We start from the raw sequence: 222,500 nt of genomic DNA on the forward strand, positions 1-222,500 counted from the left end.
ATACACGCACACACACATACACACAAACACCCACCCACCCACACACACACGTATACACACACACACGCACATACATATACACGCATACAACACACACACACACACAAACTCACATTGCTGCACGCACACACACACACAGACACACACATATTTTTATGTCTCGTCTTGTCGCCAAGTTACCTCCTTGGCATCTGGTGCCATGGTGATGGTTGTCACGGTTACGTCTTCAGGAAGGCGGAGGTTCTGATAAGCTCTGATGCCTTCTGGAATCTTCCCCACTGAACGCGCCGAAAATCTGGAGAGCTTGAAACCGTGGCAACATGAAACCATACCCCGCCCTTATCCAATTAATAAACCTTATATTTTAACCTCAGATGAAGTTAGACAGATTAAACAGCTCTGTGTTTTCACTTCCTTTCCAGATCCCTCCCCAGTCCATGGCCCCTCAGGCAGACTGCTCCTCTACACCTCTAAAAGACTACGACACGTTCCCTCCATCCCTCCCTCCCTCCTTCCCCCCTCCGCAGAACCCTGGCCGCATGCTGGATAACTCCTTCTTCGAGCCTCCGGATCAGCCCCTTCCCCAGCCCCCGTCTCAGGCCGCCACGGACCTCCGGATGCACCTTGGCCTTAAGTCCACCGGCAACTATGTGGACTTCTACTCTGCATCTCGGCCCTACTCCGAACTCAACTACGAGACCAGCCACTACCCGGCTTCACCTGACTCCTGGGTCTAAAGAAAGGAGTCACAACTTAACATGGGTCCTGGAGAGATACAGGCTGGTGTAGGGTTTAGCTCCAGCCCAACACTAACAAACAGCACACCTGCAAGGTGTAATGAACCGTTGATTTGAGGATATTAGGTTGATTAGTGCTGGGCTGGAACAAAAGCCTGCATAGTCCCGTAGCTCTCCAGGATTGAGAGTGAAGAACACTGGTGTAGAGTAAATCGGGGGTGTGAGGTTAATGTTAGTAACCAACGGTAAAAAGGGATTGAAGGGGGTTAGGGGTGCTAGGGGGTTGTGAGGGGTTGAGGTGTGAAGAGAGACTGCGCATGTGCATGAATACCACAAGAAATTTTGCTGCCAGTTCAGTTTGTTCAAAGCTTGTTCCACTGGGAGAGGGAGTGGATGGATGTGTCAGAGAGAGAGAGAGGGAGAGAGGGAGAGAGAAGATGAGAGGAAAACACCAAGCACAAGACAGGACAGGATGTTTACAGGAAAAACAAAGGGGGCAGCTTTCCACCCGTTCATTACATTGACTTCTGACTTTCATCGTCAATCAATGCATCTACCTTTCTATGGAATGTTGTCTGTTGAAGAACAATCTTCCAGCCTTTTAAGTTTTTATTTTCACATCTTTTTTATTTGTACTTTTTGAAGTTGTAGATGTACAGTATTTTGGTGTACAGTACAGTGACAGTTGACCTGGATGGTATTGTGTATATTACACATCTTGTCACTACCGACCGACCGACTGACCGGCCACTGGATATTGTTTTCTAGTAACAGAATAGAGACTGAGAAGAAAACACTTCCCACTGGGCACACCATGTCATTTCAATGTGGATATTTGGTTAATATTTGGTTTAGACAATGATCAATGAGATTACAACCTATATTCACCCACTCAAAAAGACCGCCAAAAGTTAGTTGAATGTCCAATGTGTTATCACTGCGCTTTCAACCATCTAAAAGCATAACCAAATTCCAATGGAAAAACAATGTCTTATTTTTGGTTTAGTTGTCACCCAAATGTCTATCACTGTGCTTTCAACCATTTTAAAAGCACAGCAAAGTTCAAATGGGAATACAACGTCAGATATTTTGTTTATACAACCAATTAATGTGTTATCACTTATCACTTTGCTTCATCTAATTACATTACAAGTACGTGTGCAAGTGATCAATACCGATGGAGATTCTACCAGATTATTACAACTGTGAAGATCTGCACAGACCTGCGACCACCTATACATGCTATCTTGATCACGCACGTTTTATATGATTACATAAGAGGAAATGTATAGATGCAGTAAAATCTAAAATGTGGCCATTGGATGTGTTACTAATTTTAAGGTTAAATGTTACATTAGTTTGTCAGATAGCATTATCTTAAGGCTTTTTACGGTCTTACAAAAATAATATTGAATCGTGTTCTGTTGACCAAGCAATGAAATATCAACATTTATAGGAGCTGTATCTACTGTTTGGATAACTCCATCTGACCCACTGGCTTCATCTTTAACTGGTATTTTTGGTTGAGTTGGTGACATGAATCCAACGTATAATTTGTAACTTGTCGACAAGTTAACAGGCTATTTATTGTATTCAGGAAGTGATATTGAATTGTGTTTGGTTGTCAACACAACCACATTTCAACATTTAAAGATGTATCTTCTGCTTGAATAGTTACATCTGAGGCTGTGTTTAATCGGATCAGCTGTGAAAACAAATCTGATGTGAAAAGTTCTGATGTGATTGGTCAAAAAAACAGATCAGAATTGGAATGCCTGTGTAAATGCAGCGTGACTTAGTCTGTCTTTAGTTCCAATTTGTATACAAATTAATAACTGTTGGATTCACGTCTCCACCTCAAGCATAAATCAAAGTTTAAAGAATAGGAGTAAATCAAACTTGAAATGCACTTTAAATAACGTTTGATTTGATGTAGTCTTATTCTTTAACTTAGATCGTTGGTTGAGATGGAGACGTGAATCCAACATATCAATCATTAATTTGTAGACAAACTGGAATTAAAGCCAGACTAAGTCAGTGGCTCAGATGGAACCATCCAAATAGAAGATACATTTCCTTCAAATGTTCATGGTTGCGTTGACAATTCAATATCATTACATTTGAAATCAACCAGAGTCTGAAACCCTGGGTCTATAGTATATACATTTTTAGTTGAATTATGGGTTGAATTGAAACAATAGTTGTTGATGACTTTGTAAATGCTATATAGGCCTTAGTAGTATAATTGTTGGTATATTTGTGATATAGTATGGTCACATTTCAACTTTTCTGTCAAACCTACCCATTGGAATGACTTTGCTACCAACACTGAATCTATTTCGTTTTTAAGTGGAGATTCCTGAACAGTTATTCTCACGATAGCACATTGGCAATAGTCAGTCACAAATATTGTCGCTAAGCAGGGCTGGGCTTGGTTAGAACCCTGGATGGGAGACCAAACAGCAGTTGTAGGTAGATCAACTATCTAGGAGGTGCTGCCCAGCCTGTTACTTTTTTCTGATAGTGAATATAACATTGAAGATCTGATGTTGTTTTAAAGGTACAAATTCAACATGTTTTATACAAGGTTTGTCTATTTTGAAATTTGGTTACCTGATGATATAATTCTGTGATTGAAATTTCACCCTCAAAACAACAGTAATATTGATACTGTATTTTCCACATAGATTCCAAGTCACAATAAGTTGACAAAATACGTCGAAACAATGGTGATTCAACCAGTTTGTGCCCAGTGGGTTTGAAACAATGTCAATCAGTGATTACTGTCCTGTCTCCCCTTTCCAACCCACATCTGTTCTAACAGCCAGAGGGATGTAGGACTGTTCTAACAGCCAGAGGGATGTGAGTCTGTTCTAACAGCCAGAGGGATGTAGGACTGTTCTAACAGCCAGAGGGATGTGAGTCTGTTCTAACAGCCAGAGGGATGTGAGTCTGTTCTAACAGCCAGAGGGATGTGAGTCTGTTCTAACAGCCAGAGGGATGTGAGTCTGTTCTAACAGCCAGAGGGATGTGAGTCTGTTCTAACAGCCAGAGGGATGTGAGTCTGTTCTAACAGCCAGAGGGATGTGAGTCTGTTCTAACAGCCAGAGGGATGTGAGTCTGTTCTAACAGCCAGAGGGATGTGAGTCTGTTCTAACAGCCAGAGGGATGTGAGTGACTAGCAATATGGTCTGTTCTCTGAGGATGTGAAGTTGTTTTGTGGAAACTAAAACAGAAATGTCAAGCAGAAGCAGTTCAAGACCGATTACAAGACCAATGACATCATTCCACACTCCTTGTTGACAAAGTGCTTTTTCACTGCCTAAAAAGTAAGATGTAGATATTTCAAATAGATGTTTTTGACTCTCCGTTTCCACACTCTGATATTTTATTTTGAAGATATAGTGTTTAAAAGGTTCTGAATTCAAATGTTTTTTACACATTTACATGATACAACCAGTCCATTCTACAAGAATCAACATTCTACATTCTAAGATGCGGCAGATAGCTTGGCTGTTAAGAGCGTTGGGCCAGTAACTGAAAGGTTGCTGGTTTGAATCCCCGAGCAGGTTATGTGAAAAATCTGTAGTTCTGCCCTTGAGCAAGGCACTTAACCCCAACAACAACTGCTCCCTGCATGCTGATAATGTTGATTAAAGCAGCCCCCTGCTCCTCTCTGATTCAGAGGGGTTGGGTTAAATGCAGAAGACACATTTCAGTTCAGTGCATTCAGTTGTACAACTGACTAGGTATCCGTTTTCACTACTGTACATTAGAGAGAGAAGTGACATTGTGCTAATCTTTGCCCTCTCTGGTTCCAGCCCTAGACTGGAGGATGTATGAGAGACTCAGTTTACAGACAACCATGACCACTGACCCGTCATCCCCTCTCCTGTTTGTAACTGTGTTTTGACGGGAGTAAGCTACATAGTACAAAGAGGTATCACTATAGAAATTGGGTACGTACGTCCCCTTCTCAAATGTACAGATCTGCCTATGTTAGTTGAGCGTGTGTGTGTGTGTGTGTGTATGTGTGCTTGGGTGCGTGTGCGTTCGTGTGAGTGTCTCTCGATCATTGTCTGAAAGCGGAGGTATCCCTCCAGATAAGTCAGATTTCTCAAGGTAAAAATCACTTGACTGACATATCCATATAGAATGAATGCCAAAACTATATATAGATATTACAGAATTTTTATGTGCAGGTGTCGGTGTCATTAAAAGCAACAACATTTTAAGGTGAAAAGACTTGTACGATATGCCTCTGTTCACTTGACTGTACTGATGATGATTATAATGATGAAGATCGAACCCCTGTTTTGAGAAGACTGTTTTGCTCCAATATCCACACTAGCATATCCGTCATTGGCGATGTATTGGCCATGGATTCTAAGTAGGTTGCTAGCTAGTGTGGATATTGGAAGGTATCCTAACAGAACCCAGCTGATGATAATGAGGATGTTGACACTATGGTGTGAGTTGTGTTGTCGTGTGTCCTGGCTTATTAGAAGACTCTACTGCGTGTCGATGATACCTTTAACACCAGGTAAATAAAAGACTCTTTGCAATCTATTGTACCTATTCAGCCTTTATTTCACCAAGGTAAGTCATGGAGAACATGTTTAATGAATCACATTTTATTCATTATTTTAGTGCTATTTCAAAGTCGTATGTCACTGAACTTTCAAGAGAACTTGAAATGCCAAGGTCTACGGTGACAATAAAAAGCTCCCTTGAGGTTGGAGAACCATTGAGTTACCAGGGCATAAGTACAGATAATGTTTTGACAGTTCATCATTTTAACCCAACCTGGTCGTAGCTTTTTTTTATCACATCCTACCATGTTAGCCTGGCTGACGTGACTCACAGCGAGGGAGCGCTGTGACGCTGTCCACTGGACACAGGCGTAAATTCAACATCGATTTCACTGAAATTACATGAAAACAACGTTGATTCAACCAGTGTGTGCCCAGTGGGTGGTCTGGACAGGAGTGCATTCTAAATGCAGTATTCCTGGATAAATGTGCTCCTGAATGTACTGAACTTTTATCAGTTCTCTCAACAAAAACAAAATCTTTCATGGGGGGTTGAGTCCTTTCTTTCATGGGGGGGTTGAGACCCTTTCTTTCATGGGGGGGTTGAGTCCGTTCTTTCATGGGGGGGTTGAGTCCGTTCTTTCATGGTGGGTTGAGAGCTTTCTTTCATGGGAGGTTGAGACCTTTCTTTCATGGGGGGGTTGAGACCTTTCTTTCATGGGGGGGTTGAGTCTGTTCTTTCATGGGGGGGTTGAGTCTGTTCTTTCATGGGGGGGTTGAGTCCGTTCTTTCATGGTGGGTTGAGACCTTTCTTTCATGGGAGGTTGAGAGCTTTCTTTCATGGGGGGGTTGAGACCATTCTTTCATGGGGGGGTTGAGACCTTTCTTTCATGGGGGGTTGAGAGCTTTCTTTCATGGGGTGTTGAGACCGCACATTGTTTGGATTTGAAAATTCAACAGTTGTATTGGAAGGGGGCGGTGATCTGGGGTTGTGTGTGATTGTGCATCCCTTTCATTATCTACATATCGTGCAGACAACATCAAAATAACCTTTCCAGACTAAGGTAAGGGGGACTTCGAGTTATGTTTTAGCCAGACTAACCACATGTACACAGATCTAAGAGTTAGGTGTTAGCCAGACTAACCACATGTACCCAGATCTAAGAGTTAGGTGTTAGCCAGACTAACCACATGTACCCAGATCTAAGAGTTAGGTGTTAGCCAGACTAACCACATGTACACAGATCTAAGAATTAGGTGTTAGTCAGACTAACCACATGTACACAGAAGAGTTAGGTGTTTGTTTTTTTATATATTTTTTAAAAATATTTTCATTTAAACCTTAACCCTGACTTTAACTATTTGGAGTTAACCCTAACCTTCAAAATGTTGAGTTAATGCCTACACTTAGCCTTAAACACTTCCAAATTTGATGTTTGGAACAACTTCTAAATTTGAAGTTTGAGAAACATGGATGAACGTCTAGTTCTGATGTAAGACTGTGAGAGCTGTTGTTGTGAATAGCTTGTGACCACAGAGCTGATGCACTGTAGAGGCATCAGCTGACATGTTTTAAATAGGTTGATAATTCTACATAGGCTACCACTCTATAGATGAATAACCACAGTGACAACCCCTCTAATTTTCCTTAGTGGCGCAGTGGTCTTAGACACTGCATTTCAGTGCAAGAGGTGTCACTGCGGTACCTGGTTCAAATCCAGGCTGCATCACATCCGGCCGTGATTGGGAGTCCCATAGAGTGGTGCACAATTGGCCCAGTGTCGTCTGGGTTTGGCCGGAATAGGCCGTCAATGTAAATAAGAATTTGTTCTTAACTGACTTGCCTAGTTAAATAAAGGTCAAATGAAGACTATCTTTCTATGCTGTCACCTTTGATTCCATTCATCATAGAGGTACAGATGTATGATATTCATTTGACCAGTGTTGTCAAAGCAAAATAATCCTGCAGCAACAGGATTTGAACGTTTAGTCTATAATGTTGCTTGATCAGTGGTTAGGCTATTATCTGGGAAAAATTAGGCTACATGAAAAGTGCAATACTGTTAATATAAGCACTTGTTGCGTGTTGGTGCGGGTTTTCAGTGAATTTCTGTAAGTCCTGCGGCTCAGGAAAATTGTCGGTGACAACAGAGTGATAAAATTAAGATCCCACACCTGTAGGTTCCCGTTCACAAAGCCAGCCTGGAGGAGTGAAATAAGGAGGTAGTGACAATTGACTGGAATTCATTTCTTCAGTCTGTGTGAAATGCAGTGCTTTGTATTAACTCTGTTATCATGATTATTACCCTTCACAATAAGTAGAAAAGTTACACTCTACCAGAGAAAAAAAGTCCCACAGCGGATGGGTGGTGGTACGTAATGTGGCATGAAATAGCTATTCAATTTCACCTCAATTTATGTCTCCTAACACGGCAGAGATAGGCACCGTGCAGTAGACGTGGTACTGTTCCTCTCTGCTCTGCCCGACTTTGACAAACCTCGGGCACAGAGTCTATGCCGCTCTGACATTGCTCGTCCATATATTTATATATTCTTAATTCCATTCCTTTACTTAGATTTGTGTGTATTGGGTATATGTTGTGAAATTGTTAGATATTACTTATTAGATATTACTGGACTGTTGGAGTTAGAAACACAAGCATTTCACTACAGCCGCAATAACATCTGCTAAACACATCTGCGACCAATAACATCTGCTAAACACGTCTGTGACCAATAACATCTGCTATACATGTCTATGTGACCAATAACATCTGCTAAACACGTCTATGTGACCAATAACATCTGCTAAACACGTCTATGTGACCAATAACATCTGCTAAACACGTCTATGTGACCAATAACATCTGCTAAACACGTCTATGTGACCAATAACATCTGCTAAACACGTCTATGTGACCAATAACATCTGCTAAACACGTCTGTGACCAATAACATCTGCTAAACACGTCTATGTGACCAATAACATCTGCTAAACACGTCTATGTGACCAATAACATCTGCTAAACACGTCTGTGACCAATAACATCTGCTATACACGTCTATGTGACCAATAACATCTGCTAAACACGTCTATGTGACCAATAACATCTGCTAAACACGTCTATGTGACCAATAACATCTGCTAAACACGTCTGTGACCAATAACATCTGCTAAACACGTCTGTGACCAATAACATCTGCTAAACACGTCTATGTGACCAATAACATCTGCTAAACACGTCTATGTGACCAATAACATCTGCTAAACACGTCTATGTGACCAATAACATCTGCTAAACACGTCTATGTGACCAATAACATCTGCTAAACACGTCTGTGACTAATAACATCTGCTATACACGTCTATGTGACCAATAACATCTGCTAAACACGTCTGTGACCAATAACATCTGCTAAACACGTCTATGTGACCAATAACATCTGCTAAACACATCTATGTGACAAATACAATTTGATTTTATTTTATTTGAGGTGTGCATGTGCATGTGTGTAAGTGGGGGTTCACTCTGGAGGGTTTGTCACAAAAATCTATTTCTGATTAAACAAAGGTGAGCATTCAGCAGTGTGCCTCTGATACAGACAGACAGACAGATCTCAGACAGACAGATCCCAACACAATGATGTACGAGGAACATAAATCTCATCCGCTTTAGGAGCGAGGGAGGGAGAAAGATGGATAGATACATAGAGAGAGTCAGAGACGGTGTGAGACAGAGGGAGGCATAGAGAGAGAGAAGGGGAGAGAGGAAGAGAGAAGAATGGGGAGAAAGAGAGAGAGGAGCCCAGACTGCTCTGAGTGATTTATTTAGAGCCGTGTTAGGAACAGTGACAGTTCAATTTGAGCTCTGCCTAGGAACCTGGCGTTGGGCGGATACGATGGGAAGGATTAATGTTGCTGATGAGCTAAATACAAAACCTCCAGTGTGTGGAACAGCAACATGAATGGAACAGGATAAATAATGGTAAACAACCCTGCTATGCACCTCACCTAACCTGAGTAACCATTGACTGGCAGGGAATGGCTTGGACCTAAACAGCTGTTGTAGAGATGCCACAGTAGGTGAGACACATAGTAGGCCTACTGTGTCTCATACGTCTATTGCCTTGTGAATATAACACAGTGAATATAACTCCATTTCATTGTGTCCCTCCCTCTCCGCCTCCTGCTACTCCTCCTGCTCATCCACATACAGAGGCACACACCATGAGGTGTCCTGTCAGGTGGAATCACCTCACCCTGAATGAGGCATGACAGTACAGTAGAGTGTTACCCAGCACAGACATGGATAGAGGAGACATGGATAGACAGTTATGCTTCAGTGTTGCAGCAGCCGCTGTCTTTGGTTTTAGCCTGCTGTGAACCCCTACCCCCTACAGAGAGAAGAAAACCTCCTCCAGAGAAAGGGAGCGATAGAGAAAGCATGTGTTCTTGTCAGATGCAGCTTATCACTCACCAGTGACGTCCCCATTCTGTCTCTATGTAAACTTAACCATCAAAGAGAGATCTCAGAGGCACATGCACACACACACACACACACACACACACACACACACACACACACACACAGCAATAGTTCTAGGACTTTGTGTTTGCCATTAGCTATGGTCGGAAACCCCCAGACACAGACAGACAGACAGACAGACAGACAGACAGACAGACAGACAGACAGACAGACAGACAGACAGACAGACAGACAGACAGACAGACAGACAGACAGACAGACAGACAGACAGACAGACAGACTTCTGAATGCTGATTGGCTGGCAGCCATGGTACAATTTGCAAAAAAATTCTAAAAACCAGTTTTCACTTTATCACTATGGGGTATTGTGATGTCATTATGGGGTATTGTGTGTAGATTGATGAGGAAAACATTTAATTTAATCAATTTTAGGATAAGGCTGTAACGTAAAAAAATTGGAAAAAGGGAAGGTGTCATGGGCGTCGTAAGGATTGGACCAAGGCGCAGCGGGTAAAGTGCTCATCTTCTTAATTTATTTAAAGAAAACACTTAAACTAAATAAACAAACGACGAAACAGTTCCGTAAGGCAACACAGGCTATACAGGAAAACAACCACCCACAAAACACAAGTGAAACAACATCAACTAAATGTGGCCTCCAATTAGAGACAACGACAACCAGCTGCCTCTAATTGGAGGTCATGCCAAAAAACCAACATAGAAATAGAAAACTAGAAATAAACATAGAAATAGATAACAGAACATAAACCCAAAAACACTGAAACACACACAAAAAAACACCCTCTGCCACTCCCTGACCAAACTACAATGACAAATAACCCCTTTTACTGGTCAGGACGTGACAGAAGGGGTCTGAATACTTTCCGAATACACTGTATATCAGACCGTGTACCACGGGTATGACAAAAAAAATAAAAAATTATGCTCTAATTGCGTTTGTAACCAGTTTATAATAGCAATAAGGCACCATAGTATATATGGCCAATATACAACGGCTAAGGGCTGTGTCCAGGCACTCCGCGTTGCGTCGTGCTCAAGAACAGCCCTTAGCCATGGTATGTTGGTCATATACCACACCTCCTCGGGCCTTATTGCTTAAATATACAGTACCAGTCAAAAGATTGGACACACCTACTCATTCCAGCCTTCTTTTTTATTTTTTTTTTACTATTTTCTACATTCTAACTATTAAATAACACATATGGAATCATGTAGTAACCAAAAAAGTGTTAAACAAATCAAAGTTTATATTTGAGATTCTTCAAAGTAGCCACCCTTTGCCTTGATGACAGCTTTGTACACTCTTGGCATTCTCTCAACCAGCTTCATGAGGAAGTCACCTGGAATGCATTTCAATTAACAGGTGTGCCTTGTTAAATGTTCATTTGTGGAATGTCTTTCCTTCTTGATGCGTTTGAGCCAATCAGTTGTGTTGTGACAAGGTAGGGGTGGTATACAAAAGATAGCCTTATTTGGTAAAAGACCAAGCCCATTGTATGGCAAAAACAGCTCAAATAAGCAAAGAGAAGCAACAGTCCATCATTACTTTAAGACATGAGGGTCAGTCAACACGGAACATTTCAAGAACTTTGAAAGTTTCTCATGAGGACCACCACAGGAAAGGAAGACCCAGAGTTACCTCTGCTGCAGAGGATAAGTTCATTAGAGTTAACTGCACCTCAGATTGAAGCCCAAATAAATGCTTCACAGAGTTCAAGTAACAGACACATCTCAACATCAACTGTTCAGATGAGACTGCGTGAATCAGGCCTTCATAGTTGAATTGCTGAAAAGAAACCACTACTGAAGGACACCAATAAGAAGAAGAGACTTGCTTGGGCCAAGAAACATGAGCAATGGATGTTAGACCGGTGGAAATCTGTCCTTTGGTCTAATGAGTCCAAATTTGAGATGTTTGGTTCCAACCACTGTGTCTTTGTGAGATGCAGAGTAGGTGAAAGGATGATCTCTGCATGTTTGGTTCCCACCGTGAAGCATGGAGGAGGAGGTGTTATGGGGTCGGGGTGCTTTGCTGGCATACTTAACCAGCATGGCTACTACAGCATTCTGCAGCGATACGCCATCCCATCTGGTTTGGGCTTAGTGGGACTATCATTTGTTCTTCAACAGGACAATGACCCAAAACACACCTCAAGACTGTGTAAGGGCTATTTAGCCAAGAAGGAGAGTGATGGAGTGCTGCATCAGATGACCTGGCCTCCATAATCACCCAAACTCAACCAAATTGAGATGGTTTGGGATGAGTCGGACCACAGAGTGAAGGAAAAGCAGCCAACAAGTGCTCAGCACTCCTTCAAGACTGTTGGAAAAGCATTCCAGGTGAAGCTGGTTGAGAGAATGCCAAGAGTGTGCAAAGCTGTCATCAAGGCAAAGGGTGGCTATTTGAAGAATTTTAATTATAAAATATATGTTGATTTGTTTAACACTTTTTTGGTTACTTGTTGAAGACAATTTGCTGTTTAAAAAGGTTCTGATATGTGATTCTAGAGATCGGCACACTGTTATAGCATTAAAATGTCCTCTAGTCTAATACTGTCGAGAGATTAGTTGTTCAGAAGAGGACATAGTAGTCAAAGATCACATTATGTGATCATTACACTGACAGAGCAATAGCAAAGTCAGAAGACTTACAAACAGGCAGAGGGAACAGGGCTGCAATTGACTGTAATCATATACAACACAAACATAAATGTGTTCACTGTATGTCATTTTGTGGTAAATTATAATAAAATAATGTATCATTAATAATATGGTAAAAGTGACACGAGCCTACCAGGCGAGCTTCGAGGCAAGTAACGCTGAAACATGCATGAGAGCATCAGCTGTTCAAGACAACTGTGTGATTGTGCTCTCTGCAGCCGATGTGAGTAAGACCTTTAAACAGGTCAACATTCACAAGGTCGCAGGGCCAGGCGGATTACCAGGACATGTACTCCGAGCATGCGCTGACCAACTGGCAAGTGTCTTCACTGACATTTTCAACATACCCCTGTCTGAGTCTAATACCAACATGTTTCAAGCAGACCACCATAGTCCCTGTGCCCAATAACTCTAAGGTAACCTGCCTACTACCGACCCATAGCACTCACGTCTGTATCCATGAAATGCTTTGAAAGGCTGGTCATGGCTCACATCAACACCATTATCCCAGAACCCTAGACCCACTCCAATTTCCATACCGCCCCAACAGATTCACAGATGATGCAATATATATTGCACTCCACCCTGCCCTTTCCCACCTGGACAAAAGGAACATCTACGTGAGAATGCTATTCATTGACTAAAGCTCAGCATTCAACACCATAGTACCCTCAAAGATCATCACTAAGCTAAGGACCCTGGAACTAAACACCTCCCTCTGCAACTGGATCCTGGTCTTCCTGACAGGCCGCCCCCAGGTGGTAAGGGTAGGTAACAACACATCCGCCACGCTGATCCTCAACACCTGGGCCCTTCAGGGGTGCGTGCTCAGTCCCCTCCTGTACTCCCTGCTCACTCATGACTGCACGGCCAGGCACGACTCCAACACCATCATTAAGTTTGCCGATGACACAACAGTGGTAGGCCTGATCACCGACAACGATGAGACAGCCTATAGGGAGAAGGTCAGAGACCTAACAGTGTGGTGCAAGGACAACAACTTCTCCCTCAACATGATCAAGACAAAGGAGATGATTGTGGACTACAGGAAAAGGAGGACAGAGCACGCCCCCATTCCCATCGACAGGGCTGTAGTGGAGCAGGTTGAGAGCTTCAAGTTCCTTGGCGTCCACATCACCAACAAACTAGAATGGTCCAAACACACCAAGACAGTCGTGAAGAGGGCACAACAAAACCTATTCCACATTAGGAGACTGAAAAGATTTTGCATGGGTCCTCAGATCCTCAAAAGGTTTTACAGCTGCACCATCGAGAGCATTCTGATGGGTTACATCACTGCCTGGTATGGCAACTGCTCGGCCTCCGACCGCAAGGCACTGTGTGTACGGCCAAGTACATCACTGGGGCCAAGGTTCTTGCCATCCAGGACCTCAGAGGAATGCCCTAAAAATTGTCAAAGACTCCAGCTACAGAAGTCATAGACTGTTCTCTCTGCTACCGTACGGCAAGTGGTACCGGAGCGCCAAATCTAGGTCCAAGAGGCTTCCCCCACCAGTGCCCCCGCACATTGACTCTGTACCAGTACACCCTGTGTATAGCCTCACTATTGTTATTTACTGCTGCTCTTTCATTATTTGTTATTCTTATCTCTTACTTTTTTGTAGATATTTTCTTAAAACTGCATTGTTGGTTAAGGGCTTTAACATTTAAGTCATTTAGCAGACGCTCTTATCCAGAGCGACTTACAGTAGTGAATGAATACATTTCTTTCTTTTTTTCATACTGGTCCCCCATGGGAATCAAACCCACAACCCTGGTGTTGCAAACACCATGCTCTACCAACTGAGCCACACACTGTAAGGTCTACCTGTTGTATTTGGTGCATGTGACTAATACAATTTTATTTTATTTTATCATTATTCTCATGACTTGAATATGATGCATGCAGTAACAAGGAGAGCCTTGGAGTCTTAAGTGATAGTCTTCAATTCAGTTAAAGTCTTCAGTTCAGTTAAAGTCTTCAGTTCAGTTAAAGTCTTCAGTTAAAGTCTTCAGTTCAGTTAAAGTCTTCAGTTAAAGTCTTCAGTTCAGTTAAAGTCTTCAGTTCAGTTAAAGTCTTCAGTTCAGTTAAAGTCTTCAGTTCAGTTAACCCCTAAAAGTCTAAGCAGTTGGGTTGAGGGTTCCACTAAGCTGACAATTGGAATTGTTAACCAAGGATCATTTAGCTATTTGATTTTGAATTTTAGGACCCCTGTAGGTATATCAAAAAAAGATGTACAAATGATTTGATACAATATTGAATTTGGCCTTTACTACTATAGCCTATAGAAATGCATTGAATAACACAGTGCTAAAGGCGACACTACCGACCAAGGTTTAATTCCAGGCTGTATCACACCCGGCCTTGATTGGGAGTCCCATAGGGCTGCGCAAAATTGGCTCTAGTGTCGTCCAGGTTAGGGTTTGGCCAAGGTAGGCCGTCATTGTAAATAAGAATTTGGTTTTTACTGACTTGCCTAGTTAAATGAAAGTTAAATACATTTAAAAAAATTCAATTAAAAAAATGTTTAAAAAAATCTATCATAAGAAAAAAGGGTTTGAAGTGTCTGTCCTATATTTAGAGGACATAAGAAAGCTCAGGAAATATACCCCAAACATTAGGAGCACCTTCCTAGTACTGAGTTGCATTCCTCTCTACAAGGTGCAGCAAGGTGTCAAAAAGTTCCACAGGGATGCTGGCCCATGTTGACTCCAATGCTTCCCGCAGTTGTGTCAAGATGGCTGGATGTCCTTTGGGTGGTGGACCATTCTTGATACACACAGGAAACTGTTGAGCGTGAAAAACCCAGCAGCGTTGCAATTGTTGACACAAACCGGTGCACCTGGAACCTACTCCCATAGCCCATTCAAAGGCACTTAATCATTTGGCTTGCCCATTCACCCTATGAATGGCACACATACACAATCCATGTCTCAATTGTCTCAAGCGTTAAAAATCCTTCTCCTGTCTCCTTCCCTTCATCTACAATGATTGAAGTGGATTTAAGAAGGACATCAATAAGGGATCATAGATTTAACCTGAATTCACCTGGATTCACCTGGATTCACCTGGATTCACCTGGATTCACCTGAATTCACCTGGATTCACCTGGATTCACCTGGATTCACCTGGATTCACCTGAATTCACCTGGATTCACCTGGATTCACCTGAATTCACCTGAATTCACCTGGATTCACCTGGATTCACCTGAATTCACCTGGATTCACCTGGATTCACCTGGATTCACCTGAATTCACCTGGATTCACCTGAATTCACCTGAATTCACCTGGTCAATCTGTCATGGAAAGAGCAGGTGTTCTTAATGTTTTGTATACTCAGTGTACATAAGTGTATATATATTTTGGACACATATTTAACCCCTTTAACCCCTTTTATTACAAAACTAATACCATACTTCCATAAAATGTTTTAACCGGTACCAGGTTACCTTCAGACGAGTTCCGTGACACTTGTGGGAAACACCATCATGTTTGTGAGAGTCTCCCCATTCCATAGTGGGGTCATATCAGTTTTTAGCCCAAACGGTTCGGATGCTACAGACAGAAATTGGCACATCGATGGTACCGACTTCAGACTAGTCCCAAGACGCTTGTGGGGGTCATAGAGTAAAATGGAGAACACCATCGTGTTCGTGAGAGTCATATTAGTTTGTAAACTGTTCAGACACTACAGACGTTCAGACTCTAAGTACGATTTTCAGGATGTCTCCTGGTCTGACAAACAACGCTGTAGCTCTGCCACTTTCCACCACAGATGCAGAAGGCCAACATAGATGGATGCAGTGGTTTGAGACGCAGCCAATACAAAAACAGATATCTATAGTTTAAACAGATTTTGATGGGGATTTTTTATTATCCACCCTATTCTACTCCAGCCATTACCACGAGCCTGTCCTCCCCAATTAAGATGCCAGCAACCTCCTTCAGTTTACACACTCATATATATATATATACATACATACATACATACATACATACATACATACATACATACATACATACATACATACATTTAATCAATTTAGAATTCAGGCTATAACACAACAAAATGTGCAGTAAATCAGGGGCATGAATACTTTCTGAAGGCACTGTACACTTACATGTTGTTTATGTTATGACTTAAATCTACTTGGTTCTATAAAAAAAAAGGAGAGAAGGAAAGCAGTAACCTCCTTGCCTTTTGATTGATTGAGAGAGCCAGAGAGAGAGATACGATTGCCTGCTTTTACAGTATCTATCCATGGGAAATTCTTTATTCTGGCACCAGCCGCCTCCCGTACCACCCTCCCGACGTCAGACTAAACTTGACTTTCCTATTTGTCTGATATTTTCTATGTCGTCATCACGCACAGTTGCCAAACAAGAAGCCACGTTGACGAACTGGACTGAAGTCGACTGCTGCTGTTTACCCCCAGAAAAGAAAAGGAATAGCTATTTAAACGAGTTTTTTTTTCACACGCTTCCGACAGATATTAGTTAGATATGTCTTCGCCGCCGAAGGAGAAAATCGAGACCAAAGGAGGACACCTCCCGGCTGGTATTGAACCTTATGTTGCTTTTTTACAGCACAAGCAACATCGCTTTTCGTATTCATGGTTCAGCTGACGTATCACGGCATATGCATTAGGCCTATGTCAATAATTGCATTTGACAACGTTAGTTAGATATACATACATTTCAAGTAGACTAACATGTGTGTACTCTAACATGTGCTGCTGTTGAACAATATCGTATAGTTTAGCAATTAAATCAGTTTGTTTTTCTGTCGTTAGGTCCTATTTCCCGGATGACGTGCCATATTGTAACGTTAGCTAAACGCCTGATCCACACCACGCCTATCGAATACGACTTCATCTTGCAAGACAATTTGATAGACGTGCCATTAAAGCTATATATATTGGATTATAGCTTAGTATCGTGGAAGCTACCTGTAAAAGTCTGGGAAATCTGATAACGCCTAAGGAGTACGTGGACAGAAAGTAGGGCACGATAGTATGCCATAATTGCCAGAAGACACTGTTTCCTCCCATTACGCATGTTTACACCGGGCTGCACTGGGGTCAGTACGCAATTAGGAGTTACATTAACACCATGGAGCGGTGCAAAGATATGGGTCGAAAAACATACCTCAATGCAGGAATGGGATTAGCCCTTGATCATAATGCTCAGTTACATGAGTCATTGGACAAAGGTGTCTTCTATATGCGGGAGTTTTAAGAGCCGTGACTCTCTGAACGGTACGGTTTTGGAAGCATAAGTACCTTATCTTTTCACAAAAAAAGGTTAAAGTGATACACCTTTTATAGGGTTAGGATTCCCACATGGCCACATTTCCATGTTACAGCGCTTGTTTAGGGAAAACAGACGACCTGTGTGAATTAGGAAGACAATGTGGACTACCTGTACTAATTAGCTATCTGCTTTTCTGAACGTCTGTGCTGTGTGTAAACGGAAGACAGACCCCACACAGCTCTTGAGTGGCACAGTGGTGTAAGACACTGCATCTCAGTGCAAGAGGCGTCACTACAGACCCTGGTTTGATCCCGGGCTGTATCATAATCGGGAGTCCCATTGGGCGGCGCCCAATTGGCCCAGCGTTGTCTGGGTTTGGACGGGATAGACCGTCATTGTAAAATACAAATTTGTTCTTAACTGACTTGCCTAGTTAAATAAAATATAAAAGTGTTGTCACTGAAAAATACTGTTTGCTGTTAAAACCGGTTAAATCAGTGTACAGTATGTGTATTTTGATTTTGTGAAATTATTTTGATGTGATATGAAAGTAGAGGGATATGCTTCTAGAACCGTACTGCAATTGAGAATCAATTCACGTTTAGATGGAGTATTTGGGTTTGATTTTCAAGGGGGACCAGCACAAACTGTAGGCCTATGCACTCACTACTGTAAAGGCGTCCATATGCTTCCCAGCCGAAACTGTTCGTAAGAGTTTGTGCATATATTATGACAACATTTTGTGACGTTTTGGACTTCGGCAAGGTTTTTTTGGTTGTTCGGGGGGGCACTTTTTTTCTTGAGATAAGCCGAAGTCAGTATCTGAAGTCTACGCCCCTTTGTCGGTGATTGATCAACAGTAGGGATTCTTCAATACATTTATTTTGTATTTATTTAACTCATATTTTACCAGGTAAGTTGACTGAAAAAACACTCATTTACAGCGACGAGTCTTTGTCATTCAATGAGATGACTCATTTTCATGCAATTTTTTTCATTGTGAAATACTGCACCAAACATCTTAGTTAGATGTAAAATTGAGTCACTAAGATCTTCTCTGCAAAAACGTCAAAATTAATGACAGATTTACTGAGTTATCTTAGATTAATTCAGACAATTTTGAGGAAGTGTATACTGGCTACGGTGTCTCAAAATGGACAAACAGAACTATTACTGCTTTTTCTAATTTTTCAAACAAAGGTCTTTTAAGGGAGTATGTGAGCACACTCGTTTAGGCACCAGACGAACTGAAGCATGCTGACGCCTTAAATCGCTCTGGATTAGAGCGCCTGCTAAATGTAAAAAAATATATGTATTTCAGCATGATATGAGTGCAATCACTGTCTTCATTCTGGATCACAAGCTATCTACTGTATGTCCTTTATATCACACTGATTGGCCTGTCGCCCAGTTAGGCTATCTGATTATCTGTCTGTCTGTGGTTTATTTAACTGCTTTGGTGAAGGACATTTTCATTTTTCCTGAGCCTTTTATCTACCCTGTACCCTAATGCAGAGCTTCCCAAACTCAGTCCTGGGGATGGTTTTGCCTAGAAGGGATACAGCTTTTGTCAAAATTGACTTTTCATAGCAAGTGTAGGACAATCTACGCAGCAGGTTAGGAAAAGTAACGTTTTGGGTTTAGAGTTGATGCGTTGATTATTTGAAACAGCTGTGTGGTGCTAGGACCAAACACTAAATGTGCACCCTTTGGGGTCCCCAGGACCGAGTTTGGGAAAGGTATCTGCTATCTGGGATCCTTGGGACGTCCCTACCCTAAACCCTTACCTAACCCTTAACTTAACCATTTTAAATGTCAACTTCAATGGGGTAGGGACGTCCCAAGGTCCCGGATAGCATGGACCGTTTGGTAGAAGCTGTCCTAATGTGTGTCAACGTGCATGTGGTGTGTGTTTGTTAATATGTTACAGTTTTAGTGTTTTATTAATGTGCGTGTTTGTTTGTTAATGTGTAACCGTCCTAGTGTAGCTAATTGCGTGTCTGTGTGTGTGACAGTAAAGGCAGGGGGGATGAGGATAGTGCAGAAGCACCAGGGAGCAGCTCCACCTGAGACCCCTCCCATCAAAGACGAGGACGAGGACTTTGTGGAGGAACCTAGGTAACACACACACTAAACTTTGACCTGTGGCCTCTGAATAGCATGCCAGAACACTCTTGCTTCTTTTATTATCAATACACACACACACACACACACACACACACACACACACACACACACACACACACACACACACACACACACACACACACACACACACACACACAGAGTCCTAATGTTTCATTTTTAGAACTGGTGAGAACATTCTACAAACAAGCCACTTACCCTCTAATTCACCAAATAACCCGTGATTGGCCGGTAGCTGTACTAGAGGAGAAAACAACCAGTTCTGATACTATCTGTTCAACAAGGTGAGGGCCACCTTGTTTTACTTAGATGGTTGTTATCGCCTACTGTTTAGTGGTTTTTCTGAACATGTGTCTGAGGCTTCATTAATGTGTTGTGTATGTTTGAGGCTATACTGAATGTTGGGTAAATGCATGGTGCTTTACACCCCTGCTAAGTTCCGCTCTGCGTCTCCACTCTTGAGAAATGTCTGTTTATACAGGTGAAATATTCCCACCTCACTACCTGTGTGTGCGTGCGTGCGTGCGTGCGCTTCTTTGTGCGTACGTGCACGCGTCTGTTGAGTGTACTCTGCAAAGACAACCGAACGGTTGAACAACCTGTTGAGTTCTATGGAATCATTCAAACTCAGCTAGTCTAGTATTTTATTAGGATCCCCTTAGTTCCTGCCAAGGCAGCCACTACTCTTCCTGGGGTCCAAACAGGAACAACACAACAAAACAATAGTCTGCATCATTAATACAACCATACATCACACAATACATTGTGCGCTAAACAAAGGTACACTGCTCCACCAATACAAGTGTACGCTATAACATTTTATAATATTACAACAATAGAATGTCCTTAAGAGCAAACAAGATCTGTCGTTAGGTCTGGAAAAGTAAACAGGGCAAGAGGTTTAGGGTATTGGAATGCACCCGGTAGGGTGTGCCCTCTACTGAGCCTGTCTAGAGAAGACTTCCCTATTCAGGAGTGTAGTAGTCACACGATTTCTCTTGACTCTGCAGTGGTCTGACCGACAACAAACTCTCTGTCTATCTTTTAATGGAACATGTATACAATATGTACTGTAATTAATTTACATTTCTGTAGTACTCTGGAGGAACTTTTCTCAGAGAGACCGACAGACACAGAGACATACACACACACACACACACACACACACACACACACACACACACACAGTTGAAGTCGGAAGTTTACATACACTTAGGTTGGAGTCATTAAAGCTCGTTTTTCAACCACTCCACAAATTTCTTGTTGACAAACTATAGTTTTGGCATGTTGGTTAGGACATCTACTTTGCATGACACAAGTACATTTTCAAACAATTTGTTAACAGACAGATTATTTCACTTACAGTGAATTATATCACAATCCCAGTGGGTCAGAAGTTTAAATACACTATGTTGACTGTGCCTTTAAACAGCTTGGAAAATTCCAGAAAATTATGTCATGGCTTTAGAAGCTTCTGATAGGCTAATTGACATCATTTGAGTCAATTGGAGGTGTACCAGTGGATGTATTTCAAGGCCTACCTTCAAACTCAGTGCCTCTTTGCTTGACATCATGGGAAAATCAAAAGAAATCAGCCAAGACCTCAGAAAAAATTGTAGACCTCCACAATTCTGGTTCATCCTTGGGAGCAATTTCCAAATGCCTGAAGGTACCATGTTCATCTGTACAAACAGTAGTACACAAGTATAAACACCATGGGACCACGCAGCTGTCATACCGCCAGCGTCCCGGAGTCGCCTCTTCACTGTTGACGTTGAGACTGGTCTTTTGCGGGTACTATTTAATGAAGCTGCCAGTTGAGGACTTGTGAGGCGTCTGTTTCTCAAACTAGACACTCCAATGTACTTGTCCTCTTCCTCAGTGGTGCACCTGGGCCTCCCACTCTTTCTATTCTGGTTAGAGCCAGTTTGCGCTGTTCTGTGAAGGGAGTAGTACACAGCATTGTACGAGATCTTCAGTTTCTTGGCAATTTCTCGCATGGAATAGCCATAATTTCTCAGAACAAGAATAGGCTGATGAGTTTCAAAAGAAAGTTATTTGTTTCTGGCCATTTTGAGCCTGTAATCGAACCCACAAATGCTGACGCTCCAGATACTCAGCTAGTCTAAAGAAGCAATAAAACTGGCCGCCTTTAATCAGAACAACAGTTTTCAGCTGTGCTAATATAATTGAAAAAGGGTTTTCTAATGATCAATTAGCCTTTTAAAATGACAAACTTGAATTAGCTAACAAAATGTGACATTGGAACACAGGAGTGGTGGTTGCTGATAATGGGCCTCTGTACGCCTATGTAGACAACATTAACAATGTCTACACTGTATTTCTGATCAATTTGATGTTATTTTAATGGACCAAAAAAAATTGCTTTTCCTTCAAAAACAAGGACATTTTTAAGTGACCCCAAACTTCTGAACGTGTGTGGTGGTAGAGGAGGAGAGTGGTTGCTGTGTGTGGTAGCTGGACCACAGAGAGAGGCTTACCTTCCATCCTGGCCTGAAGAGGGAGGCTGCCGTAATGGTTCCGGGTTTTCTCTGGAGAGATCAGAGGCGGCTGTGAATCTGCCCGTGTGAAATGCAGTAGAAATCCCCACTGATGCATGCAACTTGGCTCTTGCCCTAGTTCTGGCACAAGCTGTCGCTCATTAAAGAGCTAGTTTAGAGTTTGTGCATGTGTGTGTCCACCTGCTCTCGACAGTGGGCAGGTGGATTCTGTGTAAATGTGGAGCGGAGTCGCCAAGGGAACGCCTGTCACATACAATTTAGACCTCTAAGATGGATGGGAGGAGAGAGAGCGAGAGATGGACAGACTGAGAGGGGGGTAGAGAGGCTTGGTTCGCTCTCCCAGTCCAAGTAAATCTTGAACTGTTGAAGCCAGTCAGGAAGTTGACAGTGAAGTCAACAGAGCGTTTTCACCATGGTCAACTCTGCTCTGCCACAAACACTTCCTGGTCTTCTGGGACCGGTTGCACCAGTTGGGTGTAAAAATGTTTTAAAAAAAAGTTGGCCTTAAATGATTGGTCAAATGTTTTGCACAACCAAAAATATGACTAGTCGTTGCTTCATCGTTCATGAGATTTGACGCTTCATAATGATGTTTGGTAAGCTGCGCCTGTTACTAAGCTGTTACCATCCTCGTGGCAAAATGTACACTGTTTGTAAAGTGCGCGCTGCCCGTAAAGTATACACTTCACACATCATTTTGTAAAGCTCACCACATACATTTTGTTAACCAACTGGATGAATCGATAAATTATTACTGTGAGAATGACTATCAGTGAGTGACCAGAATATTCCATAAAGTAGGCTAATGCCTTTGAAGGCATGTATCAAATCTTTACTTACTGCAACTCCTAAAGTCATCCGTTTCTTATTTTTTTTTGGTGTTAAATCATTTTCCAGCGTGTGGTCAGCTATAATTTCATCACCGTATTTGATTGGGCCAGCACCATTGCGCTGATTTGAGACAAGCATGGGGACTCGTCTCAATAACTCACTCAATGGTAGATCTCCATGTTGATATTTATCTAAGTTAAGGTGAGTGCTCATGATGATCTGGTCTGCTCATTAGTTTTTTTATTTAACCTTTTTTTAACTAGGCAAGACGGTTAAGAACAAATTCTTATTTACAATGACAGCCTACCAAAAGGCCTCCTGCGGGGGCTGGGATTCAAAATAAAAATGAGACACTACATGGCCAGAAGTATATGTGGATTCGGCTATTTCAGCCACACCCGTTGCTGACTAGTATAAAATTGAGCACACAGTCATGCAATCTCCATAGACAAACATTGGCAGTAGAATGGCCTTACTGAAGAGCTCAGTGACTTTCAACGTGGCACCGTCATAGGATGCCACCTTTCCACCAAGTCAGTTCGTCAAATTGCTGCCCGGGTCAACTGTAAATGCTGTTATTGTGAAGTGGAAACATCTAGGAGCAACAATGGCTCAGCCATGCAGTGGTAGGCCACACAAGCGCACAGAACGGGACCGCCAAGTGCTGTAGCGTGTAAGAAATTGCCTGTCCTCGGTTGCAACATTCACTACCGAGTTCCAAACTTCCTCTGGAAACAACGTTGGCACAAGAACTGTTCGTCGGGAGCTTCATGAAATGGGTTTGAATTGAAATGCAGACTACGAACCAGGCCTAATCGTCTAACATCAGTGTCCGACCTCACTAATGCTCTTGTGGCTGAATAGAAGAGGCCCCGGTTGTGAAATATGAACACTAACCTCTGTCTCTCTCTCTAAAGATACAACTATATCATATGTTGACGTAATAATAAAGAGAACCAAAAAGAAGTGGGCCCCCACCCAGCCAACATGTCTCCATCCAGGGGTACAGATTCCACATTTGGGGGAGGCAAAAGGCCACCCTCCAGATCGCAAGGCATTATTGTGAAGTATTGGAGTATGGACATGCTATCTTCATTCCCAGTTACATTGTTTTTCAATTCTGTGCCAAATAGAAATAGTGTGAGCAGTAATAGGACGAAGCGTAGTTTACATTGTTTAGGGGTTATATCAGTGTAGACCACCTCTCCCAGGGCAATACGAGACACCACATTTCTCTCTATACTCAGCTAGGGGGCAGAAGAATCATGTCTCAACCAATTTTGGATGGAGCGAAACGCTAGTGCCTGGAAATACAATTTAAAGTTGGGTACGGCTAGTCCTGTGTCTTTAGCTCTTTTGTAAGTTACATTTTTATCTGGGATCGCTTACCATGCCAAATACATTTTGAAACCACACTGAATTTTATACCAATAGCCAGATGAGGGAACAATGGGTGTCATTGAAGTACAGAAATTCAACTGTGGCAAAATATTAATTTTGACAGTAGATATTCTGCCGGTTAACACTAGAACCGCTTGGCCTCGGGACCCCCTCAAGCTAATGAGCAGTCAATCTGACCTTGTAATTAATACATTTATGCTATCACAAAAATAATAATTTGGTTCTGTTTATAAAGGTCTTGGGTAATGTTAGAATATGAAAATATATATATTTAAATGAACACTAGCATTTTCATGAGTTTGTTACTGTAGGCTGTATGTAAAAATAAATGTAAACTAAACACATTCAAGTATTCGATTTTTATTTGTGGAGTGCCTTTTTTACAACTAGGAATCAAAAAGCAAATCTGTTGGATTGCGGTAATGTTGTCTTTTCATATTGACTAAAATACAAAAAATATCCCAACCTAAGATGCACGGTCAGCAAGACACACAATCAAATGAAAAATCAGGAGCCTAAACATCATTATAAGCACCAAATGTACTTAATAAATTGTGAAAATCAGCACAGAAGCAATAATGGCATTATAATGAATGTGTCGATATGACCGCAGTCAATTATTGTCTGCTAGTGCTTAATGGTGTGTCTTCACACAATGTCATCTGTTGGAGCATGTCACATAAACAACGAAAGCTGGTGAGTGCGTTGTTGTTGTTTTGAGATGTAGAGCCTGCTCTCTGTGGTGACATTTTGTGCAGATAATCGTCCCGTAGCATTGTCACCGGCTTGTTCTATCTAAATGGAGCCATCCCTTCCTGTCTCAGTTTTATTTGGTGGTTGTGCGGTCGTGTTCTCGCTTTTTTTGCGCTCAGGCCTCGGAGGTGTAGGTTAAAGCTCGGGCTGACGAGGCTCGGGCTGACGAGGCTCGGGCTGACGAGGCTCGGGCTGACGAGGCTCGGGCTGACGAGGCTCGGCTCGGGCTGACGAGGCTCGGCTCGGGCTGACGAGGCTCGGCTCGGGCTGACGAGGCTCGGCTCGGGCTGACGAGGCTCGGGCTGACGAGTGGAGAATGAGCGCCGCAGGTTCTGCTGTCAGGAGGGGCAATGGGGTGGGGGGGTGGGGGGGGGACGTTTTAAAAATGACATTCCCTCCTTAAACTGGTTATAACTTCATTTCTGTTGTCATATTAAGATTCTATCATACACTTATTTAAGAAAAGTCAAGGACTGAGGGGGGCATGACTTTAAAAATGGCAGAGTAATAGCAATGCATTTAATTTTGTAAAGTGGTTTCTTGCATCAAACACAACATGTAAGTTAAAGCGGGTACAGCCTCAGTGATCACAGTGAACGAGCACTGGAAGTTGCACAGTTTGTGCTCATCACAACTGAAATTGGAGGGAACAATGGAAATAGACCCTGTGACCTGACTTCCTCTTTTGGATGTTAACATGGCGACACTCCATCTTAACTCCTCCTTCACATTTCTGGATTGATTGAACAGTGCAGAAGTTATTATTTGTATTATTTTTCGGGGTCAAGACCAGTATGTAGGGGATGTAGTTTTAGGCTTTTCTTTTAGGCTTGCTACGTTAGGTTAGTTGTTAACTTCTTGACAAGGTCGCGGGTGTTGTACCATGGATGCTAGCTACAATATGTAGACGACCTTAAGTGTGTGTTACTTTATGTCTCCCTGTAGCCCTGCCCAAACATCCAGAGGTAGTGGCTGAGGACAGCATTTTACCTCCTGTAATAGTTCTGCTGTTACACTAGACCGGACTCGTTTCTCATGTCAAGGTCCATGTCCACCTTGGAATAATCCTGCTTTCTCTCATTCCTTCCCTCTCAACCCTTTTCCTCTCTCTCTCCTTCCTTCCCTCTCAACCCTCTCCTTCCTTCCCTCTCAACCCTTTTCCTCTCTCTCTCTGCTCCAAAGGTGTGTTCTCACCCCTCCCTCCTGTCTGCTGTTTGAGTTGCAGTGTAGATCCAGACCAGGATTAATGGTAGTCATTTAGCAGGTTGGCAGGCAGGTCCACAGAACCACGATACTGTGGCTGAGCTCAGGGCTCTCTCTCCTCTGTTCTCGCTCTCCTCTTTTCTCTCTCTCTGCAGTCTCTCCCTCTGGAGTCTATACTTGGCCAGGATGTTTCTTTCCTTATAACACTCACTGTTCAATGGGATCAAACACAAGCAATTTCTGTTCCTGTCTTTGTAACATCCTGAAAAAGAAAGTCGATGGTCAGTGGTTTTGATATTGACACTGACGTTTCATCTCAACAAAATGTCATTTTGTCCCGTCAGAGTATTGACATGGAGATGGTCAGTCTGTTTTTTTTAACCTCGCTCTCTTTCTGTCTCTCTGTCTAGCCCACCAAAGCCCACTGTGGTCGTTTCAGGAGTGGTTACAAAGGTAAGTGGTCACACACACACACACACACACACCTTAGCCCACCCCTTTCCACTTATACGCCATACTGACCCCCCTGTCTAAGCTCACCCCCCTGTGGTTCCTACTTACCATCTGTACCTTTTTAATCCTCTATCTGTCTGTTATTACACCTGCAGGCTGTGACTAGCTCTCTGGCTCTACCCCCAGTCTTTCCCTGTATCCTCCAACACACCTGCAGGCTGCGACAGGCCCTTTACCTCTCTGGCTCTACCCCCAGTCTTTCCATGTGTCCTCCAACACACCTGCAGGCCCTTTACCTCTCTGGCTCTACCCCCAGTCTTTCCATGTGTCCTCCAACACACCTGCAGGCCCTTTACCTCTGGCTCTACCCCCAGTCTTTCCATGTGTCCTCCAACACGCCTACAGGCCCTTTACCTCTCTGGCTCTACCCCCAGTCTTTCCATGTATCCTCCAACATGCCTACAGGCCCTTTACCTCTCTGTCTCTACCCCCAGTCTTTCCATGTGTCCTCCAACACGCCTGCAGGCCCTTTACCTCTCTGGCTCTACCCCCAGTCTTTCCATGTGTCCTCCAACACGCCTGCAGGCCCTTTACCTCTCTGGCTCTACCCCCAGTCTTTCCATGTATCCTCCAACACGCCTGCAGGCTGCGACAGGCCTTAAATAAAGCCTGGTGAACCAGGGGGCAGCTGGACAGATGACTTTATATTCTCCCACTGAGATGACCTTGGAGAGAGGAGCTACATCTCCCTGATAAAGGCTAGCCTTACTGCCTCAGATCTATCTGTTGAGGTTTGGTGAACCAGGGGTTAACACGGTCTAAATTCCACTCAATTATATTGCATTCCTATGGAGAGAGATCTCTCTCAAACCCTACCTTTCTCTCTTTCTTTCTGCGTTACTGTCTTTTCTGGTTGCCAGCCATTTTAATTCTGCATCATTAAAGTATCAATATGTCACTTTTTGGGTGACCTGAACAAATACACATAGAAATGCGAGTTGTAGATCTATCATTCTACTTGAAAGCAAGTCTAATACCCTGACTACACCGCTCGCATCGCTTGCGCGAGCGTTGCAAAATAAATGTAGAAATCTGTTATTCAATTATTGCACCCACACTGCTCGCGTGCGCCAACGAGCGTCTGCGTTGCCAAAGGCTAAAATAGAACAAATTAGCTAGCAAGTACTAGCTAAATTGCCATAAATGTTTAATGCTTTTCGACCTGTCCCCAAATTAATGTAATTGGTTCAGAGTTTGTTTTGATATTTTAACCTGTGTGTCGTTATCGCGTTTGGTGGGGGGGGACAAAATACATTTATGCACGATGGCGCACGTACGCAGCCGGTTTGGGTTCCGTGTAAGAAGTGGTAGATCTGTTCTATGTGCGATATTTCTATGCTTCCGTTCTTTTGTGTCTTTGACGTTCGGTTTTGTTCACCAGCTTCAAACTGCTGAAACAACAATATTTTTGCTTTAAGTAAATATATTTCACAGCGGTTTAGATGGTACAATAAATCTCTACACTATACTGAACAGAAATATAAACGCAACATGTAAAGTGTTGGTCCCATGTTTCATGAGGTGAAATAAAATATCCCAGAACTTTTCCATAAACACAAATAGCTTATCCCTCTCAAATGTTGTGCCCAAATTTGTTTAATCCCTGTTATTGAGCATTTCTCCTTTTACCAAGATAATCCATCCACCGGACAGGTGTGGCATATCAAGAAGCTGATAAAACAGCATGCTCATTACACAGGTGTACCTTGTGCTGGGGACAAAGGTCACACTAAAATGTGCAGTTTTGTCACACAATGCCACAGATGTCTCAAGTTTGTGCAATTGGCATGCTGACTGCAGAAATGTCCATCAGAGCTGTTGCCAGATAATTGAATGTTAATTTCTCTACCATAAGCTGCCTCAAATTACATTTTAGAGAATTTGGCAGTATGTCCAGTATGCTCACCTTCGCTGGTCAGTGGCACGCTGGAAAAGTGTGCTCTTCATGGATGAATCCCGGTTTGAACTGTACCGGGCAGCTGGCAGACAGCTTGGATGGCGTCGTGTGGGCGAGCGGTTTGCTGATGTCAACATTGTAAACGGTGTGCTCCATGGTGGAGGTGGGGTTATGGTATGGGCAGGCATAAGCTTTACACTATTCCTGGAAGCTGAAAATGTTCCAGATCTTCCATGGCCTGCATACTCGCCAGATATGTCACCCATTGAGTATGTTTGGGATGCTCTGGATCAATGTGTACAACAGTGGTGTGTTCCAGTTCCCTCCAATAACCAGCAAAACCGCACAGCCATTGTAGGTAACTTAACCTCCGCCACACTCATCCTCAACACAGGGGTGTGTGCTTAGTCCTGCAGCCCCAACCACATCGATGGGGTTGCAGTGGAGCGGGTCAAGAGCTTCAAGTTCCTCAGTGTCCACATCCATTAAGGACTTAAAATGGTCCACACACGCGCCTCTTCCCCCTCAGGAGGTTGAAAAGATTTGGCACTACAGAGGGTGGTGCAGACAGCCCAGTACATGGGGCTGAGCTCTCCGCCATCCAGGACCTCTATATCAGGCGGTGTAAAACGGAGGCCCGGAAAATCATTAGACTCAAGCCACCCAAGCCATAAACTCTTCTCACTGCTTCCGCACGGTACCGGTGCTTTAAGTCTTACATCAACAGGCTCCTAAACAGCTTCTGTTCCCAAGCCATAAAGCTAACTAAATAGCTAGATGGACTATCTGAGTTGACCTTTGTATTTAATTTTTCTCTATGGACACTGACACTCCAACACACACAATTCTTCATAATTTGCTCACACACACACAATATGCAAATACAGTGCCTTCAGAAAGTATTCATACGCCTTGACTTTTTGAAAATGTTGTGTTACAGCCTGAATTTAAAAGGGATTAAATTGAGATTGTGTTCACTGGCCTACACACAATACTCATAATACTCAATGTCAAAGTGGAATGATATTTTGACAAATTAATAAAAAATTAAAAGTTGAAATGTCTTGAGTCAAAGTTTTCAACTCCTTTGCTTAAAGTCCCATAATAAGTTACATGGACTCACTATGTGTACAATAATAGTGTTTCACATGATTTTTGAATGACAAGCTCCTCGCTGTACCCTACACATACAATTACACGACATGGCCAAAAGTATGTGGACACCCCTTCAAATGTGTGGATTAGGCCATTTCAGTCAAACCTGTTGCTGTGTATAAAATTGAGCACACAGCCATGCAATCTCCATAGATAAGTATTGGCAGTAGAATGGCCCGTACTGAAGAGCTCAGTGACTTCCAACGTGGCACCATCATAGGATGCCACTTTTCCAACAAGTCAGTTTGTAGAATTTCTGCCCTTCTAGAGCTGCCCCGGTCAACTAAGTGATGTTATTGTGAAGTGGAAACGCCTAGGAGCAACAACGGCTCAGCTGCGAAGTGGCTGGCCACACAAGCTCACAGAACGGGACCGCCGAGTGCTGAAGCGCGCAGCGCATAAAAATTGTCTGTCCTCGGTTGCAACACTCACTACAAAGTTCCAAACTGCCTCTGGAAGCAACGTCAGCACAATAACTGTTCGCCGGGAGCTTCATGAAATGGGTTTCCATAGCCGAGCAGCCTCACACAAGCCTAGGATCAGCATGCACAATGCCAAGCGTCTGCTGGAGTGGTGTAAAGCATGCCGCCATTGGATTCTAGAGCAGTGGAAATGTGTGATGGATCACGCTTCACCATCTGGCAGTCCGACGGACGAATCTGGGTTTGTCAGATGCCAGGAGAACGCTACCTGGCTGAATGCATAGTGCCAACTGTAAAGTCTGGTGGAGGAGGAATAATGGTCTGGGGCTGTTTTTTCATGGTTCTGGCTAGGCCCCTTAGTTCCAGTGAAGGGAAATCTTAACGCTACAGCATACAATGACATTCTAGACAATTCTGTGCTTCCAACTTTGTGGCAACAGTTTGGGGAAGGCCCTTTATTTGTTTTTGTTTCAGCATAATTCCCCAGTGCACAAAGCGAGGACCATACGGAAATGGTTTGTCGATCGGTCTGGATGAACTTGACTGGCTTGCACAGAGCCCTAATCTCAACTCGATCGAACACCTTTGGGATGAATTGGAACGCCGACTGTGAGCCAGGCCTAATCGCCCAACATCAGTGCCCAACCTCACTAATGCTCTTGTAGCTGAATGGAAGCATTGTTGCAACATCTAGTGGAAATTCTTCCCAGGAGAGTGGAGGCTGTTATAGCAGCAAAGGGGGGGACCAACTCCATATTAATGCCCATGATTTTGGAATGAGATGTTCGAGCATAATACTTTTGGCCATGTACAATTATCTGTAAGGTCTGTCAGTCGCGCAGTGATTTTCAAACACAGATTCAACCACACAGGTCAGGGAGGTTTTCCAATGTTTTGCAAAGAAGGGCACCTATTGGTAGATGGGTAAAAATAATACTTTAATCTTGAAGTATTGAATTACATTTTGGATGGGGTATCAATACACCCAGTCACTACAAAGATATAGGCGTCCTTCCTAACTCCATTGCCGGAGAGGAAGGAAACCGCTCAGAGATTTCACCATGAAGCCAATGGTGGTTTTAAAACAGAGTTTAATGGCTGTGATAGGAGAAAATTGAGGATGGATTAACAATATGGTAGTTACTCCACAATACTAACTTAATGAAAAGAAGCCTGTACAGAATAAGAAATATTGTAAAACATGCATCCTATTTGCCATAAGGCTATAGTAAAACAGCAAAAAAATTCCTGAATACAAAGTGTTATGTTTGTGGAAAATCCAACACTGAGTGCCACTTCATATTTTCAGGCGTGGTGGTGGCTGCATCATGTTATCGGTATGCTTGTCATTGGCAAGGACTATGGAGCTTTTTTGGGGGATAAAAAGAAATGGAATAAAGCTAAGCACAGGCAAAATCCTAGAGGAAAACATGGTTCAGTCTGCTTTCCACCAGACAATGGGAGACAAATGCACCTTTCAGCAGGACAATGACTTAAAACACAAGGCCAAATATACACTGGAGTTGCTTACCAAGATAATATTGAATTCTCCTGAGTGGCCTAATTACAGTTTTGACTTAAATCGTCTTAAAAATCTTTGGCAAGACTTGAAAATGTGACTCGTTTCAGGAAACTAGGCGTATGTCGCGGGTCACTACTTCACAAGAGAGCCATTTGAATGTAAACTTTAGCAACCTTCCGGGTAGCCATGGTTGGCTGAGATAATGAGTGGGCTGGACATGCTGAGAGATGAGTTAGGATTGGTCTGCCATATAACACGCTTCTGTATATTTGAGCTGTTCATTATGTGTAGGTAATCCTGTCTAATGTGGCATGTTTAAAGATGTATCGTGTAGTGGAACTGCATAAGTGTTGCTCTCCACTTTCTGGAGGACCAGGTTTTGAAGTCAGTGGAATTAGACTATGATAGCTAAGGAGATGGAGAATATACCTGTCTCCAGATTACATCTTCAAACTAAGGGCAACCATGGCATCTGTGACAGGGAGAAGCGTCCATCCATGACGTATACGGGTAAGATAGTCTAGCTAGCTACGTTTTCAGATATTACACGTTTCTAATTGTCATTTTCATTTCAAGTTAAAATGTAGCTAGCCAGCTAACGTTACGTGTATGATCTTATTATTCGTATCTCAGAGCCATTTGCTTGGCTAGTTATAGACTAATGTTAGCTAGCTGACATTGAACCTGGTTGATTAGCTACCTGCAGATTCATGCAGGGTAGTAACGTCATGAGTTGGGATTATGGTTCATTGTTTACCTAGATAGCTACATGTCTAAACAAAAGACTCCACTATGCAAGTAACCATTTAAATATAATGTTTATGATGTCACTGCGACAACTGTTGATAGATGTACAGTAGCTGGTAAATTCACTCTGGCTATCTACTCTGATTTCAGAGCGCACTCGTCTGAGTGTGCCAGAGTGTAGAATAACTGACAAATTTACGAAAGCTCGACACCCGTTGAATATGGCCGGTGTCAGTAAACGTTGGCAAAAAAGCGTAAGTTGTTGCCAGCAGCACAGTTGAAGTCACCATGCTCTAGATAACATAAAAACAGCCTAACCAGCTCTGCTAGGGAGAGTAAAATGGTCAGTGAGCTGTTTTCTCATTTTGTGTCTGGAAGTAGCTAGCCAACGTTAGCCAGTTAGCTTGAGTGCTTGACTGTTGTTAGTACAGAACGCTCGGATCAACCCTTAGAGATGGGTGGGGCTAAAGCTTAAGAGGGTGTGAACGATGCTGAATGGGTGTAGACAAAGAGCTCTCCAGTAGGTACCAAAACAACATTCAAAGGGGTTACAAGTTTATCAACTTTCAAAGCAGAATTAGTTTCCGGTTGTTCCTCAAATGCAGTGTATGATATACCATTTTGTAGCTCTGTGTGTCTGCTTTTATCCAATGTAAATAAATTAATTTGCAAACAATTCTAAAAACATATTTTCACTTTGTCAGTATGGGTTTTTCTGTGTCTGCGTGGGATTTTTGCGGGTGGAATCCATTTTGAATTCAGGCTGTAACAACATAATTTACACTGACTCTACACACATGCACACCAACTCACATGCAATTATCATATACGCTTCTGCTACTCTGTTTATCATATATCCTGATGCCTAGTCACCTTACCCTATAAATATCTACCTCTATCAATCCAGTATCCCTGCACATTGTAAATATGGTACTGGAACTGGCTGACCCTGTGTATAGTATGCTTACTTGTGTTCTTTTTATTTCTAGTGTGTTTTTGTTTTATGTTATTTCTAGTGCTACATTGATATTGATTATTGCGTTGTTGGGTTTAGTGTGTGCAAGAAAGCCATTTCACTGTACTTGTGAATGTAACATTTAAAACTTGAACTATCAAACGTCTATATGTATCCCCATCCTGACCTATGATTTACAATATGAGTGAACTAGTTTTCCTTCCAAATGTTGGAATGTTGTGGGCGTACCCCAACAGAATGGTGTGGGCGTACCCCAACAGAATGGTGTGGGCGTACCCCAACAGAATGGTGTGGGCGTACCCCAACAGAATGGTGTGGGCGTACCCCAACAGAATGGTGTGGGCGTATACCGGTCATTAAAAATATTCATGCGTATAGACTGCTGATTGGCCAGGTCATCCTCTGAGAGAGAAGTTTGAGGTGGGGTTTTTAAAATTATATATATATTTTTTAAATCCAATGCTTTGGCCACAAACGAATATAGAATTAGTCAACAACATTATTTGGGTATGAGTTAACAGAATTGACTTTTTAAAAGTAAGATTTTCACTGGACAGTTACTTTATGGGGCCGCAGGGACAGTTACTCTATGGGGCGGCAGGGTAGCCTAGTGATTAGAGCGTTGGGCTAGTAACCGAAAGGTTGCAAGTTCGAATCCCCGAGCTGATAAGGTACAAATCTGTCGTTCTGCCCCTGAACATGGCAGTTAACCCACTGTTCCTGGGCTGTCATTGAAAATAAGAATTTGTTCTTAACTGACTTGCCTAGTTAAATAAAGGTAAAATAAAATGTATGACTTTCTGGGAATGAAACACAACATAGACCGTCAACACAGATTTCCCTATAGAGTTTAGACTACATACTAGTTAGTTTTTATCGTACCAGCTCCAGTTGTGTATAAGGGGGTTCAGAGTGATGAGATGCCCAGATGTAGGCCTCCTAACCTGGGTAACGAGGTCTGTCACCTCCCTGGCTTCTAGATCTAAGCTCTCTAAATTGTTTTCAATAGGGGTTATGGTCAAAAAGAGATTTGCCTTCTTGAACATTACAAAACTCAGACATGGCACATAAAAACACTGCAGTTTTGCCTGTCGTGTGTGTGTTCTCTAGCCTCAGATATTCTGACTTCACTACTGTAACACAACTGTTATCTATAGCCTTGTTTACACTTGCAGTTTTTGAAGTGACTCAAATAGAAATGCATATCCGATTCGAATCTGTTCTTTTACCTATACATACCAGTGATAGAAACTACATGGAGGAGCACTAAGGCCAGTGTCATGTAAACAGTATCTATAGGGCTCTGTATAAATGGTCTGGAATCAGATTGAGGAAAATATTAATATTAGTGGTAACAAAAAAATGCATTTCAACGAATTCTGAGATTCTGTGTGTGTGAGTGCCTCTATTCTGTAACATAGCTGTACTAAGTGTCTGTGTGGTTCTGTTCCCAGGGTGATAAGGACTTCACCCCTGCAGCGGCTCAGGTAGCTCACCAGAAGCCCCAGCCATCTATCACCAAGATGCCCCAGAACCAGCACCTCACTCAGCACATTCACCAGCCCCGCAAGTGAGGCTACCACCAAGCTTACCCTCCCTCCACTAACTCTGCTACAACTGGCCTCGCAAGTAATCACCACAAACACAGATCTACGATCAGTTTTGTGTTTACCCCGTCCAATGCTTAAGTAAAGATTTTGAGGAAGGGAAGCTGATCCTAGATCTGTGCCTAAGGGAAAGCCAACGCAGTGTGATCAATGTACCACAGCAGCCTTCCGACCAACCCAACAACCAATCACAAGCCAGAGATGAGCTCAAGCTCCTGCTTTTCCGCCACAACTGTCCTCACAGACCATAGTAGCCAGAAAGCAGCTTCTTAAGCCTGCAACCCACCAATTATGTGAAAGAAACGGTGTGGAACCACAGAAATCAACCAATCAAAGAACTACAGAAACCCAATCAAGCATGCACCCAATCTTCAAGTGCTCAGGTTACCAGGGCAACCCTTGTTAAGCATTCCATATGATTCCATTTCCTCTTTGTTCTTAACTTTCTATGAACAAAGAACCTGTCATCATAGAAAATGATAGAGGCCTCTAGTTGCCTAGAGGCAGCCTTTGCATGGGCAGCGAAGGCCTTCTACCATTAAGGCCTTCCATTAAGGCCTTCCACCATTTTTAATGTAGTCAATTGAGTGGGACATCCAACTTCATTGGCTGATCCCTCCTGGTGACCCTGTTGGAGTCATGTCCAACCGGGTCATCAGGAGGGATGAGCCAATTGGGACGAAGAAGAAAACTGACAACTTCAAAATTGAGATTAGGGTTGAGGTGCTATAATGGCACAGATACAAGATGAGTCTCTCTATGGTTGTCATAGACCACACACACAATATCCCGTTTATGCCAGGTGTTGTTCATGTCAACTATAATTTCAGACTTTATTTAATCAAGAAGGATTTTTAGTTTATAAAGTGTAAAAAAATTCCTTAGTCTGTGAATGGACTTAGGTGTGGTTGTCATAATAAATAAAGATTTAACTTTAAAATCATTGTTTTATGTCTTCAATGTTACTGGGTAATTATGTCATTTTGTATTGTCCATGAACAAACGTTGTGTGTTAACCTTAGTAACCTGCATATACAGTACCAGTCAAAACTTTGGACACCTACTCATTCTAAAGTTTTTCTTTATTTTTACTATTTTCTACATTGTGGAATAATAGTGAAGACATCAATACTATGAAATAATACACATGGAATCATGTTATATACGAAAAGTGTTAAATCAATATTTTTTTATATTTAAGATTCTTCAAAGTAGCCACTCTTTGCCTTGACAGCTTTGTACTCTCTTGACATTCAACCAGCTTCATGATGTAATCACCTGGAATGCTTTTCCAACAGTCTTGAAGGAGCTCCAACATATGTTGAGTACTTGTTGGCTGCTTTTCCTTCACTCTGCGGTCCAACTCATCCCAAACCATCTCAATTGGGTTGAGGTCGGGTGATTGTGGAGGCCAGGTCATCTGATGCAGCACTCCATCACTCTCCTTCTTGGTCAAATAGCCCTTACACAGCCTGGGGGTGTGTTTTGGGGCATTGTCCTGTTGAAAAACAAATGACAAATAAGTGCAAACCAGATGGTATATCGTCACAGAATGCTATGGTAGCCATGCTGGTTCATTAAATAAATCAGACTGTCACCAGTAACGCACCATCACACCTCCTCCTCCATGCTTCACGGTGGGAACCACACCTGCAGAGATAATTCATTCACCTACTCTGCGTCTCACAAAGACACGGCAGTTGGAACCAAAAATCTCAAATTTGGAGTCATCAGACCAAAAGACAGATTTCCACCGGTCTAATGTCCATTGCTCGTGTTTCTTGGCCCAAGCAAGTTTCTTCTTCTTATTGGTGTCCATTAGTAGTGGTTTCTTTGCAGCAATTCGACCATGAAGGCCTGACTCAAGCAGTCTCCTCTGAACAGTTGATGTTGAGATGTGTCTGTAACTTGAACTCTGTGAAGTATTTATTTGGGCTGCAATTTCTGAGGCTGGTAACTCTAATGAACTTATCCTCTGCAGTAGAGGTAACTCTGGGTCTTCCTTTCCTGTGGCGGTCCTCATGAGAACCAGTGTCATTATTGCACTTGATGGTTTTTGCAACTGCACTTGAAGAAACTTTCAGTCATTCCAGAAAATGTCAAGAAATTTGATCTTCATGTCTTAAAGTAGTAATGGGCTGTCATTTCTCTTTGCTTATTTGAGCTGTTCTTGCTATAATATGGACTTGGTATTTTACCAAATAGGGCTATCTTCTGTATACCACCCCTACCTTGTCACAGCACAACTGATTGACTCAAATGCATTAAGAAGGAAAGAAAATCCACAAATTAACTTTTAACAAGGTACACCTTTTAATTGGAATGCATTCCAGGTGACTATCTCAAGAAGCTGGTTGACAGTGTCCAAAGCTGTCATCAAGGCAAAGGGTGGCTATTTTGAAGAATCTCAAATATAAAATATATTTTGTTTAACACTTTTTTTGGGGGGGGTTACTTCATGATTCCATGTGTGTTATTTTATAGCTTTGATGTCTTCACTATTATTCTACAGCCTAGAAAATAGTCAAAATAAAGGAAAACCCTTGAATGAGTAGGTGTGTCCAAACTTGACTGGTACTTTACTTTGTGATAATAAACTACACACACACCATAATATTATACTCTACTCACCATAATATTATACTCTACTCACCATAATATTATACTCTACCCACCATAATATTATACTCTACACACCATAATATTATACTACACACCATAATATTATACTACACACCATAATATTATACTACACACCATAATATTATACTCTACTCACCATAATATTATACTCTACACACCATAATATTATACTACACACCATAATATTATACTACACACCATAATATTATACTACACACCATTATACTACACACCATAATATTATACTACACACCATAATATTATACTCTACACACCATAATATTATACTACACACCATAATATTATACTACACACCATAATATTATACTACACAACATAATATTATACTATACACCATCTACACACCAAACTATTATACTATACACCATATACACACCATAATATTATACTGCACACTATAATATTATACTACACACCATAATACACAGACCTCTACTCTGATACTGATACTATGTCCCACTGATACAGACCTCTACTCTGATACTGATACTATGTCCTACTGACACAGACCTCTACTCTGATACTGATACTATGTCCTACTGATACAGACCTCTACTCTGATACTGATACTATGTCCTACTGATACAGACCTCTATTCTGATACTGATACTATGTCCTACTGATACAGACCTCTACTCTGATACTATGTCCCACTGACACAGACCTCTACTCTGATACTGATACTATGTCCCACTGACACAGACCGCTACTCTGATACTGATACTATGTCCCACTGATACAGACCTCTACTCTGATACTGATACTATGTCCTACTGACACAGACCTCTACTCTGATACTGATACTATGTCCTACTGATACAGACCTCTACTCTGATACTGATACTATGTCCTACTGATACAGACCTCTACTCTGATACTGATACTATGTCCTACTGATACAGACCTCTACTCTGATACTGATACTATGTCCCACTGATACAGACCTCTACTCTGATACTGATACTATGTCCCACTGACACAGACCTCTACTCTGATACTGATACTATGTCCCACTGATACAGACCTCTACTCTGATACTGATACTATGTCCCACTGACACAGACCTCTACTCTGATACTATGTCCTACTGATACAGACCTCTACTCTGATACTGATACTATGTCCTACTGATACAGACCTCTACTCTGATACTGATACTATGTCCTACTGATACAGACCTCTACTCTGATACTGATACTATGTCCCACTGATACAGACCTCTGATACTGAAGGACTAAAGACTGGATGAAATAGTAGTCATGCTTATTTATAAAGCCTAATCATGGCCATTTTCTAAATCAGTGATCATATGTTTTTATTTTCATAGTGACAGTGAATTGAGCCTGGTATGCAGTACCCCCTGTCTCCCAGCAGAGTGCGCCAGTCTGAGTTTCCCAGCCCTGTTATACGTTTGGATATGGTAAAAGATTGGGTTTTGACAACTCATCCTAGATCTATGGTTAGGAGGTGGATTTGCAGATGGAGAGATGCCAGTCTGACAGAATTGATGACCACGTCTCAGGGTTTATAATCTCAAGTGACTATCTCAGACTGCTTCTGTTCATAACAGTGATTTTAATATTATCTTATTTATTTTACCAGGTAAGTTGACTGAGAACACATTCTCATTTACAGCAACGACCTGGGGAATAGTTACAGGGGAGAGGAGGGGGATGAATGAGCCAATTGTAAGCTGGGGATGATTAGACAGCCGTGATGGTATGAAGGACAGATTGGGAATTTAGCCAGGACACCGGGGTTAACACCCCTACTCTTATGATAAGTGCAATGGGATCTTTAATGACCTCAGAGAGTCAGGACACCCGTTTAATGTCCCATCCGAAAGACGGCACCCTACACAGGGCAGTGTCCCCAATCACTGCCCTGGGGCATTGGGATATTTTTTAGACCAGAGGAAAGAGTGCCTCCTACTGGCCCTCCAATACCACTTCCAGCAGCATCTGGTCTCCCATCCAGGGACTGACCAGGACCAACCCTGCTTAGCATCAGAAGCAAGCCAGCAGTTGGATGCAGGGTGGTATGCCAGCAGCATACCGCTGGCTCTCTGTCTACAGCCTATCCCTCTCCCTTCATAATGATGGCTTTTACAGCTACTTCCAGTGCCTTTCAGAAAGTATTCATACCCCTTGAGTTATAAAAAATAAAAAGAATGTTACAGCCTGAATTCAAAATGAATTTAAAAACATGTTTCTCACTCATTTACACGTAAAACCCTATAATGACAAAGTGAGAAAAATACAGAAATATCTAAGTCAATACATGTTACAATCACCTATGGCAGCGATTACAGCTGTGAGTCTTTCTGGGTAAGTCTCCAAGAGTGATTACAGCTGTGAGTCTTTCTGGGTAAGTCTCCAAGAGTGATTACAGCTGTGTCTTTCTGGGAAGTCTCCAAGAGATCTGCACACCTTGATTGTACAATATTTTCACATTATTCTTTTTAAAATTCTTCAAGCGCTGTCAAGTTAGTTGTTGATCATTGTTAGACAGCCATTATCAAGTCTTACCATAGATTTTCAAGCAGATTCAGGAACATTCACTGTTGTCTTGGTAAGCATCTCCAGTGTTGATTTGGACTTGTGTTTTAGGTTATTGTCCTGCTGAAAGGTGAATTTCTCTCTCAGATTCTGTTGGAAAGGACACTATACCTCTAGGATTTTTCCTGTGCTTAGCTCTATTCTGTTAATTTGTATTAAAAAAAACTCAGATGACAAGCGTACCCATAACATGATGCAGCCACCACCAAGTTTGAACATATGAAGAGTGGTACTCAGTGGAGTGGTGTGTTGTGTTGGAGTTACAGCAAACCTAACGCTTTGTATCCAGGACATTAAGTTCATTTCTTTGCCACATTTTTTACAGTATTACTTTAGTGCCTTATTGCAAACAGGATGCATGTTTTGGGAATATTTGTATTCTGTACAGGCTTCTTTCTTTTCACTCTATCATTTAGGTTAGTATTGTGGAGTAACTACAATGTTGTTGATCCATCCTCAGTTTTCTCCTATCACAGCCATTAAACTCTGTAACTGTTTTGAAGTCACCGCTAGCGGCATAGTGAAATCCCTGAGCGGTTTCCTCACTGTCCAGCAACTGAGTTAGGAAGGACGCCTGTTTCTTTGTAGTGACTGGGTGTATTGATACACCATCCAAAGCCTAATTAATAACTTGCACCATGCTCAAAGGATATTCAATGTCTGTTTTTTTTTTTTTTTACCCTTCTACCAATAGGTGCCCTTCTTAGGGAGGCATTGGAAAACTCTAGTCTTTGTGGTTAAATTTGTGTTTGAAATTCTTTCCTCGACTGAGGGACCTTACATATAATTGTATGTGTGCGGTACAGAGATGAGGTAGTCATTTAAAAATCATCTTAAACACTGTTTTTGCACACAGAGTGAGTCCACACTTATTATGTGACTTATTAAGCAAATTCTTATTTTGGCTTGCCATAACAAAGGGGTTGAATACTTATTGACTCAAGACATTTCAGCTTCTCATTTAAAAAAAAAACATAATTCCACTTTGGCATTATGGAGTATTGTGTGTAGGCCAGTGACACAAAATCTCTTTTTAATCCATTTTAAATTTAGGCTGTAACAGAACAAAATATGGAAATGAAACTATGCACCTGGTACTTATCAGGAAATGATGCACCTGGTACTTATCAGGAAATGATGCACCTGGTACTTATCAGGAAATGATGCGCCTGGTACTTATCAGGAAATGATGCGCCTGGTACTTATCAGGAAATGATGCGCCTGGTACTTATCAGGAAATGATGCGCCTGGTACTTATCAGGAAATGATGCGCCTGGTACTTATCAGGAAATGATGCGCCTGGTACTTATCAGGAAATGATGCGCCTGGTACTTATCAGGAAATGATGCACCTGGTACTTATTAGGAAATGATGCACCTGGTACTTATTAGGAAATGATGCACCTGGTACTTATCAGGAAATGATGCACCTGGTACTTATCAGGAAATGATGCGCCTGGTACTTATCAGGAAATGATGCGCCTGGTACTTATCAGGAAATGATGCACCAGGTACTTATCAGGAAATGATGCACCTGGTACTTATCAGGAAATGATGCACCTGGTACTTATCAGGAAATGATGCGCCTGGTACTTATCAGGAAATGATGCGCCTGGTACTTATCAGGAAATGATGCACCAGGTACTTATCAGGAAATGATGCACCTGGTACTTATCAGGAAATGATGCGCCAGGTACTTATCAGGAAATGATGCGCCTGGTACTTATCAGGAAATGATGCGCCTGGTACTTATCAGGAAATGATGCGCCTGGTACTTATCAGGAAATGATGCACCAGGTACTTATCAGGGAATGATGCACCTGGTACTTATCAGGAAATGATGCACCTGGTACTTATTAGGAAATGATGCACCTGGTACTTATAAGGAAATGATGCACCTGGTACTTATTAGGAAATGATGCACCTGGTACTTATAAGGAAATGATGCACCTGGTACTTATCAGGAAATGATGCACCTGGTACTTATTAGGAAATGATGCACCTGGTACTTATTAGGAAATGATGCACCTGGTACTTATTAGGAAATGATGCACCTGGTACTTATAAGGAAATGATGCACCTGGTACTTATTAGGAAATGATGCACCTGGTACTTATTAGGAAATGATGCACCTGGTACTTATCAGGAAATGATGCACCTGGTACTTATAAGGAAATGATGCACCTGGTACTTATTAGGAAATGATGCACCTGGTACTTATCAGGAAATGATGCACCTGGTACTTATCAGGAAATGATGCACCTGGTACTTATGCACCACCTTTTTTATGTTTTAGAAAGTCACTCACCCTCACAGACACAAACAGTAGAGCGCATTGCATTCCAGTTGTGTTTTATTCACCATAAACTAGAACATTGTAGAGTACACGGATTAGATATTGCTGGTCCCATTGTAGTTCCATTACCACTCAAACAAACAAAACCTTGTGAATCTGTTTTGTAAATCCATAGCGTGGCTTCCTGAGAGAAGTGTACACGTGTTCACTAAAGACTTTTTAAAAATTGGACTCGTATAAGCAGAGAGTTTAGAGAGTTTTCGTCCATTCCTTTTAAATCTATGAGGGGAACCAGGGCACACTTGGGCAGACACAGAATTCACCTGGAGTCTGTGATATGTCTGGGAAAGCATTTTAGTGTTACACTCCTGCTGCCTAGCCTGCTCCATTTGTTTACAGAAAATATTTTTTGGGGCTAACCACTGCTTCCTAGTAACTCCATAGCAACGTATCATATTGGCTATTAGACACACCTAAAATATGGCACTTAAAGCCAGTCCTGTCTTTGGGGTTATCACTGTGAAATTGTCTTCTCTTCAATCCCTACCATAATAATACTATATCAATCCCTACCATAATAATACTATATCAATCCCTACCATAATAATACTATATCAATCCCTACCATAATAATACTATACTGCTCAAAAAAATAAAGGGAACACTTAAACAACACATCCTAGATCTGAATGAAATAAATAATCTTATTAAATACTTTTTTCTTTACATAGTTGAATGTGCTGACAACAAAATCACACAAAAATAATCAATGGAAATCCAATTTATCAACCCATGGAGGTCTGGATTTGGAGTCACACTCAAAATTAAAGTGGAAAACCACACTACAGGCTGATCCAACTTTGATGTAATGTCCTTAAAACAAGTCAAAATGAGGCTCAGTAGTGTGTGTGGCCTCCACGTGCCTGTTTGACCTCCCTACAACGCCTGGGCATGCTCCTGATGAGGTGGCGGATGGTCTCCTGAGGGATCTCCTCCCAGACCTGGACTAAAGCATCCGCCAACTCCTGGACAGTCTGTGGTGCAACGTGGCGTTGGTGGATGGAGCGAGACATGATGTCCCAGATGTGCTCAATTGGATTCAGGTCTGGGGAACGGGCGGGCCAGTCCATAGCATCAATGCCTTCCTCTTGCAGGAACTGCTGACACACTCCAGCCACATGAGGTCTAGCATTGTCTTGCATTAGGAGGAACCCAGGGCCAACTGCACCAGCATATGGTCTCACAAGGGGTCTGAGGATCTCATCTCGGTACCTAATGGCAGTCAGGCTACCTCTGGCGAGCACATGGAGGGCTGTGCGGCCCCCCAAAGAAATGCCACCCCACACCATGACTGACCCACCGCCAAACCGGTCATGCTGGAGGATGTTGCAGGCAGCAGAACGTTCTCCACGGCGTCTCCAGACTCTGTCACGTCTGTCACGTGCTCAGTGTGAACCTGGTTTCATCTGTGAAGAGCACAGGGCGCCAGTGGCGAATTTGCCAATCTTGGTGTTCTCTGGCAAATGCCAAACGTCCTGCACGGTGTTGGGCTGTAAGCACAACCCCCACCTGTGGACGTCGGGCCCTCATACCACCCTCATGGAGTCTGTTTCTGACCGTTTGAGCAGACACATGCACATTTGTGGCCTGCTGGAGGTCATTTTGCAGGGCTCTGGCAGTGCTTCTCCTGCTCCTCCTTGCACAAAGGCGGAGGTAGCGGTCCTGCTGTTGGGTTGTTGCCCTCCTACGGCCTCCTCCACGTCTCCTGATGTACTGGCCTGTCTCCTGGTAGCGCCTCCATGCTCTGGACACTACGCTGACAGACACAGCAAACCTTCTTGCCACAGCTCGCATTGATGTGCCATCCTGGATTAGCTGCACTACCTGAGCCTCTTGTGTGGGTTGTAGACTCCGTCTCATGCTACCACTAGAGTGAAAGCACCGCCAGAATTCAAAAGTGACCAAAACATCAGCCAGGAAGCATAGGAACTGAGAAGTGGTCTGTGGTCCCCACCTGCAGAACCACTCCTTTATTGGGGGTGTCTTGCTAATTGCCTATAATTTCCACCTGTTGTCTATTCCATTTGCACAACAGCATGTGAAATGTATTGTCAATCAGTGTTGCTTCCTAAGTGGACAGTTTGATTTCACAGAAGTGTGATTGACTTGGAGTTACAATGTGTTGTTTTAGTGTTCCCTTTATTTTTTTGAGCAGTGTATATCAATCCCTACCATAATAATACTATATCAATCCCTACCATAATAATACTATATTATATCAAGACTTTCCAGTTGCCATTTGTGATCCTACCTCCCAGCTATTATTTTCATCCATTATTTTCTATTCAACTTCTCAACCAATAGTATGGCTTCTGTCTGATCGGAATACACAGGTGTGTTTGTAATGAGCCCATGATGAAGGTGCTCCTAGATGCTGATCTGAGGTCAGTGTAGCAATACTTTGATCTCATTCATAACATGTAAACATTTCAGGATATAGTTTCAATTTTCCCCCATTTGATACATAATATTACTCTAAGACATTTCTTTTTTCATTCACATTCTCAAAATATGCCTACTTTAGTAGAAAATAAGAAAGTTTATATATAGTATACTCATAATAAAAAAATACCTGATGAGGTACAATCTATATGCAAAATACATTCGCAGAATTAGAAAAGCTTTCAAAAAGCCAATATAAAGTAGATGCCATTTCAACATATCAAAGCACAGTGCCTATCTAAAAAAGTCAGTCAAATGCCATTGGTTACAAATAATGCTTATCTTATGTTTATCTTTGACGATAAGTCAGTTTGACATGCTGGTAGGCTTACTCAATGGTTTTATAGGCTACGCAATATTTTAACACTTTATATTTGTCCCATTCTAACCCTTCCCGAAGCGTATAGTATCATCATTTTAGGCAATAAAGTTTCAACGTGTGATGTGTCAGATATATTAGTGAAACATGATCCGTACACAGTCAGATCATATGGGTTTGTAGCCTGGGTAAGTGTCAGGTAATACAGAAATCACACTATAAAAATACTGCTGATTTTGTGAATCAAATGCATTAGAAATAAAGCACTGTCACTTTTACTCCCTCAAAAAGCAAAAAAAAAAAACTCTGAACTGCTACCTAGGCAACAGTGGAGGACAGGGTGGAGTGACATCACTTCCTCCTATGATGTCATTTCCTCTTACTGGAACCCAGGTGCCGCCTCGTGGCCGCCTCCACCCTCCTCCTCTCCGCCTCCTCCGCTCTCTTCCTCTCCTCCTTCAGTTCTTTATACCTCCACTTGGGAAGCTGCAGGAAGTCGCCCCCTCCGTCTTTAAAACTGCTCTTCCTGTGGACCCTCTCAGGTTCAAAGGTCGGCGTTGGGGCCTTAGAGATTCTCACCTTGGGAATGGACATCCCCGGCCGCACACTGCTACACTTCACCATACCCAGAGGCAGCAGGCTAGTCTTTCTCAGGGCCATGGAGGAAGAGGCCCCAGACATCTTACCGAGGGTAGGGTTAGTCGTGGTGGGGTTTTTGTTCGGCGGCAGCAGGATGGTCCGCCGGTCCTTTGGAGGTTTGGGCACCAGAGTGACCCTTGAGTTCTGGGAGAGTTTTCTGTGGGTGTCGAGCCTCTCAGGGTTCTGGGTTTTCAGTTCTTTGGCCTGTTGGCGTCGGAGGATCTCTGGGACAGAGTAGCGACGTTTACCCACGCAGGGTGGGCTTGCCGGACACACCTGAAGAGCAAGTACAAACAGGTATATATAAGAGGAAGGGGGGGGGGGGGGGAGTGAGCAATGAGAACATGAAGACAGAGCGAGAGAAAGGTTAAATACAGTAGAAGTGAGAGGAATGAAGAAACAGAAGTTTCTAACTCACTGTGGAACAAGCCATCGCCACGAAGGGGCTCCCCAGTGCTGTTGTCACGGTGACTAGGTGATCTAAGACTCCTTCGTCGTTAGGCTCTGTGATGTTGGCAAATGTCAGAGCATTTCGTACGGCGTCTGATATACGCTGCATACAGCCTCGAGGCTCCCGGGCCTTAGATACTAGAGACGCCAGCTGGGGCCACTCTGGACTGGAACAATTATATCAGATTAGGAAATAATACGATTGGAAGAATTGCAATATGAAGTTATACCGATGACATCGTATAATGATAATAAGAATCACCACCTCCATCATCAGCAGAAACAGCATCATCACCATCCTCATCACCATCACCACCATCATCATCACCACCATCCTCATCATCATCATCACCACCATCATCATCACCACCATCCTCATCATCATCCCCATCATCCTCATCATCATAACCACCATCCTCATCATCATCATCCTCATCATCATCACCACCATCCTCATCCCCATCATCCTCATCATCATCTCCATCATCCTCATCATCATCACCATCATCCTCATCATCATCACCATCATCATCACCACCATCATCATCACCACCATCCTCATCATCACCATCATCCTCATCATCATCACCATCATCATCACCACCATCCTCATCATCATCACCATCATCATCACCACCACCATCATCACCACCATCCTCATCATCATCCCCATCATCCTCATCATCATAACCACCATCCTCATCATCATCACCATCATCCTCATCATCATCACCACCATCCTCATCCCCATCATCCTCATCATCATCACATCATCCTCATCATCATCACCACCATCCTCATCATCATCATCACCACCATCCTGATCATCACCATCATCCTCATCATCATCACTATCATCCTCATCATCATCACCACCATCCTCATCATCATCCTCATCAAGTATAGTCTACCTGTATGCGTCACACAGTTGATAAGGACAGGGTCTGGATTGGAGGCGTGTCATGGCCCAGGCGGTGTCGTAGCGTCCTGTGAAAAACGCCCACTCTCTGGAGGTCAGCTGACGACCAAAGTCCCTTGCCTCCATGTCAGCTCCTTACAGAGGAGAAAGAGAGGAAGAGAGGGAGGAGAGAGGAGGAGAGTAGGAGAGAGAGAAGGAAAGTAGGAGAGAGTGGAGGAGAAGGAGGAAAGAGGAGGAGATAGTAGGAGGGAGAGGGAGGAGAGAGTAGGAGAGAGACGGGAGAGTAGGAGAGAGAGGAGAGAGGAGGAGGAGAGAGGCAAGGAGATAAATTAATGACGAGATCCTTCAGATGTCAAATTGCACCCTACTGGTAGATGTTATTTCTGCTTTAAATTACTGTTTGAAGTTAAATATTACTGAAATATGAATGATGAAATATACACTGCTCAAAAAAATAAAGGGAACACTTAAACAACACAATGTAACTCCAAGTCAATCACACTTCTGTGAAATCAAACTGTCCACTTAGGAAGCAACACTGATTGACAATAAATTTCACATGCTGTTGTGCAAATGGAATAGACAACAGGTGGAAATTATAGGCAATTAGCAAGACACCCCCAATAAAGGAGTGGTTCTGCAGGTGGTGACCACAGACCACTTCTCAGTTCTTATGCTTCCTGGCTGATGTTTTGGTCACTTTTGAACGCTGGCGGTGCTTTCACTCTAGTGGTAGCATGAGACGGAGTCGACAACCCACACAAGTGGCTCAGGTAGTGCAGCTCATCCAGGATGGAACATCAATGCGAGCTGTGGCAAGAAGGTTTGCTGTGTCTGTCAGCGTAGTGTCCAGAGCATGGAGGCGCTACCAGGAGATAGGCCAGTACATCAGGAGACGTGGAGGAGGCCGTAGGAGGGCAACAACCCAGCAGCAGGACCGCTACCTCCGCCTTTGTGCAAGGAGGAGCAGGAGGAGCACTGCCAGAGCCCTGCAAAATGACCTCCAGCAGGCCACAAATGTGCATGTGTCTGCTCAAACGGTCAGAAACAGACTCCATGAGGGTGGTATGAGGGCCTGACGTCCACAGGTGGGGGTTGTGCTTACAGCCCAACACCGTGCAGGACGTTTGGCATTTGCCAGAGAACACCAAGATTGGCAAATTCGCCACTGGCGCCCTGTGCTCTTCACAGATGAAAGCAGGTTCACACTGAGCACATGTGACAGACGTGACAGAGTCTGGAGACGCCGTGGAGAACGTTCTGCTGCCTGCAACATCCTCCAGCATGAACGGTTTGGCGGTGGGTCAGTCATGGTGTGGGGTGGCATTTCTTTGGGGGTCCGCACAGCCCTCCATGTGCTCGCCAGACTGCCATTAGGTACCGAGATGAGATCCTCAGACCCCTTGTGAGACCATATGCTGGTGCGGTTGGCCCTGGGTTCCTCCTAATGCAAGACAATGCTAGACCTCATGTGGCTGGAGTGTGTCAGCAGTTCCTGCAAGAGGAAGGCATTGATGCTATGGACTGGCCCGCCCGTTCCCCAGACCTGAATCCAATTGAGCACATCTGGGACATCATGTCTCGCTCCATCCACCAGCGCCACGTTGCACCACAGACTGTCCAGGAGTTGGCGGATGCTTTAGTCCAGGTCTGGGACGAGATCCCTCAGGAGACCATCCGCCACCTCATCAGGAGCATGCCCAGGCGTTGTAGGGAGGTCATACAGGCACGTGGAGGCCACACACACTACTGAGCCTCATTTTGACTTGTTTTAAGGACATTACATCAAAGTTGGATCAGCCAGTAGTGTGGTTTTCCACTTTAATTTTGAGTGTGACTCCAAATCCAGACCTTCATGGGTTGATAAATTGGATTTCCATTGATTATTTTTGTGTGATTTTGTTGTCAGCACATTCAACTATGTAAAGAAAATAAGATTATTTCATTCATTCAGATCTAGGATGTGTTATTTTAGCGTTCCCTTTATTTTTTTGAGCAGCATATGTTAAAGTAAGTTAAATATGAACAAGGTGAATTTGTTTGTCCATCTGTGTACTTACCTGCTAGCATCAGGGCTCGTACACACTCCACCCTGCCCTGCATAGCAGCCTTCATCAGAGCAGTGAAGCCATGGCAGTTCCTCCTCTCTATGTCCAGACCAGGGAAGTAGTTCAACAGGAAGTTACTGATCATTATGTGACCTGGAGGGGGTGGGGCGAGATGGGGAGAGCCTTGTGAACCTTTTTGAACTGTGTGGGTCTATGTGTGGGTCTGTGTGTGGGTCTGTGTGTGGGTCTATGTGTGGGTCTGTGTGTGCACATGCAGGTGTGTGTGGGTCTATGTGTGCACATGCAGGTGTGTGTGGGTCTATGTGTGCACATGCAGGTGTGTGTGGGTCTGTGTGTGTGCATGCGGGTGTGTGTGGGTCTATGTGTGCACATGCAGGTGTGTGTGGGTCTATGTGTGCACATGCAGGTGTGTGTGGGTCTGTGTGTGCACATGCAGGTGTGTGTGGGTCTGTGTGTGTGCATGCGGGTGTGTGTGGGTCTGTGTGTTTGTGTGTGTCGTACCTGCCTGTGCAGCTGTGATGAGGGCGGTATTCCCCTCAGTGTCCTGCCAGTTGACATCCAGGTGACAACACTGAGCCAACGCTATGACAACGTCAACGTAACCCTGGTAACACGCCACCATCAGCCCCGTCTATGTGTGAGAGAGAGAGAGAGAGAGAGAGAGAGAGAAAAGGTTGAAAAGCCTATCTCAGACAGACAGTCACAGGCGTGTTACTGTTCTGTCTTCAACAGCTCTGTTTCTCCCTCCCACCCTCTCTACCTATAGCGCTGAGGTGGCTACTGTTCCGGGAAGGCCACAGTGTGTGTGTGTGTGTGTGTGTGTGTGTGTGTGTGTGTGTGTGTGTGTGTGTGTGTGTGTGTGTGTGTGTGTGTGTGTGAGTGTGCGCGTGTGCGTGTGCGTGTGCTCGTGCGCATGCCCGTGTCCATGCCTGCCTGCCTGCCTGCCTGCATGTCAAAGTTGGTTCCTGAATCGACAATGTAGTTGACAGTGCTAGTTCTGTTCTGATGCTTAACTGGGGAAACATGATATGAGATCCAAGCCAGTGTCAATGAGGTCAGACAACAACGGGAGGCCTGTATGTACGGTCCAAAACTAATATCATACCGTCAACATTAAATCAGTTTGGTTTGCTGTTAAAACAGAATTTCGATCCTTGTGGAAAACTCCTACTGCTTTCTGTCATGCCGTGTTTTTGGAATGCCGTGTTTTTGGAATGCCAGTGAAATGTGTGTGTATACAGCTTGGAATCTCCTGGAAAAGTCCCAGTGTTTTCCGGAAGGCCAACACTTCATCAGCCAAAACAAACCCTACTGCCAGAGAGGGAGGATGGGGGGGAGGGGTGGAGATGAGTGGAGAGAGGCAAAGGAGAGGAGATGGAGACAGAGAAAGGATAGAAGAGGTATTGGGAATGAAGGAGAGGAATAAAGGACAGCACAATAGAGGCAGCAAACTTGGGGTATTCTTTCTATTAGGAGTAAAATGTATATATTAGAATAGCGGTGGCAGGTAGCCAAGCTGTTAGAGAGGCGAGCCAACAACCGGAGGTTTGTCAGTTTGAATCCTGGGTCTGACTGGGAAAATAATCTGTTGGGAAGTGAGCTGGCAACCAGAGGGTTGCTGGTATCAAATCCTAGATGCCATTGACTGCCGTTGTGCCCTTGAGCAAGGCACTTAACCTCCCACAACAACTGCTTCACCGGCGCCCAGAGTGGCAGAACCCTTCTCCAATCTCTATATATATGGAACAGTCCCCTTCAACCTCTATATCTATGTAACAGTCCCCTTCTCCAACCTCTATATGTACGTAACAGTCCCCTTCTCCAACCTCTATATCTATGTAACAGTCCCCTTCTCCAACCTCTATATCTATGTAACAGTCCCCTTCTCCAACCTCTATATGTATGTAACAGTCCCCTTCTCCAACCTCTACATGTATGTAACAGTCCCCTTCTCCAACCTCTATATGTATGTAACAGTCCCCTTCTCCAACCTCTATATGTATGTAACAGTCCCCTTATCCAACCTCTATATGTATGGAACAGTCCCCTTCTCCAACCTCTACATGTATGTAACAGTCCCCTTCTCCAACCTCTATATGTATGTAACAGTCCCCTTCTCCAGCCTCTATATGTATGTAACAGTCCCCTTCTCCAACCTCTATATCTATGGAACAGTCCCCTTCTCCAACCTCTATATCTATGTAACAGTCCCCTTCTCCAACCTCTATATGTATGGAACAGTCCCCTTCTCCAACCTCTATATGTATGTAACAGTCCCCTTCTCCAACCTCTATATCTATGTAACAGTCCCCTTCTCCAACCTCTATATGTATGTAACAGTCCCCTTCTCCAACCTCTATATGTATGTAACAGTCCCCTTCTCCAACCTCTATATGTATGGAACAGTCCCCTTCTCCAACCTCTATATGTATGTAACAGTCCCCTTCTCCAACCTCTATATCTATGTAACAGTCCCCTTCTCCAACCTCTATATGTATGTAACAGTCCCCTTCTCCAACCTCTATATGTATGTAACAGTCCCCTTCTCCAGCCTCTATATGTATGTAACAGTCCCCTTCTCCAACCTCTATATGTATGTAACAGTCCCCTTCTCCAACCTCTATATTTATGTGTATATTTCGGGGGTTGGGATAAAGGAGTAGTCACATTTCGGTTGGTTACTGTTTACCAAGTAAAGGTTTGCGTTAACCTGCAATCATGATTAATGTCAGGTGATGGTTTAAAGCAACAGGTTGTGTGTGTGTGTGTGTGTGTGTGTGTGTGTGTGTGTGTGTGTGTGTGTGTGTGTGTGTGTGTGTGTGTGTGTGTGTGTGTGTGTGTGTGTGTGTGTGTGTGTGTGTGTGTGTGTGTGTGTGTGTGTGTGTGTGTGTGTGTGTGTGTGTGTGTGTGTGTGTGTGTGTGTGTGTGTGTGGAGGGGGGTATGAGACAAGCCTATAGTGTGCTGAGGCTAAAAATAATGCCAGACACTCACGGCTCAACCCTGAAACAATCAGCCTGAGAGGTACTTCCAGGGAACGACTGTGTGTTTGCTTGTGAGTGTGTGTGTGTGTGGCTGATTTAAGTGATTTGTGTGGTGTATAATTAGGAATTCATGGAATAACTGAGCAGCGAAATTGTTCATTGGTGTCTAAATTCTACGTGAGACGATGGCTGTGTGTGTGAAATATTGCCTTTGCGTGTACTGTACCTGGCCATACACATAGCTGAAGTTTTGATGTTTTAAATGTAGGGCGCAGGCTTGTTCTTAAAACAGATTAATGTGTGTCCTTCCCAAATCCTAATCTGTTCTGTAGTGGATTGATGTTGCTCCCAGCTCTTGCACTAGCTTCTGCATAACTGCTTAGCAGCCTCAACAGGATTTTAAATTTGAAAAAAGTTTCATTCATAATCATATTACACTTTATTTTAAGTGCTTTTCAAGACACCCAAAGTCACTTAACATACAGAAGGAAATCAGCAGGATAAAAAGCTATAAAAATCACATTAAAATAAATTGGGATATAAAAATAGATTAAACATGATGACAGACTAACCAGGGAAGTGAACTAGACGGAGGACGGAAAGCTAAGACAACAGAGAATCTGTGTGAAGAGGTATGTCTTTATTGTGGATGACATTATTCTGTAACTAAGACAACAGAGAATCTGTGTGAAGAGGTATGTCTTTATTGTGGATGACATTGTTCTGTAACTAAGACGACAGAGAATCTGTGTGAAGAGGTATGTCTTTATTGTGGATGGCATTGTTCTATAATGTGCATGAGTAACAGGTTTCCTTTTGTTCTATAATGTGCATGAGTAACAGGTTTCCTTTTGTTCTATAATGTGCATGAGTAACAGGTTTCCTTTTGTTCTATAATGTGCATGAGTAACAGGTTTCCTTTTCTTCTATAATGTGCATGAGTAACAGGTTTCCATATCCAAGGTTGTTGGATCATGTTTTACATTTTGTAAGATTTGTCTTTACTTGTTAGCAACAGTGCAAACCCTTCATCCACAGAACAAATTCAACACCTAAATTGGCTAATTTTGAAGACATTGGTTGACTAAAAGACAGCAGTCTGGTGTCCATAGTGTTTTGCCTGGAGTAACGTCCTTATCCCAACCCTGTTGTGGAAACATTACATTTATTCCCTGTTTGAAACCCTAATTGTTATACAAGTTACACATTTTCACTGTTTTTGACAGATAACATCTATTTGATGAGCAGGTGTTAAAACAACATGTCTAATCATACATTTCCTAGAACAAAAATTACAGGTGGCCAAAATGCCAGAACACGGGATAAAACAATAAAATAATTATTGAACCTTTATCTAACTAGGCAAGTCAATTAAGAATACATTTCTATTTACAAAGACGGCCTGCGGGGACGGGATTCGAAATGTAAATGTAGCACAAAACCCACATCGCGACTAGAGAGACACCACAACACTACAAAAAGAGAGACCTAAGACAACAACACAACATGGCACAAACACATGACAACACAACATGGTAGCAACACAACACAACATGGTAACAACACAACATGACAACACAACATGGCAGCAACACAACATGGTAGCAACACAACATGACATCACAACATGGCAGAAACACAACATGACAACACAACATGACAACACAACAACACAGCATGGTAGCAACACAACATGACAACACAACATGGTAGCGAAACAACATGACAACACAGCATGGTAGCAACACAACATGACAACACAGCATGGTAGCAACACAACACAACATGACATCACAACATGGCAGCAACACAACATGACAACACAACATGGTAGAAACACAACATGACAACACAACATGACATCACAACATGGCAGCAACACAACATGACAACACAACAACACAACATGGTAGCAACACAACATGACAACACAACATGGTAGTTCCATGCTCGTTCCAGTCGCTAGCTGCAGCGAACTGAAAAGAGGAGTGACCCAGGGATGTGTGTGCTTTGGGGACCTTTAACAGAATGTGACTGGCAGAATGGGTGTTGTATGTGGAGGATGTGGGCTGCAGTAGATATCTCAGATAGGGGGGAGTGAGGCCTAAGAGGGTTTTATAAATAAGCATCAACCAGTGGGTCTTGCGACGGGTATACAGAGATGGCCAGTTTACAGGTGTCACGCCCTGACCTGAGAGAGATGGTTTATTTCTCTATGTTATTAGGTCAGGGTGTGGGGTGGGCATTCTATGGTTTATATTTCTATGTTTTGGCCAGGTATGGTTTCCAATCAGAGGCAGCTGCCTATTGTTGTCTCTGATTGGGAACCATATTTAGGCAGCCCTTTTCCCTCCTTGAGTTGTGGGATGTTATTTTTGTACTGCTCGTTATAGCCTGCAAGACGTGACGGTCGTTTGTCATTTGTTTATTATTTTGTTGAAGTGTTCTGATTTAAAATAAATATAAAGATGAACACTCACCACGCTGCCCCTTGGTCTACTCCTTTTGACGATCGTGACAACAGAAGAGTATAGAGTGCAGTGATGTGTCCTAAAAGCAGCATTGGTGGAAAATCTGATGGCCGAATGGTAAAGAACATCTAGCCACTTGAGAGCACCCTTACCTGCCGATCTATAAATTATGTCTCCGTAATCTAGCATGAGTAGGATGGTCATCTGAATCAGGGTTAGTTGGCAGCTGGGGGGAAAGAGGGAGCGATTACGATGGAGGAAATCATGTCTAGATTTAACCTTAGCCTGCAGCTTGGATACAGTGCCTTGCAAAAGTATTCATCACCCTTGGCGTTTTTCCTATTATGTTGCATTTAAATCTGTAATTGAAATTGATTTTTATTTGGATTTCATGTAATGAACATACACAAAATAGTCCAAATTGTTGAAGTGAAATGAAAAAAATGACTTGTTTCAAACAATTCTAAAAATATAAAACGGAAAATTGGTGCGTGCATACAGTTGTAGTTAGAAGTTTACATACACTTAGGTTGGAGTCATTAAAACTCATTTTTCAACCACTCCACACATTTCTTGTAAACAAACTATAGTTTTGGCAAGTCGGTTAGGACATCTACTTTGTGCATGACACAAGTCATTTTTCCAACAATTGTTTACACACAGATTATTTCACTTATAATTTACTGTATCACAATTCCAGTGGGTCAGAAGTATACATACACTAAGTTGACTGTGCCTTTAAACAGCTTGGAAAATTCCAGAAAATGATGTCATGGCTTCAGAAGCTTCTGATAGGCTAATTGACATAATCTGAGTCAATTGGAGGTGTACCTGTGGATGTATTTCAAGGCCTATCTTCAAACTCATTGCCTCTTTGCTTGACATCATGGGGAAATCAAAAGAAATCAGCCAAGACCTCAGAATTAAAATTGTAGACCTCCACAAGTCTGGTTCATCCTTGGGAGCAATTTCCGAACGCCTGAAGGTACCACGTTCATCTGTAAAAACAATAGTACACAAGTATGAATACCATGGGACCACGCAGCCGTCATACCGCTCAGGAAGGAGACGCATTCTGTCTCCTAGAGATGAACGTACTTTGGTGCGAAAAGTGCAAATCAATCCCAGAACAACAGCAAAGGACCTTGTGAAGATGCTGGAGGAAACAGGTACAAAAGTATCTATATCCACAGTAAAACAAGTCCTATATCGACATAACCTGAAAGAGCGATCATCAAGGAAGAAGCCACTGCTCCAAAACCGCCATAAAAAAAGCCAGACCACGGTTTGCAACTGCACATGGGGACAAAGATCGTTCTTTTTAGAGAAATGTCCTCTGGTCTGATGAAACAAAAATAGAACTGTTTGGCCATAATGACCATTGTTATGTTTGGAGGAAAAAGGGGGAGGCTTGCAAGCCGAAGAACACCATCCCAACCGTGAAGCAGGGGATGGCAGCATCATGTTGTGGGGCTGCTTTGCTGCAGGAGGGACTGGTGCACTTCACAAAATAGATGGCATCATGAGGTAAGAAAATTATGTGGATATATGGAAGCAACATCTCAAGACATCAGTCAGGAAGTTACAGCTTGGTCGCAAATGGGTCTTCCAAATGGACAATGACCCCAAGCATACTTCCAAAGTTGTGACAAAATGGCTTAAGGACAACAAAGTCAGGTACTAGAGTGGCCATCACAAAGCCCTGACCTCAATCCCATAGAATATTTGTGGGCAGAACTGAAAAAGCGTGTGCGAGCAAGGAGGCCTACAAACCTGACTCAGTTACACCAGCTTTGTCAGGAGGAATGGCCGAAAATTCACCCAACTTATTGTGGGAAGTTTGTGTAAGGCTACCTAAAACGTTTGACCCAAGTTAAACAATTTAAAGGCAATGCTACCAAATACTAATTGAGTGTATGTAAACTTCTGACCCACTGGGAATGTGATGAACGAAATAAAAGCTGAAATAAATAATTCGCTCTACTATTATTCTGACATTTCACATTCTTAAAATAAAGTGGTGATCTTAACTGACCTAAGACAGGGAATTTGTACTAGGATTAAATGTCAGGAATTGTGAAAAACTGAGTGTAAGGTGTATGTAAACTTCTGACTTCAACTGTATGTATTCACCCCCTTTGCTATGAAGCCCCTAAATAAGATCTGGTTTAACCAATTACCTTCAGAAGTCACATAATTAGTTAAATAAAGTCTACCTGTGTGCAATCTAAGTGTCACTTGATCTGTCACATGATCTCAGTATATATACACCTTTTCCGAAAGGCCCCAGAGTCTGCAACACCACTAAGCAAGGGGCACCACCAAGCAAGTGGCACCATGAAGACCAAGGAGCTCTCCAAACAGGTCAGGGACAAAGTTGTGGAGAAGTACAGATCAGGGTTGGGTCCAAAAAAAATATCAGAAACTTTGAACATCTCACGGAGCACCATTAAATCCATTATTAAAAAATGGAAAGAATATGCCACCACAACAAACCTGCCAAGAGAGGTCCGCCCACCAAAACTCATGGACCAGACAAGGAGGGCATTAATCAGAGAGGCAACAAAGAGACCAAAGATATCCCTGAAGGAGCTGCAAAGCTCCACAGCAGAGAATGGAGTATCTGTCCATAGGAACACTTTAAGCCTCTGGCCCTTCTTTGGACACTGTGTTAACTAACCTCCAGATGAACTTCAATGCCATACAACTCTCCTTCCGTGGCCTCCAACTGCTCTTAAATGCAAGTAAAACTAAATGCATGCTCTTCAACCGATCGCTGCCTGCACCTGCCCGCCCGTCCAGCATCACTACTCTGGACGGTTCTGACTTAGAATATGTGGACAACTACAAATACCTAGGTGTCTGGTTAGACTGTAAACTCTCATTCCATACTCACATTAAACATGTCCAATCCAAAATTAAATCTAGAATCGGCTTCCTATTTTGCAACAAAGCATCCTTCACTCATGCTGCCAAACATACCCTCGTAAAACTGACCATCCTACCGATCCTCGACTTTGGCAATGTCATTTACAAAATAGCCTCCAACACTCTACTCAGTAAATTGGATGCAGTCTATCACAGTGCCATCTGTTTTGTCACCAAAGCCCCATATACCTCCCACCACTGCGACCTGTATGCTCTCGTTGGCTGGCCCTCGCTTCATACTTGTCGCCAAACCCACTGGCTCTAGGTCATCTACAAGTCTCTGCTAGGTAAAGCCCCGCCTTATCTCAGCTCACTGGTCACCATAGCAGCACCCAACCGTAGCACGCGCTCCAGCAGGTATATCTCACTGGTCACCCCCAAAGCGAGTTCTTCCTTTAGCCGCCTCTCCTTCCAGTTCTCTGCTGCCAATAACTGGAACGAACTGCAAAAATTTCTGAAGCTGGAGACTCTTACCTCCCTCACTAGCTTTAAGCACCAGCTGTCAGAGCAGCTCACAGATCACTGCACCTGTACATAGCTCATCTGTAAATAGCCCATCCAATCTACCTCATCCCCATACTGTATTTATTTATTTATCTTGCTCCTTTGCACCCCAGTATCTCTACTTGCACATTCATCTTCTGCACACCCTACCATTCCAGTGTTTAATTGCTATATTGTAATTACTTTGCCACCATGGCCTATTTATTGCCTTACCTCTCTTATCCTACCTCATTTGCACATGCTGTATATAGATTTTATTACTGTATTATTGATTGTATGTTTGTTTATTCCATGTGTAATTCTGTGTTGTTGTATGTGTCGAACTGCTTTGCTTTATCTTGGCCAGGTCGCAGTTGCAAATGAGAACTTGTTCTCAACTAGCCTATCTGGTTAAATAAAGGTGAAATAAAAAATAATTAAAATAAAAGCCGCACACTTCACAGAGCTGGGCTTTACGGAAGAGTGGCCAGAAAAAATCCATTGCTTAAAGAAAAAAATAAGCAAACACGTATGGTGTTCACCAAAAGGCATATGGGAGACACCCCAAACATATGGAAGAAGGTAATCTGGTCAGATTAGACTAAAATGTAGCTTTTTGGCCATCAAGGAAAATGCTATGTCTGGCGCAAACCCAACACCTCTCATCACCCCGAGAACCCTATCCCCGATGTTTTTCATCGGCAGGGACTGGGAAACTGATCAGAATTGAAGGAATGATGGATGGTGCTAAATACAGGGAAATTCTTGAGGGAATCCTGTTTCAGTCTTCCAGACATTTGAGACTGGGACGGAGATTCACCTTCCAGCAGGGCAATGACCCTAATTATACTGCTAAAGCAACACTGAGTGGTTTAAGGTGAAACATTTAAATGTCTTGGAATAGCCTAGTCAAAGCCAAGACCTCAATCCAATTGAGAATCTATGGTATGTCTTAAAGATTGCTGTACACCAGCGGAACCCATCCAACTTGAAGGAGCTGGAGCAGTTTTGCCTTGGAGAATGGGCAAAAATCCCAGTGGCTAGAGTTTTATTTCACTAGGCAAGTCAGTTAAGAACAAATTCTTATTTTCAATGACAGCCTAGGAACGGTGGGTTAACTGCCTTGTTCAGGGGCAGAACGGCAGATTTGTACCTTGTCAGCTCAGGGATTCGATCTTGCAACCTTTCGGTTACTAGTCCAACGCTCTAACCACTATGCTACACTGTCGCCCCATGTGCCAAGCTTATAGAGACATACCCCATGAGATATGAGATGTGTGTGGGGGGGGGGGGGGGGGGGGTGAATAGTTATGCACAGTTTTCAGTTTTTTTGTGTTATTTCTTGTTTGCTTCACAATAAAAAATATGTTGCATCTTCAAAGTGGTAGGCATGTTGTGTAAATCAAATGATACAAGCCCCACAAAAAAATATATTTTAATTCCAGGTTGTAAGGCAACAAAATAGGAAAAATGCCAAGGGGGTGCTTTCGCAAGCCACTGTATGTGCTGAGAGAAGGACAGTGTAGTCTAGCCATACTCCTAAGTACTTATATAAGGTGACTTCATAAAGCTCTAAACCAGGGATCATCAACTAAATTCAGCCACGGGCAATTTTTTTCTTGAGTGGATGGGGGCCAGAACATAATTACAAATAATTTGTAGACGTCAAATTGATCGCAAAAAGCACAAACAGATAGAATGTTTTACTAATACATAATCATTTCAAAACTGTTTTTAAAGTATTTTATGTCCAACAATGAAAATTACCCCAAATAAATTAAAAAAATACTCAGAAACATTATCACTGCATACACTTTATTTGCCCCGCCAATGTTGTTCTTCTCATACCATTTTCAAAATGTTAGGTTTATGATCACACTGGTAACAGATCATTTGCTGTATTACTTGTGAGGCACAGCTAAGTGAGCATAATAGTTTGCTTTTTAAAATTTGAGTAGACTACTGGCCTGCATCTGTTGGTCAGTCTGAGGGGTGGGAGGGAGCAGCTGAGGCTGCCTTTTACGCGACTCACTGTCCCTTGTCTCTCCCTCCCTCCGCTGAGAAAAGGGGACAGACACAGTCTTCCAGCTGATGGCGAAACTCAAGTCGCACTGCATTATTTCTGCCTCATGCCCTAATTCATGTTGTTACTCATCTGACCAGAGAAAGTGAAATATTCCTCGATATTAAAAAAGACACAACTCTCAAATAATAACAACGCAAGCTTATCGAAACGCGCATTTTATGTCTTATAAAACTGTTGAACAATGTGCTGAATAACAACTTAAAGATTAACGTAATCGTAAAAACAGCAGCTCTTTGCTATATTCATTGAGTCTCTCTCTAGTCATAGTTTCAAAAAATGTTGTTTGTTCAAGGTTTCTTTTTACAGTCTATGGCGCGAGGAAACTAGACACTGTGATCTCAGCTATCTGATTGGCCAGTGGTAGGCCTATAGGTGCACTTGATTTGTTTCTCTGGGCCTGCCGGGTAGGCGGAGTTCTACATTCAGACACATGAAATGGTTCAAAATGGGAACACTTTGCCTTCCCGATGCTAGCGCTGCTGAATCAAGTGCAGCTACCTGCAAACAAATAAAAAATAGGGCTTATCGTTGGGTTTTTTACAGAAATGTTTGGTGATCAACTTGGAATGGCTACCTATCAAAAGCTTTGGCCAAGTCAATAAAATAGCAGCACATCATTGCTTAGAGTCAAGAGCAGTGGTGACATAATTTAAGACATTTAAGGTTGCAGTGACACATCCATAAATCAGACTGCATACCAGAGATATTATTATAGACATCAAGAAAACCAGTCAGTTGATTATTGACAAGTTTGTCCAACACGTTTGATAAACAGGGCAAGACAGAAATAGGCCTATAACAGTTAGGATCAGCTTGATCTCCCCCTTTAAATAAAGGACACATGGTGGCTGCCTTCCAAGTACTGGGAACCTCCCCAGAGAGGTGAGACAGGTTAAAAAGGTCAGAGATAGGCTTGGTGATGATCGGGGCAGCAACCTTAAAGAATAAAAGATCTACACCATCTGACCCAGATGTTTTTTCGGGGGTTCAGTTTAAGGAGCTCTTAGCTGCAGGGAGAAACTGTTGCGAGGTAGGGGTAAAGAGGAGGAGCATCAGGGCTAGTCCCATTAGATATATACTGTAGGTGGAGGTCGTTAAGGTCAATGGGGTCACTGAGTGAAACTACTCCGCTCTCAGCCCCACAGGTACACACACACAAAAACCCAGGACGCTGATACACACACACACACACACACAGAGCGAGAGAGAGAGAGAGACCCAGTGCCAGCGAGTAATCTGGGAATATAGAGAGACAGAAATAGAAAAGCTTAGCCCTATCAGCCTCACACTGAGAGAGAGAGAGAGAGAGAGAGAGAGAGAGAAAGGTGAGGTAACATGGGGAAGGGACAGAGAAAGGGGTGGCCTCATTCTAGTGATCTGCTGTGTGTCCATCCATCTGTGTGTGACAGAGAGAGTGAGAGAGAGAGAAAGCGTGGGAGAGACTAAACCGAGACAGAAGGAGAGAGGGACTGCCACTGCTGACACACACAAACACATACACACGCACACACACTACTCTGTCAAGAAACAGCATGGTGCTGAAACATCCACAGGTCACTGAGAGAGTGGTGTGTTTGTGTTGAAGACATACAATATGTTCAACTTTGAAGCCTTTCCTCAACAAAAGAAAGATCAACCGCAAGAAAGAAGAAATGTAATATGTTGAATAAAACATCCCGTTGTCCCTCCAGTCAGTGTGTCTTCATCTCTAGGGGTTTAGAGCATTGGCGGTCAGTGCCATTTATGATGAGAGATAATTTCTTCATCAGCATGGCCTTACTTCTATTACAGCACGTTGGATGACTGTCATTCATATTCCATTCACCGAGTTCAATGTAACATCGAGAGGTTTAGGCTGCTAGATGATACTCAAATTGTCCCTGTTCCCATCATTAGGTTGCTACAACCTAGCCTATGAAAGTTTACAACGTAGGTGCACACAGGTCAAGAGAATTGTGAGTAATCAAGGTGACAAACAGTGACACATTCAATACCACCTTGTACACTCTTGCCTGCATCTAGCTGATCTAGGGTGCAATCATTAGTCCAACAGTTGCAAACAAGTCTATTGGACAAATTCAGGTATGTTTATCCCCGTTTCGTTCCATTTGCTTCCGTTTAAGAAACGTTTTTCAATGGAATCGGTGGAATGAATACACCACCTGATCACACGAAAACAGTTAACTTTCATAGCAGATACATGAAAACAGCATGGTCACTTTGCTCATGTATATAAAATTAAACTATCAACGCGCTCTACTTCTTTCACCTTTTCCCTTCGCTTGTGGATTTCAGTGCACAACACATCAGCTGTCTGTGACCAGGTGAAAAAACTTTTCCAAGCCAAACTTTCATATCATAACCACTAACTGCTACACACAGCCTACATCATTGTCAAGTCATAGTCTACTAGAACTACTAGAACTAACACGTTAGTAAAACCGCTACAATCGTGCAGTACAGCGTACAGTCAGAAAGCCGTTTGGTAGTTACACTGGCGGGCCCCGGTGGCAATAAATTCATAAAACCAAACGCTTACCTTGACTTGGAAGAGTTCCAGTGTTGGATAGCCATAGCCAGCTAGCTAACATAGCATCCCTCTCTGTTTGAGCCGGTGTTTGAGTAGGCTAAACTAGCTAGATGCATTTGCTAGCTAAGTGAAAGTTAAAGTTAAGTTCACTCTCTCTATTTCTCTCTTGCTTCTCCTTAATGTTGGTAGAAATTAATTTGTTAAAAACTGTTAAACTACTGTCTTTCTCTCACTTTGAGTCAGCTACTCACAACCTTATACACTGCAGTGCTAGCTAGCTGTAGCTTATGCTTTCAGTACTACATTCATTCTCTGATCCTTTGATTGGATGGACAACATGTCAGTTCATGCTGCAAAAGCTCTGATAGGTTGGAGGACGTCCTCCGGAAGATGTCATAATTACTGTGTAAGTCTATGGAAGAAGGTGAGAACCATGAGCCTCCTAGGTTTTGTATTGAAGTCAATGTACCCAGAGGAGGACGGAAGCTAGCTGTCGTCCAGCTACACCATGGTGCTACCCTACAGAGTGCTGTTGAGGCTACTGTAGACCTTCTTTGCAAAACAGTGTGTTTTAATCAATTATTTGGTGACGTGAATGTATTTTGTACAGTTTTATCTAAAAATTATAACTTTTTTAATGTTTCACTATTTTAGTTTTTATGAAATTCACTGAGGACGATAGTCCTCCCTTTCCTCATCTGAGGAGCCTCCACTGGTTTAGAGGTTCTCTCTATCATCAGGGTTGTGTCCAGTCCAGAGGATGACCTTTAACCCCCTAGACAGGTTGTTGACTGTGTACTGTTCCTGTATGCTACCATATTACTCTACCATGTAGCCTGTTCATCGTTCCTTGTCTTCAACTGACTAGGTTCCATTGTTACATTTTACAACTTCTAAACTACAGCAATAGTAAACAGAATTCTATATGTGTTACTTGTTTCTTTAATAAAATATTGAACAGATTTTGTTTTGTTTCTGTCTGTGTATCAGATATAGATGTTGCCTCGGTTACACCAGAGGACATGAGATGGGACGTACGTCACACAGAGAGACTCAAACCCAAAACAGAGCTTTGTTGACAGTGTGACAGATAGCTAAGGTCATCATCCCCGATCCAAGAGATCATTTCACAGATGAAAACATTGTCCCTTGTTTCTATGACTAAGCAAACTGAAAACACATCTCAAAGCCTAACCACTAATCCCTCTGTGGCCCCATACACACTCAAATAGTACAACTGATGTACAACAAATTTGGCACAGCCATTGTGAGAAAACAGTTTTTCTGTACAAAAATAATAACACAACCATTATTGTGTAAACATATTTGTGCAAACATTCTCTCCATTGGATCACTACCATTATGTGCAAATGCGTTGTACATCAGTTTTACAACCTGAGTGTCTACGGGGCCTCTGTGTGACAGGAACGTGAAGAACAGTAGGTGTGTCTTTCAGAACAGCAGACAGCAGACAGGAGTACCTCTCAGTGTAATGAACAGCAGACAGGAGTATCTCTCAGTGTAATGAACAGCAGACAGGAGACAGGAGTATCTCTCAGTGTAATGAACAACAGACAGGAGACAGGAGTATCTCTCAGTGTAATGAACAGCAGACAGGAGACAGGAGTATCTCTCAGTGTAATGAACAGCAGACAGGAGTATCTCTCAGTGTAATGAACAGCAGACAGGAGACAGGAGTATCTCTCAGTGTAATGAACAGCAGACAGGAGACAGGAGTATCTCTCAGTGTAATGAACAGGAGACAGGAGTATCTCTCAGTGTAATGAACAGCAGACAGGAGACAGGAGTATCTCTCAGTGTAATGAACAGCAGACAGGAGACAGGAGTATCTCTCAGTGTAATGAACAGCAGACAGGAGTATCTCTCAGTGTAATGAACAGCAGACAGGAGTATCTCTCAGTGTAATGAACAGCAGACAGGAGTATCTCTCAGTGTAATGAACAGCAGACAGGAGTATCTCTCAGTGTAATGAACAGCAGACAGGAGACAGGAGTATCTCTCAGTGTAATGAACAGCAGACAGGAGACAGGAGTATCTCTCAGTGTAATGAACAGCAGGCGGGAGACAGGAGTATCTCTCAGTGTAATGAACAGGAAGGAGTCTCTCAGTGTAATGAACAGGAGACAGGAGTATCTCTCAGTGTAATGAACAGCAGACAGGAGACAGGAGTATCTCTCAGTGTAATGAACAGCAGACAGGAGACAGGAGTATCTCTCAGTGTAATGAACAGCAGACAGGAGACAGGAGTATCTCTCAGTGTAATGAACAGCAGACAGCAGACAGGAGTATCTCTCAGTGTAATGAACAGCAGACAGGAGACAGGAGTATCTCTCAGTGTAATGAACAGCAGACAGGAGACAGGAGTATCTCTCAGTGTAATGAACAGCAGACAGGAGACAGGAGTATCTCTCAGTGTAATGAACAGCAGACAGGAGACAGGAGTATCTCTCAGTGTAATGAACAGCAGACAGCAGACAGGAGTATCTCTCAGTGTAATGAACAGCAGACAGCAGACAGGAGTATCTCTCAGTGTAATGAACAGCAGACAGGAGTATCTCTCAGTGTATTGAACAGCAGACAGGAGACAGGAGTATCTCTCAGTGTAATGAACAGCAGACAGGAGTATCTCTCAGTGTAATGAACAGCAGGCAGCAGACAGGAGTATCTCTCAGTGTAATGAACAGCAGACAGGAGTATCTCTCAGTGTAATGAACAGCAGACAGGAGACAGGAGTATCTCTCAGTGTAATGAACAGCAGACAGGAGTATCTCTCAGTGTAATGAACAGCAGACAGGAGTATCTCTCAGTGTAATGAGTTTATCATACACTCCAATGTTTCAAGTAATTATCTTTTTGTTTTGTCATGATTTGGTCTCTCTCTCTCCCTCTCTCTCCTCTCTCTCTCTCTCTCCTCTCTCTCTCTCTCTCTCTCTCTTTGTCTTCCGACTGAAGATATCCACACACACACACACTCCTCTCCTAAAATACAGTCCTGAGTGCTGTAATTCCCATGAGAATTCTTTTGACATGCAGCGTTGATGAGGAATGCAGGCACAAAGCCACCAACACACGCGCGCGCACACACACACACACACACACACACACACACACACACACACACACACACACACACACACACACACACACACACACACACACACACACACACACACACACACACACACACACAGTAGGAGCATTGATGGGGAATGCTATACAGCATGGGGTGAGATGGGTAGCAGGCACAGGGCCAGGCAGAGACACATCCAGTCGGCATCATGGCATTCCGATGATGTAGTTACCGCTCGTCCTCCCTCAGGCACTCTGACCTCATCATTGATTACACACAGAGAGGAAGGACTGCATGACCACTTCACTGTACAATCTGAGAAAGGACCCTAATACAGCGCACTGACAGAACAAGTGTGTGTGTCTGTGTGTCTGTGTATGTTTATGCAACTGTCCTTTTAATGAAAAAAAGCAAAACAACATAAAAAGTGAAGACTTAAGGGGAAGTTTGTCTTCAGTGTCTTTGAGTGTCTGTGTGTCAAAGGCAGGAGGCCCTACTGGTGTTTTCCAGCCAGTTCCTCTTCGGCCTCTGTGTTGTGTAGGCTGTGGTTGAAAAACATCTGGTGAGTCATAGTGACAGTTAAAACACAAGGTGGATCCGAACGTTGATAAACAGATGGGAAGCTAGCTGTCTCTTTGATTTACATTGTCTAATAAAATCTACAGTATTACTATGTTTTATATAAAGCAGCTATTGAGTTGTAATGTGTCGCTGGACAGTCTGTAGACCTAAAGCAGAAAACTCTTCTCATAAATCTCTGTAAAATACTGTCTTAACAGGCCCTTCATTTGATGGTAGATTCATATTAGAAAGTCAGAAAGCAAACTTATATTACACTGACTCTCTCACAATTACCCTAAATCCACACACACACACACATACACAAATATATACATACATACATACATACATACATACATACATACATACATACATACATACATACATACATACATACATACATACATACATACATACATACATACATACATACATACATACATACATACATACATACATACATACATACATACAAGACTGGCTGTTCTGCTGACTGTGAGAGACTCAGTGTTTTCCTGTTGCTGTAATTATGACTAGCAGAGCTCCAGGCTCCTCTCTCTAAACCCATAATCTATGAGTAGACACACACACACACACACACACACACACACACACACACACGCACACACACGCACACACACACACGCACACACACGCGCGCACACACACGCACGCACACACGCATGCACGTACACACACACGCACACGGACGTGAGAGGAATAACTTGAATGAAACATGGAACTGGGTAATATACAGTATACCCATGCAATGTTTCAACCACTAACAGGAAACCAGCTTAATAACAAAAACCAGCCTGTACCACAGGCACCAAGGGAAACACAGCTCTTCCTCCTAGATGTGGAACAAACTACATTAGCAACTCAGTTCAGCTGGGATGGAAGGACAGGTTTAACTTTGGGATACAAAGTTCCTCATGAATCTGAAAGTTTGACTATCTGCTACAGTGGTCGAAGATATATGGATAATCTGAATACTGTTGTAGCGGTTGACATGTTCTTGTTTAACCCCTGTGACATATATGTGTGAAATGCCCAAGTCTTCATCCAACAGACATGCAACAGCTGATCACTATTTTGACCATGCGTAATTACGCACAGATGAGTTCGCACCTCACGCGCCATTGTTTCCAAACGACCTAATTATATTTTCCTAATCTCCAAACACACAAAAGGAGCAGCCACTGGATATACATGCATTAGAACAGAACACTTTCTGAGGAAACTATTTGACACTGAACATATAGGCACATTGATCTCGACTTACTCTGTTGTTTTTATCCGTCTCCCTCACCTCCGCCTCCTTCACACCTTGTCGGATCATGATCCGGACTATCGTGGCATTGTTGGTGCAGCACGCCTGGAAGAACGACAACGGCTCGGGACTCTGCGGAGAGGGGGTCCGCTCGTTGTCCGCGAACGCATCGTCCGGTGGGTAGAATGAGTCGTCCGAGGCGATACTCTTGGTGTCCGGTAATAACGATAAATCGTCGTATTCCTCGTAGTCATCGTCCTCGTCTCCCTCAGACTCACAGGACCCGAGGTATGAGTCGTCGTTTGATAAGGACGGCGGTTCGGCGGTTATGGTCGGGTGGACCTGGACGAAAGCGCTGGTGCCTTTGGTGCTCTGCTGCTGCTGGTTGACAAGGGTCGTAGTAGAGGAGCCACCTCCGTCTCTCTCGTCTGTGATCAGAACCATCTAACCCCCTGGGTGGTTGTCCTCCTTGGGGGGAAGAACGGTGGCTGTGGGCTGGCGCACTTGGATGTTTTTGCCAACATCAACGCGGATTATGAGTTTAACTTTGTAAAGAGCCTGGAAATGGAATGACAGTGAAGGTTCGGCAAACAGTTTTGACGTAATCCAACAGGCCAACTGCCGCTCCGACTCCTTTGGGGAATATTTCCCGGTTAATATTTAAACTCCATCATCCCGCATTCCGTGAGAAATAAACATCAAACCATATTTCTGCTCTCTCTCTGGAATACCAACCTAGGCAACACGGGTTTGTAGTCCGCATTCGAAATTAGAAGACTATTGTTTTCATTTTTTTTCATTTTTATTCAACAGTCAAAAGTCCTTATTGCCTAAGCAAATCAAACCGAGAGAGTTCCGCCGATTTGTAATGTCATCATCGAGATTAGAAAAAATTCCGGTCCTCATTTCGGGCAGAAAACAGACAGGCAGTACAGAAATTAAAAGTACCACACACACCAAGCCAATGTAGAATAGAGAAACAGGCACACGCTAAACTTTCCCATAATCGGATTAGTTTCGTAGTGTACTACCTCCCCTCTTCTCTCTCTCTCTCTCTCTCTCTTTTTTTCCCTTCCTTCGCTCTCCCCTCTCATTTCGTTTGAGCAGATTAAAATCGGGCAAACCCATCGGGAGCATCAGAGCCAGGGGCGTTTCTAGGATGTGAGGACATTCAGGGGTTAGCCCAATGCCAGTAGGGGGTCCTGAGGCATCCCCCTAAAAAAATTTACAAATAATTTCAATAGCTAAATGCATGACTTTGGTGCATTTTGAGATTAGCATTGAGAGATTAGAACATTGAGAGATTATATATTTTTCTAGTGATTTGCACCTTCCCACCTGCCACAGCAGACACTGTCAATAGTCAATTACAGTTGCTACTGTGGGTCTCTACTCAGAAACACTCACTACTCTCTACTCAGAAACACTCGCTACTCTCTACTCAGAAACACTCGCTACTCTCTACTCAGAAACACTCGCTACTCTACTCTGGAACACATACATCTACAGTGTTTTGCCAAAAACCACTCAACAACTTCAAACATAAACTCTGACCTGTCAGATGAGCCAAATTGATTAAAGAATCACACAGTACCCAAACACTCTCTCTCTCTCTCTCACTCACACACACACGCACGCACGCACGCACGCACGCACGCACACACACACACACACACACACACACACACACACACACACTGCAGCTTTAAGTGATACAGTCTACTGTGTGTTTACCAGGGACATCACCAGGACCCTGGCTTTCGGGGTCAGCCCTTAATCTTTTGCGTTGCTGTGATGGTGTAAGACATTTTTTTGGCCAAATGAATGCACCGCTTAGTTCGTAGAGCTGTGGTGACACTCCCACAGTCATCCAACTGTTATAACCAGGGGTGTAGAGCTGCCAATTCTCAGAATGGTGCTGTCTCACAAGATCACTTCATGATGAATTACTATTCTACATAATAAAACAAATATAATAGCATACATAATGTTAGGCTACTGTTAGACCAAAAACACCACATCATTTCTTATGACAATTTAGCATGTTTACTGAAATGTCACGTTTTACTCATATGTACTCAACAGTACCTCTGTGCTTTGATTGAAACAAAATTCAGGTGGCTGTGTTCAGCTCCATCTGCTCTAACATTAGATTAAACCGTAATTAGGCTATTTAGCTTATATCATTCAATAAGATCAAAATGCATATCCCCGTGAAACTGATTGGGATCAAAGGGTTGGTATGCACGCAGCATGGACGTTTCACCTGTAAAACGTGGGGAATTATTGTTCACAGTGACAGTGATGATGGCCTAATTTAAAATAAGGTAGATCTAATTTGGTGTTTTAGGAAGATGTTTTATTTTTTTTTAAATCAATTGAATGTGTAGGCATTGGCAATCCTGGAATTTGGAGGATGCCTTGTAAGTATATTCTAAAAATATATTATATAATAGGCTACCAGTTGGTACCAACTTTGATTCAGAAATTATGACAAATAATAGTAAAAAACTGTGCTTCAGTAGGCTACCTAAAAAAACAGCAGTACACCACTTCTTATAACAAATGTTAAAGTAATTGCCATGTGTGAACAACTGATCATTTCAGCACTGTCTTGACAGCGTCAAGCATGGGGGACTCGTCTTGATAAATCAATCAATGTAAGATTTTTGTTTTTCACTGAATCTCCATTTTGATATTTGGTTACAATTGGGCTGGGAAATGTTAGCTAAATTGAGATCAGTGCTCATGATCATTAGTCTAGCAATTTAAAGCAATGCAGATCTTTTCTACGCACACATTAGGCCTATAGCCTACCTGATAAGTTTCCCTGATGTTTTCCTGAATTTTCCAATACTTTTCTAATGCATTTCAGTCACTTAGCCTACTGATGCGAATACTAATTTTGACACTTTTCCCATTGGCTACTCAAGTCATTTGACATGTTTTCTTATTAGCCTTATGAACATTGAAACTGTGCTACGCTGGTCCAAAAGGTCATGAGGTCTACATAGATTCAATAACAATACAGCTGAAAACACTATTGGCTTCATTGACTTAGCCTACTGAATGTATTCTCTTTTAACTGTAGGCTACTCACTGATAGATTATTTTAAATGTTATTGTAACAGGAGACCTAGCTACGCAATAACCTCATATGGGGTTACTGTATACACCATCCATAATAACCTCATATGGGGTTACTGTATACACCATCCATAATAACCTCATATGGGGTTACTGTATACACCATCCATAATAACCTCATATGGGGTTACTGTATACACCATCCATAATAACCTCATATGGGGTTACTGTATACACCATCCATAATAACCTCATATGGGGTTACTGTATACACCATCCATAATAACCTCATATGGGGTTACTGTATACACCATCCATAATAACCTCATATGGGGTTACTGTATACACCATCCATAATAACCTCATATGGGGTTACTGTATACACCATCCATAATAACCTCATATGGGGTTACTGTATACACCATCCATAATAACCTCATATGGGGTTACTGTATACACCATCCATAATAACCTCATATGGGGTTACTGTATACACCATCCATAATAACCTCATATGGGGTTACTGTATACACCATCCATGGAAGAAAGCATTGCCATTGGAAGGGGTGCTGGAAGTGCTGCAGATAAATATAAATAAATGAGCAAAATGACAGTATATAATTACTCCTGTCTGTACTGAAATAAATGAAATCATTAAAAACACTACACCAGAGAGAATAATTGTGCCACAGAGGCTCAATGGCTTCTTTAAACAAAATTGCTGTGGATTGTGTTTAGTCATATGAAAAAGGCATAGGCCTAGAGTCAGGAATCCCGCAGTTGAGCAGCCCGCGCGGAAAATATCCAACAGCTGATTTTTGAGTTGTGGGCGGCTGTCAATAAACAGCAGGCAGCAGCTAAAATGTCTTTCGCAATATTTCAAAATACAATTACTGGAAAAGGCAATTTGGATGAGTAAGTGTCACTGTAAAGTTGGTGGATTATAATTTCTTCCTCATATTGTCTATCTATTATTTTCATTGGCCTATGCTATTGGTTGCATTTTAGACATGGGGCCGTTTTATTGATCTCATTATGTCAATGTCCGAGTATCTTGTCATTTTGGTCATTTGTGTGGTATGAACAAATATTTTTGTCATGTCTCCAGTCATGTCCCTACCTTCAGGCTCCCACCTCTACGATAGGGCAGCTCCCGCTCAGCCCAGTTCAAGCTCTTCTCTGTCCTGGCACCCCAATGGTGGAACCAGCTTCATCCTGAAATTAGGACAGCAGAGTCACTGCCCATCTTCTGAAAACATCTGTAACCCTACAATCATATTCTATTCTTCTGTTGCTGTCTCTGTGCCTTGTCTAGTGTCTCTCTCCATCATATCCTATTCTTCTGTTGCTGTCTCTGTGCCTTGTCTGGTGTCTCTCTCCATCATATCCTCCATCATATCCTATTCTTCTGTTGCTGTCTCTGTGCCTTGTCTGGTGTCTCTCTCCATCATATCCTATTCTTCTGTTGCTGTCTCTTTGTCTTGTCTGGTGTCTCTCTCCATCATATCCTCCATCATATCCTATTCTTCTGTTGCTGTCTCTGTGCCTTGTCTGGTGTCTCTCTCCATCATATCCTATTCTTCTGTTGCTGTCTCTTTGTCTTGTCTGGTGTCTCTCTCCATCATATCCTATTCTTATGTTGCTTTCTGGTGTGTTTGATGTGTCTCTTTAGTTTTGCAATCCAAAACAGTCAAGGGGATACTGGGGAACTTAACATGTTTTGGGCCTGTGTCTGAGTCACCCTCTTCCCTACCATTTGCCCCTGGCTACTGCTGTTCTGAGTGCTCCACTGGCATGCTGTTCTCATCTGTCCTCCTCCTTGGCTCATCTGAAAGCTCGGAAGGTAGAGGTGCAACATGTAATTTAGTTACTTTTAAAGGGCAACTGTACTTAAGAAATTCTAGTGGCCATCACTGAATTAAAATGTGAGTTGGTTTCAGGGTGTGGTTTGATGTGGGTGTCTGCTGTGTGTGTTTGCAGGTGGAAAGAGTTAAATGATTTAGCCAATTAGTTTTATCCAGCTGGTGTGCAACCGGACCTGGACTTTGGATAGCCTATCTCAGGGGCTAGTTAGGGACACAATGTAAACATGATAATATTTTCATGTTGCACACCTTTTCATTTTCTCAACTGCTTTTCATATTTGTATATGAATTTCTATAATTTATAGTTAGTTTGAGGTTTTTAAATCATTGACATTTGGAGCTATTGGAATTTTTAAATATTGTCCCATGTTCATTGTGTAATTTACTGATGGTCCCTAACTAGCCCCATAGGGATATGGGGCTAGTTAGGGACCATCAGTAAATTACACAGGCATTACGATTGGGTCGCGTGCAGCTGCAATCCGAATTGCTGTGGGCAGGATTGAAACAAACCCAGCCTTAATTTATGTTGTGATGCAGTCACGACCACAAGTCTCACAAAACTCAGTTTATGACCAAAATGATACTATTTACACTTTTTATTCAATTTATAGTACAATACATTTTTCTGACTCATATCGATGCCACATAGGCTGTTTTCTAAATGAGAAGTAGTTTTTTTGAGGCAGTTGCTCTTTAAAGTTACTGTATACTGACACGACCAGGGCAACTCAAATGGAGATAAAAATGTAAGTATCCGCATAACAGAACAACTACAAATATTACATTTACGTCATTTAGCAGACGCTCTTATCCAGAGCGACTTACAGTAGTGAATACATACATTTCATGGATTTTTTTGTTGTTGTACTGGCCCCCCGTGGGAATCGAACCCACAACCCTGGTGTTGCACACACCATGCTCTACCAACTGAGCTACATAGCTCCTATGCCAGGGATGGGCAACTGGCAGCCTGTGTCACTCACTCAATTAGCCTATGTGTCACGACTTCCGCCGAAGTCGGTGCCTCTCCTTGTTCGGGCGGCGCTCGGTGCTCGGCGTCGCCGGTCTTCTGGCCATCATCAATCCACTTTTCATTTTCCATGTGTTTTGTCTTGCTTTTCCTCACACCTGGTTTCAATTCCCTCAATCACTTGTTGTGTATTTAACCCTCTGTTCCCACCATGTCTTTGTGTGGGATTGTTTATTGTAAGTGCTTGTGCACGTGTTGATTGGTGCGTGACGGGTTTTGTACCCATATCTTGTTATTTTTATGCCGTTGGTTTTGCTATTAAACTGCTCCGGCTATTACCAAGTTCTGCTCTCCTGCGTCTGACTTCCCTGCCACCAGTTACGCACCCCTTACACTATGTCAGCTAACAGCTGTTTTCAGCTAATTTCCTGCAATTACCTCGACTAACCTGTACCCCCGCACATTGACTCGGTACCATTACCCCCTGTATATAGCCTCATTATTGTTATTTTATTGTGTTACTTTTTATTATTTTTTACTTGAGTTTATTTGGTAAATATTTTCTTAACTCTTTCTTGAACTGCTGATGGTTAAGGGCTTGTAAAGTAAGCATTTCACGGTAAGGTCTACACATGTTGTATTCGGCGCATGTGACAAATAATTAAAGTTTAATTTGATTTCGCCATAGGGTGGAGAGAAATGTTAGCAGTTTTTAATATGATATCTGAGTGAGACTAACAAAATCAATGGGGGGCCACCAGGCCGGTAATTCAACCATGATTACTAAATGTAGGTAGCTGGCCACTAGAATAAATTACCAATCTAAACTTCCTAATCATGGTTGAAACAGCTATTTTTCCTCTCTGCCCAATAGCAAAATGAGTACAACTGCAGCAAACTTGCTTAAAAACGGCAACATTTTCTCTACACTACATGGCAAAATGTGTAGAATTGCACGAAATGAACATTTTCTCGCCACAGTCCAAAGGGTGTTCGCAAAAATGTTTTGCTCGCAATGTGTGTGTGTGTATGTGAGGGGCCCTCATGATGAGTTCAGACTTTTTGGGGCCCCCACCTCCATCAAAGTTGCCCAACCCTGCCTTAGGCTATATGAATATAAAGAGACATGAGCCAAAAAAATGTACCTGTAGAATGGAATAAGTTAAGACCTCGTCAGTTCTAGCAGCTAATGTGATATTTTTAGATTACATAACATTTGAGGACTCATAACTTAAGAGCCTATGTATTTCAATGTTTTGTTCACCTACAAACTATCGACAAAGCTGACAATATTTTCCCCTCTCTTTCTGGCTGCCCTCCGCCTTCTAAGTTCAAGTTGTGAAATTGTTAGGTTAGATTACTTGTTAGATATTACGGCATGGTCGGAACTAGAAGAACAAGCATTTCGCTACACTCGCATTAACATCTGCTAACCATGTGTATGTGACAAATAATAAAATTTGATTTGAAGTTGTCGTAGAAATATTGGTCCAATAATATTTCTCAGATACGGGAACTTGTGAATTCAAAGTAGACTTTATTACAAAGTAACAAGCCGAGCTGGTCCCTGGATCAACTGTTTTTTCCCAGCATCAGCACACTCCTTTTGTACAGTTTCATCCTTACATCACATACATAGTCACTCCTCTCTATGTAAATGATCACCTCTTTTTGGCTTTGCACCACTATTGTTTCCCACCCTAAGTTCTTTCTTTGAGGCAGGCTTTTCCCCGCCTCTACAAATCATTTAATACTCTACAAATCACTGAACCGATTATATTGGTGGCGCAACTGTGACAGTTTGGTAAAAAAAAGAATTCCCTACCAGGCTGCATTCACAAGTACATTCATTATATATATTATATCAGCACCCACCAACCCTTATATTATATCGGCTATAGTCATAAGTACATTCATTATATTGATTCTGACACTTCTTATCCAGGCATGCATCTGGATTACAACGTGTGTCTATTTCTTTTGTATATTGGCTTTTGTTATGCTATACAGGTGTGGTTACAGGTTCCTTTAAAGCTTTTAATAATTATGTTTTATTACATTATTATTTCATAATATGTAACTGAAAAATCCCCATAAAGTAAGTTTTTTTGTTGTCATATAGACATGATATACACAGAGTACACAGTGCAACGAAATGCTTACTTGCAGGTTAACCTCTCAACAATGTAAAAACAAGTAGCTGAATAAGTGAATAAAAAGAGTAATACAAAAAAAGGTTAAATATGTTGTAATAAAGTTCAGCTTCAGTCCACAGGGGGGCTAACTACAGAAACGAAACCCAACTCATTCCCTCCCAGAAAACAAAGACTTTTCCTAATATCATGACTTATTTCAACATCCTTAGCTTGCCCATTCACTAAATATACTGTTAAATAGCTCTGCCTAACACCCAATAGTTTAAGGATGATGAGCGCTAATGTTATCTTATTAGCATTAACTAGGTTAACCCTTATGCTGAGGGAGACTAGTTAGTTAGCTACCACCAACCCTTATGCTGAGGGACACTAGCTAGTTAGCTACCACCAACCCTTATGCTGAGGGAGACTAGCTAGTTAGCTACCACCAACCCTTATGCTGAGAGAGACTAGCTAGTTAGCTACCACCAACCCTTATGCTGAGGGAGACTAGCTAGTTAGCTACCACCAACCCTTATGCTGAGGGAGACTAGCTAGTTAGCTACCACCAACCCTTATGCTGAGAGAGACTAGCTAGTTAGCTACCACCAACCCTTATGCTGAGGGAGACTAGCTAGTTAGCTACCACCAACCCTTATGCTGAGGGAGACTAGCTAGTTAGCTACCACCAACCCTTATGCTGAGAGAGACTAGCTAGTTAGCTACCACCAACCCTTATGCTGAGGGAGACTAGCTAATTAGCTACCACCAACCCTTATGCTGAGGGAGACTAGCTAGTTAGCTACCACCAACCCTTATGCTGAGAGAGACTAGCTAGTTAGCTACCACCAACCCTTATGCTGAGGGAGACTAGCTAGTTAGCTACCACCAACCCTTATGCTGAGGGAGACTAGATAGTTAGCTACCACCAACCCTTATGTTGAGGGAGACTAGCTAGTTAGCTACCACCAACCCTTATGCTGAGAGAGACTAGCTAGTTAGCTATCACCAACCCTTATGCTGAGAGAGACTAGCTAGTTAGCTACCACCAACCCTTATGCTGAGAGAGACTAGCTAGTTAGCTACCACCAATCCTTATGCTGAGGGAGACTAGCTAGTTAGCTACCACCAACCCTTATGCTGAGGGAGACTAGCTAGTTAGCTACCACCAACCCTGCACAAACATGTGGCTATCTCTGCTGCACTTTGACTTTCTGGCTTTTCTGCCCTCTCCACCTCATTCACTGTTGCCTCAACCTGCTCACTTTGTTTGAGTCTCTTTCGAGAAGAAATTCAGAATATCCATATTTGCTCATGCTATGCTGCAGCCTCTGAGTGTCAGGCATCTTGCTGAGTGGTGACATTGACATCTAACAGGTGTTGTATGGGTGGAGGAAGGGTCAAGGGACGTGAGCAGTCCACTGCATTGTGAAATCTTGACCAATCACAGCAGGCACCGCATCACTCCAGGGTCTTTTTGCAGTGTCTGCTACGTCCTAGTACAGTATGTTGGATTGTTTATTTTTGTCAGTAAAATTTGTCAGTAAAAATACAAATGTTAAACTGCATAGCGCAAGTGATGTGTGGTAGTAGAAAGTCATATCATACTGAAATGTAAAATAATGTTATTTTTGGGACTGGACCAAAACCATCCGGGGCTGAAGCCCTGGAAGCCCAGGAAGCCCAGGACTAATGACACCACTGATCAGAGCTAAACGAGGTAAACCCAGTGCTACCCTTTCCTAATGTTAAACCCCCCTTTCAAACAATATTGTTTGGCACAAGTGAGAGAGAATGTGCCATGTACTGTCACTGTTTTTTTTCTTTTCTAAGGGGTGGATCAACTTAATATTGCGGAAAGATTGTTGCTTCCATCAATGTAATTGTCTGCATCATTTCCAATCCCCCATAAATTTTTGGGGTAAATATATATATCCATATACATACACGCATGCATACATATACTGTACACATATATACATACACATACCTATATAGACATACTTTTTTAAGAATATATCTTTATTATTCCCCGCAAACCCCACCACCCTTCCGCCTATTGGAGTAAACTAATAAACACTTAGGCTTCTACCTTCAGTTTATACATCTTATACACATTTTACAGACACAATCTATTTTACAATAGTTATATTTTGTTTGTTTTTAGTCCTTCCTCTATTTCTGATGTCCATCCAGTTTGATTTCTATTTGTAACTGTGCTATTTCACAACATTTCTGAACCTATATACTACATTCTACAGACCCCTATGTTTTACATTGGTTATCTTATTAGTCCCACCCTTCAGCTCCATTCAACCCCTCCCATCTATCTCTAAACATCATCCATTTTGGATTTCTATTTTCCATATATTTTCCATATATTTTTCAACTCTGTTGTGATGCTTCATTTGTACTTAGGATGATTCATACTGCAAAAGAAAAAGCACAACTTATGAGCAGTCATTCTGAAGTAAAAAAAATTACAGAAAAAACACCCCTTTTCTGTTTCTTGGAAACGCAAATGAGATAATGTATGAGGTTTTGGAGGTGAAATCAAAACCATAGAAGTTTGTTTCTCTTTCTTGGAATCCCCTACACTACCACAGTGTTGACTGACTCAGCCATTCAATCAAAACAGTTACAACAATTCATACAATATCCTTCCTTGATTCAACCAAACAGTTTCAAATTTCCACACTTGCAGAACAAGCCAAGTTAAAGTAGGCATACTGTGAGCAGCCCATTAGCCTAGATACTCCACCAAACTAACTATTGATTTACAGACCTATCCAGGGCTGGCTACCATACACTAATGTGTTTAATATGGTCCCATCCCACTGAGCACAGACTGGTTGAATCAACATTGTTGCCACATTATTTCAACGAATTTGAACGTGGAATAGACATATGTGCCCAGTGGGATCCTCTTGTGATGTCAGTCCCAGGGCCAGCCAGTGGTGCTGTGATTTTAAATGTCCTCTGGATCTGTGCATCTGCTAGAGGGAGTCTCTCCTCTCTCTGTGTGTCTGACCCTAATCCGTCCCTGGCCCGGCCCCAGCAGCCTCTCAGTCGGTCTGCAATGTATCAGTACATAGCTAATCAGATCCAATAGGAGTGGATGGCAAGGCTGTTTAGTGTTCAGTTCAGCAGGCCTGTTTTCTCCTGATCTAGTCACAGGTCTGTTTTCTCCTGATCTAGTCACAGGTCTGTTGTCTCCTGATCTAGTCACAGGTCTGTTGTCTCCTGATCTAGTCACAGGCCTGTTGTCTCCTGATCTAGTCACAGGCCTGTTTTCTCCTGATCTAGTCACAGGTCTGTTGTCTCCTGATCTAGTCACAGGTCTGTTGTCTCCTGATCTAGTCACAGGTCTGTTGTCTCCTGATCTAGTCACAGGTCTGTTGTCTCTTGATCTAGTCACAGGTCTGTTGTCTCCTGATCTAGTCACGGGCCTGTTGTCTCCTGATCTAGTCACAGGCCTGTTGTCTCCTGATCTAGTCACAGGTCTGTTGTCTCCTGATCTAGTCACAGGCCTGTTGTCTCCTGATCTAGTCACAGGCCTGTTGTCTCCTGATCTAGTCACAGGCCTGTTGTCTCCTGATCTAGTCACAGGTCTGTTTTCTCCTGATCTAGTCACAGGCCTGTTCTCTCCTGATCTAGTCACAGGTCTGTTGTCTCCTGATCTAGTCACAGGCCTGTTGTCTCCTGATCTAGTCACAGGCCTGTTTTCTCCTGATCTAGTCACAGGTCTGTTGTCTCCTGATCTAGTCACAGGTCTGTTTTCTCCTGATCTAGTCACAGGTCTGTTGTCTCCTGATCTAGTCACAGGCCTGTTGTCTTCTGATCTAGTCACGGGCCTGTTGTCTCCTGATCTAGTCACAGGCCTGTTGTCTCCTGATCTAGTCACAGGTCTGTTGTCTCCTGATCTAGTCACAGGTCTGTTTTCTCCTGATCTAGTCACAGGCCTGTTTTCTCCTGATCTAGTCACAGGTCTGTTGTCTCCTGATCTAGTCACAGGCCTGTTTTCTCCTGATCTAGTCACAGGCCTGTTGTCTCCTGATCTAGTCACAGGTCTGTTGTCTCCTGATCTAGTCACAGGCCTGTCTTCTCCTGATCTAGTCACAGGCCTGTTGTCTCCTGATCTAGTCACAGGCCTGTTGTCTCCTGATCTAGTCACAGGTCTGTTTTCTCCTGATCTAGTCACATGCCTGTTTTCTCCTGATCTAGTCACAGGTCTGTTGTCTCCTGATCTAGTCACAGGTCTGTTGTCTCCTGATCTAGTCACAGGCCTGTTTTCTTCTGATCTAGTCACAGGTCTGTTGTCTCCTGATCTAGTCACAGGCCTGTTGTCTCCTGATCTAGTCACAGGCCTGTTGTCTCCTGATCTAGTCACAGGCCTGACACAAGGGAAAGGGGGATATCTAGTCAGTTGTACAACTGAATGCATTCAACTGAAATGCGTCTTACGTATTTAACTCAACCCCTCTGAATCAGAGAGCAGTTGTTGTTGAGGGTTAACTGCCTTGCTCAGGGGCCGAACAACAGATTTTGACCTTGTCGGCTCGGGGATTCAATCTAGCAACCTTTCGGTTACTGGCCCACATCCTACCTGCCGCCTCACATCCAATGATTTTTAGTCACGGCCCTGGCTGGAGTTAGTTTGTGTGTTTGTGTGTGTGAGACAGTGAGGAGGATGTAACTTCCTGCCATGTAATTTCAGCACCTAAAGTACTATCCCTCTGGGATTATGCACCACCGGCGAATAACATTTATCTTGACAGTGAGCCGCTCCTGGAATCCCCAGACAGCCAATCAGAGTAGGACCCCTGGGGGGGAGGGCCACAGGTGTGATATAGCCACAGAGGAAGGTGTGTCACTGCAAAGATGAGCCTGAGTCAATGTCGTCTCAATGCTGTTACTTCCCCTATGAAGGTCTTACAGGACATGTATACTGTACCTAGAGGAACTGACTGACAACTAACCAGTCATATAGCATTCTGGTAATCTATGTCAGTATTCCTCAACACAACAACAGCATCCAACCTGGGATTTAAACAAGTCTATACATGTTCTCTCTCCCTACAGACCTCTCCAATCATTTCCTTTACCACAGGGCCTACACAACACCTTAAAGGCATAGAGCAAGTTCAGATGTCTGGAAAAACCCAGTTTATTTCTGAGGTAAACTTTAACCAGCCTGAAATACCCTGTGCGGGTTTTTACAGGTCTCTATGAGTGGTTTCCCCTTTTACCATAAAGCACCAATCTGCTGAGTATTAATAGGTTCATTAGCAGCTCTTGAACCAACAGGTCAATCAGTTAATTGGCCTGAGCAGAGGACACCAGGTAGACACTAAAGGAGGGAGAGAGAGAGAGAGAGAGAGAGAGAGAGAGAGAGAGAGAGAGAGAGAGAGAGAAAGAGAGAGGTAGAGAGAGACAGAGGTAGAGCCAGAGGTAGAGAGAGGTGGACAGAGAGAGGGAGAGATGCAGTTGGGCAGAGAGAGAAAGAGAGAGACCAAAGATTAGACAAAAGTTCTCAATTGGTACAAAATATATAGAGTACTGCACACACTACAATTACTTAGGTTTAAAAATAAGCTCAACTGGACACCAATGAGGCAGTGAATTAACTGTGAGAGAAAGCACGCAGGGCATTCTATGCCATTAAAAAACAAATTCAAATTGAAATACCTATTAAAATTTGGCAAAAACTAATTGAATGTGTCATTGAACCAATTGCACTTTGTGGCAGCGAGGTGTGGGGTCCACTTGCAAAACAAGGTTTCACCAAATGGGACAAACACCCATTGAAACCCTGCATGCAGAGTTCTGTAAGATTCTCCTACATGTCCAGAAGAAAACTACAAACAATGCATGCAGGGCAGAATTAGTCCAATATCCACTAATAATAAAAATTCAAAAAAGAGCAATTGAGTTTTGGAAACATCTAAAATACAGTGACCCCCTCTCATATCATTACCAGGCCCTGCAATGCCAAGAGCTGAGCAAAGAAAAGAGTCCCCTCATCCAGCTGGTCCTGGGGCTGAGTTCACTAACCTGTTCTACTAACACACTGAAGCCTCAGGACCAGAACATCCAATCAATCAGAATAAACCTAATTACAACTACATTGCTTATTGGGAAACACAAGCATAAAGCAAAATGCAGTGCTATCTGGCCCTAAATCGACAGTACACCCTGGCTAACGATTTGATCATGGTTACTGATCAAAACCTTAGAAAAACCTTGACAAAGTACAGGCTCAGTGAGCACAGCCTTGCCATTGAGAAGGGTAGACACAGGAAAACCTGGCTCCCTGTAGAGGAAAGGCTGTGCAACCACTGTACAACAGCAGAACCTGAGACAGAGCTGCATTTCCTGACAAAATGTCATCAATATAAAACAATTAAAGTTTCATTTCCCCAAATGTGAAACCCTTAGGTTTCAAAGACCTCTCTGATGAGGATAGGCTACCCGTCCTGTTGGGGGAGGACGCAGAGAGCTGTGGGTTGGCAGCCACTACATTGCTGCCTGCCATAAGATGAGGGACAGTATCTGACAGACCAATAAACCTGCACATGTCCTCTATGCTTATTGTTATTGTTCAATTTATGTTTATTCTGACCCTTATTACTGTTGTCCCATTGACAATTTTGATTCTTATTATATTATAAATATCCAAAGTAAGCTTTGGCAATATGTACATTGCTACGTCATGCCAATAAAGCAAATTGAATTGAGAGAGGTAGGCAGGGAGAGAGAGAGAGGTGGGCAGAGAGAGAGGTGGAGAGAGACATGGAGAGAGAGAGGTGGAAAGAGAGATGGAAAGAGTGCATGGTAAATGGCATTAATTAAATAGTATTTATGTAGCCTTCTGAGTAGCAATTAACAAATTCTAATCACAGAGCAACGCCCTTCCTTAACACAAGTTGTTTGTATATGTGCGTACTCGCTCGCATGTGTGTGTGACTGTGTGTGTGACTGTGTGTGTGACTGTGTGTGTGACTGTGTGTGTGACTGTGTGTGTACGTACCATTTATTAAAAGACAGCCTAGAAATACTATAAAACAACTTTATTCAGTCCCAAGTGGATTGAGAATTCCCAGAACCAAAGTACAAGTAAATAAATAGTCCATAAGAGTGGACATGGATATAGATACACACATACTGTCATATCACAGTACAGTATTATAGACAGGCAATAGGCAGACACGTATTTGAATGAGGCTTCCTGTCCTGGGTCCTAGTTACTGCAGTCTGTTGGTCCACAATACAGAAAGCATTATAATTCAGGACAGGGAAAATGGGATTTTACTTTTGGGGGTATAACTCATCCATTCTAATGCTGTTGGACTGGAGGATGATGACAAAAAAAGCAGGAATGACTGGTTTCAGGAAAAAAATCACATTTCAGGAAAAATCACATCCCTGAAGTTAGCTGTCTGCACCATCCCTCCTTGGCATTCCCTAGAGGATGAGAGAGAAAAAGAGGGGAGAGGACTTTAAAACATGAAAATAGTTGCAATAGAGGAGAGAGGGACCTTGCTGTATTGTTAGCTGGGACCTACCCTGACAGCATGTTGCCAGTGGACAAACGCTGTTTTCCCTCATCTTTCCCTCTCTCGTCCATCTCCCTCCGGTCAAGCTCTGTCCACTTGTTCTCTCTCTCGCTTTCTTTCTCTTCCTCCCTTCACACTATACTGTGATAGCGTCACCTCCCTAGAGATGTTGTTTCCCAGAGCCAGGCTGCAGTAGAGGCTGCTGATGTGCAACAAATTCTTCTCTGGGACCACAGCCTCTACACACAGAGACTGGCACTACGATCTATGGAGCCTTGTGCACAAGCGTCAGTCCTAAGCTACCTAAGGATGATGAAGAGACTAGCACAGCCTAGAAGGGAGAAGTGGGTTACCAGTCCATCTGAGAAGAGGGATTCTGATGTGTCCTGACTTGTGTCCTGGCTAGGTCGCGCCACACTCACACAGCATGGCCCCCTCATGTTTTAGAGCTGTACCTATCCAAAATTAGCTGAATACACAGTACTGTTGGTTAGGACCTATAATACTGTGAATACACAGTACTGCTGGTTAGAACCTATAATACTGTGAATACACAGTACTGCTGGTTAGGACCTATAATACTGTGAATACACAGTACTGCTGGTTAGGACCTATAATACTGTGAATACACAGTACTGCTGGTTAGGACCTATAATACTGTGAATACACAGTACTGCTGGTTAGAACCTATAATACTGTGAATACACAGTACTGCTGGTTAGAACCTATAATACTGTGAATACACAGTACTGCTGGTTAGGACCTATAATACTGTGAATACACAGTACTGCTGGTTAGGACCTATAATACTGTGAATACACAGTACTGCTGGTTAGGACCTATAATACTGTGAATACACAGTACTGCTGGTTAGGACCTATAATACTGTGAATACACAGTACTGCTGGTTAGAACCTATAATACTGTGAATACACAGTACTGCTGGTTAGGACCTATAATACTGTGAATACACAGTACTGCTGGTTAGGACCTATAATACTGTGAATACACAGTACTGCTGGTTAGAACCTATAATACTGTGAATACACAGTACTGCTGGTTAGAACCTATAATACTGTGAATACACAGTACTGCTGGTTAGAACCTATAATACTGTGAATACACAGTACTGCTGGTTAGAACCTATAATACTGTGAATACACAGTACTGCTGGTTAGAACCTATAATACTGTGAATACACAGTACTGCTGGTTAGAACCTATAATACTGTGAATACACAGTACTGCTGGTTAGAACATATAATACTGTGAATACACAGTACTGTTGGTTAGGACCTATAATACTGTGAATACACAGTACTGCTGGTTAGAACCTATAATACTGTGAATACACAGTACTGCTGGTTTGGACCTATAATACTGTGAATACACAGTACTGCTGGTTAGGACCTATAATACTGTGAATACACAGTACTGCTGGTTAGAACCTATAATACTGTGAATACACAGTACTGCTGGTTAGGACCTATAATACTGTGAATACACAGTACTGCTGGTTAGAACCTATAATACTGTGAATACACAGTACTGCTGGTTAGAACCTATAATACTGTGAATACACAGTACTGCTGGTTAGAACCTATAATACTGTGAATACACAGTACTGCTGGTTAGGACCTATAATACTGTGAATACACAGTACTGCTGGTTAGGACCTATAATACTGTGAATACACAGTACTGCTGGTTAGGACCTATAATACTGTGAATACACAGTACTGCTGGTTAGGACCTATAATACTGTGAATAGACAGTACTGCTGGTTAGGACCTATAATACTGTGAATACACAGTACTGCTGGTTAGGACCTATAATACTGTGAATACACAGTACTGCTGGTTAGGACCTATAATACTGTGAATACACAGTACTGCTGGTTAGGACCTATAATACTGTGAATACACAGTACTGCTGGTTAGGACCTATAATACTGTGAATACACAGTACTGCTGGTTAGAACCTATAATACTGTGAATACACAGTACTGCTGGTTAGAACCTATAATACTGTGAATACACAGTACTGCTGGTTAGGACCTATAATACTGTGAATACACAGTACTGCTGGTTAGGACCTATAATACTGTGAATACACAGTACTGCTGGTTAGAACCTATAATACTGTGAATACACAGTACTGCTGGTTAGGACCTATAATACTGTGAATACACAGTACTGCTGGTTAGGACGTATAATACTGTGAATTGAATACACAGTACTGCTGGTTAGAACCTATAATACTGTGAATACACAGTACTGCTGGTTAGAACCTATAATACTGTGAATACACAGTACTGCTGGTTAGAACCTATAATACTGTGAATACACAGTACTGCTGGTTAGAACCTATAATACTGTGAATACACAGTACTGCTGGTTAGGACCTATAATACTGTGAATACACAGTACTGCTGGTTAGAACCTATAATACTGTGAATACACAGTACTGCTGGTTAGGACCTATAATACTGTGAATACACAGTACTGCTGGTTAGGACCTATAATACTGTGAATACACAGTACTGCTGGTTAGGACCTATAATACTGTGAATACACAGTACTGCTGGTTAGAACCTATAATACTGTGAATACACAGTACTGCTGGTTAGGACCTATAATACTGTGAATACACAGTACTGATGGTTAGAACCTATAATACTGTGAATACACAGTACTGCTGGTTAGGACCTATAATACTGTGAATACACAGTACTGCTGGTTAGGACCTATAATACTGTGAATACACAGTACTGCTGGTTAGAACCTATAATACTGTGAATACACAGTACTGATGGTTAGGACCTATAATACTGTGAATACACAGTACTGCTGGTTAGAACCTATAATACTGTGTATTATGGTTACATCCCTTCATTTGGAAAGATAAAGAGGAAAACCCTACTCCGCTAAGCTTTGTCTTACCTGTGCTAGTGTGTGTGTGTGTGTGTGTGTGTTTGTAAACTTGTTCTCTGATGGTGTGTGTTTATAATTGTTCCCTGTCACAGGTTTGTGTGTGTGTGTGTGTATGTACAGTGGCAAGAAAAAGTATGTGAACCCTTTGGATTTACCTGGATTTTTGAATAAATTGTTCATAACATTTGATCTGATCTTTATCTAAGTCAAAACAATAGACAAACACAGTCTGCTTAAACTAATATCACAAACAATTATACGTTTTCATGTCTTTATTGAACATACTGTGTAAACATTCACAGTGCAGGGTGGAAAAAGTATGTGAACCCTTGGACATAATAACTGGTTGACCCTCCTTTGGCAGCAATAACCTGAACCAAACGTTTTCTGTAGTTGTGGATCAGACCTGCACAATGGTCAGGAGGAATTTTGGACCATTCCTCTTTACAAAACTGTTTCAGTTCAACAATATTCTTAGGATGTCTGGTGTGAACCGCTCGAGGGCATGCCACAGCATTTTAAATCGGGTTGAGGTCAGGACTCTGACTGGGCCACTCCAGAAGGCATATTTTCTTCTGTTGAAGCCATTCTGCTGTTGATTTACTTCTATGTTTTGGGTTGTTGTCCTGTTGCATCACCCAACTTCTGTTGAGCTTCAATTGGCGGACAGATAGCCTTACATTCTCCTCAAAATGTCTTGATCAACGGAAAAATTAACTCCCAAGTTTATGATAGCAAGCTGTCCAGGCCCTGAGGAGGCAAAGCAGCCCCAAACCATGATGCTCCCTCCACCATACTTTACAGTTGGGATGAGGTTTTGATGTTGGTGTGCTGTGCCTTTTTTTCTCCACACATAGTGTTGTGTGTTCCTTCCAAACAACTCAACGGTAGTTTCATCTGTCCACAGAATATTTTGCCAGTAGAGCTGTGGAACATCCAGGTGCTATTTTGCAAACTTCAGACGTGCAGCAATGTTTTTTTTTGGACAGCAGTGGCTTCTTCTGGTGGTGTCTTCCCATGAACACCATTCTTGTTTAGTGTTGTGCGTATCGTAGACTCGTCAACAGAGATGTTAGCATGTTCCAGATATTTTAGCTGACACTCTAGGATTATTTTTAACCTCATTGAGCATTCTGCGCTGTACTCTTGCAGTCATCTTTGCAGGACGGCCACTCCTAGGGAGAGTAGCAACAGTGCTGAACTTTCTCCATTTATAGACAATTTGTCTTACCTTGGACTGATGAACATCAAGGCTTTTAGAGATACTTTTGTAACCCTTTCCAGCTTTATGCAAGTCAACAATTCTTAATCTTAGGTCTTCTCAGATCTCTTTTGTTTGAGGCACGGTTCACATCAGGCAATGCTTCTTGTGAATAGCAAACTCACATTTTGTGAGTTTTTTTATAGGGCAGGACAGCTCTAACCAACATCTCCAATCTCATCTCATTGATTGGACTCCAGGTTAACTGACTCCTGACTCCAATTAGCTTTTGGAGAAGTCATTAGCCTAGGGGTTCACATACTTTTTCCAACCTACACTGTGAATGTTTAAATGTTGTAATCAATATAGACAAGAAACATACACTAATGTGTGTGTTATTAGTTTAAGCACACTGTGTTTGTCTATTGTTGTGACTAAGATGAAGGTCAAATCAAATTGTATGACTAATTTATGTAGAAATCCAGGTAATTCCAAAGGGTTCACATACTTTTTCTTGCCAATGTATGTATGTGTGTGTATGTGTGTACTTTGTCAGAGTTGCAGTGGGTGTGTTAGGGATTTAGTGATTTCCTCTCAGTGAGTTGGCTGCTGTTCAGGTTTGGCATCATGCTGCAGTCTGTCTCAGCAGCCAGCCAGCCAGCCATTTCCTCACTATGAGGTGAGAGTGCTCCCCATCAGTGAGTGTACCTTTACATACATAGGTTCAGTTTACTCCTAGCAGAACTCGGCGAGGGGAAGTGAACTTCTGTGCTCGCATACTGCCTAAAGACATTTGCCGTATCAACAACATAACCAGAAATCTGCCATTCATTTTCATGTTTGTGCCGAGGAGATCTTAGTCGCACAATTTTCCATCTAACTAAGATGTTTGGTACAGTATTTCTCAATGAAATGCAGTCGTCTCTCGTTTAATGACAAACACTTCATTGAAGAATCCCTACTGTTGACCAATCACTGACGAAGGGGCGTAGACTTCGGGTACTGAACTTCGGGTTGCCTCAAGAAAAAAAATGGTGTGCTGGATCACCCGCAAAAAAATAACTGCCGAACGCAGCCGAACTTCAAAACAAACAAAAACGTTACAAAATGTTGTCATAATCTTAACAAATAGGGGTGACATTTACCAAGCTCTTTTCTGCTCCTTCACTCATTGTCAAGAGCCAATCAGATCAAATTAGTACTTTACCTAAAAGAGCCAGCAACAAATTAAATCACAGAATTACCTAACCAATCACTGCAAGAGTTCATCAAGCGCTGCCAGGAGAAATTCAGATCATAGGTTTATTAAGCAGTGCTGCCAATAGTCAATCGGATGACAGGGTGTTGTGAGGTAAGGGAGTTCATTACATTAGAATCAGGGACATGCTAGCCAGGGAACTAGATTAGCCCAATGAAACCCTGGCACAGATTCAAGAAACACTTTGTCTGGCACGAACACCCCACTGTAAAATCTACATTGATCATCTTTCTAGTATGAAGCAGCCTAACTACAGTGCCAGACAGGCAGATAAAAAGAGTAATCCTCAAACACATGCACATTCTCCAGTCACCCCTTGCTCAAATGCTCCCCTGAAATGCTCTAGGAGGGGTTGAAATATCAGAGACCTTCGCCCTCTATGTGGCTCCCAGGTCCCTTAATGGTTTCTACCGCGTCGGTCATTGTTCCAACTCAAGTGACACAAAAGTATTCTATCACCCACGTTAGGTTAAATACGTCATATATTGTAGTACAACACGTTGTTTACATGCCCAAGTGGGATGGTTTACATTGGTCAGCTGAAACACACGCTCAAATTAAGAATAGCTGAACACAAAACGGCTATCTGCACAATAAATATGGACTATGCGAATGCGCGGCATTACGCAAACGCTAATCATGGCTCAGCCTCTACCTTGAAATTCTGGGGTACTCAGAAAGTTTCTCTTTCCTCCAGAGGTGGCAATATAGTGAGGAAATTGTTAGAGAGGCACTTTGGATCGACTGCTTAGATTGCGCCGAGACAAAGGGTCTGAATGAACAGCTCTCTTTCTGTCTATTGTTTTTCAAGTGTCTACGGCTCTTGACTGATGATCATACTCGTTTGAATAACCTGTGTAGTTTCTGCTACTACTACTGACATGTATGATTGACATGACGAATACAACACTTCCTGGCTGATGAAGGCGAGTCATACCTAAACGTAAGCCTATTGGTTGTTTCTCTTGTCAATAAATATCAGATTTACCCAGCAACAGAGTGCTCCTTTTTCCTTTATTCTCCTGAAAAGTCACCAGTTGAAGTATGCTGGGGTAAGGAATGATAGTTACTAATTGAAGTATCCTGGGGTAAGTAATGATAGTCACTAGTTGAAGTATCCTGGGGTAAGGAATGATAGTCACTAGTTGAAGTATCCTGGGGTAAGGAATGATAGTCACTAGTTCAAGTATCCTGGGGTAAGGAATGATAGTTACTAGTTGAAGTATCCTGGGGTAAGGAATGATAGTCACCAGTTCAAGTATCCTTGGGTAAGGAATGATAGTTACCAGTTGAAGTATCCTGGGGTAAGGAATGATAGTTACTAGTTGAAGTATCCTGAGGTAAGGAATAATAGTTACTAATTGAAGTATCCTGGGGTAAGGAACGATAGTCACTAGTTCAAGTATCCTGGGGTAAGGAATGATAGTCACCAGTTGAAGTATCCTGAGGTAAGGAATGATAGTCACTAGTTCAAGTATCCTGGGGTAAGGAATGATAGTTACTAGTTGAAGTATCCTGGGGTAAGGAATGATAGTCACCAGTTCAAGTATCCTGGGGTAAGGAATGATAGTCACTAGTTGAAGTATCCTGGGGTAAGGAATGATAGTTACTAGTTGAAGTATCCTGGGGTAAGGAATGATAGTCACTAGTTGAAGTATCCTGGGGTAAGGAATGATAGTTACCAGTTGAAGTATCCTGGGGTAAGGAATGATAGTTACTAGTTGAAGTATCCTGGGGTAAGGAATGATAGTCACTAGTTGAAGTATCCTGGGGTAAGGAATGATAGTTACCAGTTGAAGTATCCTGGGGTAAGGGATGATAGTCACCAGTTGAAGTATCCTGTTTTTTCGAGCAACTGATCCCCCCCCCGTTTTTATTTAAGTTGGACTGAAGGGCGTTTGGGTATACCTTTTTTACATTGTTCTAACTACAGTTCCCTCAGTAATTATTGGGACATTTAATCATTTTTTCTTCTTTTGGCTCTATACTTCAAAACTTTGGAAATCAAGCATGACTATGGGCTTAAAGTGCAGATTGTCCACTTCAATTTAAGGGTATTTTCATCCATATCGGGTGAACCGTTTAGAAATTACAGCACTTTTTGTACATAGACCCCCCCCCCCCATTTCAGGGGAGCAAAAGTATTGGGACAAATTTACTTATATGTTTATTAAAGTAGTAAAAAGTATTTGTTCCTATATTCATAGCACACAATGACTACATCAAGCTTGTGACTCTACACATTTGTTGGATGCATTTTCTGTTTGTTTTGGATTATGTTATGCCCAATAGAAATGAACGGTAAATCATGTATTGTGTCATTTTGGGGTCACTTTTATAAAAGCACAAATATCATACCCCAAGATGTCCCCATTACAATAACAGGGTAGGTTATCATGTATATGTACTTTAATAGACATAAGTGAATTTATCCCAATACTTTTGCTCCCCTAAAATAGGGGGACTATGTACAAAAAGTGGTGTAATTTCTAAACAGTTCACCTGATATGAATACCCTCAAATTAAAGCTGACAGTCTGCACTTTAACCTCAAAGTCATTGTTTGATTTCAAATCCAAACTGTTATAGAGGAGAATAGAGCCAACTGAAGAATGCTTCACTGTCCCAGTAATTACGGAGGCCACTGTACATCATCCACTACATGAGTAATGAGAGAGTTCCATACATTGTCAAACTGAGATGTAGTAATACTTCCTCATCATACATGATGACTGTATGGGAAAGAGAGTGAGATTAGTCTGGTTTGATTCTTGTGTTCCACCACTGTACTGATGTGTTCTCTGGTTTTCACTACCACAGACAGGCAATAAATACACTGTGTCTTACAGCATGTGTTACTGGGTACTAGTCTACTAGTGTCAGCTAGGCCCCAGAGCATCTGTTCAGAGCTGTCTCATTCACTAGCCTTATCACTGTTGTACTGCTGAGAGGACCACTACCATGAACACTTTCTCCATTTCACAAGAGCGAGCAGGCAGGCAGGCAGGCAGGCAGGCAGGCAGACAAGCAGGCAGACAAGCAGGCAGACAAGCAGGCAGACAGACAGGCAGACAGACAGGCAGACACCCTCTCACTGGCTAAATTAATATACCAAGTTGAAAAATAATGCAACAGGCACTTCATTGACAAGGCATGAGCATGACAAATTAACTATCGACTAACCTGTCAGGGCAGGAGTGGTTCTCATTGGTTCCAGTGATACTAACCTACATTCACACGCAGTACAGTACAGTACAGTACAGTACACCTTCCATGTTATATCACGTCCCATATAACAATAAGATATGAACCAAACTCAATTGCCTGGGAAATAATTCAAGCAACTGGGTATCACTACTGTACAGATCTGAGCTTTAACAGTAAATAAATCAACTGATCGTCATTCCATGGGGATTTAGAGAAGACTATTTATTTGTAGAATAAGTAGTAAAGCCAATTCCTTCCTGCTACTCGCTGTTTCTTCCTGCTCTTTCCTGTCCTTTTCGTCTCTCCCTCAATCTCTCCTATTATCTAAATGTTTTGCGGCTGTAGAAGTTGGCCAGCTGAATCATCCCATTCTGCTTGGTGCTGTAAACCACAAGAAACACAGAAAGTAAAGCATTGAGAGGTAGAGAGAGAGAGGTAGAAAGAGAGAGAAGTAGAGAGATAATGTGTAAGAGAAGTAAAGGTACAGAGAAAAGTAGATGTAGAGAGAAAGGTAGAGAGGTAGAAAGACGGAATGTGTAAGAGAAGTAAAGGTACAGAGAAAAGTAGATGTAGAGAGAAAGGTAGAGAGGTAGAAGTAGAGAGAAAGGTAGAGATAGAGAGGGGTAGTGGAAGAGAGAAAGGTAGAGTGAGGTAGAGGAAGAGAGAAAGGTAGAATGGGGTAGAGGAAGAGGGAAAGGTAGAATGAGGTAGAGGAAGAGGGAATGGTAGAGTGAGGTAGAGAGAAAGGTAGAGTGAGGTAGAGAGAAAGGTAGAGTGAGGTAGAGGAAGAGAGAAAGGTAGAGTGAGGTAGAGGAAGAGAGAAAGGTAGAGAGAGAGGTAGAGGAAGAGAGAAAGGTAGAGTGAGGTAGAGCGAGGTAGAGCGAGGTAGAGCAAGGTAGAGCAAGGTAGACGTATATCTGCAGTTTCTCTCTTGTTATGTCAGTCACTCAATTAGCCCATGTCAGCTAACATGCCCAGGGGCCCTGACCTCCACGGGGCCCCCATTGATTTTGTTAGTGATTCTCACTCAGATATCATATTAACATTGCATAAGTCATGGCAAAATGTATAGAATTGCAAGACATGAGTGAGTGTAGATAGAGAGAGTGTAGGGTAGTGTACCACTCACACAGACTCCTGCAGGCTGCTTAGGAAGCTATCTATCTGGTCCTGGGGGATCTCTCCATCCAGGTGGGCCAGGTAAGTGTACAGCCCTACGAACGTATCAAAGGGGATCCTCGCCGCTCCACCCTCCTCATTCTCCGTCAGGATCTCACACGCATACTTCAGGGCACTGATGATGGTCTGAACACACACACACACACACACACACACACACACACACACACACACACACACACACACACACACTTCAGAAAAGCCTAGGCCATCAAGACAGCGCAATACTGCCATCATGTGGTAATTGCAAGCACTACACCACAGTTTCTCTCTGAAGACTGACAGACAGATATCGGAGCCAGGGACTCACCCCTCCCAGAGCGCTGCAGCCCAGGGCGAAGAACTGCATCCAGTGGATGTTGTCGTTGAAGTTCCCCAGGGCCAGCAGAGTGTCCAGCTGCTCTGAGGGCAGACACAGACCCTTCCACTTCTGCTGCAGCTCCTCCTTACTGATCGTCTCCTTAGGGGCCAGCTACATTCACAGGGACAGAGAGAAGGGAGAGAGGCAGGAGAGGTCATCTTTTCTTTTTACAACAATAGAAGCCAGCGACATACAGGGAGAGAAAGAGAGGTACCTTAACATCCTACCACAGAGGGGGAGAGGATGGGAAGGACTTTCAGCACACCTGAGATCAATGTGTCAGTCAGTGAGTACCTGTTTGTGTAGGACCTTGAGCAGGCCTGGAGTCAGTCAGTCAGTCAGTGAGTACCTGTTTGTGTAGGACCTAGAGCAGGCCTGGAGCCAGTCAGTCAGTGAGTACCTGTTTGTGTAGGACCTTCAGCAGGCCTGACGTCAGTCAGTACCTGTTTGTGTAGGACCTTGAGCAGGCCTGGAGTCAGTCAGTCAGTGAGTACCTGTTTGTGTAGGACCTTCAGCAGGCCTGGAGTCAATCAGTCAGTGAGTACCTGTTTGTGTAGGACCTTGAGCAGGCCTGGAGTCAGTCAGTCAGTCAGTGAGTACCTGTTTGTGTAGGACCTTGAGCAGGCCTGGAGTCAGTCAGTCAGTCAGTCAGTGAGTACCTGTTTGTGTAGGACCTTCAGCAGGCCTGGTGTCAATCCGGTATCAGTCTTCTGTGTGGCAACGGGCATCTCCAGCCTATCTTTGGCTGGCAGAGTGTCTCCTTTGGACAGGGCAGCGAAGTACCTGATAGAACAACAAACATTTTAACGAAACAAAAATTGTACTTTACCCTAGACATTATCTGTGCTCAGCAACTGGGTAGTTACAAGGTCAATGTCCTACCACCTGAACCATAAAAGCTGGGCTCTTTTAGTTGTACAGTCACACCCATGGAGGCTGTACTTACGCTGCAGACCACTGTAGTATGTCATGGGGTTGGGTTCTGATTGCAGCTTTGGTGAACTGTTTGAGAATGTCTGGTAGTTCAGGGGGGATGTTGATTTGCTGTTCACAGTACATAGTATCTGGAGGAGGCATTGCTGGGAAATATAGTGGATATGAAATGTTATTCATAGTTTTGAAGATGTGATAAATTATCTAACATTAGTAAAAATTATAGCCAATGAACGTGCCTATCATTACAGAAGACAATATTGTAACAGACACGCTAACGTTAGCTAGCCGAACCACACGAATGAGACGACACCCTTAGCGTTCAGCAGATATAAGATGGCTGACAAAGTCGTATAATCAATTTACTTACTACAAAAACTCTTACCTGAATACTAATCGAATATCTTTCTTGTTGCAAAAAAAATACCCAAAACAAGTAAGAGAGTTAATTTGCTAAAATTATATAAAAAAATGATTTGGTTTAGAGATCGGCCAACTTCATTTTCAATCCATAGCAACTTAACGTTTACAGTCAACGTCACATAGCAACAGCAACCCTCGGTGATTGGACCAGAAAGAAGTCATATTTGTTCCGCCACCGGGTGGCGTCGTTCCAAACGCTTGGTACGTGCTCGTTCGTAAATCTGGAGTGCGCTCAGAGCGTTCGTAAAGTCTGAGTTTTGTCAGATTGTCTGTTCGTAAAGTCAGAGTTTTGTCAGATTGTCTGTTCGTAAAGTCAGAGTTTTGTCAGATTGTCTGTTCGTAAAGTCAGAGTTTTGTCAGATTGTCTGTTCGTAAAGTCAGAGTTTTGTCAGATTGTCTGTTCGTAAAGTCAGAGTTTTGTCAGATTGTCTGTTCGTAAAGTCAGAGTTTTGTCAGATTGTCTGTTCGTAAAGTCAGAGTTTTGTCAGATTGTCTGTTCGTAAAGTCAGAGTTTTGTCAGATTGTCTGTTCGTAAAGTCAGAGTTTTGTCAGATTGTCTGTTCGTAAAGTCAGAGTTTTGTCAGATTGTCTGTTCGTAAAGTCAGAGTTTTGTCAGATTGTCTGTTCGTAAAGTCAGAGTTTTGTCAGATTGTCTGTTCGTAAAGTCAGAGTTTTGTCAGATTGTCTGTTCGTAAAGTCAGAGTTTTGTCAGATTGTCTGTTTGTAAAGTCAGAGTTTTGTCAGATTGTCTGTTCGTAAAGTCAGAATTTTGTCATTATCCGTTAGTAAAATCAGAGTTTTGTCAGATTGTAAATTCAGAGCGCACACTGGACACTGGTCGAGTAGGGTTGATAGCTAACGTTGGCTAGCTAGCAAGCTAATTCCAAACACAAATGAAAGAACACCTCACTCTGACCATTTCACTCCCCCTGGCAGAGCTGGTTAGGCTGTTTTCATGTTATCTAGAGCGTTTGTGACTGTGCTGCTGGCAACAATTTAATTACGCTTTTTTTTTTGTTGCTGTGTCGAGGTTTACTGACACCGGCCATATTCATCAGTTATTCTGCACTCTGGCACAGTCAGACGAGAGTTAAGACAGAGTTAATTTACGAACGCACCCTTAGTCAAATCAAATTGTATTTGTCACATGCTTCGTAAACCGGTATAGACCGTCAAACGCTTACTTACGGGTCCTTTTCCAAACAATACAGAGTTAAAGATAAATATCATACAAATATAAATAGTTACACGAATAACAATAACGAGTAAAAGTAACATGGCTATATACAGGGGTAGGAGTAAAGTGACTACACAACAGGATAGATAAAACAATAGCAGCAGCAGTGTACGTGGTGAGCGTGAAAGTGTGTTACGTCCGTATGCATGTTTGTGTGTTGGGGTGTCGGTGTGTGCGATTTTTGGGAAGAGGCCACAAAGTCAATTCAGGTATTTAGTAATCATGTTAAGCAGTCTTATATATACTTAGCCGCAGGGAGGGGTCGTGCAAAAACATTGCCAGCCCTGAAGATGTCTATCGGGTCCACTAATACAGGACTAGTTAAGGTCTAGTACATTACTTTAGTGAAGAAATGTATTCTAAATGTAGGCCTATTTGAGTGTACAAAACAGTTAATCTAATAATACTTGTGGAATATAAAAACACTTGCTTGATATGTTTTCCAGTTTCTTGAAATACTTTGTGAAAACTAAAATGGTTTATGAATTCCTTTTCCATTTTAGTAGACACTTATCCAGAGCAATTTACAGTAGTGTGTGCATACATTTTCATACCACATCAACCCACAACCCTGGCAACTAAGCCACATCATCACAAACCACATTGTTTTAATTCATGGTGATGGAAAATCTACAGTTACAAACCTAGATGACCAGCCTATGCACATTGAGTGGTTTGTAAGGATGGTACATGAAATAAATACTGAACAAAAAGTAGTTGTTTTCCATGTTATTTGATCAAGAAAAATATTTAATTTGATGTTGTTTTGTATCTTTGACCATAACTTTGCACCTTATAATGTAAATGTTTGAGGACAGGGTTGTGTTCTTTCTGGATTCCATTAGAATGGCATCACAGAGAAAGAGACAGGGCAACAACTCTTACAGCTATTCAACCCTCCAAGATTCTGTTCTTAACTATACAACTACCTTTTCTGGCTAAGTGGGGAGACAGATGTTGTTGTATATCGGTCTGCTAATACTAGTAAAGGCCCAGTGCACTACTATATATAATTTCTTTATATATATATATATATATATATACATTTTTTTTTAATTCAGATTTTTCAGGGGGTGTTGCAGTACCCTCAACACCCCTACTTCCCTCGGCTATGGCCTTATCGCAGAAGCTGTTCAGGGTCCTGTTAGTTCCAGGTGCATTGGTACTGCTTGCCATGCAGTAGCAGAGAGAAGTCTATGGCTTAGGTGGCTGGAGTCTGAATTTTTTGGACCTTCTTCTGCCACCGCCTGGATGGAAGGGAGCCTGGCCCCAGTAATGTACTGGGCTGTACTCACCACCCTCTGTAGCGCCTTGTGGTCAGGTGCCTTGCAGTTGCTGTGCCAAGCCGTGATGCAGCCAGTCAAGATGCTCTTAACTTGTGCAGCAATAGAACTTTGAGGTTCTGAGGGCCCATGACAAATCTTTTCAGCCCTCTGAGGGGGAAGAGGCGCTGTCGTGCCCTCTTCACGACTGTTGGTGTGTGTGAACCTTGTTAATTCCTTAGTGATGTGGACACCAAGGAACTTGAAGATCTCGACACGCTCCACCACAGCCCCAGGGATGTGTATGGGGTTGTGCTTGCCCCTCAGTTTCCTGTTGTCCACAATCAGCTCCTTTGGTCTTGCTGACGTTGAGGGAGAGGTTGTTGTCCTGGCAGTGTCTGACCTCCCTATTGGCTGCCTCATCATCCTTGTGACTTCCCTATCATCCTTGTGACTTCCCTACCCTAAACCCTAACCAGACATTCATAACTACTGTTTATAACTAATATATTCATAATTAACCATAGCTTCTTGTTCCATCTGTGCCCTAACCCTTACCGTTTACATTTAAACATCGATGGGTTGACGTCAGAGTTAGACATCCCAAGAATCCCATTTAGATTTTTCCGTTTATACATGGACAGCCTGTCTGCCCAGAAGAGAAACATTTCAACAATAACACAGTCATACCAAGGCAAAGAATCATCAACATAACTTTTATTATTAAACTGCTGTTTGAAAATACAAGTTTACCTTTATCACCTCAGATGAAAAGAAAAGCTAATGGCATCACTATTTGGTAACAGAGAATCAGAATAGACAACTGAAAAACAGACAGCAATAGGATCCTCCACCACCCACCATACAACAAGACCGTGATCTATAGACTGACTGACTGACTGACTGACTCTCACACACCAGTTCCGGAACAGAGGTTATTTCCAATTATTGTTATGATCAATCCCTTTCAGGTTCTAACTTGTATGAAGGGCTGTGTGGGACATTCAGCGTGGCCAAGTTCTCTCCCTTGCACGCGCACACACTCTCTTTCTCTCTCTCAAACACACACACAGCGTATAAAAAAACAAAAACCAGCAATCATGAAGAAACAATTAAGGTTTAAAAATAAAACACAGGTAATGAAACTTCTCCAAATGTGCTGATTGGTTTGAACTGTTGAAACTAGTTAGTTATGCCTCCCTCCTGCTCCTACCCCCCCTCCTCCCTCCATCCTGCTCCTACTCCCCCTCCTACCTTCCCTTCTCCCTCCCTCCTGCTCCTACTACCCCCCTCCTCCCTCCCTCCTGCTCCTACTACCCCCCTCCTCCCTCCCTCCTGCTCCTACTACCCCCCTCCTCCCTCCCTCCTGCTCCTACTAGCCCCCCTCCTCCCTCCTGCTCCTACTAGCCCCCCTCCTCCCTCCCTCCTGCTCCTACTACTCCCCCTCCTCCCTCCCTCCTGCTCCTACTACCCCCTCCTCCCTCCCTCCTGCTCCTACACCCCCTCCTCTCCCCCATCCTGCTCCTACACCCCCTCCTCTCCCCCATCCTGCTCCTACACTCCTCTCCTCCCCCATCCTGCTCCTACCCCAACCCCCTCATTCTTATCCTGCTCCTCCCCTCCACCTGCTCCCCCCCTCCCCCCTCCCCCCCCACCCCACCCTGCTCCTTCCCCCCATGCTCCCCGACAGATATAAAAATAGAGATCTGGGACAGACTGTTACCCCCGTCTCCACCTCCCATGGACAGCTCTAGAAGTCACCCTTAGGCACAGATCTAGAATAAACTTACCCTCCCCAAATCCATCGAAGATGAACTGCGACCCATTTAACCCACTATACAAACGCGGACAGTTCTGGAAGTCATAGAGCTAGGATCAGCTTTCCCTCCCCAAATCCTAACTGTTACCCCACTGTTCCCTTTTCCCCTCAGAGCACCGGTGGAGAGACTATCTCTTGCCCCTCTTGTTTCCCACCGGGGGCTTCTTGAGCTGCAGCAGTGGACCTCCCGTGCCGAAGCCCGTGGCGGTAGGGTTGGACACGCCAAACGTCAGGCCGGCAGACGCGTTGAGCCCGGGGTTACTGAAGTTAAACCCCGAACTACTGCTGCTACCAAAACCTTGAGGGAGGGGGGAGGAAAAGAAGAGAAAGAACATGAGTTATTCATATTTAGTATGCTCACAGGGTGTCTGCTGAGACATGAGGTGAGGAGTGTGTGTGTACCTGCGCTCAGGCTCCCTCCCGAGGCCTTGCTGGCGGAGGAGAAACCAAATGAGCCCCCCGTCGCAACCCCCCCGAAACCTGGACCCCCACCAAATACTGCAGGAGAGAGAGAGGGAGCCAAGCTTTAGTAAGACATTCACTAACTATGCTGCTACGACATGACAGACGGAGAGCTTAGCTTCCTGGACACACACTCTATGCTACTACGACATGACAGACGGAGAGCTTAGCTTCCTGGACACACACTCTATGCTGCTACGACATGACAGACGGAGAGCTTAGCTTCCTGGACACACACTCTATGCTACTACGACATGACAGACGGAGAGCTTAGCTTCCTGGACACACACTCTATGCTGCTACGACATGACAGACGGAGAGCTTAGCTTCCTGGACACACACTCTATGCTGCTACGACATGACAGAGAGACAGAGAGAGAGAGAGAGAGAGAGAGAGAGAGAGAGAGAGAGAGAGAGAGAGAGAGAGGGAGAGAGAGCTTCCTGGACACACACTCTATGCTAACTATGCTACTACGACATGACAGAGAGACACAGAGAGAGAGAGAGAAAGAGAGAGAGAGCTTCCTGGACACACACTCTATGCTAACTATGCTACTACGACATGACATACAGAGAGAGAGCTTAGCTTCCTGGACACACAGACACACTAACTATACTGCTATGACAAGACGAAGAGAGAATAACTTAATGGACACGGGTGCGGACACACACACACAAACTGCAAGGGCGTGTGAGAAAAAAAGAGGGAATTAAGCCTCCGTAATGGCTCACTGACAAACAAGGTATACTGAGAGTAGACCAATGAAGAAAGAGCAGCTGGTATCCAAACAGGGTATACTGAGAGTAGACCAATGAAGAAAGAGCAGCTGGTATCCAAACAGGGTATACTGAGAGTAGACCAATGAGGAAAGAGCAGCTGGTATCCAAACAGGGTATACGGATAGTAGACCAATGAAGAAAGAGCAGCTGGTATCCAAACAGGGTATACTGACGATTAGACCAATGAGAAAAGAGCAGCTGGTATCCAAACAAGGCATACTGAGAGTAGACCAAGGAGGAAAGAGCAGCTGGTATCCAATGAACAGAGTAAAGCATAGAGACCCACACCATACCCCTGCTACAGGCAGACTATTGTTTCAACCCTAGATAGTGAAGAGCTTAAAAACTCAGATACATTCCCTAATACTGCCACCTGTCTTACACAAGAGGGGGAGGACGAGAGGATGAGAGGGTGAGGAACAGAGGGTAAGGAACAGAAGAAGTTAGAGAGATAAAAAGAGTGAGAAAGAGGGGGATAGTAAAAAGTAGGAGGAAGAGCGGTAGATGGATGGGGATAAGACAGACTAATGTAAAAAGACAGGTACTACCTCCAAGGCCTGATGAGCCTGTGCTAGAGCCCACTCCTGAGGCAAAGGGGTTTCCCAAGCCAGACCCCAGGGGCACCTGTCTCCCTGAGACAGACAGAGAGAACATAGCTTACTCCTCTGGACTACAGTCTGTTTGTCTGTTACTGAAGTCAAGTTCCCCCCTCTCCTCTGCAACGTTCAGTGGTGGTATGTGTGTGTGAGTCCAAGAGTGTGAACAGAGTAACATCTCAGGACCCTGTGGATCAGTGGTTCTATATTGCATTAGACTACAGTAGTCTTCTCAGACTCCCCTCCCAACACTAACCTTATGGCCACATCTAAGTTGTTCCCCTTGATATACCTAATGACTACTGATAGGCTGCTTATTAGTGATAATGGAACTATGAGACTGTGGGTTGATTTTCACAGATCAAATGGTAAATGGCAATTCCACGGTAACAGAGTGATGCTGAGACTCAGATTTTTCTAAATGGATGTCAAACAGAAAACAATGATTGCAAAGTTAAACCATACAACTCTATGCACGAGGACCACTTTTAACAGTTTCCACTAAACATTTCACAAAAACGCATTGACAGTGCATTCGGAAATTATTCAGAACCCTTCCCTTTTTCCATATTGTTACAGCCTTATTCTAAAATGGATTCTGTTTTTCTCCCCTCAATCTACACATATTACCCCATACATTACCCCATAATGACAAAGCAAAAACAGGTTCAGACATTTTTGCAAATGTATTTAAAATAAAAACAAAGAAATACCTTATTTACATAAGTATTCAGACCCTTTGCTACGAGACTCAAAACTGAGATGATCTGGAATGATATGGAAAAGCACACACACCTGTCTGTCTATATAAGGTCCCACAGTTGACAGTGCATGTCTGAGCAAAAACCAGGCCATGAGGTCAAAGGAATTGTCTATAGAGCTCCGAGACAGGATTGTGTCGAGGCACAGATCTGGGGAAGGCTACCAAACATTTCTGCAGCATTGAAGGTCCCCGAGAAAACAGTGGCCTCCATCATTCTTAAATGGAAGAAGTTTGGAACCACCAAGACTTCATAGAGCTGGCCGCCCGGCCAAACTGAGCAATCAGGGGAGAAGGGCCTTGGTCATGGAGGTGACTCTGACAGAGCTCTAGAGTTCCTCTGTGGAGATGGGAGAACCTTCCAGAAAGACAACCATCTCTGCAGCACTCCACCAATCAGGTCTGTATGGTAGAGTGGCCAGAGGGAAGTCACTCTTCAGGAAAAGGCACATGACAGCCCACTTGAAATAAGATTCTCTGGTCTGATAAAATCAAGATTGAACTGTTTGGCCTAAATACAAACCGTCAAATCTGGAGGAAACCTGGCACCATCCCTACGGTGAAGCATTGTGGTGGCAGCATCATGCTTTGGGGATGTTTTTCAGCGACAAGGACTGGGAGACTAATCAAGATCGAGGCAAAGATGAACGGAGCAAAGTACTGAGAGATCCTTAATGAAAACCTTCTCCACAACACTCAGGACCTATGACTGGGGTGAAGGTTTACCTTCCAACAGGACAATGACCCTAAGCACACAGACAAGACAATGCAGGGGTGGCTTCGGGACGTCCTTGAGTGGCCCAGCCAGAGCCCGGACTTGAACCCGATTGAACATCTCTGGAGAGACCTGAAAATAGCTGTGCAACGACGCTCCCCATTCAACCTGACAGAGCTTGAGAGGATCTGCAGAGAAGAATGGGAGAAACTAAGTAAAAAGTGCTGAGTCAATGGTCTGAATACTTATGTAAATGTGATATTTCAGTTTTGTATTTTTTAAATAAAATTTGCAAACATTTTTATTTAAATCTGTTTTTTTCTTTGTCATTATGGGGTATTGTGTATAGATTAATGAGGGGGGAAACAATTTAATACATTTTAGAAAAAGGCTGTAACGTAACAAAATGTGGAAAAAGTCAAGGGGTCTGAATACTTTCCAAATGCACTGTACTTGAAGAACAGTGTAGATGGTGGAAGTTGTTAAATTGTCCTTGTGCATAGAGTTGTATGGTTTGTTGAACTTTGCAATCATTGGTTTTTGTTTGACATCCATTTTGGAAAAATCAGAGTCTCAGCATCACTCATCATGGAATTGCCCTAAAGTAGATGTTGGTAGAAACATGGCAGCTAGGACCTTCACTCAATCTCAGGGCACCAGTCTTGTTTCTTTTTAGCGGTTCTCAAATTGGATTTTAGAGTTGCAGCCTCCGCTATAGTATTAGTTAATTCTCTTAAATCCAATTGGATTTCTAAAATGAGTGGTTTACCAGTCAAAAAGAAACAAAGACAAGGTCGCTCCTTTAAAAACGGATTTATTGTCAAATGAAAGCAATTCCATTTACATAAAAGAGACAAACAGTTAAAGGACACAACCGATTGTTAATTCCTAACTGCTATCGCTGTATTTGAGTTCTCCAAAACGGTTCAAGATTCCAAGAGTGAAGGAACTAGCATGTGCCATGAAAAAATACAGCGCAAATAATTATTAATATATGTCACGTTTTAAAAGGCACACAATATTATTTAGTGTCAGATATATGCATCAACAACAACAAGCATTGGTTTTATATATAAATATAAACTGGCTGGTTTGTGCACTGAATGCTGATTGGCTGACAGCCGTGGTGTATCAGACCATATACCACGGGTATGACAAAACCGTTATTTTTACTGCTCTAATTACATTGGTAAGCAGTTTATAATAGCAATAAGGCACCTCGGGGGTTTGTGGTATATGGCCAATATACCACGGCTAAGGGCTGTATCCAGGCACTCCAGGTTGCGTCCCTTAGTCGTGGTACATTGGCCATATACCACACTCCCTCGGGCCTTATTGCACTTGCACACACACACACACACTTTAAGTCAGAGGTTTACATACACCTTAGCCAAATACATTTAAACTCAGTTTCACAATTCCTGACATTTAATCCTAGTAAAAATTCCCTGTTTTAGGTCAGTTAGGATCACCACTTTATTTTAAGAATGTGAAATGCCAGAATAATAGTAGAGAATGATTTATTTCAGCCTTTATTTCTTTCTTCACATTCCCAGTGGGTCAGAAGTTTACATGCACTCAATTAGTATTTGGTAGCATTGCCTTTAAATTGTTTAACTGGGTCAAACGTTTCGAGTAACCTTCCACAAGCTTCCCACAATAAGTTGGGTGAATTTTGGCCCATTCCTCCTGACAGAGCTGGTGTAACTGAGTCAGGTTTGTAGGCCTCCTTGCTCGCACACTTTTTTCAGTTCTGCCCACAAATTTTTGTGATGGCCACTCCAATACCTTGACTTTGTTGTCCTTAAGCCATTTTGCCACAACTTTGGAAGTATGCTCTGGGTCATTGTCCATTCGGAAGACCCACGCAAGCTTTAACTTCCTGACTGATGTCTTGAGATGTTGCTTCAATACATCCACATCATTTTCCTGCCTTATGATGCCGTCTATTTTGTGAAGTGCACCAGTCCCTCCTGCAGCAAAGCAGCCCCACAACATGATGCTGCCACCCCTGTGCTTCACAGTTGGGATGGTGTTTTTCGGCTTGCAAACCTCACCCTTTTTCCTCCAAACATAACAATGGTTATTATGGCCAATCAGTTATATTTTTGTTTCATCGGACCAGAGGACATTTCTCCAAAAAGTACGATCTTTTTCCCCATGTGCAGTTGCAAACTGTAGTCTTGCTTTTCTATGGCGGTTTTGGAGCAGTGGCCTTTCAGGTTATGTTCATATAGGACTCGTTTAGATACTTTTGTACCCGTTTCCTCCAGCATCTTCACAAGGTCCTTTGCTGTTGTTCTGGGATTGATTTGCACTTTTCACAACAAAGTAAGTTAATCTCTGGGAGACAGAACAAGAAATTTGTTAACAAGAAACAAGAGTGGTTGAAAAACAAGTTTTAATGACTCCAACCTAAGTGTGTGTAAACTCTCGACTTCAACTGTATGCATGTATATAAATAAAATATGCCAAACCCAACAGAACAGGCCCCAGTATTGCCATCTGTGTTGGTAAACTGATCTAGTAGGGAAACTACACCTCCCCAGCCAATAACATCAGTGTTGTACATACTACATCCCAGAGCAGCTCCCTGGCTCTGTGTAGCTAGCCCTGAGTCCGTAAACTGAGTGGAGGGACTGTCTCAGCCAGTCAGTCCAACCACTACCAGTCTTCTGATCTCATCGAAGCCCTCAAAAAGGCCCAAGATTCATCATAGTCCTGTTAGCCATCACTCTTATACTAACAGGAGTCTGCCATCTGCAGCAGCCCTATGAGTTCCAGAACCAATCAGAGTTCCAGTTCCACATTATCTACTCATTCTAGAATATTCCAGTGTGATTCTGGAAGGTTAGCGTGAGGGTGGACAGACAGGTCAGTCCAGAGCAGCAGTTGATTATCTCAGAGCACAAATTGTCACTCAGAATACAGAAAAATACTGATTCTTGGCACCAATGTTCCCCTGGCCTTCCCCAAGCAGTCGATACGAGCAGCAAGATCACGGTCTCTCCCTTGATAAACTAGTGAGTGATGTAATACTGAAGCCCTTCTATTGAATAGAATAGATAATGAAACTAAAGGAAACTAGGTTCGTTCCGTACAGAAGGTCATCAGCCCCTCTGCTATCTCTTTCCTGGAGCCAGCTAGGCCTGCATGGTAGACCACCCGCCAGTGTTAAGTAGTGTGTGTAGGAAATACTGTTAAATCACAATCATTATTTCAAAAGGTTTATGTAGAACGCACAGTGATAAATTCAAAGTTGGATGGACTGTCAGGTGGAAGTGTGTGTATTTAGACCAGGGGTGTCAAACTCATTCCATGGAGGGTCTAGTGTCTGGGGCTTTTTGTTTTTTTCCTTTCAATGAAAACCCAGACAACCAGGAGAGAGGAGTGCCTTACTAATCAGGGACCTTAATTCATCAGTCAAGTACAAGGGAGGAGTGAAAACCCCGACACTCGGCCCTTCGTGGAATGAATTTGACACTTAGAACGGTGGTTCCCAACCTTTTTGGGGTACTTTACCACCAACTGAATTGTGTTCTGCCCGGAGTACCCCCTGAAGTACCCCCTGAAGTACCCCAGGAGTCCTAATACCCCCTGAAGTACCCCAGGAGTCCTAGTACTCCCTGAAGTACCCCCTCACGCATTTTACCAGTAACCCTATGGTCTCGTGAGTCTTCTCCAGTAGCCCTGTGGATAGGCCAAGTACCCCAGGAGTCCTAGTACCCCTGAAGTACCCCCTCACGCATTTTACCAGTAACCCTATGGTCTCGTGAGTCTTCTCCAGTAGCCCTGTGGATCGGCCAAGTACCCCAGGAGTCCTAGTACCCCTGGTTGGGAACCCCTGCTTTAGACTTTACAATGATCATTACCAGCTATGGCAGTCAGTCAATGTTCTATCTACAATGCAAATAAAGTCATACAGACACCTGGCCACTTTAGTAACCAGAGCCTGCTATTATTGCCGTGACAACTCCATGGTAACTTAAGAAGCTGCCATGGTTACAAAAAGGGATTCATTTCTTTAACTGAAATTAAACTCACAAAACAACCTCTTCTGCATGACCTGTAGAGTAAGTCAGTGTTCCCCCACTCCAGTACCCCCAACAGTACATATTTTTGTTATGGCCCCGGACAAGCACACCAGATTCTACCTGTCAACTAATCATCAAGCCCTTGACCAGTAAAATCTGGTGTCCAGGGCTACAACAAAAGCGTACTGTTGGGGGTACTGAAGGAACGGAGTTGGGAACCACTGCTGTTCGTAACACTAGGCTATACACCCCTCAAACTACACTCTGGACCTTCAAGCCAGTTCCACTGCCTTGTTTCATTGTTGCCCTCTAATCAGGGACTGATTTAGACCTGGGACACCAGGTCAATTAACTATCAGGCAGAACAGAAAACCTGCAGGCTCTGGACCTCGTAGGGTAAGAGTTGAATACCCCTGCTATACACCAGGGGTATCAAAGTCATTCCATGGATGTCCTAGTGTCGCATGCTTTTTCCTTCCTTTCAATTAAGACCTAGACAACCAGGTGAGGAGAGTTCCTTACTAAATCAGTGACCTAGGCAACCAGGTGAGGGGAGTTCCTTACTAAATCAGTGACCTAGACAACCAGGTGAGGGGAGTTCCTTACTAAATCAGTGACCTAGGCAACCAGGTGAGGGGAGTTCCTTACTAAATCAGTGACCTAGACAACCAGGTGAGGGGAGTTCCTTACTAAATCAGTGACCTAGGCAACCAGGTGAGGGCAGTTCCTTACTAAATCAGTGACCTAGGCAACCAGGTGAGGGGAGTTCCTTACTAAATCAGTGACCTAGGCAACCAGGTGAGGGCAGTTCCTTACTAAATCAGTGACCTAGGCAACCAGGTGAGGGCAGTTCCTTACTAAATCAGTGACCTAGGCAACCAGGTGAGGGCAGTTCCTTACTAAATCAGTGACCTAGGCAACCAGGTGAGGGGAGTTCCTTACTAAATCAGTGACCTAGGCAACCAGGTGAGGGCAGTTCCTTACTAAATCAGTGACCTAGGCAACCAGGTGAGGGCAGTTCCTTACTAAATCAGTGACCTAGGCAACCAGGTGAGGGGAGTTCCTTACTAAATCAGTGACCTAGACAACCAGGTGAGGGGAGTTCCTTACTAAATCAGTGACCTAGACAACCAGGTGAGGAGAGTTCCTTACTAAATCAGTGACCTAGACAACCAGGTGAGGGGAGTTCCTTACTAAATCAGTGACCTAGGCAACCAGGTGAGGGCAGTTCCTTACTAAATCAGTGACCTAGGCAACCAGGTGAGGGGAGTTCCTTACTAAATCAGTGACCTAGGCAACCAGGTGAGGGCAGTTCCTTACTAAATCAGTGACCTAGGCAACCAGGTGAGGGCAGTTCCTTACTAAATCAGTGACCTAGGCAACCAGGTGAGGGGAGTTCCTTACTAAATCAGTGACCTAGACAACCAGGTGAGGGGAGTTCCTTACTAAATCAGTGACCTAGGCAACCAGGTGAGGGGAGTTCCTTACTAAATCAGTGACCTAGGCAACCAGGTGAGGGGAGTTCCTTACTAAATCAGTGACCTAGACAACCAGGTGAGGAGAGTTCCTTACTAAATCAGTGACCTAGGCAACCAGGTGAGGAGAGTTCCTTACTAAATCAGTGACCTAGACAACCAGGTGAGGGGAATTCCTTACTAAATCAGTGACCTAGGCAACCAGGTGAGGAGAGTTCCTTACTAAATCAGTGACCTAGGCAACCAGGTGAGGGGAATTCCTTACTAAATCAGTGACCTAGACAACCAGGTGAGGGGAGTTCCTTACTAAATCAGTGACCTAGGCAACCAGGTGAGGAGAGTTCCTTACTAAATCAGTGACCTAGACAACCAGGTGAGGAGAGTTCCTTACAAAATCAGTGACCTAGACAACCAGGTGAGGGGAGTTCCTTACTAAATCAGTGACCTAGACAACCAGGTGAGGGGAGTTCCTTACTAAATCAGTGACCTAGACAACCAGGTGAGGAGAGTTCCTTACAAAATCAGTGACCTAGACAACCAGGTGAGGGGAGTTCCTTACTAAATCAGTGACCTAGACAACCAGGTGAGGGGAGTTCCTTACTAAATCAGTGACCTAGGCAACCAGGTGAGGGGAGTTCCTTACTAAATCAGTGACCTAGGCAACCAGGTGAGGGCAGTTCCTTACTAAATCAGTGACCTAGGCAACCAGGTGAGGGCAGTTCCTTACTAAATCAGTGACCTAGGCAACCAGGTGAGGGCAGTTCCTTACTAAATCAGTGACCTAGGCAACCAGGTGAGGGGAGTTCCTTACTAAATCAGTGACCTAGACAACCAGGTGAGGGGAGTTCCTTACTAAATCAGTGACCTAGGCAACCAGGTGAGGGGAGTTCCTTACTAAATCAGTGACCTAGACAACCAGGTGAGGGGAGTTCCTTACTAAATCAGTGACCTAGGCAACCAGGTGAGGGGAGTTCCTTACTAAATCAGTGACCTAGGCAACCAGGTGAGGGCAGTTCCTTACTAAATCAGTGACCTAGGCAACCAGGTGAGGGCAGTTCCTTACTAAATCAGTGACCTAGGCAACCAGGTGAGGGGAGTTCCTTACTAAATCAGTGACCTAGACAACCAGGTGAGGGGAGTTCCTTACTAAATCAGTGACCTAGGCAACCAGGTGAGGGGAGTTCCTTACTAAATCAGTGACCTAGACAACCAGGTGAGGGGAGTTCCTTACTAAATCAGTGACCTAGGCAACCAGGTGAGGAGAGTTCCTTACTAAATCAGTGACCTAGGCAACCAGGTGAGGGGAGTTCCTTACTAAATCAGTGACCTAGACAACCAGGTGAGGAGAGTTCCTTACTAAATCAGTGACCTAGGCAACCAGGTGAGGAGAGTTCCTTACTAAATCAGTGACCTAGGCAACCAGGTGAGGGGAATTCCTTACTAAATCAGTGACCTAGACAACCAGGTGAGGGGAGTTCCTTACTAAATCAGTGACCTAGGCAACCAGGTGAGGAGAGTTCCTTACTAAATCAGTGACCTAGACAACCAGGTGAGGAGAGTTCCTTACAAAATCAGTGACCTAGACAACCAGGTGAGGGGAGTTCCTTACTAAATCAGTGACCTAGACAACCAGGTGAGGGGAGTTCCTTACTAAATCAGTGACCTAGACAACCAGGTGAGGAGAGTTCCTTACAAAATCAGTGACCTAGACAACCAGGTGAGGGGAGTTCCTTACTAAATCAGTGACCTAGACAACCAGGTGAGGGGAGTTCCTTACTAAATCAGTGCCTTAGACAACCAGGTGAGGGGAGTTCCTTACTAAATCAGTGACCTAGACAACCAGGTGAGGGGAGTTCCTTACTAAATCAGTGACCTAGGCAACCAGGTGAGGGGAGTTCCTTACTAAATCAGTGACCTAGACAACCAGGTGAGGGGAGTTCCTTACTAAATCAGTGACCTAGGCAACCAGGTGAGGGGAGTTCCTTACTAAATCAGTGACCTAGACAACCAGGTGAGGGGAGTTCCTTACTAAATCAGTGACCTAGACAACCAGGTGAGGGGAGTTCCTTACTAAATCAGTGACCTAGGCAACCAGGTGAGGAGAGTTCCTTACTAAATCAGTGACCTAGGCAACCAGGTGAGGGCAGTTCCTTACTAAATCAGTGACCTAGGCAACCAGGTGAGGGGAGTTCCTTACTAAATCAGTGACCTAGACAACCAGGTGAGGGGAGTTCCTTACTAAATCAGTGACCTAGGCAACCAGGTGAGGAGAGTTCCTTACTAAATCAGTGACCTAGACAACCAGGTGAGGGGAGTTCCTTACTAAATCAGTGACCTAGGCAACCAGGTGAGGGGAGTTCCTTACTAAATCAGTGACCTTAATTCCTCAAAGAACAAGGGAGGAGTGAAAACCTGCAGACACTCGGCCCTCCGTGGAATGAGACAGACAAGTGCTATACACTGTCGGTCTAACTTTTAAGTGTGCATCAAGGCACACGCACACACACATACCATGGTCCTCATCTAAAACAGTTTGTACAATTCCCCCCCCCCAAAAAAAAGTTGAGGCTCAGTTTTGGAACTAAACCCATTTGACACCTAATGGATACCAGAATACTCACTTGGCAGCACCACATACTACGATATGTTATTCTCAATAAAACCAAACTAATTCAGCTTCACAACAAAGCACCTTCATTAAAACTATATTCAAATAGAGACTGAACCTAAAGACATTCAGCCTCCAGGTTCAATTATTGAAGGGGTTGTAGTCTAGAGTCTGTCTGGGACAGATCTGAGAGCTGTGAATGAACACCGAGTGAGTCCAGTAATCTGACCACTCTACACTTCTTTATTCATCCTTCATTTTAGGTCCCATCCCTCCTTGTTTCCAGTAGAGGAAGAAGCCTTACAGGGATCATGTTAAGTGCTTCTCTTTTAGATATAGAGATATAGATAGATAGATATAGAGAGAGAGAGAGAGAGAGAGAGAGAGATATCGAGAGAGTATATAGATAGATAGATATAGAGAGAGAGAGAGAGAGAGAGAGAGAGAGAGAGAGAGAGAGAGATATCGAGAGAGTATATAGATAGATAGATAGATATATATATAGAGAGAGAGAGAGAAGAAAAGCATAGCCATCTGAATATAATAATTGTTTGGTGGATGCTTAGGTTTGTTCTATTTCACACATACACAGAATTGGAAATGTGTTTTTTGCATATCCCAACTCTCCCTGAGACACCCTCAGAGTAGAGTCACAGCCAGGGAATGCCATTATCAAGTAGGGTCAGATTTCAACTAGCGACCTTTCAGTTCCTGGCCCAACGCTCTAACCGCTAGACTACCTGATGAATAATCGTTGCTAGGTTTATGGACAGGCGGTTTCAACAAACAGCCCGCTAGAGACACTTCTGGTAACTTCTGACACATATAGCACCAAACCACAGGGGGAAAAAATGACTGAAAAGGGTTTGGCACTTGCTATGCTACTTTCGCATTTTCTTCCTCCAATCCTCCAGCTCTCCCCCTTTCCAGAGAAAGAAAAGAAACTAAACAGAAAGTTTGGCACTGGCTACATTGCTTTTCATTCTCCTCTTTCTCACTCCACCCCTCTGTCAGACTGAGGGGTTGGTAAGGTGAAAGGTCAAATATGAAGGGTCAGGGTTCTAGAACTTGAAGGCGGAGTTCACACCTGGGCCGGGCTGCTGCTGGCTCAGCGTGGCTGCCATGGCGACTGCTGCTGCGTTAGGGACACTGCCGAACGGGGCGGGGCCGATTGTGATGCGTGTGGCGCTCTTCCACTTCTTACTGGCCGCCCGCTTGGACTCGAAAACATCCGTGGAGTCCTCCAGGAAGGCCCGTCGGTATCCCAGGTACTGCTGCTTCAGGATCTACCACAGAGGAAGAACCTCAATCCCTTCATTCTAAATACTTTATTTATAGCTCTTGGTGATTGGTCAAGGTGATGTTGCTAGCGGTCTGTAGGACTTACCTTGACGTTCTCGTGTACTGACTGGAGCTGAGCAGCCAGACAAACAAACGTCTGGTACAACTTCTGCATGGCCAGAGACAGATCTACACACGCAGTATGAAGAGAGAAACACAACAAACAGAGTATGAAGTCAGGAGTCCTGTGGTGTGATGTGTGATCCACTGCCCTGTGTAGAGAGGTGATTCTCACCCTGTGGTGTGATGTGTGATCCACTGCCCTGTGTAGAGAGGTGATTCTCACCCTGTGGTGTGATGTGTGGTCCACTGCCCTGTGTAGAGAGGTGATTCTCACCCTGTGGTGTGATGTGTGATCCACTGCCCTGTGTAGAGAGGTGATTCTCACCCTGTGGTGTGATGTGTGATCCACTGCCCTGTGTAGAGAGGTGATTCTCACCCTGTGGTGTGATGTGTGATCCACTGCCCTGTGTAGAGAGGTGATTCTCACCCTGTGGTGTGATGTGTGATCCACTGCCCTGTGTAGAGAGGTGATTCTCACCCTGTGGTGTGATGTGTGGTCCACTGCCCTGTGTAGAGAGGTGATTCTCACCCTGTGGTGTGATGTGTGATCCACTGCCCTGTGTAGAGAGGTGATTCTCACCCTGTGGTGTGATGTGTGATCCACTGCCCTGTGTAGAGAGGTGATTCTCACCCTGTGGTGTGATGTGTGGTCCACTGCCCTGTGTAGAGAGGTGATTCTCACCCTGTGGTGTGATGTGTGATCCACTGCCCTGTGTAGAGAGGTGATTCTCACCCTGTGGTGTGATGTGTGGTCCACTGCCCTGTGTAGAGAGGTGATTCTCCAGCTCCTCTATCTGCTGTCTGTACTGCTGCAGCTGGACCTCAAACTGATCCACTAAACACCGGAAATAACTAGAGAGAGACAGAGAGACACAGAAAGAGAGAATGACAGAAGAGAGAGACAGGATTGAACTTATTAGGGATAAAATGCAGTACATGAATCTACGTGGTTCTAAAGGAAAACGTGATAAGGTAAGTTCAGGGGGGTGTAACAATGATGGGACTACTCACTCATAGGGAGCTGTGTTTTCATGTTGGAGTCCAGGGGGAGTCTTCTGAGTCCGTAGAGCTATGTCTGCATTCTTCAACTCCTACACACGCACACACACAGAGAGAGAGACCCCCACTATCAAGCCCAGCAACACTTAGGGCAATTTAGTTTTGATCCTGAATTCCTCAAAGTACAATGTGACTTCAGTGTGTGTACCAGCGCAGCCTCCATCTTCAGGTGACCTATAGCCAGGGCGTTTCTCTGTAGTCCCGAGGCGCTGACAGACAGCAGCTGTTTGAGACTCTTGATGTCATCCTGAACCTTCAGCATGGCTTTAAAAGACATCCTGCTGATCTCCTCGTGAACCTGCTTCTGCTCCTTCACAAACTTCCTACAGGACGGTAGAAACTCACACATCAACACAATGGATATTCATGACCAAAGACAGTGCTAGAGATGTGCACAGACACACGCACATGACGATGCACGACTTCCTCACTTACTGGAAATGGTCTACATCCTGACAGATGACTGGAGGCAAGTTTTCATCTTTCAACGCTTTACTGTCCCTGAAAGAGAGAGCGTGAAACCCATTATGACAACCATATGGAGCAACTGCAATCAGTCATTGGTCACACCGCGGAATCTTATTGGTCCAGACAGGTGTCAGTAAGTAGCACTTACTGTGGGCTGGCCCCTAATGATTTGTCGCTCTTTTTCTCTGAGGAAGTGCTGAAGTCAACTCCGCCCAGTCCAAGGCTGGGGGCCGTTGAGATCGCCGTCGACGTAGAGACTAGGGAACCTAACGTCAACCCCCCTGAACCAAGAGTGGTCTGGGCCAAACCTGGAAACACACACACAAGAATTACCACAAATAAACCCAATGACACAAACACACATACAGAAACAACCTCGCAAATATATTACTCCCATACAACCCTAATGCTAACAGTCCTCCCAGAGTGGACTGGCCCAGACCTAAGACTATCACATCATCAGAAAGGTGTGACACACACACACACACACACACACACACACAAAGAAAAAAACTGACAAGATCATACACTACCTCTAAATAAGGAGAGATAAGAGATAGATGTAGTTAACTAACCAGTAGGATTCATGTTAGAGAACAGATAGATGTAGTTAACTAACCAGTAGGAGTCATGTTAGAGAACAGATAGATGTAGTTAACTAACCAGTAGGATTCATGTCAGAGAACAGATAGATGTAGTTAACTAACCAGTAGGAGTTATGTTATAGAACAGACAGATAGTTGTAGTTAACTAACCAGTAGGATTCATGTCAGAGAACAGATAGATGTAGTTAACTAACCAGTAGGGGTCATGTTAGAGAACATATAGATGTAGTTAACTAACCAGTAGGAGTCATGTTAGAGAACATATAGATGTAGTTAACTAACCAGTAGGAGTCATGTTAGAGAACATATAGATGTAGTTAACTAACCAGTAGGATTCATGTTAGAGAACAGATAGATGTAGTTAACTAACCAGTAGGGGTCATGTTAGAGAACATATAGATGTAGTTAACTAACCAGTAGGAGTCATGTTAGAGAACATATAGATGTAGTTAACTAACCAGTAGGATTCATGTTAGAGAACAGATAGATGTAGTTAACTAACCAGTAGGGGTCATGTTAGAGAACATATAGATGTAGTTAACTAACCAGTAGGAGTCATGTTAGAGAACATATAGATGTAGTTAACTAACCAGTAGGAGTCATGTTAGAGAACAGACAGATAGTTGTAGTTAACTAACCAGTAGGATTCATGTTAGAGAACAGATGGATGTAGTTAACTAACCAGTAGGATTCATGTTAGAGAACAGATGGATGTAGTTAACTAACCAGTAGGATTCATGTTAGAGAACAGACAGATAGATGTAGTTAACTAACCAGTAGGGGTCATGTTAGAGAACAGATAGATGTAGTTAACTAACCAGTAGGATTCATGTTAGAGAACAGAGAGTTGTAGTTAACTAACCAGTAGGATTCATGTTAGAGAACAGACAGATAGATGTAGTTAACTAACCAGTAGGAGTCATGTTAGAGAACAGACAGATAGTTGTAGTTAACTAACCAGTAGGAGTCATGTTAGAGAACAGACAGATAGTTGTAGTTAACTAACCAGTAGGAGTCATGTTAGAGAACAGAGAGTTGTAGTTAACTAACCAGTAGGGGTCATGTTAGAGAACATATAGATGTAGTTAACTAACCAGTAGGAGTCATGTTAGAGAACATATAGATGTAGTTAACTAACCAGTAGGAGTCATGTTAGAGAACATATAGATGTAGTTAACTAACCAGTAGGATTCATGTTAGAGAACAGATAGATGTAGTTAACTAACCAGTAGGGGTCATGTTAGAGAACATATAGATGTAGTTAACTAACCAGTAGGAGTCATGTTAGAGAACATATAGATGTAGTTAACTAACCAGTAGGAGTCATGTTAGAGAACAGACAGATAGTTGTAGTTAACTAACCAGTAGGATTCATGTTAGAGAACAGATGGATGTAGTTAACTAACCAGTAGGATTCATGTTAGAGAACAGACAGATAGTTGTAGTTAACTAACCAGTAGGGGTCATGTTAGAGAACAGATGGATGTAGTTAACTAACCAGTAGGAGTCATGTTAGAGAACAGACAGATAGTTGTAGTTAACTAACCAGTAGGGGTCATGTTAGAGAACAGATAGATGTAGTTAACTAACCAGTAGGATTCATGTTAGAGAACAGAGAGTTGTAGTTAACTAACCAAGAGTCATGTTAGAGAACAGATAGATGTAGTTAACTAACCAGTAGGATTCATGTTAGAGAACAGATAGATGTAGTTAACTAACCAGTAGGAGTCATGTTAGAGAACAGATGGATGTAGTTAACTAACCAGTAGGATTCATGTTAGAGAACAGATAGATGTAGTTAACTAACCAGTAGGAGTCATGTTAGAGAACAGATGGATGTAGTTAACTAACCAGTAGGAGTCATGTTAGAGAACAGATGGATGTAGTTAACTAACCAGTAGGATTCATGTTAGAGAACAGATGGATAGATGTAGTTAACTAACCAGTAGGATTCATGTTAGAGAACAGATAGATGTAGTTAACTAACCAGTAGGAGTCATGTTAGAGAACAGATAGATGTAGTTAACTAACCAGTAGTAGCCATGTTAGAGAACAGATAGATGTAGTTAACTAACCAGTAGGGGTCATGTTAGAGAACAGATAGATCAGTGGTTCTTAACCTGGGTTCGATCGAACCCCAGGGGTTCGGTGAGTCAGTCTCAGGGGTTCGGCGGAGGTCAAGACACACACCCGACTCATATGATTCGTGATGACACGCCCCGCTTGGCCATCATTGGCTGCAGGTGATCACGCAACATCGCTTGGCCTATCTGTGCTGCAGGGAATTTGGCGCGCTCAGTAGTCGAATTGTGACTGTCGTGATGGTACGTCGTGTGATTTCTTTCTAAATATTTTAATCCCTTCATACTAACTATGTCGAGCAAAAAAAGAAAGTGGTTGGACGAATATGTACAATATGGATTCACATGTATAACGGAACGTGATGAGAGTCAGCGTCCTAACTGCATGATTTGCAATGCCAAGTTGAGCAATTCTAGTCTAGCACCGGCAAAACTAAGAGAACACTTCCTTAAGCTGCATGGAGATGGACAATACAAGAACACAACGCTCGCTGAATTCAAGGTGAAGAGAGCCATTTTTCCAATTAAGAAGGGTTCGGTGAATGCGCATATGAAACTGGTGGGGGTCAGTACCTCCAACAAGGTTAAGAACCACTGAGATAGATAGATGTAGTTAACTAACCAGTAGGATTCATGTTAGAGAACAGATAGATGTAGTTAACTAACCAGTAGGATTCATGTTAGAGAACAGATAGATGTAGTTAACTAACCAGTAGGAGTCATGTTATAGAACAGATGGATGTAGTTAACTAACCAGTAGGAGTCATGTTAGAGAACAGATAGATGTAGTTAACTAACCAGTAGTAGCCATGTTAGAGAACATACTGGAACCCAACGATAGACCTGTGGATGGGGCTGTACTCGCAGCCACACCCCCTAGGTTGAGAGCAAATCCTGTGGCTCCTTGCTGTGGAGCGGTGGAGGTGAGGACGGAGCCTAGCGTCAGTCCTGCCCCTGAGGGGGCCGAGGAGGCAGCAGTGAGGGAGAAGGGTTGGGCCGAGGCAGAAGGTTTATTGAAGGCCATACTAAAGCCCATGGTAGGGGCTGTAGAGGCTACTGGGGCACCTGGGAGAGACCAGGAAAGAGCTGGGTTAAAGGTCGATTCAACCGTATGACTTCAACGAGAACGAATTCATCTGCAGAGACTGCTACTATTGGTTTGTCATGCTAAGGCTCAAATTGGGATCAGCCAATGGTAGACGTGGACGTCATGACCGATGTGTAGCCTACGTTGACAGAACATTTTCCTAACGTACGGCCTTTAGTGGGTGCAGCAGCACCCGTAGCGAAACAAGAACACCACTCCATAACTACAATAATCACCTACATCTATGTGATGCCTGTGCATTTCTTTGTGCGTGGGTGAAAGAAACAACAAGCAGGAGGCAGGTCTGCAGAGGTAGAGAGACAAACAGTCGCAAAAACGTGTGTGTGTGTGGTGTGTGTGTACCTACCTGAGGCAGGAGTGTTAAAGGAGAACCCCCCAGTAGGTTTCTGTGCAAACAGGGACACCCCCAGGCCCAGAGAAGAGGTGGTGGTGGTGGAGGCTGCACCACCCAGACCTCCACCCAGAGTAAAGCCACCCGTACCTGCTGCAGCTGGGGTACTAGAGAGAGGGGGTGAGAATGAGAGGGAGGTGAGAAGTACAAAACATTACTTTGCAAATATGCCTCACCTGTTACATATATTACAGTTTTTATGACACTGTCACAAACAATGTATATCTGGATGACAGCAAAGCCCCAAGTCTAAAACTCACACTGATTACAAACAATCACCCAGCCTCTCTCTAGCAAACACACACGTTCAGAAGAGAAACAAGTAGCTGATGCATCCATAACACATGTGGTAGTTAGCAGGTGATCATGACTCTCAGGTCCATTATATTACACATGAGTCATTGGACGAAGGAGTCTTCTGTAGGGGGGTGTTTTGTGGTACTGTACGGTTTTGGAAGCATGAGGTCCTTATCTTTCATATCAGCTTGAAATAATTTTCTAAAAACAAAAAAAGGTTAAAGTGATACACCTTTTATAGGGTTAGGATTCCCACATGGCCACATTTCCATGTTACAGCGCTTGTTTAGGGAAAACAGACGACCTGTGTGAATTAGGAAGACAATGTGGACTACCTGTACTAATTAGCTATCTGCGTTTCTCAACGTCTGTGCTGTGTGTAAACGGAAGACAGATGCCACTGGAAAAAAACTGTCGCTGCAACAGTTAAAACAGTGTACAGTGTGTATTTTACATTTGTGAAATTATTGATGTGATATTAAACTACAGGGATTTATGTTTCTAGAATCGACTCGCGTTTAGATGAAGTATGACTCCATCCACTCCAGAGACAATTCTGCATGTACCTTCAGCACGTAGCTAAGGAAGGTCCTTGGACTAAGTAGTAACGTTATGCTCCTTTAATCTAATATAGCCAGGTAACTACTTAACGTCACAATTTTCACAGTGGGGTTTATTACGATTACTACTGGATAACTAACGTTAGTTAACTACCTAGTTAGCCAGTTGGTAACAATCCATGCCGGGTAAGTTAACCGCGCTGAGTCAACATGCCCGAGATAAATAAGCTAATTTACGTGAGCCGTGGACAACACTTCTTACCTGGCAGTGCCTCCAAACGAAAATCCTCCGCCAGTGTTCGTGGATCCAGACCCGAAATTAAAGCCTGACATCTTCTTTTAACAACAGGCTAATATTTTGATAAAACTTTTGTTAGCCGATTATTCACTAGCTAGCAACTAGCTTTGGGATAAAATAAAAATCAACACCCGCGTGGAGGCCCAGTCTGACACACTGGTGTTATGAAATCATGGTAAACTAAAAAATAAATGACCACTATTCGGCTATTTCAACTCACACGCTTAGTAACGTATAACATTTTACAAAGATCTGAAACTTGGTCATTTATGCACAAAATCAGCACTAAAATGTTATCGTTCCGCGCTTCACCCCGAGTGTAGTTATATTTTCCGGTTACATTGGCCTACTAGGACAGTGATGTCTGGAGGATTTAGCAGATCGGACGGTCATGTCGGGACATCTAGCGTTTGATAGTGGTAATGACCACAATGTACATTTCTCATAATGTGTGTGAATATGTAAAAAAAAAAAAAAGGTGCGTTGCTAATTTGAGAACGGTTTTTAAAATATGTTTGTGTTAATAAATATTACAGCAGAATGGGGAAGTAAAATGGCAGAGAACGTACTCTGACTTGACTGGAAACAACCGGAAACTCGGTAAAAGAGGTATAATCATGACGTCAGTGCTCTTCACATCGGAGCTTTAGAAAAAGGCCTCAGATTTATAAGGAATACGTTTCATTGTTCTACCCCAGCTGGCATGAGAGGAATATTGACTTTGTTCTTGATGTTTTCGACAACAGGGGTAATATTCTCACATATGAACAATTTATAACATTGAAAGAGTTTCCAATACCTTTCAGAGAGTTTATTTCTGTGATCAAAGCCGTTCCCAGTGGTCTAACTACACTAATGAAAACTCAGCTTTGGTAATGATCACAAAGTTTATCCAGAACCAGTGTTGCCAACTAATTTTCAGGGTAAGTTGCTAGAGCCAGGTTGATTTGTTGCTAAAAGTTGCTAAATGACGTTGTGATGTCATTGCGTGATAACGTAACATTGCGTCATTACGTAGAATACACAACAACGTTACTCATTTACATTTACGTCATTTAGCAGACACTCTTATCCAGAGCGACTTACAAATTGGTGCATTCACCTTATGATATCCAGTGGAACTGTTGATTGATGTTGAGACATGTTGATTGATGTTGTAAGTTATGTTCAAGATCAAACATTCGTGAGCAACTATATTCATTGGGTTTGGCTCGTCGAACCCGTACTACCAACAATTTACTGAAATTGCTGCTGGCCTTCTGCTGACGTCACTCACAATGCACGTTTGTTGTGACTGAGTGTGTGACAGAGAAAATCGTACATTTTAGCGTTTGAGTCACTTTTCAAAAGTTGCTAAAAGTTCCAAATACATTTTTAAAAGTAGTTCAATTTGTTGCTAGGTGCTATTTGGAAAAAAAAGTTGCCAGGGTAGTCTGGAAAAGTTGCTAAATCTAGCAACAAAATTGCTAAATTGGCATCACTGTCCAGAACTCAGATTGGAAGGCGTGGGCATACTTGAGAAATCTTGTTGTAATAAATATATAAGACAAATTCTTCATTCACAAAACCAACTTACACCAAGAGGAAAATGTTTCTGGAACATGCTTATTCCTGACATTGTCTGGAAAAATGCATGGTTAAGGCCTTACAAATACTGTATACCAAACAAAGTTAAGGAAGTGCACTTCAAAATTTTACATAAGATATATCCATGTTATTCTATGATATCCAAAATTTTGGCAATTGATGATAGCTGCGTTTTCTGTGAAAAAGGTGAGAATCTTTCTCACTTGTTCTTTGAATGTAAATTTGTGTCAGAATTTTGGGAAAACCTTGCAAAATACTTATTTACCATTATGAACACTACCTATATTTTTGACATGAAAGATATAATATGTTACTATTGCAATGATAACAAGACCACTGAAATGATTGTGATTTGTTTTATTCTTGTTGCCAAATACTTCATACACAAACAAAAATTCCAAAATTCTATACCAAAATTACACATTTTTGTGATTGAATTTAATTATTTTATTAAAACATTAACCCTGGTGAATAATAACAAGAATATAATTTTCCTAAATCATTACAAAGATTTTTTCACAGTGACTACAATTGCACTAGAATTGTTTATTCATTTAAAAAAAAAATTGGTTTGTTTCAGTATTTTGTCGTAAATTTTCTCGTTTGTATGATGTAAGAATGTAAATTGTTGATCTGTATTTTTAATTTAAAAAATAAAAAGGCCTGAGTTCGAGTTGGAATTCCGTGTTGGATGACCGGAAGTCGAGTTGCCCCTTTTGAATTTACTGATTTTCTGAAGTCGGAGTTTTCCGAGTTCTCAGTTGTTTTGAACGCGGCATTCCTAATCACTGGTTAGAAACTACATGTCCCATAATGCCTGGTGTGGTTGTAGTCCGTAGCGGAGAAATACGCCCAAGCAGGAAGTGCTGTGAAGAGCGGATAGCTAGCGTCTACTGAAAACATACACAATCGTGAACACTCAACGAATGCCGGTTAGCAAGTAAAAAAAGCAATCAAATAACATCAGCTTGCCGCACTTTGATAGTCGATGTGCGAGCCATATCACCGGTCAACTGTTTATATCGTTGCTTGCACTGACAGCTGTCAGCGAAATGGAACATATCCGGACGCCAAAGGTAAGAAAGCTAACGTTAACTAACTTGCGTAGCTATTTTTCTACAACCCAGCAAAAACATTTAAAATGCATGCTATGTAGTTAGCTAGCTAACAATAATGACTTGCTATGCAATAACGAATGGTGTGTTGACAGTGGTGTCCAAATAGATATAGGATAATATTACAGGGGTGGCTAGTTAGCCAGCCAGTTTTCTAATGTGTGTTCAGGGTTGGGGAGCAATGTTATCCGTTACATGAAAGGGATTACTTTTTTAAAAAACGAATTAGTTACGTTACCAGCAGATATTGTAATCGGATTACAAATACTTTTATAAAACTAGAGGATTACTTTTAAATTCAGGAAGGATGTTTGCGGAAGAAAACAAATTACACTAATCTGTTGTCAATGACATTCAAATCAGCATTGGAAAAAGGCACAAGTTTGTTCCACTTGAGCGAGTCTGACCTCAAGTCAGAGACCACTATGATGACACACCAAATGTGTTTGATGGATTGCGGGAAAAGAGCAGGGATAGGTTTTTGTGGGCTACTGTCCAAGCTATGTCCTCCAATGGTGCGATTGCTGTCGGCATCCAAAGATTAACCAATTTGAATAAACACTTAAGGATGACAGCAGTGGTATAGTCTACAACGTTATTTGTCACATGCGCCGAATACAACAGGTGTAGTAGACCTTACAGTGAAATGCTTACTTGCAAGCCCTTAACCAACAATGCAGTTTAAAAAAAGACTTAAAAAGAAATAAGACATAAGAATAACACATAATTAAAGAGCAGCAGTAAATAACAATAGCGGTGCTATATACAGGGGGTACCGGTGTTGAGGTAATATGTACATGTAGGTAGAGTTATTAAAGTGACTATGCATAGATAATAACAGAGTAGCAGCAGCGTGGAGGGGGGCACAATGCAAATAGTCTGCGTAGCTATTTGATTAGCTGTTCAGGAGTCTTATGACTTGGGGGTAGAAGCTTTTTAGAAGCCTTTTGGACCTAGACTTGGTGCTCCAGTACCGCTTGCCGTGCGGTAGCAGAGAGAACAGTCTATGACTAGGGTGACTGAAGTCTTTGACAATTTTTAGGGCCGTTCTCTGACACCGCCTTGTATAGAGGTCCAGGATAGCAGGAAGCTTGGCCATGGTGATGTACTGGGCCGTACGCACTACCCTCTGTAGTGCCTTGCGGTCGGAGGCCGAGCAGTTGCCATACCAGGCAGTGATGCAACCCCTTCAGGATGCTCTCGATGGTGCAGCTGTAAAACCTGAGGACTCATGCCACATCTTTTCAGTCTACTGAGGGGGAATAGGTTTTGTTGTGCCCTCTTCACAACTGTATTGGTGTGCTTGGACCATGTTAGTTTGTTGGTGATGTGGATGCCAAGGAACTTGAAGCTCTCAACCTGCTCGACTACAGCCATGTCAATGAGAAATGGGGTGTGCTCGGTCCTCTTTTTCCTGTAGTCCACAATCATCTCCTTTGTCTTGATCACGTTGAGGGAGAGGTTGTTATCCTTGCACCACACGGTCAGGTATCTGACCTCCCTATAGGCTGTCTCATCGTTGTCGGTGATCAGGCCTACCACTGTTGTCATCAGCAAACTTAATGATGGTGTTGGAGTCGTGCCTGGCCGTGCAGTCATGAGTGAACAGGGAGTACAGGAGGGGACTGAGCACAGACTACTGAGGGGCCCCCTTGTTGAGGATCAGCGTGGCGGATGTGTTGTTACCCTTACCACCAGGGGGTGACCAGTCAGTAAGTCCATGATCCATTTCCAGATGGAGGTGTTTAGTCCCAGGGTCCTTAGCTTAGTGATGAGCTTAGAGGGGGCACTATGGTGTTGAACACAGAGCTGTAGTCAATGAATAGAATTCTCACATAGGTGTTCCTTTTGTCCAGGTGTGAAAGGGCAGTGTGGAGTGCAGTAGAGATTACATCATCTGTGGATCTGTTGGGGCGGTATGGAAATTGGAGTGGGTCTAGGGTTTCTGGGATAATAGTGTTGATGTGAGCCATGACCAGCCTTTCAAAGCATTTCATGGCTACAGACTTGAGTGCTACGGGTCGGTTGTAATTTAGGCAGGTTACCTTAGTGTTCTTGGGCACAGAGACTATGGTGGTCTGCTTGAAACATGTTGGTATTACAGACTCAGTCAGGGAGAGGTTGAAAATGTCAGTGAAGACACTTGCCATTTGGTCAGCGCATGCTCGGACAACACGTCCTGGTAATCTGTCTGACCCTGCGGCCTTGTGAATGTTGACCTGTTTAAAGGTCTTACTCACATCGGCTGCGGAGAGTGTGATCACACAGTCGTCCAGGATAGCTGATGCTCTCATGCATGTTTCAGTGTTACTTGCCTCAACGTGAGCATAGAAGTTATTTAGCTTGTCTGGTAGGCTTATGTCACTGGGCAGCTCTCGGCTGTGCTTCCCTTTGTAGTCTGTAATAGTTTGCAAGCCCTGCAACATTCGACGAGTGTCGGAGCCGGTGTAGTCCGATTCGATCTTAGTCCTGTATTGAGGCTTTGCCTGTTTGATGGTTTGTCGGAGGGCATATCGGGATTTCTTATAAGTTTCTGTGTTAGAGTCCCGCTCCTTGAAAGCGGCAGCTCTACCCTTTAGCTCAGTGTGAATGTTGCCTGTAATCCATGGCTTCTTGTTGGGGTACGTACGGTCACTTTGGGGACGATGTCCTCGATGCACTTATTGATAAAGCCAGTGACTGATGTGGTGTACTCCTCAATGCCATCAGAAGAATCCCGGAACTTATTTCAGTGTGTGCTAGCAAAACAGTCCTGTAGTTTAGCATCTGCTTCATCTGACTGCTTTTTTATAGACCGAGTCACTGGTGCTTCCTGCTTTAATTTTTGCTTGTAAGCAGGAATCAGGAGGAAAGAATTATGGTCAGATTTGCCAAATGGATGGTGAGGGAGAGCTTTTGTACACGTCTCTGTGTGTGGAGTAAAGGTGGTCTAGAATTTTCCCTCTGGTTGCACATTTAACATGCTGATAGAAATTAGGTAAAACAGATTTAAGTTTCCCTGCATTAAAGTCCCCAGCGCCGCCTCTGGATGAGCGTTTTCCTGTTTGCTTATGGCTGTATACAGCTTATTGAGTGCGGTTTTAGTGCCAGCATCAGTCTGTGGTGGTATGTAGACAGCTACGAAGAATACAGATGAAATCTCTCTAGGTGTATAGTGTGGTCTACATCTTATCATGAGATACTCTACCTCAGGCGAGCAAAACCTTCCTTAGATATCGTGCACCAGCTGTTGTTTACATATATGCATAGGCCCCCGCCCCGCCCAGTGTCTTACCAGAGGCTGCTTTTCTGTCTTGCCGATAGTGTATAACCTGCCAGCTGTATGTTCTTAATGTTGTTGTTCAGCCACAACTCAGTGAAACATAAGATATTACAGTTTTTAATGTCCTGTTGTTAGGATATACATGCTTTCAGTTCATCCCATTTATTTTCCCAGCGATTGAATGTTAACTAGCAGGACGAAAGGCAGATTAGCCACTCGTCACCTGATCCTCACATGGCACCCTGATCTTTTTCCGCGAAATCTTAATTTCCTTCTCCAGCGAATGACGGGGATCTGGGCCTGGTCGGGTGTCTGTAGTATCTCCCTCCCGTCCAACTCATTGAAGAAAAACTCTTGGTCTAATCTGAGGGTAGTAAACGCAGTTCTGATGACCAGAAGCTCTTCTCGGTCATAAGAGACGGTAGCAGCAACATTATGTACAAAACAAGTTACGAACAACGCGAAAAAAATAAATAAAATAGCATGATAGGTTGAGAGTCGATAAGACGGCAGCCATCCCCTCAGGCGCCATCTTCTTGATATCTACATAGCGCATTGATGTGAATCACACTGCTGCTCTCTCATTTAGCTATTTGCGCCTTACGGATTGTTGTTGTTGTGGATGGCTGTTCACAAATCTAAATGTGTATTTAAACCCAATAATGTTTGAATTCAAGTAGTTTAAGCTGCCTATCAATCATTGTTTTTGAAACCAGTGGACAGCCAGTAAATGATGGAGGCCACTGTGTTCTTGGGGACCTTCAATGCTGCAGAAATGTTTTGGTACCCTTCCCCAGATCTCTGACTCGACACAATCCTGTCTCGGAGCTCTATGGACAATTCCTTTGACCTCATGGCTTGGTTTTTGCTCTAATTTTTTTTTTTGTGACATGCACTGTCAACTGTGGGACCTTTTATATAGACAGGTGTGCCATTCCAAATAATGTGCAACCAATTGAATGTACCACAGGTGGACTCCAATCATGTTGTAGAAACATCTCAAGGATGATCAATGGAAACAGGATGCACCGGAGCTCAATTTCGAGTCTCATAGCAAAGGGTCTGAATACTTATATAAATAGTGTTTCTGTTTTTAAAATGTAAAGCATGTGCAAAAAAAATGTCTAACTTGTTTTCGCTTTGTCATTATGGGGTATGAAATCTGAGGGTAGATTGAGGATTTGTTATTTAATCTCTTAGAATAAGGCTGTAACGTAACAAAATGTGGGAAAAGTCAAAGGATCTGAATACTTTCCGAATGCACTATATATTACTACTGCTCAAAAGTTTGGGGTCACTTAGAAATGTCCTTGTTTTTGAAAGAAAACCATATCTTTTGTCCATTTAAAGTAACATCAAATTGATCACAAACCAGTCTCAACGTCAACAGTGAAGAGGTGGCTCTGGGATGAGGTGGCTCCTTCTAGGCAGAGTTGCAAAGAAAAAGCCATATTTCAGACTGGCTAATAAAAAGAAAAGATTAAGATGGGCAAAAGAACACAGACACTGGACAGAGAAACTCTGCCTAGAAGGCCAGCATCCCGGAGTTGGCTCTTCACTGTTGACCTTTAGACTAGAGGTTGACCGATTATGATTTTTCAACGCCGATGCCGATTATTGGAGGACCAAAAAAGCCGATACCGATTAATCGGCCAATTTTTTTTACTTTTTTCCTTTTTTTTTATATATATATAATGACAATTACAACAATACTGAATGAACACTTATTTTAACTTAATATAATACATCAATAAAATCAATTTAGCCTCAAATAAATAATGAAACATGTTCAATTTGGTTTAAATAATGCAAAACAAAGTGTTGGAGAAGAAAGTAAAAGTGCAATATGTGCCATGTAAGAAAGCTAATGTTTAAGTGCCTTGCTCAGAACATGGGAACATATGAAAGCTAGTGATTCCTTTTAACATGAGTCTTCAATATTCCCAGGTAAGAAGTTTTAGGTTGTAGTTATTATATTATTATAGGACTATTTCTCTCTATACGATTTGTATTTCATATACCTTTGACTATTGGATGTTCTTATAGGCACTTTAGTGTTGCCAGTGTAACAGTATAGCTTCCGTCCCTCTCCTCGCTCCTACCTGGGCTCAAACCAGGAACACATCGACAACAGCCACCCTCGAAGCAGCGTTACCCATGCAGAGGAAGGTTAACAACTACTCCAAGTCTCAGAGCGAGTGACGTTTGAAACGCTATTAGCGTGCACCCGGCTAACTAGCTAGCCATTTCACATCGGTTACACCAGCCTAATCTTGGGAGTTGATAGGCTTGAAGGGTTGGGTATAATTTGTGGAACGTTCCAACAGGAATCTGTTCCAAAAAACGTAAAGTAAAAGGTTGCCAACCAACAACGCATACAAAAGTAGCAACGCATACAAACCTAGCTAACTAGCTGCCGAATAGGCATCAACTCACCACGTAGCTTATTCTTAATGTTTGTCCATAGGCAAACAGACATGTGAGGACAGACATTTTTCGGAATAAACGTGGTGAGTGAAAAACACAATGAATTAGACCACTCCTCACCCGGTATCTTATTCTGCCGCTATACAACTTTGTATGCGTTGTTTTTTGGAAACCTTGTTATTTCCGAAGTTTTTGGAATAGATTCCTGTTGGAACGTTCCACAAATTATACCCACCCAGGTTGAAGTCATAAACAGCGCAATGCTTGAAGCACAGCGAAGTGCTGTTTGAATGAATGCTTACGAGCCTGCTGGTGCCTACCACCGCTCAGTCAGACTGCTCTATCAAATCATAGACTTAATTATAATATAATAAACACACAGAAATACGAGCCTTGCGTCATTAATATGGTCGAATCTGGAAACTATCATCTCGAAAACAAAAGTTTTTTTCTTTCAGTGACATACGGAACCGTTCCGTATTTTATCTAACGGGTGACTAAGTCTAAATATTCCTGTTAGGCATTGATGTTTATGGTTAGGTACGTTGGTGCAACGACAGTACTTTCTTCGCAAATGCGCTTGTTAAATCAACACCCGTTTGTCGAAGTAGGCTGTGATTCAATGAAAATTAACAGGCACCACATCGATCATATGCAACACAGGACACGTTAGATAAACTAGTAATATCATCAACCATGTGTAGTTAACTAGTGATTATGTTAAGATTGATAGTTTTTTATAAGTCTAATGCTAGCTAGCAACTTACCTTTGCTTCTTGCTGCCCTCGCGTAACAGGTAGTCAGCCTGTTAATCCTTGTGGAGTGCAATGTAAGGCAGGTGGTTAGAGCATTGGACTGGTAACCGAAGGTTGCAAAAACGAATCCCCCCTGAACAAGGCAGTTAACCCCCGTTTCTAGGCCGTCATTGTAAATAAGAATGTGTTCTTAATCTGATTTGCCTAGTTAAATAAAGGTGTAAATAAAAAATAAATTTAAAAAATCTGCAAATCGGTGGCCAAAAATACCAATTTACCGATTTGTTATGAACTTGAAATCGGCCCTAATTAATCGGCCATTCCGATTAATCGGTTGACCTCTACTTTAGACTGGTGTTTTGCGGGTACTATTTAATGAAACTAGACAGTCTTATGTACTTGTCCTTTTGCTCAGTTGTGTACCGGGGCCTCCCACTCCTCTTTCTATTCTGATTAGAGCCAGTTTGCGCTGTTCTGTGAAGGGAGTAGTACACCGCGTTGTACGCTTCAGTTTCTTGGCAATTTCTCACATGGAATAGCCATCCTTTCTCAGAACAAGAATAGACTGATGAGTTTCAGAAGAAAGTTCTTTGTTTCTGGCCATTTTGAGCCTGTAATCAAACCTACAAATGCTGATGCTCCAGATACTCAACTAGTCTAAAGAAGGCCAGTTTTATTGCTTCTTTAATCAGAACAACATTTTTCAGCTGCGCTAACATAATTTCAAAAGGGTTTTCTAATGATAAATTAGCCTTTTAAAATTATACACTTGGATTAGCTAACACAACGTGCCATTGGAACACAGGAGTGATGGTTGCTGATAATGGGCCTTTGTACGCCTATGTAGATATTCCATAAAAAAACTGCCGTTTCCAGCTACAATAGTCATTATTTTTTTTTTGTTATTTCACCTTTATTTAACCGGGTAGGCAAGTTGAGAACAAGTTCTCATTTACAATTGCGACCTGGCCAAGATAAAGCAGAGCAGTCCGACACATACAACAACACAGAGTTACACATGGAGTAAAACAAACATACAGTCAATAATACAGTAGAAAAATAAGTCTATATACAATGTGAGCAAATGAGGTGAGATAAGGGAGGTAAAGGCAAAAAAGGCCATGGTGGCAAAGTAAATACAATATAGCAAGTAAAACACTGGAATGGTAGATTTGTAGTGGAAGAAAGTGCAAAGTAGAAATAATGGGGTGCAAAGGAGCAAAATAAATAAATAAATACAGTAGGGGAAGAGGTAGTTGTTTGGGCTAAATTATAGATGGGCTATGTACATGTGCAGTGATCTGTGAGCTGCTCTGACAGCTGGTGCTTAAAGCTAGTGAGGGAGATAAGTGTTTCCAGTTTCAGAGATTTTTGTAGTTTGTTCCAGTCATTGGCAGAAGAGAACTGGAAGGAGAGATGACCAAAGGAGGAATTGGCTTTTGGGGGTGACCAGAGAGATATACCTGCTGGAGCGCATGCTACAGGTGGGTGCTGCTATGGTGACCAGTGAGCTGAGATAAGGGGGGACTTTACCTAGCAGGGTCTTGTAGATGACCTGGAGCCAGTGGGTTTGGCGACGAGTATAAAGCGAGGGCCAGCCAACGAGAGCGTACAGGTCGCAGTGGTGGGTAGTATATGGGGCTTTGGTGACAAAACGGATGGCTCTGTGATAGACTGCATCCAGTTTATTGAGTAGGGTATTGGAGGCTATTTTGTAAATGACATCGCCGAAGTCGAGGATCGGTAGGATGGTCAGTTTTACGAGGGTATGTTTGGCAGCATGAGTGAAGGATGCTTTGTTGCAAAATAGGAAGCCAATTCTAGATTTAACTTTGGATTGGAGATGTTTGATATGAGTCTGGAAGGAGAGCTTACAGTCTAACCAGACACCTAGGGATTTGTAGTTGTCCACATATTCTAAGTCAGAACCGTCCAGAGTAGTGATGCTGGACGGGCAGGCAGGTGCGGGCAGTGATCGGTTGAAGAGCATGCATTTAGTTTTACTTGTATTTAAGAGCAGTTGGAGGCCACGGAAAGAGAGTTGTATGGCATTGAAGCTCGTCTGGAGGGTAGTTAACACAGTGTCCAAAGAAGGGCCAGAAGTATACAGAATGGTGTCGTCTGCGTAGAGGTGGATCAGAGACTCACCAGCAGCAAGAGCGACATCATTGATATATACAGAGAAAAGAGTTGGCCCAAGAATTAAACCCTGTGGCACCCCCATAGAGTCTGGCAGAGGCCCGGACAACAGGCCATCCGATTTGACACGTTGAACTCTATCAGAGAAGTAGTTGGTGAACCAGGCGAGGCAATCATTTGAGAAACCAAGGCTATTGAGTCTGCCGATGAGGATGTGGTGATTGACAGAGTCGAAAGCCTTGGCCAGGTCAATGAATACGGCAGCACAGTATTGTTTCTTATCGATGGTGATTACTATATCGTTTAGGACCTTGAGCGTGGCTGAGGTGCACCCATGACCAGCTCAGAAACCAGATTGCATAGCGGTGCGGTGGGATTCGAAATGGTCGGTAATCTGTTTGTTGACTTGGCTTTCGAAGACCTTAGAAAGGCAGGGTAGGATAGATATAGGTCTGTAGCAGTTTGGGTCAAGAGTGTCCCCTCCTTTGAAGAGGGGGATGACAGCAGCTGCTTTCCAATCTTTTGGAATCTCAGACGACACGAAGAGAGGTTGAACAGGCTAGTAATAGGGGTTGCAACAATTTCGGCAGATAATTTTAGAAAGAAAGGGTCCAGATTGTCTAGCCCGGGTGATTTGTAGGGGTCCAGATTTTGCAGCTCTTTCAGAACATCAGCTGACTGGATTTGGGAGAAGGAGAAATGGGGAAGGCTTGGGCGAGTAGCTGTGGGGGGTGCAGTGCTGTTGACCGCGGTTGTGGTAGCCAGGTGGAAAGCATGGACAGCCATAGAAAAATGCTTATTGAAATTCTCAATTATAGTGGATTTATCGGAGGTGACAGAGTTTCCTATCCTCAGTGCAGTGGGCAGCTGGGAGGAGGTGTTCTTATTCTCCATGGACTTTACAGTGTCCCAGAACTTTTTTGACTTTGTGTTGGTGGAAGCAAATTTCTGCTTGAAAAAGCTACACTTGGCTTTTCTAACTGCCTGTGTATATTGGTTTCTAACTTCCCTGAAAAGTTGCATATCAAGGGGGCTGTTCGATGCTAATGCAGAACGCCACAGGATGTTTTTGTGTTGGTTAAGGGCAGTCAGGTCTGGAGAGAAACAAGGCCTATATCTGTTCCTGGTTCTAAATTTCTTTAATGGGGCATGCTTATTTAAGATGGAGAGGAAGGCATTTAAAAAAAATAACCAGGCATCCTCTACTGACGGGATGAAGTCAATATCCTTCCAGGATACCCAGGCCATTTAACAACATTAACAATGTCTACACTGTATTTCTGATCAGTTTGATGTTATCTTAATGGACAAAAAATGTGCTTTTCTTTCAAAAACAAGGACATTTCTAAGTGACTCTGAACTTTTGAACGCGTGTGTGTGTGTGTGTCTCGTTTTGGTTCCAGGAAAAGTGGATTCTGCTGCACGGCCTGGTCTTTAGGATGGCCTATAGGATGGCCTTTAGGATGGTCTTTAGAATGGCCTGCACAATGGTCTTTAGAATGGCCTGCACAATGGTCTATAGGATGGCCTGCACAATGGTCTATAGGATGGCCTGCACAATGGTCTATAGGATGGCCTGCACAATGGTCTATAGGATGGCCTGCACAATGGTCTATATGATGGCCTGCACAATGGTCTATAGGATGGCCTGCACAATGGTCCCGAGGATGGTCTATAGGATGGCCTGCACAATGGTCTATAGGATGGCCTGCAGAATGAGTGTAATTGTCTATTAGGCTCGCGTTTTGGGGGGTGATTCAGAACAAGGGAGAACAACTCGGTGAATCCACTGTGGACGTAGATAACTTACACACTTTATCATGTAACTCAGTGGAGATGAACTTCTTGGTTTACGATCGGTTGTCTCTCACTATGGCGCTTAATAACTGTGTGATGTGACCTGTTTTTGTTCGTGTTTCTGTTTGTCCTCCTTGGCTCAAACACAATATTAGATTTATTAGACTAGCTTGCATGTTTCCTGGTAATGCATTTAGTGTGACGGATCATGGGGCCACCATTACGTCAAAGGAGCATTTTGCTATTGTTTCATCTGTGGATTTGTCCTTCAAACAGCTGCATATTATCAAGATATCGAAGTGTCACCAACAAAAAGGTAAACAATAGGCCTATAGCAAATGCAGCATATGACATTCATTTATCACATGTAAATAGCTATTTTTCAGTAGTGCTCAAAGCATGCCATTCCATGAGCACAGCATTTATTTTTCAACTGGAGTCAATGAGCCCAATCAGTCCTCCATGACAAAGCAAAGTTGACAATATTTTCTTCATGCTATAGTGAGTGACAACCGCTGTTTTCTCAGGCTCAAAGCTTTCATGTTGGTGTAGCTGGTGTAGCTTAATAAAAGGCCGGATTGAAGAGCCAACTCAGTCCTTTTTGGAGGGTGATTTTTCAGCAACTCTAAAGAAAGTACTTCCGGGTCAGGGAATTTCTAAATAAAAAACCCCCACATAATAGTAGAAATGTGTCAATAGCCTGTATTTATTCATCTAAACATTAACAATGATTCATATTTAGGTAACATTTGCAATACATTTGGGTTTTTAAACATGTTCCAAGGTCAAATTTATGCCCCCAATGCGAATCAATAGCAAAAACTATTCTGGGTGCTGCAGTAAAAGTGTTGTAGGGAATGCTCTGTTCAACAAGATCATGGGGCCAGAGCCCAAAAGACTGCAGACAGGAAACACCTGCAGGCAACCACACCCACCCTTTCACCTGAACAAAACAAAGGAGTATGTCTTTCTGAACTGACTCCTAGGGTGTGGTTGTTTTGTTCAGGTGACAGGGTGGGAGGGGTCGCCTGCAGGGGTGTGTCCCATCTGCGGTATTTCGGACTCTGCCCCCAGAACCCTGTTTGATCTCTTAATGCACACAGACAGTCAGCCCCTGATATTTCGTTCATGGTTGCACTAAAGTGGATCATGCAAATATCCGGACCGGAGCAAGGAAATATAATGTATTAAATTGGGACGGCAATGCACTTAGGATAAATGGTAAACAGAACAGACCGAGTCATCAGCTTGACTTCAGGCCAAGAAACAACCGTTTCTTCCCTCATCATCTTTTTTTCCATCTCCTTTAGCCTACACACACACACACACACACACACACACACACACACACACTTCCTGCTCTTCTGTTTTCAGCCTGTCCATGACTGAGCTGACTGATCGCCATCCTGTGGAGTTGCCTAGCGCCACACTGGTTGCTGGGAGACAGAGAGAGACCTTTTCAAAGAGAGAGAATAGGCTATTTGTCTATATTCAGTCAAGTGTTCTAAATGATGTCATTAAAGTGAGACAACCTACAGTGAGTGAAGACAAAAGGTTACAGAGTTAAGTTAGCCTGGTTATTCATCTTGTAACCAGTCAGTCAGTGTTCTACCCTGGTCCCACTGACTCGATGTTAAAGCTGGGGCAGTGTTAACGAGGACATGGTAGTAGGTATTTTCCAATACTAATGCGGTATACAAAGTGCATGGTATTTTCCAATACTAAAACCATGAAATTACTACACTGGAAGGACATTTCATAGAGCAAGTCAAAACCATACAACAATCTGAGTTTAGGTGGATGAGAAGTTGAGCTTCACCAGCCATGTAGAGAACAAGCTGCGTATTGGGTTTTATTACCAGCACAAGGCTTGTTTTTTCCTTTACTGCCTGAAAGGAGTTGATTCGTTGTACTTTTCTCTCTGTGTTAGACTATGGTGATACTATTTATGTACAAGTCTCCAGCTCTACAGCCCTGTGATCTCTACAGCGCTGTCGCTGTGATCTCTACAGCGCTGTCGCTGTGATCTCTACAGCCCTGTCGCTGTGATCTCTACAGCCCTGTCGCTGTGATCTCTACAGCGCTGTCGCTGTGATCTCTACAGCCCTGTGATCTCTACAGCCCTGTCGCTGTGATCTCTACAGCGCTGTCGCTGTGATCTCTACTGCCCTGTCGCTGTGATCTCTACAGCCCTGTGATCTCTACAGCGCTGTCGCTGTGATCTCTATAGCGCTGTCGCTGTGATCTCTACAGCCCTGTGATCTCTACAGCCCTGTCGCTGTGAACTCTACAGCCCTGTCGCTGTGAACTCTACAGCCCTGTCGCAGTGAACTCTACAGCCCTGTCGCTGTGAACTCTACAGCCCTGTCGCTGTGAACTCTACAGCCCTGTCGCTGTGATCTCTACAGCCCTGTCGCTGTGATCTCTACAGCCCTGTCGCTGTGATCTCTACAGCCTTGTCGCTGTGATCTCTACAGCCCTGTCGCTGTGATCTCTACAGCCCTGTCGCTGTGATCTCTACAGCGCTGTCGCTGTGATCTCTACAGCGCTGTCGCTGTGATCTCTACTGCCCTGTCGCTGTGATCTCTACAGCCCTGTGATCTCTACAGCCCTGTCGCTGTGATCTCTACAGCGCTGTCGCTGTGATCTCTACAGCGCTGTCGCTGTGATCTCTACAGCCCTGTGATCTCTACAGCGCTGTCGCTGTGATCTCTACAGCGCTGTCGCTGTGATCTCTACAGCGCTGTCGCTGTGATCTCTACAGCGCTGTCGCTGTGATCTCTACAGCGCTGTCGCTGGGATCTCTACAGCGCTGTCGCTGGGATCTCTACAGCCCTGTGATCTCTACAGCGCTGTCGCTGTGATCTCTACAGCGCTGTCGCTGTGATCTCTACAGCCCTGTCGCTGTAATCTCTACAGCGCTGTCGCTGTGAACTCTACAGCCCTGTGATCTCTACAGCCCTGTGATCTCTACAGCCCTGTCGCTGTGAACTCTACAGCCCTGTCGCTGTGATCTCTACAGCCCTGTCGCTGTGATCTCTACAGCCCTGTCGCTGTGATCTCTACAGCGCTGTCGCTGTGATCTCTACTGCCCTGTCGCTGTGATCTCTACTGCCCTGTCGCTGTGATCTCTACAGCCCTGTCGCTGTGATCTCTACAGCCCTGTCGCTGTGATCTCTACAGTGCTGTCGCTGTGATCTCTACAGCGCTGTCGCTGTGATCTCTACAGCCCTGTGATCTCTACAGCGCTGTGATCTCTACAGCCCTGTCGCTGTGATCTCTACAGCGCTGTCGCTGTGATCTCTACAGCCCTGTGATCTCTACAGCCCTGTGATCTCTACAGCGCTGTCGCTGTGATCTCTACAGCGCTGTCGCTGTGATCTCTACAGCCCTGTCGCTGTGATCTCTACAGCGCTGTCGCTGTGATCTCTACAGCCCTGTGATCTCTACAGTCCTGTCGCTGTGATCTCTACAGCGCTGTCGCTGTGATCTCTACAGCGCTGTGATCTCTACAGCCCTGTCGCTGTGATCTCTACAGTGCTGTCGCTGGGATCTCTACAGCCCTGTCGCTGTGATCTCTACAGCGCTGTGATCTCTACAGCCCTGTCGCTGTGATCTCTACAGCGCTGTCGCTGTGATCTCTACAGCGCTGTCGCTGTGAACTCTACAGCCCTGTGATCTCTACAGCCCTGTCGCTGTGAACTCTACAGCCCTGTCGCTGTGATCTCTACAGCCCTGTCGCTGTGATCTCTACTGCCCTGTCGCTGTGATCTCTACAGCCATGTGATCTCTACAGCCCTGTCGCTGTGATCTCTACAGCGCTGTCGCTGGGATCTCTACAGCCCTGTGATCTCTACAGCGCTGTCGCTGTGATCTCTACAGCCCTGTCGCTGTGATCTCTACAACGCTAGCGCTGTCGCTGTGAACTCTACAGCCCTGTGATCTCTACAGCCCTGTGATCTCTACAGCCCTGTCGCTGTGAACTCTACAGCCCTGTCGCTGTGAACTCTACAGCCCTGTCGCTGTGATCTCTACAGCCCTGTCGCTGTGATCTCTACAGCGCTGTCGCTGTGATCTCTACAGCCCTGTCGCTGTGATCTCTACAGCGCTGTCGCTGTGATCTCTACAGCCCTGTCGCTGTGATCTCTACAGCCCTGTCGCTGTGATCTCTACAGCGCTGTCGCTGTGATCTCTACAGCCCTGTCGCTGTGGTCTCTACAGCCCTGTCGCTGTGGTCTCTACAGCGCTGTCGCTGTGATCTCTACAGCCCTGTCGCTGTGATCTCTACAGCCCTGTCGCTGTGATCTCTACAGCGCTGTGATCTCTACAGCCCTGTCGCTGTGATCTCTACAGCCCTGTCGCTGTGATCTCTACAGCGCTGTGATCTCTACAGTGCTGTGATCTCTACAGCGCTGTCGCTGTGATCTCTACAGCGCTGTGATCTCTACAGTGCTGTGATCTCTACAGCGCTGCCGCTGTGATCTCTACAGCCCTGTCGCTGTGATCTCTACAGCCCTGCCGCTGTGATCTCTACAGCGTTGTCGCTGTGATCTCTACAGCCCTGTGATCTCTACAGCCCTGTCGCTGTGATCTCTACAGCCCTGTCGCTGTGATCTCTACAGCCCTGTCGCTGTGATCTCTACAGCCCTGTCGCTGTGATCTCTACAGCGCTGTCGCTGTGATCTCTACAGCCCTGCCGCTGTGATCTCTACAGCCCTGTCGCTGTGATCTCTACAGCGCTGCCGGGTGGACATCACTAGCAACATGCAGGCTCAAACACGGCTACATTCTTATTTATTAAAACTGCCATTGTATCTATTCTCTCTCTTCTCGCTCGAAATGAAAAGCCATACAAGCTCAGATCTCATGCTAACAGTCCCGAAAATGTTACCAGAGCATGGAAATAGGTCCTTTCATTACTCAGCCCTCTGGTGTTGTAGGTTGGCTGGGAGGGAATTCCAACTACAGGTCCTGGTGTCCCTGGAGGAGGTCAATGGGCAAATAGAGAAACAGGTTGTTGAGACATGTAGTTGTTTCTAGATGTCACCTGATGTCACTAGTTTGAGTTGTCTTATGTAAGGAAGCATGTTTTACTTTACACACACACACACACACACACAGACTGTTTGCTTGCTGTTGTATTTGTGCTGTTGCCAGTATCTTCTGTCTGTGTTGTCAGTTTTGTCTTACTTCTAAAACATATTTTTTTATCTCAGCCCCCGTCCCCAATTTGTTCTTAATTGACTTGCCTAGTTAAATAAATAAAAATAGGGACAGTTTTTTTCTTGGATCTATGTGTTTGAGTGAGAGAGGTCGAGAGGAGGAAAGGGGGAGAAAGAGAGAGCGAGAGAGATTAACAGTGCATTCATGTGTGGGAGCTGAGATGAGTTGAGGGAAGTTAATTGAAATTCCAGTAACAGGTGACATGCAAGTCACAGCCACCCCAAAGCTCTTCTATATATACAGCTGTAATTATAACTGCCAGCCTTTCTTCCTGGCTAAGTGGCTAATGCTCTGCTTGTTGTACAACTGACAACAAGTACTGTGTCTGACACATCTATATAGATTGACAGCTGCGTATCCTATTTCATTTCTGTGGGTGGGGGTCATTGTTTACCTGGGTTGTAACCGTTGTTTACCTGTGTGTGTACCTGTGCAGGTGGAGCAGGTGCGTCTGTTGGACCGCTTCAGTAACAAGTCCACCAGCGGGACGCTGCACCTGACGGCTACACACCTCATCTTCGTGGAGTGCAATGCCGCCGCCGCACAGGAGATCTGGGTGAGAACGACCTTTTATTCAATGCAGAACACACCTTCCTTTAGCTCCTGCTTGACACACACATCTACAGTGTACTTGACACGTGGGTGTTTGATTGTGTGGGTGTATTGTTGTCTGTCTAGCGGTGAAAGAGATTTACTAATGTTCTGCTAGACACCGTGGGAACCGGGTTCAGCCTTCCTCACGTGACAACTGTTGCTACAATAACCTGCCGGCCCAGCCTTGTCTCCCGTCGCCTTGGTAACGTGTTGACAGTGCTAGGTGGAAAGGGAAGGAGGGAGAGATGGAGAGGGAGTAGGAATGGCCTGGGTTAAGCAGCTGAATCAGGTGTGTTAGCTGGTGCTGGGCTGGAGCCTGGAACACAAGTCTGGAAACCCTGTGGCTCTTCAGGGCTTTCAGTCACATCTCTGGTTTATGAAGTTACAGTGTGATTTTAGCAGAGAAACTGCTGCCAAAGTTCCTGCACAATTCCTTCCTCTTCTACTGTTGAGCGCAGGGAAAGTATGTGTGTCGGAGTTAATTTGGTAGCTATCAGTCAGTCAGCATTTTAAGCATGGGAAACATGTTTTCATTGTTTATTTCCCTTTTGTTTATCCATTTCACAATCAGAAATGAACAGTACACATTACTCACACAAGTTTTATATTATTGGCTACAGTGTTATAACCATGTGCAAATAGTTAAAGTACAAAAGGGAAAATAAATAAATAGATAAATATAAGTTGTATTTACTATGGTGTTTGTTCTTCACTGGTTGCCTTTTTCTTGTGGCAACAGGTCACATATTTTGCTATTGTGATGGCACACTGTGGTTTTTCACTTAACAAATATGGGAGTTTATCAAAATTGGAATTCTTTTCGAATTCTTTGTGGATCTGTGTAACCTGAGGGAAATGAGTCTCTAACATGGTCATATATTTGGCAGGAGGTTAGGAAGTGCAGCTCAGTTTCCACCTCATTTTGTGGGCAGTGTGCACATGGCCTGTCTTCTCTTGAGAGCCAGGTCTGCCTACGGCGGCCTTTCTCAATAGCAAGGCTATGCTCACTGAGTCTGTACATAGTCAAAGTTTCCTTAAGTTTGGGTCAGTCACAGTGGTCAGGTATTCTGCCACTGTGTACTCTCTATTTAGGGCCAAATAACATTCCTGTTTGCTGTTTCTTTGTTAATTACTTGACACATTGGAAATAATTATCTTTTAGTTTTCTCATGATTTCGTTGGGTCTAGTTGTGTTGCTGTCCTGGGGCTATGTGGGGTGTGTTTGTGAACAGAGCCCCAGGACCAGCTTGCTTAGGGGACTCTTCTCCAGGTTCATCTATCTCTCTGTAGGTGAGGGCTTTGTTATGGAAGGTGTTGGGTTCTAAAAATATGAAATATACTAATTCCTGTTACTGAGAGGGGAATGTATAACGTTTACATTCTGTCCGGATATGTTATTGTTATCCATCAGGGATCCTATGGGAGGTGAAAAGACAGTCTGGTACGAGTCAACACGACAGCCGTGCGTTGGGGAGGAGTGAGCACGTTGGGGAGGAGTGAGCACGTTGGGGAGGAGTGAGCACGTTGGGGAGGGGTGAGCACGTTGGGGAGGGGTGAGCACGTTGGGGAGGAGTGAGCACGTTGGGGAGGAGTGAGCACGTTGGGGAGGAGTGAGCACGTTGGGGAGGAGTGAGCACGTTGGGGAGGAGTGAGCACGTTGAGGAGGAGTGAGCACGTTGGGGAGGAGTGAGCACGTTGGGGAGGAGTGAGCACGTTGGGGAGGAGTGAGCACGTTGGGGAGGAGTGAGCACGTTGGGGAGGAGTGAGCACGTTGGGGAGGAGTGAGCACGTTGGGGAGGAGTGAGCACGTTGGGGAGGACTGATCACTTTGGGGAGGACTGATCACTTTGGGGAGGAGTGAGCACTTTGGGGAGGACTGAGCACTTTGGGGCAGAGGTCAGATGAAGTGAGGAAGAACAGATATCATTAAGGTTCTGTCTAGCAACAGAGATGCATTGTCTGTTCAGATGTGGAGGAGGAGACTCAGCCTAGGAGAAAGGGTTAAATATCAGTGCTTGTGTGAATGTCTTATGCAGCTGTATCGACCCAATGGGTGAATGAACTTGGTTTGAGCTTTATTAAGCGTCCGTGAGTTTTAATAGGTTCATTTAGAACCTGACAAAGTTTTGGGAATCGCTTCCTTTTTAGGTGGTTGTAGAATTTAATGGCTCTTTTCTGCATTTTGATAATTAGAGGGTATCGGCCTAAATCTGCTCTGCATACATTAATTGGTGTTTTACGTTGTACACAGATGATGTTTTTGCAGAATTCTGCATGCAGAGTCTCAATTTGGTGTTTGTCCCATTTTGTGAATTCTTGGTGAGCAGAACCCAGACCTCACATCCATAAAGGGCAATGGGTTCTATAACTGATTAAAGTATTTTTAGCCAGATCCTAATTGGGATGTCCTTTTGTTTGCATAGAAGGCCCTTCTTGCCTTGATCATTCACAGCTTTCTGGAAGTTACTTGTGGCGCTGATGTTTAGGCCGAGGTATGTATAGTTTTGTGTGTGTTCTTGGGCAAGAGTGTCTAGATGGAATTTGTATTTGTGGTCCTGGCAACTGGACCTTTTTTGGAACACCATTATTTTGGTCTTACTGAGATATACTGTCAGGGCCCAGGCCTGACAGAATCTGTGCAGAAGATCTAGGTGCTGCTGTAGGCCCTCCTTGGTTGGTGACAGAAGCACCAGATAATCAGCAAACAGTAAACATTTGACTTCAGATTCTAGTACGGTGAGGCCGGGTGCTGCAGACTGTTCTAGTGTCCTCGCCAATTTGTTAAAGCAATAAATAGGCCATAGTGGTAATTAGTAATTACAATTTAGACTGGAGTGATAGATGTGCAAGTAGAAATGCTGGTGTGCAAAAGAGCAGAAAAACTAAAACAAATTTGGGGATGAGGTAGGTAGTTGGTTGGATGGGCTATTTACAGATGGGCTGTGTACAGCTGCAATGATCGGTAAGCTGCTCTGACAGCTGACACTTAAAGTTAATGAGGGAGATATAAGTCTCCAACTTCAGTGATTTTTGCAATTCGTTCCAGTCATTGGCAGCAGAGAACTGGAAGGAAAGGCAGCCAAAGAGGTGTTGGCTTTGGGGGTGACCAGTGAAATATACCTGCTGGAGCGCGTGCCACGGGTGGGTGTTGCTATGGTGACCAGTGAGCTGAGATAAGGTGGAGCTTTACCAAGCAAAGACTTATAGATGACCTGGAGCCAGTGGGTTTGGCGACTAATTTGTAGCGAGGACCAGCCAACGAGAGCATACAGGTCGCAGTGGTGGGTAGTAAACTCAGCAAAAAAGGAAACGTCCCTTTTTCAGGGCCCTGTCTTTCAAAGATAATTCATAAAAATCCAAATAACTTCACAGATATTCATTGTAAAGGGTTTAAATACTATACCTGCTTGTTCAATGAACCATAAACAATTAATGAACATGCACCTGTGGAACGGTCATTAAGACACTAACAGCTTACAGATGGTAGGCAATTAAGGTCACAGTTATGAAAACTTAGGACACTAAAGAGGCCTTTCTACTGACTCTGAAAAACAGCAAAAGAAAGATACTCAGGGTCCCTGCTCATCTGCATGAACGTGCCTTAGACATGCAGCAAGGAGGCATGAGGACTGCAGATGTGGCCAGGGCAATAAATTGCAATGGCCGTACTGTGAGACGCCTAAGACAGCGCTATAGGGAGACAGGACGGACAGCTGATCGTCCTTGCAGTGGCAGACCACATGTAACAACACCTGCACAGGATCGGTACATCTGAACATCACACCTGCGGGACAGGTACAGGATGACAACAACTGCCCGAGTTACACCAGGAACGCACAATCCCTCCATCAGTGCTCAGACTGTCCGCAATAGGCTGAGAGAGGCTGGACAGAGGGCTTGTAGGCCTGTTGTAAGGAAGGTCCTCAACAGACATCACCGGCAACAATGACGCCTATGGGCACAAACCCACCGTCACTGGACCAGACAGGACTGGCAAAAAGATGCCCTTCACTGACGAGTCGCGGTTTTGTCTCACCAGGGTTGATGGTCGGATTCGCGTTTATCGTCGAAGTAATGAGCGTTACACCAATTCCTGTACTCTGGAGCGGGATCGATTTGGAGGTGGAGGGTCTGTCATGGTATGGGGCGGTGTGTCACAGCATCATCAGACTGAGCTTGTTGTTATTGCAGGCAATCTCAAGGGTGTGTGATACAGGGAAGACATCCTCCTCCTTCATGTGGTACCCTTCCTGCAGGCTCATCCTGACATGACCCTCCAACATGACAATGCCACCAGCCATACTGCTCGTTCTGTGCGTGATTTCCTGCAAGACAGGAATGTTAGTGTTCTACCATGGTCAGCGAAGAGCCCGGATCTCAATCTTATTGAGCACATCTGGGACCTTTTGGATTGGAGGGTGAGGGCTAGGGCCATTCCCCCCAGAAATGTCCTGGAACTTGCAGATGCCTTGGTGGAAGAGTGGGGTAGCATCTCACAGTAAGAACTGGCAAATCTGGTGCAGTCCATGAGGAGGAGATGCACTGCAGTACTTAATGCAGCCGGTGGTCACACCAGATACTGACTGTTAGTTTTGATTTTGACAACCCCCCCTTTGTTCAGGGACACATGATTCCATTTCTGTTAGTCACATGTCTGTGGAACTTGATCAGTTTGTCTCAGTTTTTGAATCTTGTTATGTTCATACAAATATTTACACACATTAAGTTTGCTGAAAATTAACACAGTTGACAGTGAGAGGACGTTTCTTTTTTTGCTGAGTTTATATGGGGCTTTGGTGACAAAACGGATGGCACTGTGATAGACTGCAATTTGCTGAGCAGTGTTGGAGGCTATTTTGTAAATATCATCGCCGATGTCAAGGATCGGTAGGATAGTCAGTTTTACGAGGGCATGTTTGGCAGCATGACTGAAGGAGGCTTTGTTGCGAAATAGGAAGCAGATTTTACATATAATTTTGGATTGGAAATGCTTAATATGAGTCTTGAAGGAGAGTTTAGTCTAGCTAGACACCTAGGTATTTATAGTTGCCCACATATTCTAAGCTAGAATAGTGATGCTAGTCGGGTGGGCGGGTGCGGGCAGCGATCGGTTGAAGAGCATGCATTTCATTTTACTAGCATTTAAGAGCAGTTGGAGGCCACGGAAGGAGTGTTGAATGGCGTTGAAGCGCGTTTGGAGGTTTGTATACAGAATGGTGTAGTCTGCATAGAGGTGGATCAAAGAATCACCCACAGCAAGAGTGACATCATTGATATATACAGAGAAAAGAGTCGGCCCGAGAATTGAACCTGTGCCACCCCCATAGAGACTGCCAGAGGTCCGAACAACAGGCTCTCCGATTTGACACACTGAACTGTATCTGAGAAGTAGTTGGTGAACCAGGCGAGACAGTCATTAGAGAAACCAAGGCTGTTGAGTCTGCGGATAAGAATATGGTGATTGACAGAGTCGAAAGCCTTGGCCAGGTCGATGAAGACGGCTGCACAGTACTGTTTTTTTTTATCAATGGAGGTTATGATATTGTTGGCTGAGGTGCACCCCTGACCAGCTCGGAAACCGCATTGCATCGCGGAGAAGGTACGGTGGGATTCGAAATGGTCGGTGATCTGTTTGTTCACTTGGCTTTCGAAGACTTTAGAAAGGCATGGCAGGATGGATATAGGTCTGAAACAGTTGGGTTCTAGAGTGTCTCCCCCTTTGAAGACGGGGATGACCACGGCCGCTTTCCAATCTTTAGGAATCTCAGACGATACGAAAGAAAGGTTGAACAGACTAGTAATAGGGGTTGCAACAATGGCGGTGGATAATTTTAGGAAGAGAGGGTCCAGATTGTCTAGCCCAGCTGATTTGTAGGGATCCAGATTTTACAGCTCTTTCAGAACATCAGCTGTCTGGATTTGGGTGAAGTAGAATCAGGGGGGGGGGGGGCTTGGGCCAGTTGATGCGGGGGGTGCAGCGCTGTTGACCGGGGTTGGGGTAGCCAGGTGGAAAGCATGGCCAGCCATAGAGAAATGCTTATTTAAATTCTCGATTATCGTGGATTTATCGGTGGTGACAGTGTTTCCTAGTCTCAGTGCAGTGGGCAGCTGGGAGGAGGTGCTCTTATTCTCCATTTTGTGTGTTCTAGGGCAGTGGTTCTCAATCCTGGTCCTGTGGACCCAAAGGGGTGTACATTTTTGTTTTTGCCCTTGCACTACACACCTGATTCAAATCATCAATGCCTTTTGATGAGTTGATCATTTGAATCAGGTGTGTAGTGCAAGGGCAAAAACTAAAATGTACACCCCTTTGGGTCCCCAGGACCAGGATTGAGAACCAGTGCTCAAGGGCAATGGTGTCTAGATGGAATTTGTATTTGTGGTCCTGGCGACTGGACCTTTTTTGGAACACCATTATTTTGATCTTACTGAGATTTACTGTCAGGTCCCAGGTCTGGCAGAATCTGTTCACAAGATCTAGGTGCTGCAGTAGGCCCTCCTTGGTTGGTGACAGAAGCACCAGATCATCAGCAAACAGTAGACATTTGACTTCAGATTCTAGTAGGGTGAGGCCGGGTGCTGCAGACTGTTCTAGTGCCCTTGTCAATTCATAGTTAAAAGTGTTGATGAGGGTGGGACTTAAGCTGCACCCCCCCCCCCCCGGCACTGAGGAAATCTGCTTTTGTTTTTCACATAATAGCTGCACACTTGTGGTTTGTGTACATGGGTTTTATAATGTTGTACGTTTCCCCCCCAACACCACTTTCACTCACTTGTCTCACACACACACACACACACACCTCTGTCTATGCTGGAATGTTCTGCTAGTGATTAACTATGCTGATGAATGCACATTTCAGTAACTTCCCAGGATTAAAGTCCCTATAGAGTTGTGGGTTATATAATATGCATTCACACACTGCTGGCATACAGAAAGATATATGATGATCTATGCTGATTGCGATGTGTGTGTGTGAAGTGTGTGAGAGAGTGAAGTGTGTGTGAGTGAATGTGTGTGTGTGAAATGTTCAACAGAGCGAGAGAATAAAATAAAGTCATTTCCACCTGTATAAATGACATCAGACTGAACATGTCCAGTATTTAGGCCTTGTGTCATGATCAGTCTATCAGGTGTCATGTCTGTTTTGTCTTCCCCTCCAGATCCTGCACCACCACATAGGGTCAGTGGAGAAGCTGTCGTTGACCACCAGCGGTTGTCCTCTGGTCATCCAGTGTCGTAACTTCAGAGTGGTCCACTTTGTGGTCCAGAGAGAGAGAGACTGTCACGACATCTACAGCTCACTGCTCAGACTGCTACGACCAGGTACCTAATGTGTGTCTGGGTCTCTGTCTTTGAGTGTGTGCAAGATGCTTGAGTCAAGTGAAGTTTCAAAAGAATGTTCACATTTTCTCTCTCTCTTCCCCTTCTCCTCTCCATCTCCTTCCCTCCCTCTCTCCTCATCTTCCCTCCCCTTTCTCCCTCCCCCTTCTCCTCTCCATCTCCCTCCCTCTCTCTCCTCCTCCCTCTTCTCTCCCACCCCTCCCCCTCTCCCCACCTTCTCCATCTCGCTCCTCTCTGCCTCCTCCTCCTCTTTCTTCTCCTCTCCATCTCTCTCTCTCTCTCTCTCTCCCTTCCTAGTATCCTATGAGGAGCTCTATGCGTTCTCCTACAACCCCAAGCAGAATGAGCAGCAGAGAGAGGAGGGCTGGCAGCTCATTGACTTGGGGGCGGAGTTTGAGAGGATGGGCGTCCCCTGCGACCAATGGCAGCTCACTGACGTCAACAGGAACTACAAGGTGGGGGGTCTATCAATAATAAATGTTAGAGGCGTTAGCCCTGTCCAGAAACAACCCTTTGGTGTCTCCAGATCTAATAGAATAGTATTGATTGAATGTTTTACAACCTGTCCTACGTAATATTCCCTCTCGTTGTGTTGTAGATATGTGAGACGTATCCCAGGGACCTGTATGTGCCCATCACAGCCAGTAAGCCCATCATCGTCGGCAGCTCCAAGTTCAGGAGCAAAGGACGCTTCCCTGTCCTCACATACTTCTACCAGGAGAAGAAGGTAACACCTAACCAATTACCCAGCTTCCTCCTAACCAATTACCCAGCTTCCTCCTAACCAAATACCCAGCTTCCTCCTAACCCTTACCCTACCCAGCTTCCTCCTAACCAACTACCCAGCTTCCTCCTAACCCTTACCTTAACCAGCTTCCCCCTAACCCTTACCTTACCCAGTGTCCTCCTAACCCTTACCCTGCTTCCTCCTAACCCCCACCCAGCTTCCTCTTAACCCTTACCTCACCCAGCTTCCTCCTAACCCTTACTCTACCCAGCTTCCTCCTAACCCTTACCTTACCCAGCTTCCTCCTAACCCTTACCCTACCCAGCTTCCTCCTAACCCTTACCTTACCCAGCTTCCTCCTAACCCTTACCTTACCCAGCTTCCTCCTAACCCTTACCTTACCCAGCTTCCTCCTAACCCTTACCCTACCCAGCTTCCTCCTAACTCTTACCCTACCCAGCTTCCTCCTAACCCTTACCCCACCCAGCTTCCTCCTAACCCTTACCCAGCGTCCTCCTAACCCTTACCTTACCCAGCTTCCTCCTAACCCTTACCCCACCCAGCTTCCCCCTAACCCTTAACTTACCCAGCTTCCTCCTAACCCTTACCTTACCCAGCTTCCCCCTAACCCTACCCTACCCAGCTTCCTCCTAACCCTTACCCAGCGTCCTCCTAACCCTTACCCTGCTTCCTCCTAACCCCTACCCAGCTTCCTCTTAACCCTTACCTCACCCAGCTTCCTCCTAACCCTTACTCTACCCAGCTTCCTCCTAACCCTTACTCTACCCAGCTTCCTCCTAACCCTTACCTTACCCAGATTCCTCCTAACCCTTACCCTACCCAGCTTCCTCCTAACCCTTACCTCACCCAGCTTCCTCCTAACCCTTACCTTACCCAGCTTCCTCCTAACTCTTACCCTACCCAGCTTCCTCCTAACCCTTACCCCACCCAGCTTCCTCCTAACCCTTACCAGGCTTCCTCCTAACCCTTACCCAGCTTCCTCCTAACCCTTACCCAGCTTCCTCCTAACCCTTACCCAGCGTCCTCCTAACCCTTACCTTACCCAGCGTCCTCCTAACCCTTACCTCACCCAGCTTCCTCCTAACCCTTACCCCACCCAGCTTCCTCCTAACCCTTACCCCACCCAGCTTCCTCCTAACCCTTACCCAGCTTCCTCCTAACCCTTACCCAGCGTCCTCCTAACCCTTACCCAGCGTCCTCCTAACCCTTACCTCACCCAGCTTCCTCCTAACCCTTACCCCACCCAGCTTCCTCCTAACCCTTACTCTACCCAGCTTCCTCCTAACCCTTACCTTACCCAGCTTCCTCCTAACCCTTACTCTACCCAGCTTCCTCCTAACCCTTACTCTACCCAGCTTCCTCCTAACCCTTACCTTACCCAGATTCCTCCTAACCCTTACCCTACCCAGCTTCCTCCTAACCCTTACCCCACCCAGCTTCCTCCTAACCCTTACCAGGCTTCCTCCTAACCCTTACCCAGCTTCCTCCTAACCCTTACCCAGCTTCCTCCTAACCCTTACCCAGCGTCCTCCTAACCCTTACCTTACCCAGCGTCCTCCTAACCCTTACCTCACCCAGCTTCCTCCTAACCCTTACCCCACCCAGCTTCCTCCTAACCCTTACCCAGCTTCCTCCTAACCCTTACCCAGCTTCCTCCTAACCCTTACCCAGCGTCCTCCTAACCCTTACCTCACCCAGCTTCCTCCTAACCCTTACCCCACCCAGCTTCCTCCTAACCCTTACCTTACCCAGAGTCCTCCTAACTCTTACCTTACCCAGCTTCCTCCTAACCCTTACCTTACCCAGCATCCTCCTAACATTTTACCTACTTCCCAAACCTACATATAACCCAGTGGAGGCTGCTGAGGGGAGGAAGGCTCATAATAATGTCTGGAACGGAGTGAATGGAATGGCTTCAAACAGTTGGAAACCATGTGTTTGATTCCATTCCACTGATTCCGCTCCAGTCATTAACACAAGCACGTCCTCCACCATTTAAGGTGCCACCAACCTCCTGTGATATTATCCCTAAAACATCGTCAGATATGTGTGGCCTAATCTGAATGCTCGTCTCTGCCCCCTGCAGGCAGCGGTGTGTCGGTGCAGCCAGCCTCTCTCTGGGTTCAGCGCACGATGCCTGGAGGACGAGAGCATGCTGCAGGCCATCAGCAAAGCCAATCACAACAGCCGATTTGTCTACGTCATGGATACCAGGCCCAAGGTACCCAATCCTGACATGGCTAGCTGTCTCTTCCCACAGAAGTATGTGGACATTCTCAGTCCCTCTGTGTTAATCTTCCTCCCTGTCTGCAGTTGAATGCCATGGCCAACAGAGCAGCTGGTAAAGGCTATGAGAATGAAGATAACTACTCCAACATCCGCTTTCAGTTTGTGGGGATCGAGAACATCCACGTGATGAGGACCAGCCTACAGAAACTACTGGAAGGTTGGTTACGCTCACATTCACTCACTCACTCACTCACTCACTCAGCACAGACAGACACTCAGACTCCCTCTACCTCTCTCTGTCTCTCTTAGTGGTGGGAACTCGTTCTCTGTCAGTGAATGACTACCTGCTGGGCTTGGAGAGCTGTGGTTGGCTACGACACGTCAAAGCTGTGGTAGACGCAGCCATCTTCCTCACCAAGGTAAGGCCATGGGCCTCCAATCTCCTTCTGTTCTACAGATCTAGTTAGTCCCATCCCCTTCTGTTCTACAGATCTAGTTAGTCCCATCCCCTTCTGTTCTACAGATCTAGTTAGTCCCATCCCCTTCTGCTCTACAGATCTAGTTAGTCCCATCCCCTTCTGTTCTACAGATCTAGTTAGTCCCATCCCCTTCTGCTCTACAGATCTAGTTAGTCCCATCTCCTTCTGCTCTACAGATCTAGTTAGTCCCATCTCCTTCTGTTCTACAGATCTAGTTAGTCCCATCCCCTTCTGTTCTACAGATCTAGTTAGTCCCATCCCCTTCTGTTCTACAGATCTAGTTAGTCCCATCCCCTTCTGTTCTACAGATCTAGTTAGTCCCATCCCCTTCTGCTCTACAGATCTAGTTAGTCCCATCCCCTTCTGCTCAACAGATCTAGTTAGTCCCATCTCCTTCTGCTCTACAGATCTAGTTAGTCCCATCCCCTTCTGCTCTACAGATCTAGTTAGTCCCATCCCCTTCTGCTCTACAGATCTAGTTAGTCCCATCCCCTTCTGTTCTACAGATCTAGTTAGTCCCATCCCCTTCTGCTCTACAGATCTAGTTAGTCCCATCCCCTTCTGCTCTACAGATCTAGTTAGTCCCATCCCCTTCTGTTCTACAGATCTAGTTAGTCCCATCCCCTTCTGTTCTACAGATCTAGTTAGTCCCATCTCCTTCTGTTCTACAGATCTAGTTAGTCCCATCCCCTTCTGTTCTACAGATCTAGTTAGTCCCATCTCCTTCTGTTCTACAGATCTAGTTAGTCCCATCCCCTTCTGTTCTACAGATCTAGTTAGTCCCATCCCCTTCTGCTCTACAGATCTAGTTAGTCCCATCCCCTTCTGTTCTACAGATCTAGTTAGTCCCATCCCCTTCTGTTCTACAGATCTAGTTAGTCCCATCCCCTTCTGTTCTACAGATCTAGTTAGTCCCATCCCCTTCTGCTCTACATTTATAGACATTTAAAATGTAATTTTATATGTATGTATGTGTGTGTGTATATATATATATATATTTTTTTGTAATTTAAAAATGTTTTTATTTCACCTTTATTTAACCAGGTAGGCTAGTTGAGAACAAGTTCTCATTTATAACTGCGACCTGGCCAAGATAAAGCAAAGCAGTGAGACACAAACAACAACACAGAGTTACACATGGTATAAACAAACATACAGTCAATAATACAGTAGACAAAAATCTATGTACAGTGTGTGCAAATGAGGTAAGATAAGGGAGTTGAGGCAATAAATAGGCCATAGTGGCGAAGTAATTACAATTTAGCATTTAAACACACAACTTCCATATTATGGCTATATACAGTGTCGTAACGATGTGCAAATAGTTAAAGACAAAAGGTAAAATAAATAAGCATAAATATGGTTTGTATTTACAATGGTGTTTGTTCTTCACTGGTTGCCCTTTTCTTGTGGTAACAGGTCACACATCTCTCTCTTCCTCCTCTTCTCTCCCCTCCTCCCTCCATAGGCAGTAACAGTAGAAGGAGCCAGTGTCTTGGTCCACTGTTCAGACGGCTGGGATCGGACAGCCCAGGTCTGCTCTCTGGGAGCTCTGCTCATGGACCCCTACTACCGCACCATCAAAGGCTTCATGGTAGGTCTGTGTACTACCGCACCAGTAAAGGCTTCATGGTAGGACACAACACAACTTCCCTAAGCCTGTAGAGATGGGTAAAAGGAATGTCATGCCATTAGAAACTCTGTTCTCTCTCTCTGTGGTCCAGGTACTCATAGAGAAAGACTGGATCTCATTTGGACACAAGTTTGCAGACAGATGTGATCAGTTGGATGGTGACCCCAAAGAGGTGTCCCCCGTCTTCACACAGTTCCTGGAGTGTGTGTGGCAGCTCACGGAACAGTTCCCCCAGGTAGGTGTGTGTGCCAGAATACTCACCACATAGCAGCCATGAGTGATGATGGTGATGATGCCTACTCTTCCTCAGGCGTTTGAGTTCAATGAGTGGCTGCTGCTGCAGATCCATGAACATGTTCACTCCTGTCAGTACGGAAACTTCCTGGCCAACAACCAGAGACAGAGAGAAGAGCTGCAGTGAGTAACATACACACGCACTCACTCCTTTACACACAAACACATACACACACAGTATACTTACTAAACTCTCTTTTCCCACCAGACTCAAAGACAGGACTCACTCTCTGTGGGCGTTTCTGTTGAGTGAGGGGCAGAACTACCTAAACCCCGCCTACTGCCCCACCTACGCAGAGACACACCCCGTCCTAGAACCCTCCACCCTGCCCTGCCACCTCAAGTAAGATCTAGTTGTTTACCTCATCTCGCTCTCTCTCCATATCTCTCTTTCAATCTCATCCACTCTACCCTAAGCATTAGTCCTCTTTTCTCTGTCCTTCCCTCAGCTTTGTTACTCCTCTCCATCGCTCTCTTTCTCCTCCTCTCTCTTTCTCCTCTCTCTCTTTCTCCTCCGCTCTCTTTCTCCTCCTCTCTCTTTCTCCTCCTCTCTCTTTCTCCTCTCTCTCTTTCTCCTCTCTCTCTCTTTCTCCTCCTCTCTCTTTCTCCTCTCTCTCTTTCTCCTCTCTCTCTTTCTCCTCCTCTCTCTTTCTCCTCTCTCTCTTTCTCCTCCTCTCTCTTTCTCCTCCGCTCTCTTTCTCCTCTCTCTCTTTCTCCTCCTCTCTCTTTCTCCTCCTCTCTCTTTCTCCTCCTCTCTCTTTCTCCTCCTCTCTCTTTCTCCTCCTCTCTCTTTCTCCTCCTCTCTCTTTCTCCTCCTCTCTCTTTCTCCTCCTCTCTCTTTCTCCTCTTCTCTCTTTCTCCTCCTCTCTCTTTCTCCTCCGCTCTCTTTCTCCTCTCTCTCTTTCTCCTCTCTCTCTTTCTCCTCCTCTCTCTTTCTCCTCCTCTCTCTTTCTCCTCTCTCTCTTTCTCCTCCTCTCTCTTTCTCCTCCTCTCTCTTTCTCCTCCTCTCTCTTTCTCCTCTCTCTCTTTCTCCTCCGCTCTCTTTCTCCTCTCTCTCTTTCTCCTCCGCTCTCTTTCTCCTCTCTCTCTTTCTCCTCTTTCTCCTCCTCTCTCTCTTTCTCCTCCTCTCTCTCTTTCTCCTCCTCTCTCTCTTTCTCCTCCTCTCTCTCTTTCTCCTCCTCTCTCTCTCTTTCTCCTCCTCTCTCTCTCTTTCTCCTCCTCTCTCTTTCTCCTCTCTCTCCTCCTCTCTCTCTTTCTCCTCCTCTCTCTCTTTCTCCTCCTCTCTCTCTTTCTCCTCCTCTCTTTCTCCATCTCTCTCTCTCTCTTTCTCCTCCTCTCATCAACCCTGCCCTAATTTCTCTCTCTCTCATTCCCCCCCCATCAGGTTCTGGAGGAATATGTACCACCAGTTTGATCGTTCCATGCACCCCCGTCAGTCTGTCCTGAAAAACGTTCTCACCCTGAAAGAGAGCAACCGCCAACTGGAAGACACAATAAAGAAACTGGAGGCTGTGAGTACACTCCTTGTTCTCACCCTCTCTCACCCTCTCTCACCCTCTCTCACTCTCTCTATAGCTCTCTCTCACTCTCTCTCACCCTCTCTCACCCTCTCTCACCCTCTCTCACTCTCTCTATAGCTCTCTCTCACTCTCTCTCACCCTCTCTCACCCTCTCTCACCCTCTCTATAGCTCTCTCTCACTCTCTCTCACCCTCTCTCACCCTCTCTCACTTTCTCTCACCCTCTCTATAGCTCTCTCTCACTCTCTCTCACCCTCTCTCACCCTCTCTCACCCTCTCTCACCCTCTCTCACCCTCTCTCACCCTCTCTCACCCTCTCTCACCCTCTCTATAGCTCTCTCTCACTCTCTCTCACCCTCTCTCACCCTCTCTCACCCTCTCTATAGCTCTCTCTCACCCTCTCTCACCCTCTCTCACCCTCTCTCACCCTCTCTCACCCTCTCTCACCCTCTCTCACTCTCTCTCACCCTCTCTATAGCTCTCTCTCACCCTCTCTCACCCTCTCTCACCCTCTCTCACCCTCTCTCACCCTCTCTCACCCTCTCTATAGCTCTCTCTCGTGACCTAGTTTAACCCGGTCTCCTCTCTGTCCCTCCAGAGACTACAGAAGCATGGCATCAGCCCCCCCACCCCAGACCCCCAGGCCCCCCCTAAAGATCAACGCACCCTCCCTCTCCACACACGGCCCCACTCGCTCATCCTGGGAGCCCCCCTCAGACATAAGGAGGCGCAGCATCAGGAGGAGGTAGGAGAGGAGGCAAAAGAATGCTGCAGTGACACAGAGCGGACAGTAGAGGGAAGCAGCGGTTCAGAGCGCAAGGAGAGCTACGGAGACCTGCAGGGGACATACGGGGCTAAGGTGGAGCCCGCTGTGGTCAGCCTGGAGTTTGGAGTGGCCCGCATGACATGCTGAGGCATTGTGGGATACTGGAGGAGGGGAGATTGGACTGGAATGGGGGGAGAGATGGGGGGGAGACTGAAAGATGTGTGACTGTGTGTTGGTGTGTGTCGTGTTCAGCCATATTCCTATGAGGATGTACTGTATGCCTGTAATGTACGTCTCTGTGGAAAGAGACATTATGGCATTTACTGCACTTAGAAAGGCTGTTTTATGAATGTTGAAAATCTCTAAAGAGAATAAATGAAAAGATGAAACCGTTTGTTCTATGTATTATTCAAGTCAGTAACTAAAGCACTGTAGGACCCCTTCCAGACTTCACTGTTCTATGTATTATTCAAGTCAGTAACTAAAGCACTGTAGGACCCCTTCCAGACTTCACTGTTCTATGTATTATTCAAGTCAGTAACTAAAGCACTGTAGGACCCCTTCCAGACTTCACTGTTCTATGTATTATTCAAGTCAGTAACTAAAGCACTGTAGGACCCCTTCCAGACTTCACTGTTCTATGTATTATTCAAGTCAGTAACTAAAGCACTGTAGGACCCCTTCCAGACTTCACTGTGCTCTGATCTCTTGATGTTTAAACCATCACATCCTAGCCGAGTTGTTGTGAACATCCCATATTTAATGTTCTCAATATTGAGATCCTCCCAATGGCACCGCAGCCAGGTACAGATTTTAGTCCTAAAACTGTTCCATCCTCTGTCAAAGCCAGATCAACTTTTGAATAACCCTGTTTTAACATGATTCCACTTTAATCTGAATGATGATGGATGCTGAATGTCGGCGTTGCTGCATCATGTCCAAGTCCAACATTCAGCCATGGACATGGCATTGATGAGATCATCCCACTGGTTCTCTTGCAATGATCGGATAATCCAATTGGTTACCTCTGTCTGACTGGATGAGGTCATGACCCCATTTTGAAGTCATTGCCATGGTAACTGGGGTCATGGAACACTAGAGGGGTCACATGGGGTCAGCAGGAGAGCAAGGAGGCTGTGTGTGTGAGACTGATTTGACAGGCTCTTTCTATATACTATCAGAGTTATTAACCAATCAATCCCAGATTCTAAGAGGAGAGACACATCGGCCTTTTCAGATAGTTCTAGACAGTTTTCAGACCATGTTAAATCAGTGAAAACAGCCATCGTTTCCTGACATCCAGCAGGTGGTCACTATAACACACCGCGGTGACAGCAGTCAATGAGACAGTCTCCTGTTGCTTTTAGCCGTCTGTCATCATGGTGGATCTGACCTCTAAACAGACTACTGTCACTATAGGACTAGGTTAACAGACTACTGTCACTATAGGACTAGGTTAACAGACTACTGTCACTATAGGACTAGGATAACAGTCCCCTTGACTACTGTCGCTATAGGACTAGGTTAACAGACTACTGTCACTATAGGACTAGGCCCTCCTTGATTTTCCTTGGGTCCCCGGCACAAGTGGAGCCTCACTATAGTGTAGTATAGTCATACTATGGCCCGTGCCGAGAGAACAGGACATTGCTGTCCCCCAGCAATGTAGAGTGTGTGTGAGTCTACTTGCTCCTAAACTCTCCATGAATATGCTAGGCCTGAGCAGTGATCTCTTCACCAGTTCTCTACGAACCTCAATGAAGACACTCAGCAGCTATTTTCTGCTACCAACTCTCACAATCTCGTGTCAGAATTAGACGTTCGTCTATGTTCATCAAATGTCAATTTTCGAAGATGTTCCAAACTGTCAATTTTCAGTGTTTTAACTTTAGGCGTTAACTCTGAATGGTTAAGGTTTGAGATGGGATTTATTTTTTTTCTCTTGTAAAAACAACTTTCTATTGCTGGATTCAAACCTTTTGACTCAGAGGCCAATGCTTACGCCCATCTCTGTCCACAACAACCTAGCCAAACCAAAACATTCTTGAAAGTAACAGCTCTCACTGTGGCCCCCTATTGGCCGGTTTCCACTACATCTCCCAACGTCCTCAGACATGGATAGGCATCGGAAACTGACTTGTATCACCGGTGACCTGGCTGGTTTTATTCCTAGCCTGGCTAGCTGATTGTCTCTGCTTTCAATAACACATTGTTGGCTTCTGAAGATGGCTACTCTGTAGTTGTGTGTCAGCTTTCTGTATAGACCAGCTAAAGCCCTGTGGCCTGAGACAAATAACTCCTTGTTCTATAAGAGCTCTGGAGGTCATTGTTACTACACAGACACACACATTCTGTATTTGCACTCTCACTCCATCAATAGTGTCTGGTGAAGGGTTGGACTGCATAGACAAGACCTCTACCCCCCTTCCCGCACACACTTCTCCCTCTCTTTCTGCGTGGTGAACTGGGCTGCCTTAATCCATTTCGTACCATTGCACTTTACCTTCCATTAAACATGAACAGGTATTTTAGACTACATGGTTCCCCTACCGTTTCCCAGAGCGCTCCAACATTCTGCCATGTTCTACACCCCAGCCGGCCTTGACACTACAGAGGTACGCACACATACACTAGTCCTAGTCTTGGTCAGAGAGGCAGCCAAGAACCTGATGGTAACTCTTGATAGATTTCCAGAGTTATTCTGTGGAGATGGGAGAACCTTCCAGAAGGACAACCATCTCTGCAGCACTCCACCAATCAGGCCTTTATGGTCTAGTGGCCAGACAGAAGCCACTCCTCAGTAAAAGGCACATGACAGCCCGCTTGGAGTTTGCCAAAAGGCACCCATGAGAAACAAGATTCTCTGGTCTGATGAAACCAAGATTGAACTCTTTGGCCTGAATGTCAACTGTCACATCTGGAGGAAACATGGCACCATCCCTATGGTGAAGCATGGTGGTGGCAGCATCAAGCTGTGGGTATGTTTTTCAGCGGGAGGGACTTGAAGACTAGTCAGGATCGAGGGAAAGATGAACAGCGCAAAGTACAGAGAGATCCTTGATGAAAACCTGCTCCAGAGCACTCAGGACCTCAGACTGGGGCGAAGGTTCTCCTTCCAACAGGACAACAGCCCTAAGCACAACGCAGGAGTGGCTTCGGGACAAGTCTCTGAATGTCCTTGAGTGGCCCAGCCAAAGCCCGGACTTGAATCCAATCGAACATCTCTGGTGAGACCTGAAAAAAATCATTGCAGAGACACTCCCCTTCCAACCTGACAGAGCTTGAGACGATCTGCAGAGAAGAATGGGAGAAACTCCCCAAATACAGGTGTGCCAAGCTTGTAGCATCATACTCAAGAAGACTCGAGGCTAGAATCGCTGCCAAAGGTGCTCCAACAAAGTACTGAGTAAAGGGTCTGAATACTTATGAAAATGTGATATTTCAGTTTTTGTTTTTAATAAATTTGAAAACTTCTAGAACAGTTTTTTCTTTCTCATAATGGGGTATGATGTGTAGATTGAGGTGAAATCCATTTTAGAACAAGGCTGTAACAAAATGTGGAAAAAGTCAAGGGGTTTGAATACTTTCCGAATGCACTGTATGTGTGTGTACTTATTATGTCAGTGTGGGGAGAGTCTCTGCCAGTTCATAAGATGTAAAGCTGCTCTCTGTTCATTACAGGAACTACATAATCCCGGGGGAGTACACACAGGTTTAGTGTAATCCTGCCCCAGACACACTGGGGAGACAGTCCTCTCGGAGCCCCTACTCCCCCACAATCCTCATTACAGGACACCTGGGGCTACAAAGGGGTGACCTGTGTGTTTTCTGTCTGCATGCACATGTGTGTGTTCTTAATTCTGCATTAGAAGAAGGGTTGTACTTAGTGTATAGTGCACCTTTCAGAGCGGAGGACATGACCTGTTAAATCCCTCAAATCTGTCCTTGGACAGATGTCTGTCTAATAAGGTTTTGGGGTGGCAGGTAGCCTAGTGGTTAGAGTGTTGGGCCAGTAACCGAAAGGTTGCTGGATTGAATCCCTGAGCTGACAGGGTAAAAATCTATCGTTCTGCCCCTGAACAAGGCAATTAACCCACTGTTCCCCAGTAGGTCGCATTGTAAATAAGAACTTGTTCTTAACTGACCTGCCTAGTTTAATAAAGGTTAAACAAAGTTCGATATCAATAACATGGCAGTTCATTGCCCTGATCCATCCAACAACCATTACCATGCCAACTACTCACACTCTACTGTGCTTCAGCCCATCAATGGATTGAGTCTTTGGTCTGAATACATTGTCTCTCTCGCACGCACACACACAGCAACACTCTATAATGTCCTCTAACTGTCCCATGTAGTGACGAGACCTACCCAGGGGGCCTGTGACAAAACACTCAATGACAGGGAGTAACATACTATTTTCACAATCACATGAACTGTATACAACAACCTTGGTTCAGTTCAACCATGGAAATATCACCTTTCAAGTGTGTGTCCCAATGTTCCTGTTCCAGAAAGACAAACGGACAGTAAACCCTACTTGACCTGGTAACATGGCCTCCAGGCAGGTAGACAACTTGACCTGGTAACATGGCCTCCAGGCAGGCAGACAACTTGACCTGGTAACATGGCCTCCAGGCAGGCAGACAACTTGACCTGGTAACATGGCCTCCAGGCAGGCAGACAACTTGACCTGGTAACATGGCCTCCAGGCAGGCAGACAACTTGACCTGGTAACATGGCCTCCAGGCAGGCAGACAACTTGACCTGGTAACATGGCCTCCAGGCAGGCAGACAACATGACCTAGTAACATGGCCTCCAGGCAGACAGACAACTTGACTTGGTAACATGGCCTCCAGGCAGGCAGACGACTTGACCTGGTAACATGGCATCCAGGCAGACAGATGACTTGACCTGGTAACATGGCCTCCAGACAGACAGACAGACAACTTGACCTGGTAACATGGCCTCCAGGCAGGCAGTTGGCTTGACCTGGTAACATGGCCTCCAGGCAGACAGACAACTTGACCTGGTAACATGGCCTCCAGGCAGGCAGACAACTTGACCTGGTAACATGGCCTCCAGGCAGGCAGACGACTTGACCTGGTAACATGGCATCCAGGCAGACAGATGACTTGACCTGGTAACATGGCCTCCAGACAGACAGATGACTTGACCTGGTAACATGGCCTCCAGGCAGACAGACAACTTGACCTGGTAACATGGCCTCCAGACAGACAGACAACTTGACCTGGTAACATGGCCTCCAGACAGACAGACAACTTGACCTGGTAACATGGCCTCCAGGCAGGCAGATGACTTGACCTGGTAACATGGCCTCCAGGCAGACAGACAACTTGACCTGGTAACATGGCCTCCAGACAGACAGACAACTTGACCTGGTAACATGGCCTCCAGACAGACAGACAACTTGACCTGGTAACATGGCCTCCAAGCAGGCAGATGACTTGACCTGGTAACATGGCCTCCAGGCAGACAGACAACTTGACCTGGTAACATGGCCTCCAGACAGACAGACAGACAGACGACTTGACCTGGTAACATGGCCTCCAGGCAGGCAGACAACTTGACCTGGTAACATGGCCTCCAGGCAGACAGACGACTTGACCTGGTAACATGGCCTCCAGGCAGGCAGACAACTTGACCTGGTAACATGGCCTCCAGGCAGACAGACAACTTGACCTGGTAACATGGCCTCCAGGCAGACAGACAACTTGACTTGGTAACATGGCCTCCAGGCAGGCAGACGACTTGACCTGGTAACATGGCATCCAGGCAGACAGATGACTTGACCTGGTAACATGGCCTCCAGACAGACAGACAGACAACTTGACCTGGTAACATGGCCTCCAGGCAGGCAGTTGGCTTGATCTGGTAACATGGCCTCCAGGCAGGCAGACGACTTGACCTGGTAACATGGCCTCCAGGCAGACAGACAACTTGACCTGGTAACATGGCCTCCAGGCAGACAGACAACTTGACCTGGTAGCATGGCCTCCAGGCAGACCTAGGTGAGCTCTGTCTATCAGAGTTGGTTGGGAAAGAGCATAAGTTCTTTCTCAACGCTTCACTATGCGGAAGCCCTCGTGTGTGTGTGTGTGTGTGAGAGTGTGAGAGTGTGTGAATGCAGACATTGTTTGATAGCAATGAGGTGGAAAAGGGGTCTTGTGCCTCAAAGCTAGGAAAGAAGAGAGGAGATGATGGAGGAGGGAAGAGAGGTGCTGAAAGTAGGTCAGGTGCTTAGGGAAAGGGAAAGGGGGATACCTAGTCAGTTGTACAACTGAATGCATTCAACTGAAATGTGTCTTCCGTATTTAACCCAACCCCTCTGAATCAGAGAGGTGCGCGGGGGCTGCCTTAATCGACATCCACGTCTTCGGCGTCCGGGGAGATTGGGAGGATTGGAGGAATAGAAAAATATTACCCACAGAGCTCATCTAGATGACTTAGAATCTGTGGAAGAAACACTTTTGTTGAGTGACAGCACGAAGCAGAATGTGTGGAAGAAACAGACATTTGTTGAGAGAGAGAGAATTGGGTAATATGCTATGCACAGAGACATGTCTGCAGTCTTGTGTGTGTGTGTAAAGAACATTAACAATGCTGAAATATTTCTCTAAATCTACTTCATCCTCTAGATACCGCTGATCAGCAGATCTGCTCAAATCCTACTTCTCTCTCTCTCTCACACACACACACACACAGAAAAAAACTACACAACTGAATCTTCTCATCTAAGTGGGATTTGAGAGGCTTAGTTTTGTTTACTTAAAGTTTTTAAATCTAAATACACACACACACACACACATTATCGTGTAAGTTCTGTATCAGTCACACATTCATAAGCAAAAACAAGCTCATTTGTTTCATACTATTGAAATCTCTCACAAAAACCTACACACAACCACATACAGCAGTGCAGCACAAGACAGTCACTCTCTCTCTGTCTCACTGTGATGGGAGTATTAAATCTGGGGCGTGAACATACATAGATAAATAAATAAAGGAGAGAAAAGAAGAGAGGGATCCATAGTGCTGGTGGGATGGGGAGGGAGGAGTATATTGAGGGTGGAGAGCGAGGAGGGGAAGAGGGAGAGAGAGGCATGGGCAAGCCACCAACGCTGACGAAAGCTGCTTAGCGCAACCAGTTGCCATGGATACAGTCAGGGGCAGCACCTTGTGTGTGTGAGAAAAAAGAGAGAGAGAGGGAGGGAAAACCAACAGGCAAGCGTCAGACAGAACCAGTGAGGAAGCGAGAGAACACCAAGCTGCAGGACAGAGAGAGAGAGAGTGAGAGAGACAGAGGGAGACAGCCAGAGCAAAAGAGTGATAGAGTGATAGTGATAGCTAGAAGATGGAGGTTCAGTCAGAATGCGTTGAGCCTCCTCCACCTCCACCTCCATGCGATCCCCAGCCGCCAGGGAAGATCAACAAAGCAGCCTTCAAGCTGTTCGGAAAACGACGCTCCGGAATGGCCGGATTCTTCTCTTTCAGGAACAAAGGGGTCAACAGGAACGGGAATTCTGTGAATGTGAATTCTGTGAATGTGAATTCTGTGAATGTGAAATCTGTGGGGGCGACTAACGAGCTCGTCAGGAGTAAAACGCATGACGGACTAACGAGCTTGGAACCAGACGGCCAGAGAGGGGAGGAGTCCGGAATATCAGAGGCGGGACAGGTGAAGTCTCTCAGCAAATCACTGAGCTTCTTTTCGCTGCTCAGACGAGGAAGTGTGAGAGCCAATGAGAATACAGGGTTTGGGAGAAGGGGGAGGGGTTTAAAAGGCTTCTTCAGTAGTATGAAATGGCGGCGGAAGGAGAACGTGACGGAGGGAGAGGGGGCGGTAGCGGAGGTGAGAGAGAGGGAAGTGATTCTAACAGAACTAGTGAAAGACATCACTCTGACCCTCGAACCCCAGCCCCGCCCGCCCCAGGAGGATCATGGTAGCTCAGAGGCTGAGCAAAACACAGAATCGGCAGGAACCTCTCCTTCCAACAACGCCACGACACCACTCACGCAATCAATCGCCTTGACGACAAACCTGTCAGAATCCCTCTATACGCCATCCCCCTCCCCTCTCCGCACCGTCCTCCACTCAAAACCCAAAACGTCAATTTCCTCTGTAACGGCCACCCCCCCTCTGGATCAGTGTGACCCCCCATCCGAACCCTCAGTGGACCGGCTCTGTTCAGTCCTCTTCACTGACGTCACTTCACTCAAGAGCTTCGATTCACTGACGGGGTGCGGTGACATCATCGCAGACGCAGAAGAGGAGGGGGCAGGAAATGGGGGAGGAGGAGGAGAAAGTGCTACTAGCAGTAGCACTAGTAGTGGGGAAGGAGGAGGAGGAGGAGTACGAAGCTCCGTTAATACCGATGTCACCCCTTCCACCCCTACCTCCACCTCCACTACAGCCTCTGCCCCTGCCCCCCTCCCTGCCAGGGCACGGCTGATGCCCTCTCACTCTGCCCCGACTCAGCAGCCCTCTGGCAGCGGCGTGGTGGCCTACATGGGGGGTGGGGAGGAGATGGCCAGCCCTGACGGGGTGGACGACGCAGACATGCAGGGGCTCTGGCACATGCTCCCTTCTGGGGGAGAAAACTCCCCCACCTTCCTCCGATCCAACTCTCACCTGGCTCCCCCGAGGGGTACAGAGCGGAAACTCACCCAGGTCAAGTCTCTGGGACTCAGCAAGATCCCTGTAGTGGGGGGAGGAGGGGGAGGAAGGGTGACTAAACTCCCCACTCACGCCGCTTGCCAAACCTCCTCGCCCAATAAGAAGGAGACTAAGGAGGAAGTCCCGCCCCAACAGGATGTCCCGGCTCTTAGGGATGAGGGCTACTGGGATACGCCCTCTGCAACCCCCACGGCAACGCCAGACAACGGCTTCCTGCGGAACCAGAGGCTTGGCCTATTGTGTGACAGCTGCTCTGGCGATGCGCTCTACGACCTCTACAACGAGGAATTGGAAAGATCTGATGACGAGGAAGAGGAAGAAGATCTGATGAGTACTCCTTCCACCTCCGCATGTGAGTACAAACTCAGCCCTCTGGCCCGGACTACTCCTCCTTTCTCCTCTTCCTCTTTCCACTCGATGAAGGGAAGCACTAGCCTTCCACGCGAGTCCAAAATCCCTCTTAGTGTCAGACAGACCACACCCCCTCACTCTGTGAGCCAATCAGCTCTTTCCTCTGTCCACGCAACCGCTCCTCCCTCTGACACACCCACCCATGCCCCTCCCCCAGCCCGGACCAGAATCCCTGTCTCCAAGGTGCCAGTCCGTCGCCCTGGGAACAAAGCCGGCAACGCTACACAAGGGCCAGCCCCCAGGAAGTAGCTTTGGACCAGGCAGCCATGAACTTTGGTGTCTTTGGACTAAACCTGTGTACACCATCACTGGTCTTATGTGTAAGACATTGCTGGACTGGTGGGTTGTGGAAGGCATCAGACAATGATAGACACTGGAAATAAAGTGAGAAGAGCTCTAAGCAACACTCCCATTGGATCCTAGTGGGTCACAAGAAAACTAAATAAACTTTGGGTGGCAAAAAAAGTTTGACATTTTGTAACTGAACATAAGTGCTCAACATCACTGGACGTGTGTGTTCAACATCACTGGACATGTGTGTACAACATCACTGGATGTGTGTGTACAACATCACTGGATGTGTGTGTACAACATCACTGGACGTGTGTGTTCAACATCACTGGACATGTGTGTACAACATCACTGGACGTGTGTGTACAACATCACTGGACGTGTGTGTTCAACATCACTGGACGTGTGTGTTCAACATCACTGGACGTGTGTGTACAACATCACTGGACGTGTGTGTTCAACATCACTGGACGTGTGTGTACAACATCACTGGACATGTGTGTACAACATCACTGGATGTGTGTGTTCAACATCACTGGACATGTGTGTACAACATCACTGGATGTGTGTGTACAACATCACTGGACGTGTGTGTTCAACATCACTGGATGTGTGTGTTCAACATCACTGGACGTGTGTGTACAACATCACTGGATGTGTGTGTACAACATCACTGGATGTGTGTGTTCAACATCACTGGACATGTGTGTACAACATCACTGGATGTGTGTGTTCAACATCACCGGACGTGTGTGTTCAACATCACTGGACGTGTGTGTACAACATCACTGGACATGTGTGTACAACATCACTGCACATGTGTGTACAACATCACTGCACATGTGTGTTCAACATCACTGGATGTGTGATCACCTTTCACACCACCAGGAAGGACCAGATCACCTTTAACACCACCAGGAAGGACCAGATCACCTTTAACACCACCAGGAAGGACCAGATCACCTTTATCACCACCAGGAAGGACCAGATCACCTTTACCACCACTAGGAAGGACCAGATCACCTTTCACACCACCAGGAAGGACCAGAGCACCTTTAACACCACCAGGAAGGACCAGATCACCTTTAACACCACCAGGAAGGACCAGATCACCTTTATCACCACCAGGAAGGACCAGATCACCTTTAACACCACTAGGAAGGACCAGAGCACCTTTAACACCACTAGGAAGGACCAGATCACCTTTAACACCACCAGGAAGGACCAGATCACCTTTAACACCACCAGGAAGGACCAGATCACCTTTAACACCACCAGGAAGGACCAGATCACCTTTCACACCACCAGGAAGGACCAGATCACCTTTAACACCACTAGGAAGGACCAGATCACCTTTAACACCACCAGGAAGGACCAGATCACCTTTAACACCCCCAGGAAGGACCAGATCACCTTTAACACCACCAGGAAGGACCAGATCACCTTTATCACCATCAGGAAAACCCAGAGCACCTTTAACACCACCAGGAAGGACCAGATCACCTTTAACACCACCAGGAAGGACCAGATCACCTTTATCACCACCAGGAAGGACCAGATCACCTTTATCACCACCAGGAAGGACCAGATCACCTTTAACACCACCAGGAAGGACCAGATCACCTTTAACACCACCAGGAAGGACCAGAGCACCTTTAACACCACCAGGAAGGACCAGATCACCTTTAACAACACTAGGAAGGACCAGATCACCTTTAACACCACCAGGAAGGACCAGATCACCTTTAACACCACCAGGAAGGACCAGATCACCTTTATCACCACCAGGAAGGACCAGATCACCTTTAACACCACCAGGAAGGACCAGATCACCTTTAACACCACCAGGAAGGACCAGATCACCTTTAACACCACCAGGAAGGACCAGATCACCTTTAACACCACCAGGAAGGACCAGATCACCTTTATCACCACCAGGAAGGACCAGATCACCTTTATCACCACCAGGAAGGACCAGATCACCTTTAACACCACCAGGAAGGACCAGATCACCTTTAACACCACCAGGAAGGACCAGAGCACCTTTACCTTTTCTCTTCAAGTCCTTTTTTCTAAAACACGGATTTTATATGATACAACGTGTTTAATCTAACAATAGCCTAATCTAATTAAACAGTTTGGAATGTGTCATCATCTAATCTGTAACAAATTACCTCCTAATCCCAGACTCCAATCCTTAATCTGTATCTATAACTTTGTCATGCCATTTAGCAGCCATTTTTTCCAAAGTGATGTACAGTAATGCAGGTGGGAGGAGCTATATGAGGGCAGGCTCATTGTAATGGCTGGAATGGAATTAATGGAGTCAAACATGTTTCCATATGTGTGATACCATTCCATTTATTCCATTGAGCCCATCCTCCCACCAGTGAGTCATACATGCATATTATTATATAATTTTTTATGATGGATGATCCCAGGAATCAAACCCACCATCCTGGCATTGCAAGCGCTATGTGCTACCAACTGAGCTACAGTGGACCACCGTCTTCTAAAACCTGATTGGTTGTACTGCTGACTATTTTTCTGCCAGTGCTAAAGTACCAGTGGATGGCAGTGATGACAACATTGCTAAAATAAATCCGAGAGAATGTATGTATGTTTATTCATTAAGGTACACATGGAGATCACAGGATACCTTACCTTGCCAAGAAACGTCCCTAAAACATCCTCCTTAGTGAAACATAAACACACACATGGTCCTCTGGACCTGATGGACTCCACCACTCAAACAAGCAACTACTGTACTGTGATGACCTTACACAGCCGCACTGCAATCTGGGAAAACAGCTGCAGGTTCTATCTCTCTGGGATTTACAACCGTAACAAATCACCTAATGGAAAACTGGAAAACTAACTGAACACTCGCTGCATGAGGTGCCTGGAACACAAGGCACTAGGATCAGGGAACAATGACACACACACACACACACACACACACACACACACACACACACACACACACACACACACACACACACACACACACACACACACATTTTAAATACTTTATTTGAATCCACCAATCAAATTTACAAAAAAAAGGATCCAAACATTTCAAAGTCCCTTTTTTGCATGTTACTCAAGGGTACAGAAAGCAGCTCCTTCTCCAAACAGCTAGGCTGCCCAGGGCAATACCTAGCCTACTGCTTTGCCCTAGTTTTTCTCAGGCCCTCAATCTAGAGGTCAAACATTGCAAGCCGGTGTACGTGACTGAGAATGCCAAATATCAGGACCACCAGCTTGCACCTCCACCCGAGGCTGTCCAAGCGTGCCACGAGGGGCAGGTACTGAAGCAGCTTCTCAGCAAACACACACACACACACACACACACACACACCACGTCAAGAACTGTCTTTCGTACCAACCCTGGATTACTTTCTTCTCTACCAGGACACATTAATACAATGCTTTTTTCTACTGAGTACTTTGTTCTTCACTAGTTTTCATACTCTTTTTTATAGAATAATGTTTCATGAGATACCGCAACCAACCTTGACTGTGAACACACCAGCTACTTAGTGGGCCTTCGTTTTTGTTTCTGATTTATAAAGGAGGTGTGTGTGGGGGTGGGGGCCAAAGCTTGCCTGTGGCATACATTCAGGAGTATTATTCACCACCCCCCACCCTCCATCTCCAAATCAGGACTAACTTTCACCCTCCCATCCCCAAATCAGGATTACATTTCACCCTCCGTCCCCAAATCAAGAGTACACTTCATCCCCCATCCCCAAATCAGGAGTAACCTTCACCCTCCATCCCCAAATCAGGAGTACACTTCATCCCCAAATCAGGAGTAACCTTCACCCTCTGTCCCCAAATCAGGAGTACACTTCATCCCCAAATCAGGAGTAACCTTCACCCTCCATCCCCAAATCAGGAGTAACCTTCACCCTCCATCCCCAAATCAGGAGCAACCTTCACCCTCCGTCCCCAAATCAGGAGTAACCTTCACCCTCCATCCCCAAATCAGGAGTAACCTTCACCTCCCATCCCCAAATCAGGAGTAATCTTCACCCTCCATCCCCAAATCAGGAGTAACCTTCACCCTCCGTCCCCAAATCAGGAGTAACCTTCACCCTCCATCCCCAAATCAGGAGTAACCTTCACCTCCCATCCCCAAATCAGGAGTAATCTTCACCCTCCATCCCCAAATCAGGAGTAACCTTCACCCTCCGTCCCCAAATCAGGAGTAATCTTCACCCTCCATCCCCAAATCAGGAGTACACATCATCCCCAAATCAGGAGTAACCTTCACCCTCCATCCCCAAATCAGGAGTAACCTTCACCTCCCATCCCCAAATCAGGAGTAACCTTCACCCTCCATCCCCAAATCAGGAGTAACCTTCACCCTCCGTCCCCAAATCAGGAGTAACCTTCACCCTCCATCCCCAAATCAGGAGTAATCTTCACCCTCCATCCCCAAATCAGGAGTACACATCATCCCCAAATCAGGAGTAACCTTCACCCTCCATCCCCAAATCAGGAGTAACCTTCCCCTCCCATCCCCAAATCAGGAGTAAACTTCACCCTCTATACCCAAATCAGGAGTACACTTCATCCCCAAATCAGGAGGAACCTTCACCCTCCATCCCCAAATCAGGAGTACACTTCATCCCCAAATCAGGAGTAACCTTCACCCTCCATCCCCAAATCAGGAGTAACCTTCACCTCCCATCCCCAAATCAGGAGTACACTTCATCCCCAAATCAGGAGTAACCTTCACCCTCCATCCCCAAATCAGGAGTAACCTTCACCCTCCATCCCCAAATCAGGAGTATACTTCATCCCCAAATCAGGAGTAACCTTCCCCTCCCATCCCCAAATCAGGAGTAACCTTCACCCTCCATCCCCAAATCAGAGTAACCTTCACCCTCCATCCCCAAATCAGGAGTAAACTTCACCCTCCGTCCCCAAATCAGGAGTAACCTTCACCCTCCATCCCCAAATCAGGAGTAACCTTCACCCTCCATCCCCAAATCAGGAGTAAACTTCACCCTCCGTCCCCAAATCAGGAGTAAACTTCACCCTCCGTCCCCAAATCAGGAGCAACCTTCACCCTCCATCCCCAAATCAGGAGGAATCTTCACCCTCCATCCCCAAATCAGGAGTAACCTTCACCCTCCATCCCCAAATCAGGAGTAACCACCCTCCATCCCAAAATCATAGACACGCTCTTCTTCCCTCGTCCTGCTGTTATTCTATACCATTAGGAGTTACAGACCTATAGACAATGAGATCTGAATGCAGCATGATGTCACTCTCAGCCTTACATCTACCTACCTGTCTGTCCATCTCTCTGTCTTTTATTCCCTCTGGTGTGAATATCTTTTTTTTTCACTCTGTTAATGGTGTGAATATCTTTGTTTTCTTTCCCTCTGTTAATGGTGTGAATATCTTTGTTTAATTAATAAATCGCTGTGTTCGCGCTAATAGAGACGATTCTGGCTCAGTGTGTTGGCATCCATTTCAGTCGCCTGTTAGCAGACACACACACACACACACACACACACACACACACACACACACACACACACACACACACACACACACACACACACACACACACACACACACACACACACACACACACACACACACACAGGAGGAGGGATGGGAGGGTGATGTTGTTGCTCTGCTGCAGTGGGGGGTGATGTTGTTGCTCTGCTGCAGTGGGGGGTGATGTTGTTGCTTTGCTGCAGTGGGGGGTGATGTTGTTGTTCTGCTGCAGTGGGGGGTGATGTTGTTGCTCTGCTGCAGTGGGGGGTGATGTTGTTGTTCTGCTGCAGTGGGGGGTGATGTTGTTGCTCTGCTGCAGTGGGGGGTGATGTTGTTGCTCTGCTGCAGTGGGGGGTGATGTTGTTGCTCTGCTGCAGTGGGGGGTGATGTTGTTGCTCTGCTGCAGTGTGGGGTGATGTTGTTGCTCTGCTGCAGTGGGGGGTGATGTTGTTGTTCTGCTGCAGTGGGAGGTGATGTTGTTGCTCTGCTGCAGTGGGGGGTGATGTTGTTGCTCTGCTGCAGTGGGGGGTGATGTTGTTGCTCTGCTGCAGTGGGGGTGATGTTGTTGTGTGTGGCTCAGAGAGCTACAGCTGCTGATGGATATACAACTCACATCACTTGTTCCTCAAGAAGACATCCAAATGTTAGATTGATTGTTAGATTGTGTGGTCTTTCTGAGACTGAATGAATGGTGAAGGTGTGAGAGAGACACAAAGAGAGAGGCTGGCTGCAGCTGATACAGGCTTTCTGTCAATATGAAACCGGGCAAGTGTGTGTGTGTGTGTGTGTGTGTGTGTGTTCATTTACTTTAAGACCCCCCTATCTGCTTAAGTGTGTGTGTTTGAGTGTTGAATATAGATGGGAGGGAATGTCTCTTTTTGTAAGCTTTCTCTGTCATTGTTAGAGGGACGCACGTGTTGCTGGAGAAAGGATGTATTTGTGTGTGTGTGTACGCCTACGGAAGGCAGGAGGATTTGGTGCAGTGTGAATCCCCTTTGTAATGGTGCAGAAAAAATACATCTCATTCTCCCCTTCATCTCTCTCTCCCCCGCTTTCTCCCCTCCCCCCTCTTTCTTTTTCTCCCCTCCATCTCTAGCCCCATCTTCTTCTCCCCCCCTCTCGCTCCCTGCAGAGTGTAGTTTATGTAAAAGCATTAGGTAATACCAGATCAAAGCTTCTCATGATGAAAGAGAGAGGGGTCTGTGTGTGTGTGTACATGTGTGTACTTGTTTGTGTGCATTTGTGGTGGGTTATAGACACTGTTGCTGATCTCATCTCCTTTTAGTTTTCTGGGCAACCTGGACTTTGACCCCACACACATTTAGCGTGGGTTTATATTCGACTAAAAAGACTGGGTGGAATTATTTTCAATTTTGTACAGATGAAAACAAAAACGACAGACTGAGAAGAGAAATGAGAGAGAATGAAAAAGAGAACTAAAGACTGAGGGGTAGGGAGGAGAAGAATGGGGAGTAGGGAGGAGAAGAATGGGGAGTAGGGAGGAGAAGAATGGGGAGTAGGGAGGAGAAGAATGGGGAGTAGGGAGGAGAAGAATGAGGGGTAGGGAGGAGAAGAATGGGGAGTAGGGAGGAGAAGAATGGGGAGTAGGGAGGAGAAGAATGGGGAGTAGGGAGGAGAAGAATGAGGGGTAGGGAGGAGAAGAATGGGGAGTAGGGAGGAGAAGAATGGGGAGTAGGGAGGAGAAGAATGGGGAGTAGGGAGGAGAAGAATGAGGGGTAGGGAGGAGAAGAATGGGGAGTAGGGAGGAGAAGAATGGGGAGTAGGGAGGAGAAGAATGGGGAGTAGGGAGGAGAAGAATGGGGAGTAGGGAGGAGAAGAATGAGGGGTAGGGAGGAGAAGAATGAGGGGTAGGGAGGAGAAGAATGGGGAGTAGGGAGGAGAAGAATGGGGAGAAGGGAGGAGAAGAATGGGGGGTAGGGAGGAGAAGAATGGGGAGTAGGGAGGAGAAGAATGGGGAGTAGGGAGGAGAAGAATGGGGAGTAGGGAGGAGAAGAATGGGGAGTAGGGAGGAGAAGAATGAGGGGTAGGGAGGAGAAGAATGAGGGGTAGGGAGGAGAAGAATGAGGAGTAGGGAGGAGAAGAATGAGGAGTAAGGAGGAGAAGAATGAGGAGTAGGGAGGAGAAGAATGGGGAGTAGGGAGGAGAAGAATGGGGAGTAGGGAGGAGAAGAATGAGGGGTAGGGAGGAGAAGAATGAGGAGTAGGGAGGAGAAGAATGAGGAGTAGGGAGGAGAAGAATGAGGGGTAGGGAGGAGAAGAATGAGGAGTAGGGAGGAGAAGAATGGGGGGTAGGGAGGAGAAGAATGAGGGGTAGGGAGGAGAAGAATGAGGAGTAGGGAGGAGAAGAATGAGGAGTAGGGAGGAGAAGAATGAGGGGTAGGGAGGAGAAGAATGAGGGGTAGGGAGGAGAAGAATGGGGGGTAGGGAGGAGAAGAATGAGGGGTAGGGAGGAGAATAATGAGGGGTAGGGAGGAGAAGAATGGGGGGTAGGGAGGAGAAGAATGAGGAGTAGGGAGGAGAAGAATGGGGAGTAGGGAGGAGAAGAATGAGGGGTAGGGAGGAGAATAATGAGGGGTAGGGAGGAGAAGAATGAGGAGTAGGGAGGAGAAGAATGGGGAGTAGGGAGGAGAAGAATGGGGAGTAGGGAGGAGAAGAATGAGGGGTAGGGAGGAGAAGAATGGGGAGTAGGGAGGAGAAGAATGGGGAGTAGGGAGGAGAAGAATGGGGAGTAGGGAGGAGAAGAATGAGGAGTAGGGAGGAGAAGAATGAGGAGTAGGGAGGAGAAGAATGAGGAGTAGGGAGGAGAATAATGAGGGGTAGGGAGGAGAAGAATGAGGAGTAGGGAGGAGAAGAATGAGGGGTAGGGAGGAGAAGAATGAGGGGTAGGGAGGAGAAGAATGGGGGGTAGGGAGGAGAAGAATGAGGAGTAGGGAGGAGAAGAATGTAAGTGTAAGTGTCTGTGTGTGCGTGTGTTCGTGTGAGAATCTGCATAATGTAGAAGAATTATACCTGCATGACTATTCAGGTCAGACTGTACTGATGATGATGATGATGATAATGATGATGATGATATACTTAACCAATAAGGCACAAGGGGGTGTGGTATATGGCCAATATACCACAGCTAAGGGCTGTTCTTACGCACGGCGCAACGCGGAGTGCCTGGATACAGCCTTTAGCCGTGGTATATTGGCCATCAGGGTTGGGGAGTAACGGATTACAAAAAAACTCTAACTGTAATCTGTTACGTTACCAGCAAAAATATTGTAATCAGATTACAGATACTTTTGAGAAACTAGATGATTACTTCGAGGATTACTTTTAAATTCAGAAAGGATGTTTGGGAAATAAAATCTTTGACACTGTTTTCTCAATGACATTCAAATCAGCATTTAAAAAAGGCACAAATGTTAATTTGTTCAACGTGAGCGAGTCTGACCATAAATCAGAGACCACTATGATGGCACAGCAATGTGTTTGATTGATTGCAGGGAAAGAGCAGGAATAGGCTTTTATAGGCTACAGTCCAAGATATGTCTTCCAATGTTATGACTGCTGTCGGCATCCAAAGATTATCCAACTTTAATAAACGCTTGGAGGTAAGGATGACAGCAGTGGTGTAGTCTACGGCGGTACGGATATCACTTATTACTGATATCTACATAGCGCATTGATGTGAATCACACTGCTGCTCTCTCATTTAGCTATTTGCACCTTACAGATTGTTGTTGTTGTGGATGGCTGTTCACAAATCTAAATGTGCATTTAAACCCAATAATGGTTGAATTCAAGAAGTTTAAGCTACCTATCAATCATTGTTTTTGAAACCAGTGGACAGACAGTGAAAAATGCTGATAAATGATTCATGCTGATAAAAACATTAAATCCATAGGCCTAATGGACACTTGTTCAAACTCACACACTTTTGATAGACTTAAAGGGGCAATATGTTGTTGCTACATCCAGATTGTGGTCACTTAGAAATTTCCTTGTTTTTGAAAGAAAAGCTACTTTTTTTGTCCATTAAAATAACATCAAATTTATCAGAAATACAGTGTAGACATTGTTAATGTTGTAAATGACTATTGTCGCTGGAAACGGCAGATTTTTAATGGAATATCTACAAAGGCGTACAGAGGCCCATTATCAGCAACCATCACTGCTGTATTCCAATGGCACGTTGTGTTAGCTAATCCAAGTTTATCATTTTAAAAGGCTAATTGATCATTAGAAAACCCTTTTGCAATTATGTTAGCACAGCTGAAAACTGTTGTTCTGATTAAAGAAGCAATAAAACTGGCCTTCTTTAGACTAGTTGAGTATCTGGTTGCTGATAAATTGGCCTCTGTACGCCTGTGTAGATATTCCATTAAAAATCAGCCGTTACTGGACAGGTAACTAGTAACTGTAACGGATTACATTTAGAAAGTAACCTACCCAAGCCTGTTGGTCATATACCACAAACCCCCCAGGTGCCTTTACTGCTGTTATAAAATGGTTACCAACGTAATTAAAGCAGTAAAAATACATGTTTTGTCATACCCATCATACTTTCAGCCAATCAGCATTCAGGGCTTGAACCACCCAGTTTATAATAGATAATATTCTCTTTTGGATAAAACCACCAGGTAACAATGATAGCAGTTCTCTCCTCCTGTCATCTTTTCCTCCATCATTACATCGCCAGGGGTAACTAGCCTTGCTTCTATAAAACCTCACCACTGATTTTCCCCTGAGTGTGTGTGTGTGTGTGTGTGTGTGTGTGTGTGTATTCGACAACGGGGATGCATACATGTGTGTCCATGCATGCATTCCCGTTTGTGTGTGTGTGTGTGTGTTTGTGTGTGATTGAGGCCCATTCAAAAAAGATGCACCCCACATTTCGCAGGGTAACCTCACCACAGATGTTTCCTTGGCAACCCCACTAGGTCATCCAATGAGAAGAGGGGGCTGGGCAAGGAGGGAGAGGATGGGGGAGGAGGGAGGCAGGAGGGGGTGCTGACACAGAGAATCTGAGAGACCTGATTGGAGTTGGACTGGTGCAGTGAAACACACACACGCAAACACACATACACACACACCTTCAAAGCATGCAATTTTCAACTTTCAGAGCTGTTTTGTAGTAATGTGGTGCCTGCCTGTATTCCCTTAAACATTTATTTAACAATACATGCCATTGAAAAATATGAATATTTCATGACATCATTTCTGTCAGTAGGTACCCAACAGAAGGTGATGTGTTAGACACAGTCACTCATATAGATATAGAGGTATATAGAGCCTGTCTGCATTCCTGATTTCTGTAACTCTTAGCTTACCTGTGTAATATTGACATAAACTCAGAACCACTTGTTTTTTCCAGCATGGTCCTGTATAATCTGTTGTTGTGCTGATCAATGGACAATTCATTACCTCTTTCAAATGAATATGTAGCTTAAAGTTATCTTTGTACTTGTATTTATTTGGGGACACAACAATAATACACATTTACAATAGGCCTATATCTAAAAAGACATACAGCCAAATGATATATAAACTGAGTATACTGCACATTAAGAATGCTCTTTCCATGACACGGTAGACTGACCAGGGGAAATCTATGGTCCCTTATTAATGTCAGCTGTTAAATCCAATTCAATCAGTGTAGATGAAGGGGAGGAGACATTGTAAATGTAAAACTAACACTGTAACTCAAATCAAATCATATTGTATTTGTCACATGCGTCGAATACAACAGGTGTAGACCTCACAGTGAAATGGTTACTTACAAGCCCCTAACCAACAATGTAGTTACATTTTTAATTTTTTTATCAAATAAATATATAAAAAAAAAAGCCTCAAAATGGTTAAAACAATAAGAGTGGTTACATTTCTCCAGGTCCATCCCTCAGCTTTTTACCAAAACAGAGGCGGGGCAACCGTTGTTATTGTTTCATCTGTGGATTTGTCCTTCAAACAACTTCATATTATCAAGATATCGAAGTGTCACCAACAAAAAGGTAAACAATAGGCCTATAGCAAATGCAGCATATGACATTCATTTATCACATGTAAATAGCTATTTTTCAGTAGTAGGTAGTAGGATTTTTATGCCTTGAGACATGGATATGTGCCATTCAGAGAGAGAATGGGAAAGACAAAAGATTATATGTATTTTCTTTATTTAACTGAGCAAGTCAGTTAAGAACAAATTCTTATTTTCAATGATGGCCTAGGAACAGTGGGTTAACTGCCTTGTTCAGGCGTAGAACAACAGATTTTTACCTTGTCAGCTCGGGAATTCGATCTTGCAACCTTTCGGTTACAAGTCCAACACTCTAACCACTAGGCTACCTGCCGCCCCATATGCTTTTGAACAGGGTATGGTAGTAGGTGCCAAGCGCACCGGTTTGTGTCAAGAACTTTAACGCTGCTGGGTTTTTCACTCTCAACAGTTTCCTGTGTGTATCAAGAATTGTCCACCACCCAAGGGACATCCAGCCAACTTGACACAACTGTGGGAAGCATTGGAGTCAACATGGGCCATGCCCCAGCAAATTGAAGCTGCTCTGAGGGCAAACCAGGGGTGCAACTCAATATTAGGAAGGTGTTCCTAATGTTTGGTTTACTCAGTGTAAATCTGAAAACAGATGGCAGTACTCATAGATCTGGAACAGACTATACAGTACATACTGTACGTGCTGCTGATAGTGTGCGATTTACTGTGTGCATATTAATAAGCGTACGTCATTTGTCAGATGCACGTGGGCCAGCTTGAAAAATGTCTTAGCTTCTGAAATGACATAAAGCAGAGCCTGAAAAGGAGAAACCTTTACAACCTGTGCAATTTATCTTGCGCATTTGTACCGTAGGGATGGCGTGCTTCTGACGGATGAGGGCAAAGACCTCTTCCTTGAGAGTTTGAGCGTGTATGTGTGCGTGCCGATGTGTGTCGGGAAAGGTAAGGGGTGTCAAAAACTGTACAAGAAATAGAATGGTCAAAATATCCCCTCCGGTTCGCGAATCCAGGACCACTCTATGGAAATGGACAGTCTGGTGATGACGTTTGTTCCAAAATGTTTTTATTCATTCACTCAGTGCTGATTGAACGATTATTTATCCTGCTTGGTTAAAAAATAGTGTAAAACAGTGGATGTGTTGAAAACTGTTACATTTTTATCACATAGCTAACCAAGTTAGCATGGCATTTTCTTTTGACTGCGCACAGATCGCGCAAGCAAGCAACGATGATTATTATTGTAATGACCTGACTAGATCATAAAGGAACAGTTGTCAAGACAGAGGCTTGAGTTTACGAATTGACGGTTTATTAACCCAAATTCACACAGGCTACTGTTTGGCCGTAACCCACGCCAAATAAATGAAGGATACCCGTACAAAACAACCGTGACCTTCTCTTGTGAAGACCAGACGTAAGAGAGGGAACAATGGTTAAACATGGTCTTAACTTGCAATGCTCCATCCCCCTGCCCAACCACCTCCACGCCACTCCGCCAACCATCAGGATGCCCGGCATCAGAACATTCCAGGCATTCCCGTGATTGGCAGATAGCAGGTTGATTGGCATGTTGGACCCCGCGAACACTGGGTACTGGTAAGTACAACACAACCAACGAATAGCTTAACACATAACACACAGCTGTCTGTGCGGGTCGCTACATTGTTATTTTAGCTTTACTTTGCTTTTGTGTGCAAACTGCACCCATGCTACTGTTAACTTGTGGATAGCGACTTCAGTTTTTCGGGAACACATTGAAAAGTAACTTGACACTGTTGATCAGTCAGCACAAATTTGGATTAAAATTGCATTGACAGAAGAGGGAGCGTACTGAGTTAATGCATAAGGTAATAAGGGATAGAATTTGCTCGGGATCTTCATGCACACACTAGAACAATTACGTAACCTTTGTACAACCCTTCAGACAGTAGTAATTTAATAGATTTCTGTACAAAATAATACTTTTTTGGTACAGTTTCAGCTGATATTAAACTGTAATGTACCCAGTGTGTCTGGGGAGTAGACTCGGAGGCAGTCTGAATACAGGACAAGATCGCCCTCTAGTCGTTCTAAAATGATACTGCTGGTTCTGAGCACATGAATAACAAAATCAATGGCTGTGTATGAATGGACAACACCATCGGTCACATGACCACACATATTAGTGTGGTTATTACCTGTAGTTGGGTTGCAGGCCTGTTGGTGATAACTCTACTGTAGGTCAGTATGGTGTCAGTATTGAAGGGTCCTACAATTCCATCTGTCAACCCAGCAGAAAATGCCACTGTTGTAACGAAATCCCACAAGGTCACACACCCTTCAGGTTAAGATTTACAGATTTGTTATTGATAGCGCCTCCCTCAAGCTATGAAGGATGAAGGAGCAGATGTTCCCTGTGCACGCATCAATGGGACGAGGGGGGGGGGGGACTTTCTTGGGCCAAGAAACACGAACAATGTACATTAGACCGGTGGAAATGTGTCCTTTTGTCTGATGAGTCCAAATGTGAGATTTTTGGTTCCAACCGCTGTGTCTCTGTGAGACGCAGAGTAGGTGAATGGATGATCTCCGCATGTGTGGTTCCCACCGTGAAGCATGGAGGAGATGTGATGGTGTGGGGGTGCTTTGCTGGTGACACTGTGTCTGATTTATTACAGAATTCAAAGGCACACCTAACCAGCATGGCTACCACAGCATTCAGCACAAATACGCCATCCCCTCTGGTTTGCACTTAGTGGGACTATCATTTGTTTTTCAACAGGACAATGACCCAAAACACCTCCAGGCTGTGTAAGGGCTATTTGACCAAGAAGGAGAGTGATGGAGTGCTGCATCAGATGACCTGACCTACACAATCACCCGACCTCAACCCAATTGAGATGGTTTGGGATGAGTTGAACCGCAGAGTGAAGGAAAAGCAGCCAACAAGTGCCCAGCATATGTGGGAACTCCTTCAAGACTGTTGGAAAAGCATTCCAGGTGAAGCTGATTGAGAGAATGCGAAGTGTGTGCAAAGCTGTCATCAAGACAAAGGTTGACTACTTTGAAGAATCTAAAATCTAAAACATATTTTGATTTGTTTAACACTTTTTTAGTTACTACATGATTCCATATGTGTTATTTATAGTTTTGAATGAGTAGGTATGCCCAAACTTTTCACTGGTACTGTAAGTATTCAGACCCTTTGCTATGAGACTCGAAATTGAGCTCAGGTGCATCCTGTTTCCATTGATCATCGTTGAGATGTTTCTACAACTTGATTGGAGTCCACCTGTGGTAAATTCAATTGATTGGACATTATTTGGAAAGCCACAAACCTGTCTATTTAAGCTCCCACGGTTGACAGTGCATTTCAGAGCAAAAACCAAGCCATAAGGTCGAATAAATTGTCCGTAGAGCTCCGAGACAGGATTGTGTCGAGGCACAGATCTGGGGAAGGGTACCAAAACATTTCTGCGGCATTTAAGGTCCCCAAGAACACAGTGGCCTCCATAATTCTTAAATGGAAGAAGTTTGGAACCACCAAGGCACTTCCTTAAGCTGACCGTCCGGCCAAACTGAGCAATCGGGGGTGAAGGGCCTTGGTCAGGGAGGTGACCAAGAACCTGATGGTCACTCTGACAGAGCTTCAGATTTCCTTTGTGGAGATGGGAGAACCTTCCAGAAGGACAACCATCTCTGCAGCACTCCACCAATCAGGCATATATGGTAGAGTGGCCAGACGGAAACCAATCCTCAGCAAAAGGCACATGACAGCCCGCTTGGAGTTTTGCCAAAAGGCAACTAAAGGACTCTCAGACAATGTGAAACAAGATTCTCTGGTCTGATGAAACCACGATTGAAATTGTTGGCCTGACTTCCAAGCATCACATCTGGAGGAAACCTGGCACCATCCTTACGGTGAAACATGGTGGTGATAGCATCATGCTGTGGGGATGTTTTTCAACAGCAGGGACTGGGAGACTAGTTAGGATCGAGGCAAAGATGAACGGAGCAAAGTACAGAGAGATCCTTGATTAAAACTTGCTCCAGAGTGCTCAGGACCTCAGACTGGGATGAAGGTTCACCTTCCAACAGGACAATAACCCTAAGCACACAGCCAAGACAACGCAGGAGATGGCAAGTTCTTGAACGCTTGTATTTCCTGAACGTTTGGTAAACGTAACAGACATTCCATCCGGTAGGATGAATCCTTCATTCCGAGAAAAGATAACATTTCTTTTAAATACAGCCAAGGGTGTTCGTCCTAATCAGGAGGTGGTGGTAGCGTGATGTCGGACATGATTGAGGGGATGACTGTTTTGCAAGTGACAGGCTCCCTGGTGGGTGGGGTTTACACTTTAGGGCCCTTGGATTTTCCCAAACATATGAGGTTTGGCTCAACTCTGCGCGTATGTCGTCGCCTGCTGCCTAGCAAAACAAGTTCACCCATCAGTGACTCGCCGACGTTGCATCTTTTTTTCCAGCATTATTCGTTTTTTTCTTCCAGCTTCAGATTGATTTGATTTTGTAGCGAGTAACGAAGGTGTCAGGGGAAATGTGTCACAGTAAAAGTATACATTTTCTTTTGAAAATGTAGTGAAGTACAAGTAAAAATGGACAGAAATATAAATAGTAAAGTACCGATACCCTAACAAACTACTTAAGTACAGGAACAAAGTATTTCTACTTCGTTACTTTACACATCTGGGAATAGCTCGATTTGAGATGATGTAAAAGCGACAGGGTTCTTCTGATAGCAGAAGTGAGTTAAGCTGCCAAGGGCCATGAATAGGCTGGGTACTTCAGCTGTTTTTCAGTTTGAATATTTTATTGAATACTTCAGTATCGTGTTATTTAGCCTAATAAAGGTATCAGTTTAGGAACCAAGTTGGTTAGTTGGATTACCCATAAATAGGGGAAAGGGGGATACCTAGTCAGTTGTCCAACTGAATGTATTCAACTGTAAAGCCGTCATACGAGTGATAACATTATGTTTGTAATTGCATGATTAACTATGACTATAGGGTAGTTCCATATTATTTCAGTCACTTTCTGACAGCACCCCTTATGATTTGATCGAAACCTTCCATAGCCTACATGTTTGCTGATGATAGAAGTGGTCATAAAGGGATTTTCTGGTACCTGAATGTCAAAACATTTAGGAGATAGAGGTGCACAAAGTCAAAACATTTTGCATACCCCACCCTACCATGAGACATCCACGTCCTCATCACTGAAAATGTATTGGGAAAAAAAGTTTTGTAATAAAAAAATATGTAATTTCTTAACCTTTAATGTAAATGATCTGAAACGCATTAACTCAGTTTATTTCTGTATGTTTTAGCTTATACCCTATTTTACATCATCAGAGGTGTTTGTGTTGTGCCCACCATCGATTGAGTCACAGCATTCTCTTGAATACAGGGTGCGTGTCATAAATGTACTAAAATGTGAATAAAATTAAAAAATAAAACTTTCAAATGGTACCACAACGTTGGCTGGAGGTCCACACATCAGAGAATATTGAGTTGAGTGTAAATATCCCTTGTTATAAATTAAACTGTCGATCTTCCATAGGAAACCTATTGAAATGATCATAGATAAACAGAGTAAACATTCTCATTCAAGTTGACAATCAATGGTGGGTGGACCGGTGGCCATCTTTCTGGTATTAATTAGAAGTTAACATTTCTATTATATTTAAATTTCAATGATGTACCAACTAAATTGCAGTGGTCTAATAGGATAGGTCTATTCTAAAAATTCTATTTCTATGAATGGAATGATACCCACCCTGCATGTTGTGTCTCAACCGTTGACAGGAGCAATACAAAAACCTCAGGTAATGCAAATTAGGGACTAGGCTACAACATACAGTATGTGAAAATGAGAAGAATCTGAGTTTACGCGTTTTTACATCATTAACGTTAACAGTAAAAAAACAAATTATGTTTGATTAAGAATCCTTTTTTTAAGACATTATAAAAAGGTTTGACACCACTGTTTGTAAACCTTAAAATAATGTCAAACTCAACCATTTATCTTATTCGGTGATGAAGACATGGATGTCTCATGGCAGGGTGGGGTATGCAAAATGGGCAAACTTGAGCACCTCTGTCTCCTGAGTGTTTTGGCATTCAGGTCCAAAAAGTCACTTAATGAGCACTTCTAACATGGGCAAACATCTATGGAAGGTTTTGTTCAAGGCAAAAGAACTGGAGTTTTTCCTGATCATGTGACGTGACCAGGAACACTTATTTTAGGTTTGTATTTTAGATCCAGTGAATACAGTATTGATTTAAGGCCCAGTGCAGTCAAAAGTCCTGTGTTTTATATCATATTGTACAACAGCTGATGAAACTGACACTGTAAAAGTGTGAACAAAATTGATCAGTGTTACTTCCTGATAGTTGCTGGTTGAAAATACAATATGCACAGGACATTCTAATTACAAGCTTTGCATGGTTTCGTCTTTCCATAGTGACATCCTCATGAGGTGAATTGGCTAATAGACCAATAAGAAAGAGAGTTCCAAACCTCTCTCCCAATAACAGCTAGTTTTCAGTTGTCCCCTCCCCACTCAGACCACACCCAGACAGTCCTAGCTAAATTCATGCTTGAGAAATTGTTTTTCTGTTGTTACTAAAAAGCTATTTTATCTATTACAGACAGGTATTTAATTGTGACCCCATTGTAACGGGTCCCTGAAAATTGTGCAGAATTGTGTACTACGTCATCCATTTTGTATGACATGTTACATCCTGCAATTGTTTTTCAAATATATTTGTATTACTTTTGAAATTCGTGTAATATGTTACAAATTCCAATTTGTACAATGTGTTATGAATTTGTAAGCACTTAACAACAACGAACTGCATCTTTAATACTCCCACAATCTAGATACTGTAGTATACTGTATAATTCAATATGAATCAAGCACAATCTAGGTACTGTAGTATACTGTATAATTCAATATGAATCAGGCACAATCTAGGTACTGTAGTATACTGTATAATTCAATATGAATCAAGCACAATCTAGGTACTGTAATGTACCGTATAATTCAATATGAATCAGGCACAATCTAGGTACTGTAGTATACTGTATAATTCAATATGAATCAAACACAATCTAGGTACTGTAGTATACTGTATAATTCAATATGAATCAAGCACAATCTAGGTACTGTAGTATACTGTATAATTCAATATGAATCAAGCACAATCTAGGTACTGTAGTATACTGTATAATTCAATATGAATCAGGCACAATCTAGGTACTGTAGTATACTGTATAATTCAATATGAATCAGGCACAATCTAGGTACTGTAGTATACTGTATAATTCAATATGAATCAGGCACAATCTAGGTACTGTAGTATACTGTATAATTCAATATGAATCAAGCACAATCTAGGTACTGTAATGTACCGTATAATTCAATATGAATCAGGCACAATCTAGGTACTGTAGTATACTGTATAATTCAATATGAATCAAGCACAATCTAGGTACTGTAGTATACTGTATAATTCAATATGAATCAAGCACAATCTAGGTACTGTAGTATACTGTATAATTCAATATGAATCAGGCACAATCTAGGTACTGTAGTATACTGTATAATTCAATATGAATCAAGCACAATCTAGGTACTGTAGTATACTGTATAATTCAATATGAATCAAGCACAATCTAGGTACTGTAGTATACTGTATAATTCAATATGAATCAGGCACAATCTAGGTACTGTAGTATACTGTATAATTCAATATGAATCAGGCACAATCTAGGTACTGTAGTATACTGTATAATTCAATATGAATCAAGCACAATCTAGGTACTGTAGTATACTGTATAATTCAATATGAATCAGGCACAATCTAGGTACTGTAGTATACTGTATAATTCAATATGAATCAGGCACAATCTAGGTACTGTAGTATACTGTATAATTCAATATGAATCAAGCACAATCTAGGTACTGTAGTATACTGTATAATTCAATATGAATCAAGCACAATCTAGGTACTGTAGTATACTGTATAATTCAATATGAATCAGGCACAATCTAGGTACTGTAGTATACTGTATAATTCAATATGAATCAGGCACAATCTAGGTACTGTAGTATACTGTATAATTCAATATGGATCAGGCACAATCTAGGTACTGTAGTATACTGTATAATTCAATATGAATCAGGCACAATCTTAACTGGGAACATCTACTTGTATATTCTGAGTTTAGAACTAAAACAACTGATGATTTTATATGTTAGCAATATGTTTTCATTATTTAATTACTCTATTTCATACGTCCTGTACGTTTGATGAAACAGTTGTTACACATTATTTTTCATTTGTATCTATTGTTTACATTAGATCTCAGGTATAAGTTGAATTTGGAGGGGACTGTCATTGGGTTTGTGTGTGTTGGTCACCAGCCAAGCTCCGTGGTTCTGAGAATAACCATGTCAGGAGAAGGAAGTGGATTTATGTATTGTCAGCTGAGAGTTTTTTTTTATGCGTTCTGCTGTATTGTTGATCCAGTAAATGACAATGACTCTCAAAATCTTTATGTAGTAGACTGTGAAAACAAGCATCTCAAAGCCGTACCACCAGACACTCCACAATTAGTAAGATCTTTAAATTCTGCAAATAATAACATTACAAAGATAAAAAGTGAGGACTTACACATTCTGAAAATATTAACACTGAACATCAACAGGATGTCTTATGTGAACAAAGGATATTTTTCAGATTTGGGCTCTCCACAGCTGTAATATCTTTCCTTCAACCAACCCACTTCCATCTCAGACCACAAGTTTAAGGGCCTGGACAACCTCATAGTATTACAACTGGATAACAACCACATCTCAAGTATTGCATCATCATCTTTTCAGTTTCTCTTCAGCTTGAGGAAACTGTACTTAACCAGCAACCAGCTTCATTGTCTTCAGCCCATTTTAGAATGACCACATTTGCAGAAATGGTTCATTGGGAACAATAACTTGACCTCTTTTCATTCACAGGAAATATCAAATAGGTCTATAGTGCTGACAGTACTGGATATATCCAGTAATCCTCTGGAGATCTTCAGTGTCACGGCAGATGTCCTTTCCCATCTTCCTACATTAGATCGTTCCCTCTGTGGCTCTAATGGAATGGGATGTGGCGGAAAGGTATTTTCTGAGGAATGTCTCGACTTGAGTGGCGTCCACATGTCTTCAGGAGGGGTTAGTGTTGGTGCTCCAGAGCCTCGACTCCTCAATTAAATCTCTGGGACTGGATACAATAGGGGGAGATAGGGTCAATGCGCTCATTAATTAATATAGTCTGCCACATACCTACAGTGAGAACACTGATTGTAATGTAACAACTTCAGTATTGTCTCTGACGAGCTGCTGCACACAGTTGACTGACCTGGACATATGATTTATAATATTATTTACTTGTCCACATCCACTTTTAGATCAATAAACACTGGACTATAATGGCTGGACAATAATGGCATCTCTTCTGTGTCGAATGCTATAAGGAATCTCCCCACATTGGAAACATTGGATCTCAGCCACAACATAATCAAAACTCTCGCCAGTCTAAGAAAACTCGTAAGACTTAATCTTAACAACAATTTAATCTCTAACTTTGAAGACTGTGTTAAACAGGATTTGAGGGCCTTAAATGTCCTGAAACTTGGAAACAACAGAATCCTCAACTTGGGTGATGCTTTTACGAAGGGTTTGCAACTTCTAAAGAGCTTGTATTTAGGATTCAATGAACTAATTGACATCAGACAAAAATACTTCAACAACTTACAATCACTTGTGGAGTTGGCTTTAAATGACAATAAAATAAAGACACTGGAAGATGGGGCCTTTGAGGGTTTGGTTAACCTTAAACACTTCCTCCAAAACAATGTCATCGGTCAAAGTAAAATCAGAGCTGCTGTGTTCAAAGGACTTACAAGCTTAAATGTCTCAATACGGTTTTCAGTTTTATCAAAAATGAAACAGATGAACCAATCCACCCAGCACTCGTAACATACTTGTGATCTCTGAAGATCATTTATATCTATAGTCAGCATCAAAGTAGGTAGAAGATTCAAACTTATCTGCCGTCCAACTCTCTTGAAGGGCAGATAAAAAGAGTTCTATGCAGGGAATCTTTATCTTGTGTCCCTTTACCAAGACACTTTCATTCACACACCCCAGCTGTTGACCTTTTACCCAGACACTTTCATTCACACACCCCAGCTGTTGTTCCTTTACCAAGACACTTTCATTCACACACCCCAGCTGTTGACCTTTTACCCAGACACTTTCATTCACACACCCCAGCTGTTGACCCTTTACCCAGACACTTTCATTCACACACCCCAGCTGTTGTTCCTTTACCCAGACACTTTCATTCACACACCCCAGCTGTTGTTCCTTTACCCAGACACTTTCATTCACACACCCCAGCTGTTGTTCCTTTACCCAGACACTTTCATTCACACACCCCAGCTGTTGTTCCTTTACCCAGACACTTTCATTCACACACCCCAGCTGTTGTCACTTGATTTTTAGCAAGAATTGGTTCATAGACCTCTCCCCAGAGCTGTTTCACCCAATCCCAAAGCTCCAAAGTTTCTCTGTAGCCAAAGCTGGACTTAAGTCCTTTGATTTCCTAAAAAGAGCCAACCTCACTCAAGTCAGTTCCTTACATGTGACACAGAATCAGTTTACAGTACATCCATCAATGAGACACGGGTGCCATCTCTCCTGGCCTTAACTATCCTTGATACACGGCAGAATCCTTTCCTCTGTGACTGCAGAAATGCTTTGGCTGAGAGCAATAACCAAACAACCAAATACAAGTTGTTTATGCCCATGACTATCCCTGCAGCTATCCATACAATCTAAAGGACACTAAATTCTTTGACTTGGACACCCACTCCTGTTTAGAAGACACAGGCTTCTTCTACTTCCTCTCCACCACTTGTCTGGTCCTCCTCACCCTGCTGGAGTCCTTCATCATCTATCTCCTGAGGTGGCAGGTGGTCTACGCCTACTTTCCCTTCCTGGCTTATCTCCATGATGCCAAGTGGAGGAAGAGCCAAAGCGTAGGAAGAGCAAAAGGCGTCAGTATGACGTCTCCTACAACACCCACTATGAGCCCTGCGTCCTGAGGGAGCTGCTGCCAGAGCTGGAGGGAGAGCAGGGCTGGAAGCTGTGTCTACACCACCGGGACTTCCAGCCAGATACCACATACTGTATGCAACACATCAATTAGTCATTGTATTGAAATGCATTGTTAACTCAGACATTTAATATGGCAGTGTACACTTTTAAATTGATATTCTGGACATAGCACAGGCTTGGGTGAGTGACCTGACTCCAGTATATCATTAAATATCGTGTCTGAAATGAGAACTGCGTCAGTGTACTGCTGATGTCTCCCTGTAACTACAGTGCCTTAGGTAAATATTCAGACCCCTTGACTTTTTCCACATTTTGTTACGTTACAGCCTTATTCTACAATTGATTAAATCAAACAAATCCTTAATGACGAGTTTGGAGGGTACTATGGTGTTAAATGCTGAGCTGTAGTTGATGAACAGCATTCTTACGTAGGCATTCCTCTTGTCCAGATGGGTTAGGGCAGTGTGCAGTGTCATTGCGATTGCGTCGTCTGTGGACCTATTGGGGCGGTAAGCTAATTGGAGTGGGTCTAGGGTGTCAGGTAGGGTGGAGGTGATATGGTCCTTGACTAGTCTCTCAAAGCACTTCATGATGACGGAAGTGAGTGCTATGGGGCGATAGTCATTTAGCTCAGTTACCTTAACTTTCTCGGGAACAGGAACAATGGTGGCCCTCTTGAAGCATGTGGGAACAGCAGACTGGGATAAGGATTGATTGAATATGTCCGTAAACACACCAGCCAGCTGGTCTGCGCATGCTCTGAGGACGTGGCTGGGGATGCCGTCTGGGCCTGCAGCCTTGCGAGGGTTAATACGTTTAAATGTTTTACTCACATTGGCTGCAGTGAAGAAGAGCCCGCAGGTTTTGGTAGCGGGCCGTGTCAGTGGCACTGTATTGTTCTCAAAGCGAGCAAAGAAGTTGTTAAGTTTGTCTGGGAGCAAGACATTGTGGTCCGCGATGGGGCTGGTTTTTCTTTTGTAGTCCGTGATTGACTGTAGACCCTGTCACATACGTCTCGTGTCTGAGCTGTTGAATTGCGACCTTACTTTGTCTCTATACTGACGCTTAGCTTGTTTGATTGCCTTGCAGAGGGAATAGCTACACTATTTGTATTTGGTCATGTTTCCGGTCACCTTGTCCTGATTAAAAGTAGTGGTTCGCGCTTTCAGTTTTGCGCGAATGCTGCCATCAATCCACGGTTTCTGGTTGGGGATTAATAGACGCTGTTGGTACAACATCACCGATGCACTTGCTAATAAACTCGCTCACCAAATCAGCGTATTCATCAATGTTGTTGTTCGACACTACGCGGAACATATCCCAGTCCACGTGATCGAAGCAGTCTTGAAGCATGGAATCCGATTGGTCGGACCAGCATTGAACAGACCTGAGCATGGGTGCTTCATGTTTTAGTTTTTGTCTATAGGCTGGGAGTAACAAAATGGAGTCGTGGTCAGCTTTTTCGAAAGGAGGGCGGGGGAGGGCCTTATATGCGTCGCGGAAGTTAGAATAACAATGATCCAGGGTTTTGCCAGCCCGGGTCACGCAATCGATATGCTGATAAAATTTAGGGAGCCTTGTTTTCAGATTAGCCTTGTTAAAATCCCCAGCTACAATAAATGCAGCCTCAGGATATGTGGTTTCCAGTTTACATAGAGTCAAATGAAGTTCTTTGAGGGCCGTCGATGTGTCTGCTTGGGGGTAATATACACGACTGTGATTATGATCGAAGAGAATTCTCATGGTAGATAATGCGGTCGGCATTTGATTGTGAGGAAGTCAGGCGAACAAACGGACTTGAGTAACCTGTATGTTGTTATGATAACACCACGCCTTGTTAATCATAAGGCATAGACCCCCGCCCTTCTTCTTACCAGAGAGATGCTTGTTTCTGTCGGCGCGATGCGTGAAGAAACCAGGTGGATGTACCGACTCCGATAGCATGTCTCGAGTGAGCCATGTTTCCGTGAAACAAAGAAAGTTACAGTCTCTGATGTCTCTCTGGAAGACAACCCTTGCTCAGATTTTGTCTTCCTTGTTGGTTGTCAAGAGACTGGACATTGGCAAGTAGTATGCTCGGGAGCGGTGTGCCTGTCTACGGACCCTGACCAGAAGACCGCTCAGTCTGCCCCTTCTGCGGCGCCGTTGTTTTGGGTCACCGGCTGGGATCTGGTCCATTGTCCTGGGTGGTAGGCCAAACAGAGGATCCGCTTCGGGAAAGTTGTATTCCTGGTCGTAATGTTGGTGAGTTGACGTTGCTCTTAAATTCAATAGGTTTTATTACATACAGTCAGGAGGAACTAAGATTTCCTGGGGTAACAATGTAAGAAATAACACATAAAAAACAAAACACTGCATAGTTTCCTAGGAACGCGAAGCGAGGCGGCCATCTCTGTCTGCAGTATATAAGGTCCCACGGTTGACGGTGCATGTCAGAGCAAAAACCAAGCCATGAGGTTGAAGGAATTGTCCGTAGAGCTCCGAGACGGGATTGTGTCGAGAAACAGATCTGGGGAAGGGTACCAAAAACTGTCTGCAGCATTGAAGGTCCCCAAGACCACAGTGGCGTCCATCGTTCTTAAATTGAAGAAGTTTGGAACCACCAAGACTTCCTAGAGCTGCCCACCCGGCCAAACTGAGCATTCTGGGGAAAAGGGCCTTGATCAGGGAGTGGAACAAGAACCCTATGGTCACTCTGACAGAGCAGAGCTCCAGAGTTTCTCTGTGGGGATGGGAGAACCTTCCAGAAGGACAACCATCTCTGCAGCCACTCCTCAGTAAAAGACACTTGACAGCCCGATTGGAGTTTGCTAAAAGGCATTGAATGTCAAGCATCTTGTCTGGAGGAAACCTGGCACCATCCCTACGGTGAAGCATGGTGGTGGCAGCATCATGCTATGGGGAAGTTTTTCACCGGGAGGAACTGGGAGACTAGTCAGGATCAACGCAAAGATGAATTGATCAAAGTACAGAGATCCTTATGAAAACCTGCTCCAGAGTGCTCAGGACCTCAGACTGTGGCGAAGGTTCACCTTCCAACAGGACAACGACCCTAAGCACACAGCCAAGACAACGCAGGAGTGGTTTCAGGACAAGTCTCTGAATGTCCTTGAGTGGCCCAGCCACAGCCCGGACTTGAACCTGATCAAACATCTCTGGAGAGACCTGAAAATAGCTGTGCATCGACGCTCCCCATCCAACCTGACAAAGCTTGAGACGATCTGCAGAGAGGAATGGGAGAGACTCCCCAAATACAGGTGTGCCAAGCTTATAGCATCATACCCAAAAGACTCCAGGCTGTAATCACTGCCAAAGGTGCTTCAACAAAGTACTGAGTAAAGAGTCTGAATACTTATGTAAATGTGATATTTCCATTTTTTTTTAATAAATGTTCAAAAATGTCAAAAAACTGTTTTTGCTTTGTCATTATGGTGTATTGTGTGTAGATTGAGGGAAAACATTGTTTCTCACTTTGTTCCACAGATAAACCCACCATAGAAAACATAACAGAAGGCCTCTACCGGAGCAGAAAGACCATCTGTAATCAACAGCTGAAACCTGGAGAGCGAGTGTTGCTCCAGAGAGATCCAGGTGGCCAGGTTGGTTTAATATCTTTCTATTTATTGTTGTATTCTACCCAGGGGTTCATTTCCCTAAAGTGTCGTAGCTAACAGTAGAATAGCAAAATGCTTTATTTGACAAATGAGGTTTTTCACACACCGACAATTGACTGTCACACATCGAGTTGGTCATTTATTTTCTTGTGTGGCTTGGTTGTTGAGGAAAACAATGTTAGATAGAGGTTGGAGTTTTGGGGGGAAACTCGCCCTGTATATTGATCGAAGGTCAAGTAAGGGAAAAAAACGTCTCTTCTCTTTCCAGCTTCCGTCTGTTTGATGAGCAAAAGGATTTGCTGATCCTGGTGTTTTTTGAGGAGATCCCAGACCACCAGCTCTCATCCTACCACCACATGAGGAAGCTGGTGAAGAGACGCACCTACATGAGCTGGCCCAGAGCTGGGGAACACACCGGGGTCTTCTGGCAGAAACTCTGGGTTGCTCTGGAGACCAGGGACTGTCCTGCTATGGAGAACCCCATCCTCACCAGGGTGGAGAGAACGTGACAGACAACTGTCCTGCTGTGGAGAACCCCATCCTCACCAGGGTGGAGAGAACGTGACAGACAACTGTCCTGCTATGGAGAACCCCATCCTCACCAGGGTGGAGAGAACGTGACAGACAACTGTCCTGCTGTGGAGAACCCCATCCTCACCAGGGTGGAGAGAACGTGACAGACAACTGTCCTGCTGTGGAGAACCCCATCCTCACCAGGGTGGAGAGAACGTGACAGACAACTGTCCTGCTATGGAGAACCCCATCCTCACCAGGGTGGAGAGAACGTAACAGACAACTGTCCTGCTGTGGAGAACCCCATCCTCACCAGGGTGGAGAGAACGTGACAGACAACTGTCATGCTGTGGAGAACCCCATCCTCACCAGGGTGGAGAGAACGTGACAGACAACTGTCATGCTGTGGAGAACCCCATCCTCACCAGGGTGGAGAGAACGTGACAGACAACTGTCATGCTGTGGAGAACCCCATCCTCACCAGGGTGGAGAGAACGTGACAGACAACTGTCCTGCTGTGGAGAACCCCATCCTCACCAGGGTGGAGAGAACGTAACAGACAACTGTCATGCTGTGGAGAACGCCATCCTCACCAGGGTGGAGAGAACGTGACAGACAACTGTCCTGCTGTGGAGAACCCCATCCTCACCAGGGTGGAGAGAACGTAACAGACAACTGTCCTGCTGTGGAGAACCCCATCCTCACCAGGGTGGAGAGAACGTGACAGACAACTGTCATGCTGTGGAGAACCCCATCCTCACCAGGGTGGAGAGAACGTGACAGACAACTGTCATGCTGTGTTTTACATTTACATATTTTATATCACATGCTTTACATTTTAGTCATTTAGCAGATGCTCTTATACATGGCAACTTACATGATTGAATAACATTGAACAATGCTAATATTTAATAAATCTAAGGATCTAATGAGCTTGCTTAGTTACATGCGATAATTTCTATTAACCTAGCTTTGTTAACTCTTGGCAGTTGTATTTGGCTTCATGAGAAAAAAACTATTTGAAATAAACTGTAATTAACACAAGGGGAGACAGAGAGCTGGTTTCAAGCTCAGGGCGCAGCAGGTGTTTATTACACAGGAGGAGGCAGGTAGCTGGATCAGGGGCAGGCAGAAGGTCATACACAGGAGGAGGCAGGTAGTTGGGTCCAGGGGCAGGCAGAAGGTCATACACAGGAGGAGGCAGGTAGCTGGGTCCAGGGGCAGGCAGAAGGTCATACACAGGAGGAGGCAGGTAGCTGGATCAGGGGCAGGTAGCTGGGTCCAGGGGCAGGCAGAAGGTCATACACAGGAGGAGGCAGGTAGCTGGATCAGGGGCAGGTAGCTGGGTCCAGGGGCAGGCAGAAGGTCATACACAGGAGGAGGCAGGTAGCTGGATCAGGGGCAGGTAGCTGGGTCCAGGGGCAGGCAGAAGGTCATACACAGGAGGTGTAGGGGCAACAGTACAGGCAGGGAAAAGGCTAGTAACGTAGTCTGGGAGATCAGGCAAAAGGTAGATAGTGTTTGGATAGTGTTTGCCTGCCTCACTATCACGGGCAAACCAGAGCTCCGAAAGAAGTGTCACAAAACAAACAATACCTCACAGTGATTTGGGGGGGGGGGGGGGGGAGCAAAGAACTGAACTGTGTGATTAGAATTCAGGTGATTGGGATCTGGAAAGTGAGCTGCGTTCAGTGGATCTATGTGTTTGAGAGTGAGTTGGAAGCAGACGTTACTTAAACAGCTCTTTATCAATATGCCATTAAGTAGACTTTGTGCAATGTATTTTTTCATGTCAGGTTGATAATAACACTTATATATTGGAGCATCAATGTGTGCCTAGTCTTAATATTAATGAATAAACAGATGAGTTAACTGATAAGTTTCATTGAGGTGAAACACAAGCACAACGCCGCACGTGCGCACTATTGCAGGAAGTAGGACACACTTTACATAGCAGACTATTTTGACATCGGTGCAAGATGTCATTAGTACTGTACCAATAGGAGGGTTTAAATCACCCTGACGTCATTAGTACTGTACCAATAGGAGGGTTTAAATCACCCTGACGTCATTAGTACTGTACCAATAGGAGGGTTTAAATCACCCTGACGTCATTAGTACTGTACCAATAGGAGGGTTTAAATCACCCTGACGTCACTAGTACTGTTTTTCTTGTTTTACTTGTATTATGCACGGAACAAAAATATAAACTCAACATATAAAGTATTGGTATCATTTTTCATTAGATGAAATAAAATATCATAGAAATGTTTGTCACGCACAAAAAAGCTAATTTCTCTCAAATTTGTTTACATCCCTGTTAGTGAGCATTTCTCCTTTGACAAGATAATCCATCCACCTGACAGGTGTGGCATATCAAGAAGCTGATTAAACATTATAATCATTACACAGGTGCACCTTGTGCTGGGGTCACCCCCTGCCCTACCATTAACCCTTTCATCTCTGTAACTAATGACTGTATCCCCAATAAACACCTCTACCATTAACCCTTTCATCTCTGTAACTAATGACTGTATCACCAATAGACAACACTATAATTAACCATTACATCTCTGTAACTAATGACTGTATCCCCAATAAACACCCCTACATTAACCCTTTCATCTCTGTAACTAATGACTGTATCACCAATAAACAACACTAAGCTCATTGTACCAGCGCCGTCGTAGGCTTGACCACAGCATTTGTTCTCCAATATCCCCTTACTCACAATCAGATTACAAAAAAATGCGAGGCCTGAGGCACTTTGATCAGTCACATTCCTGAAGCCCAAGAAACAAACACCTAGCTTCCTGCTACATATGGAAATTAAATCAGCTAGAAAGATGTGTCGGCATCGAGTAATTGTCTCTGGCCCCCTCCCAGTTAGGGGGAGTGATGAGCTCTACAGCAGAGTCTCACAACTCAATCGCTGGATGAAAACTGTTTTCTGCCCCTCCCAAAAGATAGAATTTGTAGATAACTGGCCCTCTTTCTGGGATTCACCCACAAACAGGACCAAGCCTGGCCTGCTGAGGAGTGACGGACTCCATCCTAGCTGGAGGGGTGCTCTCATCTTATCTACGAACATAGACAGGGCTCTAACTCCTCTAGCTCCACAATGAAATAGGGTGCAGGCCAGGCAACAGGCTGTTAGCCAGCCTGCCAGCTTAGTGGAGTCTGCCACTAGCACAGTTAGCGTAGTCAGCTCAGCTTTCCCCATTGAGACCGTGTCTGTGCCTCGATCTTGGTTGGGCAAAATTAAAAATGGCGGTGTTCGCTTCAGTAATCTTACTAGTATAAAGACCTCCTCCATTCCTGCCATTATTGAAAGAGATTGTGATACTTCACATCTCAAAATTGGGTTACTTAATGTTAGATCCCTCACTTCCAAGGCAGTTATAGTCAATGAACTAATCACTGATCATAATCTTGATGTGATTGGCCTGACTGAAACATGGCTTAAGCCTGATGAATTTACTGTGTTAAATGAGGCCTCACCCCCTGGTTACACTAGTGCATCCGGCAAAGGCGGAGGTGTTGCTAACATTTACGATAGCAAATTTCAATTTACAAAAAAAAAAACAATGACGTTTTCGTCTTTTGAGCTTCTAGTCATGAAATCTATGCAGCCTACTCAATCACTTTTTATAGCTACTGTTTACAGGCCTCCTGGGCCATATGCAGTGTTCCTTACTGAGTTCCCTGAATTCCTATCGGATCTTGTAGTCATAGCAGATAATATTCTAATTTTTGGTGACTTTAACATTCACATGGAAAAGTCCACAGACCCACTCCAAAAGGCTTTCGGAGCCATCATCGACTCAGTGGGTTTTGTCCAACATGTCTCTGGACCTACTCACTGCCACAGTCATACTCTGGACCTAGTTTTGTCCCATGGAATAAATGTTGTGGATCTTAATGTTTTTCCTCATAATCCTGGATTATCGGACCACCATTTTATTGCGTTTACAATTGCAACAAATAATCTGCTCAGACCCCAACCAAGGAAGATTAAAAGTCGTGCTATAAATTCTCAGACAACCCAAAGATTCCTTGATGCCCTTCCAGACTCCCTCTGCCTACCCAAGGACGTCAGAGGACAAGAATCAGTTAACCACCTAACCGAGGAACTCAATTCAACCTTGCGCAATACCCTAGATGCAGTTGCACCCCTAAAAATTAAAAACATCTGTCATAAGAAACTAGCTCCCTGGTATACAGAAAATACACGAGCTCTGAAGCAAGCTTCCAGAAAATTGGAACGGAAATGGCGCCACACTAAACTGGAAGTCTTCAGACTAGCTTGGAAAGACAGTACCGTGCAGTATCGAAGAGCCCTCACTGCTGCACGATCATCCTATTTTTCCAACTTAATTGAGGAAAATAAGAACAATCCGAAATTTCTTTTTGACACTGTCGCAAAGCTAACTAAAAAGCAGCATTCGCAAATGGAGGATGGCTTTCACTTCAGCAGTAATAAATTTATGAACTTTTTTGAGGAAAAGATCATGATCATTAGAAAGCAAATTACGGACTCCTCTTTAAATCTGGGTATTCCTCCAGGGCTTCATTGTCCAGAGTCTGCACAACTCTGCCAGGACCTTGGCTCAAGGGAGATACTAAAGTGTTTTAGTACTATATCTCTTGACACAATGATGAAAATAATCATGGCCTCCAAACCCTCAAGCTGCATACTGGACCCTATTCCAACTAAACTACTGAAAGAGCTGCTTCCTGTGCTTGGCCCTCCTATGTTGAACATAATAAACGGCTCTCTATCCACCGGATGTGTACCAAGCTCACTAAAAGTGGCAGTAATAAAGCCTCTCTTGAAAAAGCCGAATCTTGACCCAGAAATTATAAAAAACTATCGGCCTATATCGAATCTTCCATTCCTCTCAAAAATTTTAGAAAAAGTTGTTGCGCAGCAACTCACTGCCTTCCTGAAGACAAACAATGTATACGAAACGCTTCAGTCTGGTTTTAGACCCCATCATAGCACTGAGACTGCACTTGTGAAGGTGGTAAATGACCTTTTAATGACGTCAGACCGAGGCTCTGCATCTGTCCTCATGCTCCTAGATCTTAGTGCCGCTTTTGATACCATCGATCACCACATTCTTTTGGAGAGATTGGAAACCCAAATTGGTCTACATGGACAAGTTCTGGCCTGGTTTAGATCTTATCTGTCGGAAAGATATCAGTTTGTCTCTGTGAATGGTTCGTCCTCTGACAAATCAATTGTAAATTTCGGTGTTCCTCAAGGTTCCGTTCTAGGACCACTATTGTTTTCACTATATATTTTACCTCTTGGGGATGTCATTCGAAAACATAATGTTAAATTTCACTGCTATGCGGACGACACACAGCTGTACATTTCAATGAAACATGGTGAAGCCCCAAAATTGCTCTCGCTAGAAGCCTGTGTTTCAGACATAAGGAAGTGGATGGCTGCAAATTTTCTACTTTTAAACTCGGACAAAACAGAGATGCTTGTCCTAGGTCCCAAGAAACAAAGAGATCTTCTGTTGAATCTGACAATTAATCTGGATGGTTGTACAGTCGTCTCAAATAAAACTGTGAAGGACCTCGGCGTTACTCTGGACCCTGATCTCTCTTTTGAAGAACATATCAAGACTGCTTCAAGGACAGCTTTTTTCCATCTACGTAACATTGCAAAAATCAGAAACTTTCTGTCCAAAAATGACGCAGAAAAATTAATCCATGCTTTTGTTACTTCTAGGCTCGACTACTGCAATGCTCTACTTTCCGGCTACCCGGATAAAGCACTAAACAAACTTCAGTTAGTGCTAAATACGGCTGCTAGAATCCTGACTAGAACCAAAAAATTTGATCATATTACTCCAGTGCTAGCTTCCCTACACTGGCTTCCTGTTAAGGCAAGGGCTGATTTCAAGGTTTTACTGCTAACCTACAAAGCATTACATGGGCTTGCTCCTACCTATCTTTCCGATTTGGTCCTGCCGTACATACCTACACGTACGCTACGGTCACAAGACGCAGGCCTCCTAATTGTCCCTAGAATTTCTAAGCAAACGGCTGGAGGTAGGGCTTTCTCCTATAGAGCTCCATTTTTATGGAATGGTCTGCCTACCCATGTGAGAGACGCAAACTCAGTCTCAACCTTTAAGTCTTTACTGAAGACTTATCTCTTCAGTAGGTCCTATGATTAAGTATAGTCTGGCCCAGGAGTGTGAAGGTGAACGGAAAGGCTGGAGCAACGAACCGCCCCTGCTGTCTCTGCCTTGTCGGTTCCCCTCTTCCCACTGGGATTCTCTGCCTCTAACCCTTTTACAGGGGCTGAGTCACTGACTTACTGGTGTTCTTCCATGCCGTCCATGGGAGGGGTGCGTCACTTGAGTAGGTTGAGCCACTGACGTGGTCTTCCTGTCTGGGTTGGCGCCCCCCCCTTGGGTTGTGCCGTGGCGGACATCTTTGTGGGCTATACTCGGCCTTGTCTTCGGACGGTAAGTTGGTGGTTGTAGATATCCCTCTAGTGGTGTGGGGGCTGTGCTTTGGCAAAGTGGGTGGGGTTATATCCTGCCTGTTTGGCCCTGTCCGGGGGTATCATCGGATGGGGCCACAGTGTCTTCTGATCCCTCCTGTCTCAGCCTCCAGTATTTATGCTGCAGTAGTTTATGTGTCGGGGGGCTAGGGTCAGTCTGTTACATCTGGAGTATTCTCTTGTCTTATCCGGTGTCCTGTGTGAATGTAAATATGCTCTCTCTAATTCTCTCTTTCTTTCTTTCTTTCTTTCTTTCTTTCTCTCGGAGGACCTGAGCCCTAGGACTACCTGGCATGATGACTCCTTGCTGTCCCCAGTCCACCTGGCCATGCTGTTGCTCCAGTTTCAACTGTTCTGCCTGCGGCTACGGAACCCTGACCTGTTCACCGGACGTGCTTGTTGCACCCTCGACAATTACTATGATTATTATTATTTGACCATGCTGGTCATTTACGAACATTTTAACATCTTGACCATGTTCTGTTATAATATCCACCCGGCACAGCCAGAAGAGGACTGGCCACCCCTCATAGCCTGGTTCCTCTCTAGGTTTCTTCTTAGGTTTTTGGCCTTTCTCAGGAGTTTTTCCTAGGGAGTTTTTCCCAGCCACCGTGCTTCTTTCACATGCATTGCTTGCTGTTTGGGGTTTTAGGCTGGGTTTCTGTACAGCACTTTGAGATTTCAGCTGATGTACGAAGGGCTATATAAATAAATTTGATTTGATTTTGATTTGATTTGATAAGGTTTATGAATGACTTTTGGGAGGGTTACTGTCATTACATAAAACATTTTTTTTTACATCGATGACATGCGCATGGGCCCCCAGAGCTCATGCCCCCCCACCTTGCGGGGGCTGCTGGGGTGTTCGGTTTGTCAATTAGATGTTTTATTGTTGATCTGAATACAGCTGCATTCTGCTGTTGGACCACCAGGGGGTAGTGTTGTATAACAAGTGAAACAGATGAACAGTGTTACAGTTTTTTCCCCAGTTGTTTACACACTAAAATTGGAACTTGAAACGCAATCACCGAAACCTGAATCTCATGTACTAAATCCCTAAACCAAGTCTGCAAAATTGCAAGCACAATTCCTGCTTAATATTCAGTTTTCAATTCTATATCACACTTTTTGCAAACACTTCACACAGTTTTCTACATTAGGCACAACATTCAAAATCACAATGCCAAACTCTATACACCAATTGGCAACACCCACTCCTCACAGGTGTAACACTAGCTGCTGAATGGTTCACTTAGAAATCAGAGCTTTTGCACTATAAAAAGGCCACAGATGAGCTCTCCTGTTTCGGAGGAAAATGGAAGTCAATGGTGAAGCAAGAGCTAGAGGTGAAGAAGTGAGAGGAAGAGGAGGAGGAGGAAGAAGAGGACGAGGACGAGGAAGGACAGTTGTCTCAGATGAGATCAGGGCCACGTTGGTTGACCATGTGCTCAACCATGGATTGAGTATGAGGGAGGCTGGGCAGAGAGTTCAACCCAACCTGAGCTGCTACACGGTTGCATCTATCATCCATACATTCAGAAATGACAAGTTACTTACCGTCTACACTATGCTCTTTATGTATGTATACTGCAGTACTGCAGTCCGACATATCAGTAGGCCTATGTTACTCAGTGATTGTTGGCCAATATTACAGTAATGTAATTTCATATGGAAAGAAAATGTATTATTTTAGCTTACTGTAACCAATCATATCATATTTGTGGATCTTCTGCAGAACTGAGAGACGGCCAGGCCATGGTGGAAGACCCCGGCTGTTCACACCAGAACAGGAGACCACTATGGTGATCATGGTGGTGGTCAACAATACCATTAGACTACGATAAATCCAGAACCACATAATCACAGACAACACAATATTCAATAACATTCACCAGGTGGGCTTGTCTACATTGGACCGTGTATTACAGCACAACCGCATCCGGATGAAACAGGTCTACAGGGCGACATTTGAGTGAAACTCAGAGGGTTAAAAAAACAGCCTTATGAATATGTGCAAGTAAGTACTATACTGTGAATTTACTATTATATCAGCAATGTATAGACACATTACAGTACTGTAATCCAGTGTATTGTGCCTCACCACATTTACTGCTCTAGGTCTACTAGGTCTATGTCACATATTGTCTTGTCTGTTTCAGAGTCTTGGAGCTGGATGCCGCTGCAATTCAGCACGTTTATATTTACATTGATGAGGTTGGCTTCAACCTAGCCAAAAGAAGGGGACGGAACATTATTGGCCACCGTGCCATTGTGAATGTCCCTGGACAGCGTGGAGGGAATATCACCATGTGGGCAGCCGTTAGCCAGCAAGGCATCCTCCATCACCATGCCAACCTTGGTCCCTACAACACCACCCTTCTCATCACGTTCCTGGACACACTGCATGGCTTCCTCATTCCAGCCGAGCAGAGGGTTGGGACCAGAGCAGCCCAAGTATGTTGTCATCTGGGACGACGTGAGTTTCCACCGGGCTGCTCTGGTCCGCAACTGGTTCATCGACCACCCACAATTTATTGTTCTATAGCTCCCACCATATTCCCATATCCTAAACCCAATCGAATAGTTTTTTCCCGGCATGGCGATGGAATGTGCATGACCGCCATCCCCTCGCACTCATGTCTCTTCTCCGGGCAATGGAGGATGCATGTGGTGAAGTTGATGTGGGGGCTTTCGGCGGCTGGATCCGTCACTCCAGAAGATTCTTTCCCCACTGTTTAGCCAGGGAGAACATGGCTTGTGATGTAGATGAGGTGCTGGGACCAGACCAAAATAGGAGGCAGGATGCAGCCGAATGTCTTTTTTCCTACATTTTGCATGTGTTTTTGTCTTTTTGTGTTTAGTTTTAAAAGAATGAGCCTCTTTCATTTTTTATTTTTGTACAGAAAACCCTTTATCTGGTTTTCTCCTGTTGGGTTTGGAAAGTGTTACATACAAAACACAAGTGTTCAAAAATACTGCATTTTGGAAATAAATGACAATGTTTTTGTTACTGTATTGCACTTGTGTGTGTTTATTTATGTATATTTGAGTAGGTATACAATACTGTAACAATCTTTTATAACCGGCTACAGTGTAACATTGAAAATGCAAAAGGCATAAACCTACTGATGGGATATTCATAGTAGTGTTTAGTGTTGATCACATCAGTGTGTTGGTTGGTAGACAGATCTATTCATAGTGTTTAGTGTTGATCTATTCATAGTGTTTAGTGTTGATCACATCAGTGTGTTGGTTGGTAGACAGATCTATTCATAGTGTTTAGTGTTGATCACATCAGTGTGTTGGTTGGTAGACAGATCTATTCATAGTGTTTAGTGTTGATCACATCAGTGTGTTGTTGGTAGACAGATCTATTCATAGTGTTTAGTGTTGATCACATCAGTGTGTTGGTTGGTAGACAGATCTATTCATAGTGTTTAGTGTTGATCACATCAGTGTGTTGGTTGGTAGACAGATCTATTCATAGTGTTTAGTGTTGATCACATCAGTGTGTTGGTTGGTAGACAGATCTATTCATAGTGTTTAGTGTTGATCACATCAGTGTGTTGGTTGGTAGACAGATCTATTCATAGTGTTTAGTGTTGATCACATCAGTGTGTTGTTGGTAGACAGATCTATTCATAGTGTTTAGTGTTGATCTATTCATAGTGTTTAGTGTTGATCACATCAGTGTGTTGTTGGTTGGTAGACAGATCTATTCATAGTGTTTAGTGTTGATCACATCAGTGTGTTGTTGGTAGACAGATCTATTCATAGTGTTTAGTGTTGATCACATCAGTGTGTTGTTGGTAAACAGATCTATTCATAGTGTTTAGTGTTGATCACAGTGTGTTGTTGGTAGACAGATCTATTCATAGTGTTTAGTGTTGATCACATCAGTGTGTTGTTGGTAGACAGATCTATTCATAGTGTTTAGTGTTGATCACATCAGTGTGTTGGTTGGTAGACAGATCTATTCATAGTGTTTAGTGTTGATCACATCAGTGTGTTGTTGGTAGACAGATCTATTCATAGTGTTTAGTGTTGATCACATCAGTGTGTTGGTTGGTAGACAGATCTATTCATAGTGTTTAGTGTTGATCACATCAGTGTGTTGGTTGGTAGACAGATCTATTCATAGTGTTTAGTGTTGATCACATCAGTGTGTTGGTTGGTAGACAGATCTATTCATAGTGTTTAGTGTTGATCACAGTGTGTTGGTTGGTAGACAGATCTATTCATTGTGTTTAGTGTTGATCACATCAGTGTGTTGGTTGGTAGACAGATCTATTCATAGTGTTTAGTGTTGATCACATCAGTGTGTTGTTGGTAGACAGATCTATTCATAGTGTTTAGTGTTGATCACATCAGTGTGTTGGTTGGTAGACAGATCTATTCATAGTGTTTAGTGTTGATCACATCAGTGTGTTGGTTGGTAGACAGATCTATTCATAGTGTTTAGTGTTGATCACATCAGTGTGTTGGTTGGTAGACAGATCTATTCATAGTGTTTAGTGTTGATCACATCAGTGTGTTGTTGGTAGACAGATCTATTCATAGTGTTTAGTGTTGATCACAGTGTGCTGGTTGGTAAACAGATCTATTCATAGTGTTTAGTGTTGATCACATCAGTGTGTTGTTGGTTGGTAGACAGATCTATTCATAGTGTTTAGTGTTGATCACATCAGTGTGTTGTTGGTAGACAGATCTATTCATAGTGTTTAGTGTTGATCACATCAGTGTGTTGTTGGTTGGTAGACAGATCTATTCATAGTGTTTAGTGTTGATCACATCAGTGTGTTGTTGGTAGACAGATCTATTCATAGTGTTTAGTGTTGATCACATCAGTGTGTTGTTGGTAGACAGATCTATTCATAGTGTTTAGTGTTGATCACATCAGTGTGTTGTTGGTAGACAGATCTATTCATAGTGTTTAGTGTTGATCACATCAGTGTGTTGGTTGGTAGACAGATCTATTCATAGTGTTTAGTGTTGATCACATCAGTGTGTTGGTTGGTAGACAGATCTATTCATAGTGTTTAGTGTTGATCACATCAGTGTGTTGTTGGTAGACAGATCTATTCATAGTGTTTAGTGTTGATCACATCAGTGTGTTGGTTGGTAGACAGATCTATTCATAGTGTTTAGTGTTGATCACATCAGTGTGTTGTTGGTTGGTAGACAGATCTATTCATAGTGTTTAGTGTTGATCACATCAGTGTGTTGTTGGTAGACAGATCTATTCATAGTGTTTAGTGTTGATCACATCAGTGTGTTGTTGGTAGACAGATCTATTCATAGTGTTTAGTGTTGATCACATCAGTGTGTTGTTGGTTGGTAGACAGATCTATTCATATGATGTGTGTGAGTAATTTTGATGCAAAAAAAACTACATTTTGGAAAGAGAGAAAACAGTTTTGACTGCAGTGTTTGCTTTTGCTAGAGATTTGTGTTTTGTGTTTAGGGTTTTGGGAAAATTTGCCAAATATTCAAACGTGTGGAAACAATTGTGGAAAACTGTAATAGTCAAATCTTGTATTAGTCACATGCTTTGTAAACGACAGGTGTAGACTTACAGTGAAATGCTAACTTACAGGCCCTTCCCAACAATACAGAGAGACAAAAGAGAAATAATAGAAAAATAACACAAGGAACAAATTCACAATGAGTAACGATAGTTTGGTTAAATACACAGGGTACCAGTCCATCTGCAGGAGGGGAGTGAGGGGTTGTGTATGGGATACTAATGCAGTAGTGTAGTTGTCTCTCTCTCTCTCTCTCTCTCTCTCTCCGCCCGTATTCATCTCTCTTTTCACCCTCCATTCAGACCTCCATGGTAGGGTCAGAGAGGCGGGTCATGCCTAAAACCTATGCCCAGGAGAGTGCCTCCTGCCTGGGACCGGTTCACTTAGCATCCCCTGAGAGGACTATTCACACATCTGACATCCTGTCCAACTCAGGATTGTGTGTGGGTTTGAGAGAGAAATACTGACCCTGTTTAGATGTTCTTTTACCACAAACGTTTTGATAAATTGGTTGCTTTTTAAAGAGAAACCTGATCCAGCAATTGCTGAATATAACATATTTAAGAGGAAAGAATTGAAGCTCTCCTTGTCCCCCACCTTGCTTACTCTCTCTCTACATCTCTCTCTCTCTCTCTCTCTACATCTCTGTCTCTCTCTCTCTGTCTCTCTCTCTCTGTCTCTCTCTCTGTCTCTCTCTCTGTCTCTCTCTGTCTCTCTCTCTGTCTCTCTCTGTGTCTCTCTCTCTCTCTCTGTGTCTATCTCTCTCTCTCTGTGTCTCTGTGTCTCTCTGTGTCTCTCTGTGTCTCTCTCTCTCTCTGTCTCTGTCTCTGTCTCTCTGTCTCTCTCTGTCTCTCTCTCTGTCTCTCTCTCTGTCTCTCTCTCTGTCTCTCTCTCTGTCTCTCTCTCTCTGTCTCTCTCTCTTTACCTCTGAGGGTTTGAAAACATCACAGCACCATGTATAGGCAATGTAACATGTTTTATGTCAGGGTTTATTGTGTTTGGACAGCTGACTAACTACTGCTGATGATTCCTGTGGGCTTTCCGCTAGCACAGACACATGCTAACCAAGACCTCAAATTAGCACTCGGCACGGCGCAGAGAGAGCCTCCATTACAATCTAATTGCTGCCTGTGAGCTGGGAAGACACATATTTGCGGTGATCTAAATTAGCATAATTAACCAATGTTAATTGTTGTTGATGTTGGATTTGATGGATTGTTTAGTGTTCTGTGGAGAAAATAAGTCATTGGGCTTGTCACACTAATTATCGATAGCCTTTTCTGTAGAATAGAAAACTCTGAAATAGTGTTTAGAAAATCAATGTGTTTGCTGGAACATTTTACACATACATTTTGTGACAAACACAACACCATACCTCCTTACTTACCGACTTGAGGTTTTTCTCACCACTTGATAGGACCAGAGAAAACTCAAGGCCCTTTTCCTAACTACGGTCCAAAAGCTTTTCCTGGTCCGATGAGCAGGAAAAACACACAGCACCACAGTAATCATGGCTCAAGTATTCACTGTCCATTGATTTAAAAGAGGGAAACCCAGACCATGGTATTCAACCAAACTCATTATCCCTCATGTCTGATATGAGGGTAAGGCTCCAGCGATGTTTCCTTTTAAAGAAATGTCTCTTACATTAACCATTTCTAGTCCCTATCATTTTCCCCATTTCTCAAGACCCCCCCCCCCCCCCCACACACACACACACACACCTCTCTCACAAACAGACCTCTCTGCCCACAACTCTTTAAACACACACACACACACACACACACACAGACCTCTCTGCCCACAACTCTTTAAACACACACACACACACACACACACACACACACACACACACACACACACACACACACACACACACACACACACACACACACACACACACACACACACACACACACCTCTCACAAACAGACCTCTCTGCCCACAACTCTTTAAAAAGCCATGCGTTGGTGGAATACTCAGCATTTTAGGGAAATATGATCTTATACTATTAAAAAAAACAGACTTTCAACATTGTGTCTGTGCATGGATATGACGGCTCCATGGTCACCCAGGGTGAACTCTCTCTCTCTCGCTCTGTCTCTCTCTGTGTCTCTCTCGCTCTCTTCTTCTTCCCCCCCTGCCTGCCTGCCTCCCTCTTTCTTTTTCCTTTCTTTGGTTGTTTGTCTCTCTCTCTCCCTTGATATCTCTCTTCTACCATTTTTCTAGCTACCTATACCCCAATCATTGATTTATAATGACATTCCACATTTCAATACTTAGCCTATTTGGTATTTCATCCTTTGGCAACATGTAGCCCACAATATGTTCTGTTTATGAATCCTTATGAAGTATTGTCGTATACTAGCGATTGTGTCGGTTTGTAATTAATCCACTAATCCAACCCAGGAAAATGTCGAAGCTGACGAGCTGAGAAGCAAGAACCTTCCTCGCGGCCAGACGCATGACCATAAAAACACTGGGAATTAAAAATATTAACAAAGTGGAGTTTTTTCAGAGAGCTTTTTTGTTTCGTTAATTCCCTGTCGTCGACAACACTGCACTAGCTCTGTTAGCCTGGAAGTGATTACATTTCAACTTCTAATTAAGGGAGCTCATTTGTATAAAGCTTTATCAATCATAATACACACTAATGTGAATTTACATTTTGCTGTGTACACCGTTAACGTGTCCTACATTCGTCCATAAACATTATGTTTGAAGATAAATAAGTTATTTTGAGCTCCAAAAATGTTTTTTCCAATGACATGTTTTTCATACATTGTTGAGTCGAGTGCAATTATGGTTTAGTATAAATTACACATTGCTCTACCCGCATGACATATGCAATCAGAACGTAATTCAAAACACTGCAGTAATTTCTGTCTTACAGCTTGCGGTTCAGATTTGATGTAAATGTTATTGAGGGTTTAAGTATGGGACGAGATATTTTCAGCAGAATGGTTGTGTTTATTTTACCAACGGAGTAGATACTGGATCACTTCCATGGAACTCCCACACATACAGCTAGGATGGATGGGGAATACTCTGTAGTCCACTCCAAGCCCGCTGTAGGAAACTTCTAGAACAGCAACTATTGCATATATAACTAAGATTATCATTTATAGAACAACAAGTATTCTATATAGAACAGGTATAATAACTTCTAGAACAACAAGTATTCTATATAGAACAGGTATAATAACTTCTAGAACAGCAAGTATTGCATATATAACTAGAATAATAACTTCTAGAACAACAAGTTTTCTATATAGAACAGGTATAATAACTTCTAGAACAGCAAGTATTGTATATAGAACTAGGATAATAACTTCTAGAACAACAGGTATCGCATATAGAACTAGGATGATAACTTCTAGAATAATAAGTATTGCATATATAACTAGGATAATAACTTCTAGAACAACAAGTATTGTATATAGAACTAGGATAATAACTTCTAGAACAACAAGTATTGTATATAGAAATAGAATAATAACTTCTAGAACAACAAGTATCGCATATAGAACTAGGATGATAACTTCTAGAATAGTAAGTATTGCATATATAACTAGGATAATAACTTCTAGAACAACAAGTATTGTATATAGAACTAGGATAATAACTTCTAGAACAACAAGTATTGCATATATAACTAGGATAATAACTTCTAGAACAACAAGTATTGTATATAGAACTAGGATAATAACTTCTAGAACAACACCTGTTCTATAAACCTGCTCCATCTACACCTCCTCTACCTAGTGTTCTATAAACCTGCTCCCTCTACACCTCCTCTACCCAGTGTTCTATAAACCTGCTCCCTCTACACCTCCTCTACCTAGTGTTCTATAAACCTGCTCCCTCTACACCTCCTCTACCTAGTGTTCTATAAACCTGCTCCCTCTACACCTCCTCTACCTAGTGTTCTATAAACCTGCTCCCTCTACACCTCCTCTACCTAGTGTTCTATAAACCTGCTCCCTCTACACCTCCTCTACCTAGTGTTCTATAAACCTGCTCCCTCTACACCTCCTCTACCTAGTGTTCTATAAACCTGCTCCCTCTACACCTCCTCTACCTAGTGTTCTATAAACCTGCTCCCTCTACACCTCCTCTACCTAGTGTTTATAAACCTGCTCCCTCTACACCTCCTCTACCTAGTATTCTATAAACCTGCTCCCTCTACACCTCCTCTACCCAGTGTTCTATAAACCTGCTCCCTCTACACCTCCTCTAGTGTTCTATAAACCTGCTCCCTCTACACCTCCTCTACCCAGTGTTCTATAAACCTGCTCCCTCTACACCTCCTCTAGTGTTCTATAAACCTGCTCCCTCTACACCTCCTCTACCTAGTGTTCTATAAACCTGCTCCCTCTACACCTCCTCTACCTAGTGTTCTATAAACCTGCTCCCTCTACACCTCCTCTACCTAGTGTTCTATAAACCTGCTCCCTCTACACCTCCTCTACCTAGTGTTCTATATACCTGCTCCCTCTACACCTCCTCTACCTAGTGTTCTATAAACCTGCTCCCTCTACACCTCCTCTACCTAGTGTTCTATAAACCTGCTCCCTCTACACCTCCTCTACCTAGTGTTCTATAAACCTGCTCCCTCTACACCTCCTCTACCTAGTGTTCTATAAACCTGCTCCCTCTACACCTCCTCTACCTAGTGTTCTATAAACCTGCTCCCTCTACACCTCCTCTACCTAGTGTTCTATAAACCTGCTCCCTCTACACCTCCTCTACCCAGTGTTCTATAAACCTGATCCCTCTACACCTCCTCTACCTAGTGTTCTATAAACCTGCTCCCTCTACACCTCCTCTACCCAGTGTTCTATAAACCTGCTCCCTCTACACCTCCTCTACCTAGTGTTCTATAAACCTGCTCCCTCTATACCTCCTCTACCCAGTGTTCTATAAACCTGCTCCCTCTACACCTCCTCTACCTAGTGTTCTATAAACCTGCTCCCTCTACACCTCCTCTACCTAGTGTTCTATAAACCTGCTCCCTCTACACCTCCTCTACCTAGTGTTCTATATACCTGCTCCCTCTACACCTCCTCTACCTAGTGTTCCATAAACCTGCTCCCTCTACACCTCCTCTACCTAGTGTTCTATATACCTGCTCCCTCTACACCTCCTCTACCTAGTGTTCTATAAACCTGCTCCCTCTACACCTCCTCTACCTAGTGTTCTATAAACCTGCTCCCTCTACACCTCCTCTACCTAGTGTTCTATAAACCTGCTCCCTCTACACCTCCTCTACCTAGTGTTCTATAAACCTGCTCCCTCTACACTTCCTCTACCTAGTATTCTATAAACCTGCTCCCTCTACACCTCCTCTACCTAGTGTTCTATAAACCTGCTCCCTCTACACCTCCTCTACCCAGTGTTCTATAAACCTGCTCCCTCTACACCTCCTCTACCTAGTGTTCTATAAACCTGCTCCCTCTACACCTCCTCTACCTAGTGTTCTATATACCTGCTCCCTCTACACCTCCTCTACCCAGTGTTCTGTAAACCTGCTCCCTCTACACCTCCTCTACCTAGTGTTCTATAAACCTGCTCCCTCTACACCTCCTCTACCTAGTGTTCTATAAACCTGCTCCCTCTACACCTCCTCTACTTAGTGTTCTATAAACCTGCTCCATCTACACCTCCTCTACCTAGTGTTCTATAAACCTGCTCCCTCTACACCTCCTCTACCTAGTGTTCTATAAACCTGCTCCATCTACACCTCCTCTACCTAGTGTTCTATAAACCTGCTCCCTCTACACCTCCTCTAGTGTTCTATAAACCTGCTCCCTCTACACCTCCTCTACCTAGTGTTCTATATACCTGCTCCCTCTACACCTCCTCTACCCAGTGTTCTATAAACCTGCTCCCTCTACACCTCCTCTACCTAGTGTTCTATAAACCTGCTCCCTCTACACCTCCTCTACCTAGTGTTCTATATACCTGCTCCCTTTACACCTCCTCTACCCAGTGTTCTATAAACCTGCTCCCTCTACACCTCCTCTACCTAGTGTTCTATAAACCTGCTCCCTCTACACCTCCTCTACCTAGTGTTCTATAAACCTGCTCCCTCTACACCTCCTCTACCTAGTGTTCTATAAACCTGCTCCCTCTACACCTCCTCTACCTAGTGTTCTATAAACCTGCTCCATCTACACCTCCTCTACCTAGTGTTCTATAAACCTGCTCCCTCTACACCTCCTCTACCTAGTGTTCTATAAACCTGCTCCCTCTACACCTCCTCTACCTAGTGTTCTATAAACCTGCTCCCTCTACACCTCCTCTACCTAGTGTTCTATAAACCTGCTCCCTCTACACCTCCTCTACCTAGTGTTCTATAAACCTGCTCCCTCTACACCTCCTCTACCTAGTGTTCTATAAACCTGCTCCCTCTACACCTCCTCTACCTAGTGTTCTATAAACCTGCTCCCTCTACACCTCCTCTACCTAGTGTTCTATAAACCTGCTCCCTCTATACCTCCTCTACCTAGTTTTCTATAAACCTGCTCCATCTACACCTCCTCTACCTAGTGTTCTATATACCTGCTCCCTCTACACCTCCTCTACCTAGTGTTCTATAAACCTGCTCCCTCTACACCTCCTCTACCTAGTGTTCTATAAACCTGCTCCCTCTACACCTCCTCTACCTAGTGTTCTATAAATCTGCTCCCTCTACACCTCCTCTACCTAGTGTTCTATATACTTGCTTCCTCTACACCTCCTCTATAGTCTTCTATATACCTGCTTCCTCTACACCTCCTTTGTAGTCTTCTATATACCTGCTCATTCTACACCTTATCTTTCTCTTGTCAATCTCTCCCCCCTCTCCATCAAATTCACTCCTCATTTTCAGTTCAATCATCCCCTTCATCCCCCTCCTTTCTCTCCTCCAACATGTACAGTGAGGGAAAAACGTATTTGATCCCCTGCTGATTTTGTACGTTTGCCCACTGACAAAGAAATTATCAGTCTATAATTTTAATAGTAGGTTTATTTGAACAGTGAGAGACAGAATAACAATGAAAAAAATCCAGAAAAACGCATGTCAAAAATGTTATACATTTATTTGCATTTTAATGAGGGAAATACGTATTTGACCCCCTCTCAATCAGAAAGATTTCTGGCTCCCAGGTGTCTTTTATACAGGTAACAAGCTGAGATTAGGAGCACACTCTTAAAGTGAGTGCTCCTAATCTCAGTTTGTTACCTATATAACCTGTTGGGGCTAGGGGGCAGTATTTTCACTGCCGGATAAAAAACGTACCCGATTTAAACTGGTTACTACTCTTGCCCAGAAACGAGAATATGCATATAATTAGTAGATTTGGATAGAAAACACTCTAAAGTTTCTAAAACTGTTTGAATGGTGTCTGTGAGTATAACATAACTCATATAGCAGACCAAAACCTGAGAAGATTCCATACAGGTAGTGCCCTGTCTGACAATTTGTTGTCCTTCTGTTGCATCTCTATCAAAAATACAGCATCTGTGCTGTAACGTGACACTTTCTAAGGCTTCCGTTGGCTCTCTAAAGCCGCCAGAAAGTGGAATGGGGTCTCTGCTGTCTCTGGGCAAAGAACAGCAGCTCTGTTTGTGAGTGGTCAGCCTGGGGACAGTGAGACTGAGATGCGCATTCACGAGACATCTCCATTTTTTTTCTTTCAGCCTTTGAATGAATACAACATTGCCCGGTTGGAATATTATCGCTATTTTACGAGAAAAATAGCATAAAAATAGATTTTAAGCAGCGTTTGACATGCTTCTAAGTACGGTAATGGAATATTTTGAATTTTTTTGTCACGAAATGCGCTCGCGCGTTACCCTTCGGATAGTGACCTGAACGCACGAACAAAACGCAGGTATTTGGATATAACTATGGGTTATTTGGAACCAAAACAACATTTGTTGTTGAAGTAGAAGCCCTGGGAGTGCATTCTGACGAAGAACAGCAAAGGTAATCAAATTTTTCTAATAGTAATTCTGAGTTTAGTGAGCCTCAAACTTGGTGGGTGTCAAATTAGCTAGCCTGTGATGGCCGAGCTATGTACTCAGAATTTTGCAAAATGTGCTTTCGCCGAAAAGCTGTTTTAAAATCTGACATAGCGTTTGCATAAAGGAGTTCTGTATCTATAATTCTTAAAATAATTGTTATGGATTTTGTCAACGTTTATCATGAGTAATTTAGTAAATTCACCGGAAGTTTTCGGTGGGTATGCTAGTTCTGAACATCACATGCTAATGTAAAAAACATGCATGTATTGTATAAAATAATGTCCTAGGAGTGTCATCTGATGAAGATCATCAAAGGTTAGTGCTGCATTTAGCTGTGGTTTTGGTTTTTGTGACACATATGCTTGCTTTGAAAATGGCTGTGTGATTATTTTTGGCAGGGTACTCTCCTGACATAATCTAATGTTTTGCTTTCGCTGTAAAGCCTTTTTGAAATCGGACAATGTGGTTAGATTAACGAGAGTCTTGTCTTTAAAATGGTGTAAAATTGTCATATGTTTGAGAAATTGAAGTTATAACATTTTTGAGGTATTTGTATTTCGTGCCACGCGATTCCACTGGCTGTCGATTAGGGTGGAAAAAAATGTCCCACCAAGCCCATAGAAGTTAAAAGACACCAATCCACAGAAGCAATCAATCATATTCCAAAGTCTCCACCATGGCCAAGACCAAAAAGCTCTCCAAGGATGTCAGGGACAAGATTGTAGACCTACACAAGGCTGGAATGGGCTACAAGACCATCGCCAAGCAGCTTGGTGAGAAGGTGAAAAACAGTTGGTGCGATTATTCGCAAATGGAAGAAACACAAAAGAACTGTCAATCTCCCTCGGCCTGGGACTCCATGCAAGATCTCACCTCGTGGAGTTGCAATGATCATGAGAATGGTGAGGAATCAGCCCAGAACTACACGGGAGGATCTTGTCAATGATCTCAAGGCAGCTGGGACCATAGTCACCAAGAAAACAATTGGTAACACACTATGCCGTGAAGGACTGAAATCCTGCAGTGCCCGCAAGGTCCCCCTGCTCTAGAAAGCACATATACATGCCCGTCTGAAGTTTGCCAATGAACATCTGAATGATTCAGAGGACAACTGGGTGAAAGTGTTGTGGTCAGACGAGACCAAAATGGAGCTCTTTGACATCAACTCAACTCGCCGTGTTTGGAGGAGGAGGAATGCTGCCTATGACCCCAAGAACACCATACCCATCGTCAAACATGGAGGTGGAAACATTATGCTTTGGGGGTATTTTTCTGCTAAGGGGACAGGACAACTTCATCGCATCAAAGGGACAATGGACGGGGCCATGATTTTGTACGTTTGTCAGTGGGCAAAAGTCCAAAACAGCAGGGGTTCAAATACTTTTTTCCCTCACTGTATTCTTCAGGAATATAGACACATTTCATTAAGAAGTACATATAATCAGCCTTTCTCTCTCTCGTTTCTAACCTGTGTTCATCCTAGAACCTTCATCAATAGTCTAATTTCACTAATATGCAGGCACCCACCCATCCACCCACCCACCCACCCACACAGACACACACATTTACACCCACGCATTAACATACACACATTTACATACAAACACTCACACACACACACACACACACACACACACACACACACACACACACACACACACACACACACACACACACACACACACACACACACACACACACACACACACACACACTCACACACACTTGAAGAAGAGGGCAGTGCATGAAACATTTGTCAAACGGTGTGCATTACTTCCTGAATTCTCATTTGAATATCGTAAACAAATGTAGCCGAGGGAGAGAAGGTGATAGGTCAACCTCGGCCAGACTGATTTGCATAACTGTCTCTGCAGGTTTCAATTACTGTATGGGTGAATGGAGATGGAGATGGAGCTAAAAATAGATGGGGAGAGAGTGAGAGAGAGAAAGAGAGAGAGAGATGGGGCGAGAGAGGGGGAGAGAGAGAGAGAGAGGGGAGAGAGAGAGAGGGAGAGAGGGAGAGAGAGAGCGAGAGAGAGCGAGAGAGAGCGAGAGAGCGAGAGAGAGAGAAAGAGAGAAAGAGAGAGAGCGAGAGAGAGAGAGAGAGAGAGAGAGAGAGAGAGAGACTTTTTGTCTTTCTTAAATGAAACATTCTCATTTCATTAAATACTTACCAAAATAAAACACCAAAATATATCCTGTACTGCATACATGTACCATACTCATCTTCCACACGATACAAAACACCACCACACATCACAATAACCAAAAAACCTTGCCACTTCTACAACCGTATATCCAAAACATCTTCCCCAGCTATACAGACAGCCCCCCCAACACACCATATCTCCTGAAACATCTCCTCACTTTTTAGCATTCTATAGAACTCAAATCAACACTAAGGCTTGCAGAGACCATCCAATTAAATAACAGTAAAGGCTCTGTTATCCCCCCACCTTTGACCCTGTTCCTCCTTGTTAGCCTCGACCCGCCCTGTGCAACTGGGTCTTGGACTTCCTGACGGGCCGCCCCCAGGTGGTGAGGGTAGGTAACAACATCTCCACTCCGCTGATCCTTAACACTGAGTCCCCACAAGGGTGCGTTCTCAGCCCTCTCCTGTACTCCTTGTTCACCCACGACTGCATGGCCATGCACGCCTCCAACTCAATCACAGGTTTGGAGACGACACTACAGTGGTAGGCTTGATTACCAACAATGACAAGACGGCCTACAGGGAGGAGGTGAGGGCCCTTGGAGTGTGGTGTCCTTGGAGTGTGGAAAAGAACCTCGCACTCAATTACAACAAAACAAAGGAGATGATCGTGGACTTCAGGAAACTGCAGAGGGAGCACCCCCCTATCCACATCGACGGGACAGTAGTGGAGAGGGTAGAAAGCTTTAAGTTCCTCTGCGTACACGTCACGGACAAACTGAAATGGTCCACCCACACAGACAGCGTGGTGAAGAAGGCGCAGCAGCGCCTCTTCAACCTTAGGAGGCTGAAGAAATTCGGCTTGTCACCAAAAACCCTCACAAACATTTACAGATGCACAATCGAGAGCATCCTGTCGGGCTGTATCACCGCCTGGTACGGCAACTGCTCCGCCCATAACCGTAAGGCTCTCCAGAGGGTAGTGAGGTCTGCACAACAAATCACCGGGGGCAAACTACCTGCCCTCCAGGACACCTACACCACCCGCTGTCACAGGAAGGCCAAAAAGATCATCAAGGACAACAACCACCCGAGCCACTGCCTGTTCACCCCACTATCATCCAGAAGGTGAGGTCAGTATAGGTGCATCAAATCAGGGACAGAGAGACTGAAAAACAGCTTCTATCTCAAGGCCATCAGACTGTTAAACAGCCATCAATAACATTGAGTGGCTGCTGCCAACATGCTGACTCAACTCTAGCCACTTTAATAATGGAAAAATGTATGTAATCAATTTATCACTAGCCACTTTATATAATGCCACTTTATATGATGTTTACATACCCCACATTACTCATCTCATATGTATAAACTGTACTCAATACCATCTACTGCATCTTGCCATCTTGATGTAATGTATCACTAGCCACTTTAAACAATGCCACTTGTATATGTTTACATATCCTACATTAGTCATCTCATATGTATATACTGTACTCTATACCATCTACTGCATCTTGCCTATGCCGTTCGGCCATCACTCATTCATATATTTTCATATACATATTCTTATTCATTCCTTTACTCTTGTGTGTATAAGGTAATTGTTGTGAAATTGTTAGGTTAGATTACTCGTTGGATATTACTGCACTTTCGGAACCAGAAGCACAAGGATTTCGCTACACTTGCATTAACATCTGCTAACCATGTGTATGTGACAAATAAAATTAGATTTGATTTGAAATAGCCAACTTCGCCTGAGCAAACAGAAAATTCAACAAAACACATTTGGCCTTCTCCTTATTCGAATACCTGTACCCCATTATAAACATCCCAACAGTAAAAACCACCCCAACCTCTCACACAGACATTCCAACAGAGACATTAATGGAATTAACCTGGCGCACAGAGAAAACACATGAATCACAGTTTCTTTCATAACACAGAAAGGACACCCCTGCCCGAATTCCGGTTCAACCTGTACCAACCAGCTGTTAGTTGCCAGGGCTCCATGTAGAACCCTCCACTGGAGGTCCCCTGACCTCTTTGGTACTGGGGGTTTGTAGAGCCCCCTCCATCTAAAACCCACCATACACTCCGTCCCACATACCCCCTGCCACTGATGTGCCTTCACTCCTGTTAGGCTCCTAATGTTCCTCACCTTAATGCAGAGGTTGTAGAGGGCTTTACCTCCCACCCCTTCAAACTCCCCTAGGCTCGGAGTGATAAAATCTAACAAGTCCTCCAGACCCCCTTGCCAGTCTCCAGTCTCTGCCGTCACCTGCAGTGGTGGAAACATTGGTGGCCCCTCACCCTTTGGCCGCTCAAACACCCCCCTTACCTGCTCAGACAGTGCCTCTTGGACCTCCTCCAGGAATCTCTTCAGCAGCCTAAGAGACGTTATTCCTGTTTGTTGTGCCAGGACTTCTGGGGTTTTCCACCCCTCCTCTCCCAGCAGTCGCAGGTCACCCAGCCTTTGTAAACCCTCTGGAGACCCGTGGCCGACTGAACCGATCTCAAGGGGATGGCTGGGTTGTAGGAGATAGGCTCCTCCCACACCCACAGCCCAGGCTCCATACCCCCTTCTTGTGTGGGCCTTAGCAGCTGCCAGGCCCTCAGTACTGCAGAGTGAGCATCTGAGAGACCTGCTGTACTCAGCCTCTCCAGCTTCATGAGGAACAGCTGCCGATCCAACCCTAATCCCCCAGCTCTCCTCAGCAGCGCGCATGCTGGTTCCCTCCAGCCAACATCAGTATGGTACAGCAGTCTCTGCACCGCCTTTAGTCGGAAAGCAGCCACCCTGCTCTCCAGTTCCACCAGGCCCTGTCCTCCTTCGTGGACTGTCATGTACAACACTGCCGCCCTCAGCCAGTGATGGCCCGACCAGAAAAAGTACACCAGCTTGCGTTGCAGCAGACCGGCGGGGGGGTTGAGGACAACCAGTTTATGCCACAGGGAAGATGCCACCAGGTTGTTGATTATCAGCACCCTCCCTCTATATGACACTTGGGACAGGAGCCACCTCCACCTGGCCAGTCTTGACACCACTGCCTGTGACAGCCCCTCCCAGTTCTTCCTGACCCACTTCTCTGAGCCCAGGTACACACCCAACAATTTAAGCCCTTCACAACCCCACTGCAAACCCCCTGGAAGCAGAGGAGGGGCCATATCCCCCCATGCCCCACATAACAGAGCTTTGCTCTTGCCCCAGTTTACCTTAGCTGACGAAGCTCCCTCGTACACCTTCAGACTGGTCTCTAGTGCCTGCATATCTTGACCATCCCTGACCATCACAGAAACATCATCTGCATATGCTGACACTGCTATGCCTGTCACCACACACATGCCTGTCCAGCACACACCCTACAGTCTCCTGTGTAGCAGTCCCTAAAAAGGCTCAATGGCTAGTATATATATACTGCTCAAAAAAATAAAGGGAACACTTAAACAACACATCCTAGATCTGTTTTCTTTACATAGTTGAATGTGCTGACAACAAAATCACACAAAAATAATCAATGGAAATCCAATTTATCAACCCATGGAGGTCTGGATTTGGAGTCACACTCAAAATTAAAGTGGAAAACCACACTACAGGCTGATCCAACTTTGATGTAATGTCCTTAAAAAACAAGTCAAAATGAGGCTCAGTAGTGTGCGTAGCCTCCACGTGCCTGTATGACCTACCTACAACGCCTGGGCATGCTCCTGATGAGGTGGCGGATGGTCGCCTGAGGGATCTCCTCCCAGACCTGGACTAAAGCATCCACCAACTCCTGGACAGTCTATGGTGCAACGTGGCATTGGTGGATGGAGCGAGACATGATGTCCCAGATGTGCTCAATTGGATTCAGGTCTGGGGAACGGGCAGGCCAGTCCATAGCATCAATGCCTTCCTCTTGCAGGAACTGCTGACACACTCCAGCCACATGAGGTCTAGCATTGTCTTGCATTAGGAGGAACCCAGGGCCAACCGCACCAGCATATGGTCTCACAAGGGGTCTGAGGATCTCATCTCGGTACCTAATGGCAGTCAGGCTACATCTGGCGAGCACATGGAGGGCTGTGCGGCCCCCCAAAGAAATGCCACCCCACACCATGACTGACCCACCGCCAAACCGGTCATGCTGGAGGATGCTGCAGGCAGCAGAACGTTCTCCACGGCGTCTCCAGACTCTGTCACGTCTGTCACATGTGCTCAGTGTGAACCTGGTTTCATCTGTGAAGAGCACAGGGCGCCAGTGGCGAATTTGCCAATCTTGGTGTTCTCTGGCAAATGCCAAACGTCCTGCACGGTGTTGGGCTGTAAGCACAACCCCCACCTGTGGACGTCGGGCCCTCATACCACCCTCATGGAGTCTGTTTCTGACCGTTTGAGCAGACACATGCACATTTGTGGCCTGCTGGAGGTCATTTTGCAGGGCTCTGGCAGCGCTCCTCCTGCTCCTCCTTGCACAAAGGCGGAGGTAGCGGTCCTGCTGCTGGGTTGTTGCCCTCCTACGACCTCCTCCACGTCTCCTGATGTACTGGCCTGTCTCCTGGTAGCGCCTCCATGCTCTGGACACTACGCTGACAGACACAGCAAACCTTCTTGCCACAGCAAACCTTCTTGCCACAGCTCGCATTGATGTGCCATCCTGGATGAGCTGCACTACCTGAGCCACTTGTGTGGGTTGTAGACTCTCTCATGCTACCACTAGAGTGAAAGCACCGCCAGCATTCAAAAGTGACCAAAACATCAGCTAGGAAGCATAGGAACTGAGAAGTGGTCTGTGGTCCCCACCTGCAGAACCACTCCTTTATTGGGGGTGTCTTGCTAATTGCCTATAATTTCCACCTGTTGTCTATTCCATTTGCACAACAGCATGTGAAATTTATTGTCAATCAGTGTTGCTTCCTAAGTGGACAGTTTGATTTCACAGAAGTGTGATTGACTTGGAGTTACATTGTGTTGTTTAAGTGTTCCCTTTATTTTTTGAGCAGTGTATATATAACTGCCCCGATAGAGGGCATCCTTGTCTAATGCCCCGTCTCACCCAGACTGGCCTACTGAGCCCCCCTCCAACCTTAACCATACATGACGCCCCAGCATACAACAGCTTCACACAGGTCAAAAAACTCTTCCCAAACCCAAACACAGACATCACATTAAAAAGATATTCATGGTCCACTCCATCAAAAGCCTTCTCTTGATCTAAAGAGACCAGTCCAAAGTTCACATTAGAACCTCTCGACAAGTCCAACATGTCCCTGATTAAGAACAAGTTGTCCGGGATTGAGCGTCCCGGTACACAATATGTTTGGTCCTTATGTACTATCGAGTCCAGATGGGACTTCAGTCTGTTAGAGAGGACCTTGGCAAATATCTTGTAGTCCGCACAGAGAAATGCCACAGGCCTCCAGTTCTTAAGTTCACACAAGTCCCCTCTTTTGGACAGGAGAGTCAGAGCCGCTCGATGGCAGCTCATCGGCAACTCTCCTACCCCGACGCATTTACGCAACACGCAAAAGAAGTCTTATCCAATTATTCCCCAGAATTTTTTATAAAACTCCACTGGGAGTCCATCGACCCCCGATGCACGACCGGGGGACATCTGGGTTACGGCCTCTGCCAGTTCATGGGACAACAGAGGAATGTCCATTTCATCCCTCTGTGCTAGAGAAAGCTTAGGGAGTCCTGCGAACAAGACCTGAGCACACATAGGATCACACATTTCTGCCCTATACAACTCAGTATAAAACTCCACGTTCCCGCATCTCACCCACCACAGAGGTCACCCGCCCATCAGACAGCCATAGACAATGCATACCCTTGGTTTCACTGCTCTGTCTTTCCAAACCAAAGAAGAAGGAGCTGGGAGCATCCATCCCCTTGAGCATGGAGAACCAAGCTCTTACAAGTGTTCCCTTTGCTTTACCCTGGAAAAAACTACCCAGGTCCCTACGTAATTCAGCTAAATTAGCCTGGAGGACTACATTGCCTTGCCACACCATCTCTACCTCCAGCTCACTAATACAACGCTCTAGTTCCCCCAATATTCTCCTAGCCACTGAGAATGAGAAGGCTGTATACTGTTGACAGAAAAGCCGAATTTGGACTTCCCCACATCCCACTATTGACTCAGAGACTCATACTCCTCGTTTCGCTGCCCCCACCTTTCCCAAAATGTCTGGAAACCTGAGCAAAAAGTGGCATCTTGTAAGAGCTTTACATTGAACTTCCAATAGGATGCCTGCCGGGACCCTGGTGAAATAGACAGCCGAGCCATGGTTATTTGGTGATCGGAAAACCCCACTGGGAGAATGGTAGCGCCCAACAGCCTATTGCTCCGATTCCTAGACATGTAAAACCGATCAAGTTGGGCTGCACTCACCCTAGCCCCAAAAACCTTCACCCATGTATACTGTCTTGTGTTGGGATGTTTAGTTCTCCAAACATCCACTAGGTTGAACTGAATAATGATGTCCCTTAACACTCCCACTGACACTGAATGAGGCTCTTCCCCATTGCTATTGAGAAAGGCCGCCAAAGGCAGACCTGGCTCTCAAGAGAAGACAGGCTATGTGCACACTGCCCACAAAATGAGGTGGAAACTGAGCTGCACTTCTTAGCCTCCTGCCAAATGTATGACCATATTAGAGACACGTATTCTCCTCAGATTACACAGACCCACAAAGAATTCGAAAACAAATCCAATTTTGATAAACTCCAATATCTATTGGATGAAATACCACAGTGTGCAATCACAGCAGCAAGATTTGTGACCTGTTGCCACAAGAAAAGGGCAACCAGTGAAGAACAAACACCATTGTAAATACAACCTATATTTATGTTTATTTATTTTCCCTTTCGTACTTTATCTATTTGCACATCATTACAAAACTGTATATATACATAATATGATATTTGGAACTTTTGTGAGTGTAATGTGTACTGTTAATTTTGTATTGTTTATTTCACTTTAGTTTTTTTTATTATTATGTAAACATATGTTTCCCATGCCAATAAAGACCTTAAAATTGAAGAGAGAGAGAGAGAGAGAGAGAGAGAGAGAGAGAGAGCTTATCATGAGCACAAACCAGCCAATTGGAGTATAGAACATTGAAAGACAGTCTCCTCCCCTCAACGTGTCCCTGGGACAACCTAGGGGTAAACATCTGTGTGTGTTTGAGCCAGACAAGGAGAGGGGGAATTCATTTGAATTCATATCTGCACCCAAAATGTGGAAGGAGATTTCCCACAGAGAAAAGAGAGAGAGAGATGAGTGGAGAGGGAGAGTGCATTTCCCCTCTACAAAATGAAACCCCATCCTGGCTGAATTGTATGTGTGTACGTGCTTGTCTGCATGTGTGTGTGTGAGAACAGGGCACAATAAATAAATCACGGTGGGCAGAAAGTTACTGTCTGACCTTTCTGTCTCCTTTTAGGTCTCTCTCTCTCACACACACACACACACACACACACACACACACACACACACACACACACACACACACACACACACACACACACACACACACACACACACACACACACACACACACACACACACACACACACACACACACACACACACACACACATTCTTGTATGTCTGGCTCCTGCCCCTGATTTCCGGGGCGACCAGGGTTATTCTCCCTACCAGCTCTCACCAAACATCAAATATCGAAGTTGTTCCAAACGTCAAATATCGAAGTGTGTAAGATTAAGTTTAGGTTTTAACTCTGAATCGTTAAGGTAAGGGTTAAGGTTTGGGATAGGCTTAAAACAAAAATATCAAAACAAACTTCCTATCGCTGGATTTGATCGAGCAACCTTTGGAATCAGCAGCAGATGCTTACGCCCATCCCTGCACCAAACCTACATGAAGGTAACAGTACCATTTCCCAACGTCCTCGGACATGGATGGACTTCGAATGCTGACTTGTATCAAAGGTGACCAGACTGTATTCTCCGACCATATTACCTTCTCCCTCGTCTTCAGAGTCGCAGTCACACACACTCACACTCACACACACCTAGACACACTCACACACACTCGTAGACACACACTCCTAGACACACACTCCTAGACACACTCAAGCACACTCACACACACTCCTAGACACAGTCACACACACTCCTAGACACACTCACACACAGACTGTCAGTCAGCAAGACCGGAGAGAGGACCGAAACGTACTGGTAAATATATATAAATATTTGCCAAAAGTTTTTTAGTATGTGTGTGTGAGTTTGCATTGGCATGCAATTCCATCTCTCTCTTTGACATTTAAGGTGACCTTGTGTTATAATGAGGCCTGTGTGTGTGTGTGTGTGTGTGTGCGCGTGCGTGCGTGCGTGCGTGCGAGTGAGTGGGAGATCACACATTTACTACCCAGGGCTCCTGGATCCTTATCTGTCCATTAGAGTTGTGGTTTTGGTGGGAGTGGCTTGACTATCATCTATAATCATGTGAGGGAGGTACTTTACTTTGTCACACAGCGCTCCATTGGTGGGAGAGGGAGAGCTTATTTGGATAGGGATGATTGACAAATCCGGGTACATCGGTAACCGTTGTCAAGAAAGGCAACTGATTTGTATGTTTGATGATGGGGCCAGAAAATATGTGCTGTCATAAAATGTAGTATGTTTTGTGTATAAAATATAGATATTTATTTATTTATTTAATTATTCATGGAAGGTGTACCTCTAAAATGTATATAAATAAGCCATATTACTGAGTTTATTTTGGTTCTTTATTATGCTACAATTTTACATTTAAAACCAACAGATGGATGGACAAGAGATATACAGTACATTTCAACATCAATTCTGATACTGAAATCATTCTAAAATTAGGTTGTTACTACAAAGCTGAATTCAATCAGAAAATAATAAGTGTGTATATATAACTGCAATAAAAAAGTGCATATTCATATACAACATGTATTGAATAGTTAGAAAACAATACATTATTAGCAAATACATGCCATATTCTCAAACAAAGGCACCATTTAGTCCAAATTGTCAGTACATAGTAATATGAACATAACATAATATGGGCTGGTTTTCTCCAGCTCGTAACCAGAATATGAATACAACCTCTCTCTCATTCTGTCATAGCCTTTCTCTTTCTCTCCTCCTAAAAGCCTTTCTTCCTCTGGGTTTGGACACCAGCTGCATGCAGTAAAATGAAACACATTAGTTAAAAATAGATTGGGGTCTCTCTCTCTCTCTCTCTTTCTCTCTCTCGCTCTCCTCAACTGACACATTGAAAATGAGAAAAAGGGCGGACATTTCTGTCACCTTTGAAAAAGAAATGTGCAGCAGACATTTTGTCAATCTTCTCCCCTCCTTCCTTTCTTTCTCCCTCTACCTGTGCCTCTTCAAATCTATCCTTCTCTTTCCACCTTTCCTAAAATCCCTCCCTCCCTCCCTCCCTCCATCCCTCTCTCTCCGTCTGACCTTCAGCTTTGTGAGGGTGGAAATTGGGAACATCTAACTAGGGGGCTTAAGTGTAATCATGTAGTTAGCTGTAGGGAGAGATTTAGACTGGCTGGGTCTGAGTCTGAGACGGCTCCTTTATGGAAACACACACACCACCAATCAGACATCTGGTGTCTACTTCTAAGTCTATAGGTGAACCTGCCACGGGTACACATTCTATGGACTTCTGAAAGAAAAAAATACAAAAAGATGGGAAAATGAGGAATACTTAGTGTTTTGTTCTTCTTCTTTGTTTTTGACTGTGGGCATTTAAGATTGGTCAGAGTGTTTTCCATTTTCTTATCAACCAAATGATTTATCTGGTTGTGGTTTTTTATGGAGTTTGTTCTAACGTTCACGTTTTAAATGGGATTCCTTTCTTTCTCAGATCAATGTTCATCTAAAATCTTTTCCACTAATAATATTCTTCAAGAAATACTTAGAGATCTATTCAATCTGTATCACCGAAGGTCAGTGTTACAGCGTGATTGAAATCTAATGACAACGTTCCCACGTTAGTGGAGACTGCGTTCACGGTAAACAAAACACATGTCGGCCCAATAGAAAGGTAAAGGTAATTTTCGATCCCTTAATCTGTAACGCCTCAGCGATCCAGACTGAACAGAACCCTTAATTAGTTACAAAAAGGTGTGTTTCTGCTTTAGTTCGAGCTAAAGCCTGAACCCACAACAACCCTCGCGGGGTAAAATTGCTCAGCCATGTTTAATTCCATTACATGTCCAATAGGTGGCAGTGTGTATCCATCTACATGACATGGCTTCTCGCTGTAAACTCATAAAAGATGTTGTTATCCAGGGAACAGGATCAGGAGAGAGAGAACGGGAGGGACGGATGGAGGAGCTGGTGTCAGTGTCTTAATGTCAAAGACAGAACATTTTAAACAAGTCAGTCTTTAGCTCTGCTTGTAGAATATTCTAAAGTGACATCGATGACGTACACCCTGATCACAACCTGATCACAGCCTGATCACACCCTGATCACACCCTGATCACACCCTGATCACACCCTGATCACAGCCTGATCACACCCTGATCACACCCTGATCACAGCCTGATCACACCCTGATCACAGCCTGATCACAACCTGCTCACACCCTGATCACACCCTGATCACAACCTGATCACAACCTGATCACAACCTGATCACACCCTGATCACACCCTGATCACACCCTGATCCCAGCCTGATCACACCCTGATCACAGCCTGATCACACCCTGATCACAACCTCATCATAAAGCACATTTAGGAAGCAAGAACCAGAACCCATTTAGGAAGCAAGAACCGTACACATTTAAAATGCTAGAACCATAC

At 44.0% G+C, this 222,500-nt stretch overlaps 7 protein-coding genes, 1 long non-coding RNA gene and 2 pseudogenes across 15 annotated transcripts in view; 7 read left to right on the forward strand and 3 right to left on the reverse strand.

Annotated features, from left to right (window-relative positions):
• LOC115195395 (catenin delta-2-like) overlaps positions 1 to 983 on the forward strand; it is a 562,679-nt gene extending 561,696 nt beyond the window's left edge. For all 4 annotated transcript variants that reach the window (XM_029755212.1, XM_029755211.1, XM_029755213.1 and 1 more), the window contains one exon: positions 423 to 983. In XM_029755212.1, the coding sequence (XP_029611072.1) occupies positions 423 to 737 (315 nt within the window). In that variant the 3' untranslated portion in view covers positions 738 to 983. The remainder of the gene's footprint in view (positions 1 to 422) is intronic.
• A 15,820-nt stretch (positions 984 to 16,803) lies between these two features.
• On the forward strand, positions 16,804 to 36,327 carry LOC115195397 (death-associated protein 1). Its single transcript, XM_029755215.1, has 4 exons — positions 16,804 to 16,998; positions 19,709 to 19,811; positions 26,959 to 27,001; positions 35,235 to 36,327. The coding sequence occupies exons 1-4, from the start codon at positions 16,944 to 16,946 to the stop codon at positions 35,352 to 35,354; spliced, it is 321 nt and encodes a 106-aa protein (XP_029611075.1). The 5' UTR covers positions 16,804 to 16,943; the 3' UTR covers positions 35,355 to 36,327.
• Positions 18,097 to 19,000, forward strand: LOC115195398 (uncharacterized). Its single transcript, XR_003878687.1, has 2 exons — positions 18,097 to 18,606; positions 18,894 to 19,000. It is a non-coding gene; the product is annotated as an uncharacterized LOC115195398 (long non-coding RNA).
• Positions 36,328 to 45,082: 8,755 nt separating the features above from the next.
• Positions 45,083 to 69,326, reverse strand: LOC115195399 (ankyrin repeat domain-containing protein 33B-like). Its single transcript, XM_029755216.1, has 6 exons — positions 68,220 to 69,326; positions 50,304 to 50,433; positions 49,794 to 49,934; positions 47,726 to 47,867; positions 46,783 to 46,981; positions 45,083 to 46,640 (listed from the first exon to the last, which is right to left on the reverse strand). Exons 1-6 carry the CDS (start codon positions 68,649 to 68,651, stop codon positions 46,095 to 46,097), a joined length of 1,590 nt encoding a protein of 529 aa, XP_029611076.1. The 5' UTR covers positions 68,652 to 69,326; the 3' UTR covers positions 45,083 to 46,094.
• Positions 69,327 to 83,320: 13,994 nt separating this feature from the next.
• Positions 83,321 to 95,437, reverse strand: LOC115195400 (rhophilin associated tail protein 1-like). Of its 2 annotated transcripts, none has more exons than XM_029755217.1 (6): positions 95,278 to 95,437; positions 94,906 to 95,038; positions 94,619 to 94,742; positions 93,909 to 94,070; positions 93,549 to 93,724; positions 83,321 to 83,731 (listed from the first exon to the last, which is right to left on the reverse strand). In XM_029755217.1, exons 2-6 carry the CDS (start codon positions 95,034 to 95,036, stop codon positions 83,668 to 83,670), a joined length of 657 nt encoding a protein of 218 aa, XP_029611077.1. In that variant the 5' UTR covers positions 95,037 to 95,038; positions 95,278 to 95,437; the 3' UTR covers positions 83,321 to 83,667. The 2 variants fall into 2 exon arrangements, with proteins under 2 accessions (XP_029611077.1, XP_029611079.1); XM_029755219.1 differs by lacking the exon at positions 83,321 to 83,731 and adding an exon at positions 92,621 to 92,800 and having other exon boundaries at positions 95,278 to 95,436.
• Positions 95,438 to 99,733: 4,296 nt separating this feature from the next.
• On the reverse strand, positions 99,734 to 119,874 carry LOC115195401 (nucleoporin p58/p45). Of its 4 annotated transcripts, XM_029755220.1 has the most exons (13): positions 119,299 to 119,874; positions 118,135 to 118,286; positions 117,479 to 117,745; positions 114,143 to 114,302; positions 113,962 to 114,027; positions 113,675 to 113,849; positions 113,479 to 113,558; positions 113,201 to 113,319; positions 112,451 to 112,533; positions 112,151 to 112,349; positions 101,424 to 101,507; positions 100,036 to 100,131; positions 99,734 to 99,931 (listed from the first exon to the last, which is right to left on the reverse strand). In XM_029755220.1, the coding sequence occupies exons 1-13, from the start codon at positions 119,367 to 119,369 to the stop codon at positions 99,762 to 99,764; spliced, it is 1,722 nt and encodes a 573-aa protein (XP_029611080.1). In that variant the 5' UTR covers positions 119,370 to 119,874; the 3' UTR covers positions 99,734 to 99,761. The 4 variants fall into 4 exon arrangements, with proteins under 4 accessions (XP_029611080.1, XP_029611081.1, XP_029611083.1 ...); XM_029755221.1 differs by lacking the exon at positions 101,424 to 101,507 and having other exon boundaries at positions 119,299 to 119,871; XM_029755222.1 differs by lacking the exon at positions 100,036 to 100,131 and having other exon boundaries at positions 99,762 to 99,931.
• Positions 119,875 to 121,743: 1,869 nt separating this feature from the next.
• Positions 121,744 to 153,637, forward strand: LOC115195402 (myotubularin-related protein 6). Its single transcript, XM_029755224.1, has 14 exons — positions 121,744 to 121,997; positions 138,076 to 138,195; positions 145,395 to 145,557; positions 145,873 to 146,030; positions 146,174 to 146,302; positions 148,410 to 148,544; positions 148,637 to 148,769; positions 148,862 to 148,971; positions 150,500 to 150,625; positions 150,756 to 150,899; positions 150,975 to 151,081; positions 151,167 to 151,301; positions 152,343 to 152,469; positions 153,076 to 153,637. Exons 1-14 carry the CDS (start codon positions 121,974 to 121,976, stop codon positions 153,388 to 153,390), a joined length of 1,926 nt encoding a protein of 641 aa, XP_029611084.1. The 5' UTR covers positions 121,744 to 121,973; the 3' UTR covers positions 153,391 to 153,637.
• A 6,716-nt stretch (positions 153,638 to 160,353) lies between these two features.
• Positions 160,354 to 162,786, forward strand: LOC115195403 (APC membrane recruitment protein 2). The gene has a single exon (XM_029755225.1). It carries the CDS (start codon positions 160,620 to 160,622, stop codon positions 162,600 to 162,602), a length of 1,983 nt encoding a protein of 660 aa, XP_029611085.1. The 5' UTR covers positions 160,354 to 160,619; the 3' UTR covers positions 162,603 to 162,786.
• A 19,585-nt stretch (positions 162,787 to 182,371) lies between these two features.
• On the forward strand, positions 182,372 to 183,969 carry LOC115195404 (leucine-rich repeat-containing G-protein coupled receptor 4-like; annotated as a pseudogene).
• Positions 183,970 to 184,277: 308 nt separating this feature from the next.
• Positions 184,278 to 185,639, forward strand: LOC115195257 (toll-like receptor 13; annotated as a pseudogene).
• Positions 185,640 to 222,500: the final 36,861 nt, after the last annotated feature.

Source organism: Salmo trutta, chromosome 6 (genome assembly GCF_901001165.1).
Source record: "Salmo trutta chromosome 6, fSalTru1.1, whole genome shotgun sequence".
Taxonomy (NCBI): domain Eukaryota; kingdom Metazoa; phylum Chordata; class Actinopteri; order Salmoniformes; family Salmonidae; genus Salmo; species Salmo trutta.

Bases quoted from the DNA above. Each gene is read 5' to 3' on its own strand.
- LOC115195397 (XM_029755215.1), top strand. From the start codon at position 16,944: ATGTCTTCGCCGCCGAAGGAGAAAATCGAGACCAAAGGAGGACACCTC. The intron at 19,812-26,958 runs GTAACACACACA...CTCTCTGTCTAG, and splicing joins GACTTTGTGGAGGAACCTAG to CCCACCAAAGCCCACTGTGG. The intron at 27,002-35,234 runs GTAAGTGGTCAC...TTCTGTTCCCAG, and splicing joins TTTCAGGAGTGGTTACAAAG to GGTGATAAGGACTTCACCCC.
- LOC115195399 (XM_029755216.1), bottom strand. From the start codon at position 68,651: ATGGTTCTGATCACAGACGAGAGAGACGGAGGTGGCTCCTCTACTACG. The intron at 50,434-68,219 runs GTAAGTCGAGAT...TCTCACACATAG, and splicing joins AGACGGATAAAAACAACAGA to ACGGGGCTGATGGTGGCGTG. The intron at 49,935-50,303 runs GTACGACACACA...CACCCCCTCCAG, and splicing joins CATCACAGCTGCACAGGCAG to GTCACATAATGATCAGTAAC.
- LOC115195400 (XM_029755217.1), bottom strand. From the start codon at position 95,036: ATGCCTCCTCCAGATACTATGTACTGTGAACAGCAAATCAACATCCCC. The intron at 94,743-94,905 runs GTAAGTACAGCC...TTGTTCTATCAG, and splicing joins ATACTACAGTGGTCTGCAGC to GTACTTCGCTGCCCTGTCCA. The intron at 83,732-93,548 runs GTGAGTGGTACA...CTCATCCTCTAG, and splicing joins AGCAGCCTGCAGGAGTCTGT to GGAATGCCAAGGAGGGATGG.
- LOC115195401 (XM_029755220.1), bottom strand. From the start codon at position 119,369: ATGTCAGGCTTTAATTTCGGGTCTGGATCCACGAACACTGGCGGAGGA. The intron at 118,287-119,298 runs GTAAGAAGTGTT...CCCTCTCTCTAG, and splicing joins TCGTTTGGAGGCACTGCCAG to TACCCCAGCTGCAGCAGGTA. The intron at 117,746-118,134 runs GTAGGTACACAC...GGTCTCTCCCAG, and splicing joins CTTTAACACTCCTGCCTCAG to GTGCCCCAGTAGCCTCTACA.
- LOC115195402 (XM_029755224.1), top strand. From the start codon at position 121,974: ATGGAACATATCCGGACGCCAAAG. The intron at 150,900-150,974 runs GTAGGTGTGTGT...ACTCTTCCTCAG, and splicing joins TCACGGAACAGTTCCCCCAG to GCGTTTGAGTTCAATGAGTG. The intron at 151,082-151,166 runs GTGAGTAACATA...TTTTCCCACCAG, and splicing joins AGACAGAGAGAAGAGCTGCA to ACTCAAAGACAGGACTCACT.
- LOC115195403 (XM_029755225.1), top strand. From the start codon at position 160,620: ATGGAGGTTCAGTCAGAATGCGTTGAGCCTCCTCCACCTCCACCTCCA.